The following is a 255,045-nucleotide window of genomic DNA, read 5'->3' as shown; positions in this document are numbered from 1 at the left end:
ATTCGTGATGTATCCTATGCATCGTTAAGTAAACAATGCCTCAAAACATGCCAGGCAGTATAAGTTGGTTGAGGCACTAAAATTCTCTGCTCGCTCTATGGGTTGCCAAATGTTCTCCTCTGTCACATGTGCTTGGCCCATGCTCTTGCCTTTACAGAGACACACTGTTTGTTCAAACTTGTGAAATGCTTGCTTCCTGCCTAAACAAACGGAATCGTTTTCATAAGAAAATGGTTTAGTGTTTTGTAATGACATTTCTTCTCTTATGGAGACTTTGTAATCAACATAACCCAAAAGAATAGTGCTTGTTTATTGATTCCTCTAAAGTTAGTTTAAAAATTGTACTTTTGCATAATGGCAATAAATTCCCATCATTACCTGTGGCCCACTCTGCTAGTATGAAAGAAACATATGAAAACTTTAAATTTATATAGGAAAAGCTTCAATATGCAGTGTATCATTGTAATACTTGTGGTGATTTGAAAGTAACTGCTGTTATTCTTGGTCTGCAGCTTGGTTACACAAGGTACTGTTGTTTTTTATGTGAATGGGATACGAATGTCCTAATGTGAATCTCTCATCCCTGAACAGAAAAATGTGAAACGTTGCCCATTGTGTAATCCTAAAAATTTGTATCTACCTCCGTTATATATCAAACTAGAAGAATTTTGTCTAGGCCATGGACAATACTCCTCGCTTAATGTACTTAACACAGAAGTTTCGTAAAATTGGTAATGCAAAAATTAAAGAATGAATATTTGTGGGTCTACAAATACGATCATCACTAATGCATGATGAAAAGTTTGAGAATCTATTGAATACACTGGAGAAAGCAGTTTGGCAAGCAGTAAATGTTAAGAGATTTTGGGGAAATCAAAAGGTGGAAAATTACTATGGTATTATCAACGATCTTATAAAAATTTGGGTTGTAATACATCTTTAAAAGTACTTTTCCTGTATTCACACCTAGATTTCTTCCTGGAAAATCTTGGCGCAGTGAGCGATAAGCACGAAGAACACTTTCATCAGGAGATTTCAGCTACGGAAAAGAAAATTCAAAGCAAATGGAATCCAAATATGTTGGCAAATTGCTGTTGGACTATCAAGAGGGATGTTCCACACGTGAAATACAGCAGAAAATCGTCATTTCCTAATTTCCAGGTGCGTCAAATGTCTGAGTATTATTATTAGTAGTTAAGAATGCAGAAAGTATTAAAAATGTTTGAAATTATATATGCCTGTCTCTTGGAAACATGGTGTGGTGGTGAAAAACTGATATTTCATTTAAATTCAGGAGAAAAAATTCTATCAGAATCATATGTTACTTCCTGAGACAAAAAGAAATTCTTTTTCATTCCCCAGTGTTATCATTCTCAAATAAATTAAAAATTATAGAATAAATTCAGTTCAGTTTATTTGATACAACACATATCACAGGACAAAAAAGATTTTAGGTTATTTATAAATTTTAACTTAATTATATAAATCTTATTACATAAAAAATCAACTTTACACATTCACTTTACCCTAAATTTTATTTAATTATATTACACATTTTATGTAGGAATTCAGGTGTTCTAAGTATATTTATTACTATTTGTTTGAAATCAATAAAGATTTAACCCTTCACAAGTGGAAACCCATATATGGGCTACCTGTACTTATGCAGGAAGGTGGAAACCCATACATATATGTGTCTCTGAATGTGACCGGCTATTTGTCTTCACATAGTTACACATAAATTCCAAGAGAAAGCAGGAGATGTTCTTTCAATCATTTTGAGACTGGAATTCCTGATACAATGTGATTGGGAACCATTTTACTTCATTAATTAGATGAGTTCAATGACAGTGTGTAAGTTACAAGATGTGTGCATTATTTTTTCATGTTTTTCGCTGACTAATTACTTTCAGTCTGGATGAGTGTGAACGAGAGAGAAGGAATGCATGCGCATACTGCTTCATTTTAAATAAAGATGTTGAAAATCAATTTTAGACTTCTCATCTTTTTTGCTTTTTTCATTATTTATTATGTAACTAGTAACTAGTTCAAATAATGGCAAAAACTACTTATGGCCTTTTTTTACAGGCAACCATGTGTTATCGTGTACAGAAAAAATTAACTTCAGTTTAGTATATAATTTTTTTCAAAAACATGATTAACGTAAATAATTAACAATAACATACCTGTTTACACACGGCAACTTGGAGGTTGTGGCTGACAGAGCTGGCAATCATTTTTTTTTTACATTTTTCACATCATTTTCTTTCAAATGTCATTTAATTAATTCACTTAAAAAAAAAGTAGTTGCAATTCGTTAAAATAAATTAATTACAGGTAATGCGTCTAATTTTTGCTAGTCAACCCGGCAGCAATGTATTAAATTATCATTAATCATTCACTTAAATCAAATTTCACTAAAAAAACAGATACCTGCAGAAATCAGCTGCCAGATCTTAGACCTATGTATTTTACAACCCATAGATACTTTGGATAAATATTTTTCAATTTGATTTTTGATAATACAAAGCAATTAAAAGTGGTGCTCAATTTTATAATTCTGTATTCCAAATTAACTAATGACAGACAAATGTGAACTAAATGACATTTGGTAATACTAACAATAAAGTTTACAGATAAAATTTATAAATGTTCAATGTGGCCTCTGACTGCACGGCACACATCTAAGCGGTATCTGAACTTGTCCCACAAGTCTTGTCTTGTGTTACTGAGTTCACTGCAGGTGTGATATGGTTCCACAGGGCTGCCATTTTTGTTGGTATTGGTAGTATGTAAACTGCATCTTTCACAGAAACCCACAAGAAAATGTTACATTGCGTAAGATCAGGTGATCTTGAACTAAAGAGCCAGTCTTATTTCCTGATGTATCCTATGCATCGTTAAGTAAACAATGCCTCAAAACATGCCAGGCAGTATAAGTTGGTTGAGGCACTAAAATTCTCTGCTCGCTCTATGGGTTGCCAAATGTTCTCCTCTGCCACATGTGCTTGGCTCGTGCTCTTGCCTTTACAGAGACACTGTTTCTTCAAACTAGTGAAATGCTTCCTGCCTGTCTTCACATAATTACATATAAATTTCAAGAGAAAGCCGATGATGTTCTTTCAATCATTTTGAGACTGGAATTCCTGATACAATGTGATTGGGAACCATTTTACTTCAGTTATTAGATGAGTACAATGACCGTGTGTAAGTTACAAGATGTGTGCATTATTTTTTCATGTTTTTCGCTGACTAATTACTTTCAGTCTGGATGAGTGTGAACGAGAGAGAAGGAATGCATGCGCATACTGCTTCATTTTAAATAAAGATGTTGACAATCAATTTTAGACTTCTCATCTTTTTTGCTTCTTTCATTATTTATTATGTAACTATAATTAGTTCAAATAATGGCAACCACTACTTACGGCCTTTTTTTACAGGCAACCATGTGTTATAGTGTACAGAAAAATTAACTTCAGTTTGGTATATAATTTTTTTCAAAAACATGATTAACGTAAATAATTAACAATAACATACCTGTTTACACACGGCGACTTGGAGGTTGTGGCTGACAGAGCTGGAAATAATTTTTTTTTTTACATTTTTCACATCATTTTTTGTCAAATGACATTTAATTAATTCACTTATAAAAATTGTAGTTGCAATTCGTTAAAATAAATTAATTACAGGTAATGCGGCTAATTTTTACTAGTCAACCCGGCAGAAATGTATTAAATTATGAAAATATCATTAATCATTCACTTAAATCAAATTTCAATAAAAAAACAGATACCTGCAGAAATCAGCTGCCAGATCTTAGACCTATGTATTTTACAACCCATAGATACTTTGGATAAATATTTTTCAATTTGATTTTTGATAATACAAAGCAATTAAAAGTGGTGCTCAATTTTATAATTCTGTATTCCAAATTAACTAATGACAGACAAATGTGAACTAAATGACATTTGGTAATACTAACAATAAAGTTTACAGATAAAATTTATAAATGTTCAATGTGGCCTCTGACTGCACGGCACACATCTAAGCGGTATCGGAACTTATCCCACAAGTCTTGTCTTGTGTTACTGAGTTCACTGCAGGTGTGATATGGTTCCACAGGGCTGCCATTTTTGTTGGTATTGGTAGTATGTAAACTGCATCTTTCACAGAAACCCACAAGAAAATGTTACATTGCGTAAGATAAGGTGATCTTGAATGCCTGAACTAAAGAGCCAGTCTTCATTCCTGATGTATCCTATGCATCGTTAAGTAAACAATGCCTCAAAACATGCCAGGCAGTATAAGTTGGTTGAGGCACTAAAATTCTCTGCTCGCTCTATGGGTTGCCAAATGTTCTCCTCTGTCACATGTGCTTGGCCCATGCTCTTGCCTTTACAGAGACACACTGTTTGTTCAAACTTGTGAAATGCTTGCTTCCTGCCTAAACAAACGGAATCGTTTTCATAAGAAAATGGTTTAGTGTTTTGTAATGACATTTCTTCTCTTATGGAGACTTTGTAATCAACATAACCCAAAAGAATAGTGCTTGTTTATTGATTCCTCTAAAGTTAGTTTAAAAATTGTACTTTTGCATAATGGCAATAAATTCCCATCATTACCTGTGGCCCACTCTGCTAGTATGAAAGAAACATATGAAAACTTTAAATTTATATAGGAAAAGCTTCAATATGCAGTGTATCATTGTAATACTTGTGGTGATTTGAAAGTAACTGCTGTTATTCTTGGTCTGCAGCTTGGTTACACAAGGTACTGTTGTTTTTTATGTGAATGGGATACGAATGTCCTAATGTGAATCTCTCATCCCTGAACAGAAAAATGTGAAACGTTGCCCATTGTGTAATCCTAAAAATTTGTATCTACCTCCGTTATATATCAAACTAGAAGAATTTTGTCTAGGCCATGGACAATACTCCTGGCTTAATGTACTTAACACAGAAATTTCCTAAAATTGGTAATGCAAAAAATAAAGAATGAATATTTGTGGGTCTACAAATACGATCATCACTAATGCATGATGAAAAGTTTGAGAATCTATTGAATACACTGGAGAAAGCAGTTTGGCAAGCAGTAAATGTTAAGAGATTTTGGGGAAATCAAAAGGTGGAAAATTACTATGGTATTATCAACGATCTTATAAAAATTTGGGTTGTAATACATCTTTAAAAGTACTTTTCCTGCATTCACACCTAGATTTCTTCCTGGAAAATCTTGGCGCAGTGAGCGATGAGCACGAAGAACACTTTCACAGGAGATTTCAGCTACGGAAAAGAAAATTCAAAGGAAATGGAATCCAAATATGTTGGCAAATTACTGTTGGACTATCAAGAAGGATGTTCCACACGTGAAATACAGCAGAAAATCGTCATTTCCTAATTTCCAGGTGCGTCAAATGTCTGAGTATTATTATTAGTAGTTAAGAATGCAGAAACTATTAAAAATGTTTGAAATTATATATGCCTGTCTCTTGGAAACATGGTGTGGTGGTGAAAAACTGATATTACATTTGAATTCAGGAGAAAAAATTCTATCAGAATCATATGTTACTTCCTGAGACAAAAAGAAATTCTTTTTCATTCCCCAGTGTTATCATTCTCAAATAAATTAAAAATTATAGAATAAATTCAGTTCAGTTTATTTGATACAACACATATCACAGGAGAAAAAAGATTTTAGGTTATTTATAAATTTTAACTTAATTATATAAATCTTATTACATAAAAAATCAACTTTACACATTCACTTTACCCTAAATTTTATTTAATTATATTACACATTTTATGTAGGAATTCAGGTGTTCTAAGTATATTTATTACTATTTGTTTGAAATCAATAAAGATTTAACCCTTCACAAGTGGAAACCCATATATGGGCTACCTGTACTTATGCAGGAAGGTGGAAACCCATACATATATGTGTCTCTGAATGTGACCGGCTATTTGTCTTCACATAGTTACACATAAATTCCAAGAGAAAGCAGGAGATGTTCTTTCAATCATTTTGAGACTGGAATTCCTGATACAATGTGATTGGGAACCATTTTACTTCATTAATTAGATGAGTTCAATGACAGTGTGTAAGTTACAAGATGTGTGCATTATTTTTTCATGTTTTTCGCTGACTAATTACTTTCAGTCTGGATGAGTGTGAACGAGAGAGAAGGAATGCATGCGCATACTGCTTCATTTTAAATAAAGATGTTGAAAATCAATTTTAGACTTCTCATCTTTTTTGCTTTTTTCATTATTTATTATGTAACTAGTAACTAGTTCAAATAATGGCAAAAACTACTTATGGCCTTTTTTTACAGGCAACCATGTGTTATCGTGTACAGAAAAAATTAACTTCAGTTTAGTATATAATTTTTTTCAAAAACATGATTAACGTAAATAATTAACAATAACATACCTGTTTACACACGGCAACTTGGAGGTTGTGGCTGACAGAGCTGGCAATCATTTTTTTTTTACATTTTTCACATCATTTTCTTTCAAATGTCATTTAATTAATTCACTTAAAAAAAAAGTAGTTGCAATTCGTTAAAATAAATTAATTACAGGTAATGCGTCTAATTTTTCCTAGTCAACCCGGCAGCAATGTATTAAATTATCATTAATCATTCACTTAAATCAAATTTCACTAAAAAAACAGATACCTGCAGAAATCAGCTGCCAGATCTTAGACCTATGTATTTTACAACCCATAGATACTTTGGATAAATATTTTTCAATTTGATTTTTGATAATACAAAGCAATTAAAAGTGGTGCTCAATTTTATAATTCTGTATTCCAAATTAACTAATGACAGACAAATGTGAACTAAATGACATTTGGTAATACTAACAATAAAGTTTACAGATAAAATTTATAAATGTTCAATGTGGCCTCTGACTGCACGGCACACATCTAAGCGGTATCTGAACTTGTCCCACAAGTCTTGTCTTGTGTTACTGAGTTCACTGCAGGTGTGATATGGTTCCACAGGGCTGCCATTTTTGTTGGTATTGGTAGTATGTAAACTGCATCTTTCACAGAAACCCACAAGAAAATGTTACATTGCGTAAGATAAGGTGATCTTGAATGCCTGAACTAAAGAGCCAGTCTTCATTCCTGATGTATCCTATGCATCGTTAAGTAAACAATGCCTCAAAACATGCCAGGCAGTATAAGTTGGTTGAGGCACTAAAATTCTCTGCTCGCTCTATGGGTTGCCAAATGTTCTCCTCTGTCACATGTGCTTGGCCCGTGCTCTTGCCTTTACAGAGACACACTGTTTGTTCAAACTAGTGAAATGCTTGCTTCCTGCCTAAACAAACGGAATCGTTTTCATAAGAAAATGGTTTAGTGTTTTGTAATGACATTTCTTCTCTTATGGAGACTTTGTAATCAACATAACCCAAAAGAATAGTGCTTGTTTATTGATTCCTCTAAAGTTAGTTTAAAAATTGTACTTTTGCATAATGGCAATAAATTCCCATCATTACCTGTGGCCCACTCTGCTAGTATGAAAGAAACATATGAAAACTTTAAATTTATATAGGAAAAGCTTCAATATGCAGTGTATCATTGTAATACTTGTGGTGATTTGAAAGTAACTGCTGTTATTCTTGGTCTGCAGCTTGGTTACACAAGGTACTGTTGTTTTTTATGTGAATGGGATACGAATGTCCTAATGTGAATCTCTCATCCCTGAACAGAAAAATGTGAAACGTTGCCCATTGTGTAATCCTAAAAATTTGTATCTACCTCCGTTATATATCAAACTAGAAGAATTTTGTCTAGGCCATGGACAATACTCCTGGCTTAATGTACTTAACACAGAAATTTCCTAAAATTGGTAATGCAAAAAATAAAGAATGAATATTTGTGGGTCTACAAATACGATCATCACTAATGCATGATGAAAAGTTTGAGAATCTATTGAATACACTGGAGAAAGCAGTTTGGCAAGCAGTAAATGTTAAGAGATTTTGGGGAAATCAAAAGGTGGAAAATTACTATGGTATTATCAACGATCTTATAAAAATTTGGGTTGTAATACATCTTTAAAAGTACTTTTCCTGCATTCACACCTAGATTTCTTCCTGGAAAATCTTGGCGCAGTGAGCGATGAGCACGAAGAACACTTTCACAGGAGATTTCAGCTACGGAAAAGAAAATTCAAAGCAAATGGAATCCAAATATGTTGGCAAATTACTGTTGGACTATCAAGAAGGATGTTCCACACGTGAAATACAGCAGAAAATCGTCATTTCCTAATTTCCAGGTGCGTCAAATGTCTGAGTATTATTATTAGTAGTTAAGAATGCAGAAAGTATTAAAAATGTTTGAAATTATATATGCCTGTCTCTTGGAAACATGGTGTGGTGGTGAAAAACTGATATTACATTTGAATTCAGGAGAAAAAATTCTATCAGAATCATATGTTACTTCCTGAGACAAAAAGAAATTCTTTTTCATTCCCCAGTGTTATCATTCTCAAATAAATTAAAAATTATAGAATAAATTCAGTTCAGTTTATTTGATACAACACATATCACAGGAGAAAAAAGATTTTAGGTTATTTATAAATTTTAACTTAATTATATAAATCTTATTACATAAAAAATCAACTTTACACATTCACTTTACCCTAAATTTTATTTAATTATATTACACATTTTATGTAGGAATTCAGGTGTTCTAAGTATATTTATTACTATTTGTTTGAAATCAATAAAGATTTAACCCTTCACAAGTGGAAACCCATATATGGGCTACCTGTACTTATGCTGGAAGGTGGAAACCCATACATATATGTGTCTCTGAATGTGACCGGCTATTTGTCTTCACATAGTTACACATAAATTCCAAGAGAAAGCTGGAGATGTTCTTTCAATCATTTTGAGACTGGAATTCCTGATACAATGTGATTGGGAACCATTTTACTTCAGTTATTAGATGAGTACAATGACAGTGTGTAAGTTACAAGATGTGTGCATTATTTTTTCATGTTTTTCGCTGACTAATTACTTTCAGTCTGGATGAGTGTGAATGAGAGAGAAGGAATGCATGCGCATACTGCTTCATTTTAAATAAAGATGTTGACAATCAATTTTAGACTTCTCATCTTTTTTGCTTCTTTCATTATTTATTATGTAACTATAATTAGTTCAAATAATGGCAACCACTAATTATGGCCTTTTTTTACAGGCAACCATGTGTTATAGTGTACAGAAAAATTAACTTCAGTTTGGTATATAATTTTTTTCAAAAACATGATTAACGTAAATAATTAACAATAACATACCTGTTTACACACGGCAACTTGGAGGTTGTGGCTGACAGAGCTGGAAATAATTTTTTTTTTACATTTTTCACATCATTTTCTGTCAAATGACATTTAATTAATTCACTTATAAAAATTGTAGTTGCAATTCGTTAAAATAAATTAATTACAGGTAATGCGGCTAATTTTTACTAGTCAACCCGGCAGCAATGTATTAAATTATGAAAATATCATTAATCATTCACTTAAATCAAATTTCAATAAAAAAACAGATACCTGCAGAAATCAGCTGCCAGATCTTAGACCTATGTATTTTACAACCCATAGATACTTTGGATAAATATTTTTCAATTTGATTTTTGATAATACAAAGCAATTAAAAGTGGTGCTCAATTTTATAATTCTGTATTCCAAATTAACTAATGACAGACAAATGTGAACTAAATGACATTTGGTAATACTAACAATAAAGTTTACAGATAAAATTTATAAATGTTCAATGTGGCCTCTGACTGCACGGCACACATCTAAGCGGTATCTGAACTTGTCCCACAAGTCTTGTCTTGTGTTACTGAGTTCACTGCAGGTGTGATATGGTTCCACAGGGCTGCCATTTTTGTTGGTATTGGTAGTATGTAAACTGCATCTTTCACAGAAACCCACAAGAAAATGTTACATTGCGTAAGATCAGGTGATCTTGAACTAAAGAGCCAGTCTTATTTCCTGATGTATCCTATGCATCGTTAAGTAAACAATGCCTCAAAACATGCCAGGCAGTATAAGTTGGTTGAGGCACTAAAATTCTCTGCTCGCTCTATGGGTTGCCAAATGTTCTCCTCTGTCACATGTGCTTGGCCCGTGCTCTTGCCTTTACAGAGACACACTGTTTGTTCAAACTAGTGAAATGCTTGCTTCCTGCCTAAACAAACGGAATCGTTTTCATAAGAAAATGTTTTAGTGTTTTGTAATGACATTTCTTCTCTTATGGAGACTTTGTAATCAACATAACCCAAAAGAATAGTGCTTGTTTATTGATTCCTCTAAAGTTAGTTTAAAAATTGTACTTTTGCATAATGGCAATAAATTCCCATCATTACCTGTGGCCCACTCTGCTAGTATGAAAGAAACATATGAAAACTTTAAATTTATATAGGAAAAGCTTCAATATGCAGTGTATCATTGTAATACTTGTGGTGATTTGAAAGTAACTGCTGTTATTCTTGGTCTGCAGCTTGGTTACACAAGGTACTGTTGTTTTTTATGTGAATGGGATACGAATGTCCTAATGTGAATCTCTCATCCCTGAACAGAAAAATGTGAAACGTTGCCCATTGTGTAATCCTAAAAATTTGTATCTACCTCCGTTATATATCAAACTAGAAGAATTTTGTCTAGGCCATGGACAATACTCCTGGCTTAATGTACTTAACACAGAAATTTCCTAAAATTGGTAATGCAAAAAATAAAGAATGAATATTTGTGGGTCTACAAATACGATCATCACTAATGCATGATGAAAAGTTTGAGAATCTATTGAATACACTGGAGAAAGCAGTTTGGCAAGCAGTAAATGTTAAGAGATTTTGGGGAAATCAAAAGGTGGAAAATTACTATGGTATTATCAACGATCTTATAAAAATTTGGGTTGTAATACATCTTTAAAAGTACTTTTCCTGCATTCACACCTAGATTTCTTCCTGGAAAATCTTGGCGCAGTGAGCGATGAGCACGAAGAACACTTTCACAGGAGATTTCAGCTACGGAAAAGAAAATTCAAAGCAAATGGAATCCAAATATGTTGGCAAATTACTGTTGGACTATCAAGAAGGATGTTCCACACGTGAAATACAGCAGAAAATCGTCATTTCCTAATTTCCAGGTGCGTCAAATGTCTGAGTATTATTATTAGTAGTTAAGAATGCAGAAACTATTAAAAATGTTTGAAATTATATATGCCTGTCTCTTGGAAACATGGTGTGGTGGTGAAAAACTGATATTACATTTGAATTCAGGAGAAAAAATTCTATCAGAATCATATGTTACTTCCTGAGACAAAAAGAAATTCTTTTTCATTCCCCAGTGTTATCATTCTCAAATAAATTAAAAATTATAGAATAAATTCAGTTCAGTTTATTTGATACAACACATATCACAGGAGAAAAAAGATTTTAGGTTATTTATAAATTTTAACTTAATTATATAAATCTTATTACATAAAAAATCAACTTTACACATTCACTTTACCCTAAATTTTATTTAATTATATTACACATTTTATGTAGGAATTCAGGTGTTCTAAGTATATTTATTACTATTTGTTTGAAATCAATAAAGATTTAACCCTTCACAAGTGGAAACCCATATATGGGCTACCTGTACTTATGCTGGAAGGTGGAAACCCATACATATATGTGTCTCTGAATGTGACCGGCTATTTGTCTTCACATAGTTACACATAAATTCCAAGAGAAAGCTGGAGATGTTCTTTCAATCATTTTGAGACTGGAATTCCTGATACAATGTGATTGGGAACCATTTTACTTCAGTTATTAGATGAGTACAATGACAGTGTGTAAGTTACAAGATGTGTGCATTATTTTTTCATGTTTTTCGCTGACTAATTACTTTCAGTCTGGATGAGTGTGAATGAGAGAGAAGGAATGCATGCGCATACTGCTTCATTTTAAATAAAGATGTTGACAATCAATTTTAGACTTCTCATCTTTTTTGCTTCTTTCATTATTTATTATGTAACTATAATTAGTTCAAATAATGGCAACCACTAATTATGGCCTTTTTTTACAGGCAACCATGTGTTATAGTGTACAGAAAAATTAACTTCAGTTTGGTATATAATTTTTTTCAAAAACATGATTAACGTAAATAATTAACAATAACATACCTGTTTACACACGGCAACTTGGAGGTTGTGGCTGACAGAGCTGGAAATAATTTTTTTTTTACATTTTTCACATCATTTTCTGTCAAATGACATTTAATTAATTCACTTATAAAAATTGTAGTTGCAATTCGTTAAAATAAATTAATTACAGGTAATGCGGCTAATTTTTACTAGTCAACCCGGCAGCAATGTATTAAATTATGAAAATATCATTAATCATTCACTTAAATCAAATTTCAATAAAAAAACAGATACCTGCAGAAATCAGCTGCCAGATCTTAGACCTATGTATTTTACAACCCATAGATACTTTGGATAAATATTTTTCAATTTGATTTTTGATAATACAAAGCAATTAAAAGTGGTGCTCAATTTTATAATTCTGTATTCCAAATTAACTAATGACAGACAAATGTGAACTAAATGACATTTGGTAATACTAACAATAAAGTTTACAGATAAAATTTATAAATGTTCAATGTGGCCTCTGACTGCACGGCACACATCTAAGCGGTATCTGAACTTGTCCCACAAGTCTTGTCTTGTGTTACTGAGTTCACTGCAGGTGTGATATGGTTCCACAGGGCTGCCATTTTTGTTGGTATTGGTAGTATGTAAACTGCATCTTTCACAGAAACCCACAAGAAAATGTTACATTGCGTAAGATCAGGTGATCTTGAACTAAAGAGCCAGTCTTATTTCCTGATGTATCCTATGCATCGTTAAGTAAACAATGCCTCAAAACATGCCAGGCAGTATAAGTTGGTTGAGGCACTAAACTTTCTCTGCTCGCTCTATGGGTTGCCAAATGCTCTCCTCTGCCACATGTGCTTGGCTCGTGCTCTTGCCTTTACAGAGACACTGTTTCTTCAAACTTGTGAAATGCTTCCTGCCTGTCTTCACATAATTACATATAAATTTCAAGAGAAAGCCGATGATGTTCTTTCAATCATTTTGAGACTGGAATTCCTGATACAATGTGATTGGGAACCATTTTACTTCAGTTATTAGATGAGTACAATGACCGTGTGTAAGTTACAAGATGTGTGCATTATTTTTTCATGTTTTTCGCTGACTAATTACTTTCAGTCTGGATGAGTGTGAACGAGAGAGAAGGAATGCATGCGCATACTGCTTCATTTTAAATAAAGATGTTGACAATCAATTTTAGACTTCTCATCTTTTTTGCTTCTTTCATTATTTATTATGTAACTATAATTAGTTCAAATAATGGCAACCACTACTTACGGCCTTTTTTTACAGGCAACCATGTGTTATAGTGTACAGAAAAATTAACTTCAGTTTGGTATATAATTTTTTTCAAAAACATGATTAACGTAAATAATTAACAATAACATACCTGTTTACACACGGCGACTTGGAGGTTGTGGCTGACAGAGCTGGAAATAATTTTTTTTTTTACATTTTTCACATCATTTTTTGTCAAATGACATTTAATTAATTCACTTATAAAAATTGTAGTTGCAATTCGTTAAAATAAATTAATTACAGGTAATGCGGCTAATTTTTACTAGTCAACCCGGCAGCAATGTATTAAATTATGAAAATATCATTAATCATTCACTTAAATCAAATTTCAATAAAAAAACAGATACCTGCAGAAATCAGCTGCCAGATCTTAGACCTATGTATTTTACAACCCATAGATACTTTGGATAAATATTTTTCAATTTGATTTTTGATAATACAAAGCAATTAAAAGTGGTGCTCAATTTTATAATTCTGTATTCCAAATTAACTAATGACAGACAAATGTGAACTAAATGACATTTGGTAATACTAACAATAAAGTTTACAGATAAAATTTATAAATGTTCAATGTGGCCTCTGACTGCACGGCACACATCTAAGCGGTATCGGAACTTATCCCACAAGTCTTGTCTTGTGTTACTGAGTTCACTGCAGGTGTGATATGGTTCCACAGGGCTGCCATTTTTGTTGGTATTGGTAGTATGTAAACTGCATCTTTCACAGAAACCCACAAGAAAATGTTACATTGCGTAAGATAAGGTGATCTTGAATGCCTGAACTAAAGACCCAGTCTTCATTCCTGATGTATCCTATGCATCGTTAAGTAAACAATGCCTCAAAACATGCCAGGCAGTATAAGTTGGTTGAGGCACTAAAATTCTCTGCTCGCTCTATGGGTTGCCAAATGTTCTCCTCTGTCACATGTGCTTGGCCCATGCTCTTGCCTTTACAGAGACACACTGTTTGTTCAAACTTGTGAAATGCTTGCTTCCTGCCTAAACAAACGGAATCGTTTTCATAAGAAAATGGTTTAGTGTTTTGTAATGACATTTCTTCTCTTATGGAGACTTTGTAATCAACATAACCCAAAAGAATAGTGCTTGTTTATTGATTCCTCTAAAGTTAGTTTAAAAATTGTACTTTTGCATAATGGCAATAAATTCCCATCATTACCTGTGGCCCACTCTGCTAGTATGAAAGAAACATATGAAAACTTTAAATTTATATAGGAAAAGCTTCAATATGCAGTGTATCATTGTAATACTTGTGGTGATTTGAAAGTAACTGCTGTTATTCTTGGTCTGCAGCTTGGTTACACAAGGTACTGTTGTTTTTTATGTGAATGGGATACGAATGTCCTAATGTGAATCTCTCATCCCTGAACAGAAAAATGTGAAACGTTGCCCATTGTGTAATCCTAAAAATTTGTATCTACCTCCGTTATATATCAAACTAGAAGAATTTTGTCTAGGCCATGGACAATACTCCTCGCTTAATGTACTTAACACAGAAGTTTCGTAAAATTGGTAATGCAAAAATTAAAGAATGAATATTTGTGGGTCTACAAATACGATCATCACTAATGCATGATGAAAAGTTTGAGAATCTATTGAATACACTGGAGAAAGCAGTTTGGCAAGCAGTAAATGTTAAGAGATTTTGGGGAAATCAAAAGGTGGAAAATTACTATGGTATTATCAACGATCTTATAAAAATTTGGGTTGTAATACATCTTTAAAAGTACTTTTCCTGCATTCACACCTAGATTTCTTCCTGGAAAATCTTGGCGCAGTGAGCGATGAGCACGAAGAACACTTTCATCAGGAGATTTCAGCTACGGAAAAGAAAATTCAAAGCAAATGGAATCCAAATATGTTGGCAAATTACTGTTGGACTATCAAGAAGGATGTTCCACACGTGAAATACAGCAGAAAATCGTCATTTCCTAATTTCCAGGTGCGTCAAATGTCTGAGTATTATTATTAGTAGTTAAGAATGCAGAAAGTATTAAAAATGTTTGAAATTATATATGCCTGTCTCATGGAAACATGGTGTGGTGGTGAAAAACTGATATTTCATTTGAATTCAGGAGAAAAAATTCTATCAGAATCATATGTTACTTCCTGAGACAAAAAGAAATTCTTTTTCATTCCCCAGTGTTATCATTCTCAAATAAATTAAAAATTATAGAATAAATTCAGTTCAGTTTATTTGATACAACACATATCACAGGAGAAAAAAGATTTTAGGTTATTTATAAATTTTAACTTAATTATATAAATCTTATTACATAAAAAATCAACTTTACACATTCACTTTACCCTAAATTTTATTTAATTATATTACACATTTTATGTAGGAATTCAGGTGTTCTAAGTATATTTATTACTATTTGTTTGAAATCAATAAAGATTTAACCCTTCACAAGTGGAAACCCATATATGGGCTACCTGTACTTATGCTGGAAGGTGGAAACCCATACATATATGTGTCTCTGAATGTGACCGGCTATTTGTCTTCACATAGTTACACATAAATTCCAAGAGAAAGCTGGAGATGTTCTTTCAATCATTTTGAGACTGGAATTCCTGATACAATGTGATTGGGAACCATTTTACTTCAGTTATTAGATGAGTACAATGACAGTGTGTAAGTTACAAGATGTGTGCATTATTTTTTCATGTTTTTCGCTGACTAATTACTTTCAGTCTGGATGAGTGTGAATGAGAGAGAAGGAATGCATGCGCATACTGCTTCATTTTAAATAAAGATGTTGACAATCAATTTTAGACTTCTCATCTTTTTTGCTTCTTTCATTATTTATTATGTAACTATAATTAGTTCAAATAATGGCAACCACTAATTATGGCCTTTTTTTACAGGCAACCATGTGTTATAGTGTACAGAAAAATTAACTTCAGTTTGGTATATAATTTTTTTCAAAAACATGATTAACGTAAATAATTAACAATAACATACCTGTTTACACACGGCAACTTGGAGGTTGTGGCTGACAGAGCTGGAAATAATTTTTTTTTTACATTTTTCACATCATTTTCTGTCAAATGACATTTAATTAATTCACTTATAAAAATTGTAGTTGCAATTCGTTAAAATAAATTAATTACAGGTAATGCGGCTAATTTTTACTAGTCAACCCGGCAGCAATGTATTAAATTATGAAAATATCATTAATCATTCACTTAAATCAAATTTCAATAAAAAAACAGATACCTGCAGAAATCAGCTGCCAGATCTTAGACCTATGTATTTTACAACCCATAGATACTTTGGATAAATATTTTTCAATTTGATTTTTGATAATACAAAGCAATTAAAAGTGGTGCTCAATTTTATAATTCTGTATTCCAAATTAACTAATGACAGACAAATGTGAACTAAATGACATTTGGTAATACTAACAATAAAGTTTACAGATAAAATTTATAAATGTTCAATGTGGCCTCTGACTGCACGGCACACATCTAAGCGGTATCGGAACTTATCCCACAAGTCTTGTCTTGTGTTACTGAGTTCACTGCAGGTGTGATATGGTTCCACAGGGCTGCCATTTTTGTTGGTATTGGTAGTATGTAAACTGCATCTTTCACAGAAACCCACAAGAAAATGTTACATTGCGTAAGATAAGGTGATCTTGAATGCCTGAACTAAAGAGCCAGTCTTCATTCCTGATGTATCCTATGCATCGTTAAGTAAACAATGCCTCAAAACATGCCAGGCAGTATAAGTTGGTTGAGGCACTAAAATTCTCTGCTCGCTCTATGGGTTGCCAAATGTTCTCCTCTGTCACATGTGCTTGGCCCGTGCTCTTGCCTTTACAGAGACACACTGTTTGTTCAAACTAGTGAAATGCTTGCTTCCTGCCTAAACAAACGGAATCGTTTTCATAAGAAAATGGTTTAGTGTTTTGTAATGACATTTCTTCTCTTATGGAGACTTTGTAATCAACATAACCCAAAAGAATAGTGCTTGTTTATTGATTCCTCTAAAGTTAGTTTAAAAATTGTACTTTTGCATAATGGCAAAAAATTCCCATCATTACCTGTGGCCCACTCTGCTAGTATGAAAGAAACATATGAAAACTTTAAATTTATATAGGAAAAGCTTCAATATGCAGTGTATCATTGTAATACTTGTGGTGATTTGAAAGTAACTGCTGTTATTCTTGGTCTGCAGCTTGGTTACACAAGGTACTGTTGTTTTTTATGTGAATGGGATACGAATGTCCTAATGTGAATCTCTCATCCCTGAACAGAAAAATGTGAAACGTTGCCCATTGTGTAATCCTAAAAATTTGTATCTACCTCCGTTATATATCAAACTAGAAGAATTTTGTCTAGGCCATGGACAATACTCCTGGCTTAATGTACTTAACACAGAAATTTCCTAAAATTGGTAATGCAAAAAATAAAGAATGAATATTTGTGGGTCTACAAATACGATCATCACTAATGCATGATGAAAAGTTTGAGAATCTATTGAATACACTGGAGAAAGCAGTTTGGCAAGCAGTAAATGTTAAGAGATTTTGGGGAAATCAAAAGGTGGAAAATTACTATGGTATTATCAACGATCTTATAAAAATTTGGGTTGTAATACATCTTTAAAAGTACTTTTCCTGCATTCACACCTAAATTTCTTCCTGGAAAATCTTGGCGCAGTGAGCGATGAGCACGAAGAACACTTTCACAGGAGATTTCAGCTACGGAAAAGAAAATTCAAAGCAAATGGAATCCAAATATGTTGGCAAATTACTGTTGGACTATCAAGAAGGATGTTCCACACGTGAAATACAGCAGAAAATCGTCATTTCCTAATTTCCAGGTGCGTCAAATGTCTGAGTATTATTATTAGTAGTTAAGAATGCAGAAAGTATTAAAAATGTTTGAAATTATATATGCCTGTCTCTTGGAAACATGGTGTGGTGGTGAAAAACTGATATTACATTTGAATTCAGGAGAAAAAATTCTATCAGAATCATATGTTACTTCCTGAGACAAAAAGAAATTCTTTTTCATTCCCCAGTGTTATCATTCTCAAATAAATTAAAAATTATAGAATAAATTCAGTTCAGTTTATTTGATACAACACATATCACAGGAGAAAAAAGATTTTAGGTTATTTATAAATTTTAACTTAATTATATAAATCTTATTACATAAAAAATCAACTTTACACATTCACTTTACCCTAAATTTTATTTAATTATATTACACATTTTATGTAGGAATTCAGGTGTTCTAAGTATATTTATTACTATTTGTTTGAAATCAATAAAGATTTAACCCTTCACAAGTGGAAACCCATATATGGGCTACCTGTACTTATGCTGGAAGGTGGAAACCCATACATATATGTGTCTCTGAATGTGACCGGCTATTTGTCTTCACATAGTTACACATAAATTCCAAGAGAAAGCTGGAGATGTTCTTTCAATCATTTTGAGACTGGAATTCCTGATACAATGTGATTGGGAACCATTTTACTTCAGTTATTAGATGAGTACAATGACAGTGTGTAAGTTACAAGATGTGTGCATTATTTTTTCATGTTTTTCGCTGACTAATTACTTTCAGTCTGGATGAGTGTGAATGAGAGAGAAGGAATGCATGCGCATACTGCTTCATTTTAAATAAAGATGTTGACAATCAATTTTAGACTTCTCATCTTTTTTGCTTCTTTCATTATTTATTATGTAACTATAATTAGTTCAAATAATGGCAACCACTAATTATGGCCTTTTTTTACAGGCAACCATGTGTTATAGTGTACAGAAAAATTAACTTCAGTTTGGTATATAATTTTTTTCAAAAACATGATTAACGTAAATAATTAACAATAACATACCTGTTTACACACGGCAACTTGGAGGTTGTGGCTGACAGAGCTGGAAATAATTTTTTTTTTACATTTTTCACATCATTTTCTGTCAAATGACATTTAATTAATTCACTTATAAAAATTGTAGTTGCAATTCGTTAAAATAAATTAATTACAGGTAATGCGGCTAATTTTTACTAGTCAACCCGGCAGCAATGTATTAAATTATGAAAATATCATTAATCATTCACTTAAATCAAATTTCAATAAAAAAACAGATACCTGCAGAAATCAGCTGCCAGATCTTAGACCTATGTATTTTACAACCCATAGATACTTTGGATAAATATTTTTCAATTTGATTTTTGATAATACAAAGCAATTAAAAGTGGTGCTCAATTTTATAATTCTGTATTCCAAATTAACTAATGACAGACAAATGTGAACTAAATGACATTTGGTAATACTAACAATAAAGTTTACAGATAAAATTTATAAATGTTCAATGTGGCCTCTGACTGCACGGCACACATCTAAGCGGTATCGGAACTTATCCCACAAGTCTTGTCTTGTGTTACTGAGTTCACTGCAGGTGTGATATGGTTCCACAGGGCTGCCATTTTTGTTGGTATTGGTAGTATGTAAACTGCATCTTTCACAGAAACCCACAAGAAAATGTTACATTGCGTAAGATAAGGTGATCTTGAATGCCTGAACTAAAGAGCCAGTCTTCATTCCTGATGTATCCTATGCATCGTTAAGTAAACAATGCCTCAAAACATGCCAGGCAGTATAAGTTGGTTGAGGCACTAAAATTCTCTGCTCGCTCTATGGGTTGCCAAATGTTCTCCTCTGTCACATGTGCTTGGCCCGTGCTCTTGCCTTTACAGAGACACACTGTTTGTTCAAACTAGTGAAATGCTTGCTTCCTGCCTAAACAAACGGAATCGTTTTCATAAGAAAATGGTTTAGTGTTTTGTAATGACATTTCTTCTCTTATGGAGACTTTGTAATCAACATAACCCAAAAGAATAGTGCTTGTTTATTGATTCCTCTAAAGTTAGTTTAAAAATTGTACTTTTGCATAATGGCAATAAATTCCCATCATTACCTGTGGCCCACTCTGCTAGTATGAAAGAAACATATGAAAACTTTAAATTTATATAGGAAAAGCTTCAATATGCAGTGTATCATTGTAATACTTGTGGTGATTTGAAAGTAACTGCTGTTATTCTTGGTCTGCAGCTTGGTTACACAAGGTACTGTTGTTTTTTATGTGAATGGGATACGAATGTCCTAATGTGAATCTCTCATCCCTGAACAGAAAAATGTGAAACGTTGCCCATTGTGTAATCCTAAAAATTTGTATCTACCTCCGTTATATATCAAACTAGAAGAATTTTGTCTAGGCCATGGACAATACTCCTCGCTTAATGTACTTAACACAGAAGTTTCGTAAAATTGGTAATGCAAAAATTAAAGAATGAATATTTGTGGGTCTACAAATACGATCATCACTAATGCATGATGAAAAGTTTGAGAATCTATTGAATACACTGGAGAAAGCAGTTTGGCAAGCAGTAAATGTTAAGAGATTTTGGGGAAATCAAAAGGTGGAAAATTACTATGGTATTATCAACGATCTTATAAAAATTTGGGTTGTAATACATCTTTAAAAGTACTTTTCCTGCATTCACACCTAGATTTCTTCCTGGAAAATCTTGGCGCAGTGAGCGATGAGCACGAAGAACACTTTCACAGGAGATTTCAGCTACGGAAAAGAAAATTCAAAGCAAATGGAATCCAAATATGTTGGCAAATTACTGTTGGACTATCAAGAAGGATGTTCCACACGTGAAATACAGCAGAAAATCGTCATTTCCTAATTTCCAGGTGCGTCAAATGTCTGAGTATTATTATTAGTAGTTAAGAATGCAGAAAGTATTAAAAATGTTTGAAATTATATATGCCTGTCTCTTGGAAACATGGTGTGGTGGTGAAAAACTGATATTACATTTGAATTCAGGAGAAAAAATTCTATCAGAATCATATGTTACTTCCTGAGACAAAAAGAAATTCTTTTTCATTCCCCAGTGTTATCATTCTCAAATAAATTAAAAATTATAGAATAAATTCAGTTCAGTTTATTTGATACAACACATATCACAGGAGAAAAAAGATTTTAGGTTATTTATAAATTTTAACTTAATTATATAAATCTTATTACATAAAAAATCAACTTTACACATTCACTTTACCCTAAATTTTATTTAATTATATTACACATTTTATGTAGGAATTCAGGTGTTCTAAGTATATTTATTACTATTTGTTTGAAATCAATAAAGATTTAACCCTTCACAAGTGGAAACCCATATATGGGCTACCTGTACTTATGCTGGAAGGTGGAAACCCATACATATATGTGTCTCTGAATGTGACCGGCTATTTGTCTTCACATAGTTACACATAAATTCCAAGAGAAAGCTGGAGATGTTCTTTCAATCATTTTGAGACTGGAATTCCTGATACAATGTGATTGGGAACCATTTTACTTCAGTTATTAGATGAGTACAATGACAGTGTGTAAGTTACAAGATGTGTGCATTATTTTTTCATGTTTTTCGCTGACTAATTACTTTCAGTCTGGATGAGTGTGAATGAGAGAGAAGGAATGCATGCGCATACTGCTTCATTTTAAATAAAGATGTTGACAATCAATTTTAGACTTCTCATCTTTTTTGCTTCTTTCATTATTTATTATGTAACTATAATTAGTTCAAATAATGGCAACCACTAATTATGGCCTTTTTTTACAGGCAACCATGTGTTATAGTGTACAGAAAAATTAACTTCAGTTTGGTATATAATTTTTTTCAAAAACATGATTAACGTAAATAATTAACAATAACATACCTGTTTACACACGGCAACTTGGAGGTTGTGGCTGACAGAGCTGGAAATAATTTTTTTTTTACATTTTTCACATCATTTTCTGTCAAATGACATTTAATTAATTCACTTATAAAAATTGTAGTTGCAATTCGTTAAAATAAATTAATTACAGGTAATGCGGCTAATTTTTACTAGTCAACCCGGCAGCAATGTATTAAATTATGAAAATATCATTAATCATTCACTTAAATCAAATTTCAATAAAAAAACAGATACCTGCAGAAATCAGCTGCCAGATCTTAGACCTATGTATTTTACAACCCATAGATACTTTGGATAAATATTTTTCAATTTGATTTTTGATAATACAAAGCAATTAAAAGTGGTGCTCAATTTTATAATTCTGTATTCCAAATTAACTAATGACAGACAAATGTGAACTAAATGAAATTTGGTAATACTAACAATAAAGTTTACAGATAAAATTTATAAATGTTCAATGTGGCCTCTGACTGCACGGCACACATCTAAGCGGTATCGGAACTTATCCCACAAGTCTTGTCTTGTGTTACTGAGTTCACTGCAGGTGTGATATGGTTCCACAGGGCTGCCATTTTTGTTGGTATTGGTAGTATGTAAACTGCATCTTTCACAGAAACCCACAAGAAAATGTTACATTGCGTAAGATAAGGTGATCTTGAATGCCTGAACTAAAGAGCCAGTCTTCATTCCTGATGTATCCTATGCATCGTTAAGTAAACAATGCCTCAAAACATGCCAGGCAGTATAAGTTGGTTGAGGCACTAAAATTCTCTGCTCGCTCTATGGGTTGCCAAATGTTCTCCTCTGTCACATGTGCTTGGCCCGTGCTCTTGCCTTTACAGAGACACACTGTTTGTTCAAACTAGTGAAATGCTTGCTTCCTGCCTAAACAAACGGAATCGTTTTCATAAGAAAATGGTTTAGTGTTTTGTAATGACATTTCTTCTCTTATGGAGACTTTGTAATCAACATAACCCAAAAGAATAGTGCTTGTTTATTGATTCCTCTAAAGTTAGTTTAAAAATTGTACTTTTGCATAATGGCAATAAATTCCCATCATTACCTGTGGCCCACTCTGCTAGTATGAAAGAAACATATGAAAACTTTAAATTTATATAGGAAAAGCTTCAATATGCAGTGTATCATTGTAATACTTGTGGTGATTTGAAAGTAACTGCTGTTATTCTTGGTCTGCAGCTTGGTTACACAAGGTACTGTTGTTTTTTATGTGAATGGGATACGAATGTCCTAATGTGAATCTCTCATCCCTGAACAGAAAAATGTGAAACGTTGCCCATTGTGTAATCCTAAAAATTTGTATCTACCTCCGTTATATATCAAACTAGAAGAATTTTGTCTAGGCCATGGACAATACTCCTCGCTTAATGTACTTAACACAGAAGTTTCGTAAAATTGGTAATGCAAAAATTAAAGAATGAATATTTGTGGGTCTACAAATACGATCATCACTAATGCATGATGAAAAGTTTGAGAATCTATTGAATACACTGGAGAAAGCAGTTTGGCAAGCAGTAAATGTTAAGAGATTTTGGGGAAATCAAAAGGTGGAAAATTACTATGGTATTATCAACGATCTTATAAAAATTTGGGTTGTAATACATCTTTAAAAGTACTTTTCCTGCATTCACACCTAGATTTCTTCCTGGAAAATCTTGGCGCAGTGAGCGATGAGCACGAAGAACACTTTCACAGGAGATTTCAGCTACGGAAAAGAAAATTCAAAGCAAATGGAATCCAAATATGTTGGCAAATTACTGTTGGACTATCAAGAAGGATGTTCCACACGTGAAATACAGCAGAAAATCGTCATTTCCTAATTTCCAGGTGCGTCAAATGTCTGAGTATTATTATTAGTAGTTAAGAATGCAGAAAGTATTAAAAATGTTTGAAATTATATATGCCTGTCTCTTGGAAACATGGTGTGGTGGTGAAAAACTGATATTACATTTGAATTCAGGAGAAAAAATTCTATCAGAATCATATGTTACTTCCTGAGACAAAAAGAAATTCTTTTTCATTCCCCAGTGTTATCATTCTCAAATAAATTAAAAATTATAGAATAAATTCAGTTCAGTTTATTTGATACAACACATATCACAGGAGAAAAAAGATTTTAGGTTATTTATAAATTTTAACTTAATTATATAAATCTTATTACATAAAAAATCAACTTTACACATTCACTTTACCCTAAATTTTATTTAATTATATTACACATTTTATGTAGGAATTCAGGTGTTCTAAGTATATTTATTACTATTTGTTTGAAATCAATAAAGATTTAACCCTTCACAAGTGGAAACCCATATATGGGCTACCTGTACTTATGCTGGAAGGTGGAAACCCATACATATATGTGTCTCTGAATGTGACCGGCTATTTGTCTTCACATAGTTACACATAAATTCCAAGAGAAAGCTGGAGATGTTCTTTCAATCATTTTGAGACTGGAATTCCTGATACAATGTGATTGGGAACCATTTTACTTCAGTTATTAGATGAGTACAATGACAGTGTGTAAGTTACAAGATGTGTGCATTATTTTTTCATGTTTTTCGCTGACTAATTACTTTCAGTCTGGATGAGTGTGAATGAGAGAGAAGGAATGCATGCGCATACTGCTTCATTTTAAATAAAGATGTTGACAATCAATTTTAGACTTCTCATCTTTTTTGCTTCTTTCATTATTTATTATGTAACTATAATTAGTTCAAATAATGGCAACCACTAATTATGGCCTTTTTTTACAGGCAACCATGTGTTATAGTGTACAGAAAAATTAACTTCAGTTTGGTATATAATTTTTTTCAAAAACATGATTAACGTAAATAATTAACAATAACATACCTGTTTACACACGGCAACTTGGAGGTTGTGGCTGACAGAGCTGGAAATAATTTTTTTTTTACATTTTTCACATCATTTTCTGTCAAATGACATTTAATTAATTCACTTATAAAAATTGTAGTTGCAATTCGTTAAAATAAATTAATTACAGGTAATGCGGCTAATTTTTACTAGTCAACCCGGCAGCAATGTATTAAATTATGAAAATATCATTAATCATTCACTTAAATCAAATTTCAATAAAAAAACAGATACCTGCAGAAATCAGCTGCCAGATCTTAGACCTATGTATTTTACAACCCATAGATACTTTGGATAAATATTTTTCAATTTGATTTTTGATAATACAAAGCAATTAAAAGTGGTGCTCAATTTTATAATTCTGTATTCCAAATTAACTAATGACAGACAAATGTGAACTAAATGACATTTGGTAATACTAACAATAAAGTTTACAGATAAAATTTATAAATGTTCAATGTGGCCTCTGACTGCACGGCACACATCTAAGCGGTATCGGAACTTATCCCACAAGTCTTGTCTTGTGTTACTGAGTTCACTGCAGGTGTGATATGGTTCCACAGGGCTGCCATTTTTGTTGGTATTGGTAGTATGTAAACTGCATCTTTCACAGAAACCCACAAGAAAATGTTACATTGCGTAAGATAAGGTGATCTTGAATGCCTGAACTAAAGAGCCAGTCTTCATTCCTGATGTATCCTATGCATCGTTAAGTAAACAATGCCTCAAAACATGCCAGGCAGTATAAGTTGGTTGAGGCACTAAAATTCTCTGCTCGCTCTATGGGTTGCCAAATGTTCTCCTCTGTCACATGTGCTTGGCCCGTGCTCTTGCCTTTACAGAGACACACTGTTTGTTCAAACTAGTGAAATGCTTGCTTCCTGCCTAAACAAACGGAATCGTTTTCATAAGAAAATGGTTTAGTGTTTTGTAATGACATTTCTTCTCTTATGGAGACTTTGTAATCAACATAACCCAAAAGAATAGTGCTTGTTTATTGATTCCTCTAAAGTTAGTTTAAAAATTGTACTTTTGCATAATGGCAATAAATTCCCATCATTACCTGTGGCCCACTCTGCTAGTATGAAAGAAACATATGAAAACTTTAAATTTATATAGGAAAAGCTTCAATATGCAGTGTATCATTGTAATACTTGTGGTGATTTGAAAGTAACTGCTGTTATTCTTGGTCTGCAGCTTGGTTACACAAGGTACTGTTGTTTTTTATGTGAATGGGATACGAATGTCCTAATGTGAATCTCTCATCCCTGAACAGAAAAATGTGAAACGTTGCCCATTGTGTAATCCTAAAAATTTGTATCTACCTCCGTTATATATCAAACTAGAAGAATTTTGTCTAGGCCATGGACAATACTCCTCGCTTAATGTACTTAACACAGAAGTTTCGTAAAATTGGTAATGCAAAAATTAAAGAATGAATATTTGTGGGTCTACAAATACGATCATCACTAATGCATGATGAAAAGTTTGAGAATCTATTGAATACACTGGAGAAAGCAGTTTGGCAAGCAGTAAATGTTAAGAGATTTTGGGGAAATCAAAAGGTGGAAAATTACTATGGTATTATCAACGATCTTATAAAAATTTGGGTTGTAATACATCTTTAAAAGTACTTTTCCTGCATTCACACCTAGATTTCTTCCTGGAAAATCTTGGCGCAGTGAGCGATGAGCACGAAGAACACTTTCACAGGAGATTTCAGCTACGGAAAAGAAAATTCAAAGCAAATGGAATCCAAATATGTTGGCAAATTACTGTTGGACTATCAAGAAGGATGTTCCACACGTGAAATACAGCAGAAAATCGTCATTTCCTAATTTCCAGGTGCGTCAAATGTCTGAGTATTATTATTAGTAGTTAAGAATGCAGAAAGTATTAAAAATGTTTGAAATTATATATGCCTGTCTCTTGGAAACATGGTGTGGTGGTGAAAAACTGATATTACATTTGAATTCAGGAGAAAAAATTCTATCAGAATCATATGTTACTTCCTGAGACAAAAAGAAATTCTTTTTCATTCCCCAGTGTTATCATTCTCAAATAAATTAAAAATTATAGAATAAATTCAGTTCAGTTTATTTGATACAACACATATCACAGGAGAAAAAAGATTTTAGGTTATTTATAAATTTTAACTTAATTATATAAATCTTATTACATAAAAAATCAACTTTACACATTCACTTTACCCTAAATTTTATTTAATTATATTACACATTTTATGTAGGAATTCAGGTGTTCTAAGTATATTTATTACTATTTGTTTGAAATCAATAAAGATTTAACCCTTCACAAGTGGAAACCCATATATGGGCTACCTGTACTTATGCTGGAAGGTGGAAACCCATACATATATGTGTCTCTGAATGTGACCGGCTATTTGTCTTCACATAGTTACACATAAATTCCAAGAGAAAGCTGGAGATGTTCTTTCAATCATTTTGAGACTGGAATTCCTGATACAATGTGATTGGGAACCATTTTACTTCAGTTATTAGATGAGTACAATGACAGTGTGTAAGTTACAAGATGTGTGCATTATTTTTTCATGTTTTTCGCTGACTAATTACTTTCAGTCTGGATGAGTGTGAATGAGAGAGAAGGAATGCATGCGCATACTGCTTCATTTTAAATAAAGATGTTGACAATCAATTTTAGACTTCTCATCTTTTTTGCTTCTTTCATTATTTATTATGTAACTATAATTAGTTCAAATAATGGCAACCACTAATTATGGCCTTTTTTTACAGGCAACCATGTGTTATAGTGTACAGAAAAATTAACTTCAGTTTGGTATATAATTTTTTTCAAAAACATGATTAACGTAAATAATTAACAATAACATACCTGTTTACACACGGCAACTTGGAGGTTGTGGCTGACAGAGCTGGAAATAATTTTTTTTTTACATTTTTCACATCATTTTCTGTCAAATGACATTTAATTAATTCACTTATAAAAATTGTAGTTGCAATTCGTTAAAATAAATTAATTACAGGTAATGCGGCTAATTTTTACTAGTCAACCCGGCAGCAATGTATTAAATTATGAAAATATCATTAATCATTCACTTAAATCAAATTTCAATAAAAAAACAGATACCTGCAGAAATCAGCTGCCAGATCTTAGACCTATGTATTTTACAACCCATAGATACTTTGGATAAATATTTTTCAATTTGATTTTTGATAATACAAAGCAATTAAAAGTGGTGCTCAATTTTATAATTCTGTATTCCAAATTAACTAATGACAGACAAATGTGAACTAAATGAAATTTGGTAATACTAACAATAAAGTTTACAGATAAAATTTATAAATGTTCAATGTGGCCTCTGACTGCACGGCACACATCTAAGCGGTATCGGAACTTATCCCACAAGTCTTGTCTTGTGTTACTGAGTTCACTGCAGGTGTGATATGGTTCCACAGGGCTGCCATTTTTGTTGGTATTGGTAGTATGTAAACTGCATCTTTCACAGAAACCCACAAGAAAATGTTACATTGCGTAAGATAAGGTGATCTTGAATGCCTGAACTAAAGAGCCAGTCTTCATTCCTGATGTATCCTATGCATCGTTAAGTAAACAATGCCTCAAAACATGCCAGGCAGTATAAGTTGGTTGAGGCACTAAAATTCTCTGCTCGCTCTATGGGTTGCCAAATGTTCTCCTCTGTCACATGTGCTTGGCCCGTGCTCTTGCCTTTACAGAGACACACTGTTTGTTCAAACTAGTGAAATGCTTGCTTCCTGCCTAAACAAACGGAATCGTTTTCATAAGAAAATGGTTTAGTGTTTTGTAATGACATTTCTTCTCTTATGGAGACTTTGTAATCAACATAACCCAAAAGAATAGTGCTTGTTTATTGATTCCTCTAAAGTTAGTTTAAAAATTGTACTTTTGCATAATGGCAATAAATTCCCATCATTACCTGTGGCCCACTCTGCTAGTATGAAAGAAACATATGAAAACTTTAAATTTATATAGGAAAAGCTTCAATATGCAGTGTATCATTGTAATACTTGTGGTGATTTGAAAGTAACTGCTGTTATTCTTGGTCTGCAGCTTGGTTACACAAGGTACTGTTGTTTTTTATGTGAATGGGATACGAATGTCCTAATGTGAATCTCTCATCCCTGAACAGAAAAATGTGAAACGTTGCCCATTGTGTAATCCTAAAAATTTGTATCTACCTCCGTTATATATCAAACTAGAAGAATTTTGTCTAGGCCATGGACAATACTCCTGGCTTAATGTACTTAACACAGAAATTTCCTAAAATTGGTAATGCAAAAAATAAAGAATGAATATTTGTGGGTCTACAAATACGATCATCACTAATGCATGATGAAAAGTTTGAGAATCTATTGAATACACTGGAGAAAGCAGTTTGGCAAGCAGTAAATGTTAAGAGATTTTGGGGAAATCAAAAGGTGGAAAATTACTATGGTATTATCAACGATCTTATAAAAATTTGGGTTGTAATACATCTTTAAAAGTACTTTTCCTGCATTCACACCTAGATTTCTTCCTGGAAAATCTTGGCGCAGTGAGCGATGAGCACGAAGAACACTTTCACAGGAGATTTCAGCTACGGAAAAGAAAATTCAAAGCAAATGGAATCCAAATATGTTGGCAAATTACTGTTGGACTATCAAGAAGGATGTTCCACACGTGAAATACAGCAGAAAATCGTCATTTCCTAATTTCCAGGTGCGTCAAATGTCTGAGTATTATTATTAGTAGTTAAGAATGCAGAAAGTATTAAAAATGTTTGAAATTATATATGCCTGTCTCTTGGAAACATGGTGTGGTGGTGAAAAACTGATATTACATTTGAATTCAGGAGAAAAAATTCTATCAGAATCATATGTTACTTCCTGAGACAAAAAGAAATTCTTTTTCATTCCCCAGTGTTATCATTCTCAAATAAATTAAAAATTATAGAATAAATTCAGTTCAGTTTATTTGATACAACACATATCACAGGAGAAAAAAGATTTTAGGTTATTTATAAATTTTAACTTAATTATATAAATCTTATTACATAAAAAATCAACTTTACACATTCACTTTACCCTAAATTTTATTTAATTATATTACACATTTTATGTAGGAATTCAGGTGTTCTAAGTATATTTATTACTATTTGTTTGAAATCAATAAAGATTTAACCCTTCACAAGTGGAAACCCATATATGGGCTACCTGTACTTATGCTGGAAGGTGGAAACCCATACATATATGTGTCTCTGAATGTGACCGGCTATTTGTCTTCACATAGTTACACATAAATTCCAAGAGAAAGCTGGAGATGTTCTTTCAATCATTTTGAGACTGGAATTCCTGATACAATGTGATTGGGAACCATTTTACTTCAGTTATTAGATGAGTACAATGACAGTGTGTAAGTTACAAGATGTGTGCATTATTTTTTCATGTTTTTCGCTGACTAATTACTTTCAGTCTGGATGAGTGTGAATGAGAGAGAAGGAATGCATGCGCATACTGCTTCATTTTAAATAAAGATGTTGACAATCAATTTTAGACTTCTCATCTTTTTTGCTTCTTTCATTATTTATTATGTAACTATAATTAGTTCAAATAATGGCAACCACTAATTATGGCCTTTTTTTACAGGCAACCATGTGTTATAGTGTACAGAAAAATTAACTTCAGTTTGGTATATAATTTTTTTCAAAAACATGATTAACGTAAATAATTAACAATAACATACCTGTTTACACACGGCAACTTGGAGGTTGTGGCTGACAGAGCTGGAAATAATTTTTTTTTTACATTTTTCACATCATTTTCTGTCAAATGACATTTAATTAATTCACTTATAAAAATTGTAGTTGCAATTCGTTAAAATAAATTAATTACAGGTAATGCGGCTAATTTTTACTAGTCAACCCGGCAGCAATGTATTAAATTATGAAAATATCATTAATCATTCACTTAAATCAAATTTCAATAAAAAAACAGATACCTGCAGAAATCAGCTGCCAGATCTTAGACCTATGTATTTTACAACCCATAGATACTTTGGATAAATATTTTTCAATTTGATTTTTGATAATACAAAGCAATTAAAAGTGGTGCTCAATTTTATAATTCTGTATTCCAAATTAACTAATGACAGACAAATGTGAACTAAATGACATTTGGTAATACTAACAATAAAGTTTACAGATAAAATTTATAAATGTTCAATGTGGCCTCTGACTGCACGGCACACATCTAAGCGGTATCGGAACTTATCCCACAAGTCTTGTCTTGTGTTACTGAGTTCACTGCAGGTGTGATATGGTTCCACAGGGCTGCCATTTTTGTTGGTATTGGTAGTATGTAAACTGCATCTTTCACAGAAACCCACAAGAAAATGTTACATTGCGTAAGATAAGGTGATCTTGAATGCCTGAACTAAAGAGCCAGTCTTCATTCCTGATGTATCCTATGCATCGTTAAGTAAACAATGCCTCAAAACATGCCAGGCAGTATAAGTTGGTTGAGGCACTAAAATTCTCTGCTCGCTCTATGGGTTGCCAAATGTTCTCCTCTGTCACATGTGCTTGGCCCGTGCTCTTGCCTTTACAGAGACACACTGTTTGTTCAAACTAGTGAAATGCTTGCTTCCTGCCTAAACAAACGGAATCGTTTTCATAAGAAAATGGTTTAGTGTTTTGTAATGACATTTCTTCTCTTATGGAGACTTTGTAATCAACATAACCCAAAAGAATAGTGCTTGTTTATTGATTCCTCTAAAGTTAGTTTAAAAATTGTACTTTTGCATAATGGCAATAAATTCCCATCATTACCTGTGGCCCACTCTGCTAGTATGAAAGAAACATATGAAAACTTTAAATTTATATAGGAAAAGCTTCAATATGCAGTGTATCATTGTAATACTTGTGGTGATTTGAAAGTAACTGCTGTTATTCTTGGTCTGCAGCTTGGTTACACAAGGTACTGTTGTTTTTTATGTGAATGGGATACGAATGTCCTAATGTGAATCTCTCATCCCTGAACAGAAAAATGTGAAACGTTGCCCATTGTGTAATCCTAAAAATTTGTATCTACCTCCGTTATATATCAAACTAGAAGAATTTTGTCTAGGCCATGGACAATACTCCTCGCTTAATGTACTTAACACAGAAGTTTCGTAAAATTGGTAATGCAAAAATTAAAGAATGAATATTTGTGGGTCTACAAATACGATCATCACTAATGCATGATGAAAAGTTTGAGAATCTATTGAATACACTGGAGAAAGCAGTTTGGCAAGCAGTAAATGTTAAGAGATTTTGGGGAAATCAAAAGGTGGAAAATTACTATGGTATTATCAACGATCTTATAAAAATTTGGGTTGTAATACATCTTTAAAAGTACTTTTCCTGCATTCACACCTAGATTTCTTCCTGGAAAATCTTGGCGCAGTGAGCGATGAGCACGAAGAACACTTTCACAGGAGATTTCAGCTACGGAAAAGAAAATTCAAAGCAAATGGAATCCAAATATGTTGGCAAATTACTGTTGGACTATCAAGAAGGATGTTCCACACGTGAAATACAGCAGAAAATCGTCATTTCCTAATTTCCAGGTGCGTCAAATGTCTGAGTATTATTATTAGTAGTTAAGAATGCAGAAAGTATTAAAAATGTTTGAAATTATATATGCCTGTCTCTTGGAAACATGGTGTGGTGGTGAAAAACTGATATTACATTTGAATTCAGGAGAAAAAATTCTATCAGAATCATATGTTACTTCCTGAGACAAAAAGAAATTCTTTTTCATTCCCCAGTGTTATCATTCTCAAATAAATTAAAAATTATAGAATAAATTCAGTTCAGTTTATTTGATACAACACATATCACAGGAGAAAAAAGATTTTAGGTTATTTATAAATTTTAACTTAATTATATAAATCTTATTACATAAAAAATCAACTTTACACATTCACTTTACCCTAAATTTTATTTAATTATATTACACATTTTATGTAGGAATTCAGGTGTTCTAAGTATATTTATTACTATTTGTTTGAAATCAATAAAGATTTAACCCTTCACAAGTGGAAACCCATATATGGGCTACCTGTACTTATGCTGGAAGGTGGAAACCCATACATATATGTGTCTCTGAATGTGACCGGCTATTTGTCTTCACATAGTTACACATAAATTCCAAGAGAAAGCTGGAGATGTTCTTTCAATCATTTTGAGACTGGAATTCCTGATACAATGTGATTGGGAACCATTTTACTTCAGTTATTAGATGAGTACAATGACAGTGTGTAAGTTACAAGATGTGTGCATTATTTTTTCATGTTTTTCGCTGACTAATTACTTTCAGTCTGGATGAGTGTGAATGAGAGAGAAGGAATGCATGCGCATACTGCTTCATTTTAAATAAAGATGTTGACAATCAATTTTAGACTTCTCATCTTTTTTGCTTCTTTCATTATTTATTATGTAACTATAATTAGTTCAAATAATGGCAACCACTAATTATGGCCTTTTTTTACAGGCAACCATGTGTTATAGTGTACAGAAAAATTAACTTCAGTTTGGTATATAATTTTTTTCAAAAACATGATTAACGTAAATAATTAACAATAACATACCTGTTTACACACGGCAACTTGGAGGTTGTGGCTGACAGAGCTGGAAATAATTTTTTTTTTACATTTTTCACATCATTTTCTGTCAAATGACATTTAATTAATTCACTTATAAAAATTGTAGTTGCAATTCGTTAAAATAAATTAATTACAGGTAATGCGGCTAATTTTTACTAGTCAACCCGGCAGCAATGTATTAAATTATGAAAATATCATTAATCATTCACTTAAATCAAATTTCAATAAAAAAACAGATACCTGCAGAAATCAGCTGCCAGATCTTAGACCTATGTATTTTACAACCCATAGATACTTTGGATAAATATTTTTCAATTTGATTTTTGATAATACAAAGCAATTAAAAGTGGTGCTCAATTTTATAATTCTGTATTCCAAATTAACTAATGACAGACAAATGTGAACTAAATGACATTTGGTAATACTAACAATAAAGTTTACAGATAAAATTTATAAATGTTCAATGTGGCCTCTGACTGCACGGCACACATCTAAGCGGTATCGGAACTTATCCCACAAGTCTTGTCTTGTGTTACTGAGTTCACTGCAGGTGTGATATGGTTCCACAGGGCTGCCATTTTTGTTGGTATTGGTAGTATGTAAACTGCATCTTTCACAGAAACCCACAAGAAAATGTTACATTGCGTAAGATAAGGTGATCTTGAATGCCTGAACTAAAGAGCCAGTCTTCATTCCTGATGTATCCTATGCATCGTTAAGTAAACAATGCCTCAAAACATGCCAGGCAGTATAAGTTGGTTGAGGCACTAAAATTCTCTGCTCGCTCTATGGGTTGCCAAATGTTCTCCTCTGTCACATGTGCTTGGCCCGTGCTCTTGCCTTTACAGAGACACACTGTTTGTTCAAACTAGTGAAATGCTTGCTTCCTGCCTAAACAAACGGAATCGTTTTCATAAGAAAATGGTTTAGTGTTTTGTAATGACATTTCTTCTCTTATGGAGACTTTGTAATCAACATAACCCAAAAGAATAGTGCTTGTTTATTGATTCCTCTAAAGTTAGTTTAAAAATTGTACTTTTGCATAATGGCAATAAATTCCCATCATTACCTGTGGCCCACTCTGCTAGTATGAAAGAAACATATGAAAACTTTAAATTTATATAGGAAAAGCTTCAATATGCAGTGTATCATTGTAATACTTGTGGTGATTTGAAAGTAACTGCTGTTATTCTTGGTCTGCAGCTTGGTTACACAAGGTACTGTTGTTTTTTATGTGAATGGGATACGAATGTCCTAATGTGAATCTCTCATCCCTGAACAGAAAAATGTGAAACGTTGCCCATTGTGTAATCCTAAAAATTTGTATCTACCTCCGTTATATATCAAACTAGAAGAATTTTGTCTAGGCCATGGACAATACTCCTGGCTTAATGTACTTAACACAGAAATTTCCTAAAATTGGTAATGCAAAAAATAAAGAATGAATATTTGTGGGTCTACAAATACGATCATCACTAATGCATGATGAAAAGTTTGAGAATCTATTGAATACACTGGAGAAAGCAGTTTGGCAAGCAGTAAATGTTAAGAGATTTTGGGGAAATCAAAAGGTGGAAAATTACTATGGTATTATCAACGATCTTATAAAAATTTGGGTTGTAATACATCTTTAAAAGTACTTTTCCTGCATTCACACCTAGATTTCTTCCTGGAAAATCTTGGCGCAGTGAGCGATGAGCACGAAGAACACTTTCACAGGAGATTTCAGCTACGGAAAAGAAAATTCAAAGCAAATGGAATCCAAATATGTTGGCAAATTACTGTTGGACTATCAAGAAGGATGTTCCACACGTGAAATACAGCAGAAAATCGTCATTTCCTAATTTCCAGGTGCGTCAAATGTCTGAGTATTATTATTAGTAGTTAAGAATGCAGAAAGTATTAAAAATGTTTGAAATTATATATGCCTGTCTCTTGGAAACATGGTGTGGTGGTGAAAAACTGATATTACATTTGAATTCAGGAGAAAAAATTCTATCAGAATCATATGTTACTTCCTGAGACAAAAAGAAATTCTTTTTCATTCCCCAGTGTTATCATTCTCAAATAAATTAAAAATAATAGAATAAATTCAGTTCAGTTTATTTGATACAACACATATCACAGGAGAAAAAAGATTTTAGGTTATTTATAAATTTTAACTTAATTATATAAATCTTATTACATAAAAAATCAACTTTACACATTCACTTTACCCTAAATTTTATTTAATTATATTACACATTTTATGTAGGAATTCAGGTGTTCTAAGTATATTTATTACTATTTGTTTGAAATCAATAAAGATTTAACCCTTCACAAGTGGAAACCCATATATGGGCTACCTGTACTTATGCTGGAAGGTGGAAACCCATACATATATGTGTCTCTGAATGTGACCGGCTATTTGTCTTCACATAGTTACACATAAATTCCAAGAGAAAGCTGGAGATGTTCTTTCAATCATTTTGAGACTGGAATTCCTGATACAATGTGATTGGGAACCATTTTACTTCAGTTATTAGATGAGTACAATGACAGTGTGTAAGTTACAAGATGTGTGCATTATTTTTTCATGTTTTTCGCTGACTAATTACTTTCAGTCTGGATGAGTGTGAATGAGAGAGAAGGAATGCATGCGCATACTGCTTCATTTTAAATAAAGATGTTGACAATCAATTTTAGACTTCTCATCTTTTTTGCTTCTTTCATTATTTATTATGTAACTATAATTAGTTCAAATAATGGCAACCACTAATTATGGCCTTTTTTTTACAGGCAACCATGTGTTATAGTGTACAGAAAAATTAACTTCAGTTTGGTATATAATTTTTTTCAAAAACATGATTAACGTAAATAATTAACAATAACATACCTGTTTACACACGGCAACTTGGAGGTTGTGGCTGACAGAGCTGGAAATAATTTTTTTTTTACATTTTTCACATCATTTTCTGTCAAATGACATTTAATTAATTCACTTATAAAAATTGTAGTTGCAATTCGTTAAAATAAATTAATTACAGGTAATGCGGCTAATTTTTACTAGTCAACCCGGCAGCAATGTATTAAATTATGAAAATATCATTAATCATTCACTTAAATCAAATTTCAATAAAAAAACAGATACCTGCAGAAATCAGCTGCCAGATCTTAGACCTATGTATTTTACAACCCATAGATACTTTGGATAAATATTTTTCAATTTGATTTTTGATAATACAAAGCAATTAAAAGTGGTGCTCAATTTTATAATTCTGTATTCCAAATTAACTAATGACAGACAAATGTGAACTAAATGACATTTGGTAATACTAACAATAAAGTTTACAGATAAAATTTATAAATGTTCAATGTGGCCTCTGACTGCACGGCACACATCTAAGCGGTATCGGAACTTATCCCACAAGTCTTGTCTTGTGTTACTGAGTTCACTGCAGGTGTGATATGGTTCCACAGGGCTGCCATTTTTGTTGGTATTGGTAGTATGTAAACTGCATCTTTCACAGAAACCCACAAGAAAATGTTACATTGCGTAAGATAAGGTGATCTTGAATGCCTGAACTAAAGAGCCAGTCTTCATTCCTGATGTATCCTATGCATCGTTAAGTAAACAATGCCTCAAAACATGCCAGGCAGTATAAGTTGGTTGAGGCACTAAAATTCTCTGCTCGCTCTATGGGTTGCCAAATGTTCTCCTCTGTCACATGTGCTTGGCCCGTGCTCTTGCCTTTACAGAGACACACTGTTTGTTCAAACTAGTGAAATGCTTGCTTCCTGCCTAAACAAACGGAATCGTTTTCATAAGAAAATGGTTTAGTGTTTTGTAATGACATTTCTTCTCTTATGGAGACTTTGTAATCAACATAACCCAAAAGAATAGTGCTTGTTTATTGATTCCTCTAAAGTTAGTTTAAAAATTGTACTTTTGCATAATGGCAATAAATTCCCATCATTACCTGTGGCCCACTCTGCTAGTATGAAAGAAACATATGAAAACTTTAAATTTATATAGGAAAAGCTTCAATATGCAGTGTATCATTGTAATACTTGTGGTGATTTGAAAGTAACTGCTGTTATTCTTGGTCTGCAGCTTGGTTACACAAGGTACTGTTGTTTTTTATGTGAATGGGATACGAATGTCCTAATGTGAATCTCTCATCCCTGAACAGAAAAATGTGAAACGTTGCCCATTGTGTAATCCTAAAAATTTGTATCTACCTCCGTTATATATCAAACTAGAAGAATTTTGTCTAGGCCATGGACAATACTCCTGGCTTAATGTACTTAACACAGAAATTTCCTAAAATTGGTAATGCAAAAAATAAAGAATGAATATTTGTGGGTCTACAAATACGATCATCACTAATGCATGATGAAAAGTTTGAGAATCTATTGAATACACTGGAGAAAGCAGTTTGGCAAGCAGTAAATGTTAAGAGATTTTGGGGAAATCAAAAGGTGGAAAATTACTATGGTATTATCAACGATCTTATAAAAATTTGGGTTGTAATACATCTTTAAAAGTACTTTTCCTGCATTCACACCTAGATTTCTTCCTGGAAAATCTTGGCGCAGTGAGCGATGAGCACGAAGAACACTTTCACAGGAGATTTCAGCTACGGAAAAGAAAATTCAAAGCAAATGGAATCCAAATATGTTGGCAAATTACTGTTGGACTATCAAGAAGGATGTTCCACACGTGAAATACAGCAGAAAATCGTCATTTCCTAATTTCCAGGTGCGTCAAATGTCTGAGTATTATTATTAGTAGTTAAGAATGCAGAAAGTATTAAAAATGTTTGAAATTATATATGCCTGTCTCTTGGAAACATGGTGTGGTGGTGAAAAACTGATATTACATTTGAATTCAGGAGAAAAAATTCTATCAGAATCATATGTTACTTCCTGAGACAAAAAGAAATTCTTTTTCATTCCCCAGTGTTATCATTCTCAAATAAATTAAAAATTATAGAATAAATTCAGTTCAGTTTATTTGATACAACACATATCACAGGAGAAAAAAGATTTTAGGTTATTTATAAATTTTAACTTAATTATATAAATCTTATTACATAAAAAATCAACTTTACACATTCACTTTACCCTAAATTTTATTTAATTATATTACACATTTTATGTAGGAATTCAGGTGTTCTAAGTATATTTATTACTATTTGTTTGAAATCAATAAAGATTTAACCCTTCACAAGTGGAAACCCATATATGGGCTACCTGTACTTATGCTGGAAGGTGGAAACCCATACATATATGTGTCTCTGAATGTGACCGGCTATTTGTCTTCACATAGTTACACATAAATTCCAAGAGAAAGCTGGAGATGTTCTTTCAATCATTTTGAGACTGGAATTCCTGATACAATGTGATTGGGAACCATTTTACTTCAGTTATTAGATGAGTACAATGACAGTGTGTAAGTTACAAGATGTGTGCATTATTTTTTCATGTTTTTCGCTGACTAATTACTTTCAGTCTGGATGAGTGTGAATGAGAGAGAAGGAATGCATGCGCATACTGCTTCATTTTAAATAAAGATGTTGACAATCAATTTTAGACTTCTCATCTTTTTTGCTTCTTTCATTATTTATTATGTAACTATAATTAGTTCAAATAATGGCAACCACTAATTATGGCCTTTTTTTACAGGCAACCATGTGTTATAGTGTACAGAAAAATTAACTTCAGTTTGGTATATAATTTTTTTCAAAAACATGATTAACGTAAATAATTAACAATAACATACCTGTTTACACACGGCAACTTGGAGGTTGTGGCTGACAGAGCTGGAAATAATTTTTTTTTTACATTTTTCACATCATTTTCTGTCAAATGACATTTAATTAATTCACTTATAAAAATTGTAGTTGCAATTCGTTAAAATAAATTAATTACAGGTAATGCGGCTAATTTTTACTAGTCAACCCGGCAGCAATGTATTAAATTATGAAAATATCATTAATCATTCACTTAAATCAAATTTCAATAAAAAAACAGATACCTGCAGAAATCAGCTGCCAGATCTTAGACCTATGTATTTTACAACCCATAGATACTTTGGATAAATATTTTTCAATTTGATTTTTGATAATACAAAGCAATTAAAAGTGGTGCTCAATTTTATAATTCTGTATTCCAAATTAACTAATGACAGACAAATGTGAACTAAATGACATTTGGTAATACTAACAATAAAGTTTACAGATAAAATTTATAAATGTTCAATGTGGCCTCTGACTGCACGGCACACATCTAAGCGGTATCGGAACTTATCCCACAAGTCTTGTCTTGTGTTACTGAGTTCACTGCAGGTGTGATATGGTTCCACAGGGCTGCCATTTTTGTTGGTATTGGTAGTATGTAAACTGCATCTTTCACAGAAACCCACAAGAAAATGTTACATTGCGTAAGATAAGGTGATCTTGAATGCCTGAACTAAAGAGCCAGTCTTCATTCCTGATGTATCCTATGCATCGTTAAGTAAACAATGCCTCAAAACATGCCAGGCAGTATAAGTTGGTTGAGGCACTAAAATTCTCTGCTCGCTCTATGGGTTGCCAAATGTTCTCCTCTGTCACATGTGCTTGGCCCGTGCTCTTGCCTTTACAGAGACACACTGTTTGTTCAAACTAGTGAAATGCTTGCTTCCTGCCTAAACAAACGGAATCGTTTTCATAAGAAAATGGTTTAGTGTTTTGTAATGACATTTCTTCTCTTATGGAGACTTTGTAATCAACATAACCCAAAAGAATAGTGCTTGTTTATTGATTCCTCTAAAGTTAGTTTAAAAATTGTACTTTTGCATAATGGCAATAAATTCCCATCATTACCTGTGGCCCACTCTGCTAGTATGAAAGAAACATATGAAAACTTTAAATTTATATAGGAAAAGCTTCAATATGCAGTGTATCATTGTAATACTTGTGGTGATTTGAAAGTAACTGCTGTTATTCTTGGTCTGCAGCTTGGTTACACAAGGTACTGTTGTTTTTTATGTGAATGGGATACGAATGTCCTAATGTGAATCTCTCATCCCTGAACAGAAAAATGTGAAACGTTGCCCATTGTGTAATCCTAAAAATTTGTATCTACCTCCGTTATATATCAAACTAGAAGAATTTTGTCTAGGCCATGGACAATACTCCTGGCTTAATGTACTTAACACAGAAATTTCCTAAAATTGGTAATGCAAAAAATAAAGAATGAATATTTGTGGGTCTACAAATACGATCATCACTAATGCATGATGAAAAGTTTGAGAATCTATTGAATACACTGGAGAAAGCAGTTTGGCAAGCAGTAAATGTTAAGAGATTTTGGGGAAATCAAAAGGTGGAAAATTACTATGGTATTATCAACGATCTTATAAAAATTTGGGTTGTAATACATCTTTAAAAGTACTTTTCCTGCATTCACACCTAGATTTCTTCCTGGAAAATCTTGGCGCAGTGAGCGATGAGCACGAAGAACACTTTCACAGGAGATTTCAGCTACGGAAAAGAAAATTCAAAGCAAATGGAATCCAAATATGTTGGCAAATTACTGTTGGACTATCAAGAAGGATGTTCCACACGTGAAATACAGCAGAAAATCGTCATTTCCTAATTTCCAGGTGCGTCAAATGTCTGAGTATTATTATTAGTAGTTAAGAATGCAGAAAGTATTAAAAATGTTTGAAATTATATATGCCTGTCTCTTGGAAACATGGTGTGGTGGTGAAAAACTGATATTACATTTGAATTCAGGAGAAAAAATTCTATCAGAATCATATGTTACTTCCTGAGACAAAAAGAAATTCTTTTTCATTCCCCAGTGTTATCATTCTCAAATAAATTAAAAATAATAGAATAAATTCAGTTCAGTTTATTTGATACAACACATATCACAGGAGAAAAAAGATTTTAGGTTATTTATAAATTTTAACTTAATTATATAAATCTTATTACATAAAAAATCAACTTTACACATTCACTTTACCCTAAATTTTATTTAATTATATTACACATTTTATGTAGGAATTCAGGTGTTCTAAGTATATTTATTACTATTTGTTTGAAATCAATAAAGATTTAACCCTTCACAAGTGGAAACCCATATATGGGCTACCTGTACTTATGCTGGAAGGTGGAAACCCATACATATATGTGTCTCTGAATGTGACCGGCTATTTGTCTTCACATAGTTACACATAAATTCCAAGAGAAAGCTGGAGATGTTCTTTCAATCATTTTGAGACTGGAATTCCTGATACAATGTGATTGAGAACCATTTTACTTCAGTTATTAGATGAGTACAATGACAGTGTGTAAGTTACAAGATGTGTGCATTATTTTTTCATGTTTTTCGCTGACTAATTACTTTCAGACTGGATGAGTGTGAACGAGAGAGAAGGAATGCATGCGCATACTGCTTCATTTTAAATAAAGATGTTGACAATCAATTTTAGACTTCTAATCTTTTTTGCTTTTTTCATTATTTATTATGTAACTAGTAATTAGTTCAAATAATGGCAACCACTACTTATGGCCTTTTTTTACAGGCAACCCATGTGTTATCGTGTACAGAAAAAATTAGTATATAATTTTTTTAAAAAACATGATTAACGTAAATAATTAACAATAACATACCTGTTTACACACGGCGACTTGGAGGTTGTGGCTGACAGAGCTGGAAATAATTTTTTTTTTTACATTTTTCACATCATTTTCTGTCAAATGACATTTAATTAATTCACTTATAAAAATTGTAGTTGCAATTCGTTAAAATAAATTAATTACAGGTAATGCGGCTAATTTTTACTAGTCAACCCGGCAGCAATGTATTAAATTATGAAGTTATCATTAATCATTCACTTAAATCAAATTTCACTAGAAAAACAGATACCTGCAGAAATCAGCTGCCAGATCTTAGACCTATGTATTTTACAACCCATAGATACTTTGGATAAATATTTTTCAATTTGATTTTTGATAATACAAAGCAATTAAAAGTGGTGCTCAATGTTATAATTCTGTATTCCAAATTAACTAATGACAGACAAATGTGAACTAAATCACATTTGGTAATACTAACAATAAAGTTTACAGATAAAATTTATAAATGTTCAATGTGGCCTCTGACTGCACGGCACACATCTAAGCGGTATCGGAACTTATCCCACAAGTCTTGTCTTGTGTTACTGAGTTCACTGCAGGTGTGATATGGTTCCACAGGGCTGCCATTTTTGTTGGTATTGGTAGTATGTAAACTGCAAACAAACCCACAAATGAAAAAAAACAAAAACTGATACAAACCCACAAGAAAATGTTACAATGCGTAAGATCAGGTGATCATGGATGCCAGAACTAAAGAGCCAGTCTTCATTCCTGATGTATCCTATGCATGCCTCAAAACATGCCAGGCAGTACAAGTTGGTTGAGGTACTCAAATTCTCTGCTTGCTCTATGGGTTGCCCAACCCATAGATAAAATAGCCTCGCTCTATGGATACGAATGGCCTAATGCGAATCTCTCATCCCTGAACAGAAAAATGTGAAACGTGGCCCATTGTGTAATCCTAAAAATGTACCTGTTCTTTTGCTGGAAGGTGGAAATCCATACATATATGTGTCTCTGAATGTGACCGGCTATTTGTCTTCACATAGTTACACATAAATTCCAAGAGAAAGCAGGAGATGCTCTTTCAATCATTTTGAGACTGGAATAATGTGATTGGGAACCATTTTACTTCAGTTATTAGATGAGTTTAATGAACATGTGTAAGTTACAAGATGTATGCATTATTTTTTCATGTTTTTCGTTCATTTTTAAGTAACTTGTTTACAAACTGTCAAAACTTTATTTTCGGCTTGCTTCGCTTGAATTCAAACAAAATTTTCAAGACAAAAATTCAGAAGGAAATAAATAAAAATATTTATATTATTATTATATTAAAACCATATTATACTATTCCCTGCCTGGGTGCATTACTTCAAAACTGCTCTTTTTATATTACCATCAACATTACTATTGTTACTATTATTATTCAGTATCTTTTACATGAAAAGAACTCAATGTAAAACATAACCTAAATAATCACCTATAGTTTGCAAATTCTAGTGCGTTCAGTGACACTTGTGTCATTTTCGCATAGGTTTTTTCTCGTGAGATAATTAAACATTGTTCCTTAATTAGATTGGTGGCAGAATTAAGCAAAAAAACAAGTTATATGCTGTGTTTATGCATGAATATATGTTTTAAGTTACTTTAAATAGTTCTTGCATGAACTTTTTTTTTTCAAAATGTTTCCACCTACAGCCATAAAACATTGCCACCCGTGAAGAGTTAAATGTACTGATATTTCAAAAATAAATTTTTGGTTTTGAAAAACAAAAATATTGTATATAAAATAATTTTTTCTAATTTATTATTAATTATTTAATTTAAATTATAATTTTTATACATAAAATAAAATTTTTATAATTATTAAATTATTATGTAAAATAAATGATTTTTTATTTATTTATTTATTTTATTATGTTCTTTAATTTAATCAATAATTTTTATAAATTATTAATTACATAATTAGTAACTTAAATTAACAATTACTGCAATGATTTAAAATATAAAAAAAATCGAGTGAACAATAATTAAAATATTTTTTTTTAATGAGTCATTTTATCTCATCCACGAATTAAAAATAGATTGACATGATATGTACCATGTTCTGCTAAACATGCTGAAGCGCTGTAATGATTACTTCTTGAACTGAATTGATTCGAAAAAATACACGAATTAGCTGTGCAAAAGTTTCTATGATTCTCTTGATTGTTCTTCTGTCAGTTTAGTAAATTTTTCAATTAGCTTTTCAATTGTCATTTCACCATGAACAATATTGTCACGTGTACGAACATTAACAGTATTACTTGATTTTTCTCTTTCTCCAACAACTGAAAAAGATATAATAATAAAATTAATTATAAAATCAAACAATTCGTTGCTAGAAATACATAAATACAGCACAAAAATTTATCTACAAAGTTTGAATTTGTGATTATGTCCATTTTTAATAATTAAAATACGGAAGTTTTGTTATTTAAAGTTCATGCTTTAATTTTCTCTTAAATCTTTTTCATTTTACAAGGTGTTATTAACATCCGCCACTCAAAGACAAACATATATACGATATAGGAAATCAGCAATTAACAAAGATAATTCTCCCTCTCCCAACTTCCAGAGTTTGTAAATTCTGATACATTTTAAACAATTAAATTTTGAGTTTATATAACAATAATTATAACAGACCATGTAATAAGTTTATTTATGCAATACATTAAATATAAAACCAAAATTAATTTATTATAAACTTAAATTTTTAATAGGAACTATCCTGATATTTATCTAGCTTACTTATATATACCACAAAGTGTCAAATGTAGTACACTTAACTACCACACCCCAGTGCAATAATCATGTTTCACTGTAAAAGTAGTATGTATCAGTGACCGTGTCAAATGAAATAAATAGTACACTAATACTACCACACCCCTGTACAATAACGTAACAGAAAATGTTCATCAGATTGTCATGAAACAATAGGATAATGAAAAGTGTCAGCAATTGGGTTTCTAAAGAATTGATTTAATAAAACAATGCACAATCAATGAATGAATACAAGATGGTTATTTTAGTCATTGATGTCTGAGACAATATTTATTAAGATTAAAGTCTAAACCTCATCTGTACCAGAGGTTGTACGAGGCTAACATCAATTATGTCCAAATATGAGGGCTGTTTTTTCAACCTCTGATAGGCTAAAAAAAAGACATACTAACAGAAAATGATTTTATTATTAAAAGTTGACTAGCATCTAACTTATTTTACTACATAACTGCCAAAATGATAGAGGCATTTGTCAAATTGTGATACCAGCTTTCTGATGCCCTCTTCAAAGTTTGCCGCCAAGATATGTCTTGACAGCCTCCTGAAGTTCTTTGTTGGTGGTGAAGTGTTGTCCGTCCAACCATGCCTTCAATTTTCAAGAGGTGCTAGGCTGGACTATATGGTGGATGGTCAAAGATGGCAAAAACTTCCCACTTGAATTATTTGAGAGCTTGTGTCTCGTTGGCAAAACGTGGTCATGCAATGTTGTGGATCAAAGTCACACCGAACTCAAGAGCACGCCTCTTTGTTTGTTGTGGATTACTCTGTGAAGGTGATGTAAAAATTCACAATTAACTACCTTGTTATTGTTGTCCTCTGCTCATAAAGTCCACCTACAAGACACTTTTATGGTACCAAAAAAACTGTAGTCATTGCTTTCCTGTTGCTTAGTGTCTGTTTGAACTTTTTTGGCTTGTTTGGATCCACTGGTTAGAATGTTCTTTGGTTTCTGGATAGTCATGTTGGATTAAAGTCTCATCGCCAGTAATGATATAGACTTTAAAAATTTCCCCATCATTATTGTAACATGTGAGAAACCAAAGCTGACACCATTCACTGTTTTGTGATCATCACTCAACATTTTTAGGACCCAACATGCTCACATTTTCCAATATCCTAGGTCTTTAGTCACAATTGTGTACAGAAAAGACCTTTAAATTTTTGGGATTTCTGCAGAAAATTCACTTATCGTAAACCTCCGTTTGTTACAGACAAAATCATCAACCCGCTCAACCAGGCGTACAGTAGCAACAGACTTGCGTCCTTGCCCACCTTCATCATGGACATCCGTTTGCCCTTCTTTAAATTTCCTTCACATTCCCATACACTACTGTCACTCATAAAGTTTTCACCATATAGGCTCATTCTGCGTTGGATTTCAGCAGTACTACTTCCTTCTGCTTGCAGAAAACGTATCTCACTTCGTGGGAACATTGACTGTAGCAGCCATATTTTCCATTGCCCATAGCTCAACTCAAGACTGATGCAATGGAGCTGGCAATGGCAGAGGTTGTTCACAATCGGACAATGTACAGACCTGGCTCCTGCCTATCTCTTGTTAACTTAGATACAAGATCGGAGGTTGAAAATAAAACAGCCCTCATAATGGAATAATGTTACAGCCTAAAGTTAACAAGTTAAATATGAATGTTTATGCATTTTGGAACTATTAGCAATACTACAATATGTAACTGTGATTAATCAAGTGTCGTTAATTCCTATATCCTTATCAAGAAAGGTTTATCTATCTTTTATCTAGTGGATTCATTTATTCTTTGTCTATAGTGGGGACAGAATGGAGAGAAAAACTTCAGACTAGTAACCAGGAATAATATTGTGTTTTTTATAGATGGGCCCATGATCATGTAAGTAGATATATCCCAATAAATGCTATCCACTCAGATAATGACCGAAGTGGCTTGTTTTATTCTCACTGTCTCGCATAATAATAATAACATGGAATAATTATTTTTATTTGTCTTCAGTAATTTGACTGGTTTGATGTAGCTCTCCAAGATTCCCTACCTAGTGCTAGTCGTTTCATTTAGGTACACCCCCCACATCCTACATTCCTAACAGTTTATTATACATATTCCAAACGTTGGCTGCCTGCACAATTTTTCCCATCTACTTGTCCCCCCAATATTAAAGTGACTATTCCAGGATGACTTAATATGTAGCCTATAAGTCTGTCTCTTCTTTTAACTATATTTTTCCAAATGCTTCTTTCTTCATCAATTTGCCAAACACCTCTTTAGTCACTTTATCCACCCAACAGATTTTTAACATTCTACTACAGCACCACCTTTCAAAAGCTTCTAATCTTTTCTTCTCAGGTACTCCAATTGTCGAAGTTTCACTTCCATATAAAGCTATACTCCAAACATATGCTTTCAAAAATGTTTTTCTGACGTTTAAATTAATTTTTGATGTTAGCAAATTTTATTTCTGTGCTATTCGGCATTTTATATTGCTTCTGTTTCATCCATCTTTAGTAATTCTACTTCCCAAATAATAAAATTCTTCTACTTCCACAATCCTTTTTCTTCCTATTTTTATATTCAGTGGTCCATTTCTACTACATTTACATATATATATATTTCTACTACATTTCATTACTTTAAACTTGTGGTAATTCTTGCGAAGGACTTCATCCATGCCATTTATTGCTTCTTCTAAATTTCTTTTACTCTAAACTAGAATTACTGTATCATCAGAAAATCATAGCATCTTTATCTTTTCACCTTACACTGTTACTCCGGATCTAAATTGTTCTTTAACATCATTAACTGCTAGTTCTATGTAAAGAGTAAAAATTAACGGGGATAGGAAACATCCGTGTCAGATTCCCTTCTTTTATTACTGCTTCTTTTTTATGTTCTTCAATTATTAGTGTTGCAGTTTGGTTCCTGTAAATGTTAGCAATTGTTCTTCTATCTCTATACTTGAACCCTAAATTTTTAAATACTGAGCATTTTATTCCAGTCTATGTTATCAAATGCTTTTTCTAAGTTTACAAATTCTATTATGTTGGTTTGTTTTACTTCAGTCTTCATTCTACTATTAATCTGAGTACTAAAATTGCTTCCTTTGTCCCTATACTTTTCCTGAAACCAAATTGGTCTTCTTCCATTATTCTCTCAATTCTTCTGTACAGAATTCTAGTTAAGATTTTTGATGTGCGAGTAGTTAAGCTAATTGTTCTGTATTCTTCTTATTTATCTGCACATGCTTTTTTTATCATGACAATAACACTCTTTTTGAAGTCTGAAGGAATTCCCCTTTTTCATAAATATTACACACCAGTTTGTGCAATCTATCTATCACTTCCTCACCTGCACTGTGCAGTAATTCTGCAGGTATCCTGTCAATCTCAGAAGCCTTTCTGCCATTCAAATCTTTTATTTCTTTATTAAATTCAGATTTCAGTATTGTATCTCCCTTTTCATCCTTTTTGACTTCATCCCTCTTCTTCCTCTACCCAGTTTCTAATTCATTTCCTCTGTACAACTCTTCAATATATATATTCCACCGCCCTATCGACTTTGTCTTTTGTATTATAAATCGATGTACCATCTTTATTTAACACATTATATGATTTTAATTTATGTACCACAAAATTTTCAAATTTTCCTTAACTTTCCTGTATGTTCCATCTACTCTGCCAATGATAATTTCTCTTTCCACTTCTGAACACTTTTCTTTAATCCACTCTTCTTTCACTAATTTACACTTCCTGTTTATAGTATTTCTTAATTGCCAATAATTCTTTTTACCTTCTTCATTGCTGGTATTCTTACATTTTGTACGTTCATCTATCAGTTGCAATATATCCTTCGATAATCAAGGTTTTCTACCAGTTCTCATTGTTCTGCCTAAGTTCGTTTCTGCTAATTCAAGAACTTCTTTTATAACAGTCTCCCATTCATTATTTATAACATTATTTTGGAGTAATTATACCTAAAAATAACTCAACATAAAAAAAATTATCTTACCTAATATGAAATTGTACTGAGCAAGCTGGGCATTTCGAATCTTCTTATTCATAGTATCACCAGCATCAATATCCACATCACAAACAAAACCAGCATCAAAAATCTGCTGCTTCACCTGCAAAAATTATATCTAAATATTAATTCACAAACAGATACAAAATAAATTGATTGTACCTAAAATAAATGTAACATTCATATATAACATTTTATTGAAAGATCAGGTATTTTTAACCACAAATGGAATAGCATCATATTACTTATCAAAGGATTACACTGATCAACTCGATTCAGATGATAAGTCACCCTATGATAACAGATGCCATGAAACTGTGTTTCCTTAAGATAAATTTTAGTGTATCTTCAGAATTATGTGATGTATTAGTAACCAGAACTATGAACTATTTATTAAAGGAATTTAAATGAAAGTTAAAGGGAAATTTTTATACCAGTTTATAAGAACACAAATTCTCATAAAGTATGCAGGTTCTGTTGTTATGATTTTATTCACAAAAATGCGTATGGATGTGATTGTGAATGTTATTTAAATATAAATAAAACATTCACATGCATAAAATGTAAATCTAAAATCATTCTTTAAACAAAAAATTGCAGAATGCAGGAACAAGTGATTGCAAAAATGGACAGAGAAATTAGTATACACTTATAAACAATAATTATTATTAATGAATAAGTTAATATTAATAAAGTATTATTAATGAATAATAGAACAATATCATACCAAAACTGCATAATCATCAAACATTGGTCCAACTGGAACTATCATGCACTGACGTGGAGACAACCAAAATGGCCACTTTCCAGCATATGATTCTGTAAGTATAGCAATCATACGTTCAACAGAGCCAAGGATGGCACGATGAATCATTACAGGTCGAATTCTTTCACCAGATTCACTGTAAGCCAATCAATAGTATCATTTATAAAGAAGCATATATCACACTTGTTTTTAATTAATTTTTCACATTTTACTTAATTCAATATTAATCACACCTGTATGATTAAAAGTTATTAAATCAAAATATAAGCCATGTTGTGAACCTATTAACTGTATTAAAATAATTAACTGTTATAATTTCAATTAATATGATTCTTTGATGTACTGCAGAGAAAGATTTACGATACATTATGTAGTGATCAATTACACTTCTTATATCAAGTATGTTGAACTATAACTTTAACAAAAATTACTTAAAACAAATTAGAGAAAAAAAATACAGGTAATATACAAATCTAGGGACCTAAATCATTTCAATTTTATGATTTGAACTTGTAACAGGATACTAAGGGGGGCTGGAAACCTAGGAGGCAAGACGACCTAAACCTTGGAATAAACATTTTTTTATTAACTGTCATTAAATCAGAACTTATTTTGAAAATAGTCATTCATAAAACTGAATAGTTCAAACATTTCCTATGTTGATCAAGAGGATTTTAGAAGAGTTGCAACCTCAACAAATTTAATGATCACCTTGCAAACCCACTAAATAAAATCCCACAGTTTGGTGAATGTAGGATAAACAATTTTTTTTTAATGAAAAATACATTTTTGTTTTTGTAATGTATAAGCAATGTATACAAGGGCATTTGATGGAATTTGACTGATATATTAGACTAAGATCTCCTTATATAAATAAAATCTTTTATTCTAAATGGTACACAATATAGATCACAGCAAAAACATATAACTATACTACTTAATGGATAAAAAAAAATGTCCCAGGATTTACCCGAATGGGTCAAGGAAAATTGTGCTGAAACCTTGATCAGAGCAGCATCGAAAATACACAATATAAAACACAGATGTAATTAAAGTTAATATTAATTATTTAAAAAATAAGCACATGAAAAAATGTTAAGATAAATACATGAATATAATAAATATAAAAGAAACTTGTAATTATAAAATAAATTACAATTCAGAAAATGTAAATGAAAGTTATTCGAGCAAATATTAAGTAGATGTAGAAGAGAGATGGAAAAATTCAAGGATGTAATACAATTTTTTAAAAATTATTATTATTATTTAATAATCAACAGAATTGTTACTGTAAAGGAAAATGTTTAATTGTATTTTAAATAAATTGATGGGAAGACTTTTTTAAACAGTTTGCTAATTTATTAAAAATGGCAATGGAATCATAATAAGGCCCTTTCTAATAAGCTGAAATATTGTGTTGAGTTATGAAAAACAGTTCTGTTGTCTGATTTGATAACAATATCCATATTTTTTATAAACAAGTGATTATTCTTTTTAATAAAGATTTTACATTCATAAATACAAATGGATAAATATAAAGTATTAAGTTTATTCATCATTTAGATAATCTGAAAGTTTATTATATTTTTTGTTTTATTCTTCAAGATAATAAAAAAAATTAAAAAAATCTTTGTTAGAAAAACTTTAATAGCTTAAAGCAATTTAAATACTGTGTTTAACACAGTATTTAAATTAAATAAATTGAACAGTAATTTTTTTTTTAATCAAAGAATTCATACATCTCTTACATGTTGTGGATGGTTCTGCTTAACCTGAACATTGCAAGGAAATAGCATGCTAGTAACTGAAGATCTGAAATAAAATAAAATGGCAATAGCCGAAGGAATGTTTAAAATTACCAATGTTTAACAATGAATGCAGTTTCACTTTATGTTGTTTACATTTAGTGGCTAATAACCACAGAAATTGGTCACATAATTTTAAAAACTACATAAAAAATTAACAGAATTTACATATTTATTACCTAATATATGAAAGGTTGAAACGTATAGGCAACTGAAAATCAAGCTGAATTGTAGCACACTGATGTGAACGTTTCAAGGCATCCATAATTGTAATATCAATCTTTGGACCGTAAAAAGCACCATCACCTGGATTTTCTCTCCACGGTTCCCCAAATGAGTTAAGACTGTCTGCTAATTGCTATAATAAAAACCAAAAAGAAAATACACTTAGTTTTAAATGCCATTAATCATCAATACAGTCTTTGATTGGTTCAAGAGCACTATACATTTTCAGATTTTTTTTGAAATATTTTACGTGACTGTAAAGTCACGTAAAACTGCTATCAATAAAATACACAATGTTAACAATCCTTTTAGCCCTGAAAAAGAACGATAAAAGTGGTAGGTTTGATCTTCAGTTAAGTAGTAATTCGATTAATTTTCACAAGATGGTCTTAAAATCTAGCCTTCATTCTAAAGAATCATGGTGTAGGTTATTAATGGCATACCTTAGAGGAACTCTGTTGAATTAGTATAGTGAAGTATAGTTCTCTTTATTATTAAGAAAATCTTCTTATTAAAACATGTATGTTTTAAAACAAATAACAACCAGTATTATTTTATTATGTAGAAGCAGGTTTAGCATTATATTGACATGAACCTGTAGCTCTGAATTAGGGTAAATAAAAGTACATTGCTGTCCATCTCATTACATTAATGTAAAACTTTAACTATGACCAAATAATTGCTAATAGTCTAGCATACTGCATTCTGTTTAAATATTTATAAAAAATAAATCCTCATTTACTTTCTTTGTATTTTTGTTATTTCCCCTTTTTTCTCATTTTAATTTTATTTAAAATTTATTAACCATGTTTGTAATCCAAAATTTCTACTTTTATACATGATGATGAAGCAGATCTTAGCGAAAGTGCTCAATATAGGGGAAAAAAAATCAGCAAATAAGTAAGATTTATTATTTTTTATAAATAGTAAGGCAAAATTACTGAATGGTGATAAGTTAAAAAACTACCAGGTGTTTAATCAATCTTATATTTATACTACTTGTTACTAAAAGTTCTATTAGCTACTTTAATAGATATCTTATAATTTTAATGAAACTACAGTAAGAATATTCAGATTATTTAATATAATAATACCAACCTTTTCGGCTGTATTCCAATCTGAAATTTCGCCCATATAATTATCTGGTCGAGTAGATAGGCACAGCTGGAAAGTGAATCCGAATATGGAGTACACATGCCTTAAGAAATCTAAGGCCCCAATGATTTCATCACCAATCTGTTAAATGGATCAAGTATTGAGAAAGGTATTAAATAGTTAAATTAAAATTAAATAAATATTAACAAGGTTCTGTAAAATATAAACCGAGTTTTATTCATTTTATTTAAGATTAAATAAAAACTAAATGAGACTAGATTTTTTAACACTAAGATATAGAATATAGTTTCAATTTAATGATATACAGTTGATGTACAAGTATCATTTAATAATTAACAAAATTGAATAAAATGAAACTTTGTGATGTTAGCCTTGCATTGAAAACATCAGCTGTTGGAAAAGAATTTCCGTTATTATAAACTCTTGTTTATTTCAAAATATTGGCTTCACTGTGGGCAAATAGTGTCTGCCTTATTTTAATTTTCTGACAATGTAAAAGTGGCCGAAATTCATTTACAATGTTAACAGTGTGAGTATAGACACTGTTCATTCTATTATTATCCAAGATGAGATGCTGAATGACTCCATAACATGTTCATGTTGGTTCTGAGTCAGGAAACTCAAAATCACTTACAATTGAATTCATTCACATTTCTATGGAACTTAAACAATAATTTTTAGAGAAGATAATGCTTCTTTAGATTGCATTATATTGAATAATTTATGATGAAACTTGGATTCATCATTCTGAGCCAGAATTCAAATGTACGAGTACAGAATGAAAACACCTGAGTTCACTCATCAGGAAAATAAAACCTATGATTCAGCTAATAAACTGATATTAAGTGTTTTGGGATTATAAAGGTCCAATATATTATGATTATTTGGAAAAACACAATCAACAACAAGTACTATTACAACATGGCATAGAATAAAGTGAAACCCACAATAAGGAGGAACTGCTCTGATTCTCTCTCAAAAGGTGTAATTCTTTTGCAGATAGCACCCATCCCATACCATTCAAAAGATATAGGAAGCTATTCAAGTTGGGTAGGGAAGTATTCTCACACCCACCTTACAGTCCCATCCTGCACCTCAGAGTTTTTTTGCTGGTCCTCTCAAAGAATCTTTATGTGCTTTATTTTTAGTTTGTTAACAATGACAGGTCAAGAATGCTTCAAGAAAGAAAGAAGAGATTTTGAAGTCAAGAAGAAAGTAAAGAGGTGAACAACTCTTTACTACTGGAGCAATAAAGGTCACAGAAAGATGGGACTATTTCCTAATGGGGTGGCTGCGGATTTGTTGAAAAGCAACGATGGTTTCATTGTATTTGATAACAATTTTTATTTTCTGTAATAGATTTTTTTTGGTGCTGAAAATGGGAAAAATATTAAAAATGTTCTATCACATAAGGTGTTTTTTGATCTATCTATAAATATCAGCCTATTATAAAGGATCATTTTGTAAAATTAAATAAACAATGTTAAGTTTTTTTATTTATGATAAAGAAGTTAAAAGCAGTAATAAATCTATAACATAATTGTACATACAGCCAGTTTTGTGTTACTACACATCTGACCATTTTCCTTTTACTGCGCGTCTGCCTCTCCACCTCCAACATCTGCCATTAGTTCATGACAACTTCATTCATTTAATTTATACTTTTTTTAATAACGTTTTTTATGTACTTATATTTTATAAGATTTTATTAAATTAAATTCCAAAGGTGTCAAGAGGCTGTGTTAACGTGCTTGCTTTTTTTTTCTATATTTGTGGAAATTATTACTGTTAAAAAACAACAGAGAAACATGATAGAATTCATCAAAAAAAGGATATTTTGGTGTCACAAATAGGATACAAAGACAAATATTGGGCTCCTCATAAGGTTTATTCAGTACGTGTTGAAAGCTTCGCCAGTAGTCACAAAGAAAACAACAGTTTTTCTGCTACGGAGGAGTGCCTATAATTTGGAGAGGACCAATCATAGCTATGACTGTTAATTTTGTTCATATATAATACAGGGATTCAATTTAAAAAACAGAGATGACATTTTATCCAAACCTTTAAACAGTGATACATCCTTTACCTCATGGACCAGAAATACCTGTTTCTTCACCACCAGAAAAATTAAATTATATATATGTGATGGAGAAATGGTTTCAGAGGCCTACTAATGAATTGGATGATGATTATTATGTTGGAGAAGTGATAAAAAAAACTTTTCAAGCAATCTGAATTAAATGATTTGGTGTGGGATTAAACTTTCCTACGAGGCTTAAGGTTGAAGGAAAAAAATTGTTAGCTCCTTGTACTAATTTTTACTGGTTAAGGAACAGAGAAAAAGACTTTGTTCAATATTTTTCTCCAGAAGATGAATTAATTTATTGTAATGATGTACCTGGATTCTGGTGGCTCTGATTTGAAGTTCAACATTACAAAAATCACACAAAACTATTAAAAAAACCAGAACCAAATATGATTTAGAACTACAGATGAGCATTATAATACTCCTACTTTTTTCTATAAACTATAGTAATAGAAAGAGAAAAATTATACTTTCAAATATAATCTATTGTTCATAAAAGTGATACTTACCTGAGATACAGCACAAAATATATGAGCATCATCCTGCTGAAACCTTCTAACTCTGGTTAACCCTGTCAATGCTCCCGACAACTCATTTCGATGTAAAACACCAAAATCAGCCATACGAAGTGGCAATTCCCTCCATGAACGAGGACGGTGGTCAAATATTAAACTAAAATAAAATAAAACAAAACATATTAAATTTCAAACTGCAGAATTAGAAATATTTAAAAAAAAGAAAGCTTGAATGACTGAAGCCTCTTTGGACTTTGCATATGATTCTATGGAAAACTATAATAAATTCTTTTCACATTTTATATGAATAAATAATATAGTAAATGTTTGCAAGATGTAAATTTTTCAACACTGTTTACATTAGGCATTGGAGAACAGTAAAATATTCAAATGAATGATTATTAAAAATATTTAGCTTAATTAACTGTTAAATGAATCTGGATTTTTTCTATTTTGATAGATTTTCAACTAAAAAGGAAACTACTACTAAAAAGGTTGCACTAATAAACTGTGCAATAGGACAACTGTTTTAATGTTGCAATTTTTAATAATTAATTACGCTATATTTAACAGTGCAATAATTCCAGTACATTATGTAAACCATAGAGAAACAATCATAACCATATAGCTTAGAATTAAATTGTAATAATTAATTTTCAAGTTTCTGTGTGATCTTACAACCAAATAAAAAATGTTTATTTCTATAATTTTCTAATAATAATTAAATTAATGAGTGATGTGATTACATCCTCTCTCTATTAATCATGAAACCTTGATGATGGTGAGGGGGCTTGAGTGCTGTGATACAGAGTAGCTGAACTGAAGGTGCAACCATATTGGAGATATATCTGATGAGAGTCAGACTAAGGAATGATTCCTGAAAGAGGACAGCAGCTCTTTCAGTAGTTAAGGGCGTAGGTTCAGGAGGAGTTAAACGACCAAATCAACATCACTCAATCTTCTACGCAGCTGAAAGCAATGGAAAACTACAGCTGTTTTTTTTCAAGAAAATGTAGCTTTCTGCAATTTCATGTTACAAAGATGGAGGGAGGCACCCCTTCCTTGGTAAAATATTCTGGAGTTAAAGTAGTCCCCCCCTGTTTGGATCTCCAGATGGGAACTAGTAAGGAAGGGTTCACCAGAAAGTTAAAAAGTAACATTCTGCTAGTTGGAGCGTGGAATGTTAGAAGTCTAAAAAAGGTTGATAGGTTAGAAAATTTAAAGAGGGAAATGGGTAGGTTAAATGTAGATGTAGTAGGAATAGTGAGATTCAGAGAGAAAAGGAAAATGACTTTTGGTTAGGTGATTTTAGAATAATTAACTCAGCATCAAATAAAGGGCAGGCAGAAGTAAGTTTCATAATGAACAAGAAGATAGGAACGAGAGTAGAGTATTTCAAAGAGCTTAGTGATAGAACCATTGTAATTAGGATAAAAGCAAAACCTAAGCCGACAATGATTGTTAGTCTATATATATATAGTATATGCCTACAAGTGCCCATGATAACGAATGAAAGTGTGTGTACGAAGAAATTGACAAAGTAATTAAATACATAAAAGGGGATGAAAATCTAATAACAGCTGGCGATTGGAATACAAGCATGGGAAAAGGCAAGGAAGGAAATATTGTGGGTTATGGGCTGGGCAAAAGGAATAAAAGAGGGAACTGACTTACTGAGTTTTGCACCAAGTATAATAATTTAATAATTATAATACATAATTAAAATCATAATACAAGAATATACACATGAAAAAAGTCTGGTGATATTGCAAGATATCAGATAGATTAATCATGGTTAAACAAAGATTTAGAAATCAACTTGTCGACTGCAAAGCATATCTTGGAGCAGACATTGTTAGCAACCAAACTTTAGTGACAATGAAACGTAGAATGGGGTTTAAAAACCTGAAGAAAAGCTGTCAGATGTATCAGTGGAATTTAGAGAAGCATGAGGAAGAGGAGATAAAGAAGATTTTTGAAGAGGGCATCACAAGAGGTCTGAATAAAAACAATAAAGTAGAAAATACAGAAGAAGAATGGAGAATGTTAAAAAGGAATTTCTTAAATCATCGAAATTTCTTAAATGTATAAGAATGCTACTGACGAAGAAGGTAAAAGGAACTATCAACAATTAAGAAATACTATAAACAGGAAGTGCAAATTAGTGAAAGAAGAGTGGATTAAAGAAAAGTGTTGAAATGATCATTGGCAAAATAGATGGAGCATACAGGAAAGTTAAGGAAAATTTTTGGTATATAAATTAAAATCATATAATGTGTTAAATAAAGATGGTACACCAATTTATAATAAAAAAGGCAAAGTCGATAGATGGGTGGAATATATTGAAGAGTTGTACAGAGGAAATTAATTAGAAACTAAATAGAGGAAGAAGAAGTCAAAAAGGATGAAAGGGAGATACAATACTAAAATCTGAATTTACTAAAGAAATAAAAGATTTGAATGGCAGAAAGGCTCCTGGGATAGACAGGATACATGCAGAATTACTGCACAGTGCAAGTGAGGAAGTGATAGATAGATTACACAATCTGGTGTGTAATATTTACGAAAAAGGGGAAATTCTGTCAGACTTCAAAAAGTGTGTTATTGTCATGATACCAAAGAAAGCATGTAGTGCAGATAAATGTGAAGAATACAGAACAATTAGCTTAACTACTCACACATCAAAAATCTTAAATAGAATTCTGTATAGAAGAACCGAGGAGAGTGGAAGAAGTGTTAGCAGAAGACCAATTTGGTTTCAGGAAAAGTATAGGGACAAGGGAAGCAATTTTAGCACTCAGATTAATTGTAGAATGAAGACTAAAGTAAAACAAACCAACATAATAGCATTTGTAAACTTAGAAAAGGCATTTTACAACATAGACTGGAATAAAATGCTCAGCATTTAAAAAAAATTTAGGGTTCAAGTATAGATATAAAAGAACAATTGCTAATATTTACAGCAACCTATCTGCAACAGTAATACACAAAGAACATAAGAAGAAGCCGTAATAAAAAAGAGAGTCTGACAAGGATTTTCTCTATCTCCATTACTTTTTAATCTTTACATAGAACTAAGAGTCAATGATTTTAAAGGAGAAGTTAGATCCGGAGTAACAGTGAAAGGTGAAAAAATAAAGATACTATGATTTGCTGATATAGTAATTCTAGTTGAGAGTGAAAAAGATTTAGAAGAAAGAATGAAAGGCGTGGATGAAGTCCTATGCAAGAACTACTGTATGAAAATAAACAAGAACAAAACAAAAGTAATGAAATGAAGTAGAAATATAAATGTGTATGTGTATAAATGTACTAGAACTGGACCATTGAATATAAAAATAGGAAGCAAAATTATTATGGAGGTATAAGAATTTTGTTATTTGGGATGTACAATTACTAAAGATGGATGAAACAGGAGCGATATAAAATGCAGAATAGCACAGGCGAAACGAGCTTTCATTCAGAAATAAAATTTGCTAACATCAAAGATTAATTTAAATGTCAGGAAAACATTTTTGAAAGCTTATGTCTGGAGTGTAGCTTTATATGAAAGTGAAACTTGGATGATTGAATTCTCTGAGAAAAAAAGATTAGAAGCTTTTGAAATGAAGTGCTATAGGAGAATGTTAAAATCAGATGGGTAGATAAAGTGACAAATAAAGAGTGTTGCGGCAAATTGATGAAGAAAGAAGCATTTGGAAAAATACAGTTAAAAGAAAAGACAGACTTATATGCCACATATTAAGTCATCTTGGCATAGTCACTTTGATATTGGAGGGATGGGAAAAATTGTGCAAAAAAAAAATGATTACATCCTACAAGATCTTTTTATTAAAATAATTTGCGAAGTAAACTCCTATTCATTTTAACCAGAAATAATTTATTTATTCTATTTTAGATGTGGGAATATAAAAAAATTGATCCAAAATGGGAGAATTTCAGAGTTAAATATCTGTTAAATGTAAATCTCATTCTAAAAGTACTGCAAGTCTATAATTAACTATTCCTTTTTTTTACCTCCAGGACTATCGTTAGGTATTACTTCAGTGGATGATATGAAAGATTTGTAGCTTGTATAAAAATGCCATGCCTGACCAGGATTCGAACCTGAGACGCTACTATTCAAGCCACAGAGGCCGACAAATAATAAACAGTACCACCTACAAATTTTTATTTAAACAGCACATAAAACATACAGGTGGGCCTCAACTACAATCCATTTCTGGATTCTTATTCAAAAGCTGGGTATATATATTAAAACATTAAAAAAAGAGTTTCATTCTGAAAGATGAAATAATCTTTTATAAAAAGTTATGAGGAGTAAAACACGCAGTTTTATTTTTGTCTTTTATTATTAAAACTATAACCTTTGGCCATAAATATAACTTAAGAATGTAAATAGTAATTACTATAACAATCTGTCAATCTCTGTGGCATTCACAGAATGGTAGCATTCATACTTTCATCTGGAGGTTCTGGGTATAAGTCCTGGTCAGGCATGGCATCTTTGAACACTACAAAACCCATTTTCATCCTTATAATATAAGAATGCTATTATTATTGGATTTCAGATATTGTATAAATAAATATAAAATAAAAAACTGGCTAATGCTTAGGAGGAAAATAAAGCATTACATTAATAATGTTAATGTTTCACTTACTTGTAAGTAAGTATGTTCTACTACTTACATTCTTGTAAGTATGAAAGTAAAGAATTATTATTAAAAAAAAATTCTACTCTGGAGTTAAAGTTTGTATAGTTTTGTTTGTTAAAGTTATTATATGACCCATAAAGTCTGTATCTCCCGACCTCCAAAACTAATTGTGACGAAAATTAAATGGCATCGACGCCTCAAATACAAAAAATTGTTTTCTAAATTTCATTCCTATTGTCCCATCTAATCTGGAGATATACAGTAAAAAACTAGTCAAGATGCATTTCTCAATGCTAAAATTGTGCTTTTTGGTTAGAGAAGATCTTGAAAAATCAAGATGTGAAAAAACCTTAAAATACAAAATTTGATCTACTTAACATACTTTTCTTTGTATAGTATATTATACAGTTATGAAATACAATATAGTCATAGCTACAGCTGCAATACCCAGCTATATTGCCAGATAAATAAAAAATATGAAGAAACTACCTATACAGAAAAATAATTACATTTTTAAACATTGTTAAAATAAACAAGTGAAATTAGAATGCAACAATAAATTTATATTATAACTAGAAAAGAAAAATAAGCAGACTTATTTGTATAATGATTACTTATTAAGTATGATGTCATTTGCGAGAAAATAAATATTTACAAAAATTATTTAAATCACCTGCTACTAATAAATAAACTAACTATTGACTGTTGAATGCAAGCACAGTACAACATAACATGTGTTATGATTAGTTAGATGGGAACATGACATGTGTTATATCAATCTTTTTAACTATTTGAATAAAAAAAGAAAAAAATATGCTTACCAATGACCAGGACAATTCATAGGCTTTAAGGCATATTTTTCTTTTTCAACATCAAAAGAAAACATGTTCTCCTGAAAAAAAAAGAACAGTGCTTTATAATAAACTGGATCAATAATTTATTTACTTCAGTTCATAAAACATTATTTTTTAGCATCAAAGGAGCACAGAATGATGCTTGCTATGCAAAATAAAAAATATAAAAGTACTAGATACATATAAAGAATTACTAAAAATTACAGCAAGCTTAAAATAAATTTATATCAGTATATATATATAATAAAAAAAAAAATGTCAAAAATAAATTTATTACATTTGGCAATTCACTGGTACTGCAATCAAGAGTTGTCAAAAACCAAGATTTAAGTCTGCTAAACCTTAAGAATTAACTTTTATTTTCAGTTATTAAGAGACGTTGTAGAGGACCTTGAATATAAGAAAAAGAGGAAAGAGTAACTTCAAATTTTAGATCTGATTTAGTTGGGAAGGTTATTGAATAAATTTTAGAATATAAGAACTCTAATAAAATGTAATATGTGACTATTTCATGCCTGAAAACGATGGTCATGATTTTACTAGAATAAACCTTTTGCAAAAACCATTGACTTGTAGATAAAGATGTTTGTAATTCAGGTAAAGTAAGTTGTGTATAATAGTTCCTAGGAGTTTTCTTTGATTTTACTCTTACACTTTTTTCATTGAGAACATTTTTCTTGATTGACTATTTCTTCAAAATATCATAGCAAAAGAAAGCACAGAGTAAATGTAGGCACAATATACTGTTTTGAACACTTTGCTCAACATTATCATAGAGTTGTTACAAATTACAATTAAAAATGATAAAAAATATTACTACTATAAAATTTATATAAGGAAATAAGAAATGAATTGTTAAAATAGACTTACATTTTCTAAAACTTAAGTGCAATTACTTTTTACTGAGGATCTGGTTGAATGACTTATAATTGGATACTTTAAAATGTTATTAAATTATGAAGATGGGTGAGAATTTACTATATGATTGTTGATAGTGCAATAAAAATTGCCTCATTTTTTTAATAAAAATAAAAAAGTGCTACAGCAATGAAGAATAGCAGAAATGCTCATTTTTATGTACAATGATGATAAATCTGAAAACTTTTAAGTTATGGCTTTAATTTTATTCCCTGACTTATTAAGTACAAGAATTAATTTTGCTTATTACCAAAAATTCTCAATAATTCATATTCAAGAAAAATCTGTGTTGGGAAATAATTCATTTAGAGTTCACCTCAATAAAAAAATGTATAACCTTCTCATTGTCATTGGCAATTTTTCATGAAAAATGAACATTAAAAAAAAAATTGTTTAATACTAATTAAATTCAGTTTAAATAATAAAACATGTAAAATTACAATAACATTTTGACAAAATAATTTTGCTTTAAAATGACACTTGTTTCAAGCTCTATTTTATAGTTATTAAAAAAAAATTACTTTGGAAATAATAACAGTTTAAAAAATAACTCATATTACTTAAAATTATAATTTTATACCTAGAGAACGATGTAAATTTCATTAGTTTATTTGCTTACAAATATTAGATAATCATGATAGCCTATATTTAAAATTAGCCTATTCCTTATAATTTCCAAGAAAAAGATAGAACATAATTTTATGTGAAAAACTGTTAGAAAACAAATAATAATAAAAAATCATAAAATACATCAAAACTGATATTTTTCTATTAATTTTGTAAAGTTAAGAAATGTCTTGCCTTAAAGTGTCTGAAAGAAATAATTTACGGGCTAATGAGGACAAAATAAATGTACTATCTTAAAGATCAGAAAATTTACTAACGAATACGTGCTAACTTTGGGACTTGGACTGGTAGCCTTCTAAATGAGAGATAAAAAATTCATTATCTGTCATCAGGTCATTTTACAATAAGTTGCAAAAATTACAGATTATAAATATTTAATATCTAAATAAAAAAAAAGAATGCAGTTTAATCTAATTCAATTATCAATAAATTTAATGTTTGCTTTCTTAAATTGAGAAATCAATGAAATTTATATATTTTTTTTTTTGTATAAAATAAATGACATCATTTAGAGTTTCTTTGTAATAACTTTTTTTGTGTAGTCCTGGGATGGAAACCAAATTAAATCTAATTTAAAAAAAGCTATTAACTTTATCATGAACAATTTTTACGTATGAGACTTTTTTGTGTGAATGTGAAAATGATCACTAAAAGTCGGAATTTTAAAGAAGAGTTTAAAAGGATGTTGTTATTTCTGAATGCTGCATTCAATAAACCTTTGTTGAACTGTCAGCAAAAAAATATACTAAAGGAATTTTGAAGGTTCTGAAATAACTATCTTCAAATTTATAAAAATGACAGTTTCTCCTTTCTATACAAGTACTGACACAACTGGTTGTAGTGTGAATTCGATGATTCCAGAAAAAAAATGTAAAAATGGATCTTTCTACAATTTCCATAATTCCAATACTTTTCCTTTCTATTTCCTACTTTCACTTTTTACTGGTCATTGCCAAATAAGATATGAGCTTATTTGGCAATGTTGTGTTGGGAGGAGTAAAAGTGATGTTTGTGTTGGTAAAGGCAAAACTTAACAATCAGTAACTTAATAAATCTGTAATAAATTAATCTCACCTTGAACAAAAGAACTTTCCAAAATAATACAGGCAGGATGTATATCCAGTCTTGAGGGGTTATTGAAACACTCTTTTGAATAAGACTGTATTTCTCATTTTAGAGCCGCTGTGAAATACAATCCTTAAAAAAATTTTAAAATGTGGTAAGACCATCCCTTTTTCTATATTAATTCTTTTCTTTTATCCTTGATTGGTTACAGTATTTCTCAATCTGGTGGGGGGGGGGGGTCATGAAATTAGCCTACAATTCTGCAAGTAAACAATAATGAAATCATTTTATGGAAAAAAATCATTTATTATAAACATTTTACTTACATTTATAAGTAAACATGTAAAGAAAATAAATTAATGAGATGGCTACATTTGTTTTTCATTTAAAATTTACCCCATATGTGGATCTATTTTAGAAACACAAAAGCAAATATTTTTCAAGTGAGAAAAGATGATTCCCATATTTAATTTTTAGCGCATCTTTTTCACAGAGGTGCTGCCGTGATTAAATTTCCATATTCACCTCAATTAGCAAGTTAAAACATCTAAATCTTCAAATGTGAATTTTAGTGGTAACATTTTATTCATTTCAAAGAGCTGCTAGTGAATCTCAACTGGTAAATTAGCAGCTGCAACTGTTGGGTAAAGTTAACTAAAAAAAACAGCTCGTATTTGCCAAAAGAAATTGGACTTTAATGAGAAAGAACAAATGAACTAATGTTAAAAATCATAACCTTAAAACTAAAAAGAAAATTATGAAAATAACATAATTTGATGATACATAAGAATATCAAATGAAATCAGCATAGCAATAATATTAAATGAAAAAATATATGAATATACACTTTTAAATACACATTTTTAACAAAGCCTGCAAAAGAGAACATGAAACACCTTAATTTTAATTATAAATTTAGAAAAACATAATATCAATAAACATAGTATGTCTGAAAAACTATTGCCTTGCTGACAAATGCAGTAATATTGAAAATTAGGAATGAACAAATGTCATGAACTTAGAAAAATAAATTACAGTAAATCTTAATTGGCACTGGCCTTTCCTGATTTATGACCAACAAACTTAGCATTAAATAATATAAAAATGTAATTCTAGTTTAACGTAGAAAAAGGCCACAATAATATTATGGTACAAAAGGAATTAATTACAATGTTCCAATTGAAATTAATAATAATATAAATGGAGTTCCTCTGCTAGTAAGCTTTCTTGAAAAATATAAATTACAAAGTCCTAAAACATAATTGCACATCAGGAACAAATTGTTTTAGGTTAATTTTAGAGCAGTAATGAACACAGTTAATGAATAGAAATGGATTAAACTCGGCGATTAACAAGATACAAGATTAAATTGTAGAGTTAATTATCATAACTACAGAATTGAAATTAATAAAGCACGTGAAATAGGTTGCAGCTTAACAAAGACACAACCTTATGTAAGTAACCTATCGTGACTGTACTTAAGTGAGTAAATGGTTTTGTGAACTACACTTGAGAATGAAAATGCATAAGGTACGATGAACTGAATGTTCCACAAATTTTTACTGATAAAATAACTGTTTATACGTAGTAAATAATGAAAATTAAACTTGCCTGTAGCACACAAATATTAGTAAACTATGAACTCGTGAATGAAGGTAAATGAATACATACAGTAATTCCTGGGCGTAGTCCGCATGGTGTATCAGGAACGCAGGGGTGAGACGTGGTGTAGAGTTAGACTAATACGTAGTAGATATGTAGCAACGAGGTTGGAGATTCTGGATCTAGGAAAATGTAAATCTGCGATTCGAGAAGATTCGACGTCGATAGAAATGGCAGTTTGTAGTAATTGAAGCACTTTCAGGAGAAACGTAATATAGTGAACTTGAAGAATAACTTAACGAAGAAACGAGGCTGGATGAACATAGAAAAACTGTGAAATCACGCAAAACTGACGAGTAGAACTAGAAAATATTTTTGTCACAGGAATACCGCATCGTGCATGCGAGTATGGAGGTGATGATGAAATTAGTACAAATCTTGAGAGTGAAACGTAAAGATGTGTTTACATTTTGAAGGTCTGATCAACTTGCCAAAAAGATGGCGTGAGTGAAAGGAGGGGGAAGCCACGACTAGGCAGTGGACAGGAGAGAGTGTGTGTAAAAACAAGAGAAGTGTCTTAGTGTTAGTATAAGAACGATTAGAGAGAACGTGTTGGAATTCGAGACCGAAGACATAACAAAAATAATTCTGAATACACAAGTTGAAGAAATGACATCAGAGCCGACAAAGAGAAATAGACTTCTAGGAACTATGACAATATTGAAATTGGTTGAGAATAAAAAAAACACTAAGCCTAATATACATTAAGATTAAACAGCAATGAAATAATGCGTGATAGAAATGAGCTAACACCATAACCTTGAAATCATTGGAATGAAAACGACTACGCTAAACGGCGTAAACAGCAACAATGTTTTTACTAAATGGATTCAGTATCCATCTCTACAAGAAATCATTTTTATCTTCTGGGAAGTACTCTGCCAACTGTGCTTTTAGCTCATGCAAATGCATCTTCATTCTATCCAAACTGTGTTGAATAATAGTGTCTTTTTCATCCAAATTTTTCTTAATACAATCGCACTTGAGTGGAAATATATCAAAATTTTTGTTTTAATGGTGATCAAGTTTCTTAATAAAAGCATGAAATCTGTCCGTCATTAATAAATTTTTTTATCACATCCAAGACATTTAAATGCAAAAATACATCAGATAAGTATGCCAACAGCAACAATATAACTCATTTATAAAAACATTGAGAATGGCATTTGATTATCCTGGAAAAATATTAATTCATCTTGTTTACGCCATTCTGGCATAAAGTTTTCCGTTATTTTCTACGAATTCCAAGCTAGGATGGGTCCCGTTGCTTTGTTACAAGGAATGTTTGAATTCCACTTGGTTTCGTATTGCTGGGTCTGTAAAGCCCACCTGTTTCTATTATTGTTCTTGTGTTCGACCCTCCCACCGTCATCCTTAGCAACTGCGCCCATTATTCTATCGAGTTATTTCTGACTACCCTTTTCATACACCCGTTATTTTTTCGTCCCCTTACTAATACACACACACACTCTCCTGTCCACTACCTGGATCTGGTTACCCCCGCCTTTTTTCGCCATCTTTTCGGCAGAGTAAATCCAACTTCTCACCACTGCAGTCGCCTAGGGCAATACTCTCCTGCAAACTTTGTGGTAACATTCACGCTCAAGCAGAATTTCAAACTCATCACTACACATTTGAGATTCCACGCCTCATTCTACCACTAAACCACATCACGCCGCTGTATTCCTGATTCACCGTGCGGACTACGCCCAGGACTACATAGGTATTCTTCTGTACTTGCTGTTACGAGTTCATCTCTGGCAAATATTTGTGTGCTACAGGCAAGTTCAGTTTTTCATTACTCATTACGTTAAACCTTTATGTTATCATTCAAATTTGTGGAACATTCAGTTCATCCTACCTATGCCGTTCAAGTTTCAATTTCACTTTAGTACAGTCATGACAGGTCACTTACAGAAGGCTGTCATTGTTCAGCCGCAACCTATTTCATGTGCTCAATTAAGTTCAGTGTGATTATATTGTAATTAACTCTTTTGTACTGTAATATTATTGTGTCTTTTTCTACGTCAAACTAGAATTACATTTTTACATTATTTAACGTTAAGTTTGTGGTTCATAAATCAGGAAAGGCCAATGCCAATCAAGATTTACAGTAATTTGTTTTTCTAAGTTAATGACATTTGTTCATTCCTAACCTTTCGATATTACAACATTTGTCAGCAATGCAATAGTTTTCAGACATACTATGTTTATTGATGTCATATTTTTCTAAAGTTATAATTAAAACTAAGGTGTTTCATGTTATCCTTCAGGCTTTGTCAAACGTATATTGTAAAAATCTGTATTTAGAAGCGTGTACTCATGTATTTTTTCATTTAACTATCATTGTTCAGACGCTGATTTCAGATGATGTATTAAGTAGTTTTTAAGGTTATAATAATTAACTTATATTTATTTGTTTTCATTAAAGTCCAATTTCTTTTGGCAAATACTAGCTGTGTGTTTTTTTATTTTTTAACCTTACCCAACACATCTTGTAGTTCCAATAACTGGGTTAACATTTCCCTCACAACAAACATCTAACTTCACTTTTCTTTTCACCTTTTCATCACATAGTTTAAGTTGGTCAACTTTTAATATTAATATTAACCATTTTTACAGCTTTGTAAAGAAAAGTTTGTTTGAGATTTTTCAGCAAATTTTTAGTGGCAAGAACATGTCTCTGAAGGAAGCAGTGCATCCATTCCATCCTTGGTATTAAACTCTTAAAATTTTTTTTAGAAATCCACTGTTCTTTCCTATTATCGCCTTAGCACAATCATTATATCCTACAATACAATTTGTCCAAACTATGTTGTAGTTTTTAGTAACTTCATAAAATACATTAAAAAAAAAACAAAACATTGTCTTGTTGCATGACCATATCAATTGCAGTAGGCAATGTGTGGTTTTCTGCGATTAAATGGGATTTGGAAATCTTAGCTACTCTTAATGCTATGTGATAGATGCTTCAAGTGAACTATCAGTATGGCTTGATTTACAAGCAGAAGCTTGTTGATTTCTCAAAGTATGTAATTTTTTTTTTTTAAATTGCAAGGATTTGCTTTTACGATCCGGATTTTTAGTTTCCAAGTGTAAAATTAATTTTTATGCCTGAATGTTTCCATCAGGGAGAACTTGAAAGCAAATAAGGCACTGTGGCATGACTTTCAATCTTGTATTTTTACCGATCAATTCACTGGATATAGATGGCTCACTTTGTTTTTTCACAAAAAATTTATGCATAACAATTACACCGTTTGACTATGCACTAAGAAATCAAAACTTCAATTATTATTATTTTCAATGAAACTATGCTTTTAAAACCTTAAATAAAGGCACCAGAAGCACGTTTTGCATTCAAAACCAAACTGATGTTCTGCAATCCCTTAGGCCACTGCTGAAAGCACATGTTCAAACACAATGTATGCATGTTTGAACATATAATTTGCATATGATGTTTGTACATGTCATACGTGCATATTCATACCAGTCATTATCAATGTAGCTAAATAATTTTAATTATGTTTCAATAGGTACTGGTTGGGGGGGGGGGGGCAGATTGGTAAATATTCATTATATATTTTTTTACTTTATGGAAGTTGTGGAGCTAAAAGGTTAACAATCACTGGCCTAGAGTTATGTTCGATGGTTTTAACTGGATTTGAACTTTTTTTAATGTTTATATATATATTTTATTTGCAATAAATAAAACTGGCCTCAAAATATTATTCAAAGACAGAAATTATGCCCCAAAAACCAACATGATTAAAAGAGAAGTAATAGTAACCCAATTTAAATACCTCGGAGAAATAATAACAAACAATCTAAACGAAAAAACTTCAATCCAAATTAGAAGAAACAAACTAGCTAAAGCTCAAAAATTAAACCTGGTACACTTACAAATGCCTATCAATAAAAACAAAAATAAGACACTACAACACAGTTGTAAAACCAGAAGCCAATTATGCAGCAGAAATACTTTTCCACCTGAACGAACAATCAAAGACAGACAGACTCCAGAAAATTGAAGATGAATTGGAAGAACCTGCATCAATATAAAGTACCAGAAAAATGGGTAATGGTGGATTGTGCCCAACAAAGTCTTGTACAAAGAGTTAGAACCCATCAGTGATACCATGTGTAACAGGAGACTAGGATTCCTTTGGACATACCATACTCAGTTCAGTAGGTGCTGTGAACTTTTTTATCAAATATATTATAAGAAAAATATTGGACCACTATAATAAAAGCACTTAATTATGTAATACGTATTTACTTTTACGGTTAATGACTTCAGCTTAGCTGTGACTACAGCATGTATTAATAATTAAATAATACATTTTTAGTAACCATCTGAACTCACGGTAATTGTAATATAAAATGAGTCCTATTTTTTATGACACAAATTTTTACAAGCACAAAGATGACATCACTGAAATCAACAAAGTGCAAATGTAACTTTTCAGCACATTTTAGATTTTGATTAAGTGTCACTGAATTTGGTCACTAAAATTTCAATATGAAAATACATTAACGTTCATAACACATCTTACAAATTGTGAAAGGGTGATTACAATTTTTGAATTAATCTAAAGTGGCTAAATTGGTATTTAAGAAATGATTAATGAATAAAATGATAATACTAGCACTGTATCACATATATTTCTACAATTAAAAAACCCATATTAATAATTATATTATTACATACAGAGTAATGAGCCCAGTGTCCAGAAGTCTGCCATAATTTTGAGTTATAAACATTTGGTGTAACAACCTCTTGAAACCCTCTTTTTCTGTATTCATTTTTAATAAATTCGATAAGCTTATTATAAATATGTGCTCCTCTAGGCTGAAAAAATGATGATCCAGGACTGAGTTCATGGAAAAAGAAGAGCTCTTGTTCCTAAAAAATGAAAAATGAACAAATTGATATGTAAAGACAATTACCTAGATGAAAAAGAATAGAATATTATATCTATAATTGCCACTAATTAAAAATTAATGAAATTAATCCATTTATACAATTAGTGTGTGTGGGCATGGGCATGCATGTGTAAAGACAAATACCTGACCATAAAATATATCTAGATGAGATTTTCCTATACATTTGACTTAAAACCTATAAGTAGATTTTTTTAAAATTCAAATACAAGGTTTAATCTTATTTTTATTAATAAAATAAATTTTATTTTATTTTAAAACTGAAATACATTCATCACCAAAATCTTACTGCCTTCTCTGAATTGTAACATCATTTCATTATTTTCAAGCTTATATTCACTCCAAAAAAAATTTCCTTTAATTTTTATAGCAAAATGAAAAGCGAGATAAAAATACTACAACTCGGTAAGAAAACACCTATGTGCACATTCAAATATGAGGCATGTTTTTTTAAGTAAAGTTTTGATATAAAAATTAAAATAGAAAAAACTTTATAATAACAAAATAAACTTATATATGAATACTATTATTTTTTACATATTCGCCATTCACTGCAATACATTTTTGATATCGGCTTACCAGCTTCATTATTCTGATACTGAAGAATTCTCCCACCTTTGATTTGAACCAATTAATTACTCAGTTTTGAAATTCCTCATCATCTTCAAACTTCTACAATGCAAGCAATTGTTTTAAATGAAAAAAGCCATTGTTTTAATAATCACTTGGTGCGAAATCTGGACTCTAAGGCAGATGCTTGAAGATTTCCCAATGAAATTGTCGCAATTGTTCAGTGGTTTTGTTTGCCATGTGAGGTTGTGCATTATCAGGTAGAAACAAAATCCCATCGGTAGCTTCCTGTGACTTTTGTTTTGAATTGACGTCTAAGTTTTGTTAAGCGTTTCATAATACGTTTTGACATTAACAGTTCTTCCACGTTAAAGAAATTCAATCAGCAATATCCCTTCAGAGTCTTAAAAGACTGTAGCTAAAAGCTTTTTCACTGAACTTTCTTGCTTAAACTTTTAGTGCTTCAGGGATGATGAATGTCACCACCACATTGATTACTACTACTTTTTTCAATATCCAAGTTTCATCACCGGTCACTAAGTGTTTCCATAAATCATCACCTTCATTTTTGAAATGTTTCAAAAATCTTTGAACTGCTAAAATGTTTTTCTTTTCTCAATGTTTTTCTGGTACCAATCTGGAACACAACTTTCTGTAACCCAGTTTTCCAGTTAAAATGTTATAAATTACTCATTGCAAAACGAAAGGAAATTTGATCAATAATTGGGAAACAGTAAGCCTTCAGTTTTCACTAATTTTTGTATTCAAATTTTCAGTCAATTCATCTGTTACGACAGTTGGGCAATACTACATTGTGAACATTCGTTTTTCCTCCACGAAACAAACGACACATTGGTGAACTTTGCAAGTAAAACTTTTAGATTTTATGAAACTTCTGTATGAAATATTGTTGTTGAAGGTAGACAGATAGCTTTGGAGTACTGAGATTTACTAAACTATGTTTATTAGAAAACAATTAAGTATAAGGATTTTTTTTTTGCATGATGGCAGTAGTAGCATATGAAAACAACAAACTCTAAAATAGGAAACAAAATTTTGAGTCCGAAAATGCTTAGTGTAAATAAGTCATGTGGAATCAAGTTATCACTTGTTATTGAGTGGGGCAAGTTATCACTTTTAAAACTAAAAAAAATGTTCAAATCTATATATTTTTAAGTTGAAATGAATTGATACCAGCAAAAATATTACTTTACATTTAATAATATCATGACAACTATATACCTGTGTAAGTTTTTATCTAATTTATCATAAAATGAAATTACAAAAACTATTATAAAAAAGAAACACCCGTGGTAATCCATATGTAAAAATGACTTTTTTAGAAAATTATCTAAAAAAAAGTTCAATGAAAAAAAATTTACATCCAGGGAATTATTTTGTTCAAACTGCCTTCATAAATAAAAGTATCTGATTACATAAAATTAAAAAAAAAATAAAATTGTCCTTAAAGAATGTGTTGAACAAATTTTATAAATGCCTTACGTACTACGTACTAATTACACAATCAAGGGTTCAAAATTCATCAGCATACACAGTTAAAAATCAGATAAATGTAGTTGCTTAACAATTTTAAAAATAAGTAGAACAGACTGATTTGGTCATTAGCCAATAATAAATGGCAAAAACAAGTAGTAATGAAATCATATTCAGCAAAATTTAACTTCAGTTTTCTACAGAAATTACTAATATTAAACATGGTTTGGACTGCAGTCATTTTATCTGCTTCACACTCTTTACTCTTACAAACTATTCTTTGAGATGTTCCAGGTGTTGTGGAGCTATGAACTAGTAAGAGATGCACTTAATCTAAGATCCAATACAGAATATGTTTGCATTTTATTATTTCATTTGCGTTATTTTGATTTTCACAAATAAATAGCTAGATCATTTTTACAGAAATAGACAGCAAATATTTATATGAAAATAGAAAAAAGCATTTAAAATTTTTATTTATTAGGGAACATTTGAGTATAATTATTTAATTTTATCATATTTGATGAAACCCTCCATTCTCAGAAATAAGTGTTCCCATGTACTTGATCTTGTCACAATTTTGCCCCTCCTCTGCTTCAACTAAATGCTCTACTCTCTCACCTACAACATATCCTGTTTTCCTTAAATTAATTTTCATGTCCCTTTTAAGTTTCTTAATTTCCACAACATATATGAGATATCTTCAGTGTCGTTAGCCAACACCACCTTTCTTTTTTCCTGTTTAGCTTCCGGGAATTACCACCATTCAGGTATTACTTCAGAGGATGAATGAGAATGATATGTATGAGCGTAAATGAAATGTAGTACAGCCTCAGTACAACCATTCCTGAGATGTGTGGTTAACTGAAATCAAACCACCAAAGAACACTGGTATCCACGATCTAGTATTCAAATCTGTACAAAATAACAGACTTTACTAGGACTTGAACATGGGCACTCTTGACTTCCAAATCAGCTGATTTGTGAAGACGCGTACACCAGTAGACCAACCCGGTGGGTTAGCCAACACCACCTGGATTGTCTGCAAAGAACAGGATAAGTAATAGTCTTCTGTGTCTATTCCCATCCCTCTAAACTTTCTTCTCCATATCTTTAAACCTTCTTGCACATATATAAGGGTAAATCAAATATTAACAGGATTTTTGTTCCTGAGCGTCTATGGTTGATAGGATTAGGCACATGCGCTTCTAGTACGCTTGGGTGCAGTCATTAGGAGTGGAAAGCAGGCCATTCCATACTTCCAACCAATTCGTCAGTAACACTCAGGATGTTAGAGCAACAGGTGCACCCCTCCATTGCACAATGGATAATTATAAAATTTCTTGCTTGTGAAAGAGCTCAAGTGACAGAAATTTTTTAGAGACTGACAGCACAGTTTGGGGACCAAACACTGTCCAAACCAAAATGAAAAATAAAAAATTTAACATAACCTTAAAATCTGTAAAACTAAGTTTACTCATTTAACAAAAGTATATAATAATTAAACACTTCAATATAAATGAAACTTGCCCTTCCAATTTTTCTGTGATCCCTCTTAGCAGCTTCTTCTTGGAATTTCTCCCACTCTTTCAACTGTTTCGCATCTGGAAATGAAATACCATACACTCTTTGTAATGATTCTGCATCGGCTTTACCTTCCCAATAAGTAGCAGAATTCTAAATTTAAAAAAAAACAAAATTTTATTTTATTTTTTAAAATTAAATAGACAAAAAAAGTACTACACATGTATAATAAAAATGGCTAATGTAAATCATATCAACCTGTATAATGCATGTCCAAACTTACCCTTGGTTGTTAGTTTCAGCGTAAATTTTTAGTTAAACAAAATATATAATTTGAAAAAATATTTTAACGACCAAGGCAGTAAACATATTATATATCTGTATTTGCTATATATTATAAGTTTTTATAAGAAAAAAAATAATAATAATAATAAACAGAAATAACATGCTGATCTCTATGATCAGTGGGAGCTAACTTTAGGAAAGTGCTTAATGTAGAAAAAACAAAAAAAAAACAGTAATTATAAAAATATAATTTTTTTTTAATATGATAAAATAATTTTTTTTAAATAGTACTTTTATTCTGCATTAAAAAGTGGATGTCCCGTGGAATATTTAGGTGTTGCACTATTTGTGAAACTCAATAATTATTGTTCAGTGAGGCAATAGCTTGCATGAAAAATTAATGAACAATAGTCTTTTATTTGCAATTTAAAATACAGATTTCACTTTTTGAAAATTACATCAGTTAAAATAGTTATCCCAGTGAGAAGCACACTCATTGAGTCAGTGGAAAAAGATCATCCATGACATACTTCAGTAAATAAATGTTTTTTAATTTCCTTACCTTAGCCGTAACCTTAACGTTCTCTTAGCTACTGATATTTCACTGTGTAATAGCATAAACATTATTCTATGGTAATACTTTAAGTATTCCCATAGAAAAACTTCAATCCTATTAAATCCAGAGATCTTGCTGGCCAATGATGTCTCCAAATCTTGAAATTACATGCTCTGGAATAAGTGTAAGCAATATTTATGTCTGTGCTAAAGCACTACCTGTTGAAAACAGAGTGCATCAACTTCTTCTCCATTAGGAAACTAGCATCTTTTGGTAATGAGCTAATGTTACTGTGACAGTTCAATCATTCTAGTCAAAAAAGTGATTTGATGTTGATGAAAACTGGCATTTTATACCAAATTGTTATTTTAATGCTAAACAGTGGTTTTGCCAACACCGGTTTGAGTTGCCCCTCACTCCAGTAATGACAGTTCTGTTTGTTGGCATATTCTGATATTTGAAAATGGGCTTTTTCAGTTATGATAAATCCTTTCAAAACAGTTTAATTATTATTTAAATCAACACTTAAAGTTTGATCATCATGTGAATGTTTTCTTGTTATAAAGATGTAGGTGAATGAGATTATTATTTGGGTTTAATTCCTGCACGATCTGAATTTTGTGTGGATGCAGTTGAAGGTTGATGTGCAATATCTAGAAAAGACTTCCCTGAGAAATATTCAAAGAAAGAGAATTTTGTCATATAATTAATGTTAGACTCACTGGTATTCCCTCTCAACTGTTCTCTGTTGCTCGAGTATACACAGATTGCTTAATACCAATGAACTGATAAATAATATTCTTAACAACAACAAACTGTTTATTTATTTATTTCATATGAATATTCTGGAAGTCAACTGATATCCCATGCAGTTTTCTGGATTCACAGGCCCCACAGGCAGCCATGCTTCTTGTTCATGATGTGAGTGAGGTGTAGTCTTGTATAGAATCAGGCTGACCATACCTAAGACTTGTGTGGTTAATTGAAATCCAACCACCAAAGAACACAGTATCCGTTATCTAGTATTCAAATCCGAATAAAAGCAAAACTACCTTTATTAGGGGTTAACCTGAAAACTCTTTACTTTTAAAATCTGATTTATGTTGATGAGTTTTACCACTAAACAAAACTAGCGAGTTAACTTACAGTTTAATTCAGTTACCTGATGGGTTAACAAACTATTTTATTCACTTAAATATAATGTTCCTTGGTGTGGGAGAGCTATGCCAAGAAATCTGAAAATGTAATTGAAATGCTTCCCCGCTTGACTAGAATTTTATTATTGATAAACATATGTACACCAAAGATGTAATGTACCTGTACCATCAACTAATTCGCCATGCTGACTACAGAACATTGCCATAACAAACTGCAAACGTGACTGCTTTCCACAATGTACTTGTTCGCAATACATCTTACACAATTTCAAATGGTGAGCAATTCAAATTTGTCATAATTTATTGGGCCAGATGGTATAATACTTTATTCTAACATAAAATAATAGAGCAAAATTTTTATATACAATTTATATGAAAGTTTAAGAATACTAACAAATCACATATCAAATTTACAATTTAAATATTACTCACAGACCTTAGTTATTTTGAAAGACTTTATTTTCCCAGTATGCCGCACATGAGGACCTCTACAAAGATCAATGAGTGGTCCACATCTATAGACAGTAGTAGTTGGAGTGGTCACTTTTTCATTTAAAATTCTTACTTTAAATTCATTATACTGAAACAGAAGTTGAAAGATAACAATTATATTATTAAAGATGAAACTCTCTGTAACAGAGAATTAAATCTCTAAATAAGACGATTTCTTTAACTTTAAACATTAACAATTAATATACCTACAGCTGAAGAATAATGCCTGTTTGTATAGCGACTGTATGTGTAGCTTACTTTGTGGCTGTATTGCTGGGCCAGAAACAGGCCATGGAGGTAATAGCATTAAAATATAAACTGTTTAGCCTGGCAAGCTGTAACCCTCCACACTGTTTGATTAAACAACCCTAACATTTCATCCAGCTGCTTAAAAATTTCATAATTTTCAAAAAAAAAAAAAAAATTATTTTTATAACTGTTTTACAACAGTAAAAAACTATTTTTAAAATAACTGAAGTTTATCTTTAACCATCAAATGGTAATAATTAATTTTTTTACTTATTAATAATCTATTATCCACTAAAATGATAACGACAAAAGATTGACAAATTAAACTGAATCCAAGTATTGATTTTTGGTAGTTCTTAAAATTATAAATATAGAGCATAATTATATTTTATATTAATTTACTTTTCCTATTGTTTACTGCAAAATTTAACCAGAACACAGATCTTAGCAGAAGTAAACAAACATTTTATCACATATGTATTTTTTTTCAATATCAGCCATCAGTTAATTGTATATATTTATAAATACAAAAATAGAGAATATTTAAAAATATATAACTATATAAAAAAATTAAATAATTAAAATATACACAATTAAAATAAAATAAATAATGTCAATGATTTAACAGTTATGATACACCAGGCAGAGACTACTTCTATCTGTGTCTATAAAATAACAGATCAGTAACTAAGTAGTAATCTTTTGTTATTCCTAATCAAACATAGGAATTTAGCCTGAAACCAGCCTGAACCACTGAAAGTAAACTCAGATTACCCAGTACAACCTACTGCATGGCTCTTGCAAAGGGACAGATAAAATAAAAATACATCTCAAGAAAGAAAATTTTCAACCAATCAAAACACGTTTGCATATTTAGTAAATATGACAAAAAACCATATGCATATGGTTTGCAGATTGATAGTAACTATGGATTCCCTAAAATATGTGTATAAAGTGAATTAAACATGTACAGAGAGCAACTGTTTGCTTACTATAACCTTGTTCATCACTTTTATAGCTGAACTGCTGGGCCAGAAACAGACCACGGAAGTGATAGCATTAAAATATAACTTGTTCAGCATGGCCTCAAACTATACACGATGGCAAGTGCTGACCCTTTACACTGTTTGCTTAAACAACCCTTACATTTCAGCCAGCTGCTTTAAAATTTCATAATTTTTAAAAGCATACAAAAAGACCAACACCCTTATTACTCTAACTGATCACTGGCAATAGTCTATGTTGTTGTTTAATATGCAACAAATCTTGTTTGATTCTGTATTATCAAAGAATTACCAAGAATTGTATTTATATTAGAAACAATGTGAAGGAATTGTGTTGTACTTGCTCCACTGCATTTCTTATAAATTTCTAGCAGTTACTACAGCAAAACTCTATTAAATTTAATAAATACACGATCACATTTAAGTATGTATAACAATTAGAAATTAATTGTGACAGCAAGATGGGGTGCTACTTCACTATTGTATAAGGGCATAGCAAATTTATAATATAACATTTACAGATCATTGGATAGATCACAGAGGAGCCATAGAATGGCACACCAGGTCTCTAGATTATTTTTGGAGTTACTTAAAACATAATGTAAACAAAACAAAACTTGTAAACATTGATAATTTGAAGAAATATATAACTGACGAAACCGCATGTAAACACCAAACATGATACAAGTTATAAATGGATGTTACTTAACGTTACTGCACTGCCAAAATGTAGAGGGAAGCATTTTGAACATTTCTTGTGGAACGATATGCTTTCAGAATTAAATATAGTATAATTAAACTAAATATCAGTTGTGCTAGCAATTTAATTTGTAGTAGTGTTGCAAATTATTAGTTATTGTGTATAATTATTATTATTATAGTTAGAGTTATTTATTAATGTGAAGACTGTTATTATTATTATTAGTGTTTGGACCATTAATTCCAACCTAAACTGTTTAAAGTTTCTTGTTGGATGTAATCCAAAGGTAATATGAAATAAGAATGTTACTATCAGGCATTCTATATTTTTTATTACTACTCAATTTTGCCATTTTTTCTAACTTGACTGCTTATAACCCAAAAATAAAGGCACTTATCGAGCAACAGTTTTTGCTATCGGTTTTTTTGTAAAATTTTACATTAAAATCATGTATCACATGACCACTTTACTATTTAAAAAAAAAAGTTTAATATGGTGGACAAAATTAAAAAAATCATCATGAAGTAATAATTTTCTAACTATGTAGATCCACACTTGTTTATACCTCTGGTTTCTCAGGTTTGAAATATGAAGTTGTTTCCATACTTTAAATACCCTATACATTTTGATTTTGGTTTTTCTTATTTTTAATGGTACTATATCTTGAGTATAAAAATTACATTAAAATAAAATTGAAATTTTCTAAAAAACAATTAACTGAGTGACTTCTGATTAAGAAATATTACCGGTTAATCAGCAGTACATATTTTTAAAATGGTATATAAAATATAAAGCAGCTATTGATTATTTTGGTAACCAAATGTAAAAATATAAACATTTAAACATCCGTTAATCCTAGATAGAGCAAGGCATTTTTAGTAATGTGCAGGACCAAGGGGGGAGTGTCAAAAAATATTTACATTTTAAATACATTTTATCACATGTTTATTTTAATTAAGAAGTTTAATATTTATAAGTTTTTTATAAAGTAAGATTTTTTTTTAATAAGAGCAAAACACTTTTCTAGACTGTCATGAAAACTAAATTTTCTTAAAAAAAAGTAATGCTTTTTATCATCCATTGATTTCAAAATGTTTTACTTAACTATTCAGACTCTTCTACTTCATTTTCACATTCAAAACAAATAAATGTTTGATTTTTCAGAATGTTTTCCACATACATATCTATTACAATTTGCACAAATAATAGTTGTTTTACTCAATTTTCATTATTCATTTTTTAAAAAAACTTCACTAAAGCAGGTATTACATAGATCTTTTTCTGACTCAGCTATTTGGCGTAAAATAAAATGTTTTCTATGACTGTGATTATTGGTTTTTGTACTCTAAAAATTATTCTATCATATTAGATTTGATAAACTGAAATCCAAGTTCCTGTAAAAAGTTTATTCTCCGTTTGTCTTACTTTTATTCCATTCTGGATAGTTCTAAATGTATATTGAAAAAGCATTTGTACATACAATGTCAATTAGAGTATAAAAAACAGAAAGTTGAGTACCTTCAAGTATTTCTTTTTGTTGTGTACTCCCTTTCCATTTAACTGATAGAATCCACAGCTCTTTTGAAGAATTGTAAAACACGTTTATATTGGGCTTCATTTTTCCTTCATTAGACAGATCACCATCAATATGTTGAGTAGTAGATAAAAAGATGAGATATCTTTCAGGTTTTTCTTTTGTTATGTATGACTATAGAGTCATAGAAGGCCTATTAAATTCTGTATCTGTGAATGCAAATATACTTGAATGCAGTGGTTGGTTTCCAATTACTAAAAAATGTTGGAGTTAAAAAATTTATTATCATATTTATTCATCAATTTATTTACCTATACTGTTTATTTGGTTTATTTATTCAGTTCATTTAATATATTTAATTTTATATAGTGTGTGTTATTTTTATATTTATTTTAGGATTTTTTATTTTATTTTTTGAATTTTGGTCCAACTAAAAATTTTGAAATAAAATTAAAAGTTTTTTTGGTTCTGTAAACTTCTTGTTTGATTGCATTATTCCAACCACTGTTAGATCATGTTCTTCGTAAAGTTGTTCAGCTAATGTAACAGACATAAAACTGAACAGTAGTTATGTTCCTCCCTAACTTTCTAATACAAGTAACTAGATGTGTTACTACTGATATTGCATTGGAAGATATATCTGGCCTTTTCTTACAATAGAAATCCATATTCAGTACAAAGCGTACTATCTGCTAACAGTCTAATTAGAATACATTACTTTCTACATTTTTCTTTTAAAAATACTTTAATTGGACATTAATTTCTGAACAGGAACAACATTTCATTGATAGCTTTATTTACTGATTGTGTATAATGATTGGAAAGTTCATTATTTGTCAGTTAAAAGAATGACAGATTTGCTCCTTATTGGAGCAAATCTGTCATTCTGTTACCTAATCGCTTGTTTATTCTATGATCTAATTATATGATTGTGAGCAAATTACAAAATCTACGACTTATAGGAGTGACGCATGATGCTCTTCTAAATTCGTTTGACCACAAGTCATGACAGTCTAATTTATTATCATTATTTGGTCCAAACAAAATAAGAATAATAACAAACAAGATAAGATAAGATAAAAATGCAAGCATTTTTGTTTCACTAATTTTATAAAACTGCCTATTCATTCAAACTTTTCACAATGAGTGACAATGCATTATATGAAAAAACTCATAAATACAAGTTACTCTACCATTATCCTTCTAATGTGATTTTTCAAAAAATGTATTTGCTACAGTTCTATGAATAGCCCTAACCTTATCAGCTAAATATTCTTGAATTTCATCACCTGATTTCACTTTGTCATTTCCAGGAACTAAATTTGATACTTGTTCTTCAACGTTAAGATCTCCTAAACCATCAGCATGAACTTCATCAGTACCATAAGCAAAGCCGTCTGTTTCATTTGTGCACAACTGCATAAATCATCATTCATATTTTCATCTTTCAAATATAATACTCTTTGTACATCATGGGTAGAAATATATTCACTCATTTTCAAAAATATAAAACAATTGCTACACAAAAACTCAAATAATAAAACTAGCCCAGTAAAGAAACAAACACACATCAGCTGACTGAATATAAAATCGGCTGCCAACTTACCATTAAAAAATAATATATTCTCATTTAGAAAAACTGAATAAATAATTTGATGTTTGTATCACCTAGCCCTAGAGATTACAAGGAAAATACTTTTTGTTTTAAAAATATTTTCTTTTTACAGTAAGATGGGTCCCTTATTGGACCAAGGGGAGTTAAAAAGTATCCACTACCTTATTTTTGCTCTGAAGATGAAAAAACCATTAGAAATCTGAACATGACATTTTCAGAGAACATAGAAGGAATATCTTTAATGACACAAATTAATTATCAAATTTTTTTACTGTACGGCACTTATTAGCACTTTTTTTTCTAAACTGTGGATATTTTGGCCCACCCTGATACATCTAGGGTTAAAATGTTATATAGCTTTGAGGAATTATAACTGTCAATTCAAGGGTAAAGAATGACAATTTGCAGGAGCTTTCTAGACTAAGTGCTTCTATTTTATGAAATCATTTTCATTGATAGTTTGTTCAAAGAGAAAATTATATATGTAATGTATATATATATATATATATATATACATATACTGTATCAGAGATAATGTAAATTATCTTCTGAATTTCCTAAAATGTTTTCGTAGTCTATGGAACAATAGTAATGTGCTTACTCAAGTAAAATCATTTACATGTTGATTATATCATATCAAGATTCATGTGGTTTCTTCCATTCTAAAGTACATATATCTATTTATCCTTATCCTACTATTTTTCATTCACCTCATAAAGCTCTACATTTTATAAAAAAAAAGAGAAAGAATCCCAAATTTGAATTTGAATTATTTTTTTCTAAACTTTATCATAAACAATTAAATTTAATTGTATAATAGAATCAACAATGTAAGTACAACAAACTTACACTGTAAATAAATTTAAAAACTGTATATTAGCATTAATTTTCAGATTTCCATGGAAAAAATATAAGAATTCGGTCAAGTCAAATCACCTTAAACATCTCCAAAAGATGCTCCTTCTTCATTTCTAATCTTTCAAAGGCTTGATTTTCTTTTACGATATTTTTGACGACTCCTTCTAATGCTGGAAAATCAGCATTTGTAACCTGAAATTAATTAAAATGACATATTTAATAAAATAGTATAAAAAATAATGAAATAGTATATTTAATTAACAAAATTCAATAAAACAACACATAAATAGTTTGTTAATTACTATAGGACTATTTAAAAAAAAAACTTATTTAGATATTAAATATCAGGGATAATCAGAAATTAAACACAATTTGTGCACCAGAATAGAAGTGCTCAATCATTATTTCACAAATGTGGAATGACTTCTTTTATGTTTTAGGAACTCATCTCATTTTCTGTGTTTACTGTAAACTCTGTTCTGAATATCACGTATACACACATTTAAACAAATGGCGCTTACATAGCTCAATTATTTCAATCAATAGTAAGCTATAGAAAAAATAATTTAGTCATTTTTTTTGTTGGTTGTTTATATTCATTTACTTATTTATGAGTGTTACCAATTCATGATCCCACTAAGTATGAAGTATATGTGGAGTAATCTGATTTTTTATGGAAAAACAATTCTGTGGCTAAAATTTAAGGGCAAAGTATTACACTAAAGTAACACAGTGGTGCCATTCATTTCAAGAACGGTGAACGTTTATGATAAAGAATATAGTGGCTCGTCAGTGATAATTGGTGACAGAAGGTTTACAAAAAAATTTAAGAAAACTGGCACTTCACTGTGTCACAATTCTCTTTGATGTTTCCTGATCCTTGATTTAAGAAGTTTTGACTGAAAAAATTTGGCTATAAACAATTGTGTGTTGAAAATATTAACAAACACATGAGGAAAATCACCTTACTGTAGCACATAAACGTGGAGTTACAAAAATGAAGGTGGTCAACTGTTTCATTGCATTATTACCAGAGATGAAACCATGATTTTTTATTTGAATGTCGAGACAAGATCACAGTTAATACGATGGAGGCATTCAACTTGTTCTTTATATTGAACAAGTTCAAACAACAGCATTTGGTAAAGAAGCTTATGGAAACTGTTTTTTGGGGACAAAAAGTGCGTCTTGCCTGTTGAATTTAGTGAATATAGAACTAATGCGAGTGCTGATATGTCATGTGAAATGTTAAAAAACGTTACAAGAGCTTCAAACAACGTGGGATGCTATCCCATGGGATTTTGTTTTTGCATGACAGTGCAAAGCCTTACACGGTGAGGTAATTGAAAAAATTTTGTTGGAATATCTTCAATCATCCACCCTACAGATCTGACTTAGCTGTCAGTGATATTCTTTTTCTTCTTAAACAATGACTTACATAACAAAGGTCTGGCGATGTTGACGAATTGAAAAAATAGTATTACTGCATGGTTTGTCATTGGCAGCAGAAATTCTTAAAGAGGGAATGAAGAAAATAGTGAAACACTATGAAAAATGTGTTAAGTTGAAGGTAGCTACCTAGAAAATGGTTTTACAACAGCTACCTAAATAAATGTAGTTTTTATGTATAAGTAATAAACTATGTTCATATTGTTTAGTTTTGTTTTTACTTCAAAATAGACCTTACTTTAAAAACATGGCTTGTACTAAATAATCAGGAAAGCCACTGACTGAAATTAATTATCCATTTTATAAATGCAAAAAAAAAAGGTTATCAGGTAATAATTTTAGGAGATATATGGATTATTCAGTCCAAATGGTGAAATGGAATGGAAGAAAATGAGTCAAGCAGTTTATGAAGGACATAAAAAAAATTTTACGATTGTATGGGTAGCAGGAAGCTTCAAGATAATTTGCACTATTTCTTTTGAGATGATAACGACTACTAATTATTGGATTCCTGCAATGAGGCTCAATAATAACTCATACTTTCTACTGTGAAACGTACTTCATAATGTTTACAACAATGCATCAAGTAATAAAACAAGACACTGCATGCTTAACCCCGGCATTGAGTTGAATCATAACAATGCCATTACACATTGCCATACCTCATAATGTGGCTAATAACAAACAGATCAAACAAGTCAGACTTAATGACACGATTTTCACCTTTTCAGAATTTGTTAAATATACACAGAAAAAACAGCAAAATACTTACATGGTGTAGCCGAGATAAAAATAAACATTTTGTTAAATTAATTTTTTAATTTTTTTTTATCCAAACAATATTTCCTTTTTACATATGTTTAATGTATGCCTACATATTTTTTTATGACAGTAAAAATTTAAATTTAAACTTTTTAAAAATTCACAAAGAGGACATACAAAAGAATAGATACATTCAGAAGAACTAAAGAATATAAATAAAAATAAAATATACCCCCTCTTGACAAAAAAAGTATTCTTTACATTAATTTATAAAGAATTACACCTAAAAAGTGAATATAATGAAATATAAGTACAATTTTTAATGATATAAGACAATTAATTTAAGTGGTTAATAAAATCCTGGACAAATAATGGAATGAGTAAATACCTCACTTTTAATCTGTATTATTTTTAAAAGTACTACAGAAGAAAAAACACAAAGCATTCAAATGTTCAATTAAACAACTTCCAGAAACTGTTTGAGCAATTATCAAGAGTGCTAATAAAACAGGTCACATAAATTTACAAAAAAGTATAAAAAGGATCAAATTTCTGTTATCTATTCTTCTATTCTTCTATTCTTGTAGCACAGGAATTTAATAACTATTTTCAGTATTTCAAATAATAATAATAATAATAATAATAATATTTATAAATTTCAAACAAAGCCAGGAAGTTAATTTTTATTTTAAATATAAAGTTTTCCTATATCCATTTGGGCAAATAATGTGGCAATATCTTTATCTGTGAAGCAGTATGTCTATCTGTTCCTGATGTAATCTAAATAATATATTACAGATTATATATATATACTAATGTTCCCCTGTTTGTGACTTTGCCCACGATATCATCTGCAATATTTTATCCTTGAGCGCTGAGAAGAGGGAAGTAGTAATTGTTGCTGTTGCTGTATGCTGGTGATGCGTATCCGTCAGTAAACTATTGTTGCTTTTGACATACATCCATTGATGTGTTGCTCAGAATATAGATTTTCTGGTGTTGTTGGCCCCATTAGTTGCCAAATTTTGTAAAAACCCGAAACTGATTTTTAGATATTTTTTTATATCAATTTGTTGCCAAAATATGCATAAAAAAAAAATGTAAAAGAAAACAATTTATCCCCTTTCATCCCAATCGCGCCTTTGCCTGCGCTATATGATTACGTGCATTTCCCATTATGATCAGGGGATATTTAGCAGGCTTATTTCGTTCACTCTTTCCATCTAGCCAGAAGATTCTCCCCCTTGGTCCCTGCTGTGTTCATTAAATCCATGCTGGTGAGTAATAATGATAATGACTATGTTTCTCATTTTTTTTTTTTAAATTTGATTACTTTTATTTTGTTTTTTAGTCAAGTAACCAAAAGCCAAGTGCAGCCAGCTGCACTTACGTCGCACTTACAGTAATAATGGCTGTGTTAATTGAGCTGCTGTGTCGTATATCACAGCACTCTTAAAATTGAAATTCAAAAAACCCGAAATTGGTTTTTAGATAATAATCTGAAGAGCATTTGTAACCTCCAATCTAGTAATATCTTGTTTGTATTAGTTGGAAATGGAGAAAATTTGCAATCATTGTTCAAATTTTTTTTATCTTTTTACAAAATCGAACCTTGATAATTTCTTTATCTTTCCCTTTGAAGGTCGAATTCTGAAAAATCTAGAAATTGGTTTTTGGATAAATTACATACTAAAAATCAACTTGATCTCTTTATTTGTTACTAAGAAATTAAAAAAAATAGTAAAATTTCATTGTTACTCCATTTTAACCCTTTAAACTTGGAATTTCAGAAAATCACTTCTTAGTATGCACTTACACATATACAAAGAACACATTACACAGAATACACATTACAAAGAACACATATACACATTTTCATCAATTTATCTTCAGTAGTTTTTGCTGGGTGTTGAATCAGTCAGTCGGTCAGGGCAGGTTGCTTTATAAGTACTAATGTATATATAAAATCTATAATAATCTAGGTTTTATTATGTAACAATCAGAATTAACAGCTTGATTTTATTAATTTATACCCTCCATTATGCACATCAATGCAGAGAATGTAACAGAAGACATTTTTTTATAGTTTAATGAATAATTGAATCAGTCAACCTGAACATACTATTCAAAGATCAATTTAAACAATATTCCTTTGTGCATAATAACATTACTGATAAGGTAACACTGATAATAACAGTGAAATGAAAACAGTTATGTTTTCATTAACTACATAATCCAATCAAGTAGTCATATGGTATTAAGTAAAGGAAAAGAAAAGTAAAGGAAAAGAAAAGTAAAGAGAAGTAGTCATAGGGTAATAAAAAACAAATAAACTCAAATAACAGGCCTTTAAAAAATAGTCTATATAAAGATAATTAAAAACTACAGTCTACTTCAAGAACTTAGCTGAAAAATTAAAAATATTATCTTATGTTGCTTACTTGATTTTATTAATGTTAGTATTTTTTTTTGTATCACACTGCAGAAGTGCTCATGCACTTCTGCAAACTGCAATATATAATTATTTTGTATTGTATTGTATAGATGCTCATAGTATTTCTGCAGATTGCAATATATAATTACTTCATATTGTACTGTTACAATGTAATCAATCAATCAATTTTAACAAATTTGGATTTTTTAAGTTTTCCTTTAGGCATAATATAACTGAGATGTATATTGATAAAATGGCATTTCCAAAACATGTTTACATGCCCAGTATGTAAACTGGGCATGTAAATGTAATATGTAAACATATTAATACTTAATATTAAGTATTATTAATAATAATTAATATGATACTTGCATATTAATTATTATGCAATATGTTAAAAGAAATAAAAGAAATTAAGCACTAACAGAATAAATTTCCTAAAGTTACCTGTTTCTCTGGAATAAACATATCGTAGTAAAAACCTGAATCAATTGGTGGGCCATAACAAAGACAACCCCCATACACTCTTTCCATAGCCTCACCCAGTACGTGAGCTGATGAATGCCAGAATACTTGTTGTGCTGTAAAAAACAGATAAACAGAGATATCACTGAATTGTTCCTTCATCAAAACAAAAAAATGAGAAAGTACGTTGATCTAACCTCAATTTGATCCCAAAATTAAACAACATTTTTTTGGATAATTCATTACCTCAATTTTAAGAGCAAATAGAATCTTAAATGAGATGCAGTACAAAAGTTATTCAAAATGAAAAAAATCCCAAGAATCAAGAACAATAAATAAATAACCACAATCATTTTAAGCTAAATATACATGTTGCAAATAAAAATTGTGACAGGTGATCAGAAAGAGAAGTTTGTTCTAAACACTTTTCTCCAGAAATATAAAAGAAACCATCTTAAGGGCTTGCATAAACTTTCTTAGATTTGTCCTCGACAGATTTTTATTTCACATATATTACAGGGTTTTTAAATATTAATGACTCAATTATGCAAAATTTAGAATACAATTTACAAAAAAGATAAAAAAAATGTCGTCTTATTTGATCCCCTTGATTTAACGATGGTATGTAATATATCTTAAAAATTATGCAACATTAAAAGTACAACTAAGAAAAAAGATACTTAATAAAACATGGTGGGTCAAAATGTTGATCCCTTGTACAAATGAGATTTTTTTTCATCAGTTTTATTGTATTTAAAATGAAATTGCTAAAAAACACAAAAATGGGGTATTCCATTTTAATTCAACAAATTTTCAAAAATTTCATTGCATTACTACTTTTGATTTTGATGATATTTGGTATATGATAACTACCCACCTTGTAGTGGCAGAAAAATATTTTTTTATATTTAAAAAAAATTTTTTCTTGAGTAATAGACTATTTTCTATCTTGTCAACAGGTAAAAACAGTCATTTCATAACTTTTTCTAGGAGCTGAATCATTCTTATTTTACATCATAGAGAGGGTCAAAAAAGGCTTTTTGGAAAGAGTAAAATACAGAATTTCATCTTAGTTTAATCAAAAATTAATTTTGTTACATTACCAAATCTTGTAATGTTTACTGAAGTTACATTTACAAATTGTTCTTTTTATCAAATTTTTTGCCCAAAATAAATAATGAAGGGCTAAGGGTAACAGGCCTGTTTTTTTACCTTTTAACTCTTAAGTACTAGTAGTACTTATAAAAAAAAAGTGGACTGTTACCGAGTGTCCTTCATTAAAAAAATGACCACCAAATCATAAGACTTTTAAAATGTCTCATGTTTGGGGCCCAATAACCACATGTAGGACAGGTGGGAAAAATCTGAAATGTTTACAGCAGTAAGTACTTTAAAACCATATAAAATTTATTTTGTTACTCGAAGGGGTTGATGAGTAATAAAGCCATCAGAACTGCTAAAAACACCATTCCTACTAACCGTGAACAATGTATCCAAAACATTTACAGCATGTATTTTTTCAGATAATAATGTAGGCCTACTATACAAAGTATTTTGATATGTCTATAATGAGATAACTTATATTCTCAAACATACAAACTCATGTTTAAACATGAAAGTGAATACACACGCATGGACTTGAATGTTTGTGTAATCCTGAATGTAAACATTGTGGAAGGCTCAGTTACTGTTTTGATTTCAATGTGATATGTTGTATTGTTGCTAGTATTAATACTGTGGTTAGATAATGTATACTTGTTTATAAAGTAATTTTATTAGCAGTGAACTTCTCTTTAATGCGATATCTTTTATTTTTAATTTTATTAATTACAGAAATTTGTATTTTAGCTGTAGAGAAACTGGGATAAAACAAGGTGAGGTGCAATTGGTAGTTTTATAATTTATACTAACTGTATTGTTATTGACTTATAGGCCACATACTAAGGCATCCTGGAATAGTCGCTTTAATATTGGAAGGACAGGTAGAAGGAAAAAATTGTGTAGGCAGGCCACGTTTGGAATATGTAAAATAAATTGTTAGGGATGTTGGATGTAGAGGGTATACTGAAATGAAACGACTAGCATTAGATAGGGAATCTTGGAGAGCTGCATCAAACCAGTCAAATGACTGAAGACAAAAAAAAAAATATTGTTATTATAAGAAACCTTGCATTTTATAAAAACGGATTATGGAGTGTTCAATTGGCATTCATACTGAACAGTACAATAACAATAGATCTTCAGTATTGCCCAATATTTTAGAGTTTACTGAACAGCAAATAACATTGATATCTTTAAGAAGTGGATGTATTGAAACAAAAAAATATCTGTGCTTTTCATAAAACCGATTATTTAGATAAATATTTTCATATTAATGGGAAAAGTTGCTCTGATCCATTTGGCTGTCATACTAAACTGATTAAGAAATCTCCTCAGAGATATATTTTTGACAATTTCAACAAGCAATCCAATTTAAAATTAATTTCAGACAGAGTACTATGTACAGTGCTTAAACAAAATACAAACATCACAATATGATATAGAAAGCGAACCGGAATGTCAAGGTATATTTGAGCCTCAATGTGTTATAGTCGAGTCTGTGAATAAAGCTTATTCAGCACTTGGCATTTCCCCCATTAAGGTTAAAAAATTATTAAGCAGCGCAAAGCAACCAATTTTAAAAAATAAAGTTACAAAAATAGCTGAGTCAGTTACCAGTAAATTACACAATTCCTTTGATTTAAATAATTATATAGAAGAAACCAGTTTAGTACCACAAAATTACGCTGATTTAGGTAGGTAATATGAAGAATTAATCATCAAAATAAAGGATAAAATGAAAACAGTTATATCAACTAGGGAAAAAATTAATAATTTAAGTTTATTACCAAGCCGCTGGATGGAGCATTCAAAATGAATTTAGTGTTAGGCAGTATTTAGCCCATCAATCCAAAAAATTAGTTAAAACAAGTGGAATTTTGCCACAAATAGGCAAAAAGAAACCCAGTTACGTAATTGATGAAAATGTTATTAAATGTGTCCAAGATTTTTGCCAGAATGATGCCAGCCAAGGATTGTGTCTCTGTAAGACAAGCTGATGGGAAGAAAATTAATATTCAAAAAAAGGCTTGCCTTATGCAACTTAAAGGAATTATACACAGCCTTCTAAGAAGAACGATAATTTAAAAATGGTTTTTTCAAAATTTTCTGTTTTAAGACCTAAATTTTGTGTTCTGGCTGGTGGGTCAGGTACTCGCTCTGTTTGTGTGTGTGTGTGTGTGTGTGTGTGTTTGTGTGTCACCCACCAAAATGTAACTCATGTTGTCTGCTCTAAAAATGACTTGATTATAAAATTCTCCTTTCAACCATGGTATGTGATATAGAAAATGAAATGTGCATGCTATCACAGTGTGAAAAATTTCCAGGCACTAATGAAGTGCTCAGATTACTGCAAGAGAGCTGGGATGATTTTGATTCTAAAATTATCTTCAAACAGTGGGTTTTTGTTGATCATTGTGAAGTTACTCAAATTCTATTTCAAGAGTACTTAGATAACTTACTGAAAATTTAAATAATCTGAAAAGGCATCATTTTGTTGCAAAGTAACAAGAAATTTGTGCTACCATCAAGAAGATTTTGAAATTGCAGCTGAATGGCATTTTTTTTGCCTCATACCATGGAAAAGGACCATGTGATGGTGGAACTGTAAAACGGACTGACTAAAGCAAGACTTCAAAGGACAGTCAACAATCAAATTATTACACCTTCTGAAATGTACAATTATTGCAAAACACATTACTAAAAATATAACATTTATTTTCTACTCTAATAAAAATGTTTAAGAGACTGAATTATGCCTCAGTTATTGTTATCAGGTAATCAAAACAGTCCCAGAAACAAGAATCTTTCACATGTTCCAACAAGTCAGAAATTTATTCTGAAAGTCCGGGCAACCTCTGAATTAGTATCAGTATACTAATTAGTATCATACTAATTAGTATACTATTAGTATCAGTACACAAGGACATTAGTGTTTCTTATTGCTTTATTAGTTTACCAAAGCCAAAAAGTAAAAATTATGTCTACTGCATATACAATGGCAAGTGGTGGTTAGGTAAAGTCATTGAAGTCAAAATATGAAAATGAAGAGGAATATCAAATACACTTTTTCCATTTGCAGGGTCCTGGTACTTCATTCAAGAAATCATTAAGGGATAATCGAACATGAATTCAACTGGAATATTTTAAGGATTCTCATGCCTTCAGAGCTTTTTCTATCAACTATTGGAAGAGGACACAACATTACAACAAAAATGAATGTGGCCTTATCAGTTCTACTCAATAAAAAGATGGCAGGAGCATTAAGTTATGTTAGTTAAGTTTGTTATCAAAAAGTGCAAGATTTACTCATAATTTCCATTGGCAGGAGTAAAATAAGGTAAAAGTGAATTGAAAAACTTGTTAATGTTTTTGAATTGCTTATCAGTTTGTAATTATGATTTATCATTCTGTAATTGAATATTTATTAATTATCAATTTATTCATTCTAATGAGTTTAGCTGTAATTTTTATAATCTGAAAAAATATATAACAACAATATTTTTGGATACATTGTTTACTACTAGAAGGAACAGTGTGTTTAGAGGTTTTGTTGGCTTTACTACTCATCAACCCCTTTGAGTAACAAAATAAATTTTATATGGTTTTAAAGTACTTACTGCTGTAAACATTTCAGATTTTTGCCACCTGTTCTACATACGGTTATTGGGCTCCAAACATGAGACATTTTCAAAATCTTATGATTTGGTGGTCATTTTTTTAATGAAGGGCTCTCGGTAACAGTCCAATTTTTTAAATAAATACTACTAGTACCTAAGAATTAAACGGTAAAAAACAGGCCTGTTACCCTAAACCCTTCATTATTTATTTTGAGCCCAAAATTTTAAAAAACAAAAATTTGTAAATGTCAGTAAACATTACAAGATTTGGTTACATAACAAAATGAATTTTGAGTACACCAAGATGAAGTTCCATCATTACTCTTTTTGACCCTCTGTACGACATAAAATAAGAATCCTACAGCTCATGAAATAGGTGATGAAAATGGCTGTTTTTACCTGTTTGTAAGTTAGAAAATAGTCTATTACTCAAGAAAATATTTTTTTTTTAAATATAAAAAAATATTGTTTGGTCACTAGAACATGGGTTGTTATAATACGAGGTGCTACCCAAAAGTTCAGGGAATTTGAATTTTGTGTGCGAACCATTGCTGGTACGACCTACTGCCGCTAGATGTGGCTAACAGTACTCTTTGTGAATCAGTGTTCCAACAGCTGTGACAGCGAGAGGCTGCATTGTTGACTTTCGTGAGGTTGTGTAATGTTGTGTTTTACTGTTTTGGTGAAGTTCTAAAAGGTAGATTTTAAAGAGCAAAGAACCTGCATCAAATTTTGCTTCCTGCTTAAAAAAACTGGTGCAGAAACCCATCACATGCTTGTGGAAGCATTTGGTGACAATGCTATGAGTAAAAGTAAAACTTTTTGTGGTACAAACGATTCAAAGATGGACGAACGACAGTCTATGATGATGAGCGTTCAGGAAGACCATCAACAAGCGTAACACCGGAAAACATCGTGAAAATGCGAGAGGTTATTGTTGCAGATCGTAGACAAACAATCCATGATGTTTGTGCAATCATACAAATGTCATATGGGTCCGTGCAACGCATCTTGTTGGACAATTTGAACATGAGACGTATTGCTGCAAAATTCGTACCGAGACCGTTGAACAGCGACCAGAAACAAAATCGCGTAGCTGTCTGTAGTGAATTGAAAAATTCAGCAAGGGATGACCTTTATCTCCAGCATCATAACCGGTGATGAGACATGGGTGTACGGGTATGACCCTGAAACTAAGCAGCAGCCGTCACAGTATAAGTTGCCAAGTTCACCGTGGCCAAAAAAGCATGCCAAGTTTGCAGCCAAGTGAAGTCCATGATGATTGTTTTTTTGACATCAAAGGCATTATCCATAAGGAATTTTTTCCTGTTGGTCAAACTGTCAACGGGATGTTCTACTGTGAAGTGGTTACGTGAAAGCATTAGGTGTAAACATTCAGATCTGTGGGGTAACAACAGCTGGGTTCTGCACCATGACAATGCGCCCGTCCACACATCGCTAGCCGTTCGGAATTTCTTGGCTTCTGAAAAGATGGTAGTGATTCCCCACCCACCCTATTCGCCTGACCTTGCCCCGTGCGACTTTTTTCTCTTTCCGAAAACAAAATTTCAATTGAAAGGCCGTCGTTTTAACACAATTAAGGAGATTCAGGAAGAAATGCAGAACGTGCTTCGAACAGTTACACCTGCAGACTTCCAGGGATTGATGGAATCATGGGAAAAACGCTGGGATCACTGCATCAATGCCCAAGGGGATTACTTTGAAGGAGACAGTGGAAATCTTAAGTTATGATAAGCTATTTTATTTTTATGGTAAAATTCCCCGAACTTTTGGGTAGCACCTCGTATACCAAATATCATCAAAATCAAAAATAGTGATGCACTGATAACTTGTTGAGTTAAAATGGAATACCCCAAAGTTACTAAACAAATTTCTGTTCCATTTGATCCTTTTGTTATCACATATTCAAATATTATAAGAAAATTTTTAAAACAATACCATGTCTACAAACCTAAGAGTTGGATTTTTTACCTTGAAAATTAAGGTTTAAAAAATGGTAAATAAAAGTTTTAAAATAACTTCAAATAAAATTGTAAACTTTTCATTATTAAACATCTGTGACACCTCTAAATATGTATATATTTTTTGAAAATTCAAATAATTCATTAACATATTGACTACTGTGCTAAGAAAATCTAATATTAAATGAAATTTAAACCACCAAAACATAGTAAACAGAAAGTTAAACTTATCTTATTAATTCCAAGAATTGATTTTCGCAGGATGCCACATCTTCAGTTGATATTTAATTCTATAATTACATTAAAATAAATTGGTTTTATATAATCTGTGAATTTTGGATTTGTCAAAAATGTTACGGTTTTATAAATTTTGAAGTTACTATGGATGAATATGCAAATTCTGCTGTCCTGTACTGGACAGCTGAATTTGAATAATATGAATTTGATACAATATTTAAAACATCGTATTTTCCTTTGTTCTATGTCATTACTGCCACCAAATTGTATTTTATTATGTTTTTAATTAAATCATCATCTTCAAATGTGAGTTTCATTTTTATAAACTGATGAACCACCAAATCACATTCAAAGATGATGATTTAGTTAAAAATATAATAAAATACAACCTAACATTTGGCAGCAATGACATTAGAACAAAGATAAGTGCAACATTTTAAATATTACATCACTCCAGTACTGGACAAGAGAATTTGTTTATTCGTCTCTAACTTGAAAATTTATAAAACATTAACATTCTCAACAAATTCAAAATTCACAAATTATAAAAACAATTTATTTTAATGTAATTATAGAATTAAGTACTAACTGAAGAGGTAGGATCTCACAAAAATTGAATCTTGGAATTAATATGGTAAGTTTAACTTAACTATTTACTGTATTTTGGTGGTTTAAATTTCAATATATATATTACATATTTGGGCTAGTTCAGAAAGTTAGAATTATAAAATGCTGCCCAAAATTTTTATTAAAATTTTTACATGTTATTTAAGCACTTGTATAATCAAACACTGCTAACAGCAGTATTATGTTCAAGAGGCAGTATGCCTGTCGGCTCCATTCTAAGGTGGACTGCTTTCCATTGTCATGTGCTTTTGTGATCATGATTTTATAATGACTGTTCTGAAAACAGTGTATCTGTATCAAATTTTGTTTTTAAACTTAATAAAACAGCAGCAGAAGAATAAAAAATTTTATTTCAAGATTCCATTTTAATATTTTAGGCCAAATACAAAAGTATGATTGGTTCAAATGTTTTAAAAAGGCTGAACATCTGTTACTGATAATGAATATTTGAAATGACTATCTACTGAAATTAAATCAGAAAATCTCATTACTCTTTGAAATGTGATGAGATAAGCAGATCATTGATGATGTCAACAAGATTATGGGATTTTTGTAAGGCATATGTCAGAGAATTCTGTCACACGAACTGAACATAAGAAGGGCTGTCGTCACAAATCTGTTCCATGACTGCCGAGTGATGAACAGAAACAGTGTCTCATAAATATATGCAATGAACTGAAAGACCCATAATGAATTGATCCAGCTTTTCTCTTCAAGATCACAAAGATTATAAAAGTTGGGTTTATGGATATGACCCTGAAACTAAGCATTAGACATCCAAGTGGAAGAGCTCATTTTTAAATCTGCCAAAGAAAGCAACAGCAAATCATCATTAACCTGTTTCTTCAATACTGATGGGTTTATTAACAAGGAGTTTATATTTCCTGGCCAGTGACTGATTGAGAACTCTATTGTGCTTTCCTAAGGTGGCTTAAAAGATATGAGAAGGAAATACCCAGAAAAGTGGTGCAGGTATGCCAGACCACATACTGCTTTCATAACGCAACAGTTTTTTATGGAGAAAAAAAAACATGGCATGTAACCATTGTAAATCCTGACCTAAATTTAAATTAAATTGAATTGGCTTATTTAAATTAGCAAATTTATTTGTATTTTATTTTATTATACGGATTTCTTAATATCGATATTTTTTTAAAAACGTAAAAGTTAAATTAATAGCAGCATGATTCATTAGTTATCAAAAATTCCTTCTTAAAATAGAATTTTAAGAAATATGCCTTCATGCTTGAAAAATGAACAAACATTTTCTATACAAAGAGCATTACGTACACACAGACTCATACGAGTGTACTGTGTGAGTATGTGCGAGCACAGACTTGATAATTCAGAGAAATAGTGGTGGCATTAGACCGGGGAGACTATTGGAAAGCGTCAGTTTTGTGTTGGATTTCAACACTGTTAGTTTAGTGCTGCGAGTATGTTAACAAAACTGATCAGGAAATTCATAAACTATGATTTTTACAGAATACAGGTATGAAAATTTAATGTCAAAGGCCTCTCCATAAAAACATTTCATGGATTTATCAGAAGATTGCTTATCCGTCAAAAATTTTTTTAAAATAACATTAAAAAATATTATTATTGAAAATGTAACATGTTATAATGACAAATTATGTTTAAAATTATAATTAAAATGAATTTTGGATTGGCCAAGTTCTTAGTATTATAAGTATTAATAAGATACTTATAATAAGATAAGTTCTGATGTATACAAGTAGTTATGTAATAGTGGTTCTACAAACTTAAGTAGACTAGTTATGGGAGTACTGAGTCAAATGTGTTTATTGTCATTTTTCTTTATTTTTATAAATAATGCTTATTATTTATCGCTGTTAGTATTTTTTGATTTGTTGAGTTATTTTAATTTTTTTTGTAAAACTCGAGAGAGAAACATAAGCAACATATTCCTAGTACATTATTTCGCAAATCCCAGCAATAGTAAGTTTATTTTTTGTTTATTAAAAATTATAAATTTTTTTGTGTTTTATTTAAATTTGATGTATTATCAGAAGCTCATAGGCAGTTGTTCCTTATCCAATATTATTCATGTGGGTAGGCTGCATCTAACTTCTTCCCTTTTCGTAAGTTAAAAATTAAGATGAAGAAGCAAAAATTTAACACAAGAGGAGATTCAAGCAGAATCACAGCAGATCCTGAACACACTCACAAAAAATAGAATTTTCACAATGCATTTCATTCATGGGAGAAATGCTGGGATAGGTGTCCGAGCACCCAAGAAGACTGACTACTTTTAAGTTGACAGTAGCAATTATCAGGTATGATGTGATTATATTATCCATTTTAGTTTATGAACTTTTGGGCTAAACATAGTAGTTTTCAGAATATAAAAGTAGGTTGTCAGATCCTTGTTTTGTGCCAATAAATATGAATCATGTGGACCACTGATAACTAATAAAAATAACAATTTCTAATATTTTTATAAATATTTTATATTATATCAGTAATTATTTATTTAATGAAATATTTTGTATCTTATAGTAGACGAGTAATCAGGTGCCCCTTTTTTTTGAGATTCCTGCTTTATTGGTTTAATTAAAAACTGTTAAAAATCAAAGTATCTCTAAAGATGTTATAAAAAAATTGATAAAATTTACATTATGAACATTTACAATAAGAACTTTTAAAGTTGCAGCTGCCAAAAGTCACATATTAACAGATTTTTCATTACTGGGGCTTTGTAGCAGAATTCTGTAGAAACCAACATTTTTATTTTTGAGGTGGCACATCAGTTTGCAGACCATTTTTTATTAGAAAGTAATATATTTCAAGACTGTGTTAGATGTAACATTTTTTCTTTTAATCCAATGAACAGCATTGCAAAATATACAAGCAATTACATAGTGTTCACCATATCAGTGCGATTTATTGTTTATATATGCTAAAAAGACAATTATATTTCATATGCACTCGCATAAACCAAATTTTTTACTAATAAACTTATAACTTTATTGGATTCTACATTTTTAAAACTAATGTGCTTACAAGAGTTAGATACATTAAATTAAATTCTGATATACAACATAACTGTTTAATCAGAAATTGTAAAATGCTGCAACAAACTAATCAATCTTTATTTAACAGAAACCAATTTCTTTAATAAATATTAAATCATTATAGATAAAATTTTAAGACCATGTAGGCTAGGCTATCCGCCCTTCTCATCTGACCCATCACTGAAATATTTTGTTAAGAAAATCCTGCACGATTGCAGCAAAATTGAGGAGCTCCATCTAACTGAAACATAGAATTCTCTGGTATTTGGGGTGCTGCACACTCTTCTAATTTAGCCATTCCGCGTTATTGTTTTTCCAGCAAAAAAAAAAAGGAGGCCAATAACTGTCTTGTCCAATAGCAACTACACATTCACTTTTTCACTGTCATGCTACGTTCAATAACAGTATGTGGAGGTTCAATATCCCATATATGAACATTATTCCAATGAACTTGTCCAGAAACATGAAATACTGCTTCATCACTGAAAATTAACTTGTTTAAACAATTTATCTTCCTGCTCTAACCTATCCAGAATGTCTACAGCAAAATCAAATCGTTTCACTTTGTTCTGTAGATAAAGTTATTGAAACACCTGAATTTTGTACGCAGTGAAATGTAACCATCTTTTTTAACACATTGTGAACAGTTGTTTTAGGAATGTCCAACTGTCTTAAGACAGTTCAATCAAGAAATTTGTTTGTACTGCTTCAGTTGTTTCATCAGATACTGTTCACTGATACTGGTTTTTAAGTTGTTTGTTCCATAGCCAAATTTTATTTTCATGTGGCAGAGTCTTCATTGTACATATGATGGTATTAACACCTAATATGTGTAACTAACTCAAACATAGCAAGCCAAAATACACATTGAACTTCCTCTGCACTACAAATGTGATGACTTGCTTGTCTCTGCAACACACAAACATGGGCTTACTTGTGTCTACTGGAAACAAAATGCGCATGCACTAGCTTTCGCACATATAAACTTGGAATATTCCTCTTTCATTTAACATACAGTTCACCTTTCTGTAGTGTTTTCTTCTGAAGCTATAACCATCTAAAACCCCATTATTATTTTATGAACACGCTCTAATGTGATTGTGGGTTGAAGCGCAAATATTATTCAATACATAATCAATATTTTTCAATAACAATATAAATTATATATTTATATACTATTATATATTTATATTATATATAAATTATATATTATATATATTAATAATAATAAAATATATTATTTATATATATTACTATATTATTATAATTATATATTTATTATATATTTTTCCATAACAATATAAATTATTCATATAGTTGCATCATTACTATTTCATATAATTATTATCACATTAAGAACAGGAAAAGTAACTGAAAGATGTATTGAATTTGTGTTAATTCTTTGAATTATTACTGAAAATATTAAAGGAAGTACTTACTTTTCAGCAAGTACTAAAGGAGGACTATCACAGCTTTGTAATGGCCCAAACAGTTTAGTTACTTAATGCAAAATTATATTAAAAATAGTTACTAGTTACCTTCATGGTCATCAAATTTAAGCAGCTGAAGAGAACAATTTCCTTCTAAAGGACGATCTAGATCCCATAATACATTATTCACTTTTGCTATAACAGCACTATTTGCTAATCCTTGACTGAAAAAAAGAAATTTTAAATTTAAAAAACATTTTACTGATGAAAAGACTGATATCATTAAAAGCACAAAGACTTTCTTCAATATCATTAATTAAACAGCTTAATCAAGGTATGTATTATTAGCACAGAAAGTATGAGCGCTCAAGTTTGAGGCTTTATAAAAATAAAATAAAACCATCAATTAGATTTTTAAATAAATTGCACTAGTTTATATTATTTTATTAAAAATAAAATTTTATTTTTTAATACTTTTTAAAGATATGTTACATGATAAGAAAAAAGTAATATTTTTGAGCTTATTGTTGCAAACCATGATTTAATCAATAGTTACTAAACAACTACTTCACTAAATACGTTATTAACTTACCACCTACCAAATCTCAGATCACTATCTTTAACTGTTTTTGAGTTATTTGATTTGTAAAGCCATCTCAAAGATGCCAACTGTATGAATTACAATATAATAGTAGTACACCTCTGCATCTACTAGCTAGTAAGAGCGAACTGACTGAAGTCCATTTACAAAAACGATTAAATTATTATAATTGTATTATACTCATAAGAATACAAGGAAATGCATTACATTTTCTAGTACACAATTCAATGACAATTTTTTTTCATCTTCACCTACCTGATTAATACAGAACTGTAGCAATATTGTGATGGTTGAATTGAACTCCTTACTGTTGTTTTCTTTTGCGATTATGAACACATAACAAAGTAAACTACAGCGTCCAAATGTAATAAAATAACAAGCTAAGCACAGTATTATTCTGGTATTGGTTTTGGATTAATATGGATTACACATTACTGTGGTGATTCACAAGTGGGAACACTGCTACCACGGTCAATGATAAAGTTCTCTATGACTATGAATATAAGTTTGATTTTCTCCTCTATCAGCTGCCTTGCTAAAGCAATAAATTCTTAACAAAAGGACAATTAGCTAACAAATACTATTAGCAATACATTTCATCAAATATCATCATCATCAATTTAAAATATCCATGAAGGATATGATTCTTTGTCTCATGTCTTAACATTGTATAGATTGAAAGTTAAGATAATAAGATCCATACTACAAATTGAATCAAAAATGATTAAAGATAAAGAAAAGTTTGTAGGCAATAAGCTAATAGAATGGGCAAGCTTGTGTAAAAATGTGTACACTATTGGTCCAATGTTTTTTTTTAATATTTTTATTTAGTTTTTTTTTAATAATAAGCAACAGAAGTCAAAGTAGGCAATAGAAAATTAAAAAAGAAACAATACTGTTTTCATTCTTATCCTGATAAACACAACTCATAAAAATGGTTAAAAATTTAATGTAGGCAAATGCCACAAAAAACAACTTAAAAAGTGATACAATCTGTTTTGAAATTTGATTGGCAGTTTCAGTTTCAGTCTCAAACTTGAGTGCATATACTTTTTGTGCCAGTAGTAGATATATAAATAAAGCTGTTAAACATAATATTCAAGTCTGTCTATATATTTTTTGGCTTTGTCAAGAAACTAAACTATTAATACAAATTATTAATAATTTCTTAGCTTTAATTTCATAGTTCCAATGGTTACAGAAAAAACAGAACTGATTTGCATTGCTGCCTTGCAGGTCAATAAGCCCAGCCAATTCAATGACAGCCAGTCTCAGTAACTTTCTTGCTGCAGTCCTTGCAATCAGGACTACAACATGTTTATCACTTAAAGAAGTTTTTATGATATTTCTGTGCTTTTCCATAATAAATAATAAAACTGAAAATACAGTGGTGTGTAATTAAATAAGAACTAGTTTTTTTTTTTTTTACTTTTTAATGGTAATAACATAGACATCTATTACAGTTCATGGTCGAATTAGCAGTGTAATGGTGGTGTTAAGAATCTTACACAGGAAAGGAGAAAGTATATGATGGAAAAGGAACTGGGAGTCATGTTTTTGTAAGAATGATTTGTTGTCATCCATGCCATAAGTTTAAGGTGATAAAGAGATAATAAATGTTAAACACTGAAATTCTGGTGATTGTTATGGACAATTCAGTAATGAAGGAGGGACCTATTGTTTGTTAGCGTTATCCTTAACACAGCCTTACACTGCTGGCTGAACTATCAACTTCTTGAATGTTTCAAATGTATACTTTCTCACTGTCCATTCAAATTGTCCAGATTTGGTTCCAAATGATTTTTCCATCTGTCCAGAAAAATTAAGAAAGTTCATTAGGAAAGGGAATGCTTTTCAAAATAATATGAAGTGAAGGAACCAGTCATCATTCAGAATGGACGGGCATCAGAAAAGTGTGATTGAAAGTACACAAAATCTTATATGCCAAAATTTTTCAGGACGATTGTGAAAAAATTACTAAAAGTACAAGGAAGTAAAATAAGAAGATTTATTAAGACATTTCTATTGCAATTCTTGCATGACACTGTGTGTTATTTTTTACAATTATTTTTATAAAATTGCAAATTTCAAACACAGATGTTTTTTCTTTCAAACCCAAACTATAGTGAAACATCATGAAAGATAATTATATGTAATTAAATAAAAACCAGAAAAGAGTAATATAACTTTCCCAGCTTTGTCCTTGATAAATCTTTATTTCAAATAGATATAAGATTTTTAAATATTATTGCCTTAATTAAGCAATATTTAGACATACAATATTATTTATTACATTACATTAATGTATAATAATAATAGATTACATTATAATATATATATATATATATATATATATAATATTAATATTAAAAGAAAGACCATAATATTCAATAAAAGATTTTGGGTCTGATTTGAATGTCTAAACCAAATTACAATCGTACCATAAAAAAGTTATGCAGTACTAAAAGAATAAGCAATAAAAAAATAATAATTAAAATAATTTTCTCCCAGGTGACCTTTTTAACCAAATAACATGTTTATCATCAAAATTATACTGTATTTAAAGTATATTTAAATTTTTAATAAAAAAAAAAAAATTGGATCTCATTTGACACCCTTGCTACCATATGAAGTACCAGGAAATATAAAAATTTCAAAATATTTTGAAATTCAAGTCAGGTTCTACAAGAACTGCTCTTCTTAAAAAGTTCATATATCACCTATATCAATCTTGAAAATTAAACAATATTTTTTTTAAGTATACATCCAATCAACTCCTTGTTTTTCAGGAGTTTGTTTTAACTTTTTTCTAGGTTTTATTTATTTTAATTCAATAAATTGGCCCAGTATGGAGCAATGTTTTTCAAAGATGCTAAAAAAATAACAGTTTACTAAAACAAAAGGTATGGGTGCTACAATCTCCCTTATTCAATGGGGTTAAAAATAAGCTGACAAATATATAGCCAAATTTCAAATTGTTTGGTGAATGAATGTTTGAGATATGAAGCAAAAACTGTTAATAGTCTTAAACCACAGCTAAATCCTACTGACATATAATGTTAAAGTACTTTAATACTGTACTGAAGTTCAATTTTCTATGACCACTATAAAAAGTAAAAAAATTAAATGTCAAAAACTGTCCCAACCCCCTATTTTATTTTGTCTAAAATTTAATGACTCAATGGCCCAAATATAAATATTTTTTGAACCACTTTTGAAGAATTTAAGTTGAACCAGCCTGGATAATAATAAATACTGGTGGCCAACACATCTACAAATGCATGTATATGCATACATTATATAGAAATTTCTATAATTTTTCTTTCTTTTTTTGAAATAATGGGAATCTTGAATGTCAAATTTTGCTAAAATCTCAATATCCAAATTTTTAACCTATCTACATACTTCCCCTTTACAGCTGTGCTGCTGCAGCAGCAATAGAGCTATAGATGGGAAAGTATGAATAAATAAAATAATAAAACATGATTACATTATAATCACCTAATTCCTTTGGCAATATCAAACGGTGATGTTCTCCAAGATTGTCCTTCAATTTCTTTACCATCTGGTAAAGTAACTTTAATTGATTCAGGTGTTTTAGCTGCAATCTCAGCGTCATACTGAGATTTCAATTTATCCCATAACTGTAATCTATCCTACAAAAAAAATCAAATAGTGATACTAAATAAAAGTGCCACTCTCTTAAATTATAATTACTATATAATTAACACAGAAAAAATTTCACATATTGAAAGAATTGGCTTTTAGATAAGAAATTATTAATAACTTAATTATACACTGAAATTGCTGTAAGTGATTTTTTTTTTATTAATTAAAAAATGGTTTGTTCCTGATATTGTCAAACATCAAACTTCAAATTTAAAATTCATGAGTAAAATACTTTGATAAATAGAATATTATAACCAATATTCTCTTAAAAAAAAGTTTATCACCTTACATAACTTATTAAGTCGCATAAAATGAAAAAAAAACAAAAAAAAACTCAACATTCATAATTGAATTAAAATAAAAACTAACAGATACAATAAGTTATGCTTGAATGGATGATTGTAAAGTAAGACTAGTTTGTTAATAAGTAGATGCTGATACAGTGGGGATTTAAAAATAAAGAAAGTATATTAAAACTCTCCGTAATTATTTTAAGAAAGCTAGTTTCAAAATATTGAAATAAAAGAAGCAGAATAAACTTGCAATCACATAATCTTCTTTATTTCTTACCTTTGATGATAATGTATTGAATACAGAAAGATCCAAAAAAAGTGCACATCAAAATTAAGTGTCTATAAATAGCTGTATAGTTGAAAAAGTTCTATCGGCTACTGCAAGATAGCACCATGGTTATTAACAATAAAAAACCTACACGCCATTGTGATGGGTATTGATTACACACTGCTTGCAATATTGATTTGTTTACTGCTTGGTAAACTTGTTGTTTTCCCAAGAGCAATGAGTTTTCATTACTGAACACTATTTTTCAAATCATTCTTACAAACATGTTGTAGACGAATTTCATGGGAAATATATAGATGAGGCCGTACCTAACACTTTAATGGTTAGTTCCCATTAGTTCTCGTTATTAACCATAATGAGATTAATTGCCCATTTTAGAGAATGCAGATCAGTTGCAGATAAGAAGAGAACTGGGAGACCAGCCATTTTGACTGATGCTAAACAGGCTGAGGTTAAGAATGTGATGCAGCTTCAAAAAGCTTGAGTGCACTCAATCAGTGCACTCTCGGATTTCATATGGAAGTGTTCAGAGAGCGATGAAGTGCATATCATGTTCACAGTGTTCAGGCATCGAAGGAGTCTTAAAAAAAGGTGCATAGTGTACTTACATGGTTTTAGTCATTTGTTGACAACCATGGAATTGCAGAACTTAACTTTGTTTTCTTCACTGATGAGACATAGTTTCATCTTAGTGGCTATGTGAATAGTCAAAAACACCATAATCTGGCAATTGAAAATCCACATGTGTTACACTCTCAGAAAATGTGTGGTGTGCTTTATCACATCGTCAAACAGTGGGCCTCATTTTCTTTGAAAATATGGTGAACAATGTTGTGTACTAAGACGTCATAATACAGCTTATTGTGCTTCTTGAAGATGATGAATGTGATTGTTGGTTTCGCATATCACATCTAATGAAACCATGAATTTCTTGCTTAATTTTTTTGGCAAGTAAATCATCTCTAAAGGATTACAGCCTGCCCTATTCTAAAATTAAAATCCACATCTACGAGCTTTTTCATCCTTTGAACATAACACTAATGTTGCGAATTCATCAAAAGCCTGCCATTATTCACAGACAATAAGATATGCACCAGTTCAGATGCTCTTAGGCTCGCTATGCCTGCATATATTCGCAACACATCTCACTCATAACATTCAAATAAGGTATGTTCTGCTGTATCATCCCTGCTGCAGTACATGCAGCAAGGAGAACTGCACCTGCGCACTCTGTGTAACTCAAAAGCACCATGGCCGGTAAACATCTGTGTTATTTGGTAATTCACCTCCCTATGGCTACGTTTGATCCATGCCTCTAGGTCTGAGGTGAAAAGAGATGATACAGAGAAATAAAAAAGATTTTTCGCCAAAAGATTGTTATTTTTTTATTATTCCATAGACTTATCAAATATTCCTTGTAAATGAAAGCATCATACTTATGAATATGGTTAAATAGGTCTAATATAAAATTTTTAATCCTACATTTTTTATACAATAATATAAAATATATTTTAAACACATTTTAATAAGCATTTTCAAAATATGTAAATATATTTTAAATTAGATTTATATAATATAGTCTTACAAGTATGTATGAAGGCCATGGTTTCAACTCTGTAATTCCTCCAACAGATTTATCCCCAGAGCCTTTTTTCTTTTCTTCTGGTTTCATTTTTGGTTTCTGGAACAGAATAAAAAGAAACTTCAGATGAATTCATAATAACCACAAGCTATAATGAATATACTGTACACATTAATTACCAGTTAACAAAACACGCAGCACAACACATGTTGACTTGCCTATTATGTGTTACATTCTCTTGTTACTAATTTAAACTACAATTTGTGGAATATACATAATACATAAAAACAAGATGATGAATCTTTTAATACAGTTATTTTTAAAATTAATATAATTCTAATAAGTCATTATTTGACATAAGCTAGTTAGTTACTTTCTTGTAGATGGTATTTTAATCATTTGTTAGGGTTACTTTTTTTGTTTTGTTTTAAAGATGACATTTACGTGTCAATAGATAAATGATTTATTTTGATTGGTAGATTTTAATATATTTAAAATTCTAAAAGATTTACTAGAGATAAGCTTAATTATCTTATCCCTATTAAGGCATCACAGGAATTTAATCACTTCTTTTCAGTATTTCAAATAACAATAATATTGATCCATTTCAAGCCATTCCTTGAAATGGCATGATTTTAGTTAACTTGAATGTTATCATTATGAAATATTTTTATTTTCCATTGTTATCCAAGAGGTTAAAAGTTATATTTTACATATAGAGTAAATATTTTCTGGATACTGATAATATTGCAGCCAGTATTTTAAAAGCATCGATGCTATTATTGTCCATCTTACAACAAATTTTCATCAATGCAGAATTTTCCTGCCGGCTTGACTTCTAAAGCTATTCACCTCCTTAAGAAACTTTTTGCTCTTAGTTTATAAAGTTATACGCCATAATTGCCTGTATTTATTACACAATTGCTGAAATATTACATTTAATAAATTTCAAATATCTGTACAATTAATTCAACAATCTTAAAGAAATATTAAGTTAGAGTAAAAGTCCCTTTATTACTCGTATTACTAGATATCAGTATTATTGTATCTTTGTGGATTGCTGATTAACAAAAGTTTTAGATTTCTGGTGTGTCGTATAAATAAAAGTTAATAATAATTAAACTATTCTGTTACTGGTTACAAATGTTAATTTAAACGTTACAGCGTAAAATGTTCAGTTTTTAATTTTGGATTATTTGGTGAATAATCAAAAATGAAAAAGAAAGATAACAAGAAGAAAGACATCTAAAAAAATAACGATAAGACAATGAATATGAAGAGGAAGAAAATGTTAAGAACAAGGAAAGAATAAAAACTTTAAGAGAGGATGATGAATATAAAGAGAAAGAAAATTTGAAAATGTGTACAAAAATTACGATCAGAAGAATTATATCAACCAAAGAGTGATTAAATGATTGGCAACAAAAAAAAATAAAAAATAAAAAAAATAAATGAAATGATGAACAACTCCAACATAGGGAGAATATTATCTGACAATATCAGAGGAGTAACGAACTAAAAGATAAGAATTTTTACAATTTATTAAAAATCAGGCATGTATGCCTCGGTGTATTTGTTGTTCTTGAGATGGTCTATTTTTCAGTCACTTTGTAGTTAACTTTAACATAGATAAAATTAAACAGAAATTCCTGAATAATTAAATAAAATTAAACAGAAATTATACTAGAAAATCCAAAAATAATATAATTTGAAATTCTAATTTTCAATCAATATTAAACAATCAGATGTCTCACCAAATCTATTACATATGCACATAAGTAATAATGCCTATTAAATTTATATACACATTTTTAAAAATATGTAAAATTTTATTTCACTAATAACTTTAGATCCTATTTCATTTCTTATTGTTATTACTGAATTATTTATTGTCATTTTTTTTTTACAATCATGGATTAATAATTATTATCAATATATTTAAATTTAAAGAAAAAAGTTAAAAAAAAATAAAGAAAAAGGAGATGAGGTCTGAATTGAACCGATGTGCGTACCCCTTATAAGATCAAAATATTTCATTAGGGTATAACTCTGGAACCAATGAAAATATGTATCACTTATGATAAATCACTGAAAAGTTCTAAATAAGGCCTTGTTACTGTAGTTAAGAAAAAGTCCAAAATCTAAATTTTTTTTGATTTTGGGCTTTTTTGGTTCAGTCGATTGCAATCAAAAGGGGAGGTGCACAACTAGATGTTACAACAGTCCTAAATCCAAAATTTTAACATCCTACGGCTAATCGTTTTTGAGTTATGTGAGATAAATATATATATGTACGTACAGACGTCATGCTGTAACTAGTCAAAATGGATTCAGGGATGGTCAAAATGAATATTTCTTTTAAAATATGAAAACATGACATTTCTCGCAATCACAATACTCCTTTACTTCAAGCAAGTAAATAAAAATCAGTGAGAAGAAGTTTTAAAGATTTGAAAGTTTTTTTTCATGTTTGATTGAGTGCATGAGGAAAATGAAATTTTTTCAGTTAACTGCAATAAGATTGTTTAAAAGCTTATGACTTAAGCTTTAATTTCTTTTTTTATATGTCTTTTTTATAAGCAATCAGATAGAAAAGACAAAGATGTGGCCTATATTCAAGACCTGGAAAAGAAGTACGTAGCATAGCCAGCTATATCAAAACTTTTTTCAGCGGCTTCCAAGCAAGATGATGATAAACTTTGAGCTTTGTACAATATCTCATAGTTAATTGCTAAAACGGCCAAACCACACACTTTAAGAAAGATTTATTTACCAATAGTAAAAGAACTAATAACCACTGCGCTCCATATACCAGTGGCAGATACTATCTGAAAAATTCTGAGCAACAGTTCTGTGGAAAGACAAATTGATGAGATGGCTGAAAACATCGAAGAATCATTATGCAATCATCTGGAGACTTGCCAATTTTCAATTTAGTTGGATGAGTCCACTTTATCAACTAATGAAGCATTATTGTTGTCATTTGTGAGGTTAATCAAAGATGGGAAAATATGTCAAGAACTATTATTTGCATGTAATTTGAGAAGATGCAAAGAGATAAACCACATATAATACACTGGAAACGTTGTGATGAAAAGGAAATTCTTTTGAAGAATATTATTTCAATTGCTTCTTGATGGTGCTCCAGCTATGACAGGGGGTCACAAAGGCTTCATAGCGTACTTAAAAAATAAAATTCCAGACATGCTTGCTGTACACTGCATCATTCATCGTCAAAATTTAGTTGCAAGAAACCTGAGTGAACACCTGCATACATCACTGCAATATGCTATCAGAGCAGTTAATAAAATCAGAAGCAACTCACTAAATGACAGGTTATTTAGTCAGCTTTGCATTGCTAATGCTAAAGATTTCAACTACTTGCTGCTTCATGCAGAAGTGCGCTGGTTATAAAAAGGTACTTGTTTAACTCGATTTTACGGTTTGACTCTGTGATAAGTTTCTGGAAAACAAAGACAAAGAGTTACGTGAGAACTTCATTACATCAAAGAATGATATTGCATATCTGACAGACCTATATAAATTGTTTAATGATGTTAATCTCCAGCTTCAAGGTGATGACTTGAATTTGATTACAACAAAAAATCTTGTTGCTGCTTTGCTAGCCAAACTGCTATTACACAAGAGAAATATTGGCAATGTGAATTGCTAAATAACTTATGTAAATAACTTCCCTAATTTATCAGAAGTATCCTTCAACAACGACAACTTGCTTGTATACTGCCAACACTTGGAGAACCTCCACAGTGATTTCAAAGAATGAACCCAGGGCATTTTAAATATGGACATACCAGACTAGGTGTTGGATACTTTTTTAAATGTCAACACAGCAGGATCATCCCAGTTAGAACAACTTATAGAACTGAAAATGAATGAAGAAATAAAAATAAAATTCAAGAACGGCTACCAAGAATTTTGGCTGCAAAAGCCAATCCTACACCTGTACCCTGGATTATGGTCAATTGTTCAAGGATTTCTGATCCCATTTTCATCGTCGTATTTGTCTGAACATGGGATTTAGTGCTGTAGTAATGTTGCTAACCAAAAAGAGAAGTCAGCTGCATGTTACTGAACGTGTGGCAACTTATGGCTGTTTTCAAATGAAGTTGAGCCTGATATTAACAAACTCGTCAAGGCAAATCAGATTCATCCTTCACATTGTAAGTGTAATTTTTAAATTGAAAGATTTGTTTTAATTATTGTATTGAATAAGCAAGCTATCACTATTGTTGTTATATAACTATACAGATACAACAACAATTTTTTTGGAAGCAATTTTAATAAAAACACTTCCAAATATGATTAAATATTAATTGCTCTCAATTAAAATGCAAAATTCAACTCAGAAATAGGATAAGCCATATTTAAAAACAATAATTGCAACTGCTGTTTTTAAGAGTTCATCTTAAAAAGTAGCAATTGCAATTATTATTTTTAACAAATTGTAAGTTTAAAAATCTTGGAGGCAGTAGAAAACTTTTGATTCTCAATGTGGGCGGAGGGTGAAAAAATTTGAGAATCAATGCACTAGACTATTATTTATTTGCAATGATTCTATTTAATTAGAAACTTCACATATTTGCTTTGCTGTTGAAAATGTTAAGTAAAGTAATAAAATCTGTGGATTGCTGACAAGTGTAACAAAATAGATATTTGCATATATTTATTTTTTAAAGCATTAATTTTGAAATTTACGACACTACTCTAATCAAGGTTTCATTCACTTCAAAACCCCTAGATCCATCAAGGCAAATGCTGGAATAGTACCATTTGTTATCTGTTGAATAGCATACCTACTCATTCGTCATGAGATGTATACATTGTATTATTATGATTCAGTCACAACAATATTTTTTTAATTTAAAATGGCATTACTACTCTATTCATTAACCACTGAAGCAATCAATGAAACTGCACACAGTATCCTATCGATCATCCAGTACTGGTTCACTGAATTTGGTGTTCACCATGGACATCTACTTCACACTTTTCTATTCCAGGATGTTACTCCCTTGAGACATTTCAGGTAAGGTAGAATTATCAAGTAAGATGTTTTCATAAATAAAAATTATCAAGCATATTATTAGAAGAATTGGATTTTTCATTATCTTAATTCAAATCTATTATTTAAAAAAAAAAAAATTAATTTAATTCAAAAACAGAACTTACGATTGGTAATAAAAGAATTCCCTGAAGTAAACAGACAATAATAACAACTTTTAGCAGCAACATAAATAAATATTTCAATTAAATTATTATACAACATTAAATACAATAATTTATTTATATTATTAAAAAACATTTAGAAGTTTATCACTGTCTAACCTTTTTTCAATAATACTTAAAACAAAACTAATTTTACCTTCAGATAAAATCAGTCAGATTGTTAATCTGATTACATAATGTAAATGGTAATATCACTTTTTATCATCTTAATTACCACATAATCTTAACTACTAATCATTCAGAATTAAGAGTAAACATTTTTATGAATTTAGTGCACTTTTTGGATCTTTTAATTAATTCAGTTCTACTCAACACCAAAAGTGAAAACAAATTAATGAATGAAACAAAAAAGACAACTGTAAATTCAGAATTTAAGTACAAAACAATATTAACACAGAAAAATTTAATTAATTTAACAGCTTCATGAACATGTACATAATCAAAAAGATACAAATTCAATAAAAAGGTAAGCAACTGCAAGACTTTTTGAAAAAAAAAAATAACCATACAACCAAAGAAAAGTTTTCTTATCTATCCGCTGCAAGGCAAGTGTAACTTGACTATCAGTAAATTATTTTTACAATATGTTTTATTTAAAATATCCTCCTCAGACATATATATATATATATATATATATATATATATATATATATATATATATATATATATATATATAATGAATGTTTGTTTGTCCTGTATGAGTTGCTACACCATTCATCTGATAGCGATGAAACTTTCATGAGTTGTTTGCATGCCCCTGAAGGTTTCTGAATTAGTTTGAACCCACTCGGTGGCACAGAGGTTGAGATATTTAAAAAAAATTATATTTATGATCTGATTTGGCTCATATTCAGAATATATATGTATATATTTGTTACGTGAAAAGAAACATTTTTGCAATAAATGGACCCGCTAGGTGGTGCTGGGGTCAGGATATTTCTAAAAATTGTATTTATGGTTTGATTTGGATCATATTCAGAATGCATATTAGTTACATGAAAACAAATATTTTTGTGAAAAAGGCTGAAGATTGGAAAAGGGAAAAAAGGAAAGGTTAAATTTTGTGATGTTCTGTAATGTTCAGGTTTTTAATGTTTTATCAAACTTTTATTTGTGTTCATTTAATCTATATAAGTAAATATATATACTAAAATCTAGCAGTAGCAAAACATTTCCAGGCCAGCTAGTTACTTTATATAACTGAACATCATTCCATCATACTGCTCTATGGATGTAAGGAAAGATTTCATAAGACAGTTAATTTAAAATAAATTAAGCTCATCACTTACAGAAAGAATGTTTAAAATAAATACAGATTAACTACAAACTTTCTTCAAATTATTTATAAATAAGGAATGATAAATAAGCAATTTATTATATAATGTATGAACTTTGTTACAATGGACTCCTTACATACTCACATTAACATATCTAATTTTTTAATTTTATTTCAAATAAATAAGTTTAACAATTGGATTCTTCCCAACAGGATACTATTTACAGATGAATAATTTAATGAAAAAATAGTTAGATACTTACTTGTTTCACCCAGTAAAGAAACCTTACTGCAAAAACTGGATAAAAATTGGAAAAAAAAATCTGGCCAACTATCATCACAAAAAAAAAGCCAAAAAGCAGAATAAAACAGGCCCTACAGTGCTTGTTCAATTAGGAAATCTTTATGTAAAGTATTTCCATTCATTTATTTTTTTGTATTATTTTTATTGGCTGTTTTTATTTAGTATATAAATTACATAATTTAACAATAAAATTATCTGGCCTACTAGAGTTTTGTTGCATAAACAATTTTGGCTTATTCTAAAGTATTTTTTGACTGAATCCAAACATGACTTCAAAATCTGTTCTAAGGGCTTTATCTTACTATAATTGTCGCAAATGAAAAATGAAAATGGTTAAAACAATCTACTTTGTCTATTTAAAAACACTTAAGATTTGTTGTCAATCAGTGTTTACATTAATAGTGAAACATGAATGTCTAAAGATATTACACAAACAATATTAAAATATTTTATTAACAGGAACCCCCATTGCTTTTTAAATACTTATTTATTCTAATATAAGAAAAACAAAATAACTAATGTACTTTTTGAAATACACAATCAACATACACACCAAAAAAAATGTAAAAAAAACTAATTTAAGAAAACTTTGAAAAAAAATTAATAAAACCACCAGTATTAAACACAATTATTTAAGCATATGCCAAACTAAACAATTAAGTGATCATCAAAAGATTATATTTATACTAGTAAACAAAAAAAAAAAATAGTTATATTAAAATACAATTAGAAAATTTATATAATTTAATAGATTTAAACCTACTGTTTTCTAAATTTCTTTTTTTACTAAGAACTCGTTTAACCCTCTGATGCACTGTGAAAATTTAGAACACAAATTAATTTTAAATCCCATAATTTTTATCCTGATCTTGTACTTTTTTTCTAGAGTAATATTCATAAAGTAAGGGCAGTTTGGTAATTAAAAAAAATTAACTTGTGAGAAAAGATTTTTACTTAGTTTTAGTTTACTATATATTTACTTCAATTTTCCACATAATCGCTATTCAGTTCTAAGCACTTTTTATAACGCTGCAACAATTTCTTTTAACTCCTCTGCATAGAAGTTCGCCGCCTGGGAATTGAACCAGTTGACAACGGCAGTCTTGAGTTCCTCGTTAGTTTTCAAACTGTTTTCCACCGAGTCACTTTCTCAAATGGAAGAGCAAGTACTTGCTAGGTGCAAGGCTGGGACAATATGGAGGATGATCAAAAAGTCCCTAACAAAAATCTTGAATCTTCTTTTTCGTTAAAGCAGCAGTGTCAGGACACACACTGTTGTAAAGGATGATTGCACCTGATAACAGTTTCCTGTGTGTTTGATTTTGGATCACACATCTCAGTTTGATGAGCATTTCACAATACATGTCAGTTGTAATTGTTGATCCATCATCCATGAAATCAACCAAAATGAAGCCCTTTTTGTCCCAAAAAATGGTAGCTAACATTTTTCCACTTGAGTATGAAGACTGCTTAAACTTTTTTAGTTTTGGGGAACTGGAATGGCACCACTGCGCATTGACTGTTGTTTCGATTCTGTATTGGTGTAGGATATCCACATCTCAACATCTGTATAACAATGTGGGAAAATAAATCATCTCCATCTTGTTGATAGCAGTCCAAAAATCCTCATCCACTGCACATTCTTTGCTCTTTGTGTTGGTCAGTGAGCATTTTTGGTACTCACCTTGCACACAATTTGTGACATCCGAGCTTTTCTGTGACACCATGTAGATAGAAGTGCATCCAACGTGCGGAAATTCATCAGCCAGAGCACTAATCGTCAACTGCTGATCACATCGCAGTTTTCAGTTCACTTGTATCGGTCTGAATACTGGGTCTTTATGCGGCCATTTTTAACATCTCCATACCATTGTCAGACGTTTACTTCACTCATTACTGTAGGTCCATACATTAGGCACAACTTCAGATGAATTTCAGCAGCTGAAGATCCTTTTGCACACAAATATCTAATCACAGCGTGCACTTCACAATTGGTGGGATAAACAATTGTCGTAGACTTGCGATCTACATTCACCAGCAGACAAACGACTACTTAATCAAAACAACTGCAGTGGCTTTGTAAACAGCCGACAGATGGCCCTGCATGTGTGAAACTATTTTCAGACCTGCTAATATTTAAATATAAGCCGACGAACCTTACTTTATGAATATGCCTCATAATAACTCCCAACATTTTTATGTTTAGATGTTTAATTTTTCTTCAAGTCAATAGATTTCTATTTTTGCACAAAGTTAGTAATTAAAACTCGTGATTATTTATGATATTAATTTCCTTTTTTTTTAGTAAAAAAAATTATGTTTTTAAAATGCGATAATGGTAATTTGTGACGTGTAATAAAATAAAAATTTTATAAAATCTTGGTCATAAATACATATCTTATCACAAGGATTAATCCTTGTGATTAATCACAAGGATAAGTATCACAATAAGACAATTAAGCATTTAACTTTTTAAATGCTTTTATTTAACTCGCTTTAGGAACAATCAAAACTGCTATATCTTTTGATCTATCGTATGAAACTCAATGAAATTTGGTACACGTATGTAACTTTGATGACAATACAGTACTATGGTGTTGGAATTTTATATGACCCACCCCCACACCACCATGCACTACCCTACACTAAATTCATGCATTTAATTGAAAATTTCCATTTCTCATGAACTATTGTATGAAAGTGATTGAAATTTGGTACACGTATGTAACTTTGATCTGTAAAAATAAATATTTTTACTATTTTTAGTCGTAAAAAAAAAATACAAAAAAATTACAAAAATATATTTGATTACATTAAAAAATTATTTTTTAAAAAAGCTTTTATTTAACTAATATTAATATTAACATTAATAAAAAAAGGAAACAAATTAGAAAAACCCTCTAAAAAGTAAAAAATAAGAATTAAATCAAATTGAGAATTTTAAACAAAAAAATATAATATATTAACAAATATATATTGTAACAATATATATATTGTAACTCGGGAATTTATTCCCATCCAAGGCTGACTTGCCTTTGAAAGTCAAATATGGAAGGTCTTTTAAGAAAAAATCCACCGTCTGGTAAATACCAGAGAAGGCTGTACTTGGATCCGGTGGGCAGCTGCTTAAAAGATAACAACGAATTGGAGCGTTTGGAAACACCCAAAAACAACACAACTTCAAAATTGAGGATAAAACACAAGCAAATAAACTACATTACCACTCACAACATTAATTCTCTAACTCAACCCGGCAAACTAAAAAATCTAACAGACATAATGGACAAACAAAAAATCCTAATCGCAGCACTTCAAGAAATGAGAAACACCGATCAAGAGCCGTTTGAAATCTCAGGGTTACAGAATTTACAAAGGAATCCCCGGGAAACGTGTGATGAAGAAATGCCCACAGTTCGGAACAGGATTTGCAATCAATCTTAAAATAATTTACTCAGTCGTAGAATTTAAGTCTTACTCTCCCAGGATTTCAACCTTAACCCTAAAATCGGCCAATAAATTCTACACCATAATAGATGTCCATGCTCCCACCAATGACAAAAACAATCTTAAAAAAGATAGAGAAGAGATAGACAAATTCTGGGAACTTCTTGACTAAACTGCAAACAACATAAATAAGACCCACATTAAATAAGATTTTAATAGGGGACTTTAATGCCCAACTTGGTAAAGAACGAAGATATCGTGATATTATCGGAAAATGGCCTGCCCAGAAGAAAACTAACAAGAACGACCAAAGACTTAAACCATAATATGATCTCAAAATCCACCTATTTTATGAGAAAACCAAACAAATTGAAGACTTGGAAACACCCAGATTGGAAAAAAGGGAAATGGCAACTCGATCATGTTTGTATGGGCCGGAATTATCACAAGGAGATTTATAATGTAAAAGTCTTGAGAGGAACAGATACTGGATCGGACCATTAATTAAAGTTAAAATAAAACTCACCCCGCATAAAAAGAAAAAATCCCAACCTAAAAACAAAAGAGCTTATGATCCACATAAATTAATAAACAATGCCATCTTTGAAGAAACAAAAAAATAAATCAAATTAACTAATCATTTAAAAGAACTGACATCCCAACTGAAAGAAATAGCTGAAGAACTAGCCACTATAAAACAAAGAAAAAAACACCAATGGTGGAATGAAGAATGTGACAAAGCACCAAAGACCGACACCGGGCTTGGATCAACCACCAAACCCAGAAAACTGAAGAATCTAACCATGAATTCACCTAACAAAGGAAAATAACTCAGAAAATTATAAGAGAAACCAAACGAGAAACCCAAAAAAACTTGATTCAGCAAATAGAAGAAAGTTCCAAGAAAACTAAATCCCGAGACTAATATAACAATTTTGGTCAGGCTCTTCAAAGATATGAACCACCCACCCTTATGCTGAGAGGAAAAAAAGGAAATATGGCCCAATAAAGAAAACGCTGAAATTTTGGCAGAAACCTTCAATAGACTCCTCAAATCCCAAAAATATAAAAATGGGTACTAAGAAAAACTCCATCACACTGACACTGAATTGCCTAGGATTTGCAGATGACCTCGCTCTTTTAGCAAATAATATTCAAGAAGCCAAAACACAAATCATGAGCCTTCAAAACCTAGCACAAAAAATAGGGCTTCATATCTCTTTCGAAAAAACTGAACTAATGGCCATAGATCCTCTGGTAATAGAGCACATTACGGTAAACAATCAGAAAATTAAAATAGTAAAACAATTTAAATATCTAGGGGAAATAATAACTTATAATTTAAGTGAAAAAGTGACATGGCAAAACAGGACAAATAAAATGATTAAATCCCAAAAATTAACTTGGTCAACATATAACAAAAAATGCCTTTCTGCTAAAACAAAACTTAAACATTATAAAACTGTAGTTCAGCCAGAAGTCACCTACGGAAGCGAGACCCTTTTCAAAATCACTCAGAAAAACCGAATTGATAAAATTCTGAAAATCGAGAGGAGAATTGTCAGAACGTGTATCAATAAAAAACACCAAAAAGAAGGCCAACAATGGTGGATTGTGCCAAATGAGGTGGTGTATCCAGAAATAGAGCCTGTTACCGATACTATGCAGAAAAAAAGAATCTCTTTCTTTGGTCATCTCATAAGGACACCGGAAACAAGACTGTCAAGAAATATCATTGAAAAGCTCTGGTTCCAAAAGCTAGAGAAGTAGGATGGATCAAAGAAATTAGAGAAGATATGAAAGAATTGAGAATTTCCCTGACTGATCTACAGAATAAAATTGGAAAAATTACAAAGCTAAAAGACAAAAGCATTAGATTTAAACAAAAGACAAAATACAACGAAGAGGGTGTTTACGGATGAAGAAAAGAAAGCAAGATCTGAACGGATGAAGAAATACTGGGCAGCTCGGAAGAGTAAAATAACACGATTTTCTCAGAAAAGATCCAACTAAAATTGGCTTAAGTGGTCCCATGTTGGCCGTAAAAGCATAATAATAATAATAATTATAAAAATGCACTGAAAAGTAAAAAATAAATTATATAAATATCTAATAAATAAACAATAAATAAATGTAATAATTATTAAATATTAAAATTAAAATTAATGAAAATATTTAGTTAAATAAAAGCGTGGCGCAGTTTTTAAAACAATGTTTTCGAATAAGTATTTATAGACATTTGCTGTATTTTAAAATATATTTTTTGTTTAATGAGGTTGTTTAGTATATGTATATACTTTAATTATCTGTAATAAAATAACTCAAGTTTTAATTCTTTGATGGTTCAAATTTGCACCAAGATGACCTTTAAGGGTTAATAAGATTAAAAATAAAAATTAAATTTAGAAATCTTGCATAAAGTTATTACGTTTTGATGGTAATCTGAAAATTATTAATTATTATCGTTATTATAATTGTAATCGTAATAATGAATTCATTAAATAAAAATTCATAATTAATTAAAATGAAACTTTTAGCGGAAAGAGTGCGTTCAATTTGGCTTAGATTACAAGCAGAATTCGAAGATGAACAAAGAAAGCGAGTGGGTGCATTTCCCCAGATTGTTACTTGTAGCTAGTCAGTCTCAACTGGAGAGGTTCCAGCAGACCTTTCCACCTCCTCGCGTCGTTATTGAAAATGAAAATTAATTGTTGTAAATATAAATGTTGTGTTGTTATTTATTTATTGGTTATTTATTAGATAATTTATATAATTTATTTTTTACGTCTCAGTGCATTTTTATATTTGTTAATATATTTTTTTTTTTTTTTAAATTCTCAATTTGATTTAATTCTTATTTTTTACTTTTTAGAGGGTTTTTCTAATTTGTTTCCTTTTTTATTAATGTTAATATTAATATTAATTAAATAAAAGCTTTTTTAAAAAATTATTTTTTATATGTATTCAAATATATTTTTGTAATTTTTTTGGTTTTTTTGTATTTTTTAAAATTTTATTCTTTCTAAAATAAAACTTAGATTAATCTGAATTGTAATGCAAATAAATAAGTAAATTAAATTTGGCGTAAAAGCTATATTATATATTATACTAAAACAAAAACTGAATGAATGAATGTTATCAGATTTGTGTCGTTATCAGGTAAGATGTTGATTAAAATTTTTCTTGGCATCTAATAACATTCAAGTCAACTTTTGTTGTACTGAAGCACAAAACCTCACATGCAAAACCCTGGTAATATTTTTGTTACTGCAGTTAGAAAAAGATTTTACATGAAGATAAGCTGGGCAATATTGATATTATGATGGGGAAAGAATCTTCTAGAGGTGAAGAGTATAGGAATGGTCCAAAGAAAAAATGAAGTAATGTAAACAGACAAATAAATGTAAAAATCAAGAAACATATAGAATCAATGGAAAGAATTTTTAAAATAGAGTAGAAAGTTCAAAATCAAAAGAATTCTGGAAAATAAAATTACAGTTGGAACAACAGATATTGTTCTGAAGCCATTACACTTGAATGAACAAAGGTCGGCTGCTGTTTATCAAGACAACCTCCTATTGTCCTGGTTTATAGAAATTGCCCAAGGTCCAGCAAGTATTTGAGTGGGTCAAATATAACATTCAGAATGGACAAGTGTCTTTGCTTGTAATACACAAAAGTGTCTTCTGTCATGCGGTCAATTGAGAGAAGCTATTTTGTGAATCACTGCAAAGGTTATTTCATTGTTAAATGTGTAAACTACAAGGGATGCGCAAATTGTAATCCATAGTATCTCATAACTCACAAATGAAAAGAGACAGTCAACTGAAACGAATATAAAAAGTATTTTATTTGCTACAAAAAACTTAATTTATATTTTTTATTAAAATGGTACTATCATTTATAGTTAAGCTATAGCTCCAACGATAAATCAGTTTTATCATTCCATCAATGAAGAATGCTGGTAGTCTTTCTCTGATCCTCGTCCTCACTGCGTCTTTCAGTTCAATAACAGTAGTGAAATGAATACTCTTAACATCTCTCTTTAATTATGGAAAGAAGTGAAAATCGCAGGCCACCAAATGGTAAGTATGAAGGATGTGAAATAGGTCCAAATTTCAACTTTACAAGAGCCTCTGTAGCTGTACTTAATGTGTGTAGCCAAACATTATCATGTAGCAAAAATATCGGCTCCACTGAATAACATATGTGACACATGTTATAAGGTGTTTATGTATCACACACAGAATATACATACAGTTAACCCAACTTTAATCAATTAATCCACGTCCTTTTGGTTCTTCTCATCAGTCACAGAAACTGGTCTACCATTGTGAGATTCATCCTCAATATTTGTTTTACCAACTTCTAATGAATAAAGTTTATTGTCCACCTACTCATAGTAAAATGATCAACAGTTTCATAACTAGATGGCTTTAAAATGACAATGAATATCACTATCATTCACTTGTTCTACTACTCAAAATTCAATTACTGCACACTGTTTTGGGAGTGTGGGTTAATGAGTTTTGGAACAGTAGCTGTGGTAGAAAGAGAGTAAAAAACTACAACTACACAGCACCTACTGTTTTGTATATAATTTTGTTTTCTTGTTATGCTCCAGTGTGCATTAAATTTCAGGCACTGTAATAGTTTCCTTTTGTAAATAGTAGAAGTAAATAATTCTAGTATAAAGTTCATTAATAATTTTTAAATTCTTCTTTCACAGCACTAATCTTCCTTTTGTATTAGTTTCTTTAGTTATTGTAAATTTCATTGCATATCCAGAATTAATGTTTTACACATAATTTACTTATTTTGTAAATAGTTAAGATATTCAAGAGTAAGTAATTTGTATAATTATAAAAAAAAATGATGTGTTATGCAACGCCCAATATTCTTTGGCAAACTAATAACATGCAGCAATATTTAAAAATAGATATATGCAAAAGGAAAATAATTATTAGATGAACACAACAATCAGAGGATGAAAATTAGTTTTCTCTAAATTTCCAACATGTAGGAAAAGTACTGAATTTGGAATTCAAACATAATATAAAAGATTCAAAGAAATCTGAATCTTTGCAAAAAGGGCTACTGTCATGAATATAATTAAGCTATAAACAGAAATATATTATACATATAAATTATCACAATTTTGTTAACACAAATTTCAAATTAAATAATACATTTTAAAAGTTCAGTTGAATTTTGGTGAAGTTCAAATTTGTATGTGTCAATTCAGTAATTTATATATTTTCACAAGCACTGTATTTCAACTGATGCTTTTTGTAAGACCTATATCTATCAAACGATTTATATAAATTATTGCGGGAACAAAACTATATAATTTCAAGTTGCATAGATATATAAATGAATGAGAGTAAATGGTATGAAGCATATTGCAAAATTAATTATTGTAATATAATTGAGGAAAGCAACCTCAATCAATTTCACTAAATATTAGTACTCAGTAGCCACTCTCTCTTGTTTCAGGCCTAGTCTGAGCAAAAATATCTATATTTACAAATTTGAAATGGCCTTCCTCCCAAATAGTTCAAATTAGAAATATCATTATATTAAGAGAATAAAGTAAACATACAACATACATTTAAAGTTAACATAGTTAACTTTTAAGATACATTTAAAGTAAACATACATTTAAGAGAGGGGGTAAACATAAAGGTAAATACTATACTGCACTTCCATGATTAGAAACCTGCACAGAAAATCTAGTATTACATGTAATTGTTTTGAAGGGTTTAAAAAATTGGATCCCAAAGCTGTAAAGCACTACTATTACCTGATGTTTTTTTATAAAACTTAATAAACATTAAAAAAATCTCTTAGGTTTGGAATAAATAGTTTTTGTTAAATTTTCAATAAACTTAAAACAGTTCATTAAAAATCAATAAAGAAATGAATTTTTATGTGCTTTTACCTTCTACGAGTACGTAGTTCACTTCCTTTGTTTAGTTCAATCCATTCAGTCTTACTTAAGACTCAGTATGATGTGTTTTGTTTTGAGTTTATTAAGTAGTAATACAACGATGAAATTGTCACTTACATCGGTGGCATCCTGGCTGAGGTGGACTAGAATATGTAAAAAGCAGAGGTTTCAAAGATGACCTCTGGTAAAGCCCATAAGGGGTAGGAATGAAGGGAGTGGTGGAGGATGTCTTTCCCTGCAGTGGTCAGGAAGTAGTAATGAAGAAGGTATTTTTACATCACGAGATTTTGGAGGCCAATTAAATTAGAACTCTTCCTTGGCATCTCAATGAAGATGTTGAATGTAAAATGAAAAATTGAAAGAGTAAAAATTCCCCTTTTGAGCATTATCCATACTTAATTGTACGGTAAGGTAAATTCTGAGTCATGGACTCAGAATTATCTGAATAATCACTGTATTATCTGAATAATTTGTTTCTTTTGATCAAGAAACTTGTTTTACAGTGTTCTATAAAACAAGTGACTACTAAAAACTGACTTCTTAGAACATAAATAATGAAAAAATTTTTGCAATGGTACACAGTTCTTTTAGGAACACTTCTGTTTGGACAAGCTTTGTTTAGATTCACATTTAGCTGGAAAACAAAATTTATATGTTCTTCATCTAAAAACTGGAATGGCATACTAACATTATGATAATAAAAGATATAAACTGTTTTCATCTTACAGCAACCTAATAGATTAATATTTAATAAAGATTAACGGATTGCTGTATAATGAATGAAATAAATTAAATTATAATCTGTTCTTTGATCTAAGCTTTAGTCTTAGATACAGTAGGTTAGGCTATATATTTTTATAAATTATACAAAATTATTGCAAACTGTCAATGATAATAAATATTATTATTATCACCCATCTCAATGGCAGAGTGTTAGCATCTCTGCTTTTCATCAGAAGATTCTGGGTTTGAGTCTGCAACTGTTGTAAAAGTAAATAAATAAATAATTGTAGATAAGAAGGTACCTAAAATGAGTATAACTTTTGTGAATTATTATCTAATATTTATAAAATGTTTAAATAAGTGATTCAGGGTAAAAAATTAAAAATAATGAGGGCAAATTAAATTATCAACTATTGACTCGTTTTAAAAGGTTTCTGTACATTTACAACAGTTGATTTTTAAATTTTGTTATTTTTATCAATTTGCCCATTAATTAAATTTTCTATATAGATTTTATTGTTAACTTTTTAAGTATTGCAAATTTAATTACTTCAAACATAAAAGAGAATCGTTTATTGAATTTTATATAATAAAAAAAACAAGTAAATGTAGCACATTTTCAATAAAAATTCAAAATGACTGTACAATGAATTAGAACGTAAACAATAGAAAATGAAATCACCTCAGGTGAAGCTTGGGTCCCAAACTGTGATTCATCAAAAAAAGGTATTCCAGATTTTTTGTCAAAATGAGGAAACTTTTTCTTTTCAGGACCAAAACTTGCAATATGATTATACCAACGACAAACATTAGAATATTTTTTCCATGGATAATTTCCAATTATTTCAAATAGAATGCAATCCGCATCTGATGGTTGAAAACCGGCAACATAGCTATACTCTGACAAATATTTATCTAAAAATTCTAGCTTATTTAAATCTGCCATTTTAATACAAATTTTTAAGTATTAATTTCTCTGTAAACTGAATGGTTATTAATTCTGAAACAGAACATGAACAAAATTTAACAAAATACAAAAAAAAAAATTATATATAAATTGCAGAATTAAAATTGTGTAGAATACTCATATTTCAATTTTGCTTTGAGAATAATTCAAACACTAACATGCTACACTGAAGGGAAAAATTTAGGAGCATACAAATATGCAGGAATGAAGTGTCAATTGCAATGAATTGAAGTATGTATGGGAACCAAAAAGTTGTACAATATCTCTTATATTATTTTTAAAGTATACATTAATGAAGAGCTGAAAGCATAGGTAAAAAAAATTCCACACTACAGGAGGTTTAAATGAACTGTTTTCATACTTTTATCCTATCATTTGCCTGTAAAAGATTCTCTAGGATAGTAAAAAGGCCATTTCTTGGAAAGCCAGAGAATTATTAGAAGTGCACTACAGACTGAGGTCTTCAGGAAAATCTGAGTACATGGTGATGGGGACATCAGTTTCAGGCCTTGATACAAGCTCAATCAAAAAAAAAGAGATTAACTCTGTCCTTCTGAATCCTAGGAATGGTATAGTGGGGTGACTTTTGAGGACTCATACCAAGAATGAAGAATTAAGGTGATGATTAAGGTGAGAATTGCCAGATTTATGATGTGGGATATGACCAACACACAGATATGGCCATTTGCATTGAAAGAGTCCCAGAAAACTAACAAAGAAAGCATATGAATTGTTTCCAGAAGAACAAAGGAAATATAGGAGGTCACTTACAACTTGTAATAATTAAAATAAGGTAATCAACAAAAATTTGTGGGAGTCAGAAACTATTGGCATATAGAATGTGGGAGGTTACCAGCTATATTCCAACATACACCTGCAAGGATAAATAAATATAATTAAGAGATGTGTACAATAAATTAAAAAAAAAAAGAAAAAAAAATTAAGGCTACAGAATAGCAGCCTGGAAACTAAAAGGTATGAAATACAGATATAATGACAATAGGATGAAGTTTCAATGCAACCTGCTACAAATTTTTACTAGCTAACAACTACTAACAGTCAATACCACTAAACTTTATTTTCAAAAATAAAAAACTAAACACTATCTTAGGATGTAAGTAAATATCTAATATAAAATAGAATTAATTTTGTGATATTTTTACATATAGCTTAAAAATTTCTTCAAATGACAACTACAGAGTTCCAATTAATTTACTTCCCTTTTTACCAATTAGATATTTGTACTTTAGTAGCACTAAAATTTAAAATTTTAAACATAAAATAAATATTACAAAACAATCTTAATCAACAGAAATCTCTCAATTTGGTCCAACCTAAATAACAAACAGTTTCACAATTCCAGATCCAGTGAAATAGAATCTCTTAAAATAAAATGTATCTCTTTAAATAAAATTCATCTTGAAGGAAAAATTAGTTAGCACTCTACCTCCTATTAATTCTCAAGCATAAATGAAAACATGCACACTTAGAATAACAATTCTTTTAAATATATTTACAATATAGTTATGTTTATTAGCAAAACTGACAACCATCCAGCAAATGAAACTATGCAACTTTGACACTGCATAAAATGTTGCTTATTTGATAACAAATCAATAAATGAAAGTGATTGACAGCTTCTGTTACTGTAGTAATTCAGTAACAAACACTCAACACAACAGAAAATTAATGAGTATCATTTGAGACAATGACAGATTTGTCTTTTTTTTGTTTGATTTTGCTACAAAGCTTGTGGCCTGCGCATGAGAATGTGAAAATAAAATTTTTTAGCGTATGAAAAATGCCATGTCTGACAAGGATTCGAACCCCAGACGAAAGGATGCCTTTTTGGATGAAAGGCCGTGACACTATCACTCTGCCAAGAAGATCGGCTCTTATTTGATTTCTTGAATTACAAGTACAATTATTCTTTCATAGAAAATATTTTACACAAGGGAATGCTTTTGTTCATTACAGCTAAACTATATAGGATTAACCGTGCTGGCATCTTCCATAGCAGATAGCAAGAAATACAGATTCTATGAATAGCAATAGAACATAAATACTGATGCAAACTATGCATTACTTAACATGTATCATGTACAACTCCACACTACAGCAAGTCTATAATCTCAGAGAATCTGTAACCTCCATGGTAGTCCTGCTCACACATTATTCAAAGAGCAAAGGAGATGCTTGATGAATGAAATTCAAAAGGAAGCATTAAAGAACGATACATACCTACAGCCCAGATTTGGCACCATCATAATTCGACTGGTCCCACACATAAAAATCTCTTACAAACAACAAACAGTTGCACAGTTGTTTCTTAGTTTTGCGAGTTAAATCTTTTGGAATAATGATCCACTGAAAGATGATGCTGAATCTCTAGCCAAAAGGGTGCTGCTGGATATTTCTAACATAATGAAATTACAAGAACTGGCAAAGGAATTTCCTCACAAAATCTGAACTTAATGATTATTCATAATTTTAGGGAAAAAACAATATTTGTCACAACAAGCAACTTTAGAAGTCAATGAAATACTGTTCATCAGCAACATGTTACTGCTTGATTATCCTTTGTCAAAACAACTGATCTCCCAGAGTTATGAGTAGGAAGGTACACATACCTGGAGAAAACTTCACAGATACTCTTTCCGGGTGAGATTGTTTTATTTGTTCTCATTTTACAGTTTCTCAATTGGATAGCAAATTCTTCTCACAATCTAGTTTAGGGTGTAGAGATCTGGATCAATATTAGTACTTAATTAGAGGGCATAAACTGAAAACCTGCTTAGTTCTTAACTACAGACTGAGTCCATTGGACTTATAGCAAAGTCCAATGTCTATAATGAAGCTACAGCTTTAAAATCTCTAACACAATAAGCATACTTCACTGGTAGAAATAAAATATTCTGCCACTAAACCATTTGAAGAAAGCAACTCGGGATTTAACCAAGAATCTTCTAAGTTTGAATCCCAGAAATTAGGCTTGACAGTTTTCACACAATATGAATAAAAAATAAAAATCCATAAAAAAGAAGACAAGCATCTTCCGCCGAATTCTATTAGAAGACAATTCTTAATCTCTGGGAACTAGTACAATTTCCAGGGTAACTATGCTTAAAAAAGGGTTGAATGAAGGTTAGAATCTGAATTTTATAATTACCATATAAGAATTTTTTTTTGGTTACATTTTATGTACTTATATGTATGTGGTTATAAAAATCTTTATTATTAATAATGCATATTTATTATGTTTCTTTTCACCCTTCACACCAAATAGGCCCTTGCATTAATCTGTAAATCATGGGTAATTTTACAGGATCTGGCTAACAGTCATAACTTTGGAACAAAGCATGACATGAGACATGAAGTATACATAAAAAAGAAGAGAAGCTGTTTCAGTTTTCAATATTTAGACAAATTCTAGTAACAGCGAATGTGGCTCATGTTATATGAGCTGCATGAAGCCATTAGGTATCATGATTACAGAGCAGAGGAAGATTCCATGTGTTTTGTGGCTTGATAAATTTTTAACTGGTTATACTTAAGTTACTGAATACTTGAATGCTACTGTGTATTCAATAAAAAACCACTACATAAAAATAATGCTTGCTGTGGGACAAACAATTTAGAGAAAAGGCAGCCTATTGAAGCAGTTATGTCCAGTAAAATCATCAGCGACTGAAAAGACACAGATGAAAGTGTGTGAACAAGTTATTTGCATAACAATAAAAAAAAATTGTGCTAAGTGTTCTGTAGAGTTAGGCATTATAAAAATAAATATCCATAACATTTAAAAAAATGACTATGCTTCACTGGTTGTAAAATATTATATAAAATTTATCTACAGGACGCAATTAAAAGATCTGAATTCGCTACAAATTTAACTTAGATCATGATGGGAAGTTTTCAACTGACTTTATTTTCAGTGATGACTACATTTCATGTTTTGGGATGACACATCCACAAAATGTTTAAATACTGGGTATTGAACCACATTTGACATTTTGAAAACTTAACAGCCCAAAAGTTAATGTGTGGTGTGCAATTGGATTAGAAAAGAATTATCGGTTCATTCTTATTTAATGAAAAAACCCTAACAGGAAACAAATTTCTGAATACCTTACACTTAAGGGTAGCACTATGCAAAATACAAAAAATCCAGTCTCAGTTAGATGGAGTTCTTCCACAATTTGCTACTTTCATGTGAGATTACCTGACCAAAACATTTCCTCAGCATCTAGTTCAGAAAAGGAAGGATAGTCTGGTCTCTTATGTCTCCAGATCTTACCTATATAGGTTTTTATCTGTGATGTTTTTAAAGACACAAGTGTTCTCTGTCAAATAAGAAGTCTGAACCATTGAAACAAATAAATTACTGAAGTAGTTTTGTCAACTATTTCCTCATGTTTGGCAAGAGGTCTTGATGCCTACAGGAAGGACCAGATCTAGGTATGGGCAACCTGGGCCCTTTGCTCAGAGCGACAGATTTTGAAGGGGTAAAGGAAAAAATAGTTGTACAGAAAAAATAACTTTTATAAAAACAAATAAAAAATTATAAAACATGAATAGATGAAGTTGATTGATGCAACACAATTTTTGCACTGTTTGACACACGTTTTAGTTGACTATAAATAAATTAGTTCTTATTATGTCTTTATTGTTGTGGCTCAGCTGGTCCCATACAAGTTATAAACACATAAAATGTAAACAATAAACAAAATTAAGTATTTCACAATCTCATCCAATGAACGTGTCACGTTTTCAACACGCTGCAGGTTCTTAAGAAGTTAGGCGACCCTTTAATGTGTTAAATGAAAGCTTGTGGGGTCGGCATGCATTCTGAGAGCTTCAATAGAATCCCCAAAATGGGTAATAAATGTATTGGAGGGCTTAAACACATCATTGTCGGCAAACATTGATGCTTTTAAGTGCAATTTTGCAAATATCTTTTTTTTGTGTGCACTTAGTGTGTTTTGAGAAAAACTATTTATTTTTATGACTGACTGGCGGAAATATAATTTGAAATAAGAACATTCAGAAAATTATAATGAATCTGTCATTGTTTATTTTCATGATTTAAAATAAAAATAAACATATTGTGAATCAGTGATTTACAATATAGTCTTTCAAATGCAAACTTTCTCATTTGAGGTAAATGAGTAACTAGACGCAAGTGAACTGTTCTGGATTTTTGCAATGGATTGTTTAGTCTTACGGATTTCTTTGACGAGTGACATTGAGGTAGGTTTCAAAAGTGAACATTGACAAACACTAATAATATTTTGTTTAACAGTGAATCCTATTGCTAAGGAGTTGAACCCTTTAAGGAGTTGATTAATTTGAGCTCAATAAGATAATTTTGTATCTGTGAAACGGAAAAGTGATGAAAACATGAAAAGAGGGTGTTGTTAAAAAGTTTTATACACGAGAAATACAGTATGTGTTTTCATACAATTCTTATTCATATGTTTTCATACGTAACTTATTCTGAGTTTATAATCGATCCTATTGGACAAGTAGTTTCATCAGTGGACAAATAACCTAACATGCCAGTTTTATCAAGGTGGTACTATTGGAGAGTCATCTGATATAAATGCAGTAGACCTTGCAGATGAGTTGTCAGTTCTGTGCACATTAATAAAAAAAAATGTCCCTAAGGGAAGTGTTGAAATTCATTGCATCATTAAATTTTGTGCTGAATATTAATATTATTCTTAGAATTATACTAATTTTACCACATATCTGTGGCAAGTGGTGAAAGAGGTTTTTCTAAACTAAAAATAATTAAAAACATTATTATTATAATTAAAAACATTTATTTGAGATTGACAATGACTCGAGATAGGTTAGGTGGATTGGCTATGATAGCTGTTGAAGATGAGTTATGTTTAAACCTATAAGAAATTTTGTAATAAAAAGTGAGAAAATTTTTTTTTCTCTTAATAAAAAATGTTATAATTATTATTATTATTATTAAATGAACATTTTTTAAAACCAATTTATTTTATTTCATGTTTTAACTGTATATATTTAATTACACATGTTGTGTATTGTACTTTTTTGAAATGAAAACTTTAAATGTGTTGTATTTTTTGAACAAGAAGATAGGGAAGGGAGTAGAGTAATTCAAAATGCATAAGGATAGAATCATTGTAATAAAGATAAAATCGAAACCTAAACCAAGAACGATTGTTAACATCGATATGCCTACAAGCGCCCACGATGATGATGAGGTAGAGTGTGTATAGGAAGCAATTAAACAGATAAAGGGAGATGAAAATTTAATAATAGTTGGAGATTGGAATGCAAGCATTGGAAAAGGACAGGAAGGAAATATAGTGGGCGAATACGGGCTGGACAAAAGGAATGAAAGAAGGGGCCACTTACAGAGTTTTGCACAAAGTATAATTTAGTAATTGCCAACACCCAGTTTAAGAATCATAATAGAAGAATATACACATGGAAAAAGCCAGGCGATACTGCAAGGTATCAGATAGATTATATCATGGTTAAGCAAAGATTTAGAAATCAACTCGTCAACTGTAAAAATTATCCTGGAGCAGATATTGATAGCAACCATAATTCAGTGATAATGAAATCTAGATTGGGATTTAAAAACCCGAAGAAAAGGTGTCAGATAAATTGGTGGAATTTAGAGAAGCTTGATGAAGAGGTGGTAAAGAAGATTTTTAAGGTCATCGCAAGAGGTCTGAGTAAAAATGATAAGGTAGAAAATATAGAAGAATGGGAGAATGTTAAAAAGGAAATTCTTAAATCAGCAGAAGCGAATTTAGGCGGAACAAAGAGAACTGGTAGAAAACCTTGGATTTCGGATGATATATTACAGCTGATGGATAAACGTAGAAAATATAAGAATGCTAATGATGAAGAAAGTAAAAGGAACTATAGACAATTAAGAAGTACTATAAACAGGAAGTGCAAACTAGATGGAATACCTGTAGAATTATTGCGTAGCGCAGGTGAAGAAGCGATTGATAGATTATACAAACTGGTGTGTAATATTTAAGAAAAATGGGAAGTTCCATCAGACTTCAAAAAGAATGTTATAGTCATGATACCAAACAAAGCAGGAACAGATAAACGTGAAGAATACAGAACAATTAGCTTAACTAGCCATGCATCAAAAATCTTAACTAGAATTCTGTACAGAAGAATTGAGAGGAGAGTGGAAGAAGTGTTGGGAGAACACCAATTTGGTTTCAGAAAAGGTATAGGGACAAGGGAAGCAATTTTAGGCTTCCGATTAATGGTAGAAGGAAAATTAAAGAAAAACAAACCAACATACTTGGCATTTATGGATCTAGAAAAGGCATTCAATAATGGTGACTGGAATAAAATGTTCAGCATTTTAAAAAAATTAGGGTTCAAATACAGAGGTAGAAGAACAATTGCTAACATTTACAGTTACCAAATAGCAACAGTAATGATTGAAGAACATAAGAAAGAAGCAGAAATAACAAAGGGAGTCTGACAAGGATGTTCCCTATCCCCGTTACTTTTTAATCTTTATATAGAACTAGCAGTTAATGATGTTAAAGAACAATTTAGATTTGGAGTAACAGTACAAGGTAAAAAGATAAAAATGCTATGATTTGCTGATGATATAGTAATTCTAGCTGAGAGTAAAAAGGATTTAGAAGGAACAATGAATGGCATGAATGAAGTCCTACGCAAGAACTAAAACATGAAAATAAACAAGAACAAAACAAAAGTATGGAAATGTAGGAGAAACAACGAAGATGGACCACTGAATGTGAAAATAGGAGGAGAAAAGATTATGGAGGTAGAAGAATTTTGATATTTGGGAATTACTATAAATGGACGAAGCAGGGGGGATATAAAATGCTGAATAGCACAGGCCAAATGAGCCTTAAGTCAGAAATATATTTTGTTAGCATCAAAAATTAATTTAAATGTCAGGAAAAGTTTTGAAAGTATATGTTTGGAGCGTTGCTTTATATGGAAGTGAAACTTGGACGATCGCAGTACCTGAGAAGAAAAAATTTGAAATGTGGTGCTATAGGAGAATGTTAAAAATCAGGTGGGTGGATAAAGCGACGAATGAAGAGGTGTTGCGGCAAATCGATGAAGAAAGAAGCATTTGGAAAAATATAGTTGAAAGAAGAGACAGACTTATGGGCCACATATTAAGGCATTCTGGAATAGTCGCTTTAATATTAGAGAGTCAGGTAGAAGGAAAAAATTGTGCAGCAGGCAGGCAACGTTTGGAATATGTAAAACAAATTGTTAGGGATGTAGGATGTAGGGGGTATACCAAAATGAAATGACTAGCACTAGAGAGGGAATCTTGGAGCTGCAAAAAAAATTTTTTTTGAAATTATTTCTCATATAAATATATATTTTTTTAAATGATGTTTTTACTTTATAAAAACATATACAAAAATTTGCTGTCAAAATAATAATACGTAAAGGGCAGCAAAAAAGCTGGATCAGGAACTGATTGCAGGACAACTAAAGGCCAGCCCTATCAAAATCTACTAAACAGCTAAGCTTCTTGGAAAATTTCTTTTCATTTTGATCTATACTTCATACCTCTCATGGTTGAAACTCCATCGTTATTTTAGAGATACACTGTAAATATTGATTCTACAACATTTTTAAAACATTCTCAAAAATATATAAAATTATTTATTTATGAGCTATTAGTAATATTTCATTGTACATGCCACTTATTAAGAAATACATATCACTGTGCAGCCAACAAAAAAATCACTAGACAGACTGGCTGTAATAAAAGTTTGTAGTTTTGTTAATTACTAACATTCTACTACAATAGATTTAGTAATATTCAGAACTAACTAAAATGTGGTTTATTTAGTAAATCAAAAATACTTATATATATATCTACTTAGTTTACATCATCTGAACAATGTGCAGAGCTCAAATAAATTTAACATTACCGCATACTCAGAGAAGTTATATTTCTATATAAAAAAAACCATGCAAAACAAACACAAAATAGTAACATATAAATGCAAGAGAAAAAGGTTTCACAGCTCACTATCCCTCTACCCCTCAATGCAGGAAATTTACAGTCCCCAATGACATTGACTAATCTGATATTTCTAAGAATAAACAACATCATGCACTAGCAGTTTCAAAATATAATAAATGACTAAACATAAGCAAAATTACTAGTGTTTATGACTATCTATTATTTGCAACATAAAGAATGACAAATATTTTGGATCTAACATTTTCGGCAATTTTACTATATTCATTGTAACATAATAATCCAGTAATAAAATAAGTTCATGTAGTTTTATAGTTAATTTTTGATAATTTCTATGCTAATAGAATTAAAAAAAAAAAACGCTAATTTAGAATAAAAAAAGTTGCTTTTATACGGACTTGAATACTAGCCAATGGATACCAGTGTACTTTGGTGGTACAAAGTATACACCAATACTAGTGTAGCTTAGTAGTACAAAGTGATTCAATCAACCATATGTGTCTGGAATGGTCGACCAGAGTCAGTACATGACTACACCGGCATATGTATCATCCTCATCTCATTGGGGGTTGCTAATTGCAATGTACATATTAGGAAAAAAATAATTATAATAATTTACAGCCACGATAAGGGTGCTGTGACTGTTTGCTACCTTATCTCTTAGTATGATTTCCATCTGTACATTATCTGGATTTATTGAATATAATGAATATGAAACATACTTCCTTGTTCTGTTCATTATTTGTATCATGATGTAACCTTTTTTTTTTTTTTTTTTTTTTATTTAACCTTCGGATCCACCGTTAGGCATTCTTCAGAGGATGAAGCTGAATGATTTGTAGCTTGTGTGAAAATGCCATGCCTGACCGGGATCATGATGTAACCTACCTTTATTTAACTGTCTGTATTTTGTAACTAAATAAGTCAGTTTATATGACAGTCATGTTTAGTTTTTTTTTAAAGAGTTATACATCAACAAAATTGCTTATAGATTTAGTTTGTTATATTTCAGATAAAGCTGTTTAGTTTTTACAATGCATAAAGCTAAGTATTTTCCTTAAAGTCGCACAACAGATTTACAGCTTTTTGAAAAGATGAACAATTTTATTGAAACAGTAACATTTTTGAAAATGTGGTCCTACTCTAGAACACCTAAAAAAAAGAAAAAAGATGATATGACAAAATGTTTTCAAAACATTTTCTAAAAGTTATCTAAAGATTTTTTAAGCAGAAAACTGAGACACCATTTTATTTATCTAGAAGACAACCTTTTTATTTCTTGAAGATACAACTTGAGGCAAGGTAAGTTGACTGTTTTTTTGGTTGAAAAATCCAAAATGTTAATTACCTACAATTAACTTCATAAGAAAATTAATAATAATGGATACTTATCGGTTATCTGCCTGCCATGTACAACTGTTGAACTAACTAATGTTAGTTCTTAGACGGCGCCACTGAAATAAGAAAATGAATAATAATAATTACATTTATTTTCTTATTTCAATATAGCATTTAAGTGGTTTGATTAAAACACTGATTTAAACAACAATTGTATGTGGTAGGCAAATAGCAATAAGTACTTTGGTACCAAAGTACTTATTGCTAGTCAAGGTCAGTGGTGATGTGGCATAGGTTAAGTTTGGATAGAATATATTTATTCATTTTCTTATTTCAATTTAGCATTTCAGTGATGCCATCTAAGAACTAATGTTAGTTCAACAAGTGTATGTGGAAAGCAGATAACCAATAAGTACCTAATAATGTTTATTTAAGGTGGAAAAAGTACATTTTTTAATGAAAAATAAAAATTACAAACTTTAGATTATGTTGACTCTGTGTACACACATATCAACAAAATTTATGCTCACTAACCTCATCTAATAACCTTTAAATACGATAAAATATACATATTTCACATTAATTTGATGATGTTAGTGAGAGAAGCAAGCGTAGCTTATGCTTGGTTAGGTTATACCAGCTGGTATATGATCTATCAGTTCATGTAGTCAACATAATCTAAACAAACAAACATGTGATCGCATTTATTGCTTACTGACATACGTTTTGTTTAATACATTGTAATTATACATTTAACATGTTGATTTTGACAAAGAAGTTACATAAAAAAAAGTGGAAGTGCGGTAACAAACAAGAACTGAGAAAAATTATGAAATACACGAAAACAACATAGGATGAATGATTATAGTTTAGTTTAAACCAGTTAAATTAAAAGATTAATGAATGATAAAAAAACCACTTTGATAAATGGCTAGTTTTTAAACTAATAATAGAAACATATTATGAAAACTACTAATTGTATACCAATATAAGCAAAAGTGCAATGTGTATTATTTTTATAATCCACAGCTATATAATTAATTGAATTAGAAATGAGAATATTTATTAACTTAAATTTTGGAGTCTGCTATATGGAAATGTTAAATACAAGTAAAAAATGAAAAATACTGGTCATAATTATATGCACAAAAATATACTTTTCTATGAAAGGTTCTTAAGACTTTAAGAAAAACCCACATATTATATTAATCTAAATAACTCATTTAACAAGATAGCATTAGTTTTAAATTCTTTTATAATAAGCAATGCTAACTAATCTCATAAAAAAAACAAAGTAATTTACTGCATCTTAACACACACATACCACCAAGTTTGAGTATAAGCATAATAAAGGACTGACTAATAAAAAAAAATGATTAATTTAGGTGCATATAGAAATTTTACAACAGCAATGATGCAACTTACTGCATTGTATAATGGTATGGGGTAAGTTAACTATAATTTACATTTTACAGTAAATAATGTAGAAATGCACAAATTCCGTTTTGAAGATGTAGTCCAACATCCCGCCCTTATAGGGAGAAGACCTGCCTTGTGACGGTTCTGGTCACCACAAACACCCTCCCTACCATTAGCTCTGATAGGCTTTAACAGGAAAAGTCCAACAGCTACTTCATAAAATATGAATAAATATGATAAAATATATGTTCTAATTTTTTTTAATGACTAATTACATTTATTTAATAAGCCTTTCAGTAAAAAAAATATTATCTAATCATAATGTTTTCACTATTTTTTCCCTACTTCTTCAGAAAAGAACTATAATCAAATTTTAAAAAAACATGTCATTTAATAAATATGGTTCGGTTTGTGGATGCAAATTAACAGCATTTAATAATTTCCATTGTCTAGCATGATGAAAAAAGGATCTCGTTTCATTACAAAAATAAAAAATGTTTTAGGATGTAATTACAAAAAAAAACTAAATAATGTACAATTAAAATTAGTCTATCAAAATTTTGTGAAAAAATAAACAACAATCTTTCTTTTCGTTTATTTCGAGAAAAGCTTTGCTTTTTTCAAATACGTTAATCATCGGTAACAGTATTTACTACTATAATATACTTATATAATAAAACATAACAAAAATCAAGCAAATTTTAACTACTTTAGTATAAGTTAATTAAAAATTAAAACAATAGTGTTCACGAAAGCATTTAAGTACAGAATAACTGATAGACATGCTCAACGTGTCTGAACAAATAAGAACATAACCCTAAATTACAAACCGATGAATATTTCCTCGTAAGAGTAACAACAGAATTTTTCAAAAAGTTGTTGAAGCGAATTATCGTCATTATATTTACATAACTAAATAAATAAGTACATAATATTTAAACTTTCCATGCCTTATCACTATTAAGATTATTTTCTTCCATCACTACAGCAGATTCAGAAGTACTGTACGAGGTTAAGGAATACCCAGGAAGCCAACCGTACGATCGGAAAATTACTTTCACTTTAGATCACGCATTATTACTATTACGGTACTGTTTAAGAGTAATTAAAGCACAACAACAATTAAAATTGCAGTTGGTAACAACCACAAAGAGAATAAATTTACACCGCACTAAGTTAATGTTTTAAAATTATTACTTTTTCGGATTGTAAAATTAGAATTGTGCTTTTTATACATTTTTCTCTGTAAATTAAAAATTAATATTATTAAATTAAATACTTTCACTTATTCACTTGCATTTGATGTTGATTAGTATGAAAATTGATCTGATGATAATATTAGTTATAAAATTCATTGACAGATTAATTTTTTTTATTAATGTATGAGCGGTATTTTTTTTAATGAAGAATAGTTCGTTAGAGCAATCAAGGCTACACTACTCGCTCCATTAAACTATTTCTAAGAAATCGCATTATTCCTTATGGGTCCTAATGTGGGTTTCACCACACGCAGTATGCAAACACGTCAAAGCTGTATTTAAATCTGGCTAGCAAAGCAGTTCTGGGTTAAACTTTGAAAGTGAAAAATTGTAATGAAGGATTTTTTTATAAATTACAAAAGGGTTCTATTTATTATGTTTGAAATGATTACCCTCTTAAATTCTTCACATATCAACTAACACAGTATTTTGTATTTTTTTATTATAATAAGTATTAATGGGCGTCAATCTTCCGGAACGGAAAGGTCCCGAAATGTTTACGCATTTCACCAAGGGAACACCTTGATGTTCGAGCCTCCATGTGGTGCGCCTGGTTAGGAGAGTGTTAATGATGTCTCTGAACTAAAGCGGAAGAATGCTCTAGGGCTTACAACCTTAGTTCTAACAATGAGTGACAGGGGAAACCCTTTCACTCCACCATACCTTAAACTAAAATGCATGATGGCAATGTCTATTCAAAATGTAACTACTCCAGGAGGTAAATGGAAACAGGAATCCTCCACTGCCATTGGCGGTGTCACTGGGCCATCGGATTCTGGAAAGCCCGGAACCTCATGCGCGGAAGTGTCAGAGCTTCCCGGAACTACGTTACTGACGACTACACAAACAACACAACAAATAAGACTAAAAACCAAGCAGAAACATCTTTTGGGGACTTTAATATCAACACTCTAATGCAGACAGGGAAACTAAAGCAACTAACAGGCACTCTAGACGAGCAAAAAATAAATATACTGGCTCTACAAGAGACAAGGTTCAAGGATGAATTGCCAATGGAAACCGGAAACTACAGAATTTTTAAAGGCAAACCAGCGATCAAAAACAACATTCATTAACAATGTAAAAATTAAGCTTCTTTCAACAAGAATGGTGTTCAATACTATCACAACCAACATATCTGGATCAACAAGAATCCTCTCATGGTACCTTCCAAAGTAGCCATCAACAAAGATTTTTCCTAAACATATGGGAAACCATTTTTAATAATTATCTTTTGGGTCCTGTCATTCTACCAAATAGTTTAAATAGAGAAAATTATCTTGCTCATTTAACTGAAAATCTTCTACATTTTTTGGAAGACCTACCTCTACAATTAAGAGAAAATATGTGGTTTTACCACAATGGAGTTCCAGCACATTTCATTCAGTTTGTATCAGATTTCCTGCATGAAACATTCCATGAAAAATGGATAGGTTGTGTAGGGCCTGTGTCCTGGCCTACCCAGTCATCTGATTTAAACCCTCTTGACTTCTATGTGTGGGGCGATTTATATTATTCTTATTCAATTATTATTCTTTATTCAATTCAACATTGAGGATCTTCAACAAAGGATCCAAAATGAATTTCAAGAAATTAGGAATACCCTGAAATTTTTGAACAACTAAGACAACCTTTCAGAAAAAAAAACTGGAGACTTGTGTAATTTCACTTTGAACATATCTGATAACTTTTAACAGTTGTTTACTGTTTAAATACACCTAATGTTCTACAATAATTAACGTAAGATTATCATAGGTAGTTGTTTTATTTTTTTAATTATTAGGTTTATTACTGTGAAAAAATTATTACTTAATTTGATACAGTTTACAATACTAGAATAAACAATAAATAAAAACAATTAATATTTAATTGAATTGAATGTAAAGTAGAAGACATGAAAGCAGACACAAAATTATATCAATTTTCTGCCATAACTCGACTATTTGTTAACCGATTTAAAAAAATAAAATGCCATTTTGTTGAAAATAAAAAGCTTAATATTTTAGAAAATAACATAAATTTTGATAAAACTAATATTAAACAGAGATATAACGAATTGAAAAATAATTATGGTTGCCATTTTGTAATTTGCAAAGTCATGACTTTTTGCTAATTTTAAAACTTTATTACCAAGATATACTAAATATTAATGCGATTTGGCTAACCGAAGTTGAGATATAAATTTTTATATAAAAATAACAAAATGGCAGATAGGGGGAGAATGAAGGAGAAATTACAATTTATCCTAAGGATACTTTTTGTTTAATTTTACAAGTAGAATCTGAAAAAGTATAGCCAGCCCACCATTTTAGAAACACCCTGCACACCAAAACACTCTGTACATACACAGTATGCCAAATAAGTAATGAGACAACTAACATTACATCAAAACTAAGAACTTTATTTTAATTTTGCTGTTACATGGATTCAGAATAATCTTCTTGCATCTCCACACAACATTTACATCGTTCATACAAGTTGTTGAAAGAAACTGGAAATCTTGATTGTGTACCTCCATCAGTCTGTCAGCCACAGCACATTGGGTGTCCTCAATGTCACTGAAAAATTCTCCTTTTAAAGCACATTTAATTTTCGGAAATAGAAAAAACTCTGCACACAGATCTGTTTTGATGCTAAAAACTGTTTCATGGGTAGTGTGCAGTGAGCCGGTGAATTGTTATGCAGAAGAACCCAACTCTTGCTTTGGAACAGATGTGCCCTGCATGACACATGCAAGCAAAGAGACGTTGCATGACTCCTAAGTAGTACTGTTTGGTCACTGTAGCATCCTCAGGGAGAAATTCATGATGGATCATTTCAAAAGCACCGAAAAAAATAATCACCATTGTCTTGATGTGTGATTTCTGCAACCTGAGTTTCTGCTGCCTCGGTGACGATGTTCCATGCTATTCCATACTCTGACGTTTTGTCTCTGGATTGAACTTAAAACACCTCTGGAAACTTCTGATGTCATTTCTCCTAATTTACAGTAAAACTTTATCACAGCTCTTTGATCCAGGATGCTACATTTGACTGTCACTACTTGCACAACGTTACGTTCACAGCTGCTATGTATGCAATGGCTGAGTCATCGACATGATTGAAGTGTCCGTGTGTTCAGCACAATCTAGCAGATGAAATGATTACCACAATTAGCATGTTTCTTTAATGTGTTCCTGGAAAAAAATCAGTCTTATTACTTATTTGGCACACTGTATATATATATATATATATATATAGATGTTGAAAAATATATAAGGCAGAACCTTTAAACATCTTATTCTGTCCTGATTTTATTTATTTATTGTCTTAACACATTTGCATTAGTATTATTTAATTTGTTTTATATTGTTATGAATAATCAACTTTTTTCTTTTTTTTGTTCGGGCCATCTATGGACTACGAACAACATATTTAGGCTTTACGCTTCTTCCCTCTCTTTTATATCTTCCCAATATTTCTTCATTTTAACACTTGCTGCTTCCCTTCTCTCCTCTAAGTAGTCTCTCCACTTCCTCTTCTATTACTATTCTGAAAACCTTCAAAATTTTGACTGTTTTTCTGCACCTTCTTCTATTCAAAATGTTTTGTTCTTCAATGTCTATCTCTTCAAATATCCTTCATCATTCTCTCCATCCACTGGTTTTTTTTAATATAAGTAGTTGATGGTAATTCTAGTTAACCTTCCTCTATCCATTTGGTATAAATACGACATAATTAAGCCTCTTTCCTCATTGGATCTTCTATCTTGTCCATTCCTTCTATTTTATACAGTTCTTCTGTGGGTATCAATCTGCATTGTCTCTTTTCATTCACTATGGAGTTCCAGAAATGCTTTTAGTATTCTCATCTTCATATTTTTAATCTTTTGTTAATGCCCAATGCTGTTCAAATAATGGTATTCTATTGTGTACAATACTTCTGGCTTCTGTACTGTGCATTAATGTCTTATTTTTGCTTGATCAAAATGGATTTTTCATTGTAGATGTTTTTGACAATTTATTTGCTACTTCCTTGCTATCTTGCTACCTTGCTATGTTCCTTGTTTTGTAGTGACTCTTTTTCTTGGTTTTTGATAGGATCCATTGTCTGAAGTACTTGAATTCTTTCTTATCTTAGTAGTATTTTTCCACATTTTATTTTTATTTTCTTGTTCTTCACTCTTCTTTTTACAATGAACTCGATTTTCAAATTAGATGTCTAGGTCAACTTTCTCAGCAACTTCTTTTAGTATCTCTATTTGGGGTTTTAGTGTCCTTAATATTTTCTGAAAAAGTGGCTACATAAATTGCAAATGAAAAACAATAAAATTCTATTCTCTAATTTTTTATAGTTAAGTAGATATTCTGTAACTTTTCAAAAAGTATTGAAGTCCATTGCTTTGCCTAACCCCTATCCCAGTTTCTAACAGTTTTGATAATTCTCCCAAATATTTAAATTCTGAATAATAGACTTTAATCATATCTAACGTATCTTTTTTTTCTTTTTCTTTTTTTTCTTTTTATTAATTTTTTAATTTGTGATTTCCATAATTTTCTTGAATGTTTGGTAGAACATGTCAATCATTCTGATTTGTTGTGTTATATGAAGGGACAGTTGAATATAGTTCTACTAAACCCATAGTTGATGCTTGTTAACATTAAATTATGAAAATTAAAGAACCGTATTGCTGTGGAAGTTGTCATTATAAAAGTCATTCTTAAGGAGTCATTTTTCTTTGATACTTGCAGTATACCCAGTTAATGCATCACTTTCTTATAAATTCTAAGTGTACTTCACAAATAACTTTCTTGTAATGATTTGTCATATTTTTCACCTCATAATTTGTAAAAGTTCTGTTTCAAATTATATTATTATTGCAATCTACATTATAATGAAAATTTAAATTGGCGCACAGAAATGGCAGAGACATAAGTGATCAAGATAGATTAATCTTTTTAATTCTAGAATCAGTAAGACTGGTATCTGAATTTTATTATATTTTTTCATATTATTTTTATATTTAAATTAAGTAAAATCTTTATGTTCTCATTGAGTTTTACATGTCAGCCTGAGTAACACCAGTTTTGATTTATAAGTTTATACATGTAATAATTTGTTGCTACGTACTATTCAATTCTTAATTCATTTTTATTCATTAAGAAGTTTACACTAAACTGTTTTTTTGTTTTTGTTGATTAAGATTACTGAACTTCTATACCTATTTTCAGCTCTTGAGTTTTACGTAACAGTTTAGTTTCTTCAAACTTTCTTTATTCCTGTTTAGCCTCCGGTAATTACCTTCCGGATAATACTTCAGAGGATGAATGAGGATGATATGTATGAGTGTAAATGAAGTGTAGTCTTGTACAGTCTCAGTTCGACCATTCCTGAGATGTGTGGTTAATTGAAACCCAACCACCAAAGAACATCGTTATCCACGATCTAGTATTAAAATCTCTGTAAAAATAACTGTCTTTACTAGGACTTGCACGCTGGAACTCTTGACTTCCAGATCAGCTGATTTGGGAAGGCATATTCACCACTAGACCAAGCCGGTGGGTTAGTTTCTTCAAACTAAACTGTGTTAATCCACTGGATTGGTCTAGTGGTGAACTTGTCATCGCAAATCAGCTGATTTCAAAGTCGAGAGTTCTAAGGTTCAAATTCTAGTAAAGGCAATAGTTAATTTTATACGAATTTGAATACTAGATCATGGATATTGGTGTTCTTTGGTGGTTGGATTTCAATTAACCACATATCTCAGGAATGGTCGACCAGAGAGTGTACAAGACTACACTTCATTTATATTCATATATATCATCCTTGTTCATCCTCTGAAGTAATACCTTACAGTGGTTGCAGAGGCTAAACAGAAAAAAGAAAAACTTAACTCTGTTGATTTTTTAAAATAAATACTTTCTCCATTGGAATAAAGACTAATAATAATTAAATTACATAAATTGAAATAAAACAAATACTTTCTCTTCAATATTGTTTTTCCCAGTTCTAATTATGTTTAGATAGAATAATGGGATTGATAACCATTATCTAATCCTAGTTCTCTTAATTGAATATATATTTCAATAATTCTTGCATATGTACTCTTTTTTGTAAATAATTTTAATAAATATATTTTATTCTAATCACTATTTAATAGATACAGCAGGTAAATTTTGTCAGAAAAGATTTGCCACATTTAATAAAAAGAACTATCCAAACATTTACAATAATAATATTTATATAATTTACAGTATATTTTATTGTTATTTTACAAAAATTGTTATTTTATGCAGATTGTTATAACAATCTGCGCAATTGATTATCCATCTATCATTTTGTGCTTCATGGGATGAGATTCCTATGCAGTTCTTCACTTCTTATGTTTACATTATATGAAAAATATGTTTGGAAAATGTTTTATGAGCTTAATGTACAAGATATGAAGTAAGTTGATTTGTAGAAGTTTATAGAACAGAATTATCTGAACACAAAATTTTTATAAAAAGCTTAAAGTAATTTTTAATTGAAAAAGGTTTTATCCTACTAAAGAATTCCTTCCGCTTCTTGGTCATAAATAAGTAATTGTTGGTTCAGAATAATAGGATTAGAGATTTAAGAAAAGTTTAACTTTTGATTCATACTATACTCACTATTGAGTCAACAGAAGGCTGTATTAAAAGTTGAAGCGAAATTTGATCCTCAATTCAGTAAATCTATCATGCTTTCATATATTTATAATTTTCAAAAGATGACAAGTGAATTTTTCCTGAAAGGCAAATATTGTGACACCTCTTTTTTTTATAAATGTGGCAAATCTAATCATTTCTGACATTATCTGTCTTTTGTATTTATTACATAATAATTAGAATAAAATGTATTTATTAAAATTATTCACAAAGCAGAATACACATACAAGAAATATTGACTTGATATGTTTTCAATTAAAAGAATTAGGATTAAATAATGGCTAACTATTTCACTATTCTTTTTACATAATAGAACTGGAACTATTATTACTAAAGAGAAAGAGAACATATTTATAAAAAAAAGATCATAAGAAATTTTTTTTATGTTAATGTATTGCAACTTATTCAGTAAGTGTATAAAATAAGAAATTTTCTATTACTTTCAGAAAAGAGAAACAGTAACATATTTTTTATATCAATTGTATTTAAATGCTTTGTGATATCATTCATGCATGAAAGTGGTGTAAAGTGAATATGCAGGTTAGATCCTGCAAAACAGTTTTAGTAATAATTGAATACTGATCTCTTAGAACAAAGTAATATTCTAACTTAGTGCATGAATTGGTAATGAATGTACTTATTCAGTCAGTTTCTTTTATAATGTTAATGAAATATTTTATTTACATGTTTTATGCATGCTTCTGATGTTCTCTAAGTTATTACAGTGATAACAGAAAAACACTTTCTCATACAAAAATTTGTAATTGAATTTTTTTATACAGAATGTATAAAAGGTGTTAAGGTACTTGATGTTTTATATTAGTCATGTAAAAAAAATACTAAATTTTTTATTATTTTTTTAGTATTTATGTGTGATAGATTTTTAACTTTTATTATTGAAAATGTTAATTTTTAATATAGTTTTACCATACATTTGTCAAAGGAATTTCCAACACATTTTTCCTCATCATCAATGTATCAGCATCATCAGGGAATGCAAATTATCCACTTATATTTTATAAGTTTTGCACACAAAAAAAAGGTGTGATGTTATTTAGTTTTTGTAGACTGATCAAACATAGTGTAGATAACTTTCATTCCCTGAAGATGATAATTAAATTTAACTTATTTACTAATTTGTAACCATTTTTTTAATATTAAATGTAATCAGTAAATTTATTTTATTCCTATGTATTTTATCATTATTTTAAACAGGGACTGATTTAAAATTGATTAAAGGTTGAATTGGGAAGCTTATTTTATGAATTTTTGGTGGTTCAGTTAATTTAGGGACAATTTAGATTTATGCAATATGACAGCCCATTAATTAAATAATAAACATTCTATTTCTGATGTTATCACAGATTTATAAATTAATAAAGATGACATAAAATTAAATATTACATAAATTGCAACAGGTAGAAATTAAAACGTATTTTCATTATTTCAGTATTTATTTTTAAAATTTTTATTATGCAATAACAGATTTATTTCAAGATTTATTTATGCAAGATCCTGGGAAGGTATTTTCATGAAAAGTTAAGGTAAGATATGTCTTATCTTAATATTCAGTACTAGATGGTTTATTTAATAGAATTTATGTAAACACATTTATTTTATAGTAGTTTTCAAAGTATTTCTCATCTTCAGTTGATGCTAAATTTTACACCTATTAGATTAAAAGATATTTTTTTTATTTTTTGTCATTTTATTTGAAATTAATTTTATATTTTGAATGCTCCTTCTATGAATTATGAAACCTTGCCGATGGTGAGGGGGCTTGAGTGCTCAGTGATACAGAGTAGCTGGACCGAAGGTGCAACCATATCAGAGAGGTATCTGTTCAGAGCCAGACTAATGAATGATTACTAAAAGAGGGCAGCAGTTGTTAAGGGCATAGGTCAGAAGGACTTAAATGGCCATATCAACATCACTCAATCTTCTTAGTATTGCTCAGCTGAAAGCAACGAAAAACTACGGCTGTTTTTTTTTTTCATAAAATGTAGCTTTGCATTTTCATGTAACAGAGATGGAGGTGCCTTCCTTGGTAAAATATTCCAGAGGTAAACTAGTCCTCTGTTCGGCTCCCTGGGTGCGGACTACTAAGGAAGGGCTCACCAGAAAATTAAAAAATAACATTCTATAAGTCGGAGTGTGGAATGTTAGAAATCTAAAAAAGGTTGGTAGGTTAGAAAATTTTAACCTATCCATTTCCCTCTTTGAATTTTCTCCAATGTAGATTTCTCTAATTTACATTTTATCCAATATAGATGTAGTAGGAATTTGTGAGGTTTGGTGGGAAGAGGAAAATGATGTTTGGTGATTTTAGAATAATTAACTCAGCGTCAAATAAAGGGCAGGCAGGAGTAAGTTTTGTAATGAAAAGAAGATAGGGAAAAGAGTAGAGTATTTCAAAACACTTAGCGATAGAATTAAAGTAATAAGGATAAAATCAAAACCTAAGCCGACAACGATTGTTAATGTCTATATGCCTACAAGTGCCCATGATGATGAAAGTGAGGTACAGTGTGTATACAAAGAAATTGTTGAAGCAATTAAACACATAAATGGGGATGAAGATTTAATAACAGTTGGAGATTGGAATGCAAGTATCGGGAAAGGCAAGGAAGGAAATATTGTGGGTAAATACAGGTTGGGCAAAAGGAATGAAAGAGGGGCCAACTTCTTGAGTTTCACAAGAAGTGCAATTTAGTAATTGCCAATACCCAGTTTAAAAATCATAAGAGAAGAATATACACATGGAAAAAGCCTGGTGATACTGCAAGGTATCAAATAGGTTATATCATGGTTAAATGAAGATTTAGAAATCAACTCCTCGAATGCAAAGCATATCCTGGAGCAGGCATTGATAGCAACCATAATTTAGTGATAATGAAATGTAGATTGAACATAAGGTGTCAGATGAATCAGTGGAATTTAAAGAAGCTTGAGGAAGAGGAGGTGGTAAAGAAGATTTTTAAGGTCATCGCAAAAGGTCTGAGTAAAAATGATAAGGTAGAAAATATAGAAGAAGAATGGGAGAATGTTAAAAAGGAAATTTCCTTAATCAGCAGAAGGAAACTTAGGTGGAACAAAGAGAACTGGTAGGAAACCTTGGGTATCAGAGGATATATGGATGAACATAGAAAGTATAAGAATGCTACTGATGAATTAGGTAAAAAGAACTATCGACAATTAAGAAATACTATAAACAGGAAGTGCAAATTAGTGAAAGAAGAGTGGATTAAAGAAAAGTGTTAAGTGGAAAGAGAAATGATCATTGGTAAAATAGATGGAGCATACAGAAAAATTTTGTGGTACATAAATTAAAATCAATGTGTTAAATAAAGATGGTACACAGATTTATAATATGAAAGAAAAAGTCGATAGGTGGGTGGAATATATTGAAGAGTTGTATAGAGGAAATGAATTAGAAACTGGTGTTGTTGAGGAAGAAGAGGAAGCCAAAGAGGATGAAAAGGGAGATACAATACTGAGATCTGAATTTAATAAAGAATTAAAAGATTTGAATGGCAGAAAGGCTCCTGGGGTAGATGGGATACCTGCACAGTGCAGGTGAGGAAGTGATAGATAGATTACACAAACTGGTGTGTAATATTTATGAAAAAGGGGAAGTTCAGTCAGACTTCAAAAAGAGTGTATTGTCATGATACAAATAAAAGCATGATAAATGTGAAGAATACAGAACAATTAGCTTAACTATTCACACATAAAAAATCTTAACTAGAATTCTGTACAGAAGAATTGAGAGGAGAGTGGAAGAAGCGTTAGCAGAAAACCAATTTGGTTTCAGGAAAAGTACAGGGATAAGGGAGGCAATTTTAACGCTCAGATTAATAGTAGAAAGAAAATTAAAGTAAAACAAACCACCATAATAGCATTTGTAAACTTAGAAAAGACATTTGATAATATAGACTGGAATAAAATGTTCAGCATTTTAAAAAATTTAGGGCTCAAGTGTAGAGATAGAAGAACAATTGCTAACATTTATAGGAACCAAACTGCAGCAGTAATAATTGAAGAACATAAGAAAGAAGCTGTAATAAGAAAGGGAGTCCGTCAAGGATGTTTCCTATCCTGTTACTTTATAATCTTTACGTAGAACCTGCAGTTAATGATGTAAAGAACAATTTAATATTACAATGGAGTAACAATGCAAGGTGAAAATATAAAGATGCTACGATTTGCTGATAGTATAGTTATTGTAGCTGAGGTAAAAAAGATTTAGATTTACTATTACCATTGGTATACTGAAGATACAAAAAGATACTAAATGTAAAGAATAAGTACAAAATAAATCACAATTCAGAAGGCATTAATGGAAATTAAACAGAATTATTATTATAATTATGAGAATATATATTCTCATATATAGTATAATGTCATCTCTTGGGGTTCCCTCAAAAAGTCAGAATGAGTTTTTAAGATATAAAAATGGGCTGTCAGATGTCAGATCATTACCTGGCTCCCATATGTAAGAATATTGTAGACCAATATTTAGAAAATTAAATTTATTAACCTATTCTTGTGTTTATATTTATGGATGCATAATCTTTGCTAAAAGGAATGAGCAATTGTTTTTTTAAAAAAATAGCAATATCCAACTTATGACAATAGAACTATTGTCATATAACTTGGTACAATATTTTTGCTTACCAGAAAGGGTCTAATTATGCTTTCATTGTCATTTTTAATGAATTGACAAACTATTAGAAAAATCTTTTAACAATTTATTTAAAACACAATTAAAAATTTTCTTTTATGGAAACAACATTTCTCTGTTGGATTAACAAAAAAGAAGAAGGAAAAAATTATCTGCATCCCATTCAATTTGTGCATGAATATGTACTCAAAGTAATTTTCAATAGCAGCTTCTCAATTATGTATCATTTTGTAGTAATTTAAAAAATATGTTTAACATACTACCTTAACATTATTTCATATAAATAATTTTATTGCATTTAAATAATTAATATGGTCTTTAATTACAATTATTTTTTATTTTGAATGTTTTTTATATTTATAATTTATCTTATATAGTGTGATCTGTATAATGTAAATGTATTATTATGTATAGAACTAAATAAAAGTTATTTATTTATGAGATTATACCTTAATTGCAATATTGAATTAATGAGATGCTTACACTAAAATTATATGCTATACTTTACAAAAACCACTGTAAAACAGTATAGCAAAGTTTTAATTAATTGATTTAGTTTTTATTGTTTTAAATAATTTGTAAATTAGTTTTAATTAACTAATTTAATAACTAAACATAATTATTGATATGCCTATTCTGTTGTCTACTGATTAAATATTGCATTCTACATACACTGTAAATACTTTCAAAATAGTAGCATTTTTTGCTAAATGTAAATAAATGAATTGTAGAAGAGAGGAGTTTGTAATCTGGTACAATATTCTGATCTTGTGAAAGATAGGTCTTAGTAGGCCATTTATCATTGCTTCTGGGATTGTTGAATTTGGATCTGGAAGGAAGGGAGTAAAAATAAAGAAAGATAAAAATTAGAGTATATATGTAATTGAGAATGTATAATGAGCTAAAAGTTTGGTGAAGAGTAATAAAAAATGGAAAATTAAAACCAAAAAATTACTGATGAGGAAAAGAAGCATGTATTTAAAAAATACAAACAATGAACAAAATTTAATAAATAAAATAGGCTATGTCTTAATCTTAATTAAATATATATACGTAACTACAGATTTTACAGATAAAAATGTATAAAGATATTTCAATAAATATCAGTATTTTTACTGAACTTATATTTACATATTTTGTGCAATATTATTAAATACATCAAAAGTAAAAATAAAGAATTGGCGTGGTAAAGAATGAGCAAGTAGAAATAAAACGGGAATTTCTTTTACATTATTGAGGCCAATCAAATACCTCAAGGGCATTTGAAGAAAAGTAGAGAACAGAAACATATAAGGTTAGGATGCCAATATTGGCAGCAATAAGGCTACAGCACTTTCTATTGGGTGGAGGTAATGCCACAGATTCTCCTATCTATATGCATTATTCCTGAAATGGAATGAAAACAGAGCAAGCAACGAGAGTAGGTAGTTTTTTCTATGTGTTGAAAACTTTTGCATAAAACATAGCCTTCATTCATTGACCGCTTTCAGTAAATAAAATGAAACAATTTTTTCTTTATTTTTCTCTTTAAAGATATTTTCTATAAGGAATCTAAAGAACTTTTTTAATGAAATTAAGAATGAATTGAAGTGCATAAAACTGTTTTTACTTTAAAAATAAGAGATATAAAGTCACAAAATACTTATACAATGAAATAATGGATACACAGTTGTTCATTTAAAAAAAATAATAATAGTTAAATTTACAATTTTGTTAAGATTGAACATAGAATAAATTCAGATTTAAGGTAACTATATTCTAAAAGAAGAAATAGTTTTATTTAAAATTATTGGAAGAATAATGCAATTATGTTATCAAAAAGATAGTAATTAAAATATGAAATATTCATTGACTAATTCACAAGATAATGTTGGGTATGTTTCTGATCAATCAAGTTTACGTCATTTATTCCAGAATAAGTAAGGAAATTTATCAGCATCGGAAATGCCAATGGGGATTGACACAAATTGTTCAGTTTCATATTATCTCTCTCATATGTATAATTGATTATTCATATTCATTCAAGTTAAAATAAAAATAAAAAGTAACAAGTAACTGAACTGTTTTAGGTAACTTTGGATGAGACAAAGTTACTCTAAAATTTTCAGAGCTATTTTCAAGAATTACAGTATTTATTGCTAATGAAGTTGAAGAGTGTAATAATTTCTCATTGCCTTCTTTTTTGAGTTGAAAATCATTAAACGAAAACCTGTCCATACATATTTATATATATATATATATATATATATATATATATATATATATATATATATATATATATATATACACACATCATACAATAATGTAAGGAAATCCTTAAATAACTTTTCAACTGTTAAACATAGACAAATGAAATTTTTGGAAATGCTCCTACCTTGAAACAATCCCTTTGTCAGCACGAGAACACCACACCTCCAAGCAACGAAAGATATCCATAGAGGGTAAGTCAAAACTTTCAGTAAAATGAATAACAGGGTTGTAACAGATCATTTTAAAGAGTATTTTTTGAAAAGCAAACATTTTGATATAAAATTCTTCTGACTACAACAACCCTAATGAAAATGGTGGCCCATTTAATATTTTTCACAGCTAGTTTTAAAAGTAGTCTACAGAAGCTCTTAAGTAAGTTACATAAATTCACTGATGGAAATGTCTGTCCAAGCATTTGCATCGGTGGTACCCTGACAGGGGCCAAACTGATGACTGTGTTTTGTTATTAGGTTTAGTGTGGTCTAAAAGATGACCTCTGGTAAAGCTCATCAAGGCTAGGAATGAACAAGGCAATATGGTGACACAAAGCAAACCAAGTATCCTGACTCCTCTGCAGGAGTCAGGATGCTTTTAAGATTTTAGGGATCAAACACTAAAAAAATAAAAATTTAGTCAATACTTTTATCTTGAATTGATCTAATTTTTAATATGAGACTACTACTTAGGGTGCACTGTGGCCATTTTGCAAACTATCTATGAAAAATACTAAATTATTGTCTTTTTGATTAGAGTTGCTGCCTGAAGGGTTTTACATCAAATTTTTCTTAATGTTCTTTAAAATGACTTGTCACAGCCACTGTTTTAATTTAAAATTTTTGAGTTGCTCCCATGGTGATTTGAGAGTGTGCTGGTATCATACTGAAAAATTGTTTCTTGGTAGGAGCATTTTCTAAATTTTAATTGTTCAATTGTTTAACTGAATTGTTGAATTATTCAATTGTTTAAGTTTAATTGTTCAACTCTGTTGAAAAAATATTTAAGGATTTCCATACTTTATTAATAACTAAACATGTTTGTGTATATATATAAGATCGAACATGCCATTTTCCAGTCTATGGATTCATCAAGTATAAAATAAAAATTACATCAACTTTATTACCATTGTTAATGTAAAAACCAATAGTTGTTATAACACTTATGATCACCAATTGTTTATTTTTTTGGAGTCACAGTATGTTTAATCAATTCATGTAGCTCAAATCATGACATTGCGTTTGAACATGAAAAGTGGCTTCATCACTCAACATTTAAAAAAAATTGTTGTCTTATTGAGAATATTTACAGCAGATTCATACTCTTTTGGCTATTGCCAAGATATAAATTTGCCTAATAATAACTGTAGATAATATTCAATAAGAAAATGCCACTCTTTTAACATCTTACAAGTAGATATTTTTATTAGTATGAGTTTACAAGTAGATTTTCTGGGATTACAAAAAATTTTCCAATTTTTTAAATTTTTTTATCACCAAGAGACACGCTCTATCTATATATTTCACATTTTGTAGACTTCCTATTTTTTCAAATTCTTTTCCTTACAATTAATGTTATTTATACGGCAGGCAGGGTTATTATTAAAAACAAACAATATTCTTTGTATAAAAGTAATGAGTTCAAATACACACTTAACTTTTCTTTGGATAGTCACCATATCGAGTACCAGGAGTGACAAGACTTTCCTTGTGTGCACTCTTTTCTCTTTATGAGTAAGGTCTCCCACCCAACATTTTATCAGACACTGTATTAAAACATGTCTCTTTAATTTGATGTTTATTTCACATCTTTATTTTTTTCTTCAGAAATTAAGTTACACTGTAACTTTTTAGATGCATGATTTAATGACTGATTTTTCCAAAAATCTGTTGAAAAGCTTTTTATCTAAGTTGAAAATTTGATTTTAAGCTTGCCATTTTGATATGTTTACAGATGATCTTTGTTAATAATTGCATATCTATTGATAACATCACATTACTTACATATAGAATTTCGTAACCAAGATTTTAGTATATTTGACTCAAGGGATTTAAAAAAAATCTGTGGGCCTACTAAAACTTTAGCTATGTTTTTCTCTTTTAAGCAAATTTTGTTTTCTTACAACAGTAGGGAAAGTAAAAAGTATGAAAAAAGTATTATTTTACAAATCTATCATATAATGTTGTTATTTGAAGAGTCTGAACTGTCAATGTTATTTGTAAAATTACATAAAGTAAGTGATAATGATATTAAGTTAGGGTTCACAAAATTCAGTTTTAGTGTTTTAGATGGAAGTTAATAAGATCGTTAGGTCTGGTGTTAGTGTCACACTTTGTGTGTTACCGTAGAGTCACACCAAGCAGTAATCTTCACAAAGATTTCATTAGTTCACTTCAACCAACCCTCTATTCTAAAGCACTTCCTGTTTGCCTTGTAAATAAACTACCCTTTCTAATCTTAATACCCATAACGCTGCTATATTATTTTACAGATTTATGAGCAAAATTTGTATAAATTATGTTGTAATAATAACGATAAAATTGTAAACTTTGTAAATCAGCATACTAACACATTAATTATGAATACAGTAATACTTATTTTTAAAAAATTCTTTTATTTCTAATTTTATGTTTCGTAACAAATAATAAAAAAAATCTGATGTGGACAACACATGACATCCTTGTACGCCCACTAAATTACATATACACATTTTTTTAAAATGAAAAGTACATAAAATTTTATTTCATTAATAACTTATGATATTTTTTCATACTTCTTTTATTGTTATTATTGAATTATTATCTATTGTAAAAATTCTTTTACAATCAGATGTTAATTATAGTTAATAAATCAATATATTTAAATTAAAAAAAAGAAATAGGAAATGAAGTCGGATCGAACCGATGTGCCTTCCCCTTGTAAGATCCAAATATTTCATTAATTAAAATTTTATTTGGCTATAACTCTGGAATTAATGAAAATAAGTACCACTTATGATATATCGTTGAAAAGCTCTCAATGAGCGCTTATTACTGCAGTTAAGAAAAAGTCCAAAATCCAAATGTTTTGGATTTTGGGCTTTTTTGGACACTTTTGGTTCAGTCGATTGAAATCAAAAGTGGAGGTTCACTACTAGTTGTTACAACAGTCCTAAATCCAAAATTTCAGCATTCTACGGCTAATATTTTTGAGTTGTGTGAGATACATTCGTACGTACGTACAGACGTCACGCCGAAACTAATCAAAATGGATTCAGGGATGGTCAAAATGGATATTTCCGTTGAAATCTGAAAAAATAATTTTTTTCAATCACAATACTTCCTTTACTTCGTACAAGGAAGTAAAAAGGAAAACATCGGGTTTAGAGCTGTGTTAAAAAATCACAACTCAAGAAACAGCTAAAATGTTCAGGATTTTGAAGCTTTTCGTGGTAAAAGTTTTTGTTGTTGTTAATCCACTAAATTTATGAACATTATTTACTTATAGTTGGAAAAACATTTAACAAAATCATATATAATGAAACATAAATCATGCAACATTTTCGCGGCGGGTCATAGGCCCGCCTTTTTTCTAGTATAGATTAATAGAAAACTAACTACTTCATAATATACTATATTATTTTGGATTCTTTGTTTGAATTATTAATTTATATGTTGATCTTTTAAAATTATTTTTATAGGTTTAACATTATTATTATTATTGCTTTCTCTCAGGATCAAAATTTATAAATTACGTAAATATTTATTAGTTTTTTTTTTAATATTCATTTTACGCTTTAGGGTAAAACGAAAAGCTTTTACCGTAGTGAAGACTTAGAAACAAAAAGGCCCAATTTAATCATAGTAATGGTTTATATATACAAGAACTCTCCAATAAGAGTGAAAAAAATTAATACTACTGTATATATATATATATATATATATATATATATACACACACACTAGTATCAAATCTTCCATTCCGTTCATATCACTCTTCTATAAAAATGAAAAATATATTTTATATAACGTTTTTTTAAGGTAAATTACGAAAAAAGCAATATAATGGAATTACTTATAATGGTTTACAACAAAAAAGTATTATATCCATATTAACTCAGTATGACGTAAATTTTGAATAAATGTAGATTCTACAAGATAAAATTAACATTGCATCTGCGACTTGATAGGCACAACTCTGTGATCAACACCACTCTAAGTCGCAACCAACTTAATTTCGCACGCAGAAAAAATGTGAACAAAGAGATTGACATTAAAGTAGATGAAAATAAGCTAACTTGTTTTTCTCTTCATCAAAGTATTTAACAACGTTGGTAATAATACTTCTATGTTCGTTATGAATGAATATATGGGTTGGGTTACATATGTGGAATTTACCTTGTTTGCAATCTTATCTGTATAAAATAAATACTAAAACGGCAAAGTTATAGACGATAAAGTAGTAGAAGAACTTGTAAACTAAATTTAATGATAACTGATAACTCCCTAAGTAAATTCAAAATTAAACATTCGTATTGATATAAATAGACCCAAATGAAAGTAGCTACTAATTAAGATTAAATGATAAATGTTTAGAATGGTCATCGCTAGAAGTTTTTTCTTTAAAGTATTTATTTTTAAATGTTCTTTAAAATAATAAGTTAAAACTCTATCATTTCCATTTAAAATTTTTGAGTTGCCCCCCAAGGGGCTTAAATGTATGGCGGTCCCACACCGAAATGTAGATTGTTTCGAGGTAGAGTACATGCAGAATTTAATTTTGTGTTTAATTTTTGAAAGTTTATTTAAAGATTCCCATACTTTGTTTACTTTCGGTATATTCTGATCAAATCTTTTGTCGCGATTTGATTATAAATTCTGTGTTTTACTGCTGAAAGAGTCATTACAATTGTTATACATTGTATTCTGTATGTTGTTTTAACTTAAATTTTCTTTTTAAATGCCCGAATAGAAATAATCACTTATTTGTACATTGAGTAACTCATAAATATGAACCTTAAAATACAATGTATCAATTTACGCAAAAATACATAAAAAAATTATTTATATTAGCATATACGTTTCTTACAAACAATAATCTACATACATTTACGAACCTTTACTTTAATTTCATTCAACTAGTATTTCAGTTTTGCACAGGAATTAAAACGTTTTTGTTCGTCCTCGTAGTAAAGATAAATACATACAAATTAGAAAGGTTTAGTAGCAAACAAGGTTTAGTTTGGTACATCAGGAAATTTCAGACAAACATTGGACTCATTGTGCTTAAACACAACCCTTTTCTAACATTCCTTCAAGTATAAAATTAGTCTACTGTACGATGTTATAATGTTAAAACAAATGCCTAAAAACAAAGAATGCTTTTATTGTCTAAATTAAGTGAAAAAATAATAAAAAGAAAGTTGGTCATTCTTGTAAAAAAAACTTCTCTTTCAATTGTAAATAGATTTTGTGTTCTTTTTTTTACTTCACCTTTCAGTGGATTTTATATAATTTTACCGTAAGTACCGTAATAAAAAAAATATATATATCTATTTTATTAAACAGTTTTTATTTATTTTTCAAAAGAGAATCGGTCGAAGTATACAAAAATATTTCATTCGGAACAAATTTAAAGTCTACTGAACTCTTTTCATAAGTAATCTTTTACTGACATGCAACTCCAGAACATTAATCATAAAGAAATTAATTCCTTAAGAGGAGATGGAACCTCATTTAAAACCTCGAACACTTTCCCTGTGATAATCCTTAAATTTTTCTTTTTGTTTTTATCTCTTAACAATTTTTTTTTTTAAATTTACTCATTATAGCAAATTTTTAAGTTTGGATAGAACCCTCTGCATTTCTTCAAAATTACAACAAAAAATCTGATGTGGACAACAGATGACTTCCTTGTACGCCTATTAAATTACATTTACACATTTTTTTAAATGTAAAGTACATAAAATTTAATTTAATTAAGAAATATAAGCAACATATTATTGGTAGAAGAAACTTAAAATTTATATGGTTCTTGACTTAATTTGTACTTAATATGAGCACCATTTGTTAAGCGATAAATATAAAAACGGTAGTCCTGTCACACGTTAATAATTATTGAATTCTTATCTTCAACAATTCGATGTTTCAGATCTTGAATAGGATCATGCACAGATGGTAAAAACACCTATTGTTTTACGTACATCTACAGATAAAGATCGCATGAGGAAGGATCGATATCGTTCAGATACCGTTCAACTTGACTTCCAAGTAGAAATGAGGTGGGTTCATAAACTTTGGTTTTATTAGTGGCGCAAAACATATTCAAAGATTCTCTTTCACGTTCGAAGATAAAAGTGGTTTCAACTGAGAAAGTCTTTTTGAAAAATTTTCCTTTTTCATATCTTCAGATTTGCAGCGATAAATTCAAATCTTCTATTATGATCACCAGATTGCAATGCCTACAATAACTTTATAAGGATATATGCAGATGATATTTTTACGTGGACATATATCAGTGTTTAAGGAATTCCGATTTCAATGATTACCTGTGTTACAGATTACCTAGGACTAGGTTCGAGTGGAGCTCGGATAGAGTAAACATTTTCATTTGATATGTTAGGACGATTTCCACTACCCTCTATCAGTCTTTACTTTCCCAGCTGTAGTGATATATGGTCTTCTTCCTTAAGGAGACACTTAAAAAAATTAACAAAAATAAGTTTAAATAAATTATAAATAATCAGCGAAAACCTTTTTATTCCAGATCTCTCTAGTCAAAAAATGTATGTTTGTCAGACGGACGTTTGTGAGTATGTATATATGTATACGTATGTAAGCATAATGACCTACATTTGGTCTTATAATTTTGGACACCGTTGACTGATTTTCTTCAAATTCTGTAGACATGTACACCTTCGCAGGGAGAGAATGTATTAAAAAACTGAAGATTAAAAAAAAGACTGAAAAAATGGTGGGGGGGGGGTTTTGGTGGAAATAAAATTTCAAAACTTTTACTTGGGTAATTTAGTAAAAAATATTTCTTACAAAAGTTGAATTTTTTTAAACCGTTGGTAGATCTGTTTATATGTAGGCGCCTGTTTCTTGAACCGAGGCGGAATTCAGAATGCATTTGAACAATTTACTCTTCAGAAACTGCAGTACAGAAAACGACTTTTCCTGAGGTGTCGCTATTTGATGTATAAAAAAAGAGCACCTGGCGCTCAAGAAGAATGGCGATGCTAATCCTGTTGGACGTACATAATACAATTGGTTCAATAACATGGGAATCGATTATGGCAGCGCTATCTGCAAAAGGGATCAGTGCCTACCTCAGGAGACAAATTCCTGAGTATTATCCGACAGATGGGTTGATGCTGACACCCAGAACAGAAGGCTGAGATTTCAGATATTCGGGGGCGTGCCGCAGGGGTCTGTCCTGGGGCCGTTGCTTAGGCTTCTGGTCAATGATGGCGTTCTTTGCCGGCTACAACTGAAAGAGTGGCGTACGCTGATGACCTGGCCATTCTGGTCAGTGGCAGGTCTGAGCTGGAAGAGAAGGAAAACACCCAAAATGCGATCGGGGATTGGATGTGGGGACCAAGACTGAAGCTGTCCCCACAGAAATGTGTATACATTACACTAACGGGCTGAAGAAGGGTGGGCAGAATAAACCTCATGGTAGGCGGACAGTTGATATTTTTACGCGGATTTCAATACTAGATCGTGGATACCGTTTTTTTTTGGTGGTTGGGTTTCAATTAACCACCCATCTCAGGAATGGTACACCTGAGACTGTATAAGACTACACTTCGTTTACACTCGTACATATCATCCTCTGAAGTATTATCAGAACGGTAATTACCGGAAGCTAAACAGGAAAAAGAAAGAAAAAAGGCGGACAGTTGCTATAAAAGAGAGACATAATAAAGTAACTGAGGTTACAGATCGATAAATCATGTAAATTTAGTTAAAGTCACTAGTTCTTGCAAAAAACTTGGAACTCATAAGAGACGTGACCAACACGCTTCTCATTCCTCACACCATCTCAAGAAATTGGGTTAGGCATTATTAGACAACAGACACTGTTGGATTTCTTATCATAACTTCTTCAGTAATGCTATCCTGTTTGTGATAAATTATCTAATAAGAATTACTTACTATAATTTTCCATTATTTGCCATACTTTTTCTGTAAATTGGGTGTGAACATTTTTTTTCAAGAAAATCTGAACATTAATTTCAATTTTATTATTTATAATTACATTTTTATGGTTTATTTTTAATTTTGATATGTTTTGTTTGGTACTGAAATAAAATGGCACTGAGTGAAGTGATTAAGTTTAACTATAATGGATGTTTAATTGACCAACACTTTGAGCAGGTTTGCCATAATTTGTTTTTAGATATGATTGTTACAAACAGTCAGATGAACTCTTTTAAATACTGAGAGAAAAAGAATGGGTATCGGCCTATAAGCAACATATCAAATAGATTCTTTTCATCACCTTTCGTCAATGCTGGGAAAATTTGCACTGCTGATGAATAATTACATATTATATTTAACATATTATTTTACAAAATCTGCAAGTAACATTATTTGTAAAATACAAAATGTTTTGTCTTGCATGTTTATTTTCCAAAACAGAACACCATCTAGATTTATTCAGTAATGACATAATTTTCAATTTGTAGAACATAAAAATAACAGAATCCACTGGGATTATATTCTTAAAAGTTTAATTTTGTAGTCAAGATTAAAGATGTGGTTTTCATGATTCAGTCATTTAATATACTCAAAAAGAACACACCACAATTTTTTTGTTTTTGATGCAAAAAATTATACTGATTGTGCTACTAATAACACAAAATATGTGTTCTGTATTTACGACCTGACTATATTTAGTTTTACTTTTATTTCTTAAAATATTTATAAAATATAATATATATATATATTATATATATATATATATGTGCAACAGACATGCTAACAGAACCAAAATAAAATCTTTCCAACGAAAAAGTCCTAATTTACCCCAACATTATGGTTTTCCATTTCAACAATGATTCTCTAATAATCATAATATTGCTGCTACTCCTGTGCATAATTGTTATATTCCTTTAGCCCAGGAACATGAGTTACATACCTTAGGCATTTTATGGAACAATTCTACAGACACACTATCATTTCAAATTATTCAATCTATTAATACTAAAATTTATACTAAAATAATTCTATCTATTACTGCAGGAGTATTTTTTGACTCATTAGATTTTACTAGTTCTATTGTTTTCTATAATAAATATTTTATGCAATCTTTATGGCAACCTAAAATTAATTGGGATGATAGATTACCCACAGTGAAGCTATCTCAATGGTATAAATTATACAATCAGTTACACTCAATTGAATTAATTAAGATAAGTTGTCCAATTAAATTCAACAATGGTGCTTAGGTTAACTCAGTCCAAATGCACAGATTTTTAGACATCTCCATAAAGGATTATGGCTGTTGTATCTACATTTGAATTTTATTTTCTAATCAAACAATTTCATGTAATTTACTTTGTTCCAAATCAAGACTTGCTCCTTTAAAGCAAATAACATTACCAAGGCTTGAATTATCTGGCTGTTTACTACTTTCACGTTTATTAGTTTAGGTAATAAATGTTGTGAATATACATATTGATGAAATACATTTATATTTCGATTCAACAATAGCACTGTCCGGGATTCATGGACATCTAGACAGATGTCCAAGCAGATGCATGGACGGTATTTATAAGTAATAGAATTACTGAAATTCAAAGAGATACCTCAAATGCTAAATGATACTATGTTTTTGGAAAATCCAGCTGACGCATTGTCTAGGGGTTGTAATCTAAGTAAATTAATTGATGTATCGCTTTGGTTGCATGGTCCTCCTTGGCTCTTACAATTTTCATCTCACTGGCCAAATACTCATATTAACTTTAATAATTATAGTAAGGATCCAGAATGTCTTATAGAAAAATGTAAACTTATATCAATATCCTTAGTACATACTCTTTTAGTTGACTATACACAAAAATTTACATCTTTATATAAGCTAATTCATACATTTACCTTTTGCTTCTGATTTATGCACAATCTTAAATTAAATTGGTCTGAGAAAATCACTGGTCATTTAACTATAATGGAATTAAATAAAACTCTTAACTTTTTCATAAAACAGTCTCAACATGTACATTTTAGTGATGAAATAAATAAACTTAAGAACAATAAAATTACTTTCTAACCAAAGTAAAATCATTTCACTAGATCCATTTCTGGATGACTTCGGACTATTATGAGTGGGAGGTAGATTATGAGTGGTAAATATATTATCAAGCTAAAAATCCTATTTTCCTAGTTCAGTTGCCACCTTTCAGGGTAGTATCTTCTCATCCATTCTCTGTCTCTTCAAAAGACTATGGAGCTCCACTTCCAATTCGTCATGGTGGGCAGCAGTCCATAGCCTCAAGTAAATCCTAGTCATTATAAGATTATAGATACAAGTTATTCACTTTCTAGCCAGTGACACCATGGTAATTCGGGTCACTGGACACATCTTCTCGCAATAGGTGTGTCACAAACAACATATTTAAAGAAATCCTAGTTGCTAAAAGATTATAGGTACAATTTTGCAAGAATATATATATTTATGTATATTATTACAAAGTTATTTATATTATGAGCATTATGATTATTATTCTTATTATTGTTATAAGATTCAGGTTATGAAAGATTCAGTGATTCAGATTAATTAATAATGTCAGATTTAGAATTAAATTCACACATACATACATACATACATACATACATACATACATACATACATACATACATACATACATACATACATACATACATACATACATACATACATACATACACACATACATACATACATATATACACATAAACATTCACACAGTGGTAGTGGTGCACACACAGGGGGTTCTCAGCAGGTGCTTCTCTTGACTATCCCTACAACTAACCCCCACAATTAATAATATATATGAGTATATACACACAAACACATTATTTCTTTTGTGTGAATTTTCTACCAAAGTAATGGATGAATGGGAAATTTTACGAGATTTATTGGATCACAAACAGTGATTTTGAATGTGATTGTATTGTAAATAATGTTAATAACATAGAGCATGATAATTTTGTAGACAGTAATGTTCATTCAGATGATGCAGCCAACAATGGTTTTGATGAGCTATATTGGCTGGTAAATGATAGGGTGCATAACAATTTTACTTATAATTCTGATAACACCGAAGTTGGGATAAACCTAAACACAGTGTCTGAAATGAAACCAGTAAAATTTTTTTTCTTATTTTTTGATGTTGATTGTATCTGTACAATTGTATTATATGCTAATAACAATGCTAACACACTTCTAGTTCAAGAATGAAACAATGGTGCCAGGATAAAAAAGAGATTCCTCACAACTGCTGAAGGAATTAAATTTTTTTTGGCATTATTATTTGGATAGGCCTGATTAAATTACTATCAATTGCCAGCTATTGGAGTATATCTGAAATATATTCAACAAGAATTCCAGAATATATGTCTCATAACTGTTTTGAATTGCTGCTGAAAATTATACACATTTGTGAAGAAAATGATAATCAAGATAGATTATGTAAAGTAAATGATATTGTTGATATTTGATGATTGAAAAATTCAATTTTTGGTACCTACCTGAAAAACATCTATGCATAGATGAATTGATTATTCCTTTTACCAGAAGACTCATTTTCAAGCAATTTATAAAAAACAAATACTGATACGGAGTAAAAGTTTTCAAGATTTGTGCTCCTCCTTGTTACACCATAGCAGGCATATTTATGGGGGTAAGCCAGCAAGGGACAGTAAAAACATCATCAAAAATGTTGCCATGGATTTAGTTGAGTCATTTACAGATTTTTGGAGAATTCTGACTGCAGACAATTTTTATATAAGTATTGACTTGTCCCATGACTTATCAAAGGAAAAAATCATTTAGTTTGCCTTTGCAAGCTAACAAGAAGAAATTACCGAAGATGTATGAAACTGCTTAAGAAAGGTGAATTTGTCTCTAAGAAGTTCCACTAAAGTTATGTTACGTAAATGGAAAGACACACACGAGATCCTAATGTTGTTCACTGTTAACACTTCTGAAATTTCTGAAATGACTAAAAAGAATAAGGTGATGTTAAAGCCAAATGTTATACTTGATTCTAACAAAGGTAAATCAGCTATTGATTTATCTGATCAAATGTCATCCTACATTTCACTATTAAGGAAATCTTTGAAATGGTTTAGAAGTTGCTGTTGATCTTTTCTGTAACACAGCAGTTGTAATTTCACATTATGTAAATAATTTATATTATTTACATGTACAACATTAATAACATTATGTGAAACATTAATAACCTTATTATTAATGTTATGGGAAGGCGGTTCAAAATACACATTCTTTACATGAAAATATTAAATAGATAGTCCACATTTAACCTTCAGCCGGAAATTGCCGATCTCTGTGGTGGAGTAGTAGCGTCTCGGCCTTTCATCTGGAGGTTCAGGATTCTAATCACAGTCCGGCATGGCATTTTGCATACGCTACAAAATACCATTTCCATACGCACGCACAACATTCAAGCTTATGTGGGGAGTTGTTCAAAAAAAAAAAAAAAATGTTGCTATTTTAATATTATTGGATAATTAATTAATATATAAACCTGAAGTGATTAGTGAAAATAAAAGTAGTTCAGGAAGTACATCGGATTTAATCCGGTGAATAAATTATTTTATTAATGAAATGGCTTGTATTTCTAAATCAGTAAAAAGAGTACTTGTTTTGCGATTTAAGTATGCAAACTAAATCTGGAGTAAATTCCTCACCAATTGCTCTGCATCTAGTCACTCTATGGTGAAATTTGCGATTACCTTTTCCTCCTTAAGAAGTGGTAACATTTCTAGGGTTGTTTTCATAAAACTATGACTTCTCAAGCCTACAAAGTTAAAAGTCCAGCGAAGTCAGGTCACAAGACCTCGTTGGCCAATCCTAGGCGCCTTTGCAAGAGAGTACTCAGCCCGGAAATTTCTCGTACAGCGAGGCAATTGTCACGTCGGTGGTAAGGTAGATAACTCCCTCAGCTGGAACCATAACTATTCAATATGCACACTATTCAAATAAGATAAAGAATGTTACTCCGGTAACATTCTCCAATCACAGTTATTGCATTTCCATCTTCATCTTGAAAAAAAAACAATGTCCGATCACTCCTAAAATCCACCACAACAATAAATAATGACCCGTTGCGAATACATCGTCTTATCATGGATTTCTTGAGGGTATTCTTTCCCCAATTTGTGCAGTTTTGTCAACGAAACAAAGTTGCACAACTGAAAATGCCTCTTCTCTAACTAAATAAGTACTCCTCTACCATTCAGCAAACTTGTCTCCGTTGCAAATGATCAATCGAGTACAATGAAAGCACTTGAAAGTTTTAATGTTTGCAGTCGAGTCTGTTGCTACGAATTTCTTGATCGACCTGCAAACTATCTCATTAGATGCATTATGAAGACCGATGATCGCACGAAGCTTTCGAACAGTTTCTGGGTAACACTCACCATTCATTAATGAGTTTTAATAAAAAGATCGTGTTGTTCCGTTATATGTAACTACTTCACAATTAAGTCTAACAAAACAGGTAGAATTTATAAAAAAGAGTAGCGCCAACCCAACGACAAAACAATGACACGCAATACAAATAGATTTTTTTTGGGGATAGTCGTTATACGAGTATGGTACGGAAGTTTCGTAATTTATGAAAGATGATCAGTATTGAAAATTAGAATTTAGCGCTTATTCTCATGTACTCGTATTTGTTTGATATTGAGATACTTGCTTAAATTTTAATTTATTCATGATAAAATGTTTCAGAGTACAACTTGATTTTTTTAAAAACTTAAATGAATATTAAATGTATTAAGAAGAAAAAAGCATAAAGTGTTTTTAAATTAATTTATTATTGTCTATTTAACTGTTAAATGACCATTCAGTAATTTATATAGTCTCCTTAGTTTGCACTTATATATAATTTAATTCAATTTTCTACTTAATTTTTAACAAAACCGGTTCATGTTATTTCCAAAGAATATGTGAGTATTAAACATTATATTTTTGTATCCAGATTTTATCCACAGCAATCATATTAATCGCATTTATACCCCTATTAACTAAAAACAGGATTTTCATGATTAAAATTAAATTTACAATTATAAATGGGTGACTTGTTATGTAAAATTTTTCGTATTGTAATAACAGAATAATACAATATAAATTATCAGATTTATATTAAAATATGTAGTAGTTTTTCGGGTGAACGATTTATTAACCGTAGGATATAAATTAAATTTAAACCAGAAACACTGTTGTTAAGCAACATGTTTCATTTTATAATGAATGAAAACGATTTAAAAAGCATGCGCGTAAAGACTGGGAAATATCGCTCAGAGCTTAGAGACCCGGCATACAGATGGCTTGTGCGGAAATAACGTCAGCAGCTCATCAGGCGACTTCCTGCGCACCCCTTCACCATGCACCAATTTCTCTCCGATAACTCCTCTTATCTAACTAGTGAAAAATAATAACTTCATCGTCTTCCGACTGGAACGGAATGATCTGGCTCTAACTCGACTAAAGTAAGGGTTTCAATTGAAAACCAGAATATGATAGGAATTCTAAACTCAGAATGAGAAACGTGTATAACAAAATAGAAACTTTGCTCGTTACCTCGTCATTATCGTCACTTATTTAGTTATATATATATATAAACGTCAATTTTATGAGGAATATATTAAGACAAAGTTAAGCATATTTGACTGTAACGTATAAAAAATCAAGATAAAATTATCAATAAATATTTTGTAATTAAAAATTTATGAACAAATAAATAATCTTATAACAAATATATTTCGAAATAAAAAAATTTGTAAATTATATTTATAAAAACAAAAATTATAATATACACTAGTAATAGCGTCTCATGTTAGAAGTCTATAACCGCTTGGTTATGATACCTAATATGTAAAAAAAAAAATTTAACTAATTTTTTACCAGTAAACGGATATACATAAAAAAAATATTTAATTTGAACTATTTCAATAAATAAAATATTAAACTATTGTTTAAAAAAATTATAAAGTTTTACCGAATCAATCTGATTAAAACTGACAATTATTCCTTGTTTAATAACCCACCATTCATAAAAAAAATTATTCAAATCTATAGGTTGAAACGGTAAAACCTAGATAGAGTAAACTATTCAGTACTCCGGTTTTAATGGTCGATTGCTATTCTGACATTGATACTGATTAATCTAATGAAAGATTATAACCATGTTTCTAGTAAATTTGGAGAAATAGTTAAAAAATAGAAAAATTTGATTTTTTCGTTAATAAAGTCAGTAAAGCATTTATAAAGTTGTATAAAAAAAATAAATATTCCTGTTCAATATTGAATCGGCAGCGTGATATACTCGTACTTCTACTCTGTTATAAATTAATTTTTACACCCATTTTTTAAATTTATTACTTTCATTAACTAATTTTTAAAAACTTTTTTTGTGATGGAAAATCCTAGGGTATTTTAACACGTTCGCGACATAGTGCACCCGTACGGGTATACGAGTTCTTTTTTAATGATGTCTTGTACCCGAAGGAGCCCACTCAGCCGATTAGTAAAGTGCGTCGTGCACCCAATAGGGCACATGTTTTCAAAGGTTTCTTACAGCATTTATTTTTAGTATGACTATATTATAGGTGTTAAAAATCGTACAACGGCATATTAGAAGTGTCATGAAAAGAACTATAAAATACAAGTTTACAAATAACTATTTTATTCAGGTAAATATATATTATTATTCAGGTAATATTATATTCACGTGTGTTCACAACTAGTGGTGTTTCTAGCGGCGGGCTCAGAGGAATAAGAGAGCTCGTGTACCCGTGCGGGTGCTCCTAAATAAGGAGTTGTGCATGATAACAAAGGCGCGTCGTACACCCGACAGGGTACACGCGAAAAAGTAAAAAAAATATATGATTAGAGTTCTATTTCTTTGAAATTATGCTTGTTTCATATATTTGTCATCAAATATAAACTAAAATATTAAAAAGAAAATTTCCGGATTTTTGTAAGTATTCGAGTAAATAACTACGGTAAATAAAAAACCTACGTACTTTGGCAGCCGTCGCGAACGTGTTAAGTACTTTACCTCTCATTGTATTCTTATACAAAATTAAACGCATTTGAAAATTAAAATTTTCATCACGTAAATCGGTGAAAAATATATTTTTTTCACTGATTTACGTGATGAAAATATATAATCTTTTTAAAAAGTTAACTTTATTGAATAAAACTTTTTTATATTATTAAAAAAAAGAAAAATTAAATTAAGAATAATTTAATAAAGAACATGTATTGCTAATGATTGCTGAGGCGTATAGCTTACATGTCAATTAAAAACTGCATAAGTGTATTAAACTGAGAGAACCTCTTTAGTAATCCACTACTGAAGTGTACTAGAACTTAAAAGTAGAGAGTGGTTTGAACTTGAACAGGCTAATAACCACTTGACCTGAAAATATTGGTTAAACAGAAAATTCTTTTCATACATTAAATTTTACAAGTTAAAACATGACACACGTGCTTTTTACGTAACTCAAATGTAAATATCTTAAACTGAGTAAAATATTAGGCTTCCGTGTGTTTTTAACCGTGGGTCTAGAGTTTATTAACTTTTATTAAATCTAAAAATAATTGATTTCTAAAGATTTAAATATATTGATAAAGATTCCAGAGTTTTAATTGATATAATCATTTAGTGATTCTTAATTGAGGTACAGATGATATTATAAAATCTTTAGGAATAATTAACGGAACTGAACTTCGGTTTCTTGTTTCTACTGCTTTTACTATAATACAAGATGAGTTAAAAGTCAGTTTCCCAATTAATAATAAAAAAAGCATTTAAACAAAACAAGTTTTATGTTAGTGTACCATTAATACACATCAGAAGAGTTGTCATACACATCAGACACACATAAAACCGTCATACTTCTGCTTTTATGGGATTGTGGTGGCAGCAGTTAACCTCTGAATTACAAATTTAAAAAAAAATTAAAGCCGTGAAACAATTTTTTAGCTATGATTCAATAATGTCGTTAAAATGCAAGTAAATGAACAGAATTTTGTTCAGTTTTTGGTTTGAAAATCAAGGACTACAAAATCTTTGTTTTTAGTGACTGTTATCAGCTGATGTTTTTGTTTTAGAAAAATGTAAAAACTGAATCGGAACTGTTAACGTTTATTTATTATATTGACATGGTTACTTGGATTGTTTTTCAAAAAACATGTTTTTACCTTCTAGTTGTGGCACTTATTGTTATCGCAAATAGTTCTCAGCTATAATGATGTTAAATTGTTTATGGTGTTATTATCTCTTAACCTTTTTTATATTAATTTTTTTTTGTGGACTGTCTCTTTTTGTCATTGACTGGTTAAGGCCTTTCTTTAGTATTATTTTTAACGATTAAACTGCATTTACATGAATCTAAACTGGATTGTAATTTTGAATTGTTTGTTTGAACTTAAAACTGTGTGGTGTTAATAAATGTATACAACTTTGGATCGCCAATTGAATGATGTGTTTTATTATTTTTTCCTTCGTAATCGCTATCCAATCCCAGACCCTCAGATTTTCTCAAAATAAATTTCGAAAAAATAATTTGTTGAGAATTTAATTCTAGAAAATCTATGTAAGTAAATTTTATTGAACACGAAGAGTTTAATACTTTTATTAAAAATAAAACTGATCGAAACGTCCGTTTCGATATTTTTTTAAGTTTTTAGATGCAGACACAAAACAGACAAAATCAATTATTAAAAATAAGTAAAAAAAAAAAAAAATAAGATAATAGTTTAATAAACAGCTGCAGGGCGTGCCTACGGCACGCCTCTGCAACTAGGCCTTTCGGTAGGGTTACCCTGGCGGACGGCATCTCGGAATGTATTATTAGGTGTCCAAAATTGATTACTACTTGTGTAAAAATGATTTGTTTTGAATAACGAAAATTGATCCTTCTAAGGTCCAAATCCTAGTAAAGGGGAGTTACTTTTATACGGATTTGAATTCTAGATCGTGAATACCGGTGTTCTTTATTGGTTGGGTTTCAATGAACCACACATTTCAGAAATGGTTGACCTGAGACTGTACAAGATTGCACTTCATTTACATTAATACGTACGAGTATCAGCCTCAATCATCCTCTGAAGTAATACTTTACGATGGTTCCTGAAAGATGTTTTGAAGTAAGATTTTAAATACAATTAATTAATTAAATTTGACACGATTTATCTTTTAAAAGTTGCTTGTTCCTGCTAAAACCAATTGGAGTTAACTGTTTAATTAACGAGTTTACAGATAGATTTCTTAAGATATAATAGGCTGGAAAGTTACTGGTAACGGATGGTAAATGAACGCTAGTAACTACAGTGAATATTAAATAACTGGATATAAAATTAATTATAGTTTGGCTTACAAAAAAAAAAAAAAAAATAATAATAAAATTTGATTCATTGTAATTTCGTAACTGATCGGTATAAAAATACCAACAAAATTAAAACCTAATGATTTTAAATTATTAAAAAATTGTATAAACATCAAGAAAGGCGTAATTTAGATTTAAAGAAAAATGCGGAAAAACATTAGTTTCATACCTTTTCTTTGCAAATGCAATTTTGTTGGTCTATAACTATGAAAATATTGTTTGCAAAATACCTAACATTTATGCATATATATTTAAAATATGTACATTTATTTTTTACAATCATAAAATATTAGGTTGTTTTGGCGACAATTGGTTTTCTAAAATATATATCTCTTATTTCCATTTATCGTATCGAAATGTTGCAATTTAATTTGCCCGTTTGTGAATGAACGTTGCCTACAGTGTTAATGGGATTGATAGGTGGAGTTAGGCTACGTATTTTTTTTTTTTTACAGAATGAAAACTGTATATAGAAGTTACCAATGATGTTGAACTTTCCTTGTATATTTATAAAACTTAAAACAATTAACCTTTTTCCCGGTGATAAAAATGATTTTTTTATGGATGCAATTACTGTTATGAATAATAATAAAAAAATAATCCCCCGAAGTAAATCCATCTCCATGTCCAGGAAAGAACAACTACGATCCACGCCTAGAGGAGACAAGGGTTTGTATTTGTCTAAGGTTTGTACAAAACTCCAAGCCGTTTAACGGAGCTAGTCAAAAGTCCATTCTGGACGAGTATGATCATGGGAGTATAGATCATCTTCGTTTGTCATCTCGAGACTGAACACCCCTCTACATGTTTGCCGTGTGCGGTGACCTGTGTCGGTAGAAACAGGGATCCTGTTGCTTGAGTGAAACCTCGCTGTCGATGTGGAAATCCACGGTTGGATGTAGCAACAAAGCCCTTTGGCGGCCGGTTTGCTAACCACTGCCGGTCAGTCGGCTCGTTTACGACTGAAACTTCCGATTAGTGAGGGGACGGGTAGACAGGTGAGAGCCCGAGATATGCCCGAGACAGGACTAGTTTTCTGTTTGAGGTGGATTGGGATCTATAACTTTCTAGTAGCCCTGGCGTCCGGATTGGCGTCCCAAATGTGTGGCGGATGTGGAGCTAGGAGACGAAATTTTCTAAAACATCTTATGGATCTTAAAACCTCAAATCCTCGTTCGGTAACCCCGGACAACCTTGAGGGCAAACGTTTTCATTCTGAAGTCTCTCCTTCTTTGATTTCATCGTTGAAGAAGAAGAAGAAAAGAATAATTTACGATTTGCGCCGATAGTCAAGAGGAACTCCTCGACTAAAATATCGAGTAATCAAAAGACACGACGGAAAGGAAACTGATTTTTAAAAAATAAGTCCCTTCGTTATAGCTAAAGAACTCGCGACGAAAGCTGGCGGACCAGTTAAGAAAGCTAAGACGAAAGCTGGATTGCTAATAGAAGTGCTTAACGACGTACAATCAGCGAAATTATTACAAATGAATCAATTTGCAAACGTTGATGTTATTGTTGAAGCTCACGGCAAACTTAACTATTCCAGAGTAGTAATTTTTTTTCTTGAGGTGGAGGAACCCCGTTTACGGGCGCCGAAGCAGTATGGTACTTGCTAACAGGTTTCGCAAGCTGTTTCAGAAAATGCGTATGTATTCCTGCGCACTACCGACTAAACCTTCACCCCTGGTGACCCGCACCTCCTGGAAAACCGCTAATAAAGGATTACTTCAGGAGGGGGATAAGCGCGCACACACACACATTCGGTATACATAAGCAAACCACACAATTTATGTTTGCAAGCAAGCAAACAATTTATTCTTGTTTATATTTGTAAAAGAAAAATAACAGTATTTTTAAATAATAATGTCCATCTCTAACCAAACAAAATATTTTTCTTGCAAATTGACACAATAGTTCGATTTATGAAAAAAATTATCGTCATATTTCCATTATTATGCTTCTGTTGCCATCTATAATAAATTACAGAACCATTTAAATAATCTTCCTACCAATTTATTTAAAATACAATTTAAAGATTTTCTTATACAGAAACTATATTTTTCTGTCTATGAATTTTTATATAATACTAATTAAAAAATGAGTGTGTGATCAAATAATTTTGGTTTCTGTTTTCTGAATGTTTTTTTAAAATCTTTTTATATTTATTATTTTCAGGTATTTACCATATACTATACAAACATACTTATACTTTTAATTAATAATATGGACTTAATCACACATTTTTTATTTTATATTTAACTTTGTGATGCTGCTGTGGATCATGGTTTTACCCACAGTTTCCTTTGATCTATCCAGGCAATTCTCTTTTTTACCTGTAGATTAGTATAGGCATTTATTTCAGACGTGATCTATATAATTTATTACTATCATTAGTAATGAAAATAGTATATTTAATGGCTTGGCTGACCTGGTGGAGGAAGCAAATTTGATTCACAGCTGAGAAAAAATTAAATGTTGAGTAAAAAATATTTGGGTCTGATCTGACTCCCTTGATCAAACGGCTGACCTGGTGCAGGAAGTAAATTTGACATCCAGCTGAGAAAAAATTAAACATTGAATAAAAAATATTTGGGTCTGATCTGACTCCCTTGATCAAATGACCTTTTTACCTTAAAAATTATGCAGCATTAAAAGTATGATTAGGGAAAAAATTCAAAATTCTTAGTAAAAATTGTTGAGCCCCCAGTTGGCTTTCCTTGGTCGACAGCTATTTCGTTTAACATTTTTAATAACAGCCACAACTTAAAAAACAGAAATTATAAAAAAATTCAAAAAAACATTTAAATTCTTAAGTAATTTTAAAAGAGAAAACTTTCTCTTTTAAAAAATTCCCATGTTTTTACTAATATTACATAAAGTTAAAAGATTAATTAATTGAAGCAATTATTTTCTTCAATAAATTAACCCAGTTAGGTGCAATGTTATTCAACAAAGCTAAAAAATTGTAGTTTACTAAAAAAAAAAATCATGAAGCCCCTTTGTCTGAAATTAGGATAATGAGGTATTGCCCTGATTTTTGTCTAAACATTTTTATTTGGCCTAAAAAAAAATGTTCTCCACAGAGTTTTTGTGGACAATTTGGAGAAATTATCTACTATTAGATTGCGAAAGAAGTTGATGATTGGCCCCTACAATCAGTGAAACTGCTTCAGAAGAGAGCATATGTTATGGAAGAGCCAATTCCATTATCAGAGGAACATTTTGGGTTCTGAAAAGTCTGTGTGGGGAGGGTTCCAAGACCTTTGACCTAAAATTAGAAACAGGCCGAATAGAAAAGTTACCAAATTCTCCTCAATCGTTTTCAACAAGAGAAAAGTAATTTTTTGCATCAAATACAGATGTGATGCCCATATGAGACATGGGTCTACCACTCACTACTCTCCCGAGTTGAAACCTGTAAGTACGGAGGGTCTCAGGATGGAGGGCGTTGCCCTATAAAAACGAAAATGTGTCCGTCGGCTGGAAAGGTTATTACAATCGTAGTTTGGGACTAAAAAAGGCGTATTGCTCGTTGATTTTATCCACGAATGTCGGAATGTAAATGCTGTGTACTATAGCCAGCAGTGAAAAACCGCCTACAAGAACGATAGACACTGTCATCCAATAAGAGACATGATTCTCCTTCATGATAACACCAGACCTCGCACAGTTCTTAACACTAAGGATAAACTGGATGAAATTTGCTAGGAAATCCTTTTAAAAAGATTGTTTGATTTTAAATAAAAATTATAATTTATTATGATATACTGATCAGAGAAAAAGATTTATTTTGTATAATTTTTTTTGTTATTCTTGTACGCACTAGGGCCATTTCGGCTGCTCAATAATCTCAATAAATTGAGAAAAAAATAATTTGGGAAGGTCAATTTTTTAACGATAATTCTTTTTCTCAGTTAAATATTATAACAGCCCGGAAGGGGGGGGGGAAATAAAAAATAAAGAATGATTTTAAAAAAAATTATTTTTATTTACAGTTGTATCAACAATAAAGTAATTATCGACTCATCAATATCTGTGAGAATGTACCGGTAAACGTGTAGTCTTGAACAGTCTCAGGCCGACCATTCCTGAAACGTGTGGTTAATTGGAACCCAACCACCAAAGAACATCGGTATCCACGATCAAGTATTCAAATCCGAATAAAAGTAACTATCTTTATTAGGATTAGAACCATAGAACTCGACTCGAAATCAGCTGATTTACGATGACGAGTTTTACCACTAGACTAACTGTATAGGTTAAAATAGATTTTAATTTTTATAATTTTTAAAACTTCTATTTATAATTATTTTTTAACCCAAAAATTAAAATTAAAAATTGATTTTTATTTTTGCGTTAAAAAAATCATAAATAGAAGGTATATTTTTAATTCATTGTAAATGAATTTATTGATAAAACGTTTACGTAACTATTCCCTTTTAATATACGGTTTCCATTTTGGAAAAGCGTCTTTTATGCTCTGTTTCCTTCCATTCCGTTGTAATGTAGAGTTTCCTTTCTTCTTTAACCCATAACCACCGCCACCTATTCGACAAAATGTCAAGTTAATGTCAGCTTATTGGAATTCTCTTAACAAATTTCAAAATAAATATATTGAATTAGCAGCCTTCTTATAAATCATTAGTTCTACCTTTAAAGCTTTTTAACTAAAATAATATATCTCTATAAAAAAAGTAATAAATCTGATTTTTATTCAATTATATATATAATTGAATAAAAAAAAAAAAAAAAATATATATATATATATATATATTGAATTAAATATATCTATATTTATACCTATAATGTATCTATTAATTATAATAGATATATTAGAAATATTATATATCTATGCATTTTATTTGCCTAGTTATGAAAAAAAAATTATCATAAAATAAAAATAAAATTATGTTACAGTTAAAAATTTCATAAAAATGGGTTTTTAATAAAGAAAAAGAAAAAGATTAGATATCATAAATATTAGTTAATCTACCTTGTACCTGTCCTGTACGTTTGTAGAATATTATTAAAACGGGAAATAAGTAACTGGACCACGGATGGCGTCGAGGAGTCGGAGTCGCAATAATTAGACAGTTGACGTATCAGGGAGTATGATCCTGGAAGCTGTTGAGATGTAAATTAATTATATTTTTAGAAGTTAAGAGTCATATGTCTTTAGCCGATAGTCGTTTGAACCTTTAAGATTTCTATCCAGCTTTAAATCAGTCCACATAAGACATTCTATCAAATTATATCAAGGATATTAAGATTCTGGCAATTTTAAAGCACGAAGTATCTGGCGGGTTTAGTCTATAGATCTGATAATAAGGAAGAAAAGATGAGCAGCAATAGATAAATAAATGCGGTAATCGGTGAGAGTGGAGCATCACTAAACAAAATATATCGGGTAAAAATTTCAAATGCGGTAATCTGTTAGAATGAAGCATCACTAAACAAAATATATCGGAAGGAATGGCGGCCTACCTCGTCCATAATGCCACGGGAGATCGGGACATTTTTTAAAAACTCTGCGCAAAAGCTTCGATTAATAATGGCTAATTAACAATTTTCTTTGATAAGCATGTATAAGTTACGCAACAAAAATTTTTTTTCCTCCAGGAATTAATGAACCAACTGAGATAAAAAAAAAAAACCATTTTTATTAATTGTACACGTTTTTTTGTTAATTGATTTAAGGACGTATTTATAACCTTCAAATCATGTGATAATGGTTAAATAATATTTTTCCCTTTAGAAAAAACTCATTTAAAAATCAAAGTTAGTTATTTAAAATGCTAAAATAAAAAGTAAAAGTTTATAAAAAAAGTCACACATTTTACGAATGAAGAGTGTATTACCTTTTAAGTCCTTGTTAATGATTAACTCCTTATTGAATTGACCCTATTCTTATATAAAGAATAATAAAAAAACATTAGTAATTATTCATAATTATAATTTTGTAATCTCGATTTTATAATTATATAACTTGGAGAGAAATTATAACACTTTCTCTGCTATAACAATATTGTTGCTACGTGACCAAAGCTATAAAGGGAATGTTTAGCGATCAGATAAAATTTTGATATCGGAGTTTTTGCATCTGTCGACTTTGAAGACACTCCTTCGCCCAAAAAACACAAAAAAATATATAGAAATTTCTGGAAGATGTATGTAGACATCATACATGTATTTTGGTACGTATTTACGAACACAGTACGTAATGTGTTGGTCTGTATTTGGAGTAATGTCTTCAGACTTGCTCAATATAATAGTTTTTCTATAATAGCTTAAAAGAGTTCTATATATGAAGCATATATGATATTAAATTATGAATAAAATTATAAAAGGGAAGTGGTATTTATCCCATTATGAAATTTTGACTTTTTTATAGCGGTCATAGAAAATTGAGCTTCAGTAAGATGAAACTATTTATTAAATTATTTAAAACTCAGATCGCATCTATGGGTGGGGGGATATTCAATATTATTTCTAAACAGTTTTTTCTCTTACGTTGAAAACTTGTTGACCAAAAATGTAATTCAGCACAAAAATTTGGCTACATATAACATAGCTTTAATCTCATCCAACAAAGGGATATCAGGATTCCGTATTTTGTTTTTAGTAAACGATTGCTTTTTTACGCTTATCGAATAACATTTCACCAAATCCAGCCGATTTATTGAAATAAATAATTACTCCAATAAATAAACTTTTAAGCTCCAAAAAACAAGGGGGCAGAATGGGGGCCCACAATCTAAAACATTTGTTTTTTAATCTATGATTTTCAAGATTGAAAAACTAACTAATATTAATGTATACGACATGAAATATTTTTAAAAAGTGGAACCGATGGGAATCGACTTAACATTAAAAATATTTTTAATTACTGGAACATTTTCTACTTTTTAAATTGTGGCTGTTAATAAAAATGTTATACCTATCTAGTACTTATCTAGTAATGGGGTGATTAAACAGTATCCACATTTTTTTATTAAAAAATGTTATTTTTTTTGGTAATTGAACACATAAAAATAAAGTACAATTTTGATAGAAGAAAAGTTATTTGATCGATGAGGATCAACTAGGACCAAAAGGGTTTTGCTAAAGATAATTTTTACACACGTAATCTCTCTAAAAAGCTTTTTACACACGCAAACTCATTTGTTCATTTTATTCAATATATACCGGTAGTATGACATGTGATACCATGCCATAGGTTTATATAATATTCTGAAGTAAACTAGCGCAGGAAGGTATATGTAACTGTTATTCTTGTGTTTATAGTTAAACTAAAGGAAGAACCGAAGGAAAACTACTTAAAAATTTGAAAACTATATAATAAATATATAGTAAATATAAGTAAATATATAATAAATATAAGTACACAAAAAAAAATTAAAAAAACGCCGAGTATTTATTAAAGGGTAAAGGTAAAGAATATATACATCTTTATATATATATTTCTTGTGTGCGTGTGTATGTCACTGAAATCCTCCTAAACGGCGGGACCGATTTTGATGAAATTTTTTGTGTGTTCAAGGAGATTCGAGAATGATTTAGATTCATAATTTGGTCCACTGGAAAATGTGTTTTTAATTAATTTTTTATTTATAAGTAGTTGTTGGTTTTGGAATGTTTTACATTGGATCCGGCAGACTGCACTACCATCGCAGTAATATTCAATAATATTCTATTTTAATTTTAGTTTGTCCCGACAGTTGGTGGTGCGATCAAATTGGGAAAAATATTTCGTAATTTTGTGATATTATTGTGTTACGAAAAATCGCGAGAAAACAGTTTTTTAATAAATAAGAGGCTAATAAATCAGATGGAAATGTAAACAAAGGAAAACCAATCAGATCAATGCAAGATGGCCGCTGTCAAACACAACGACCAATCACAAAGAGCCCGTATGGCCGTTGCCAATGTAAACAAAATCACAACTGATTAAGTAACAAGTAGGCAGCACTGCGATCGCGTTTAGAATTGTGCGCGTAATGTGAAATATTGTATTATTATTTATTGAAATAACGTTTTAAAGTGTAATTAAAAAATATACATTGTGCGAATTTGTAAGGTACAATATTGAAGTGAAAATGTTTTTTTTTTAAATTTATTTATGTGTTGTTGATCTTGGGATGGTTAAGGTTCACAATTGGGTCCGGTAGGCAGAGCTGCGATCGCGTTTTAGACGTTTTTTTTAAATTTTTGGTTTATCAGTCAAACCCGGTAGTTGGTGCTGCGATCGGATTCTATGAATGTTTTTTATTTTGTTGCTTTTTCGCATATCAGTTACTTGCGTCGTAGCTTAGTGTTGTTCTTACATTAAAATTCGTATTTAGAGAATAGTTTGAATTAAATCCAATAGGTAGTGCTGTTCTGACAATTGGATTTATTTACATTCTGAATTTTATAAAATTAAAGGTGAAATTTTATAAGGTTCCGTAATGTTTTGTAAGTTTCTTGATGTTCAGTATTAATTGTAATGATTTTTCAGCCACAACACTTTTCGTTAAAAAATTATTTTCCACCGAATACTGTGATTAGAGAGTGGTGTGAATTAAATCCGATAAGTAGCGCTGTTGTTTTGCCATTTGAATTTATTTACAATCTGACTTTTATAAAGTGAAAGGTTAAATTTAGTTAAATTGCTAATGTTCAGTTTTTTAAGGTTTTATGAAACTTTCAATTGTCAATTAATCTGTATGTATACTCAGATCTAGCAATAGCGAACCATTGCCGAGTCTGCTAGAATTGCGCGCTTATTGATAATATTATATTATATTATTATTTATTGAAATAATGTTTTAAAGTTTAATTAAAAAATGTACATTGTGCAAATTTGTAAGGTGCAGTATTGAAGTGAGTATTTTAAATGATTTTTCATGAATTTTAATGTATACACGTGCATTCAATAACAATCAACTTAACCTACAAATTTAAATTGTCAGTTCTCATTTGATTCTATGCAACTTATGAAGTATTGAACGGCTCTTTGAAAATAAAAAATTAAGTTTGTAAAAGTTTTAATTTACAATTATCTCAAATTTGGTAAAATATATGTTAAAATAAAGAATGAGTAAAATGATAAAAATTTCTACTAAAATTTTAACTACGTTGCTTTTTTACAGTGCTTTAATTTTTTTAATAATTGATTAATTAAGCTGTTATATGGTTATGAAACATCAAAATTATTAAATAAAAAAAAAATATAAAGGAGGTACTTTTGTAGAATGATGTTATGTGAAAATTAGTAGTAATGTGGATGAAAATTTATTAATTACACTAATTATTAATTTTACGACGTTTCGATTTTTTAATTCAATTTCCATCAGACATCTCAATATTTAGTGAAAATAAATATTAACCATACTACATATAATTATTCAATAAACCCATTACAATAATACAACAATCACAAACTAATAATATCATACTAATAGTCATTTTAATGAAATTTAGAACACATTCCTGCTAATTTTAACTTATAAGTTACTTATATTTTATATGTTGTGCATTTATTACAGAATAATGTCGCGTCAGGACAACGTCTGTCGGGTCCGCTAGTATATATATATATATACTATATATTCTATATAATAAAAAACTTAGTACCAATGTAGCTGCATGACACAATAAAAGTAAATAAATGCACAGAATTTTTAAAGAAGTATTAAGATAAAAACTAAAAAAAATGTGATGTAGACACCATATGACTTCCTTGTACGCCTATTAAATTACATATACACATTTTTTGCTGTACTTCATTTAAACCTATTTTATTTGAAAGTGAGATACGATCCTCCAATTCTTTAATAAAGTGATCTGTTACACAATTGCTGAAATATTAGTTTTTATTAACATCAAATATTTATACAATTATTAATTCAACAATCTTACATGAAATATAAGGATAGAGTAAAAGTTCCTTTATTACTCGTATCAGTATTAGTCAGATCAGTATTATTCGTATCTTAATCAGTTGCTGATTAACTAAAGTTTCAGATTTGTGGTGTATCGTATAAATAAAAGTTAATAATAATTAAACTATTCCGTTTAGTGAACTCCTGTATACTGGTTACAAATGTTAATTTCGACCGTATGTTGTAAAATATTCAGTTTTTATTATTGAATTAGTTGGTGAATAATCAAAAATGGAAAAGAAACAATGATGCAAGAAAAAGAAAGATAACATGAAGAAATCTTCATGTTAATCTCGAAAAAACGACAAGAAGTATGAGTATGAAAAGGAAGAAAATGTTAAAACCAAAGAAAGAATAAAAAGGAAGAAAATGTTGCAAACCAAAAAAAAAAAAAAAAAAAAAATAGGAAGTAAATGTTGCAAACAAAGAAAGAAAAAACTTTAAGAGAAGATGATTAGTATAAAGGCGAAGAAAATGTTAAAACCAAAGAAAGAATAAAAAGATTAAGAGAAGATGATAAATTAAGAGAGGATGATGAATATGTAAAGAGATAAAAATTTGAAAACGAGAGAACGTCTACAAAAATTATGATCAGAAGAATTATATCAAACCAAAGAGCGATAAAATGATTGGCAACAAAAAACAAATAAACGAAATTATCAACCCCGACTTAGGGAGAATATTGTCCGATAATATCAGAGGAGTAATGAACTAAAAAATAAGAATATTTTGCAATTTATTAATGATCGGGCATGTATGCCTCAGTGTATATGTTGTTCTTGTGAGGGTTTATTTTTTAATCACTCTGTAGTAAACTTTAATGTAGATAAAATTAAAAAGAGATTCCAGATAATTAATAAAATTAAACAGAAATTAAACCAGACAATCCAAAAATAATACGATTCTAAATTATAATTTTCAATTAATATTAAATAATCATATACATATAATGTATATGTAATAATGCCTATTAAATTACATATACACATTTATAAAAATACATTGAATTTATTTCACTAATAACTAGTGTTTTTCATATATATATATATATATATATATATTTTTTTTTGTTATTGTTATTACTGAATTATTTATTGTAAATTTTTTTTTTTTTTTTTTTACAATCACGGATTAATAATTATTAAGCCCTGAGGTAGGTAATCCCCACGTCCGGAACATAACATGTACGTTCCACATCCAGGGCGGTAACAGCCGTACTTATGTACAATACTATAGCTAGCTAACGGGGCTCCGAGTACATTCCTCGGATATGCTTTTCTTTTGACCTGTTTCCACCTTCAGGTCCCCTCATGGGTTGGTTTTTTCGGCTACCTGCAGGATATGAACAATTTATGGATTAGGAAGTGGACATATACCAAACTTAGAGCTGGCGATGTGGCGGCCACGGTCGAAGTTATTTGCAGGTGTAACGGAGACCGTTTATTGTCCACATGCCCCCCGCGATGGCAAGCATGTAGTTAAGGTGCCCATGTTGTTCGGAGCATGGGAGCCCTGAAAGCCTCGGTGTGTAAGGGCCTGGAGTCAGTGCAGAGACTGCGCATCCGCTCTCTGCCAGGCCATATGCCGGTTCCACCGGAGTACCGGAACGGACCTCAAGGGTTGGTAGCCCTGGAGTGGGGGTGTACCCCGGCGGCTAGCCTTACTACAGAAGGGATTTATTGTTCATGCAAACTGAACAATTAAACGTGGCAGAGGGTTCACGCAAACACCCTCGTTTAGAACCAGCCGTTTCGCCTGAGGCAAAACGAAGAAAAAAGTGCGGAAACTAAAAGGATAGAGTTTGAGGCTAGAAAAAGCTTACAAAAAGCTTTTTTCAAGAGCAATAATGCACCGAAACCTAAATATTTGGTTATTACCAAGGAGGATGGAAATTTTTCGAAGGTGAGTCCTTTTCTCATCGCTCGGGAGATAACCAAATGCGCTGGTGGCCCTGTAAAAGAAATAAGGAAGACCTTCATGGGACTTCATGTTGAGACTGTAAATGATGTCCAGCCTCAAAAGATTTTAGGGCTTAAAAAGATTGGAGAACTGGCTGTACATGTTGATCCCCATGGTACGCTCAACACCTCAAGAGGTGTGGTCGTCTGTCGGGACCTTCTAAATTGTACGGAGCAAGAAATTGTTGAGGAGTTGTCAACGCAGGGAGTCATAGAGTGTCGCCGATTGAACATGAGGAGGAATGGCGAGGTCCTACCTTCAGCCTCTCATGTTCTCACATTTAACCGGCCTTCCTTGCCGGAGAAGATTAGAGCGGGGATACATCGATTGGATGTGCGGGCATTTATCCCGCAACCAATGCGATGCTTCAAGTGCCAACGTTTTGGCCACACCGCCATCAAATGTGAGAGAACGCAAATATGCGTGTGCGGCGAAGAGGTGCATGAGGGAGAGCCGTGTAAAGAGCCCCCTACATGCATCAATTGCAAGGGGCAGCATTCATGTAGATCCAGGAATTGTCCTGTCTACAAAGAAGAGGTAGCTGTGCAGGAAATTAAAACTCTGCAGAAAGTCAGCTACATCGAAGCCAAAAAGATTGTTAACGCCCGCAAACCCAGAGCAACAACATCTTATGCTCAAGCTGCGGCTACTGTTCCTGCTCCTGCTCCAATTGCTGTAGATGAAAGTCAGCTCATCAGTAAACTTGCTCCGAACTTGGCTAACATGATTGAAAGAATTATTGACAATAAAATGAAATCTTTCAATATTAAAGATCCAATAAAGCCAAAGATATTAGTACAGCCTCCTCCCGAAGATAAAACAGCGATAGCTGCTCTCGCTCTGAAGAAAACGGACGCCAAAGCAGAATGCCAAGTCCGTCTTAGAGAGATTCTTGATGACAAGAAAACTATAATACCTACAGAGACTGTTATAGAGGCTCAAAAGCCTACTGCAACTGAAATGGCCTCTAAGCCTCAGAGGCCACAAAAAATCACACAGGGGGGGCGAGTGTCCCCCCTCCCACAGGCGGTGACCGGTGGGCCCCCCGTATTAGGGAGCGGCCAGGTTGCCGCCTCTCAATCGGCGCCAAAACCGGCGCCGATCCATGTCCGTCGTCGTCGGCGGCTTCGGTGGTCTCCGATTCGGAGACCGGAAGCTACACCGGCGACGACGTTCTCCGCGAACATGATGCCGTTCGCAATATGGAGAAGAAAAGAAAAAAAGGATGGCCGAAAGGAAAACCTAGGACATAATTTAATTAAAAATTAGCGAGTCGATTGTACAATGTAACATCAATGGATGTTTTTCAAACATCCATGAGCTCCAACGCTTGGTACATGACGTAGACCCGATTTGTAAATGTCTGCAAGAAACGCATTTCCGCCGAAATGAAAATTTTAAATTAAAAGGATTCGATATATTTCGGCGAGATGAACCGCCAAATGTAAGAGTTAGAGGTGGAGTATATTAACATCGACTAGAGCTACCACCGAAGCGGTTGTTCTAAACACAAACCTACAAGCGGTCGCCGTTAGAATGAAGCGTCCGCTCCAGGTCACTGTCTGCAGCATATACTTGCCGTATTTTGATTGGAATAAGGATGAGTTAGCAAGACTAATTTCCGAGCTTCCCCCACCTGTTTAACTGGTGGGTGACTTTAATGCTCATAATTCTCTTTGGGGATCAGATCGAGTAGATCCCCGTGGAAGAGAACTGGAAGGGTTCCTGATGAATTCAGAACTTATTATTTTAAACGACGGATTAGGAACCTTTTTCAATGCCAGAGATGGATTGACGTCCTGTATAGATCTTGCACTTATAAGCAGATCGATAGCACCGAGGTACAGCTTCCATGTCATAGACGATCTGCATGGAAGCGATCATTTCCCGGTGCAAATTGTAACTGATGTTACAAGAACAATATATCTCATCCCTAAAAGATGGTTATTTGAAAAGGCAGACTGGATGAGCTTCACAGCTAGAACGATACTCCCGGAAACAACTGGAGTTATCGGAGACTATGTCGACGCCATAACAAATGCAATAATTGAATCGGCATCGAGATATATTCCCAAATTATCTAGGAAACTTACGAAAAAACCCGTTCCATGGTGGAACGATGAAATAAGTGAAGCTATAAAAAGAAAGAAAAGGGCGTATAACGCCTTTAAGAAGCGTCCTAGCATAGAAAATCTTGTTGCCTTTAAGAAATACAGGGCGTATGCAAAACGTCTTATGATAGACTCGAAAAAACGATCCTGGCAGCAATACGTGTCATCCATCGACAAAACTACTACTGCATCAGATGTTTGGAGGAAAGTGAAGGCGATTTGTGGGCGTAATGATTTTGCTCCCATAACTAGCCTTCAAGATGAAGATGAAATAAAAGATACTCCATACGAAATTGCAGAGCTGTTATCCAATCACTTCGAAAAGGCCAGCAAAACGGCCAACTACGAGGAAGGTTTTCGAACCAAAAAAGAAGAACTCGAAGGTCTACTAAATTTTAGAACTGAGTATAATTACTCATATAATGTACCATTTAAAATGGAAGAATTCGCGAAAGCGTTGGAAAAAGCAGGTAACACAGCTGCTGGTCCGGATGAAATCCACTATAATATGATCAGGCAGCTGAATACCACTGCAAAGTGTAGATTATTAGAACTTTATAATAAAATATGGCGGGATGGAACGTACCCGCAGCAGTGGAAAAAAGCTCATGTTGTTCCAGTACCAAAGAAAAATAAAAATTTAACAGACCCCAATAGCTACCGTCCTATTTCTTTGACGTGTGCTATGGGGAAAATATTGGAAAAAATGATTAATAATCGACTCGTCTGGGTTTTGGGAAAAGAAAACCTGATATCACCGTATCAAGCAGGTTTTCGACAATACCATTCTACCACTGATCAAATGATCAGCTTAGAGGACATTATATATAACAGCTTTATTAAGAGGAAACATTGTGTCGGAGTCTTCCTTGATCTTCAGAAGGCTTTCGATATGACCTGGCGTCATGGTATAATGCTCCAGTTACATGAATGGGGCATTCGTGGCAATCTGCCTATACTGCTCAGCAACTACATGAATGACCGTACCTTCCAAGTGCGCGTCAAAAATGAATATTCATGTGAAAGAATATTGGAAAATGGCATACCGCAAGGTTCGCCGTTGAGCGGTACCTTGTTTACCATTGCCATTAATAAATTGATATTAGCCATTCCAGTAGAAATCAGCAAAAGCGTCTATGTTGATGATCTGACAATCGTATATGCCAGCTACAAGACTGCTATGGTGAGGTACAAATTGCAACGAGCGATCAATGCTCTAAATGAAGTTGCAAGGAATAACGGATTCCAATTCTCACCAGAAAAAACGTGCTGTGTACACTTTTGTAGGAAGAGAATTCCTCATCAAAGTCCGGCGTTGACAATTGATGATAATCCAATACAATATAAAGACAGCGTAAGGTATTTAGGACTAGTATTGGATAAATCCCTTATATGGGGATTACATATACAGGACTTGAGTGATAGATGCAAAAGAGCCCTAAACATTATAAAATGTTTATCGAACTTAAATTGGGGCTCAGAAAAAGAGACATTATTGAGATTGTATAAAGCATTGGTTCAATCTAAACTAGACTACGGATGTATCGTATATTCATCCGCTAGAAAGTCGCACTTAAGAAAGTTAGACGTAGTTCATAATAGCGGAATAAGATATGCAACAGGTGCTTTCCGCACAAGTCCGGCGGCTAGTCTGATGTCTGAAGCCGGAATAATGCCACTACATTATAGAAGAGAGATCCTCTTGTTAAGATATGCAGCAAATATATGGGCTTTCCCTGCTCATATAAATAATAAATGGTTAACGATTCATCCCATGGCTGCATTATACGAACGTCGTGCTACCTATTCCAGACCAGCCGGAATTAGGTACCACGAATTAAGAAGAAAATATGAAATTGCTATACCAGAGACTCTAGCAATTTCTACTAGAGAAATACCGCCATGGCTCTTGCCAGCGGTAAATACAAGTTTGGATCTCTCTCAAGGAGAAATAAAAAAGAAACCAGCAGTGATCATCCAGCAGGAATTTTTGGCAACCGTCAGTAATTACGAAGAACATATTAGAATTTATACTGACGGTTCTAAAACCGAATATGGTGTTGGATGCTCGATATATGTAAATGAAGAAGCCCACTTTTGGAGACTGCCAGATGTGGCCAGTGTCTACACGGCAGAACTCACTGCAGTTCAGCAAGCTCTTCGCTACACTGAACACTATTGCGAAGAGAGAGTGCTAATATGTTCCGATTCATTAAGTGCACTCGTTGCAATTCGGAACAAGAACATTAAGGATGTCCTAACTGCAAACATCCTGTCCATTTTATACGTACTAAAACAACGAGGACAGCGATGGGTATTTGTATGGACTCCGGGGCATGCTGGTATTACAGGTAATGAAATCGCAGACGAAGCTGCCAGAAAGGCAACAGTCTGCGATGATTTGGATGCATTTCCTGTAAGAGTGGCAGATGTTAAAAACCGTCTAACAAACATAGTAAGAAACAAGTGGAACGCTGAATGGAGGAGTTTAAATACAAAATTAAACTCAGTTAAAACTTCTCCTTATAAATGGAAAAGCGACTTTAAGTTGACTCGCCGTGAACAAGTAGCGGTGACCAGACTTAGAATCGGTCACACGCGATTAACAAATTTATATTTGTTAACCGGCGAAGTGAGACCAATGTGCGGTGTTTGTAATAAAACACTGACAATCAAGCATCTAATAGAAGAGTGTACCATATATGAGGACCTCAGAAAGAGGTTCCGTATAACAAATAATATTAGTGCTGATCTGGATAATGGAAATGAAGAAAATATAGTCGCATTTTTACACGCCAGTGGACTTCTTATATGTCTATAAAATGGAAGTTTAAAGCTGTGGTAAAAGATACTCTAAGCGGTAGTTTTATAAATACATATAAGGGAGTCTCGAAGCGTGGCACGTATAGTGACGGGAGGTAGCCCTCTTGCCTAGGCCATTTTGGCTCACCTGCATTCAAGAGCAGTGAGTCGGGGTGTGTCCGATGATGGCATGGGGGACCCTCAAGGGTGGATTGAGGGCGCAAGGCTATGAGTGTACGCCGTGCATGCCTATGGCCTGATATAAGAAGGATTCAACTGCCACGGCACCCTGGCACGACTGGTATACTGCTCAACGGCGGTTCTGGTCGCCCCGAGGGTGCTTAAACAAACTATAAATGAGACTTCGTAGAAGAAAGATAGAAAGAAAGGTATGGTATTGATAAGATTAATTTTAATTTTAATTTCATGGTCTTTTGAGAACCTATCTCAAATTTTAATATTGGGGCCCTTTACACCCCGTAAGTGTTTGTGATTGTCCTTGTCTTTCATGTTTTAATGTTTATTGTGAAGTTTGTGTTTTTAAATAAAATGTAAGGGCCCTTTACACCCTTACATATAACGATCCTGATGGAGATAATAATTTCTTTTAAAGAATGTGACGAGGGCTAATGACCTTAGCAGTCGATGCCCGTAAAAATTCAGTTAAAAAAAAAAAAATAATAATAAAAATATAGATAAAAGCTACTCTAAAAAAAATACAAAATTAAATACATAACATTAGAATACAAATATTACTGATAAACACTGTAAACACTCTTTACACTGTACAGTGTTGATAACCAGTTTTTCAAATTTCTTTTAAATAATTTAATGTTTAGGAGTTTTTTTTATAAATACAGGTAATTTGTTAAATATTCTTGGGGAAAAATACGTGTAAAATTTATTAAATGTAGTAAAGTTTGATTTTGGCATGTGAAAGTCATATCTAGACCTCAACTGTTATCGGTATATATTAATTTCTTTTGGTTTGCTACCACCTCTTTTGTAAAACAAATTCAAAACTTTATATACATACAAATGTTGTAGTGGGAAGATATTTAAATCAAAAAAATTTTACTCGAATGTTCAGTTTGAGTTTTTTTTTGCAATTATTCGAATAATTTTTTTTTGTATGTAGCAATAGAAATTAAGTTTGTATCAAAAGCCGCTCCCTAACAAGTCAATCCATAATCTAATCTACTTTGTACTAAAGAAAAATAAAGCTTTCTACTGATCTCTTGAGGGCAGAGATTACTTAGAAAGTAAAACATTCTTGTGATTTTATTTAACTTTTTTCCTTAAGCTATCTATGTGGAGTTTCCAGGAGATTTGTTCATCTATGAGAATACCCAAATATTTCGTAGAAAATTCTGTAAATATGGGAAAACATATTTGCCATGCACTGCGTGAAACGAGACACTGAAGTCACCTATAATTAACTTATAAGCATAAAATTCGTTTATGCTTCACAATAATGTTATACTGGTTAAAAGAAACTATAAAAAAGAACTATAAATAGTTTTATATATTTTTTTAAAAATTAGTCGTTACAATAGAAAAACGTTTTTAATACTAAATGGCGACGTCTACTACCAAATAAGACTATGTTTATTAACACCATTTCGGTACCTGTAACATGCACGTATTTAATTTTTAATATTAATTAAATTAAATCATCTTTATAACTTAAAAGAGACGTGACGTCGCTAATATTCTTTATTTTGGAATAAGTGATAGGACTATTGTGAATGGTATAGGTAGGTGATTTTTCGCTACATTTATTTAAGGCCCTTTGCTTGTTTTATATATATATATATATATATATATATATATATATATATATATATGTGTGTGTGTACATGTGAGTATTAGCACGCGCTTATGGGTAGTTATATGTAACTATTATCCACAATGTAATATTCACGTTTTTTGCACGTGTATAGAATATTCCAGGAGATGTTAGCCAAATTTAAGAGACTGATTCAGGATAAAAAAAAAAAAAAACACCGTTTATGTGAACGAATTTTCTATTTTTTCGATAAAAATTTGTATTTTAAGAAAGGATTGATACATTTTAAATTAATTTGGTGTACGTATCTGCAGCAGTACCTACAAAATAAATAAGTTAACAAATTTTACTTTTTAACATTTCAAAATGACGGCCATTAAAATATATTAATCACTGATATCTTCGTAAATATTTATTGTAATAAATATTAAGCTTTTTATTGTGAAAAAATGAGATATTCAAATCAATTGATAAACAGCTGAGGTATGGGTGAAATTGTTAAACTTTTTTTTTTGATTATTTTGATGTCCTGAATCAGTTACTTAATTTGGTAAAAACCTCATTGGACACTCTGTGTCATACACAGAGCTTAAAAAAGATATTTGGATTCATTTTATTTCTGCAAGCATAACATTTTATTATTTAGTACGAGTAAATAACAATTGTATTGTAATATTCAATTAAAACCAATGAGCTTCACTTGAAATGAATTCTGTAATATTAAAAATAATAAAGTAAATATTATTGTTTTACATTTTTATGGAAAAGAAAGAAAGTAGAATTAATGAAGCGGGTGGATAAAAACAGGGTAGAAATGGAACAAGTTAGATACGGATTTTTTTTTTTTTGGTAGTTGTTTTATAACTTGTGAGAGATAATTTAGTTAGGGATAGAGAGGTGAATTGCGGCGTACTAGGAGTAGGCCACGTGTCCAGGGAGTGTCGTAACGGACCAACTTAGAGCATTATACCACCACCCTCACAAGGTAGAACAGCATCTTAACTGCACATTTCCCGCCCCCTTAAACTTCCAACTTTCAAAACTCTGACACAATTTAACTGCTTCTTTCCAACGCAAACACGTTTCATCTCATGGAAAAACTCTTTGATAAACCAATTTCGTTCTAGGTACATTAACAAATTGTATGTACCTAAAATTACAAAGATTTTTTTTATGAAAAAATACGTTTAATAGATACGAAGTTTATGTAATAGATATCTCCAAGCTGGCAATACTATTATAAAAATAACGAAATCTATGGATGCGGTTTGAATCTGAAGATATCCTGAGTTTATGCAAAAAGAATATATTAGAAAAAAAAAAGAAAAAGGTCAAGTGCAATAAATAAAAGAGGGCAGCAAGAGTAAATTAAAAGAAATTCTATGGAAAATTATTTTTGGAACTCATTATTTTCATATACAGCAAGTTACAAAGAATTCATTTAGACAAAAAGAAACGAGTCACAGAGAACTGAATATTTTACGTTTTTATTACAAGCTTGTGAGAGGGAATTTATTTCATGCTAATGTGGTTTTCAATGAAACAAAATGTATTGTATAAAAGTAAATGATTCATATTGCCATACTTTTGTGATATAATTTGCAGAAATAAAACAATATTAAATAGAAGTTGTCTAACGTAAAAAGGAACAAGAGGGGAATTAGAAATACAAGGTCTAAAAACAGGAATGAATGATGTGATAAATAAAGAGCAAGAATTACTTCTCTTTAAAATCCATTTTTATATATATATATATATATATATATATATATATGTAACGGATGTAAGAGACCTGAAATGAGGTCTGTCTTATGATCTCAAATTACTGCAATCATTTTGGAAGAAATGATAAATATATTTCCAAGAATAACAAGAATCCAAACAACAGTCTTTAAGGAAAATGAGGAGCGAAGTTGTTTTCTGTTTCTTTCTACGTTGAGCCAAATATACGATTTCATATTAACGTTTCAATCCTAGCGTAGTGCAGATGATGTTTACAGTGCAAGTTACATCTTCATTCTGCTCAACATAGGAAAATCTTCTGTTTTCTAATGAACATAATTATTTTGAAAACTTATCCCGACTAATGTCACTTGTATCCTAGATGATTTATTTGCGTTGCAGCTACAAGAAAAACTTGGGAGATAAATTGAGCTATGAAATAATCTACTCCTTTTTATAGTCAAACAATGCATTCTATATAAAGAAACACACTTTCAGGTCATGTTCTACTGGTGAAAATAAGGAAAAAAGTTCATATTAAACATAGGTTTGAAAATGATTCGTTGGCGAGTGTGGACTGCCAAAAGTATGATTTCTGCACCTTCAGTAAAATTAAGTCAGAATGTAAACTCTTGAGATCTAAATTATATAATAAATTTAGTGATTTTATATGAGATATGGATATGATATAAAAAATAGAAAAAAAATCTCAAAACTGTACTTTAAGTAGTTTTCAAGAAATCTGGGTTAAAAGAGATAAGATTAAGGTTGAAAAGCACACTATTTTATGTTTGGAATAAATCAACATTGTTAAACCCATAATAGTTATACAAAAAACTTGTCGGGAATTTGACTCTGAGTAATTTATATGAAATCTATAGAAACTAAATAAAAATACAAGAATTTCGACGATTACTAAAAAAATATATCAAAATGTAGCCGATTAAGGTTCTTAGGTTTTAATTAAATGAAAAAAAAATCAATATAACAAAAAAAAGAATGAAATATTTTAGAAAAATAACAAATATAAACACAACAGAATTACAAAAATAATTAAATAAACTGATGAAAAAGTCCTCTGCCATATTGGATGCAGCACTCTGTGTGACGAACAATGTTTTGGGTGGCTTTCTGTATTTTAACAGGATTGTTTTGTATTAGTTGTACTGCCCTGAGAATTTTAATAATTAACTCTTTTCTTATATTGTTCATATATTAGTGATTTCAAGTGGCCGCACAGGTAATAGTCCAGAGGTGTAATCAGGTGACTTTGGAGGTAATATTACTCGTATTGGTCCACCAAATTCAATCAATGTATAAAATACTTGCATTTAAGTGTTCTCAAACCGTTAGAGAAAAATATAGAGTTGCCCCATCGTGCTTGAAAATCATCTCCCGTCTTGTTGTTAGAGGAATATCTTCTAAAAATCTTGCAAATTATTCTTCAAAAAGTTTAAGTACGAAGCACTCAAAAACATTATCATTGATAATAAATGGTAACTTTGTTGCCTAAAATGCGGCACTAAACGTTTACGTGGAACTTGTGCTGGTATCCGGTTTTGATGATGCCGTGTGGATTTTCATGACTCCACATGTGACTGTATTTTCAATTAAAAATTCCACTTCAAATAAATGTTGCTTCATCGGTAAACAAAATAGAATCTACGTTGTTAACATTGTCTAGAATCCAGTCACAAAAATTTTAACGTTCAAGAAGTTCTAGGAAATAAATTCGTTCCTTTTTTAAATTAAAAGGATTCATATATTAAAAGGATAGTTTATCTTTGCAAAGTACTTTCCATAGGTTTTTGTGAACTTCCATTTTTATTTTCACCAGTAGAACATGTCCTGAAATTTGGTTACATTCTTCGTGAATCACTCTGTGTGTATGTATGTGTGTGTGTGTGTGTATATATATATATATATACTAGCGGACCCGACAGACGTTGTCCTGACGCGGCATTATTCCGTAATAAATGCAAACACATAAATATAAGTAACTTAATTAAGTTAAAAGTATCAGGAATGTGTTCTAAATTTCATTAAAATGACTATTAGTATGATATTATCAGTTTGTGATTGTTGTATTATTGTAATGGATTTATTGATTAATTATGTGTAGTATGGTTAATATTTATTTTCACGGAATATTGAGATGTCTGATGAAAATTGAATTAAAAAATCGAAACGTCGTAAAATGAATAATTAGTGTAATTAATAAATTTTCATCCACATTACTACTAATTTTCACATAACATCATTCTAGAAAAGAACCTCCTACATATTTTTTTTTTTTATTTAATAATTTTGATGTTTCATAACCATATAACAGCTTAATTAATCAATTAATAAAAAAATTAAAGCACTGTAAAAAAGCAACGTAGTTAAAATTTTTGTAGAAATTTTTATCATTTTACTCATTCTTTATTTTAACATATATTTTACCAAATTTTAGATAATTGTAAATTAAAAATAATTTTAGAAAACTTTTTATAAAATTAATCAGCTAAAACATTATAAATTCAATTTTTTAAATTTACTTTAAACTATATTATAAGTAACTTACATTTTAATTTTATAAATGTTATAATTTATTTTACAAACTTAATTTTTTATTTTCAAAGAGCCGTTCAATACTTCATAAGTTGCATAGAATCAAATGAGAACTGACAATTTAAATTTGTAGGTTAAGTTGATTGTTATTGAATGCACGTGTATACATTAAAATTCATGAAAAATCATTTAAAATACTCACTTCAATACTGCACCTTACAAATTTGCACAATGTACATTTTTTAATTAAACTTTAAAACATTATTTCAATAAATAATAATATAATATAATATTATCAATAAGCGCGCAATTCTAGCAGACTCGGCAATGGTTCGCTATTGCTAGATCTGAGTATACATACAGATTAATTGACAATTGAAAGTTTCATAAAACCTTAAAAAACTGAACATTAGCAATTTAACAAAATTTAACCTTTCACTTTATAAAAGTCAGATTGTAAATAAATCCAAATGGCAAAACAATAGCGCTACCTATCGGATATAATTCACACCACTCTCTAATCACAAGTATTTGGTGGAAAATAACTTTTTAACGAAAAGTGTTGTGGCTGCAAAATCATTACAATTAATACTGAACATTAAGAAACTTACAAAACATTACGGAACCTTATAAAATTTCACCTTTAATTTTATAAAATTCAGAATGTAAATAAATCCAATTGTCAGAACAGCACTACCTATTGGATTTAATTCAAACTATTCTCTAAATACGAATTTTAATGTAAGAACAACACTAAGCTACGACGCAAGTAACTGATATGCGAAAAAGCAACAAATAAAAAAAAATCCTAGAATCCGATCGCAGCACCAACTACCGGGTTTGACTGATAAACCAAAAATTACAAAAAAACTTCTGAAACGCTATCACAGCTCTGCCTACCGGACCCACACGCTGCCTACCGGATCCAATTGTGAATCTTAACCATCCCAAGATCAACAACACATAAATAAATTTAAAAATCATTTTCACTTCAATATTGTACCTTACAAATTTGCACAATGTATATTTTTTAATTACACTTTAAAACGTTATTTCAATAAATAATAATATAATATTTCTCAATACGCGCACAATTCTAAACGCGATCGCAGTGCTGCGTACTTGTTACTGAATCAGTTGTGATTTTGTTTACATTGGCAACGGCCATACGGGCTCTTTGTGATTGGTCGTTGTGTTTGACAGCGGCCATCTTACATTGATCTGATTGGTTTTCCTTTGTTTACATTTCCATCTGATTTATTAGCCTCTTATTTATTATAAAACTGATTTCTCGCGATTTTTTGTAACACAATAATATCACAAAATTACAAAATATTTTTCTCAATTTGATCGCAGCACCAACTGTCGGGACAAACTAAAATTAAAATAGAATATTATTGAATATTACTGCGATGGTAGTGCAGTCTGCCGGATCCAATGTAAAGCATTCCAAAATCAACGACTACATATGAATAAACAATTAATTAAAAAAAACATTTTCCAGTGGTCCAAATTGTGAATCAAATCATTCTCGAATCCCCTTGAACACACACACAAAATTTCATCAAAATCAGTTCAGTCGTTTAGGAGGAGTTCACTTTCATACACACGCACACAAGAAATATATATATATATATATATATATATATATATATATATATACACACACACATAAACAAATTTCCTCAATCCCACATGTGTGATAAGAGGGTATTCAATTATAAAAAAATAATAATTTAGGATACAAGACAAAAAAATAAAAATAAAAGATCTCAAATTTTGTTGGATTTTCACCTGCCAATTAGAAAATTAATTTTTATATGTTCTAATTTTATTCATTCTAAAATTTAAAAACCTGATGTGGACATATTTTCAGTTTTTGGTTTGAAAATCTAAGCCTATTAAATCTTTGTTTTTAGTGAATGGTATCAGCTGATGTTTTTGTTTTGTAAAAATGTAAAAATTGAATTTGAACTGTTAACTTTTATTTATTGTATTGGCATGGTTACTTGGATTTTTTTTCAAAGAACATGTTTTTATCTTCTACAGTTGTGGCACTTATATTGTTTATCGCAAATAGTTCTCAGCTATGATGATGTTAAATTGTTTATGGTGTTATCTCTTAATCTTTTTTAAATATTTTTTTTTTGGATTATCTCTTTTTGTCATTGACTGATAACGGACTTTCTTTATTATTAATTTTAACCATTAAACTGCATTTACATGATTCTAAATTGGATTGTAATTTTGAATTGTTTATTAATATTTTTGTTTGATCATAAGAGTGTGTGGTGTTAATAAAATGTATACAACTTTGGATCTCCAATTGAATGATGATGTGTTTTATTATTTTTTCCTTCGTAATTGCTTACCAATCCCAGACCCTCAGATCTTCTCAAAACCACACTACATGACTTGTTTGTATGCTTGTTAAATTACATATGCACATTTTTTTTTTAAATGAAAAGGACATACAACTTTTTCAGTAATAACAATAATAACTTGAAGTAATATACTTCAGTAATAACTTTCAGATATTTTTTCATATTTTTTTAAATTATTTATCGTATAAATTAGAAAAAAGTTAAAAAAAAGAGGATGAAGTCTGATTCGAATCGATGTGCCTTCCCCGTGTAAGATCCAAATATTTCATTAATTAAAATTTTATTTGGATATAACTCTGGAACCAATGAAAATAAGTACCACTTATCGTTGAAGAGCTCTGAAAAAGGGCTTATTATTGCAGTTGAGGGAAATTACTGCAGTTGTGTATATCCAAATACTTTTGGATTTTGGAATTTTTTGAACGCTTTCTATTCAGTCGATTGCAATCAAAAAGGGAGGTGTTCATCTAGATGTTACAACAGTCCTAAATCCAAAATTTCAACATTCTACGGCTAATTGTTATTGAGTTATGTGGGATACGTTCGTACAGATGTTTCGCCGAAACTATTCAAAATGATTATTTCCGTCGTAATTTGAAAATCGAAATTTTTCGCGATTACAACACTTCCTTTACTTCATACAAGGAAGTAAAAAACAGAATTTTGGAACAGGGAAACCAATTTAAAAATGTGGAATATAACTAACTGATCCATAGCGACATTAACAATTAATATAACAAAAAATAGATGGTCGGTTGTATTTTCATGTACTAAATAAAAAAAATTTGAGATGAAATTATATTGATGTTAGTTTTGAGTAAATAGTACTTCATGTATTTATTTCGATTGTAACTGTTTGAGGTTGAATTTACGTTAAAAGAACGCAGGTGTTTTGAATAATCTAGCCTAGAGAGAGCACTGGTTAACTGAGAACAAGTTATTCAAAGTAGAGTTAGCAAGTTATACGGACATAATAAAAACTTAAATTAAAAAAAAAAATAATGATTTAAATTTTATAACCTGATGGCCTTAATTCTTTTAATATTAAAAGAAAACCTACAGTATGGGTAAAAAATAGAAAAAACTAGTTTTGATTTAAAGCAGATGAAGTGTAGTATTTAAGAGCTATGAAGGTATGTTCTGGGAAAAACGATTTAAGAAATGAAGTTATCTGGGAAGAACCAGACAACTTCTCATCAACGATGTCATTAAACTATATAAAAACAATGAACTGAACGTCTTTTTCAAATGTCTCTTAATGTCATCTGTCATTGATATTAAGCACGGAAAGGAAGAAGAGACGTAGGTCGACGGAGGAAAAATAGACCACGAATCAGGCCAGCTATTTCATGAAGAGAATAAGGAAAACTTTTAATTAGCATAGTTTACTATTTTTATTTCTATAATTTGTCGTCAAAGTACAACAAGCACGATAAGAATTATATCGACACATATGTCAATGGAAAATATTATTCCTCAAAGTTTAGAGAGTGTAAAGTGGATTGATACGCAATAATTCTACTTTGAGTGTCTGAATTAATATTGGTACTGCTATTAGTACAATGGAGGGAGAGTGTTTGTGGCAGGACGTCATACGTAGCAAGAAGTGAGTCGTAATCCATTTCCACTCAGCGCGCCAACTGAGCTTTCTGAAGTTATTTGACAAGTACTACTAATTTACCTTTAATGTAAAATCTATTTTGCTTAATATCACCACATTCATTTTTTTAAAAGAGGAACGTAACAATATATTTCCATTAATTCTCTTAACCGTAATAATTTTCGGGAAAATATTTTCTCTGAAATTATATCCTAATTTTATTTTCAATTAAGTTGAAAAAAATAAAATGAAACAGTGATGGATGGTTAACTCAAGATAAAGTTTTAAATTAAAAGTGACGTGAAAGTGCGAAATGTAATAATATAGGTTACAATATATATATATATATATATATATATATATATATATATATATATATATATATATATATATATGTTATAGTAAAGGAATTTAAAATGTTAGGCAACACCAAAAGTTATTTACTCGTGTAAGAGATGAAACACTTTAGATTTTATACGTAAAATTTATCTTATGATCGAATGGAAACGTGGATGCAATGCATTCCTGGTGTTACACGCTATTTGATATGTTTAGACTGAATACCGATACATTATAAATCTACCGTGGGCGGCTGTTTCAGAATATCGGCAATCAATGTGTGAGCACATCCTTTCAGATACTCGTCTATGTTAAAGAACACAGCTGCGTTCTCTCAAGGTAAATTCAACCTCACAAAGTTCTGATCGAAATAAATAGATGAGATACTATTTATTAACTCAAAACTAATACGCGTATAAGTGTATTTTTAGCTACGAATTATTTTTATCTAACACGTGAACATTCAAATGATTATCTATTTGTTGTTGCTGTTCAGAGAGAGAGCTGGGCCGTACTCAAATCCAGTAAAAGATTTATAATATGAGTTTAGAATTATTCGCAATAGCAAAACCTTTTTTATACTTTAAAAAGATAAAGTCTTATCATTATGAAAGCGCTCACGAACATAAAAAAATAAAAAAGGCAGAGAAGCGTGTCATTAGAAATAATTTAAAAATATATACATAATTATATAAAACTAGCAGACCCGTCGCAGCTTCGCCCGCGCTATATTGTTACTTGCGTTTCTCATCGGGATCAGGGGATGTTCAGCCGGTTAGAGCTCGCTTCACACGAACTGCCCGTCTAGCCAGGGGGCCTCTTCCCTTGAACCTCTCTGTGTTCATTAAATTCAGGCCTGTGAGAATAATAATAAATAAAAATTAAACCTTGTTGGCGATTTATAAATACTATTAGTGTATTGTAAATTCTTCACAGCAAACAGTTTGGTGTAAAAGCCTTAATTTTGAGTGACCTAAGATTGTGGATTCCAAAACAGTCGGTCTCCATCTTAAAAATCTTAGCTATAACTGGTTACCTGTACGGCGTACGGGTAAAATTGTTCTCATCGTTATCCGACATACCAATAGGTAGTGACCGTCCTTCGTTTCTCAATTTTTTTCCATTATTTTTACTTTTATGTTTTTTTGTCAAGTAACCGGAGGTAGGTGCAGCCAGTCTCATCGCACATACAATAATAGTGATTTCGTTTGTTGAGACGCCTCGCCGTACACCGTCGCACCTTTAAAAAATCGAAATTCAAATAAACCCATTTTAACCCTTTAAACTGGGAATTCAAAAATCCTTTCTTAGTGTGCACTTAAACTGTAAGAAGAACATGTATACAAACTTTCATCAATTTATCTTCAGTAGGTTTTGCTGGGGGTTGATGAATCAGTCACGAACTATTGTTTTTATATATATACTCGCGCGCGCGCGTGTGTATATATATATATATATATATAGACAACATGTCGTGAGTCGTAATAAAATTCTAGCAAAACCTATTAAAGATAAATTTATGAAAATTTGTCCACTCGTTCATCTTACGATGTAAGCGTTCCCTAAGAAAGGGTATTTTGAAAGTTCTTTCCGAATTTAAATGGTTAAAATGGAGTAACAATAAAATTGACTATTTTTTTAATTTCTCGGTAACAAATGAAGATTCATCAACTTGATTTTTGGTGTGTGTAATCTTCATGTAAATATCTAAAAACTAATTTCTAGATTTTTCGAAGTTCGATCTTGATAGTGATAAAGAAAGGTAAATTTTTCTTGAACAATGATCGCATATTACCCCCTCGCCACTTTTCCAACTATACTAAACTCGTTAATAAGCAGATTTGGGTTTGCAAATACTTATCAGATAAATATTTAAAATCCATTTTCGGGTTTTTTGAATTTTGATCTTTTAAGGGGTGTGACGGTGTTCAGCGCGGCGGCTCAACCAACAACCAATGCCACTGTTACTATATGTGCGACGCGACTGGTTGCACCCGCCTCCGGTTACCTGACTAAAAAACATTAAATATAAACAAATTGACTGCGACGGAAACTCAAGTAACGATACAGAACGGGCGAAGCCGTGACGGGATGCTAGTATATAATTATATATAGCAATTTAAGTATTTCATTCGATCTTACTGATATTGGTAATTTTTTTTTTTTTAATGACCATTAACATTATCAAATATATAGTTTGTCTGAATATCTAGTTAGTCGTTTTATATGAGACCGCGGCCCACGACTTTATTTTTAGTTATGCATATACACGCAAATTTTTTTAAAAGTAATTTTCTTGAAAGTGTTTTTTGAAAACAAAATTATTTTTTACGTTTTAGTACGAATTGTTTTTTTTCTATATGGTTTTCCCTAATATCTCGAAAACACATTAACCAAAAAAGTTGAATATGGCACATATATTTTCAATATATATATATCTCCAGTCTATGATCTGATTTTCGGCTACATCGGACAAGGGGGCATCATCATGGTAGCCAAATTTATTTTTAATATAATTAACATTTTTAACCTTGTTGAATTACATTGGCCCCAAATCGGGCCAATTTATAAGTTTTAAGCCTCAAAAAACAAGAGGCTGAGTGGGTCGTCGTTCTCTACAAGTTCTCTTTAAAACTTTTATGTGTTTATTAAAATTTAACAGTTATTTTACGCTAAACTTAAACTAGTGTATTTTTCGACCCAAATATTTTGCCTTTTACGCCAGATTTCTCTAAAGCTAGCAAAAGTACAGTTCTGAGACCTATTTTTATTTTCAATTTTCCAGGTTAGATTGTATACAAAACCATTACAACTTATTCCTTAATTTTTGTCCCAAGTATTATAATTTGGCTTAATTTTACCGAAGGCGCAGAAATCAGGGCAAAATCTTTCTTCAGACGACACTCCTTAACGAAGCGTTTCCGAACCTGTGTTCATACGAACTTCTTTATTTTCACCGCTAGTACATGTCCTGAAAGTTTGTTACATTCCTTGTTAAACAATCTGTACAATATTTTTGAAACTAAATAGATATCACAATACATTTCAATTCAGCTAAAGCCGTGTAACCTTGTAAGGATAAAGAGTAATAGTACATATTAAAAAATAAAGTAATAAAAAAAAATTTTTTTTGCTTAATTCAACTATAATTAATTTCTCATTCTTCCCTTCTCATTCTTTCCCGATCTCTTCTACCTTCTGCCATTCTTGGCCAAGTCGCTCCTCCGCATAATCTTATTATTCTTCATTCCATTTGTACGGCGGTCTTCCTCTCTTCCTCTTTAGCTGGCTAGGATCCACCTTAATATTTTCGGCGTTTAGCTCTCAACTTCAGATCATGATATATGGCCAGCCCAATTTCATTTTCTTTCGAGTATTATTTTCCCAAGTATTATTTGTTTCTTCTGAAATACATCTGTTAGTTTTTCTATCTCTTCTAGTAATTCTCATCATATTTATGGGAATTAATCTTAGAGCTTGTTCTTAAAATTTCTTTTGACAGGGCCCTTCTTTTGACCTCTGGAAGATTTAGGGCTACTCACACTTGTGAGTAACCTACTCAGAGCCCGGATGGTCTTTCAGCCTTCTTCACAACTTGGCCGACATGTGCGAAAATGAACGCCTACGGTCAATCCACAAACCCAAGTATTTTACTTCATTGTCCGGAACTATATGGAGTGCCTCTTCATCTCGAAACACATAGGCTCAAGCCGCCTCCTTCCAGCCAAGACTACCGCTTTACTTTGGCGGGGAGATAAATTCAAACCCTGCTTAGTCAACCACTCGTCAACAATGACTATTGAACTATTTGCTTTCGAGATAACATCTCTTTCACTCCTGGCAACTACTACGAGCGCTAAATCTTCGGCATATGCAACAGTTGAGACACTTTAGCGATAAGTTAGGCGAAGTACGCTCTCATACACAAGATTGCATAGCGCTGGCTCAACAACCGAGCCCTGTGGAACCACCCACTGTACATTGAAATACAGATATTGGTCTCCCAGTTCGTACACCACCTTTCTGCGCTGGAGATATCTTTGTAAAATTCGCTGAAGGTACGGGGAAATGCGCCATTTCTCCAGGGCTCTGAAGATGGACGCCCAACTAATGGAATTAAAAGCATTTTCGACGTCCAGGAGTATCACAGCCGGAATACTCCTGGAAAGCCAAGTTCCATTGGCAGCCCGTTCTGCCAAATCCATAATTCTACGATGGACGCTTCAGGCAAGAACGACCTTACCTGAAGCCGTATTGCATGTCGCTCTGACCTCCTTTTGTGTCGACTTTCTGCTGGAACCTAGCCACAAATAACCTTTCGAACAGCTTACAAAAGCTGTTCGTCAGGCACGACGGTCGGTAAGTTGTGGTTTCACCAGGACCACTAGTTTTCTCGATGAATACATATCTAGAGATCTTCCACTCGTCTGGTATGTAATCGTATTCTACTGACATCTAACAGCTCAATTCATTTTTCTATCTCAATTCTCTGCCCTAAGTAGACGAAGTTCGTGACATGTTTTACTTCTTTGCTCTTCACCGTAATCTTTCCTGTTCATTTACGATTTATATGCATAATTTTTGTTTTTAAGTTAGCGATAAGATCCAGTTTAATAGTTCCACAAATAATTCTTTCATCATTTCACTGAATTTTTCCAAGTACCCTCCAATTAGCACCATATCATCTGCAAATTTTGGGGTATTTAGCTATCTCGATATATATTTATTATAATACCTGTACGGGATTATGCCATAAATTACATAATTTTTAAGGAAAACCTTAAAAAAAATATTTTAATTTTTTAGAGATAGAGCAATTTTTTTTTAACCACCGGGACCACCGTTAGGAATTGCTTCAGAGGACGAGATGAATAAAAATTTTTTTAGCTGTAAAAATGCTATGCCTGACCGGGATTCGAACCCGGAACCTCCGAAAGAAAGGCCGAGACGCTATCACTCGCGCCACGGAGGCCGGCAAGGACTCCGTGGCGCGAACAATTGAATTGTGAATAGCAATGCAATTCACAATTATTTTCTGTCATTGTTTCAGTTCATATATTTTCTAATTGGGCAGCTATACTTGATAAAGCAATAGATATTTATTATTTATTAAAAAACCATGCATTTTTAAAAAAACTCTGGTGGTACAATAAATCCTCTTCCATCTAGTAAAATACTTTGAACACTCAGGATTTCAGCATAAAGTTTTATGTAATGAAAATTAAATCAAGTAAGATCTATATAAATTTCAAGGAAATCTTTTTGAAATTTAAACTTCTTGCATCATGCGAGAGAATTTTGTTTAAAAATTTACAGGCTTTGTATGTATTTTAATTAAAATATTTGCGGGAAATGAATACATTTTTTTTTTCAGAATCTGACAGAAGATTTTCTCTTGAGTAATAAATAAGCTCTTTAATTCTAAGATATATCGTATTGTGTATTGTATTAGCAGAAAAAATAAAAATTAAGCCTGAAAAATGAATTGTGGATTAATAAGGATCAAATAAAACATTTATAAATGCTATTCATTTACAAGTGGATAGAAATTTGCTTATAAATGAATAGTAATCCAACCTCGATGAAAGTTTTATATAATTCATTGTAATAATTTCTGAGAAATTTTTTGTCGTTGATTGATATTATGAATCATTATTTTAATCCTGTTCTTAAGGGAAAATTCACAATATATTAGCTATAAGTCTACCAAGAATTCTATTTATTGATTAATACTGTCTTTATTAAATAGTAACAATTTTTTGTTAAGCATTTCAAATTAATTTTAATATCCTAGAACATAGAAAATGAAGAAAATATTATGATAAATTTCTCTCCAAGATAAAAGTAATTTCCATGTAAGAAAGTGGTAGAAAATTTATTTTAAAAAATATTTGTAATATTTTTACTCTCCATTTTCTTGTAGGCGATCTTTGTTTCCTGAACGTAATTAGAGGAAGGAAGGGGTGTAATGGTCTCATGTAGAATTCATAAGCAGAAAGAGCTCTCGCTGGTACATGCATTTTGCATGCCCTACCCCCTCCCACCACTCATTCCTTAAAGTACTCTATCACAAATTTCTATACTCTATCCTTTTTGTGCGTCTTTTTAATACCAGTTAGCAAGTAACTAGTTAAAAATCAATTCGCTTGTTAAATCTCAATATTTGTCAATTTACCAACTTCACATTTACTGTATAGTAAAAGTTTGTTTAATGTTTTTATAATATATTGACTAAAAACTAAAAACTCGGTCTTTTATTCGGAAGACCTGAGTTCGAATCCCGGTTAGGGATAACATTTTTCATATGTTCCAAAATTCCAATTTTATATTTCCTCAAACGAGTTGAAAAATTATATACCGAATTAGTTATCTAACGAGTTATCCATCAAGAGGTGTCATTCTTAATTCCACGGTATTATTCAACAATCGTACATGTAGATTTTATCCATTAAAAATTGTCAAATAAAAACAAAAAAAGCGAAAATGGAAAAATGTAATCTCTACAAATGTTGAAAACTGAAAATTCACTTGAAATATGAAGAAAATGTCACCAACAGTTCATGATGTTTTTTGATCGTAATAAAGCACAATCTCGTACATTAATTGTGAAATAATTTGCTGGATTTGAGAAAATTGGCCGAGTTACTGAGGTGAAGATGAAAATCTGTCAACACAGGCCAAGATCAACTGAAAATATTACTTATATTGCTAAAAATGTCACTGAAAGACGTTCACAATAATTAGCCATCTCAAATTCTCATTTTATATAAAGATATTGGACCAGATACAAATTGCAATTGATACAACAGTTGCAATCACGAAATCGTTCTTACGTCGTGCACTATCGATCTGCATTGGAAACGCACGGACAGGTAACTCCAATTTAAAAATATTTTTCGTGACTACGCTCATTTCCAATTGGTTGGGTTCTTAAAAAAACAGGACGTCACGTATTGGCTCCAAAGATCGTAGAATAATTATCAAGCGATGTTTCTAATCGTAACGGTTTAGTATGGCGTGGGGCCGGTGTTATAATTGGGAAGACATTTTTCGAGAACGATGAAGGTGTTGCGGTTACAGTCGATGCTAACGAACTTCTTGTGGCACACATTGATCGAAATGGACGCGGCTGATACTCATTTTCAGTAAGTTGGGGGTAACGAGCCACACATCGGACAAGTGATCCGATTAATTTCTCACGTATTGTTACGTGAGAAATTCTCTGGACTGGTTGTCTCACCAAACGGAGAAATAAGTGGCTCTTATATCGAACTAACATCTCTTCTGACTTATTTCCTTTGGGGCTTTTTGCAGCAACATGGCAACGACGATAATTCACAAACAGTTCAAAGGTTCTAAAGAAGATATTCTAGCTATTCGCAGGATAACGCAGCAATTGTATGAAACCGTACCTTCGCAGGATTAACATTATTAACAGAAACCGAGGAGGCAATTTATTAGATGTAGAATTCACATTTAGTTGTAAATTTTATATTTTAGATTAAAAGAAAGGTAACATTTTTCAAAATAATATATATATTATTATTAATGTTAAATCAAACCTCTTAATGGAAAATTCTGTTCAAAAAACTAATTACGATTGTTCATCATGATAAATACAGTTTATATTTTAAAAATTATAATTATATATCAGTTTTAATTTTTTTTTCATTTTCTCAGTAAAATGAACTTTTGGAACACCCTCTTCCACGTTAATATTTTCCGACCAAAATAAAATTGTGATGAAATTCATGCACAATAAACTCTAAAGAATTTAATGATATTTAAAATTTATATAATTTTTTTTGTATTAAATTTAGTATTTTTATTCGTATTTAAAACAAATAGAATATCCATTTTATTTTTCTATCTCGTTTGCTTTTTTAATCTTAACTTTTAATATTCGGTTTAAATAATATTTATTTTTTAGTTTAAATTTTAAAAACTCAAACGTAGAATTTTAAGAATGTTTTTATTATTTTTAAAACGGGATTCTTAAGTACTGAATAGCAAATACGTATGAAAGAAATATGAACAGTCCCCGATTATTTTCATATATGGGCGGCAGGTACCCGTTTTAATTAAAAGATTTCTTTTTTTCTAATTTTTGGTAGGAAATGCCACATAACGAGGGAAAACATTTTATTTTTATATAAATAAAGACGTAAATAATTTTATTGGAAAATCATCCACGATATTTTGTCAATAAAAAATATGGTCATTCAGAATTAATCTCTGTCATGGAATTATACCTCCCCCCACTTTTATTAATATTACTGTTACTATTGTTAACTACTTCAATATCGAGTTGCAACGTCAACCCCAGTTCTCCTTTTAATAACCCTTGAAACAGATTCCGTCCATAAATTTACTAGTCTTTATAGATATCATCCTGCAACTAAGTGACATTAATAATGCATTAGATTAAACATTAAACAAACTCACTCTTGACTGAGATAAAGGACCTTTACTCTGTTACTCTACATTCTCAACAAATTTCAACACTTTCTGTTTAGTTTATGTTTAAAGTTTTATTCGTCTAATAGATAATTTTGATCTAAAATTTATATATAATATTTTAACTTCATAATTTGATACAAATAACGGAGTTCAATGTAATTAATCAAAAGAAATTATAGTTATTTAACTAACTTTATTATTATAAATACTTTACGAACTTAAGGTCATTTATTCTCAAGCGATTTAATCAGAGCTGATACCTCTTCTTTTGAAACTTAAAATATGAATTTACTCATTCTTATCTTACTCCCTCCCCCTCTCTCTCGCACTGTCTCTCTCTCTCTCTCTCTCTCTCTCTCTCTCTCTCCCTACATACATATATAAAAGAATGTTAACAAAGTATGGCAATCGTTAAATAATTTTTCAAGATTAAATCTAGAAAGAATAATTAAGCAAATGCTTTAATTCGAAGCTATCAATCTTTTTCGGTACGAGACCACAACCATACCCAAAAAGCACTCGGGCAGGAGCGATTCAAAAATTCTAAATAAAAAGGGTTAGGGTTGTGAGAAGTAATTTTTAAAGAGCATTATAAAATAACAATTTTAACATATAAAAAACTTCAAGCTAATGCAATCCTAACGAAAATATTGGTCATAATAGTTTTTACATCTAGTTTCAAAAATGGCTCAAAATACGTCTCAAGTAGTATCTTCATCTCAAAATAGATAATTTTGAAGAAGCAGAATTTTCTAAATCTTACTTCTTTCCCAGTTACAGCTCTGTTGCTGTTGCAAGAGAAAAGGGAAAACACTGCGGTCGTTCATCGTTCAAAATTTTGGGTATCGAAGATTTTGCAAAATAAATGTAGACGTTTCAAAATAAAACAAATGTCGACGCCTTAGTTCAAATAACGATAAAAAAAGTTATAGAAATTTCCAAAAGATTATACACAGAATCTTCCGGCATTTACATATATTCCTACGTACACTGATTTAATATTTTGACTAATATCCGGTCTGGCTCCACATAAATTCCTCAAAATTAGCTTAAAGCATTTCTATAAGTGACATTAAACTTTGAAAAAATTAAAATACTGATGTAGACACCATAAGACTTTCTTCAAGACGTCTATTAAATTATATATATACTTTTTTAAAATGAAAAGTACTTAAACTTTTATTTAACTAATAACTTCTGATTTTTTTCGTATTTCTTTTTTTTTATTGTTATTGAATTATTATTTATTATAAACATTTTTTTTTCAATCAGAAGTTAATAATTATTAATAAATCAATATATATAAATAAAAAATAAATAAATTAATAATTAAAAAAAGATAATGAAGTAGGATTCGAACCGATGTGTCTTTCCCTTGTAAGATATAAATATTGCATTAATTAAACTTTTATGTGGCTATAACTCTGGAATCAATAAAAATAAATACCACTTATGGTATATTGTTGAAAACCCCTCAACTGCAGTTAAGAAAGAGTACAAAATACAAATTCTTTTGAATTTTGGGTTTTTTGACACTTTTGGTCAAGTTGATTGCAATCAAAAGAGAAGGTGCACAACTAGATGTTACAACAGTACTAAATCCAAAATTTCAACATTCTACGGCTAATCATTTTTGAGTTATGTGAGATACGTACGTAAGTACGTACAAACGTCACGCCGAAACTAGACAAAAATGGATTCAGGATGTTCAAAATGGATATTTCTGTTGAAATCTGAAAACCGAAATTTTTCGCCATCACAATACTTCCTTTATTTTGTACAAGGAAGTAAAAAGGGAAGAGGTAGATTTTACTTTTTAAAAATTTTCACTTTTTAAACAAGTACTTTTTCAGTACTTGTTAAGTAGTTTAAAATTTCAACGTCTCAAGTTGATTTCAAGTCGAACTTATCGTGGTGGTAGTGGTGATAGTGTGGATGATAATAATTTTATTTATTTATTTAATTGATTTTGGGACAATAAAACAGAAACAATCAATATATTGGTATATTGTCCTAACTTAGAAAACATCAATTCTTTAATATAATTTAACAGTTCTTCACAAAGTTATATTGAATTATGTAAATTATGAAAAAAAACTGATTCTACATCACCAAAAAAATGTAAAAAATAAAAGGAACTTAACTATGTAAATCATCCCTTCTATGTAATTGTATATCAAAATCATAAGTAGGAGTCAGTTAACAGAGATTGTATTCTCTTTTTGAATACAGTAACATTATTACAAAAGAGGTCAATTTCGTTAGAAATTTTATTAAGTGATTCTAATTACCTTACTAAAGCAGCTAGCTGACTATGCTGAATATAACGAAATAAAGCGATTTTCTGTTAGCTACATGAGGCACTCTGTAATCAATGCTCGATTAATCGTATGATTCTTGTTTTTCTTGCTCTGTGCATGGTTTGTGTATGATTGTGTGTAAGAGCGTATTACCCTTCTTGATGAAATGCTTCTTTAAGCTGTTCCAGGAAGAGTGGGGACCCAGGCATGGAGGTTTAGTCTGTAGTGCTCAGGTGTACATACGCACTTAATAAAATCTTGCGGAACCTGTTAGCGAGCCCGACATTGCCTAGGCGCCCGTAAATGGGGTTCCACTACTTCTTTAAAAAAAAGAAAAAGAAAAAGTATATCCGTGTACAGCTTTATAGGCGAACATCACATCCTGAAGCTCTCTTTTTGTCTTAAGAATCATGATTCATTCATCACAGGAGGTAAACCCAAAGCAATAACCAAAGGTGTCTTCTTGATTTGGCGACAATCTTATCAACATGACTTGTAAAATGTAATTTCCTATCAACTCGCATACAACTTCTTCGCGGTATATGCTTTTATCAGAAATCTTATATTGATAGTTAGCTGCCGTTGTTTTTCGTGAAAACTTTATTATCTCAGTCTCGTCTAAATTTAATGGCATTCGATATGTAGTAGACCAATTGTGTATCTTGTCAACATCTGTTTCTAGCACAACAAAATCCCGGTAATTATTCACCTTTGCAAGAATTTTGAGATCGTCAGCAAACAGCAAGATGTTTAATTTATTATGTATTAAACTTAAGGTGTAATTAACTTAATATCTTAACCGACAAAAACATTAAATAACAATGATACAAGATGTGAGGTGTGGAACCCCAGATGTTGCCACATATCGTTTAGAAATTTCTCCTACGATCTTGACTTGGAAAAACCTTTTAGTCAGATAGAAATGTAATCAAATTAGCGTAGCATCAGTAATTTCATACATGGCCAATTTATCGAATAGTACGTCGTGGGGCACCGTATCAAACGCTTTCTTAAAATCAAAGTATATAACGTCGATCTGTTCTCTATTCTCCTTTTCAGGAAACTAAAGATTTCATCATCTCATTCAGGCTCGTGACTGTAGATCTTCGAGCCATAAAACCATGTTGGCGGGGATCAATAGCAGTGGTTCCAAACTTTTTCAATTCTTGGTACCCCTTGCTAAATCCAAATTTTTCCAAGGCACTCTACATTAAATTCTAACAAGTTTACTTAGTGAAATAACCAATAATTTTTTATCTAGGTAAAAATAAATAAAATACGTTTTATGACATTAAAGTCCTATGACATTAAATTAAAAATGGAAATAAAGTTATGAAAATTGTGTAATATTTTGCGGCGCCCCTGTTAGGAAGTCATGGCTTCCGAGGACACTGAGGTGCACACTTTGGGAACCACTGATCAATAACATTGTGTAGAATTCCATAAAGGTACATGTAAACAATTTTCTCGAAGACCTAGGCAACCGAATTTAGCAGAGATTGGTCTGTAATTTTTTATATAATGTAATTTGCCTTTTTTCGGAACTTTTGATAGCAGCGCAGTTTTCCAGCAACCCGGGAAAACAGAAAATTTTAAACTGAGATTATATATGAAAGGAAGGCATGGTGAAGTATGTAGGAATTTCTGCATTTGCTTTAAATATAAATAGAGTGATTTCATCAGTGCCAGCCGCAGAACGCAACCTGAGCCCTGTAATAGCATTAATGAGTCACCATTTCTGAGAAAATAATGCCTGTTTTACCAATAAAATAATCTTTATGCGATATATCATTATTACTTACTGAAGAATTAGAAGGTTTATAGACAGGTTGGAAGTATCTTCTACCAAGTTCCTGGCAGAGGTCTTTAGCGTCCGTAACAACATTACTTTCTATAGTAACAGAACTACACCGTTGTAACTATTCAAGAAGGATTTTATATATTTGAAAATGTTCATTGGTTTAACTAACATTTCGTCCTCAATGTTAAGTTTCCGTCCTAATCTCTGTAGAGAAGCAACTTAGCTTTTCTTCTTAGCTCCAACATTTTCCGATTGTGTAGTCAATTCTGATTTTTAAAATTCTTTATGGACCAAATCTTTTTGCTTAAAAAGGATCTAATTAGCTCAGGAGAAAACAAATAAGGATATTTATTATTCTCCATCATTTTTAACGGCAAGTAATGGATAATAAAGGTGCAAACCGCATCACCCGCACACGAAGAGGCATACATAACATCCCAGTCAGTCTCTTTAATAGCATTGTATAGCCTGAGATAGTCCCCCCTCCGGAAATCAAAAGTTTGATTCACAGTGGAGCACGTTGTAACTTTGTTGGCAGCAACAAATACAACAAAGGGTTCGTGATAAGCATTAAGAACAACAAGACAACATATCTGTATTTGATACATTTAGGTTTATGTTCAATCATGATAATTATATGGATTTCTTTCTTTTAGCCGCTTCTTATTCTTCTTGAAGCCAATTATTTAACAAAATATTGTTCGGTCTCAATATTATTAAAATATCAAACGAGTAAACATTAAATAACAAATCTAAAGTAAACTTGGTGATATTTAATCGTTTAAGTATTAAATAATTAGAACGTAGAATTATAGTGTAATCTTCAAGAATAGATAAAACGTAATATTAAATATAAAAATATATCTGGTAATATATAACTACAAATTAACCTTAAAACGTTTTGCTTTCTATTTAGATAACCGGCACCATACAGCACAAGGAATTAACCGAGCAATTAAATGTAAAGCAAGAATTGTAGATGAAAATTTGGTCATCCGGATATTTGATATTAATGTATCAATTATAGATTAAGTTATTAAAATAAAATTTTGTATTTGTGTGCAACTTTAGTTTTGTTCTGTTGAAATATGTGTATAGATGCAATACTATGAGTTTGTTGTTAAGACTATGCATTTATTATTAAAATATGTGTTTAACACAATATTAGTATAATAATACGATAAACAAATATTAACACATATTAGTATATTATTACATTAGTGTTTAATACAATATTAAACGCTAGCTAGATTAGACAATTTATAATTTTTACGTTTGAATTCAATTTTCGTAGTTGTAACACTTTGTTTTTATTGTTTATATAAAATAACATTACTGCTGGATATACGTATTAAACAACATAGAAGATGCTGCTAATAGAGAAAGATGTTATTGCTACAGACTTTGTTTGAAACGTTGCTTAGCAACGGCACCATTCTTTAGCAAGCAAAGAGATTGCAATAAACGGTTGTTTTGATACGATGAGTAGTTATATGAATTCTGACACCGTTTTATTTTTCATTGTGACAGTCACTTTATGAACTTCCTTTATTTTTATTTAATTTCATTTTGTAATATTTTTATTAAAATATATTAAAACATTAACTCATAATATTCTTTATAATATAATGTTTAAAACATACTATTAAATATATATATAATGCTAAATAAAAAAATAAACGATCTTTTTTCTAGCCATTAATCTTATGACTGGTTTAATGCTGTTTTCCAGTCCTTTTTATACTGTGATAATCTTTTAATTTTGACATATTTACTTTAATACATTCTAAATTTTCATTTTTGTTTGATAATAAATTCTGATGAATACATAACACATTATATAGGTCATGTCAGGAATGACTATATATACTACTCCACGAATAAAAAAATTACCCAGTATTTGCCTGGATAGATTAAGGGAAACCGTAGTAAAATTTTGATCAGAACAACATCATAAAAATACAATTAATTATAAAATAAAAAATAAATATCATTAAAAATACATATTAATTATTTCAAATCTAAATACATGATATAATTTTAAAGTAAATGAATGAATATATTAAATATAAAATGTAGTCGTCAAATAAATCACAATTAAGAAGGCGTTAATTAAGATTATTTGACCAAATATTTATGTACACGTTAAAAGGAGACGCAGAAAATTCTGGTTTTTATTTAAATTTTTAATTTTTGTTTAAAAAATCTGACAACACAGTTGTAGGACTCTCCCGTCACGCCGCTTTTTTCTGATCACGGCTTACACACACAACTTAATTAAAAATATTTATCATTTTATTTAAATAAAATATTCTTTGTTTATTTAATTCCATGGTTAACTAAAGCGCGCGCGCATACCGTATTTCATTCGCGCGGATGTGGCGGTACTAGCAGCTACATTAAATAAATTTCTACACTTATTTATTTATTATTTATTTAATTCTACTGCTCACCTGTGACGTCACAACATAGCAGAAGATTACAACAGTAGTCCAGTCGCTAAATGGGGTGTGAGGTGTGTAAGAGGGGTGGCTGGGTTAAAACTTGATTAGTAACAAATTTTTGGATCCAAAATGATGCTAACAGAAAAAAACTGCAACGATTAAGACCTACTATACTGCCTTCAACAACGTTTCAAAATTATTACTATTTTCTAGTGTGGGGTGCAATTTAGCAAAAATAAATTTACACAAAAGATTTTTTACTTCCTTGTACGAAGTAAAGGAAGTATTTGATCACGAAAAATCTCAGTTTTTAGATTTCAACGGAAATATCCATTTTGACCATCCCTGAATCCATTTTGACTAGTTCGACGTGACGTCTTACGTACGTACGTATGTATCTCGCATTAACTCAAAAGCGATTACCCGTAGAATGTTGACAACCAAGCCAATGATTCACGACCAAAAGTGTTCAAAAAAGCCCAAAATCTAAAAAAATTGGATTTTAGATATTTTTTTAACTGCAGTAATAAGCCCTCATTCATTGATTTTCAACCATATATCATAAGTGGTATTTATTTTCATTGATTCCAGAGTCATAGGCAAATAAAATTCTAATTAATGAAATATTTGGGTCTTACAAGGGGAAACCACATCGGTTCGAATCAGGCTTAATATCCTTTTCTAACCTTTTTTAAAAATTTAAATATATTGTTAAAAAAATATTTACAATAAATAATAATTCAATAATAACAATAAAAAAAATATAAAAAAAAAACATTAAAAAGTAACAGAAGTTATTGATGAAATACAATTTTATGTATTTTCACTTAAAATAAATGTGTATATGTAATTTAATAGGCGTACAAGGAAGTCATATGGTGTCCACATAAGATTTTTTTTATAATTGTTCAAAAAAATATTTTTAAAATATGCAACGAAAATCACCCCTTTTATAGTGCCTTTTATCAATCTTCAAAATTAATACATTATACTTTATACAAAATTATAATTATACAAAATTTGGAGACGATTTCGTTTCCCCCCTGTAACCCCCACCCACTGATATTTTGAATTAAAAATTTAATAGCAGCATCAATGGCTCTACTATAGAAATATTATGGCCGAGTTTGGTGAAAATCGGTCAATTAGTTTTGGAGATAAAGGCGATTTACACGCCAACATACATACAAACGTACATACGTACGCACATATTGACGCGGAAATTTCGATGTTATTTTTAGGCTTTTTGGGGTCCTTCGGAGTCAATTCGTCAAGATTTGGTGAAAACCGGATATGCCCAATTTTGACGAATTTCATTTCTCGGTTTTCTGGGGTCCTTAGGGATCAGTTCGTTAAGATTCGGTGAATACAGGGTATGCCCAATTTTGACCGATCACTGTACATTACCTTCTATATAACTGTAGCTGTCATATAGACGGGAAAGTAATTAATCGAAAGAGGAATATCGTGTTTCTAAAATAAAATCTTTTCAATTGTATTTTAAATAGATTAGTAGAATAATTTATTAAGTGGTTCAATAATTTGTTAAAAATGGCCACGGGAGCATAACAATACCTTCTTGCAAGCCGAATATTGTGTTGAGTTACAAGAAAAGATTTCTGTTAACTGGTTTTATAAAGGTATATATTCTTATTTTTAAAAATGACTGTGTTTATTTGTTACTTTTTTGGAAAAGGTAGCATATTAGTAAATATAAAAACTCATAATGTATTTCGGTTAAAATTTTGAAGTACTATTAAATAAATTTAATTTCTTGTACAGATTTTTTGTTAGAGGTATGTAAATTATCATTTTTTTATGTTATAAAATGTTAATATTAGATTTTGTAAAAAATAAATTTATAGAAGTATAAAAATACAGTTACTAGGGTTTAAACTCCATTGTAAGCAAAATTACCTTACGTAAAATGTTTTTTTTGTTTTATTTTTATTAACACTAGTTGTAAATTTAAACGGATGCTTCTCCTGTTTGAAGAAACTGAATATCCCATTAAGCAATGAATGGCTCTGTTACTTGTAAAGGCGAATAAGTTGAGATTGCAAACTTGACTCGACATAAATGCTCACACCGGGTCAAAAGTTTACAAACTTTTAAAACTATAATCCTTAAGTTTTGAAGACTTTCTAGAAGAGTGCTTTGGCGCGGGACGCGTTTAAGAGTTTCGACAAACTGCCTAAGCTGACTTTGAAATTGTTCCTCTTTCCTCTGACCCATCTACACAATTTTTACTAAGAAAACTTCGACACTTTAATGCTTTACTGCAACAAAAACTGTTTATTTTATTATTATTTTTCTTTTTTTAGGTACCATTATTTCAAGTTTTATTCAGCTTTTACCAATGTTATTATTAAATATTATGTAACATTATTTTTATAAACTACTCGAGTGTTGTTTTATACGATATAACATGTAGATCGATCGATTTGAAAGCTAATATACGGTTTTTTTTTATTGCAGAGGTTTTGGGATTCATTTTCCTAGTCCTGCATGCTTAACTGGTGATTAGTTTGTGTGGTTTCGAATTTGTTACTTAAGGAAAAATTAAATTAACATTCATTACGTTGGTAATTAATTAAAAACATGCTGATTTCTATAGAAAATTTAATTTAATGAAAAAAGAAGTAAAGCTGCCATGATTTGAATTTAAAAAAAAAATATTAATTTAAAAAAAAACATAATTTGACTTAAAGTGTAGTAAAACGTTCTTTCAAATGGTATTGAAAATTCTAATTTAAAATGTTGCATACTTTGTAGTTCAACATATTTTGTTTGTAGTTCGTGCAAATTCAGGATTTAAGTAATTTTAATGTAAGAATTTTTTCCGGTTTAAATAAATATAAAACATAATTCAAAAATTATGTATAGAATTATTATAATCTATTATTTTTTTCAGTTACAAAACAAATTCTAGAAAAAACGATGAAGTCTTTACATATTTACAGACAGCTGATTCTTTTTAATTTATAATATTTTCCTATTTTATAACCGATTACAAAAAAAAGTAAGCAAGCGGTTTTCAAATTTAACCCGTATATATGGAATGAAACTGAAAAGAAATCGCTTGGTTTATTAAATTTCGAATTCTACATATTAAAAAGAATTTGCAAAACTTTCCCGTTGCTGCCCCTTATGTTCAAAACATTTTAAAAGAGAAATGATACAAATAAAATAGTTTAATTTTAAATAAAAGTTTAATTTAAATAAAAATTGTAAATATCATTATTATTACGAGTATATTAATAGCCGACCGGCTAGTAGTGTACCGACTGCCTAGGTAGGGGGCTCCGCCCTCTAGACCTCCAGGACCGATCCAGGGGTTACCGACCCCTTCCGGGACCCGAAGGGCAACCGCGGGGCTTCCAGTGACCTCGCCGTACCCCCCCGCCATCTACGGGCAATCCGAGGCCCTTGAGGGGACCCTCAAGCCGATCGGACGAGCAAAGCGATACCCGACCGTCCCTGGACTCCCACAGCTTGCTTCGCTCGCCATTACCATCTAGCCAGAGGGCTGCGCCCCCTGGATCCCCGCAGTATTCATTACCGTGAAAGTCGTGAGAATAATGCTGATAAATAACAATTAAAGTATATAGGCTTAGAGAATCCTGAAAAAAAAACTAAATTACAAAAGACAGAGGTAGTAGTTACGGTACGAGTAACTAAAGTACACCTTTGGCGAGGAAAACTTCACAACTTATTTTTGTTACCATGGTGACAGAAATATAACAATGAAGAAAAAGATTAAAGTTTATTTTTTGTTTGTTTAATAAATGTCTTTAATTGATAACTTCACCCTCAAGGGGACTAGGGTCTCAGTCTATGACTTCAAACCTTTACTGGGATAAAAGGAATGTATCCTGCAAATTTGAAAGCAATCGGTCGCATACGGATAACGTACGAACGGACAGATGGAAGGACAGACGGACAAACTTTCGGTTTTACATATAAGATTTACATTATTTATTATAGTTCCTTAGATGAACAATTTAAATTTAAATTTTAAATAAAAACTGAAAATATTATTATAATTAATCATTTACGAATGAAAAATCAAACAATATTTAGGGCTATGATACTTTTATTTTATTAAAAAAAAAAATACTAGAAAAATAAACTAGACTAACCGGTTGGGTTGGTTAATCTAGTGGTTAAACTCGCTTTTATATTGATTTGAATGCTTGACTGTGGATACCTATGTTCTTTCGTGGTCGGATTTCAATTGAACACACATCTCAGAAGAGGTCAACCTGAGTTTACATGTTTACCGGTGCATTTACACTTATATTGCACTACGTCAGGCTTGGCAAGCCGGTAGTGTTAATTGCTTTTGTACGCACACCCAGACACAGCAATAGCTGGAAAATTGGTTGGAGATAAAAATAAAAATAAAAATTGTGAATATTATATGTTATTAAAAATTAAAATTATTATTAACAATAATGAAAATAGTTTTTTACTGGATTGCTTGGTCTGGTTTAAGAATTAAATTTGAACCATAATTGTGAAAAATATAAAAATTCTAGTAAAAAAAGTATAGGTTCGATATGAGCGCTTTGATCAATTTACGTATTTAGTTCACCTTAAAAACTATACATTTTTAAAAAGTATAATTGAGAAAAAGATTTAAAATTCTAAGTAAAAAAATGTTGAGTTCTAGTTGACTCCCTTCATAAAGTTAAAACGTAATTTTTATCATATTTATAACTGCTGATAAAAAAAAAATCGAAATTTTTTATAAAATATATATATATATATATATATATATATATATATATATATTGGATCCTATTTGACTACTTGCACGAAAAGTTATCTAGTATAAAATTTTTAAAAACATTCATAATTTAAAATATATAAGATATCAGAAATAATAAAAAATAAAATAAAATTATATCTATGTACGTGTAATTAATACACATACACATACGTGTAGTCTGTTGTAATTTTTGTTTGAAAAGGATCTTTATATGAAAGAAAATTATTAGGAAATATAATTTTAAAGGTCACTGAAAAACAAACATTTACACGTAAAAACATCCATTATTTAAGTGTTCCCATATTTTATTAAGACCCTATACGTAGCTCCAACCCAATATAGTTTTATACATAGATATTCATATGCATCTTATTTGGTTGTTTAATTTTATGCACACTTATCAGACATTTAATAATTGATTTAAATGAAATATAATATATATACATACACATTATATACAATATGTATTAAGAAATAAATGTTAGGATAGTAAATTTACACTTCAGATATATCTGCAAATTTGTTAACCGATGATAATCTACAATCCAGAGTTAAATGGAAAGTAGAGAAATACATCCAAACATTTTTAATAGGAAGTTAGTAAAGTGTAAAAATAAAATGAAAAATATAATTCATTTAAAATAAACAAGACATGTTAATGCAAATAAACTATTGTATTCTCAAATACAGAAAATATATTTTACCAGAGCTAACCGTTTGAAAACAAAAATATTATAGTTTCTTAAACCACAATCTAAAGTTTTCTGTAAAAAAAATTATTCTGTTTTTTCAAAGTTCTGTATGTAAAATTCGGAATTTCTTTGTTTTTCCTTTGCAAAGATGTGGCAGAGAGAAAGTAAAACTTTATATTTTTCCAGCAATATAAACAGACATTCTATTTTCCATTAGTCTTGGAATATTTTTATTTTATCTCGTAAATAGTGCACTAAAAGTAAATGGACTTCTTTAATACACATTTAAAAAAAAATATTCTTATTTTTTTATCGTCCAGAGAACATTTAATTTTTAAAAACGAAAACTGATCAAATATTTAATTAAGAACTAAAACTAATTTATATTTTACAAATAATCATCAGTTTTTACAAAGAAATTAGTAAAAACGATTATTATAAACGATTTATAAAAAACAATTACAATAAACTGTTTATAAATAGTATGCATACAGTGTTCAACTTAAAAAAGATCGCATCACTTAGTTTAGTCAATAAATAATAGTTTACTGGCATACACGTACATAATAATTTACAGACGGTGTTTAAAAATGATGTTCATACATTCTATGCATTTGCCAACACATTTGACCATGTCAGCTGTACTCCATTTCCTAGATGGCTTTGATAATGTTTGTCTTCTATTCCTTCAGGTGAGTGGATTGCTCCTACAAACAATTTATTTTAAAACCACAGAAAGAAGTCTTCATTAATCATATCAGGGGATCTTGGTGGCCACAATCCTTTAAAAATGATTCTTCCACCGAAAAAAATCATGTAGCATTTCCACAGTAGAGCCAGCTGTACGGTAACTGGCGCTGTTCTGTTGCAACCAGCAGTTACGCTTATCCTTTTGCAATAAGGCTGCGAACTACTGGATAATTTCTTGGTAGACGGCAGCATTCATAGTTTTTTAAAAAAAGATAAGAGTCCTATTATTCATCACCTTGAAAATACACACTATGAGTAATTTTTTTCTGGGTTTAGGGAAGATTTAACGAAAATGTGCGGTTTTTCATTAATCCCGTCCGATGGTTCTAACATACCCACCAAGTTGAAACCACACTTCGTCTGTGAAAAGCATTTGATGTAAAATGATAATGTTGCCTCTAATGAAGTTCTTGAACCGTTTACAGTAGTGTAATCTTTTTAGCATATTCAGCATTAATTAGCTCATAAAAAACCTGCATTCGATACAGATTACATTTCAGTGGCAGTGCAGGCTGATCCAAGTGAAATGTTCTTTTCCCAGCTTAGTCTCCGAAAAGATTTATAAGATCTTGTATCTAGCGATTTAATGTTCTGTATGGCCTGCTTCGTTAAAACTGACCTGTGTCGGGCACTTTTCGGATCTAAAACCGAATCTGTTTCACGAAATTTTTTTCCTAACATCTGAGGAACATTTTTCTCTGGTGCTTCGATTTCAAACTTTTCCCTGAAATTTTGCTGATACACAACATGAGATTTCGTCTATAAATAAGTTTCCATCACGAATACATGTTCTTCAACAGTTAATTGCATTTTAACAACAACAAAACACGATTATGGAATCTAATTCAAAAGCCAATGTTTGACAAAGACTGGCAAAACTCAAATGTGCAGGCCATAATCAGTCCTTCTCGCGCCAGCTCCAGTCATACCATCTTCCGCATTATTTTAACCATCTTCCGCATTTTTTTTGGGTAAAATAATGCGGAATATATGCGAATATACGCATTTCAACAAAAAGATACATTTGGTATAAACTATTGAGTGATGGTGCCTCTTTTAAACTGAACACTCTGTTTATGTATGTGTATAAAACTAAAACTAAAATCAACCCAAAAATAATTGGCAATAAGCAAAAATAAAATAAAACAAAAACTATTCACTTGGATTGTACAATAACTAGATTGAATTATTTTTTTAAATATCTTTCTACGCTAAATTTTTTGTTTTAAAATAACCGTATTGTAATGTGAGTACGTCTAATGAGTTGTCACAACGATAGAAGTGCACGAAATTTCGATAAAATGAAATCAACATAGATTTGAATTTCAAATTTTAAAAGAAATTAAAATTTAGCGAATCAAATGCTATCGTTTTAAAGATAAAGCATTTATTTATTTGTGTTGAAACAAAATTTGTAAATCTCACTTCCCCCCCACTGCTCAACATCCTCTTTGAAATTAGTCTTTGATTTATTCAAATAGTCACTTTCAAACAAGCGTTGTCCATTACGATAAATTTAACGTTAAACGATAGGAAAAATCTGAAATACTATAAAAACCAACAATAAAATACGTTTTGTAAGATTTATATAGAGTTTTGCAAAAAAATATTTTTAGTTTTTCAGAATTTCGCGTTATTTGCAATAAATATAAATAGAAATTGAGAAAATAGGCTTAGGAGAGTAAATCGCTACAAGACGAATCGAGTAAGAGGCTATTCACATTGACTGAACGAGATTGTGTTTTTAGACAACAATAGAAACTGCGTGCCGTCGAGAAGCTAAATACGAGGGCTGGACCAAGTACGTCTCTCGATAGTATCACACCATTAACACTCTTGTCAGTTGACATAAGACAGAAAACGATAAAGAAATTGTAGATTTGTTTATACAAGCCGATGGTTAAGAACATGAACGTATTATTTAATGGTTTCACACTAATTTACTATTAAATATCGAAAATGTGTTATTTGTTATTTTATTAACATCTTATCATCCAAACATCGATCATGTTCAGCAAATATTTTTGGGGATGAAATCCCGCTACAGCCAACCGTAATCAAGTTTTCATCTCATAAAAATAAACCTTACTTTAAAAGTGTAATACATTTTATTTATTATTATACTGTTCTTTTCTTATTTTAAAGGAAAATAAATTATTTCAAATCCCCATTGAGTAGCGGTAATGGTTTCTAATAAAGCATTTTTTCTTGATTGAAATAAGAACCCCTAATATTTAGCTTCAAATATCTGCTCCAAATTTATTTTTTCCTCAGTCTGTATTCTTTTATTACATCACAACGCATATAAAAAATCCGAGCAGCAAGAAGTAAAAGTTAGAAGTCTTCTTTGAAAATAATGAGGTTTAGGAACTTTCTTTGAAAATAATATTAATCATTTTAAAATCAATCCTTGTGATGAACAGAATAAAGATGTTTGCAGGGGTGAGTACTACCTGTATTTTGGGTGGATTTGGCATGCTGATCTGTAAGGCTCAGTAGAAAATAGAGTGGAAAACTACTTTACTCCTCACTGCTCCTAGTAAGTTTAACATGAGATTCTTGTATTTTTCATAATTACTGGGCTATTTTTAAACCGACTCGTGTTTCATATCTGATTACTTACGGTATTTCGGTTGAGTTATCTTATAAACAGATGAGTTACTATTTAAGAATACACTTAAAAATTTGTTTGTCATTAAAATTTTTTGTTTATTTCTTTATAGTTATAGATAATTATATTTTTGTGGCCCAAGTATTTTATCTATAGGCTTGATTTTTTATTGATTATTCAATAATAAACAGTATTACTAATGTATAATACCGATTGTCCAAGAAATAATAATATTATACTTAACATTATAATGCGTTTGATATAATGTCGATTGCGTTGAAAGAGATGACTGGGTCGGTATTTGTGTACCGGCTGTTCCCGAGGATGGCTGAGGGGGGACATCGTAGCCCGGCAGTGCTACAACACGAAAAGACCGAGGGCGTTTTGAGGACTACAGGTAAAGGTTTGAGCCTAGGAACTGCAGGGTTGTGAGCTACCGGTGTAGCTCAAGGTGGGTGCTTTAAAGCAAAAATAAAAATAAAGATGTCCAAGAAAGACTCCGCAGTTTTAAATTAAATTTACTTTATCACATTTAGAACTACAAATGTATGTTGATTTATCCATGCAAATATAAAGTCTAAAGTTATTTTTTTACCTCTTAATATAACAAATACGAGCACCTTTTACAGCTGCAGACATCAAACCGATAACCAAATCCTCATTCCAAATTCTGGCGAGCATGTCTGCAGGAATCGTTTCCACAACTGCTGGTACAAGTGTTATTTTATTCTTTGGCACAGGTGTCAAGTGAGTAGATATTTTCTTTTTTTACGACATCTTTTTCATAACCCCAATAGAACAAATCCATCAACGTCACATCGTGACTTTTAGGTAGTCAAGAGGTGGGAGCGTCTCTGTTTATCCGGCATTCTGGGAATATGTCGTTGAGCGCAATCCGCATAACCATGATATGGATGGACTTCATTCTGTTGGAAAATTAGACCGTCAGTATTTTAAATCTGCGAAAACACAAAGTTCTCTAAACATAGTCTGCTCGTGGAAAAAATGACCCGAAAATTCGATTACGCATAATATTACAGCAGACATTAACTTTCGGACAGTTGTGGACGAATTCCACCGATTCCTGTGGATTTTCTGGGGCCATATGTGAGTCTACATCAGGGACAATACTTTAAGGAATGTCAAGTTGACGACTAATATTACGAAATGAACGTTTTGGATTTCTTTGGAAAGAATTGTACTTTCTATTCTTGATTTAGGCTTACCCGGTAAGATTTTTAGAAAACTTTAGGTTTCCATCAACTATTCACACTTAAAGCATATAAAGCATACTTACGTATGCTTTTGTCACTCAGAAACTTTCTACGATACAATCGCGTATAATTTATTTGTACGACAGTTGAAGAACAAGTATACGAACCAGTACGCGCACTGTACTTTTTCTTGTGTTTGCACCGTGGTACTAAAGCCCGGGTTCATAACAGCTTGGCCTTTGCAACAGTCTAATGTTACTAACCTGATAGAGTATTGTAAAAACTAAAATTTAATTGTTGTTGTTTCAAGATTACGCATAAATTACAGTTGAGTGCTGTAAAATAAAAATTATATTAGTTTTTGAAACCCCGGACACCCGGTTTTTATTTCTACAGTTTATAGTTAGTTATAAACTATAGAAATTTATCATTCTGTTGAATGATAAATATTTATTATTTGTTAAGTACACTTTTCCTTAATTATATCCTATTAAAATTATCATTTTCGATTCAGTTCAATAACCTTGAATACCTTATATGATCGATAAATCTTGTTCTTTTATTTAAATAATTCTAATATATATATCTCTTCCAATCTTTCTCTTTCTCTTCCCAATCGTCACAAAACTACTTGTTTTTAATAATTTACCTAGCATTCAACTTCCATACATTACGAAAATTTCCATTTTTGTGTTTTATTCTTTTTTATAAATATCTACATATTCCGTTGGTATATTTTCGTGAATATGTTTTTAAAATTGTAATTTTTATCATTAAGATTTGACACCACCAGGTTTATTTTATTTTCTCCTGGTCTGTGTCAGAAGTGTCATAATATTATATGATAATTTATATAACTTTATAAATAAAAAAAAAAAACGTGTATTTTATTATAATTAATAAAACTATTTAATTGTTTGGAAAAAAATGTATATAAACTATATTATATTAGGTATAAAACTGATTAAATTTTACAGTAGTGTGATATACAACAATGATAAAAAAAAAAACGATTGCCATTTCTTTTATTATTTCTTAACTCCATTGGGAAAACAAGGGATTTCAAATATTCTTTTTATTTTAGTGAGACTAAAAGTTACTTTAATAAATTATGTTCTAGTCTATAGACTATTATAAAAATACTAAAAATGTTATTTTAACGTTTTTAGAATCTTATATACACAGGTTATACAAAAATTAAATTTATTATTAAAATATTTTTCACGAATTAAAAAAAAGAATATTAATCAATCCATATTATATAATAAAAATAAATAATAATTTAGAAAAATTTCAAAGTCAACAGAAAGAGAAAAATTGGAAAGATAAAAATATAACCCTGCGAAGAGAGACAATGTCGTCACCTCCTAACCTATCTAACCTGTCTAGTCTGCTGACTCTAACGAAAGTTGTCTTTTTTCCTCAGAGAGACATTTTTACGTATTATAAAAGAAACCATGTTGACTGGTTAAACGTAAATCCAAATTCCTCAACCTTAATATATACTTAAATTTATTGTCATAAAGAAGCCAGAAAAGCCGATTGAAAGAAAGATTCCGATTGAAATTTATAACAATGGAATAAAAACGACAATCTATTATTTGATGTCAATTAAGTTTACCTACTGTATTACTTTCTAAATAAATACTCATCTAAACCCTATTATTAATTTCCCTATTATTAGTATTGACTTCAATTAAAAGCGTTTTTATAGTGATTAAAACTATCATTCCTATCATGAGAGATTGAAATTACTACAATCTCTCACCATCGACTGATCCTTATCAACGACTGGTCCATGGTTGTAACCATTTTAGATAATCTATGAGAAGTAGAGGTCACAGATTCAACATCTAGGGGATATGGCGACAAAATTCCGTACAGCATCCATCAGATTCTGTACAATATGGAAACATTAGCATACAAATATATCTTTTGTATTTTACGAAAAGAGATCTTTCAGTGTTATAGAAAGTTATCCTGTCATTCCAAACGGAAATACGATACACCAGTATCGGTTCAAAAAATCCGCGATTAAGCACATGTAAAGAGAATGAATATTAAAGAAATTTAATACCTATTCACAGCTACTATCCTATAAGTTCTCTCAAATAGATTCAGCATACTTTTCAGAAAATGAAAATGAGTTTTAAATGTATATTTTTATTTAAATTAAAATTATTAACTCATTTCTCCCTTTGCACAATTTGTGACATAAATTTCGAAATTATAACTTAAATCAGTGGTGAGATGTGAACACAAATAAAGACCAAAACGTTTACGAACATAAGATTGAAAAAAGAAAAACCTCCTACATCGTGATTCTTCCTTTTTATTCACTCAAATTCACTGACTGACTGAAAGCAAAGTGCCTGCAACCACCATAAACTCCTCTTTCCGCGAAAAGCGTCCATAATCAAACCCACAAACCTACAGACTTACACCAAGTCCATTCCGGCTAGACTACCAACAATCTAGTACCGAAAATGCTTTAATGTATGAGTAAAATGAAATGGCGCTGGAAGTATGAGTCAACACTTATAATTTTTCCAAGAGATCAAATTTATTAATTTCAATGATGTATAACCTAGATGAGGATCGGGAAGCATACCAACTGGCCACGTAAAAAATATGGATACTCGTAAATTAATTCATGTAATCATCAGTAAATGAGAATCGCCCAGGACGAAGCACAAATGGCCACGATCTGCAATATAAAAGGGATCAGCATCCACCAACACATTCGCGTTTAAGTTAACATGCATACACACATACATTCATTCATGAATAAAAGCAGAATTTTTAATACACTTTAAAGTCCGAGTAATATGCTGAATAATTTTGTCAATAACAGTAATTTCTTTTCTTGTATTATTAGTATTGCATTCCATTCACGGAAAACGTTTTGACAAACGAAGCATTTATTAAATTTATGCCTATGGAGGTTCAAGAAAATCTGATATTCTTGAACATAATTATATTTCTATACTTGGGAAAATTTAAAAAAATAATGGTTCAAATATCGCCTTAATTTTGTTTTTTCAATGTAATTTATTTAAGCGGAGAAAGGTTAAAGATATTTGAAATACTTTCAATATCGTTGATGGTACTTTTCTGGATAAAAAAATTCGATTCTGTGTTTCGATTGATGTGGTAATAATCGGTTTTATCAAATCAGATTTTGTTTAAAAAATAATGTTGAATATTGTAATACTTACTGGAACGTAACGGAAAGACAAAATGTGGCCAAAGTGACAGGTGATACCATCTTGTATTTTTATTTTCCTATTATTAATAATGCAAACAGGTTAACCCACACTTTTCCTCTCATTTTGTAACAGTGACCATTGTTATAGAGTCCAGTACGCCTGATACGTTGAAGTATCTAAAACAACGTACAGTGACTGAATTTTTAAAAGCGGAGAAAGTGAACGCTAGTGACATTCATTATCGACTTCAAGCCGTTTGTAATGATGAAACTGTTAGTCGAAGTACTGTGAGTAGGTATGCAATAAAATTTCGTATATCAGAAGTCGGTAAACCGATTTTTGAAGATTTTTTAGTAACATTGGTTTGCTTGGCATTTCTCTCGCCGTCACCCCATTCGGTCGCTCTAAAGCATAAGACCGAATGTCTGTGCTACAAATGGCAACTGAGCCACGAACAGTTTAGCGACCACTATCCTAACATAGCTCCTAGAGCTTACCTAACAGCGTAAACGGACTAAGAGTGGTGCCATACACCATCGGCTTATGTGACCCAACCGATCACTTGTCATATATTTATTAAAATGGGTAGGCGCATCCCATCAACTAGTAGAAATATGTATGACATCCATAATAAAATCTGTTTCGTCTAGGCAGCAATTCGCTGCCACGCCTAGGTCACTGAATGCCAGCAAGTACTTTTCCACCATTTTGTAGGGCTTGGAACCATAATTATTGGATGGTGGATACTCAGGGTTAGCTTCCCACAGCAATGCGGTAAGAGTCTTCCCTTAAGCAAACTACGGATGCCAGTTGAACAAAGCAACCGGTTATTTTGGATGAACCTAGCAGCGATTGGTCAATTTCTACGACAGATGAGAAATACTAAAAGGAGATTTTATTGAATGACAATCAAAATGACTGTCGCATTAGACAACAACGCTTCGCTATCTAGATAGGCATATCGAAAGAACGACTAGGACATATAATTGCACGACTGGGCTATCTTAAAATCTGTTTCCAATGGGTGCCAGTGGCATGACAAAGAAAAAATAATCAACGAAAGAAATGGTTGTACAGCTTATGAATCGTTATCGTGGCGAAGGAGATGATTTCTTTTCAATATTATGATGAAAGACGAAACTCGGGTGTATCATTACGACCCATAAAAAATGGCAGAGCATGAAGTATCGGTACTACAGTTCGCTAAAATAAAAAAATTCAAAACACAACCCTCTGCAAAAACATTCTCCTCATAGTATTCTGGGATTCCAAACACGTTTATGTAATACCTGCAAGCCTGGTGGACTGTAAATACTGCGTGATACATAGAGACGTTAAAACACTTTAGGAGATGTGTGACGTGTTCGACAAGCCACGGAACCGATAATTCTGCAATGAATATTACCCACATCGAGATCTAACTGCTGAGACTCTTTTAGTTAAAATTTGAACCAATTCGACATCCTCCATACTCACCAGATTTGGCGCCATGCGATTTTTACATCTTTCTTTAAAGAGAACTAGTAAGGATATTTATTTCACAACGGATGATGAACTCAAGATCGCAGTGAAATCGTGAATCAAGGATATATTACCAGCAGTTTTCACTCATGAAACATGGCTCACCTTTGAAGAAATGTGATGATTACATGGCAAAAAAATTTAAGTTTTGTTAGCAAATAAAATGTACTTTTACGCCATATTTGTTTCATTTGACTATCTCTTTTCTTTTGTGAGTTATAAGAGACTGTGAATTATATTTAAGCCACCTTTCTTATCATAAAAGAGAGATAATAGGAGAAAAAATTGGGGGTGTAACAAGTATTAATATATATTAGCAATATATTAGGGAGTATTAATGGTGACATTAATTAATATACAATTTGTGACATTCAAAAAAGAATAAGCTTTAAATCAGTAAAAATTTTCCATAACGATTCAGTCGTTCCTGTGGTTACCACGGATAAATAAAAAAAAATGTACAAAGAAATAATGCTTAATTGTTATAGATGAATATCATATTTTTCACTTCATTTTCATGTTCTGTAATAAAATAATTACTATTATAATAGTGCTGTTTAATACATTTTAAACAGTATTTATTTGTATTTTGTTTTAGTTAGCTTATTTTATGTGCATTGTAAACTAATAAAGTTGTTTTAATTAATTAGTTTTAATTGAATACTGACGGTAAACTATAATAATAATAATAATAATAAAATAAATCATAACAGGATATTTCAGATGATCTGGTTAACAGAAAGGTGAGTTATATCAGTTTTAATACGAACAGTTTTGAGGGAGGAGAACGTATCGGGCAAGCGTTATGTTGCTACGTCGTTTGGATCCACCATATTGCCCAACCGGTACGATTACAAATTGTCCCCACTAAATAACCCTGACGGGGCTTAGTGCGACCACCTCAAACAGACTTCATTTCGATAATAAATTATAGCAATATATTATTTCGCAAAGGGATTACTAGCCTTGTAATTCCAGATAAATCGTGCAGACTGAATCTTGAAGAGATTACGTCACACTAACATTTTCTACCAAATTTATTGACAATTAACCCGGTCTTAATATTCTCTTTAATTAACCTTCCATGGTCAAATTATTCATATTGAGTTTGACATTAATGTATGGAAATATGCAAACTAAGTAATTTTAGAGAAATATAATAATACTATTAATAATAGTAATAATTTAAAAAAAAACACAAAAAATATTACTCTGTAATATTCTAACACGGGGACAATTCAAATGTATGAATTTTGTGTTTAGAAAAATATAATTGTGGAATTTTTTTCACCGAATACAAATAATAAATTTACATACCTAAGTATAATTTATATTTTTTTTACGTTTTATCATTAAAACAGATAAACTGAGTATTATAAATAAAATACCTTATTCTGTTTCTTAATCTTATGAATGATAATGAAGATAGGGCTTCTTAAAAATTTGATAAAATATTTAAAAACTACTGGTAATAATGCTATTAAAAAGTTAGAATAAGTTTTCGAGAAACAAATATGGTCTGTCAGATCAGTTATGTGCTCAAAAGTATCAATCATGTAGTTATATAAAAAATTACAAATTTTAATTTACCCTAGTATTTATATATATTAATATGTCATCTTTGCTAAAATGAATAGTACCAAATTCGTTAAAAAAATAACAATATCTACCTTTATCAAACCAAGCAACATAATTCTTTTCGTCTAATTCAATCCATTACTTCTGATTATCAGAAAGGGCCTTATTATGCTTCCATTACCATTTTTAATAAATTACCAAACTACTTCAAATATCTTCTCATCAATATATTTAATATTCAATTAAAACATTTTCTTTATAGAAACAATACTATTCTGTCGACACATATTTAAATAATGCTAATGAAAAATATCTGATGTGGACACCACATACATGACTTCCTTGTACGCCTATTAAGTTACATAGACATTTTTGCTGCAGTTCATTAAACTTATTTCATTTGAAAGTGAGATACGATCCTCCAATTCTTTAATAAAGTAGACAGTTACACAATTGCTGAAATATTAGTTTTTAAGAACATTAAATATTTATGTAATTATTAATTTAGCAATCTTACATGAAGTATTAGGATAAGTATTAGAGTATTAAGAGTACCTTTACTACTCGTATTACTAGATAAGTATTATTCGTAAAATCGTGAGTTGCTTATTAACAAATGTTTCAGATTTCTGGTGAGTCGTATAAATAAAAGTTAATAATAATGAAACTGTTCCGTTTAGTGAACTCATGTTTGCTGGTTACACATGTTAATTTCAACCTTACGGTGTAAAATATTCAGTTTTTATTATTGGATTATTTGGTGAATAATCAAATATGAAAAATAAACATTAATACAGGAAAGAGAAAGATAACATGAAAAAATATATCTCAAAGAAACGACAACAAGATGAATATGAAGAAAAAGAAAATATTAAGAACGAAGAAAGAATAAGAAAAAGAAGAGATGATATATATAAAGGCGAAGAAAATGTTAAAACCAAAGAAAGAATAAAAAGATTAAGGGAAGATGATAAATATAAAGAGGAAGAAAACCATAAGACCAACGAAAGAATAACAATGATGGGGATGATGAATATAAAGAGAGAAACATTTGAAAACGAGAGAACGTGTACATAAACTAAGTTAAGAAGAATTATATCAAACCAAAGAGCGATTAAAACACTGGCAACACAAAACAAATAAATGAAATGAAGATCAACTTCGACTTAGGGGAATATTGTCCGATAATACCGGAGGAACAATGAACTAAAAGATAAGAATTTTTTTGAAATTTGTTAAAGATTGGGCCTCAGTATATATGTTGTGCTTGTGAGGGTCTATTTTTCAGTCACTCCGTAGTTAATTTTAATGCAGATAAAATTAAACAGAAATTCCAGAATAATTAAATAAAATTAAACAGAAATTAAGTTAGAAAATCCAAAAATAATACGACTCTAAACTATAATTTTCAATTAATAATAAATAATTAGATGTTTCACCACATCCATAACATATACACATGAAATAACGTCTTTTAAATTACATATACACTTTATTAAAACTACATAAAATTTTATTTCACTAATAACTTCTGATTTTTTTCATACTTTTTTTTATTATTATGATTATTTTTCAATAATTATTATTTATTGTAATTTTTTTTACAATAACGGGTTAATTATAATTAATAAATCAATATATTAAAAAAAAGAAAAAGGAGGTGAGTCGAATAGAACCGATGTGCCTTCCCCTTGTAAGATCCAAATATTTCATTAATTAAAATTTTATTTGGCTGTAACTCTGGAACCAATGAAAATAAGTACCACTTATGATATATCTTTGAACAGCTATCAGTGTGGGCTTATTACTGCAGTTAAGAAAAAGTTCAAAATCCAATTTTTTTTTTTGGATTTTGGACTTTTTTTGGACAATTTTGATTCAGTCGATTGCAATAAAAAAGGGAGGTGCACATCTAGATGTTACAACAGTCCTAAATGCAAAATTTGAGCATCTTACGGCTAATCGTTTTCAGTTATGCGAAATACGCACATATATACTAGATACATACGTACGTACAGACATCACGCCGAAACTAGTGAAAATGGAATCAGGGATGGTCAAAATGGATATTTCCGTTGAAATGTGAAAATCGAAATATTTTGCGATCACAATACTTCCTTTACTTCATACAAGGCAGTAAAAATTAAAAAAAAAAAAAATCACTTTTATAAATGACAAATTAAGTCAAAGAAATTTTTAAATAATATTAATTAAAACAAAAAAAAAAAAATCCAAAATTTTCTGCACCTCGTTTAACGTTTCATAAATATGTGTTAAATAGTTTGTACTTATAATTTCTGTAGTTATTTTTAATTTTGTTTTTACTTGTATTTGTCTTAAGATTGGTCCATGTGTTTAATTTTTATTTTTAGTAATTATTATGGACTTTAAATTACATATATTTTCTATGTTTAGTTCCTTGTACAAAGTAAAGGAAGTATTGTAAAATAAAAATTTCGATTTTAACGGAAATATCCATTTTGATCATCCCTGAATTTATTTTGACTAGTTTCGTGCGTGTGTATCTTGCATAATTCAAAAACGATTAGCCATAGGATGTTGAAATTTTGGACTTAGGAATGTTGTAAGATCTAGCTGTGCACCTCTCCGTTTGGTTGCAATCGACTTGACCAAAAGTGTCCAAAAAATCCAAAATAAAAAAAATTGATTTTGGACTTTTTCTTAACTGCAGTAGTAAGCCCTCATTGAGAGCTTTTCAACGATATATCTCAAGTGGTACTTATTTTCATGGGTTCCAGAGTTATACCAAATGAAATTTGAATTAATAAAATATTTGGATCTTAAAAGGGAAAACACATCGGTTTGAATCAGACTTAATCTCCTTTTTTTTAAATTTAAATATATTGACTATTAATAATTATAAACCTGTGATTGTAAAAACATATTACGATAAATAATAATTGAATAATAGTAATAAAAAAAAATATATGAAAAAATATCAGGCGTTATTAATGAAATAAAATTTTATGTACTTTTCATTTAAAAAAAAAAAAATGTGAATATGAAATTTAATAAACGTACAAGGAAGTCATATGGTGTCCACATCAAAGTTTTTATGTTATAATGAATTAAATACTTTGTAACGCTGCTGTGATATAGGTTTTATAACGATTTCTCTTCATTCATCCACGTATATGGTGGGACAGTTATGGTTTTACCACGGTTTCCCTTAATTCATTTAGGCTAATGCTGGGAATTTGTTTATAAATAAAATATTTACCCATTTCTGATTTGATTTATATAATATATTGTTATGCAATGATCAGAATAAACAAATTTATTTAAATCGTTCGCAAAGGGAAATTATGATAATACCTGATATTATTATTATCATGACGACATTACTGGGCGGAGCCTGATGAGATCAGAGGTAGTCTTTTCCGGTCAAATATTTGTTCTCAAACTCCTCTGAATCTATGTAACGAAATATTTTTAAATTTTACATGCTTGTTCTTTACTATTCAGAGGGTGAAAAATTTAATTCTAATATTTCTAAGTACGTTACTTCCAGAGTTATAATGGCTTTATTGAAATAATTAGTTTAAATCGATTATTTTTTTTTCATTAAAATCTATTCCAAATAAGTTATTTGGGTTTTTTTAACGTTGTGTGATGAATTTTTATATCAAATTAAAAAAAAAGAAGATATATATATACATAAATGACCTCGCTCTTTTAGCAAATAATATTCAAGAAGCCAAAACACAAATCATGAGCCTTCAAAACCTAGCATAAAAGATAGGGCTGAACTAATGGCCATAGATCCTCTGGTAATAGAGCATATTACGGTAAACAATCAGACAATTGAAATAGTAAAACAATTTAAATAACTAGGGGAAATAATAACTTATAATTTAAATGAAAAAGTGACATGGCAAAACAGGACAAATAAAATGATTAAATCCCAAAAATTAACACCAAAAAGAAGGCCAATGGAATTGTGCCAAATGAGGTGGTGTATCCAGAAATAGAGCCTGTTACTGATACTATGCGAAAAAAAAGAATCTCTTTCTTTGGTCATCTCATAAGGACACCGGAAACAAGACTATCAAAATATATCATTGAAAAGCTCTGGTTCCAAAAGCTAGAAGTAGGATGGATCAAAGAAATTAGAGAAGATATGAAGGAATTGGGAATTTCCCTAACTAACTTACAGAATAAAACTGGAAAAATTACAAAGCTAAAAGATAAAAACATTAGATTTAAACAAAAGACAGACAAACGACAAAATACAACGAAGAGGGTGTTTACAGATGAAGAAAAGAAAGCAAGATCTGAATGGATGAAGAAATACTGGGCAGTTCAGAAGAGTATATAACACGCTTTTCTCAGAAAAGATCTAACTAAAATTGACTTATGTGGTCCCATGTTGGCCGTAAAAGCATAATAATAATAATAATAATAATAATAATAATAGTAATATATACATAAAAGAACAGTCGTAAGCGATTCATAAGCAACGCCCAGCAAAAACTACTAAAGATAAATGACAAATTTTCATTTGTATATGTTTACGCCGTTTAGCGTAAAGTTTCCGTTATTTTCAATGAATATGGTTGGGTCCTGTTGTTTGTTACAGGCATGTTAAATTTTACTATGTTTCGTATTTTTGGGCTTGTCATTTGTACCTGTTTGATTATTTGTTCTCGTGTTCGACACTTCTGGCGCCAGCCAGACCATCTCCCTCCGTCATCCTTAGTGACCGCGTGCATTCATGTCTCGAATTATTTTTGACTACCCTTTTCATACACCCGTTATTCATTCGTTCCCATACTAATACATGCACACATCTCTTGTTTTTTACACACACTCTCTCCTGTCCACTACCTGGATCTGGTTTCCCCCTCTTTTCTTTCACGCCATCTTTTCGGCAGAGTAGATCCAACATTCCTCCTGTACAGTCGCCTATGGTCATTCTCTCTCAAACTTTGTGATAATACTTTCATCGCATTCATACCCGCATAAACGTTGCGGTATTTCTCTGTCGAAATATTCTCCAGCTCTTACTCGGCAGTGTCTCGTAATTTCACCGATCTCAGTGTTTTGTTTTGCCTTGTTTCTTCGTTAAGTTATTCTTAAAATGCTACATTACGTCTCTGTGGAAAGTGTTTCAAATCACTACAAGCTGCCAATTCTATCGACGTAGAATCTTCTCGAGCTGCGGTTTATTTTCATCAATGCAGAATCTCTAAACTCGTCGCTACATATCTGAGATGCTACGTATTATTCTACCACTAAACCACGTCACACCTCTGTATTCCTGATACACCAGTGCGGACTACGCCCAGGATTACTGTATGTATTCATTTACCTTCATTCACGAGTTCGTATCTTGATATTATTTGTGTGCTACAGGCAAGTTCAACTTTCATTATTTATTACGTTAAACAGTTATTTTATCATTAAAATTTGTGGAACATTCAGTTCATCATACCTTATGCCTTTCGATTTCAAGTTTAGTTAAAAAAAAACCTTTATTCACTTAAGTGCAATCATGATAGGTGGCTACCTATTTTACATGTTTAATTATTACGATTTGTTATTGTAATTATCTCTATAATTTATTTTTGTAACTTGTTAATCGCCGAGATTAATTCTTTGCTACTCATGCACTGTATTCATAATACTTCTCGTAAATTAACCTAAGCAAATTACTCCTGATGTGCAGGTATGTTTTAGGACTTTGTAATTTTTATATTTTCAAGAATGCTTATTTATCAAAATAAACTCTATTAATATTATTACTTATTTTAATGTGATTATATTGTAATTATCGCCTTTTATACTGAAATTATTGTAATTTATTTTTTCTAAGTTAATGACATCTGTTCATTGCTAATTTTCATATTACAGTATATGTTAGTAGTGCAACTGTTTTCCAGTTCCACTTTCTATTGATGTTATGTTTTAAGTATCTAATTTGAAAATAAGGTGTTTTATGTTCTCTTGTTTTCAGGCTTTGTTACATTGTGTATTTAAAAAATGTATATTCATGTATTTTTGCATTTAACATCATTGTTCATATGTTGATTCAGGTGATATGTTAAGTATCATTAAGTTATGTTAATTTCATAATTTCTTTTTATGTTTTAAGGTTATGATTCTAACATAAGTTCATTTGTTTTATTTTCAATAAAGTCCAATTTCTTTTGGCAAATACTAGCTGTGTGTTTTTTGTTAACTTTACCCAACAGTATACACATTCTTCTTATGATGTAAATGCACATTCAGAAAGGATTTTTTGAAATTCCGAGTTTGAAGGATTGAAATGGAGTAACAATGAAATTTACTATTTTTTTTTAAATTCTCGGCAACAAATGAAGCTATCAACTATTTTTTGATGTGTGTGATCTTCATGTGAATATTTAAACACCACTTTCTAAATTTTTTGAAATCTGACCTTGAAAGGGGTGAAAAAAAGATAAAAGAAATTTGAACAATGATTCCTAATTTTCCCCATTTTCGACTAAACTAAAAGAAATATTCAGTAGATCTGGGCTTGCAAATACTCTTCAGATAAATATCTAAAAACCATTAACGATTTTTTTTAATTTCAATTTTTACGGGGTGTGACGATGTACGGCGCGGCGGCTCAATCAACACGGCCATTGCCACTGTTGCTGTATATGCGACGCGATTGGGTGGACTTGACTAAAGTTGATTGGGTGCCTTCGGTTACTTGACTAAAAAACAAAAACGTTGAGCATGACGGGAAACTTAAGTAACCATATAGCGCTGGTGAAGCCGCGACGGAGATGCTAGTATGTATAAATATGTATATATATAACTTTTTATATATCGTCGGTTTGGAATAAGACTGTCATAACTCAGAAACATTGATTTTTATGTTTTCACAATGAAAAAATTGTAATTTGTCTATATTTTTATGTGGAAGAGAGTTATAAGTTGTAATTCATACAGCAGCCGCTAGATGACGACAGTGACAGAATGTGTTTCTGACATGTCGACACGTTTATTCTGAGCAAGGGAGTCACATATGTGTACTTTACTCCTTTTGCATATATATATATATATATATATATATATATATATATATATATATATATGAAAAATAAAGTTTCTGCTATGATTTTTCAATTCGATTTTTATAACCTGTCAAATAATCACGAACATATATAGGTAATTAAACGAATCAAAATATTTCCAAAGTTGATTTGCAATATTAGTCTGCATTATAATAATATACATGTGGAAAAGTCCGTTAAAATAAAACGAGACAAAAATAAAAAAAAATTCCTAAAATCACTGGAATTCGCGATCTAGATTCAAAGTGTGAATAATTAAGTAAATTAGTATGCCTCGCAGACAAAGAACAGGTAAATATTATTAGTCGCTTAATGTCAAATCAAAGACGAATGAGACAACAACGACGGAACGTAGCACAAAATGAGGAGGATTATGACGAAGAACTCTAGATCAATTACATTATCCCTGATTAAAATAATACGAAATTTAGAAATCTCCCGGAACAATTTTAAGAAATTGATGGAACCTACAGTTTCACGAGGGTTTAATAGTTCACGGCTTTTTATACAGCAGCAGTGCTTGAAATTTTCGCTTTCACTTCTTTTACTGCTACTGAAAGCGAAAATTACAACGATCATAACCACTTTGTGTACTTGTGCCTTTTGAAAAATACAGAGGACCAACTCTGATAACTCTGAGTCTATTATACCAGTAGGAGTATCTTTTAAAAAAAGGAAATTTTTACTCTGGAAAACAATTCCCATTAATGATGGCAGTTTTAGTTAGGCGATTATGTTGTAGTTTCAAGTTGGCTTAACTTACATTGCTCTTTCAAAAATTAAGATATCAGAAGGGCTGCTGTTAAAACCATTATATTTTTACACATTATTGAAAATGAATAAAGGTTGGACGTCGAGAAGAGTTACAACCATTTACTATTTAATATTGCTAATGAAATTTAAATATTTTATAATTTATAAAAAAAATATACACTTGAAACCAATTTTAAAATCATTATATATTTTTGATGCATATGTTGAAATTTAAATTTTAATACAACATATTGAAAGAAATTTTAAATAAATTTTTGTAAAAAGTTTTAATTTTAATTGTAATTTTTAGTAGATGTTTTAAAATTTTTGACTGAGCAAATGCATGTCCTGTAAATGTTTAAAATTCCTTATATTTTACTCATTAACCATACTTATAAAAAGTAAACACAGTAAAAAAGTTCTGAATAGTAGTTACGAAGATAAATCAGAAAACATTACTGAGGATGGGCACCCTCGAAAGCGCTTTAATGTAAAGAAAAAAGTAAGAATATTTCTTTAATTCTGTTCTCGGCGGATTGGCTGAAAAAAATAAAAATATTTTAAGTTTATTATAAGCTGAGCATTAATAAATTATATTCATATTAAAATTTAAAATTCGATGAACCTCTCAATTCAAATTGAATACCTAACTTGTAAATTAATTAAAACTACTCATTCCGTCTCTTGTATCTTACAGCCCTAATTTTACTATCAAAAGGAGATAAAAATAAAATAAAATAAATAAAGCTAGTACGAGTATAATAATATTTAATTGATGTTATTAGAAGTGTAACAAATTCGATTCTATACTTAGGTACTCTTTAAGTTATCATAAATCGTATTTGAAAACGTTTACTTTTCTTTTCGTTCACGACGGAACGGAGACTGTATATGCGTTTGGGGTAAGAGGTTGTGTTTGTGTGAATGTGTGTTACCATTTTTCTCAAAAACTGCAGGACCGATTTTGATGCTGTTTTTGCATTACATAGGTATCATTTCAGAGCAGGTTCTTAAACATGTTTTACGGTTATAGGCCACCAGGGAGCGCTGCAGTAGATAGTTTCTAAGTCTTTCTAACTCCAGCAAGGCTACATTATTGTGTGAATTATTAAATAATCTGCGCAGATCAAGTATACTAAACTTTTATCAACATCATCATCATCATCAGCTTATAAACGTCCTACTGTTTTAGGCACAGGCCTACTAATCTTTAAAAAGTAATAAACAAAAAATAAAATTAAAGATTTTAATAAAACCACGACGAAAAAACCTTAAAAAACGTGAAATAATTAAATAACTATATTTTTACCTTATAATTCTCCGTGACATTGTGATATTATTTTTAAGACAATAAAATTTAAGTTTTTGATTGACCGTCGTGCGTGACCCGTACGACTGCATAGATTATCATCATAGTACGACAGCTTTAGTTATCATCATAGTAACGCACGAGTAATTTCAGGTAAAAATAATTTTTTGTTATAAAAAAATATATTAATGCCGATCCCTGTTCCAGAATGGTACTGCTCCTGCCTTTATCACGAGAACCCCGTCTGGTATGGCATTTTTCACACACTATAAAATTTACTGTCATCCATTACAGTGACTATTCTTTGGATGACAATCTGCTTTTGCTGTTATATAAATAAATATATAATTTCATATTTTTAACAAATTATTCTATTTATTATCACTTTTTGTAAGAAACTCTAAGTAAATGTTTGGGAAGAATTTTATTTGAAGAAAAATAACAACTGTATTGCTTCTATCAAACAAAATAATTTTTTTACGTTTTAGATGTAAAAAAAAATATACTATACATAAAAACCAATACAGATTTAATAAGACAATAATTTAAATAAAACTTAGCTAAAAATATAAAATTTATTTACTGTATTCGACAGAATGTGAGAAAACTCTATTTAGTTTAAGTCTGGACTATTATTAAACAACTAGTTGAAAGCTAAAAAGTTAAGATGGTTTTGTAAGTCTTAAATTACCGGATATGTAGTTACACTGTGTATTTATACAGTATACAACGGAAAATATGCTAATCGGGTCAGATTTTACATGTCAGGATTTTTGCACTTAATTGACATTTCATGATTTCTAATCAAAATATTCAATTTTTTCTATCAAAAATTTCTAGTAGATGTATCTATTTAGGCCTGTTTTTTCTTGATATCAACAGACTTGATGGGCCAATTTCGATAAAAGTTTGGCACGATGATTTCTGTGTATTTATTTATATATTGACGCCACTTAATTTTGGTAACAATTTGTCAGTAGGACAGGAAGATAAAAGGGTCACAATCTCAAAAGTTTACTCAAAGAGTAGATAACTTTTTTTTAAACTTAATTTAATGACTTTTAGGTAGCTAAGATATTTGATGGTATTTGGTGTTATTCAAACCCCCATTAAGAGGTAAGGGTAAGAAACCCCTTCTCTCTTGCCCTATATAAACTCAAAGTTACATCATTGAATTTTTTATTAGATTATGATTATATTAGTATTTCACTTTGATTATTTGTTTGGGAGATTTCATTTAGGTATGGGGTAATAAGCTTATTTATTTTTTTCTTTTTCGTCAGTTATTGTTTTGTTTGATATCTTCGGTGTAGATTAACAAATTTTTATGAGATTGTGTACGATTACTTCTGAATACGAGTTAAGGCATTTAAATTTGATTAGATTTAGCCAAGGGAGTGAGAAGACACAGTTACCATGAATCCCGTGACATAAATTTTAATCAAAGTTTAAAATATTTTTTTATATTATTCTTTTCTTACGTACTTATACGTTCTAATGTTCGTTTTAATGCCATGATAATACGAGAAATCGTATAGCAATAGGAAAAGTAAAATGAAAATATGTATTATTTAGGATTCATGAAGTCCTTAATTTTTTTGTGGTTTAGAAAATCCAATCAACAGAAATAACATTTTGTTGTTTTACTATGATCAAAGACCGATTTTTATATTTTGTCATTTTTTCTTAGAGGTATTTTTTAAATTAATTTTCGTGTTTACGCAAACCTATAAAAAGTTTTAAAACTCTTTCGTGAACTAGTTAACAGAAATAATTCCGAAATTAAAACACTAAGGTTGTTTTAATTCTAAACTTTTAACTCTTGAAACCTAGTATATTAAAAGATTGTAAATATATACTTATTATTAAATCTAACTAAATACATTTTCGATTGGCTTAATATTACGTTTATCTTTAAGTTTAAAAAACAATAAAAAAAAAAGTACTATAAGTTACGATTCATTGTGACGTATAGAAAAAAGTACTTTTTTAAGAAAAAATATATAGGTAAAATATTTTTAAAATAAATTTTATTACTAGGTCGAATATATGTAGTCTACTTGGCACGTGTGCTTTAAGAACTGCCATTTCAGTAAAGAAAAAGTTAGAGAAATGTACCGTAAAAGTATAAAAATGATAATAAATTTCCCTCGCACGTTTTCTTTACAATAAAAAAAGGAAAACCTAAAAATCTACAAAGAAAATACAAAGTTACTACAAGTAAAAATTTCATATTGTTCAGGTACTAACCATATCTATTAGTTATGTCGTGAACGCTTTAATACTCATATTTTAAGTTAAATATTATTTACTGTGTATTATTAAAGTAACAAATTACAATTTCTTGCCAACTTGAAAAATTATAACTTTGTATTTATTACATTTTCAATGTTTTAATACATTTTTAGCGCGTAAATCAATTTATGTTAAGTGAATTTGCATATTTTTTTGTTTTTCCATATTCCTTTATTAGTTAAGTACTCCCAAAATAAAAAAAAAAAAACATTCCTATCTCTCTATCTATCTATCTATTTATCTATATATATATAAGAACATGTCCAGACTGACTGCTTCATCAACGCCCAGCAAAAACTGTTGTAGATAAATTGATGATATGCAAACACATTCTTCTGATGTAACACTTAGAACTGGTTTGTCTGGTGTAACACACTTAGAACTGATTTTTTGAAATTCTAAGTTTGAAGGAATAAGTGGAGTTACAATGAAATTTACTATTTATTTTTTTTTTTTAATTTCTGGGTAAGAAAAGAAGATATCAGCTTGATTTTTTGTGTGTGTAATTTTCACGTAATTATCTAAAAACCAATTTCTAGATTTATCGAAATTCAACCTTGAAAGGGGTAGAGAAAGGTAAAAGAATTGGAATGATTCTTGTAAATTTTCCCCATTTCCGACTATATTAAACAAGATATTCATTAGATTGGGGCTTGTAAATATTCCTCAAATAAATATCTAAAAACCATTTTTGAGTTTTTTTTATTTTTTAAGGGGTTACGGCATGGCGGTTCAACCAACACAACCACTGTTACTGTATGCACGAAACGACTGGCTGCATCTGCCTCCGGTTACTTGACTAAAAAACCAAAAAAAAAAGTAATGGAAAAAAGGAAAAAATAGAGAAACGAAGTACGGTCACTTCCTAGTGGTGTTTGTCGGGCAATGATAAGATTTACCCGTACGGGTAACCAGTTATATAATATTTTTAATATACTCGTAATATACTTGTAATATTACCGTTACTAACATAGGGCTAATATACAGTTACTAATATCTTTATGATGAAAGCTGATGGTTTTGAAACCCATATTCTTAAATCATTCGAAGATAAGGCCTGTACTGATTAAACTATCTTCTGTCAAGTACAATACACTGATAATTTTTATAAATTGAACAGGCTCTAATTTTTACTTACTATTATTATTTTCACAAGCATGAGTTTAATGAGTGGTCCAGTAGGTAGAGCCCCTGGGTAGACTGGAAGGGCGAGTGAAGCGAGCCCTGACAGGCTAAACATCCCCTGACTGGGACGGGAAACTCAAGTAAATGCAAGCATTTAGCGCGGGCGAAGCTGCGGTGGATTTACTAGTAAACCTAATGGTTTACTAAACCTTAATGTAAACTTAATGGTTTAAGCTGATGCTGATCATAGAAAATGCATAAAAATTTCAAACCATACTTCACTGCCAATAAATATCAAAATTTACCCTCTAGCAGGTTAGAAAAGTCAAATCATCGACATATAGAATATTGTTTAAGTTAGTTATTATGGACTTGTTATTTATTAACTATAAACCAGATTCTTCAGTGTAATACAATTATACATATCTTTACAGAAAAGTAACACTCATTTGTAAGTAACACATCACTACTTCTAAAAAAAATACATGAAGTTAAAAATTTACATAATAAATAAAAAATATGACCTTTTTTCAAACAATTATAACCTAACCATCTAATTACTTTTCTCTTTTTCTGTTTAGACTCCGAAACCACCGTAAGTTATTCAGACAATGAATGAAAATTATATGTATGAATGTAAATGAAGTGAAGTCTTGTACAATAGTCTCAGGTCGATCATTCCTGAGATGTGTGGTTAATTAAAACCCAACAACCAAACAATACCGGTAATAATCTAATTATAGCTGCTACTGAATGATCGATTTTTGTAGCATGTGAAAAAATGCAAAGCCTGGAACCCAGGACCGTCCTGGGTTCCAGGCTTTGACGGTTATAAAATCATTTGGTCATTTCTAACCATAGAAAATTTTCATTAGAAATTATATAGTTTTATTCTTCTTTTTTTCATAATTAAAATAATTTATTTACTCTTTAAAGGTATTTTTACATCATTTAATTAAAATCAACAGTAATGTGGTGTTGTTTCATAGTCATATTTTTGTTATTCATCTATCAGAGTTACAAATAATTTTTACAATTTTATAAATTAATAGAAATCTCATTTTTCGATAAATTTTTTTTTCTATTTGAGCGTTTTAGCCGTTTATTCCGGAAGATTCTGGTTTGAATCATGGACACGCTTGGTATTTTTCATGTACAGGAAAAATTTCTTACCATATTACCCTCTTACTAATATTCAAGCTTATGTGATGAATTAATCATAAAAAAATATGTATTAGTGTAATATACTTTTACTTTCATTGACAAAAGTTTTATGTATTCATTTTTTTATTATTAATTAAATTATTTGAAGCAGGTTAAATTCAATTAAAAGTTTAGAAGTTTTGTACGAAAGTTACGTTGTACAAAATGAGACAGTCGTACTTACATGCTAGTTGTATACACCTCGAAGATTTATATATAGTACATTAGTTTTTGTAAACTTCAAAACTAATATTAAAATAGTTTTTGTCCTGGTGAAATCTCTCTAGCTACATCAGGTAAGAATATCCACATCCACTCTTACGTCATTAATATATTTATGTGTGTAAGAATGGGTTAGCTGGCACGCAGTGTAAGAAATTGTCAAAAAACTAATGAAGTTTAATTCGTTGTTTCAGTTATATATGTAAAGAAGGATTTATTTTAAGATCTTTTCATAGCGTTAAAATAAATTTTAAAAGTAGAGTAGGAAAAGGGCTCAAGGTATCAGACTCACCGTACACCCTACACGTGGAGTATCAGACCCCTAAATGATCAAACCTATGCAAGAAAAATACGCTATTTATAGTTTGTTTTATCCTAATGCTATACTCTTCTGTTTCGGATAAACAACTTAAAAATTCATACACCAAACGGTTTTGAGGAGAATAAGACTTAATGAACTGGTGTAAGGGAAGAGGAGCCCGAACAGAATTTCAATAAAACGAAATTAATATACAAATCTAAACACTTTCCAATCACAACCCACTCGCTTAACTACCTAAAATGTCATTACGTCAATTAAAAATTGAAAAAAATTTCAAATAATTCTTTTAATTAAACTGAAGTATTTTATTAAAATAATGACCTTCATTTTGGCTTAAATAGTAAGAATTTCATGTTTTATATCGTTTTAGTTGTCTCTCAAAAATCTTTAAAATACCGTGTCACATGAATATGTATCCCATTTAAAAATTTTGAACCCCTCGCCCTCCTGAAGGCCAAATACTTTAAATTGGGGCTTACTGAGTTAGCATCTCTTATCGGTGAAGATTTCCAAAGAGAGAATCGATATACCTCAAATCAAAAATATTAAAGGAAAGCATACAACCGTAGTTCAAGCTACTTCAAACACATTGTTGGCCGCCATTTTGGATCGGGCGATCACAATCTAGTTTTAATCGTATTATTTTTCTCGTCACATCGAGTTCTTTAAAATAATATATCAAATGTCATTGGTTCCATTTGAAATTTGTAAGTAGTTCCCACCCACTGCCGCCCAAAAATCAAAAAGAGTTAAATACATGTTCATTGAAGTAGCCCTTCGGTACAAGGCAGTACAAAGAAGTACAAGGAAGAATGCCGCAAACCGTATCCAGTTACCTCAATTATAAATAAAGTTAGAAGAGGTGTAAGTTATTTTTCAGCCACCCGATATATATATATATATATATATATATATATATAAATATATATAAAACATCACACACACACACACACACACACACACACACACACACACACACACACACACACACACACACACACACACGCACGCACACACACACACACACACACACGAACATATTAAATATAAAATTCTAATTTTATATTTACGTAGTATATGAAGAATTATCTTTATGCAGTGTATAAAGAGTTTTATATATATATGCAACTCGAATTAATGACAGATAATAAACACTTCAACAGAGCATATGAAGAAAACTTGACTTACCATGAAGATGCAGAAACTATAAACCAGGTTAAGACAGTAAAACACCTTAAAGACTAAAAATACATCACCCTACCTTCTTATTTTAACTACTATAGACCATAACTTAATGATAAATAAATACTTGATAGTTACCAGTGGATGTCTTCTGATTCTGTTCTACAAAACAGATTGTCGATACGTGTTTATGTACATAAATTCACGCTATATCCTACGTTATTGACATATAATTTTATTGGTTTTTAAATCAATAAATAATGCAGTACAACTGATAAACACTTTTAAATATTGTAACAGAGACCAGTTAATAGAAAACGTCTACGCCATTATCGCTTTAGTCGTCTTATAGAATCATCAAAGAATGCAAGGTGGAACTAACGACTAAACGGTATTTCAATAATTTGTTTATAAAAACTGACAACAAAGTTGTAATACTTTCCTGTCATTCTTATATAGTAGAAAAATAATTATACATAAAAAAATTACCTAAGATTTTTTTTTGGGATGGGGATAATTTATTATGAAGGTCTTATTGTAAAATTATCATTGGATGTTAAAATGAACAAAAAAAGTTAAAAAAAAAAAAAAATGGTATACTTATTTTTTTTTATGTTCTCCTACCACCAAAATTACCTTCAAAGATTCTTTTTTTGATTTTTCTACGTATACTATGTTAAATGGAAGAAACTAAAAAAAAAATTCCATTAAATAATATACAACCAATAAAAAGATACCTACGATTCCTTTTTTGGGGGTGGCAGGTGAATTATGATAAGATTTTATTGTAATATTATTACTAAAGTTTATTCTTTAAACTTTTAGTAATATCAAATGTTTAAACTTAACATTTAAGCTTATAATAGTATTAAGAGTGTAATAAACCAAAAAAATTTTGAAAAATTCAAAAATTTAATATTTTTAAAATTTGATCGGCTCCTCCACTAATATATTGCCCCCAAAGTATTTTTTGGTTCGCCTGCACTACTACTACTATGCCTAGGAAGATATTAAACAAATCTGGTTAAAATATGTAATAAATAAAATGATAATTTTATCGATTTGTGGGAAACGGGGGAATTCTGGAGCAAAACTTAAAAAAAATGATAAGATAAGGAAGGATGTACACATATACTAAGCACAATATAAAGAGGGAGTTATGTCTGCAACATCATGAGAAAATTGACTCTGAAAACCCACTCGCACGTCTCTATGGTAAATTTCATCAAAATCGGTTTATCCAGTTAAAAGTTATTATACTTCAAACACGCCAACACACACACATACATATGAATCAATATTACTCGGTTTTTTTTTTTTTGGTTCCTGGGTTACGAAACATCAAGAAATGAAAAAACCCATACCTCATTTTTTTGAATACTTCCCTTCTTGCAGCATAGCTTTAGAAGTATGTTGCCAGGAAAGTAAAAATCGACTCTTAATCCTCAGATAACTTTAGGTTCGATTTCAAAAACGTCTGTGACTTTCAAGAGTCTGAGGATTTCAAAGGGTCTTTGACTTTGCTCGTGTCACAGACATAAGAAGATAATACACAGTAATAAATTAAGGTATACTTCTGTTGGAAAACTATGTACTTGTATCACTGCTTCAATTCAGAGGATGGTATCTGATACCTACTTAATGGTAAATGGTGACCGTTCTGGAGTTACAGGGTCGCAAAGTAACACATCAACTAACGAACAAAAATCCCTCCTTCCGACTTAGTGAGGTAAATGTAAATAAATTGGGTGCACTCTGAGAGCACCTATGGAGGTGTAACTAAAAATTTAAATTTGAAAGGGTAGCGTCGTGACATAATTTCAAAGGGTAAGGCAATGAAAAAATAACTTGAAAGAAAAAAAGTCAGGTGTGATAACACTAACAAAACCGATTATTATTTAATTTTTTCACAACTACTTTCAAAAGTAGTCTATACGTCTGTTAAATATCTAATTTACAGTGAAACGATAAAAAATAAAATTTACCAAATTCTCCTACCGCAAAACGATATTTTTTTCGACATGAGACCACTACTAAAGCAATTTTGAAATTAGCTGAGAAAAAAAAAATAAATGGCTGTCATTTTATTTGTCATAGACCAAAGGATTTTAGTTAAAATCTTTGGTTTAATGTCCTTTAAAATGGTATGTCACAACCCTACCTTTTCCGCTTAAAAGTTTTCAGTTTCCTCTCCATTGATGGTTAGGATTGTGGTAGTCTAATTAAAAATAAAAACATTTCATTAAGGTAGAAACACCACACTTCAAGCACACAGGGGCCACCTTAAGTGGAGGTATCTCAAAAATTAAAAACTGAAAAGGTGATTGTTTGAGGTAGGAGCATTTGTTAAAAGTTTATTTTTCTATTTTATTATTGAAAGATTATCTGAAGGATTCCCAAAGGTTATTAAAATAAAAGGAGTGAGATACAGCAATGGTGCGAGGGGGTGAGAAAGAGCGAGAGAGAGAAAGAGAGAGTATGAACGAGAGAGAGAGAGACAGCCAGAGAGAGAGAAAGAGAGAGAGAAAAAGAGTGAGAGTGAGAGAGAAAGAGACAAACATCTCTCTTAGGAGATATTGTATGTATAAAAATCAACTTACTTATTTCAAGATATTGATATAGTGAAAGCAAGTAATTGCATGAAAGTACATAACTTTTTTTATTATAGTCCAATTGTGAAATCAAGAAAAAAGTTATTTTCATGAAGACGGGTATATACCACTGTGCATACATTTCACAAACTCAAACAAAACACGCGCGCACACACACGCGCGCGCACTAACACACAAACACACAAACACACACACACACACACACACACACACACATACACAAGATATATAACAGTGATAGAAAACACTGTTCTTCACGAATATAACAATTACATGTATCTTATAAAACAAGTCCCTTGGAATTAATGCACCATCGCAAACGACTTTTCTCCTGCTGTGTCTTTTGAGTTACTCCCCCGATTCTTGGCAGGCAATTTCTCAGTTACTGCACGTCGCTACCCAGTTTATACTATACACCGTTTGTGGAGAACACTTTCTCTTTTATGTATTCCCATAAAAAATAAATATAAAGCTGTTATATGTGACCAGAATATATCTTTAAGATTTACATGAGGATAAAGTAAAGAACCATCTTTTTGACGTAGAACGGCACAACCGACAGCTATCTTTTGTGACCTTTTTTCAGATTTATGCTCTCAAAAATAATCCTGGATATCGCATTTTATGTATTATAGATCGAACGATGATTATAAATAAAAGATATGATGCCGTAGACTATAGGGATATATGAATAAAATAATGTTCTATATTGCGGCCGTTCAATTGTTTTGCATTCTTTACTGTCATACTATCCGTTTCCATTATTTACTTAAAACAAATATGAGTTATTCTTGTCAATTACTATTTTAAATTTAATTAAAATACATTTTCTTCTTATTATTATTATTATTTGTTTAATAGACTACTTCAGTTTAACTTTGGAAATTACAAATGAATTTTAACTTCGATAAAGCTTTTAAATAAGTTCTGTATTTAAATTTATGTTGACCAGCGTGTTGGCTCAACCTGTTAAGAAATCTAATACTGTAATTATCTGCAACCACAGCAATAAAACAATATTATGAATAACCCCAAAGAGGGAGATTGTTTCCATAGGGAAGAAAAAATTATTAAAAAATAAGTGTCACAAAAATAAATAAAATAATTACAACACTAACCGTCTCACAATCATTTCTACCTTATCGAACCTACCGATCATAACTGAAATTGTCTTTTTTTTAATATCTTTCTTCCTTACATGTTATTCAAGAAAGGCTTATAAGTGCGTTATAATAAAGTCATACGACTCAAAACGGACTCAGATTCGAGAATTATAAATTTATTATTACGAGGCAGATATTTTGCTGAGAATGTAATAGACAAGGTCAAAGTACATAAATTAAATGAAACATCATCCTTTCTCCTGTGTTAGTAGTTTCGAAGCAGTACAATAATCGTGCCTTTTTCTCAAAGTTAACGTGTATTTATTGTGGAACATTATTTAATTATTTGCCCTTATTCTGAATGCAAAAATTTTTTATGGCTAATTTTCCCTAAAATGCAGAAAAAATAAATTGATTATTTTTCGCTTAGTATTTACATTTTATGAAACAATAAATGTAGCTGATCGTAAATATAGTGAACATACGTCACTGTTACAGCTTGTACAACGACATTCATTATTCGGTTTAATGTTCTCCAGGAAAATAACTTGGAAAACTTTTCCAATAGATTGTCCTGTCTTTCGGTAGGAATTGTTCACAAAACTGCAAAAACACAAGTCATATTTCTATATCGAATTCAAATTTGGAAAACTGAAAAGTGTTGAGACATTGTGAAACCCGACTTTTTAAGTTCAGGTATAGTACAGAAAACTTTAGTACTATAGATGACTCGAATGTTTCAGGTAGATGAACTTCTGGGACAGTAACATTTAATTTTTATTACCACAAGTTAGGAATGGATTTAGTAAGACCGACAAAATAATTCCAACCTTTATTTGCAACAATAAAAACAGAACAACAAATCCATAACTTCCTGGTAATAACTGCTTTCGGTATACTTTTCTAATTAAATACTCCATGTGATAATAGAAATGAAAATCTTGTAAAATGATCAGTTAAACGAGTTTTATATGTTTTCTATTGTTTAAAAGTTTATTTGCTTCCATTCATTTCCCTAAAATATTTTATTAAAAATTCAACCATAATTGGAAATTAAAAAAAAATGTTTCCAATATCATGGCGTAAGGAAACTCGTTTGAAATATCATATGAGGTTTGATATTTTTAGATTTGATTCTTTTAATAACTTGTTTGAAATTAAACTAAACATTTCCTGAAAGAATAAATATCTAATATACATGTTTCATAATGAAATGACGATCCAAAGATAAATATTATTTAATAAGATTACACAGTTAATAAGTAGCTAAGATTTCAATCGTGTAAATTGTTTAAATAAGTTGTTTAATAATCTAGTTTAAATAAGTTCATGTGGAAATAAATTATTTCTTCATGACTCGTCCCGAAGAAATGGTTAAACAGACATTAATTAAGGTAATGTATACAAACTGAAATAAACAAAAACGCTCTTTACTTTTGTACGGAATAAAACAAATAACATGAAAATAAAACATCTATAAATTACAAATTTCAGACAATTTAAACTATATATGTATATTTAAATAATGTAGATAGCTCTATTAAAAACAATTACATAAAGTGCTCTAAGAAAACCATAATTTAATACAACTGATATTTAATAGCAAATGATTTGAGAAAAAGTACTCAGTTTTAACAAATAGCTTAACTTTGTTCAAAATTTTATTGGTTGAAACAATGTGTCAATCTTTTATTCAAATGATTCAGTAAAACGGGGAATTTTGAAATTTGCGTTGGTAACCCTGAGCGAGTGTCAGCACTGAATAACTTATAGAAACCATATCACGCCTTCTTACCATTTAGTTGTTATAGATTCTTGAAGTGGTGTTCAACGTACTTTTGTCATTAAAGCTTTTTGAAGAATAATGACAATGAAGAGGCTGCGCATAAAGAATTTCGCCGCCAGTTTAATTTAGAACGCCACGCTCGTATACCTTCAGCTTCTGAAATTAATATGTAATTTTGGGGAAACAGGTTCAACAGTGAAAAGAAAGCTCCAGGCGGTGAGCGGACTGTTCGTACGCCAGACAATATCGAGATTGTTCCAGATGCTGTCATAAGAAGCCCACACCGTTCAATTTGTTGTCATGCAGTGTCTAAACCTGCGTAGTTCATGTATTCAAAGAATACGTTGTTAAACTTTTTTACCATCTGTACAAGTTACAGGTCGTCCAGGAACTGAAACCAAACGATCACGCAATGCGCTGTCAATTCTATAAATGAATGGTTTTAAAAATAAATGAGAAAAATTATATTTTTAAAAAACTCTGAATGTCGGACGAATCTTGTTTCCACCCTTAACAAATTTTTTAATAAAAATTTTCGTCTTTGGGCCTAAGAGAATCCTACACAGTTATACCAGCGTCCGGTACACAGCAATAAGATTATCTTGTAGTGTGCTGTGTCATCGTACGGCTTTATAGGTTCTTAATTTAAAAAAAATTAAGAACCTATATGTGACTAAGTCTGATGTGATAAGTCTGATGTGACTAGTCGTGAGGACTAGTCACATCAGATCGATACAGCACCGTGCTGAAAAACTTTATTGTGCAAAAACTACAGATATTTCAATAAATTATTGACTACGTTTGGTTTCAACAAAATGGATTAACATCACAGGCAATACGAATATCGATAGTTGCTGTACGCTAATAGTTTGGGAACCGTATAATTTCGAGAAATTGTGACATTCCATATGGATGTACGATTTCTTCTTGTGTAGTAAAACAAAGTGTACAGTAGTCGACTACGACAAAAGAACAAAAAGTCAAAATCCGAACAGCAATTAATTTTCCGTTCATTTGAAAATTAGAATATTTGTTTTAATAAGAACTCGATAATGCTATATAAAAGATTAATATTATCATCATAACATGATTATATAATCACGTACATTACCATAATAAATATCTGCAATTTCAATTGTTTTTACTTCCTTGTACGAAGTAAAGGAAGTATTGTGATCGCGAAAAATGACGGTTTTCAGATTTCAACAGAAATATCCATTTTGATCATCCCTGAATCCATTTTAACTAGTTTCGGCGTGATGTCTGTACGTACTCGCATAACTCAAAAACGATTAGCCGTAGGATGTTGAAATTTTTGATTCAAGACTGTTGTAACATGTAGTTGTGCAGCTTCCCTTTTGATTGCAATTGACTGAACCAAAAGTGTCCAAAAAACCCAAAATCTAAATTTTTTGGATTTTGGGCTGAAAAATTTGGATTTCATTCTTCCAAAGACCTTGCAGATTTAATTATAAAAACTTTCCTTAGTGGAGTTTGTTTTAATAGTTCAAAAGGTGTTGATTATTAATTTCATAAGGCTTTTAGTATAATTTCCATCAATTTGTAAGTAATTACTAGTTTTTTAAGAATAATTTTAAAGAGTTATCACATTTCTACACGATGTTCAACAAATTAAAAAAAAACACAAAAATCTTTTCTTTTTTGAAATAACGTGAATTTATTCAATTTATTTTAATATAATATTTCACTCATAAGTATCCAAATAAAGTCTCTCGCTCTATAGAAATTTAATAACTATTTTTTTTTCACGCGGCTTATAATTAAGACTAGTAGTAATAAAAAAATACCTACATCTGAACAAAGACATGGAAGTAGTTTGTACAAGTTTTTCATTACAGGAAAACAACAAAATTTCCCTCGACAATTTATAGAAGGCATGATGGCTTTAAAATCAAACGAGCTTCTGCAGCGTCGGGACCTACAATGCTCCGGGGTACAATCCTAGAACAATGTTTGTGTCAGCCGTTGGTCGGGCTCACTTTGTGTTGTGCAATATAGGGGCGAGACAATTGCTCCGGCCCCGTAGTCCCTACTGACCACTACCCCATACCGTATGACCTCCTCCCTAACTACTCCCACCCTAACGCAGGAGTTAACTTGCCAGTGAATATTTCACCGCGACGTAGAACAGAAGCATACTGGACGCGAGAACGAGAAACTGCTTTGCGGCAAGCCAAACCTGCCCCTAGCAGTTGTTAAGAAACATTCCACCCGCTTCACATATATTTTAAATGAAAGTACTGTAACAACTTTGTTACAATTATAATTTAAAACAATCATTGAAATATATTAAAATAAAAATTTTTACTTCCCTATTATTGTACGATTTATTAATTAGAATACATATTTTAATCGCTATAAATTACTTTTGTTAATAAAATTAAACTTTCGTTTTAAAATTGAAATTCTTAAATTTTTAATGACTTCACAATCTTATCTCATATACTTTATAATATTTTTAGAACTTCTTGAATATCAGTTTGTTTTTTATTATTTAACTAGCCGGTCAGGATTCGCTTCCCTCGCCGGACCATCCATCCTTGCCCCCTGGACTCCCGACGCGTTCGTTATCCTCATGATTATGAGAATATTAAATATTTTACAAATATTCGGTAAAGAAAAAGAAAAACATTTTTCTTCATTATACTCGTATTCTTATTGCCATGGTGACAGAAATATATTATTTTCAGGATTCATTTTTTTCTTCTTTCATGAATATTTTTAATATCTTAATACTCAAAAGGGCTAGGGAATCGATCTATACCTTTCTTCGGATAACATCCTGGAAATTTGAAAACAGTCGGTCGGTTGGTGCTCGCGTGATGTGTTTGCAAACAAACAAACTTTCGCATTTATATAATAAGTTTAAAAACCACTGTTCCGATAAGAATGAACTGTTCACTGTTTGGAATGTATTTAGAATTATCGTATTCTTTCAATAAAAAACTTTTTTTCACTTATTTTGAATTTTATCACTTTATTATAAATTTTCACAAGCTAAAAAAGTAATTAAAAATTTAAAAAAAGTGTCCCACAAAGAAAATGGAAATAATTTCAAGGGTACAATTCGTTATACACCCTTCCCAGTTACCATTTTCTATTTTGTTGGGTTGTTCTCTCTTTTTCACCTATATTAAGTAGAAATATAACTACTAAAGTTTTCATTCAATATGTATTCAATATCCGTATTGAAATATTATTCTGTTGTCATCATTTTGTATTGTTACGTATATGATTTCCAGACAGCGGGAGTTAAATAATTTCTACAATGAATATGAGTTTTGTAAAACCAGGCAAAATAACATTGAATATTTGTAATGGTACTATATCATTTATTGTGCTAGAATATGTCGAAATTGACATAACATGAAATTAATAATTTCGGATGGATAGTTGCATGCAATGGAGATGGAGTAAGTTACAATACAATTATTTTGAGATCGGTTTGCGTCAATATATCTGGTTAGAATCCCCACGTTTGCCATCGATAAAATATCTGTTAATATATACTGTTGATCTATCGAGTTGACTTCCATCATAATTTGCGAACGTAAATAAAGGAATAAATTAGATTACTATTATAAATCGTACTAATTACTCGTATCTTAGTGAAGTTTGCGGATTCAAACTTTTGAATATTGATGGAATAATTGGTGGTCCAAGAATAATAGTGGAAGTCGATCAGTCGTTCTTTGCGTTTCGTAAATTACATTAAGGACATATATCACGTGAACGATTAGTGTTCGATTGAATTTGTCGCCATCCTAAAGAATGTCTCTGATGCATTCTATAACAGAACTACTATAACTTTAATGTCGACAGTTATTGAAAGAATTGAATCTGAGTATCAAAGTTATTTCATATAAATTGTACATTTAATCTTTCAGAAAATGTTTTTGATCCTACAACGGGTTTTAGCACTCAACAAGTCGAGGAGCTGTAAAAAAATACGCGGTCTGTTTTTTCCAGAACATAACTCGAGTTATCTAAGTATGTTTGGTAGATAGTTATGAAAACCATCAGCATTAAAAATCAATGAAAAAGCACATATTGGTTCCTGGAATTCTAATTGACATGTGGCTTTTTCACTGCCGCAAGTTTACCTTTGTAGGTAAACTGCATAAACATTCCACAGTCACGTATAATATCAATAATAATAAAATAATACGTATTATTCGCAGTACCATTGTATAGTAATTATTTTAAAATGGTGGGCGTATAACGGATTTCAAACCAAAGTCCGGGAAGAGAGGAACTGATGGATGCTTCCAGGTGGATCTTCTAGAGAATACCACAATACAAAGTCTTCAGACTGAAGCGGAAGAACATGACCGGAAGATGAAAGAGAGCTCTGCGCGGAGCTGTCGTTTGTCCGCGCTTGCGTGGATGGGGGTCGGTGATCAAGCACGAAGACTGTAGATCCTTCTGGCCCAAAGGCACTTCTCGGGGACGTGCAATGCTTAATTGTGAAGCCGACCCCATAAGGGGAGGATCGGTGAGATATGAGGTTTGGTGGGTAGGGTGCAGGCACACATACGCTCGTTTAATAACATCTAGCGGAACCTGCTAGCGAGTCTACCCGTAAGTGAAATTCCTCAGACTCATCAGAAAAAAAATTATTATTATGTATCGATCAGAATAAAAGATTTATTTTTTATCTAAATGAATTTTAAGTGAATTCTCTAATATCAGAGATTGTTATATCATTTGATTGTCCGACATAATTAAACTGTTAGCAGCAACAATTAATGCGTATAAAAACCATTCAAATCAAGAATATTCATTAACATAATGTTTTTTATAATCATCTTTTAATTGTGATATTAATCTTTGACATAGCATAAACCCCATACGGGAAAAAACCCGCCATGTGACGAAGTTACGGTGGCCACGCCACCCCCTGTGTTCCTAGCCGTGATGGACTTTACCAGAGGTTATCTTCAAAACTTGAACCATCTCTCAGCCTTGATCTCGTCTCAGTCAGGATGCCACTAATGCGATTGCCACATGTGACATTTCCATCGGTGTACTACTACCTAAAGAACTCATAAAAACAAATAAAACTCATCTTATCAAGTCTTGTACAAGACTGATTTGACAATACTCAAAGGAGCTGACCTACTACCCAAGAATATATAAGGTGAGTTCAACACGAACAATAAACTATACTAAAAAAAAATGTAGAACAAAACATAAAACAAAAAATGAAAACCATTTACAAAAACATAAAACAAATACTAAAACAAAATAACAGGGCAAACTCAGGAAAAACCTTAGATCCCTTCCGCAATCTTCTCCTTTGCCAAATAAACAATGTCACTATTCTTCCAAACGCCTTTCTTATCTAATTATAAGGATCTTCATTATAGGAGTCTCTTTATGCGCTCGAAAGGTAATTTGTAAGTAATTAAATATTTTCAATAATTTTATTTAACTTTTTATTTTTTACTCTTCTCTCGCTTAGTTTGACTTTGATCGCTTGCCAATAAAGAATTATTGTGCCAATCTTGCTCAACGTTTAATAAAAGGCAAATAATTTTATTTACTTATCATTCATTAAATTTTAGAACAAATATTTTAAATGTTTATGAGAAATTATTCAGTCTATAAAGCCACATTACTTTCACAATTATACGTCATAGAAGCAATGGTCAACATTTTTCTTCTTTTAGAAATTCAATTAAAAGAATTTTTGACTCATAAAATTTAGGGATACATTTTATAAAATATCATATTTATAAATTTAAAATAATAACGAAAATACCGAGTGTTTTCGTTATTATTCTAGTCGTACTTCTATGTCGTATAGATTCAAAAGTTATAAAAGATTTTTATTGATCACAATACGTATAATAATATTTTATGAACTTTGATCTGACTAGTTTTGAAATCGAATGAGTAGATTGTTTTACATAAGATTACAAACTCATGTGCATATAATATCTACTTAGACTGTAAGTGAATGGGGGAGAAGTTCAATAATATGGTTGTTTGATTCTTTATTGAATCAAAAAAAAATTATACAAATGAAAATATATAATCAGGTAATCCATGAATAATTAATAGGTAGTAGATAATTTAATGTATTTAAATATAAGGATAAAATTATTAAAAAAAAAAAAAAAAATAGTATTTAAAGAAAACTTATTTAAATAATGAAATTAAATAAAAATAATTTATTTAACTTATGATAATAAATTTAACAAAGGTCTTTCATGTTTATAGTTTATTTTAACGTTGGTGGAATGTATGAATTTGTAAATTTATAATAATGGAGTATATTCGG

General features: G+C 30.7%; 1 protein-coding gene across 4 annotated transcripts; it reads right to left on the bottom strand.

Moving 5' to 3' along the window:
- Positions 1 to 32,989: 32,989 nt before the first annotated feature.
- Positions 32,990 to 136,841, bottom strand: ThrRS (threonine--tRNA ligase). 4 transcript variants are annotated; one of them, XM_075359676.1, is made up of 17 exons: positions 136,708 to 136,785; positions 123,712 to 124,029; positions 106,089 to 106,184; positions 103,754 to 103,908; positions 99,760 to 99,875; positions 87,605 to 87,738; positions 82,591 to 82,704; positions 76,497 to 76,640; positions 74,069 to 74,215; positions 70,242 to 70,436; positions 61,226 to 61,296; positions 55,744 to 55,906; positions 53,131 to 53,268; positions 51,987 to 52,165; positions 49,964 to 50,138; positions 49,225 to 49,339; positions 32,990 to 44,736 (listed from the first exon to the last, which is right to left on the bottom strand). In XM_075359676.1, exons 2-17 carry the CDS (start codon positions 123,973 to 123,975, stop codon positions 44,600 to 44,602), a joined length of 2,343 nt encoding a protein of 780 aa, XP_075215791.1. In that variant the 5' UTR covers positions 123,976 to 124,029; positions 136,708 to 136,785; the 3' UTR covers positions 32,990 to 44,599. The 4 variants fall into 4 exon arrangements, with proteins under 4 accessions (XP_075215791.1, XP_075215790.1, XP_075215793.1 ...); XM_075359675.1 differs by having other exon boundaries at positions 136,588 to 136,745; XM_075359678.1 differs by lacking the exon at positions 123,712 to 124,029 and having other exon boundaries at positions 136,708 to 136,841.
- Positions 136,842 to 255,045: the final 118,204 nt, after the last annotated feature.

The sequence above is a fragment of the Lycorma delicatula genome, chromosome 3 (genome assembly GCF_047948215.1).
Source record: "Lycorma delicatula isolate Av1 chromosome 3, ASM4794821v1, whole genome shotgun sequence".
In the NCBI taxonomy this organism is placed as follows: Eukaryota; Metazoa; Arthropoda; class Insecta; order Hemiptera; family Fulgoridae; genus Lycorma; species Lycorma delicatula.
Note: the sequence above shows the minus strand (reverse complement) of the source record. Positions and strands in the feature narration are given on the sequence as shown.

Bases quoted from the DNA above. Each gene is read 5' to 3' on its own strand.
- ThrRS (XM_075359676.1), bottom strand. From the start codon at position 123,975: ATGGCAGATTTAAATAAGCTAGAATTTTTAGATAAATATTTGTCAGAG. The intron at 103,909-106,088 runs GTAAGACTATAT...TTTTTTTTGTAG, and splicing joins CATGGCCTTCATACATACTT to GATAGATTACAGTTATGGGA. The intron at 61,297-70,241 runs GTATGTAATAAT...TTTTTTTTTCAG, and splicing joins GACACTGGGCTCATTACTCT to GAGAACATGTTTTCTTTTGA.